At 35.2% G+C, this 274,079-nt stretch overlaps 4 protein-coding genes across 15 annotated transcripts; 2 read left to right on the top strand and 2 right to left on the bottom strand.

Moving 5' to 3' along the window:
* Positions 1–30,629: 30,629 nt before the first annotated feature.
* TMTC3 (transmembrane O-mannosyltransferase targeting cadherins 3) lies at positions 30,630–82,547 on the bottom strand (the record flags this gene model as incomplete). 3 transcript variants are annotated; one of them, XM_081059021.1, is made up of 14 exons in its annotated part: positions 30,630–35,392; positions 37,085–37,311; positions 40,655–40,839; positions 42,098–42,201; positions 47,943–48,054; positions 49,961–50,081; positions 51,777–51,925; positions 55,561–55,813; positions 61,530–61,702; positions 62,157–62,272; positions 67,657–67,756; positions 69,243–69,461; positions 71,437–71,653; positions 82,342–82,547. In XM_081059021.1, 13 exons carry the CDS (start codon positions 71,623–71,625, stop codon positions 34,578–34,580), a joined length of 2,763 nt encoding a protein of 920 aa, XP_080915147.1. In that variant the 3' UTR covers positions 30,630–34,577. The 3 variants fall into 3 exon arrangements, with proteins under 3 accessions (XP_080915147.1, XP_080915148.1, XP_080915146.1); XM_081059022.1 differs by having other exon boundaries at positions 40,670–40,839; XM_081059020.1 differs by lacking the exon at positions 82,342–82,547 and having other exon boundaries at positions 40,670–40,839; positions 71,437–71,670.
* A 154-nt stretch (positions 82,548–82,701) lies between these two features.
* Positions 82,702–174,275, top strand: CEP290 (centrosomal protein 290). Of its 8 annotated transcripts, XM_081058292.1 has the most exons (57): positions 82,702–82,975; positions 83,133–83,209; positions 83,495–83,624; positions 83,768–83,845; positions 84,895–84,964; positions 85,258–85,304; positions 87,681–87,824; positions 91,939–91,992; positions 92,739–92,891; positions 97,792–97,974; positions 98,685–98,774; positions 101,537–101,659; positions 102,466–102,589; positions 106,501–106,673; positions 107,379–107,541; positions 109,169–109,269; positions 109,350–109,437; positions 110,955–111,064; positions 111,251–112,021; positions 112,254–112,346; positions 112,632–112,716; positions 113,249–113,391; positions 116,691–116,855; positions 117,237–117,386; positions 119,037–119,152; positions 120,411–120,513; positions 120,604–120,834; positions 123,910–124,083; positions 128,061–128,172; positions 130,875–131,080; positions 132,066–132,217; positions 134,019–134,130; positions 134,738–135,193; positions 136,546–136,710; positions 137,293–137,400; positions 137,606–137,740; positions 138,922–139,188; positions 139,817–139,924; positions 140,582–140,781; positions 143,241–143,454; positions 144,404–144,541; positions 146,032–146,253; positions 146,589–146,711; positions 150,265–150,410; positions 151,263–151,418; positions 154,261–154,384; positions 154,851–155,474; positions 157,352–157,483; positions 158,682–158,768; positions 160,382–160,546; positions 161,071–161,193; positions 162,176–162,348; positions 165,373–165,514; positions 167,992–168,065; positions 168,621–168,715; positions 172,219–172,298; positions 173,284–174,275. In XM_081058292.1, exons 3-57 carry the CDS (start codon positions 83,523–83,525, stop codon positions 173,509–173,511), a joined length of 8,901 nt encoding a protein of 2,966 aa, XP_080914418.1. In that variant the 5' UTR covers positions 82,702–82,975; positions 83,133–83,209; positions 83,495–83,522; the 3' UTR covers positions 173,512–174,275. The 8 variants fall into 8 exon arrangements, with proteins under 8 accessions (XP_080914418.1, XP_080914420.1, XP_080914419.1 ...); XM_081058294.1 differs by lacking the exon at positions 111,251–112,021; XM_081058293.1 differs by lacking the exon at positions 112,254–112,346 and having other exon boundaries at positions 111,251–111,439.
* On the bottom strand, positions 172,295–185,273 carry RLIG1 (RNA 5'-phosphate and 3'-OH ligase 1). 2 transcript variants are annotated; one of them, XM_081058300.1, is made up of 7 exons: positions 185,005–185,273; positions 182,262–182,379; positions 179,778–179,873; positions 178,882–178,998; positions 176,957–177,154; positions 175,776–175,945; positions 172,295–174,475 (listed from the first exon to the last, which is right to left on the bottom strand). In XM_081058300.1, exons 1-7 carry the CDS (start codon positions 185,092–185,094, stop codon positions 174,287–174,289), a joined length of 978 nt encoding a protein of 325 aa, XP_080914426.1. In that variant the 5' UTR covers positions 185,095–185,273; the 3' UTR covers positions 172,295–174,286. The 2 variants fall into 2 exon arrangements, with proteins under 2 accessions (XP_080914426.1, XP_080914427.1); XM_081058301.1 differs by lacking the exon at positions 172,295–174,475 and adding an exon at positions 174,525–175,318 and having other exon boundaries at positions 185,005–185,261.
* A 5,884-nt stretch (positions 185,274–191,157) lies between these two features.
* LOC308501635 (uncharacterized protein C12orf50 homolog) lies at positions 191,158–224,461 on the top strand (the record flags this gene model as incomplete). 2 transcript variants are annotated; one of them, XM_081058290.1, is made up of 12 exons in its annotated part: positions 191,158–191,184; positions 191,524–191,644; positions 204,620–204,778; positions 205,724–205,801; positions 205,883–205,993; positions 207,857–207,967; positions 211,451–211,558; positions 212,903–213,019; positions 214,785–214,889; positions 215,147–215,350; positions 217,054–217,146; positions 224,436–224,461. In XM_081058290.1, the coding sequence occupies 12 exons, from the start codon at positions 191,173–191,175 to the stop codon at positions 224,459–224,461; spliced, it is 1,245 nt and encodes a 414-aa protein (XP_080914416.1). The 2 variants fall into 2 exon arrangements, with proteins under 2 accessions (XP_080914416.1, XP_080914417.1); XM_081058291.1 differs by lacking the exon at positions 212,903–213,019 and having other exon boundaries at positions 191,173–191,184.
* Positions 224,462–274,079: the final 49,618 nt, after the last annotated feature.

Raw genomic sequence — 274,079 nt, 5'->3', positions numbered from 1 at the left:
AACTGAGTGGTCACTTATTAAATATGGGTTTAGTGGAATGGTGGATATGCAGCCACTTCCACAGAGAAGTGACTGGATTACACGAGCAGCAGCCACAGACAACATTTTTCAGCCATAACAATTCTATATTCATTTTACTTATCTTTGGTCTTCTCTGAGATCATACTCTATGCACATCTGTATTTTGAAAATTCTCTGTGGATTTTCTTCAGCCAAAAGACAAAATACTCGTATCTACTGACTTAAACACCCTTCCCTTCTGTTAAGAGCTCTTTAAGCAAATCTCAGAACTTGATGCCTTTTGACAGCAAGGGAAATAAATTATGAAATGTAGTAAGAGGCAGATTATATGTACGGATCAAGTTTTTAAACTATATTTTATTTAAAGGTGCTACGGTCCATCAGAAAACAGGTCAACTATTAAGAAACAGAAAAGCTATGAGCAGCTACTGAAGAACTTTATGCGATAGGTCAAGTTCTTCTGTGTGACTGTGAAAGGGTTTCAAAGGGCATCTGATTAAATTAATAAACTTCATCTTTATAACCTTTGTTAGAATTAAAGAATATATTGTAATTAAATGGTGTCGAACTGACAACAAGGAGTCCTGAAGTCCACTGATGTGATTTCACTCTGAAGTACCCAAATTGAAGCTGCTTTCAAAAATCTTATTCACTTATAGGAAGTGCCAATAACCCTCAGCACATGGTGATCATTAAATTGACCAGAAACAAGGGTTTCCTTTTTTGTGGTATTCATAGCCATTTGTGTTTAGTGCATTTATTATAGTTTCCTCCTTGTAGTGTTTTTACTGGTGTTTGTTTAGATGCAAACTGTGTAATTTTTGGCTAGATACAGAAGATGAAGACTTACTTTAGGATTACACTGATCTTAGTCCAGGCCACACACAGAAAACAACACTGTCAGTGATAGACTCAGCAAATAAAAGGATGACAACATGGAGAGTATACTGAATTAGCATTGAAGTCGAATTTAACAAAATTTTGTGACGTTCAGTAATTAAATAATTACAGCGAGACATCAAGGATAGTATCAGTCCCAATCATAATCCCAGCAGACTATTTTTTTTAAATCGACAAAGTTAATTTTCAACTGTATGTGGAATTGCAAGAACCCAGAATCTCCAATACAGTTATGAGAAAGAAGACTCAAGTTGGAGAGCTTATATAAATAACCTGATTAATGTAAATCTGACTTAATGTAAAGCTATAATATTTGGTCATTGTAGTACTGGCATATGGATCAACAAATAGAAAAATACAGCAGAACAGAGAGCTCAGAAATGGATTTACACTTTTTTTTTTTTTTTTTGGTTTTCAACAAAGCCTCCAAAACAATCCATGAAAAACAAAAGCCTTTTTAGCAAATAGTGCTGGAATTTACAGACATCCATATGAAAACAATGAACTCCAATGCCTCACTCACACAATACACAAAAATTAATTTGAGATGGATCATAGACCTAAATGTAAAAATATTATAATTATAATATCTTTAGAAGGAAATATAGAAACATATCTTTATGACCTGGGGTAGCCAAAGGCTTCTCAAATAAGACAAAAAAGGCAATAACCACAAAACAAAAAACAATAACTTAGATTTCATGAAAATAATAATTTCTACTCATCAAAAGACAGCATTAAGAAAATTAATAGGTGGGGGAGTGAACCAAAATGGTGCAGCAGGTAAATACTGTGTTTACCTTCTCTCACAACCACATCAAAATTACAACTAATCTACAAAACAACCATTATTGAGAATTGCCTAAAATCAAGCTGAACTTTCAACTAAGGACATGCAGAAGAAGCCACCTCCAGACTGGTAGGAAGGTCAGAGACAGGGAACGGGCTGGTCCCACACCCGTGTGTGACCATTAAAGATCAGGAGGGTTATTTAGGCTGTGGGGATCCCCCCATCACCTAAAGGAGTGAGCGACACCAGCCCCTCCCCAGCCTAGGATTCCAGTGCTGGGGAGAGAAGTCCCCATAATTTTTGGTTGTGAAAACCAGCAGAGATTGTGACTGAGTGAGACTGAGTGTGGCTGCCTTCACAGGAGCTCCTCTTAAAAGGACTGCGTGTGGACTTACCAACAGAATCATTTGCTCTGAGCTCCAGCATTGGAGCAGCAGCTGGAAAGGGACAAATGATGGGGAGCTGAATTGTCTGGCTTGGGATGGGGGCTAGAGAGGCGGCTTTCTTCTGGATGGGGGAGCTGGCAGACGCCATTGTTTCTTTGCTGAATCCTCCCCCATCCCAAGTGCAAATACAAGTGGCCACCATTTCTGAGTCTCAGCCATTAGTTCTCCCAGCCCTGGCAATTCAAGACCCGGCCCCCCCAACTATTAGGCACACCCAGGCTGCTTTCAGTAGCTTTTTAGGGCAGACTGTCTGCCTAGGGTCAAGCTGCAGACTTTTCTAGGGTCTCTCAAAGGTTCCCAAAACCTACATAATCAGCATCTGGCTTGAGCATGTCCTGTACTTCTGGCTGAGCAGCCCTAAGCCAGCACTAGTGGCAGTTGGCCTTGGTTCATGGGTTGGCCTCTCAAAGGAGCTTCCAAGCACAGCACAGGCAGCAGCCATCTGTGGATTTCTTTGTAGCTCCTGCTGGGTGGCCCTAAGTGGGACATGGGCTGGAGCTGAACTTTACCTACAGCAGATTCCCTCCAACGTGTTCCTGGGGCTGACGCCCCCAGTGGCCAGCTTTAGGATGAACTAGAGCATCGCCCAGCTGCCTTTAAGTATGACCTCCAAATCTGCCTCCAAGGGGTGAATTGGGCAGGCACCAGAGTCCTGCTGAGGCAGATCCAGCTCCATAGGGTCAGCCCCTGCACAACAATTCTTCCACTGTAGTCAAGGCCAGTCCTCACAACCGGTGAGCCCAAGAGTCAGTCTCTCACATTGATGTGCGATTATCAGCCAAGGCTCAATTACAAGAGGAGGGCACACACAACTCACACAAGGACACACCTGGAGAGCGTCACTCAGGTAACCAGAAACACTGCGCCACTGAACCCCAAGCATACCTACTATATAAGGCCACTCTACTAAGACCAGAAGACATAGCAGCCTTACCCAATACATAGAAACAAGCACAGGGAGGCAGCCAAAATTGGGAGACAAAGAAATATGTCCCAAATAAAAGAACAGAACAAAGCTCCAGAAAAAAAACTAAGTGAAATGGAAAAAAAAAAGCTAAGTGAAACTAAACAATGTATCAGACACAGAGTTCCAAACAGTGGTTATAAGAATGCTCAATGATCTCAGGGAGAACTTCAACAGAGAGATAAGAAGCATAAAAATGGAGATGGAAATCATAAAAAAGAACCACACAGAAATAAGGGATACAATAATGGAAACAAAGAATATGTTACAGAGAATCAGCAGTAGATTAGATGAAGCAGAGGATCTAATCAGTGATGTAGAAGATAAGGTAGCAGAAAACACCCAACCAGAACAGCAAAAAGAAAAAAGAATCGAAAAAATTGGATGGAGTTTAAGGGGCCTCTGGGACAATATCAAGCATTGCAACATTTGCATTATATGGGTACCAGAGGAGAAGAGAGAGAGCAAGGAATTGAAAACCTATTTGAAGAAATAATGACAGAAAACTTTCCTAATCTGGTGAAGGAAATGGACATACAAGCCCAGGAAGCACAGAGAGTCTCAAACAAAATAAATCCAAAGAGGCCCACACCAAGACACATCATAATTAAGATGCCAAAGGTTAAATACAAAGAGACAACCGTAAAAGCGGCAAGAGAAAAGCAGTTAGTTACCTACAAGGGAGCCCCCATAAGACTGTCAGCTGATTTCTCAACAGAAACTTTGCAGGCAAGAAGGGAATGGCAGGAAATATTCCAAGTGATGAAAAGCAACAACATACAACCAAGATTGCTCTACTGTCATTGAGCAAGGCTGTCATTTAGAAATTAAGGACAGATAAGGAGCTTCCCAGGCAAGAAAAAAGCTGAAGAAGTTCATTGCAACCAAATCAGTATTACAAGGACTCTTAGAGAGACTTTTTTAAGATGGGAGGGAGATTAAGGATGGTTGAAAGGGGAGGGGATTAAGAAGTACAAATTTGTTGTTACACAGTAGTCATGGAGAAATAGGCTATAGCACATGGAATATAGTCAATAGGATTGTCATAACGAGGTATGGTGTCAGATAGGTACTAGATCTATCAGGGTGATAGATGGGAATGGGGTAGGGGTCAGGGTGAAAATGGTGAAGACATTAAGAAATATAAATTGATAGTGTGGAGAATATAATCAACACTGTCGTAAAGATCACGTAAGGTGCCAGATGGGCACTGGATTTATCAGAGGGATCACGTCATAGACTGTGTAGATGCCTGACCAATGCGCTGTGCACCTGAAGAGCTGAAGTAGAATAACATTGAATGTCAAATATAACTAAATATATAGGTAGATATCGTCACAAGATGTGGAGTACAACATAGGAAAAAGAGTTGAGTGTATTGTAACAGCTATATAAAATGTCAGAGGGGTAGTAGCTTGGGGGGTAGGTTATCACTTATGAGGGGTTTAAATGTCTAACGTTGCTTTGTACAACTGAAACTAATAAAAAATAAATTTAAAAACGGTCAAAAAATAATAGGCAAGTCAGAGTGTGAAAAAGTATTTATAAAACTTAAGTCTTATTGTGACAACATGATGGACTTAGAGGGTATTATGCTAATGAAATAAGTCAGACTGAGAAAGACAAATACCGTATGATCTCACTTATATATAGAATCTAAAGAACAAAATAAGTGAACAAAACAGAAACAGACACATAGATACAGAGAACAATGCGATGGTTGCCAGATGGCAGGAGTTTGGGGAGCTGGGTGAAAAAGGTGAAGGGATTAAGAGATACAAATTTGTAGTTACAAAATAGTCACACGGACGTAAATAGAGCATAGAAAATATTGTCAACAACCTTACAACAACTATGTATAGTGCCAGGTGGGTACTAGACTAATTTGGGGGATCACGGCATAAATTAGAGAAATGTCTAATCACTATACTGTACACCTGAAACTAATAAATTAATGTTGACTATCAACTGTAACTGAAAAAAAAGTAAAAAAAACATTATACATCTGCTAAAGGACTGATATCGTGTACTATAGAACTAGATAATGGCCATATCAAGAGCATGGTGGTTTGTTTGCTGGTTGATAGGTAGGAATTAATGAGAAAGAGTGGCCAGGTCAGCCCTGGTAAGAGGAACTGCTCATTGAGCCCACGTGTAGCCTCTACCCCTGTCACCATGGCCACCTTGTCTATAAGCTCATTGAGCAAATATTGGGGTGGTTGGAGAAAGAAGCATGTGACATTCAGAGAACTTGTCATTGGTCCACGTACTTATTACAAAACTCCTCTAGAGTAGATGCCACGTGAGACACAATTATTTTCACACTAGAAGTTGAATTTGAGCAATCTATCCATATACATCTTTCCCAGACTTCCTTGCCCTTAACCTTTCAATCCTGTTCTTCCTAGGTCCCTAACCATAAAACCAAACCACCTTGAGTTTCCCATAAAGCAATGCAGACCCATTCTTATGGTTATCTCTTTGTCCAAACAAGGTAGACAATAAAATGTCCCACTCAGTGTTCTGACTACTAGGATGACGTCCATTCTCCCTTTCCTTCCGGGCCACCCTTAAGTGGGACTGTAAAGCTACAGCAATGAACCTGTGGTTGGTACTAGCAAACTGTTCAGAACTAACTGTAAATCAGGTCCAGATATTTTTCCTCTTCAGTCAACTGGTCATAAAGAACTCCCCATAAGGTCGTAGGTGGGCACTGAGAGAAATGAGACATTGAAGCAGGCATATCAGTTCAGTGGAGGCTGAGCCTGGATATTATTTCCATTTGATGACAGAGTGGTGCTGTGCATGCCCAACTTCATGACCTAAGGGTCAGAAAATACCCAGTTCAAGATAGAAAGCTTAGACCACGTGGTCACCTGATGTCCCATGGTTAGGCATTCAGTCCTTACCCAGGCCCAGTAGGACACAAGGATATATTCCTTGAAAGAGGAATAATTACTGGCAGAAGAAGGTATGGGTTCATCCCCAAAGTCTAGAGGTCTGACATTCTCCTTTTGGTGCTTGCAAGAGGCTCCACACCACAGCAGTATTTGCAGTAAATACTCTGAGTATGATCAGATCCACTGGGTCATGAGGTCCAATTACCAGAACAGCTTCCACTGAAGCCTTAACATGCCACACAGCCTTCTCTTGCTCTGCTCCCCACCCAACACCATCACACGTTACTCAGTAAATTAATTAATACATTCATATATGATATATGTTGCACCCCAAATCCATAAAGGCCACCAACTTCTTTTGGTGCTAGGTTGTATAAAGTATAACAATGTGTCTTCCTCCTTTGAGGAGATATATTCATAAGTTCAAACTATTGGGATTCAGAAATTTCAGAGAGGTGACAGGCTGACTTTTTGTGGGGTTTATTGCCCTCCTTGTGCTTTGCACATATCTTACGAACTGTGATTTCTATTTTGCAACAACACTAAGACAACTCTATCTGTGAACTATCTTTAACAATGATTGGATTACCTCGGTGTGTGAAGTTTTACATAATTCCATGACTTTACATGGCAAGTATTGTATTTTCTGTATTAGTTTCTCATTGCTATGGAAACAAATTTAGAGCAATTCTGGAGATCAGAAGTTCAAAATGTGTCAACAGGGCTGCATTCATTCTGGAGGCTCTAGGGGAGTATTCATTTCCTTGCTTTTTCCACTTTCTAAAAGTTACTTGCTTTTCTTGTCTCATGTCCTCCATCACTCCAACCTCTGCTTCCATGGTCTCATCACCTCCTCTGATTCTGATACTCCTGCCTCCCTCTTATAAAGACTCTTGTGATTGTGTTGGACTTGCTCAGATAATAGGATAATCTGCCCATCTCAAAATCCTTAACTTAATCACATCTGCAAAGTCTCTTTTACCATACAAGTTAGCATATTCGTATACACAGGTTCTGGGAATTGGGAGAAGGACATACTTGGGTTCTATTACTATTCTGCTTACCACATCCTAAACTGAGGACTGCCTAGAAAACATTTCAGAAGTATTGCGATCCAGTTTTTTGCCCCCTATGGTCGTTGCCCAGACAGCTAAGTAAATACTTTTTCTTTGGCTACTTTCTGACTGATTGAAGTGTTGTCTGTTTAATCCTTGCTTTGGTGTCTTGGAGCATAGAGGAGAGAGATGTTGTTTCAGAGTGACGTCTGAGTCTTGTTACCACTACTGACTAGTGGGGGGGTGTAAGTTTTCTTACATGGGCAGTAATAAAATTTTTATATAGAAATTAAATTTCAGAATGCATGTTAAATAACTAGTACATATTTGATGCAGAAGAAAGCAGTCAACAAATGAAAAGTGGTTATTATTATCACAACTGCAATTATTCATGTAGATTAGATGTTCTCAACTCTAGGAAAATCATTAACAAAATAACAAACTTGAGAAACCACCTTTAGAGATTATAATTTAATTGGCTATGATGGGTCTTGGACATCAGTATTTTTAAAAAAAGCACCCCAGTAATTCCAGTTGAAAATCAGGACAGAGAAAACTCTGACTTCTATGAAGTTGGCTAGAATATTAACCAAATCTTTTTTGTTTACCATGAATATCACCATGGAACATCTTTTAAAACTCTTTTTTTAAAGTCATTACCTAAAGACATATTTTACAGATATAATTTGACTAAAGCATGTGTAATGAAAAGATATGCATTGATTGCAAAATACTTTTTTTCCTTTAATGTGTTTAGGCTTGGAAAAATATTCTGATTTTATCTTTCAGCAAGTGGTAGTTTTACTTGAAAAGCTTTTTTATTTCTCTTTTGGGAATCTCTATTAGATTTTCAACATTTTTTTAATGTAGTTTCTGAAGATACTATAAAATAGTGATTGTTTTAAAAATTATTTCATGTTTAATGTCAGTATTTTAACATAGCTCAGAAATTATTGTCCCAAAGGTGTCCCAAAGGCTCTTGTTAAATATGGTGTACCTCTGAAACTAATATGATATTGTATGTTAGCTATATTTTAATAAAAATAATGTGTTATTACTAAATTATTATTAAGTGGATGACACTAATTAACATTTAAGAGGAAAGACTTTGGAGTCAAGTAAACCTGGATTCAGTTTGGACTCTGCCCCTTGTGTGACCTAGAAAAATTTGCCTTGGCTTCCCTCTTTGTAAAGTGAATACCAGTAAAGCCTTTTTGATAAGGTTTTCTGAGGACTAAATTAAATAAAATCAAGTGTTTAATCTAATAGCTCCACAAACATAGTACTCTGTGGTTGTTATTATAATAAATTTGGCTACCTGTCATAATATTATGTACTCCTGAAGAGTACTACACTTTATAGTACCATTATTCTTATTGTTTTTATATAGAACACATATAGTATAATATATATCACACAGTATGAGTGTGTTATATAGTATATATTATGATTAAGCAATTTGAAGAGGTGCTCGCAAAAGATGAATGTGGTAAGAGACATAAAGAAGAATAGAGTCTAAAGTTTCATCTTTGAATCATCTGTTCCTATTCTACTCTACCTGCCTTCCACATTTCTACTAGTGCTAGTTTCTCAGAGTTGTCTATTAGGTTCTCCTGTGGATGCTGAAAGGATTTGATCTATGTCAGAGAAACAAGAAATTAAGATTACGATTGTATAGCTCGGGTGAACTTCTGAATGTCATGAGGATTAAGGTTATGAACTGACATTTACCTGTCTTCTTCATGGACTCCATTCTCTCCTTCTCTGTGGTCTTCTTTGGGCTTTTAGCATAAGTGTGTCTTCAGACTACAGGCAAACTTCCACGAGAGTCCTTAAACAGGGATAAAATTATAAATATTAAAACCACTTTCAATCATTTTTCAAGCCAGTCAAATCCCTCTGAATATTCTCATATTCTCTCTCTCTCTTTCTCTCTCTCTCTCTCTTTCCTTTCTCTCTTTCAATACCATATGGTATAATTCTCTTACTCAAAGCCTTTTCCCCCTCATTCTAAGTTGAACATGGAGACAAACAGGATCAAAATATCAGAATAATTTCTCAAATAATTTATACTGAAAATTTAAGAGGAAAAAGAAGAGTTCTACCTAAATAAATAATATTGTTTGCAAATACAAACACATTTTATTTTGACAACTTTCAATAGTTTAATTCATCCATATTATGCTTTTGACACCTTCAATTAATATTGAAGGTTTATAGCCTGAAAACTGTACCTGGCATAGAGATACATTATTTTGTCTAGTAGAGGACTGCGAAACAGATTTTCCACCTCATTATCTTCAATAACATACGTTGTCTTCTCAGTTATTTGCAAAGAGAAAAATGACTAAAAAGCAGTTAGAGATAAGAAAGCCTTTAAAAATTTCAAGGAAAGGGATCAGGTTTGGGGCTGAATTTACTATCTTCTTGATGCCTGAAATAGATTGAAGCCAGGGGCTTTTTCGTACACTAAGTTATGATTTGAAACATTTCACATGTGGAAATTAAGCTGATGTCGTGCAGATTTGGGAAACCAATGTAATCACACCAGTGCTTCAAAACAGAAACCTTTTCCTGGCTGTGATAAAGGAGAGATACAACAGACAGAAAGATCAGTGAGATGAAACATGAGCAATATTGCTGGCTTTAGAAATGGAGGAGAGTACATGCCAAAAACTGTGGGTGGCCTCTAAAAGCTGGACAAGGCAAAGAAATGAATTTTCCTCAGAAAATCTAGAAAGGAACACAGCCCTGCTGATATCTTGATTTTAGCCCAGAGAGACACGTGTTTGGCTTCTGACCCACAAACCATAAGATAATACATTTCTGTTGTTTTATATCATTAAGTTGGTGGTGATTTGTTAGGACATCAGTAGATAATTAACACACAAACTTTAATAAGTTGTATAATATATGCATTTCTTTAGTGTTCCAGCTGTGTTAAAACAGAAATTATCTTGATGAAAGTATTTTCCATAATAGAAAGCGTAATACAATTTTTTCAGTGTTTCATATGCCAATTTAGGAATCAATAACTTTGTACACAGTCTTTACTCATAAGAAGGAAAAATAGCTATTCTTCATGAAAAGTAAGTTCTAAAATTCATGTGATTGAAAAGGGAAAAGGAGGTAAAATACATAGTGATGGAAGGAGAACTGACTCTGGGTGGTGAACACAATACAATATATAGATGATGTATGCGTATTACACAAATGTACACTTGTAACCTATATAATTTTACTAACCAATGTCACCCCAATAAATTTAGTAAAAAATGAAAAGAGAAACTTCTAGTTACAAGATAAATAAATTCTGGGGGTGTAATGTACAACACGGTCACTATAGTTAATAATAGTCTTGTATATTTGAAAGTTGCTAAAAGAGTATATCTTAAAAGTTCTCATCGCAATGAAAAAAATGCAACTATATGAGGTGCTAGATGTTAACTAAACTTACTGTGGTAATTATTTTGCAATATATACATATATTAAGTCATTATGTTGTACACCTTAAACTAATATGTTATATGTCAGTTATATATCAACACAACTGGAAAAAATATAAAAATTTCAAAAGAAAAGTATTTTTATAATATCAAAGATTCAATCTTATATAATTTTAAAGTGATTGATATGCAATATCTCTTGTCACAAACAAGCCACCAAATTAATGTCTTTTTCTCGGTCTCAGAGTCTATACCTAGTCATAGCTAAGTCCCAAGTGATGAAATATCCTTATGAGGATTTAGAAAGTGATTTAATTAACGCTGTTTGCAATATGTACTAAACATTTTTCAATTTCAGGACTTCTGTGTATGAATAAAACCAACTATCAATATTCACAAACAGATTAGAAGAAAACGCATCAACACCTGCAAGTTTAATCATGGAAAGAGATAGCACAATGGAAACAAAGGAACAAATGATTAATCTCCTGGAAATGTTTGCTTCCTGGAAACTAAAGGCAGTTTTCCTAAAGTGAGAAGTATGAATTAAATACAAAAACAGAATAGAATAAAACAAAACCTAATATACTCAAAATGAAGCCCCTATAACATCAAACAAACTGAATATTTTCTATAATATGATAATTGCTAGCATATTTGATTCAAACTTCAGAATAAGATACTGAGCGTTTTTGGATTTCCACCGCACAGAGCATTCTGTTAGGAATTGTGCGATGATTCAGAAAAGCATCTCTGACAGTTAGGAGTTTACTCTCTGGAGTGTCATGATTAAGTACAAATGAAATGACATATAATTACCACATGACAGTTATCAAGAAGTGCGCAATATTAAAATGATGGAGGAGACTGATAGGAGTAAAATGTGATTAGTCAGGGATGACAAGAGATGGACAGCCAAACCCCTAAGTAAATTGGGTTGCCAGATACATGCTGCAAATGAAGATGTATGAAGAAAGCTGCCTTTAATGAAAAAATATATCCCCTAGAAACCCTCCAAGATGACTTAAATTTTCACCATGACTCTAACCCATTAACTAGTCATTTAACCAGAAAATGTTTACTAAATACCGCACACCAAGTTGTACGGATACTTGTATAAGTATTTTCCTTCCTTTCTTCTTTCCTTCAGTTTTGGGCCATTTTAAATATGATTGTTCTTTGGAAAAGATAACATAGAAAGTCATAATCAGATGCTAACATGTAATTATGACCCACCTTCCTTTCTTCCCTCATCCCTAACTTCATTGAACAATTAAAATCATGTTTTAGATATGTTTCCAACTATCCATTGTCTACATTTGTCTACCAGAGCAATCGTGACTCCATTGTCTACCAGAGAAAACTTTTTATTTTTTTTAATATGTATTGGGGTATATTGGGGAAACAGTGTGTGTGTTGTTTTCCAGGACCCATCAGCTCCTCGTCAAGTCATTGTTTACAATCTAGTTGTGAAGGGTGCAGCTCACTGGCCCATGTGGGAATTGAACCAGCAACCTAGGTGTTAGGAGCACTGTGCCCTAACCTACTGAGCCAACCAACTGCCCCAGAGAAAACTTTTAAAATCATAATTATCATCACCTTCTCATATTTACGACTCACCTATCAAAATTTACCTGTGAAGTGGCCCAATTCTTCAGGTCCCCAAAAGAATAGCTGAACTTGAACTAAGAAAAGTTTAGACAAAGATAGGAGGAGTTCAGGAAATGACTAGAGCTTAATGACTTTTACTAATTCCACAAATCCTGGTAAAAGACCCAAATGGGAGACAATAGGTAACAAATGATACAATGAAAACTGAGTGGATTACAGTGTGAGGGATATAAATGATAAACGTCTAAGTATTACTTTGTCTTGTGCACCTGAAACTAATACCCCCAAAAGCTTAAAATAACATAACAAGTATAATTATTGTTAATATTTGACTTAATTCCTTCATTTTTTTAAAAAAAACATTACATTTCAATCTCAAGTCCATTTTGTCCTCATGCCCAGTTCTAATTCTCTAGCAATACTTAGTATTGTTCTGTATTTTTTTTAAATTCATACAAATGTTATCACACTGTACCTACCATTCTGCAACTTGTTTTTTTCCCACTAAACATTGTTTCTGAGGTACACACATGTTGCTATATAAAGATTTACTTCATACCTTCAAAAACAAACTAAGTGAATTAATATATTTTCGAAAGGCAACATTTTCTGGAAAGAAAAATAAGTTTAGTATTTGTTATGAGCATGATTGATCTATAGACAATTATTGAAAATTTGGAACTTAAGGTAAACAGTTAGCCATCAATCCATACAAAGCTGGCAAATTATACCATGAGAATGGTGGAGCTTCTGAAAAAAGTAGACATTAAGGGAAATGAGCAAAGAACAAAGGATTAATTCCTGGATGTTCCTAAAGGGTAATAGAAAGAAAGAAATTAGCAAAAGAGCATTAAAGGGATAAAATGATAGAATAAATGAATGTTATAAAATTTGCATTAGGGCTTTTTAAAAGAATCCCATTTTCTGTGCAGTCAGAGAATTTCGGAATGGGATGATGTAACTAAAATAAAGTGTTCTGTGAATGTCCTCTTGATTCTCTTTTGGGTCAGGTAGGTTTTGATATTAAGCAGGCTAAATGGTTCCAATTCTTCTTTTCTGGGAATTAAATAAACCAGAGCTGCGTTTTTGACTGTTTATAAAAGAAGAAAATGAGCTGCCAAGACACAGTAAATAATATTATATATCTTTGAATTTGTTATGGAGGAACTTTTAAGAAGCCCTAGCATGACATCTTGTTTTTGCATGTTCCAGCCAAATAACTCTCCAAATTTCTTATTCTTAAAATGGCTCATTAGTATAAACTGGTAGCCAAACTACCAGGAAACATTGCTTATTCAGCCACTAGATCATACAGAGTTGCTGTACGTGATTTTTACCTACTGACTCATTAAAATGCACCATGTTAATCCAATCTTTTTATTTATATTGAAGTAGCTAAAGGCTAAAGGTGTTTTAATTTATCAACATGCGTTTATATAGAACTTGACCATGAAGAAAAACATCATCTTGGGACCTTATCCAAGAACGTAGACCCTATAAGAAGAAACAGGAATCAAGGAACGAAAAGGAAAAAAGAAAGTTTACACAGCCTGCTCAGCTCTTAAATTCCCATTATCGAAGTGTTTCAGCAGTTGATGTGCCCAGGGTTGCCATATCCTGCCTCTCCCTTATTTCATGCCTATTTCCATTGATCATACTCCTTTCTGCTGAGTAGGGGTAAACCAACATAGTGCACTACGCAGCCAACTACCAATCGATCTGAGCTAGCATGCTATTTGAAAACAAATTGCCACTGCCAAAGCATTCCAAAGTTGTCCAGGAAATGCGTTCGAAAGAGATGATTTTAATGTCTTTGCAGAATAGTATAAGACCATAGTTCCATTAATCCATAATCAAGGAGAATGACACACTATTATCTATTCATTTTATCTATTTAATCTATCTTCTATCTATCCCCCTATCTTTTTATCGGTTGATCGATCGATCGATCTATCTTATCTATCCATCCATTCTACCATGCATCTACCTTTTATGTTTATGTTACATTTCCCTTTAGCACAGGCTCCTGTGAGCTACTGCTTTAGAAAGAGCTTAAAACTGTCATTTTGAATTTCACTCAAACTAGTAATTATTCTGTATAAACTCTAATTACATGTGAAGAATACTTCATTACACTTATGGCAATTTTATATGGGGTTTATTGTGAATTTTTACACACCTCTGCTTTATACCATCTAATCTGCCGCATCCTCCAATGCCAACTCGTTCAACTCCTAAGAGATAGGGAAAGCATAGCTTCCAGGCATGTTACTTGTCTTTACCTGGAGTGTTGCAAGCATGTGGTTTGCAGTGGCAGGAGCTAGAAAGACACTAGGCAAGTCATTAACAGACAAGCTGTGAGAGAGAGCTGGCTGAAAGAGCGCTAGCTCTTCTCAGGGAAGCAGGAAAGCCTTCACAGAGGTCATGCTTTTCGGAGAAATAAGGTTAGAGATTCTTCAGCAGAGGACAAAAAGGGCTTGGCAATTTCCAGAAGTATTCAGAAGACCCATGAGATGCAGAGGTGGATGATGAAGTCAATATCATTAAGAACAGATGTGAAACGACTTTGGGGACCAGGATAAAATGTTTGGATTTTTGTGCAGTAAATAAATCAGTACAGGTTTTTTAAAGTTGGGCAGTAGTACATGCTCAGATTTGGAGTGGGGGTGAGTGGAAACACATTCTTTTATCAATTTTAGTTTTTCTTACTTTTCTTTTTCATTATCAGAAGAAAATAACTATGTTTGAAATTATAAAATGTAGATAAGTAAAATCATGGAAAATAAAAGTCATCTACAATTCCATCTACTCAGAAATACACTACTGTTAACATGGTTAATATAAAGTATTTTACACCAGGAATTGGGATAGAAATATACACATGATACATAGAGAGTATTTATTTAAAACTGTTTATACCTTTTAATGAATAGTACTGCGCATAGCTTTTTGTAATCTTTTTTTTGTCTAATACTATACTGTAAACACCTTTCCAGTAAATTCACATCGTTTTCAATTTTTTAATATCATAAACAATGCTGAGATAAAGTTCTTTGTATTTATAGTTTTACATATCTATTTCATTATTTGTCTGCAAAAAAGTCACAGAAATGGAATCGATGGATCAAACAGTATACATATTTTAAACCTTATGATCCCATTTTCTAATTTTCCCCTCTAAAAGGCTATTTCCATTTATATTCCTGTTGACTTTAATGAGAGTGCATGTTCCTCCCATAGCTGCAATATTTGGCATTTCTTAAATCCTTACTTATCTGATTGGGAAGAAGACATCATTGTAATTTTCCTTTCTGTACTTGTTGATTACTCCTGAGATTAAATATTTTTTATATACTTGGTTACCATTTGTTTGCATCTTTGCAGAACATTGTTTGTCTATTATTTCATTTTCTACTGGATAAATTTTTCTTTCATTTTTTTATGAAGAATTCTTTCCTATTTGAAAGAGTATTTTAAATACGAGGACAGTAAACTTCCAACTTTATATAGTATATAAATATATAATATATAATATTTAAGTATATTATATGTGATGTAATATATATTTCAAATATTCTTCCAGGTTTTATTTTCATTTATGGTGTCTTTAAAGTGCAAAATTGTAATTTTTTTGACAACAAAATATATCAAGTTGTTTTTTAATTTAGTGATTCTACTATGTCTGAAATTAATTTGGATAAATGATATGACAAAGACTTTAATCAGTCATCCCAATATCATACATTTAAAATTATTTCTTCCTTATAACACTAAAGGAAATGTGAAACACCTTTATCACATTTAAATCGTTAAAGTTAGTGTCACAGGGTAGATACACACATAGGATTTGGCATCACACAAAAGACCTGTTTTTACCACTTTGACCTTTTCTAGTCTTAGCTTCTTTAAAATGGAAAGATGAAAATAGCAATAGATACTGTATTAAATAAGATAATGCAGTTAAAGTAATTAGCATAGTGCTTGGCTTACAATAAGTATTAGTAGATAATAGTGTTGCTACTTTTATGTTAGAATATGACTGTTGATATTTCATTCTCTTCATTAACTAGTGTATCAATTTTTGCATCAATGTAATACTTCGATTTTTTTAAGTATTTTTTAAACATCTAATAGTGCAATTTTATTTAACCACTCAAAAATATTTGTTGAGTACTTTCTACAAACCTCAAACAGCTAGGACCTGAAGGTATATGGTTGAGCAAATCAGCACTGGTTCCTGATCAAGCCTCTAATCACCTCTCCCTGAGGATTTGACCAGTTTATGAAGATCAAAGTTCTTTATATATTCTTAACATTTCATTTGGTTCTGAAAACACCTTTATTCAACAGCAACATATGTTTAGAAACATATCCTTACAACTAGTTTATATTTACTGATGGCTAATTCTATCCACTTTAGTGTTGAGTTATTAATTTCAGTCCTAAAAAATAAGGTTTTTTTAGACTTACGGCAATACTCCAAGCATATTTTATAAGATTTGAACGCTGTCCTCTTCTTGGATAAATCATATTGGATATGAGGTCTGACATTTAAGTCCGTGAACTTGTTGCAATGATGTTGCTAACCTTTTTTGATATCAGAGGGATTATTCATGATGAATTTGTACCAACTGGACAAACAGGTAACCAAGTTTACAATTTGGAAGTGCTGAAAAGGCTGCGTGAAAAAGTTAGACGAGCTGACCTTTTTGCCAACAATTCATGGCTCTTACATCACGACACTGCACCAGCTCACACGGCACTGTCTGTGAGGGAGTTTTTAGCCAGTAAACAAATAACTGTATTGGAACACCCTCCCTACTCAACTGATCTGGCCCTCAATGACTTCTTTCTTTACCCGAAGATAAAGGAAATATTGAAAGGAAGACATTTTGATGACATTCAGGATATAAGTAATTTGGTAATTGCTCTGATGACCATTCCAGAAAAAAGAGTTCCAAAATTGCTTTGAAGGGTGGGCTAGGCGCTGGCATCAGTGCATAGCTTCCCAAGTGGAGGACTTCGAAAGTGCCCATAGTGATATTCAGCAATGAGGTATGTAGCACTTTGTTTAGGATGAGTTGGAGAACTTAATTGTCAGATCTCGTATATAAACTCATTTGAATTATATTATACTGATTTGACATATAACATAAAGCGAATATGTTTGCTGATAGATTTTTGAAAAGAGGGATTGAACATTTGGATTTGTCAATATTTACACAGCACTGCCCAAGAGAGACAGATAATATAAGCAGGGGAAAACCATCATGCTTGAAAAGGAATGGACTCTTGGAAAGAAACAGATCTAAATTTTGAACTCCAGTTCTATCCATTACCAAAGTATATAGGATAAGATCACTGTAAGTTTTCTGTTTCTGCTGTAACAAATTACTGAAAATTTGGGGTTTAAAACAAACAAATGTATTCTCTTACAGTATTGAAAGTCAAAAGTCTGAAATCAAGGTGTTTCTAAGGCTATATTCCTTCTGGAAGATCCTGGGGGGAATCTGTTTCCTTGCCTTTTACAGCTTCTAAAGGCTGCTCTGCCTGTGTTTCTTGGCCCTTCTTCCATTTCCAAGCACATCACAACCACCTCTGCTTCCACTGTTAATCTCCTTTTTGCTTCTGACATTCCTCTCTCCCTCTTACCAGGACGCTTATGATCACATTAGGTCCACCAAAATAATCTTGGATAATCTCTCATCTAATGATTCTTAAAATTAATTATGTCTATAAAAGTCCTTTTGCCATATAAGGTAACATATTTACAGATTCCAGAGATTAGGACATCGACATATTTTTGGGGAGAGGGGCATTATGCAGCCTTCCCACAACCATGATACTAGGGAGTTCACAACCAACAGGAGAAGACAGTCAGCTGACTCATAAATTTATTTACTCATATATAATCAGCCACTTTTATAAAAATTGTTCATTGTTTGTATGCACATTGGGACAAGTGCCAGTTCTCTGAACCTGTATCCTTCACCTGTAAAATAGAACTAAGGCCTACTTATATAATAGGGGTGTTCTGAGGATTAAATGACACAGTGTATAAAGAGCAGTTCCCATTCTATCATACAAACTTTGGGCATTGTGCTAAAAATGACTCTGCAGTGCAAAAGGGATACACATTCAAAACATTTCTTGCATGTTTGCAGCATACTGGAATTCCATTCTGGTCACATTGAAATTACTTGAATTAAATTTCATGCTCCAAGGGAGAAAGAGAAAGAATGTAAATAATATATGCCACTCAACCTTTTTTTTTATTCCATTCATTGGGCATGTGACAGAATGGCTATGAGATGGATTACTTGAATCTGCTCTTCCTTAGTCAGACTCAGTTTTCTCATGCCTTTCAAAGCATGCGCCTCTTGGAATCCTCTGTTTAATTGTATGTATTTTTTCAGGTATTATTACAATTATTCATTTACATGTCTTTTTTTATATTATGCAGTATTTCTGACAAGTTAGAGTTGGTACTCAATATACGACAGCTATTATTAAACAAATAAGTGTTTAAAAAATGAGTGCTCACCAATAAACTGGCAATATGTAATGAAGTAGAACAGCCCAGTGGAATTAACAGATTTCATAGTCAGATACATCTGAGTTCAAAACCTGAATTTTCCATTAGCTGTATCCTTGGGTATTTTATTTAACCTCTCTAAACCTTAATTTTATCAATTTTAAAATGTAAATTATAATTTGATCCCTTTTTTATTATCAGATGTTTAATAATACATATTTTTTAAATTTATTTATTGGGGTGACAATTGTTAATGAAATTACATAATTTCAGGTGTACAATTCTGTATTACATCATCTATAAATCCCATTGTGTGTTCAACACCGAGTCAGTTCTCCTTCCATCACCATATATTTGATCCCCCTTACCCTCATCTCCCACCCCCCACCCCCCCTTACCCTCTGGTAACCACTAAACTATTGTCTGTGTGTATGAGTTTTTGTTTCTCATTTGTTTGTCTTGTTTTTGGTTTATATACCACATATCAGTGAAATCATAGGGTTCTCTGCTTTTTCTGTCTGACTTATTTCGCTTAGCATTATACTCTCGAGATCCATCCATGTTGTCACAAATGTTCCTATATCATCTTTCCTTAACGCCGAATAGTATTCCATTGTGTATATGTACCACAACTTCTTTATCCATTCATCTATCGAAGGACATTTTGGTTGTTTCCATGTCTTGGCCACCGTAAACAAAGCTGCAATGAACATTGGAGCACACATGTCTTTATGTAGAAATGATTTCAAATTCTTTGGGTAGATACCCAGGAGAAGGATTGCTGGGTCATATGGTAATTCTATTTGTAAGTTTTTGAGGAACCTCCACACTGCCTTCCATAGCAGCTGCACCAGTCTGCATTCCCACCAACAGTGTATGAGGGTTCCTTTTTCTCCACAGCCTCTCCAACACTTGTTGCTATTTGTCTTGTTGATGATAGCCACTCTGACTTGGGTGAGGTGATATCTTATTGTGGTTTTTATTTGCATTTCTCTGATGGTTAGTGATGTTGAGCATTTTTTCATATGTCTATTTGCCATTTGTAAGTCCTCTTTGGAGAAATGTCTCTTCAGGTCCTCTGCCCATTTTTCAATTGGGTTGTTTGTTTTCTTGTTGCTGAGTTTCATGAGTTCCTTGTATATTTTGGATATTACACCCTTATCGGAGGAACTGTTTGCAAAAATCTTCTCCCATTCAGTCGGTTGCCTCTTTATTTTGTCGATGGTTTCTTTTGCTGTGCAGAAACTTTTAAGTTTCATATAGTCCCATTTGTTTATTTTACCTTTTACTTCCATTGCCTTTGGAGTCAAATTCATAAAATGCTCTTTGAACCCAAGGTCCATAAGTTTAGTACCTATGTTTTCTTCTATGCAGTTTATTGTGTCAGGTCTTATGCTTAAGTCTTTGATCCATTTTGAATTAATTTTGGTACATGGTGACAGATAACAGTCCAGTTTCATTCTTTTGCACGTAGCTATCCAATTCTGCCAGCACCATTTATTGAAGAGGCTGTCTTTCCTCCATTGTATGTTTTTAGCTTCTTTGTCAAAAATTATCTGTCCATATTTATGTGGTTTTATTTCTGGGTTCTAATTTGATCCCTTTTGATGAAACAATCAAATGAGAAAAATGTACTTATATTCCTAGTATAGTTTGTCAATAAATGTTAATTATTACATAAATATTTTCTTAATTTAAATATATTTAGCAAACAACTTTCTAAATAATAAATATAAGTATTATAGACAGAAAAAATAGAATTATTTAAATTCCATCCGATCATCTAGGTTTCTAAAATATGTACGAAGTTTTGACAATTAAAAGTTCGCCAACTCATCCTAGAAAAAGTGCTACATTCCTCATTGTTGAATATCACTATGGTCACCTTTGAAATACTCCCCTTGGGAAGCTATGCACTGACTCCAGCACCTGGTCCACCCTTCAAAGCAATTTTGCAACTCTTTTTCTGGAATGGCCATGAGAGCTGTCGTCGTATTACCCTTGATGTCCCAAATGTCATCCAAATGTCTTCCTTTCAATACTGTCTTTATCTTCAGGTAAAGAAAGAAGTCACTGGGGGCCAGATCAGGTGAGTAGGGAGGGTGTTCCAATACAGTTATTTGTTTACTGGGTAAAAACTCCCTCACAGACAGTGCCGTGTGAGCTGGTGCATTGTCGTGATGCAAGAGCCATGAATTGTTGGTGAAAAGTTCAGGTCGTTTTCATCTAACTTTTTCATGCAGCCTTTTCAGCACTTCCAAATAGTAAATTTAGTTAACTGTTTGTCCAGTTGGTACAAATTCATAATGAATAATCCCTCTGATACCAAAAAAAGTTCGCACCATCACAGCAAAAAGTTTGCAAACTTAACTGTAAGACCTGGTATACTTAAAGGACCTATGTGGCCCATTAAAAATTGTTTATTACTAAATAGATTTTCAGTACTACAAGTACTAATCAGGCTATTTAGGGTCTCACATATGCTCACACACACAAACACTAATGTAACTTCAGTGACGTGGTTTACAAGAATATGAGGAAATACCAGTAGCATAGTATAGTTTGTGTATACCATAGCACAATCATCCTATGTTCCAGGTCGTCTGAGACTTAAAAATGCAATGGGCTCTACAGGTAAGTGACCTAGTGTCTCTCTATTCAATAACTGTGTGTTATGCGGGCCGGCCTATGGGGTCTCTGGTCCCGCTCCCCACATAAGAACGCAGGATATGGTGAGGCCAAAAAGGAACACCCATGGAGCCATAAATAGGAGAGTCATACCACTGTATTCTTGCTGGTGGCTGGTTGGAGACACAGGAAGCAGGAGCCACATTGTCCACAACCCGCCATGCTAACTGCAATCCGTGCTTGCCAGCCACCATCTTCTTGCTAGCCCCCATTTTCTGCTAGTGTAGCCACAGCAGTTATATTAGTGGCCAATGGCTTACGGGTTACAGCTGACGGCCAACTAGCCACAGCTGATGGCCATCTGATCACAGTTGATGGCCATTTACTACCTGAGCCAGCACCTTTCCACGTGAGGCCGAGAGCCTGGAAACTGCACTCCTGTCTCTGTTCCCACACCGTGGCTTAGTTGACTCAACTTCTCTGTTTTCACCGAACATTTAATTTTTTGAGAAGCTTATCAAGACACTGGGTTCCCTCTTGTTGAGTCATTTTAAAGTTATGTCTGGCTCCTAGTCTTCCTTGATCCAAATCATACTAGACAGGAGCAATGGTGACTACAAGAGGGGGAAAAAAAAAAAACCAAAAAACTATTGTCATCATGGATCTGTATACTTTAAGAACTACCTCTACTGCCTATCCCATGTCCTAGTCCTAACTATGTGTGAGTCTCAAGGGCTTCTTTGCATTTTTCTACTTAAAGGTATTAATGGAGGCTTTCTGCTCCTTTCCCACTGGCCTCTGTATAGAAATTCGGGCTGTGTTTCTATGTCTCATCATTCCAGTTATGCTTTGAAATAATGAGTAAAATGTCTACCTCACAGAACCTGTCCTCTGAACACCACCTCAGTCACACTTAGCTATTCAATATTTTCGAAGACCTTCTCAAGAGTGTTCCGAAACATGATCCCACATGTACTGTAAACCATCTTGGAAGAAAGATAACTAAGGACAAAGCAATAATGACCAAAACACACTCACCAAAAGGAAGAGAACACCATACAGAGGAAAAAATTACTAAAAGAACATATTTTACAGAATAATAATCCCTTGACTTTACTCCCTGAAATCTCCACAACCTGCCACAGTTACCCCTGTATGTGCCGACACCAGGTACATTCATTCTAGGAGGGCAGTGCCTTGAACAATGGACTTGAAGACATGGCCTCCACGGTAATTAATTTATTTCTTTTTCATTTGTAATAATTATCTTTCAAGAATTAGTTTTCCACTTATTATATTCTGATCTAGAATCAATTGTTACCCCTTTCACAGCTCTTTACCCTTATACGTTCTTTAATGTGTCATTGCATTTGGTGTTCAATTGTGTTTGACAAGAAATATAAATGAGTTTAGGAAACCATGCAGATACGTGAAAGAAAAGAGTTCTAGGAGGAGAGAATGGGAAGTGCAAAGCCCCTGAGGTGGGAACTCAGCAAGGAGGCTAGTTGAGCTGGAGAGAAATGGGTGAGGAGTAGAAAGGTAGGAGATACACTAGGAGAAGGATCATGAGAACCTTTTAAAGTGAATTAATCACACATTATATGTTTCGCAGATTTTTGAAAGAGGATACAAAACCCAGAAAACGTGAAAAAAAACTTCCTCATATTCCCTCCCATTGTGAAATTTTATCAGTTCAAATCTGTCTTTGATTAATATCAGATTAACTCCAGAAAAACAACATGTTGCTTTGAAAAAAGTTTTTCTTGGATTATAAAGCATTGAAAACATATTTCGATGTTTAAAAAGTATGTGTCAATAGGTTTTATTAAATTTCATGTGACAGAAAACCCAATCCAAAAAGGTTTAAGAACAAAGACTTTTTATAGGCTTCTGGCCTATAAAAATAAAAATACAATTTTTGGCTTCTACTGCATCATGATAGGGCACCAAACGATGTCACCGAGACCCAGATTCTTTCTGTTGTTTCTGTTTATACATCATGATCCTCTACTGTCAGATTCCATGCCTTCTCCTTTTTAAAGATGGCTGCTCTAGTTCTAGACTTTGTCTCTCAAACAAATACAGTGGAAAAGCAGCAAGAGATTCTGGTAAATTCCAACGGCTTACTAATTCTGATTAAGTCATGTACAAATTCCTGAATTTGGCTGCAAATGACTACAGCCATGAGATGGAATATACTTATTTCCATCAGTGCAGATCACATGTTTCCCTCGAATGGAGCACCCCTGGATGGGTTTCAAAATGGCACTAGAAACAGGGCAAATGGATGTTCTTGTACCTTAGAATGTGACCTTATTTTCAAAGAGGGTCCTTGCAGATATAATTAGTTAAGATGAGGTCGTACTAAAGTGGGCCCTTAATTTAATAATTAAGAAGAGGACACACACACACACACACACACACACACACACACACACACAGTGCCCTGTGGATGGAGTCAAAGATCAAAGTGATACATCTACAAGACAAAGAACTCAAAAGATTGCTGACAACGGCCAGAACTTCCAGAAACTATGGAACAGTTTCTCCTTTGGTGCTTCCAGAAGGAATAAACCCTGCTCACACCTTGATTTCAGACGTCTAGTTTCCAGAATCGTGAGACAGTAAATTTGTGTTGTTTTAAGACATCCAAGTTTGTGGCACTTTGTTAGCCGCAGTCCTAGGAAGCTAATACAGACACAATGCACTGCCAATCCTTTTAGCCCTGAGCTGAATGTCCCTTTTCTTAGTATCTGTGCCCTTGGCTGCATCTTGCTGGTGGGAGTAGTTCATCACCTTCGCGGGCAATGACTGCTTAAAGAATGTGGTAGGGACCTGAGGTAATAGAGTACTATTTTCTCAACTCCCATTCTTGACGAGTCTCCTACCTCTGATTTTGCTTGAGTTAGTGTTAGCTTGGGACAGAGAATTGGGCTTGCTGACCCTTGCCAATGCTCCTACTGTAGTTGCAGCTGTCTTAGACTTCAGACTGCAGGTACAAAGGACCCATATACCAAAGAAATATTCATTGATCTCTGTTTTCAGATGGAATGGAGCCAGCTTAAAACTTTCTCATTCTTGTTTGACCTTATTAAAGGCCCTAGCATCCTCAAGTTTTCAAAACAATGTCTTTAATCTTGTTGCCTTGTTCAGCACAGGACACACAATGGGCAGTTTTACAAGTTGTTTTACTTACATGTAATCAAAATGCTAACTTCCAAGACTGGGATTGAGTGACACTCACTTTGTCTTTTCAGATGCAGTCTTACTAGGTCTCTAACGACATCACTGTGACTGAATGTCTTACCTCTATGATCTGTCTAGTCTATCTTGGCTCTCTTCTTTTTTACTATTATTATCAGTTTTAGGTGCACAAAACAATATAATAGTTAGACATTTACACCCCTCACACAGTGATAATCCCCTCCCCCAATCTACTACCCCTCTGACATCAGATATAGCTGTTACATTTCCACTGTGTCTATTCCTTATGCTCTACTCCATATCTTGGCTCTATTCTTACATAGGATCTCTCTTTACAGTGGGAAGATGGTTCCCATAATTTTAATCTTACATTCTCTCTCATTTTAAGTCAATGAACTATTAGCAAAATCATGGGTCATTTCATTGGCTTTGATTTGGTCAAGGTGACATTCCTAAATGAATGACAGTAGAGGGGTCAATAAATACCAAATGCTGAATGATTAGATGACTTAGGTCTGAATTATATAATCTGGTCTCTACACCTCCAGAAACCCGTGGACTGATCACGTGGGAGGACTAACCCCCCAAATGGTCACTTGCAGAAGTGGAGTAGATTTCAGGTAGACAGTCGGAAAATGCAAACTACAAATAATAGAATTATATTTTTATTGGTTAGTATTTTAAAAATATATAAGGAGAAAATAAAGATCACTGTGCCAGACAGAGGTACAAATTTGTATTTGCATGTGCATCAACAGATGAGTGAAGAAAAACTGTGGTATGTCCATACAATGGAATATTATTTAGTACTAAAAATAAATGAACTATTGATACATGCAGCAATAGAGATGAGTCTTAAAGTAATTATTCCAGTGCGGTTTAGGTTGGGCTGCTCTAACAAAATGATAAAGACTGGGTGGCTTACGCAGACATTTATTTCTGACAGTTCTGGAGGCTGAGAAGTCCAAGATCAAGGTGCCAGCAGGTTTAATTTCTGGTGAGAAGCCTCTCCCTGGCATGCAGACAGCACTTTTTATTGCGTCCTTCTATGGAGATGGGGGAAGAGAGCAAACTGATCTCTCTTCCTTTTCTTATAAGGACACTAATCCCATCTCGGGCACATCCGCCATGAAGTTCTCTAAACCTGATTACCTCCCCAAAGCTCCACCTCCAAATACCATCACATTGTTAAGGCTTCAACATAGGAATTTGGGGGAAACACAAACATTCAGTCCATCTCAGCATGGAAAAAGCCAAACAAACAATAACAACAACAACAACAACAAATAAAGGAAATGATATAATTATATGAAACTGTAGGAAAGGTAAACTAATCTATAGAGGCAGACAGCAGATCAGCGATGTACTGGTGGGGCTGGGAGGGAGGGGTTATATGTATAATAAAGAAATTAAGAGGAAGATCGTAAAAACCAAATGGTTTAGCATTTATCCAGATATTTACTATTTCTGATGTTACTACTTCATTCTTTTCTTAGGATCTTAGATTTTATATGTCATCATTTTTCCCTCCACCCCGAAGTTCTTTCTTTAGCATTTCTTGTAATGCAGGTCTGCTTGCAACAAATTCTCTTATTTTAGTTTTATTTGAAAATTTATTTACTTCACTTCCAAACTGATAGGCTATTCTTATTGGATGTAGAATTCTGAGTTTTTAAAGCTTTTCTTTTGTGGTTTTTTTTTTTTCCCCCTCAGGCCTTCAAAGATGCTCTACTTGAGACTGAGGGGAGGACGGAGGGGTGATGAAAATGTTCATTACCATGGTTGTGATTGTTTCACAGGTGTGTGTATTTCAAAACCAAACAAACTGTAAATACGAGTAGTTCATTCTATGTCAATTATCTCAATAAAGCAGTTGTAAAATTTATAGTCTACTGTACATTCTTCCAGTCATTCCTTGCATTTGATATTTATTTATTTCTTACTAAACTGAGATTGTGGGATTTTTTTGTATACATTACACCTAAATTTTTATTGTATTTTCTATTTCCTTTAATACATCTTTTAACATTATTAAACTTTTTTTGAAGTTTATTATCCATCCAAAAAAGAGCATATATTCCAAATGGTCAAAAATCGAACCTATGTGTGCGTACATCACCCAGATCAAGAAACAGAACAAAACCTGAACGTCAAGGCCCACGCTTCATGCTTCCTCACAACAACCAACCAATTTCCTTCTCTAAGTTAACCACTATCCTGACTTGTAACAGCACAAATTCTTCTTGCCAGGTTGTCAACTTCACATAAATAGAATCATACAGTAGTAACTTTGTGTTTCACTTTCTTATCTAATTATTTGTGACATCTATCTATGTTGTTACATGTAGCAGTTCATCCATACTTACTGTATATTCATAACATTTCATTGTATGACTATAATTTAAATATCCTGTCTACTTTTCATTACTATTTTGGTGATTTCAAGGTTGGGACTCGTACAAATAATATGCTAAGAATATTCTTGTGTTTTAGTGCACGTTTATGCACTTTATCAGTATATCTTAGAGTGGAATTACTGGGTAATGGATATATTTTCATTACCCTAAAATGTTCTCTTGGGTTCTTTAGCTACCATCCCCACCCTGTAGTTCAAGGCATCCACTGTAGATTTGTCTGTTCTGGGATTTCATATAAATGAAATCATACATAACGTACTCTTTTGTGTATGGCTTCTTTTGCTCAGAGATTCACCTATGTAGTTGTGTATAAGTTTTTCGTCGTTTTCTGTAATTGCTGACAGTATTTCATTGAGTATTCCACAACTTGTTTATCCACCATTTCCCTCCTGATGAGCTTCAGTGTTGCTTCCAGTTTTGTGTTACTGTGTACGTTTGTATTATGGTCAAAGAGTATCAGTCTTTTGGAATTTACTGAGGTTTCCTTTGTGGCCTGACATAGTCTACTTCCGTAAATATTCTGTATGTGCTAGAAAATAATTAATATTCTTTATTAAGTGTGAAATTCTGTAAAAATTTAATAGTTCAGACATTATTTAGGCCTCTATCTACTATTTTTTTTCTCTGCTTGATCCATTAGCTTCTCAGAGAGTTTTGATAAAATCTCCAGCTATAATTTCTAATTCATCTACTTCCCTGTACTATTGTTTGGTGTTGCTTGATTTTAAGTTTTAACATTCTGTGACATATATATTTATGATGGACATATTTTCTTATTCCTTTTACCAGTAGACATCATTTATTTTCCCCTAGGTCTTTTTGCCTTTTGACCTTAAATTCTATTTTGTCATATATTAAAATTGCTACTCCAGGTTGCCCTGGTTGATTTTTACTGGTAGACGTTTTTTGTCATGCTTTTAACTTTCCTACATATTTTCAACTGTTCTGTAGACAACATATTGTTGAACGTTACTATTTATAATTCAATTAAATATGTATTATGTAAAATGGAATATAATTAAAATATTAAAAATAGAACTCGTCAAGTTTGTGTTTGTTGGGTCTAACTCATTTACATTCTTTAATTCCTGCTATACTAGTGTGTAGTCTAACACTTTTCATACTGCATTTCCTAGTTGGCCCACCCCATTACTACATTGCATTGGAAAGGGGGTTTTCTGATAGATTAAATCACAACTTCTTTCCATATATTTGGAGTATTTGTTTTTAATCTAAGCCCCACAATTACATTTATTTGCCTTATGGATGTCTTAAACTTTGCCAGTTTTGAGTAGATACATTAGCAAGATCTCATGTCCCTTTGGTCTCTTCCTAACCTCCTATCTCTGCTCTAAGTTGGATATGTTTTCTTTTTTCTTTCTTTCTCTTAGGCAGAGTTAAATTAGTATCACATAGGCCTGAGGTCTGGAAGAGGGGCTAGAGGTACTCAATGCCTGTGGGATGTTTATTAATAATTAGACCACTGGGTTCACGGTTCTGGTGCTTAGAGAAAAGTTGGGCTGAAGACTTAGAATCATGTATAGCTGAAACCATTGTTCCAAGAAGCAGAAATCAAGAAAGTGTGGAAGAGATATGCAGAGAAAGAACCTGCAAATGACAATGTAGAGGCACTGAAGGAAACATCATATAAAAAGATCGTGCATTAAAAATGTACACACTGTATCCAGTGCCCAGGAATTAATTTTACAGATACCACCACTGGGCCTTGATCCAAGTCTGCTGACAATCGAGGTACTCTGATACCACTCCCAAAGTGTAGTCACCGGGCCTGCCAGGGCCCAGCAGAAACTGGACCTTGTGGCCATGTTGTAGTTACCAAGCTTTTCTGTGGCCTCTCTCAATTATTTTCTTAGCTAGACAGACTGGTGGAGAAACTCCTTAACCCTCAAATAGCTCCCACTACACTGCCTGAAACTTTACAAAACAAGATGTTCCCTTCAATTAACTGTTTGAGATGGTTAATAAGATGCACCTGTCATTCACACTTTGGTATGTATTAATTTAATTAGACTATTTCCTAATATCAGAAACTAAAGCCACGGAGGAAGGAAGGAGTAAAGACTGAGTTTTAAGCATGAAAGTTTTTAAGAAAGGGCAAACCAGAACGGTTTGCTGAGGGGTTCAAGGCAGAAACATGCAGGAGCCAGGTTCTTATAGAATACAAGCTTACAAGCTACTTGATGGGAACTACGTATGCTATCCATTGGCATAGTCACAGAAATGTTATTCATCGGAAGTGGGTTCCAAAGAACATGAATTCACCGGTGATCAAGCCTTCAGAGACTTCTGGCACTAATATTTTATCTTGTGTTACCTCCCTGATGGCAGTGAACAGCAAAATATCAAGGTACTACAATTTTAAGGTGTCTTAGTAGGAATTCTTACTTGTGTGTTTTAATAATTAAACAAATTTAATTTATAAATTTAATATTTAATAAATACATTTTATTTAAGGCATGTACCTGTTGGCTTGGCGGCTAATGAATATGCATGAATATTAGATTTCTAATAATTTGCTTGCTACATTGCCCAATGAGTGACATTACCTCTGCTAACACACATATAATTCAGATCATAGGCATTGAATGCAAGTCTCAGCCTTGCGATTTAGTAACTAATTCTATTTACTATGTGCCAAGAACTGGCCTAAGCAATTTAAATATATTAATGTATTAAATATAAATATACAGAGGGTGCCAAAAATATATATACAAGTTTTAAGAAAGGAAAAAAACTGTATTAAAATTGTAATACTCAATATTTACAGATAACAAAAGATGAATACAAGTCATGTGCATACATTTTTTTTGGCACCCCTGGTATATTATACATTTTTCCATTTGCTGAATTTATTTAAACAAAATCAATTTAGAAAAGGCATAGAATTAAATGATACTTCTGACGTGTAAGCATACTGCCATGTTCCTGAAATAGATAGTAACACCTGGTAACAGTTAATGACTACTTGTTAGAAAAGTTGTCCACTAATAAGGCCAGCAAAATGAAAACCATTTTGTTTCTTTAGCTTTTCCAGTCTGACAATGCAATACCATCATACCACAATTAAATATAGTCAAGACAGCACTTGATGGATAGATCAGTATTATTGGTTACACCTGTTAATTTCATTCTTGGCACCACATAAAATTAAGTCAATCATATCAAATCATTCATGGCTTTTTAAAATCACAATTCACTAAGTGATGTTAACTGTGGTCTTTGTCAAACACGTGGTAAAGGCTATTTATAGTGTACATGGCTGAGCACACACTATTTATAGTTATAAAGATACCTGCCAATTTAATGCACTAGGAGATATATTTATCTTAATTTGATGAGTATTTCCCCCAACTTGCAGATGAGGAAACTGAGGACATAAAGTTTCAACAACTTCCCTTAAGTTATACTAGTAAATGTGGTACCAAGATTTGAATCCAGGCAGATCCACAGCTTAAATTCCTAATTATTTCACTACACTGACTTCCAATCGAGTATAACATTCGACATAACCATCTCATTTTCTTGAGTTTCTGTCATTCAGGGTTGAAAATGTATCACTGTTAGGAACTACTTTAACACACGCTTTTCTCAGATGATTGCCAATAAAACTACCTCCTAGGTCTTCCTTTGTGGGGACAGATATCGCAATACATTATTATCTTTTTCATTTGAACACTAAAAGGCAGTTCAGTTTAAGGCTTTAAAAAGTATCAATTTAATAGTGAATATTTAGAAATATGGTACACACAGACACCACAGTAATATAAAATGCACATAATTTTAAACTACTTTCTTATGAACCCTTAACATAGATGGCTGACAGCTTTTAACAGGTCAAATTTTGGACAAAGTTACCAGATATTTTGGTGGATTCATTTTAAATACTAATTACTCATGCAGGCAGGTTTTTTAAAAAAATAAATGACAAATATATGGATTTCTGAAGTATAAATTGACATACAAATCTATATTTTCAGATTTTTCAGTGAAGCATCTTTAAAGAAGTATCCTGTAACATGAAGTTGAGCTCAAATTAGATGTCGTGAAAGCCACGAGGTTTTAATATAATTGTGTAATTCACATACCAAATATTTACACAAAAGTAAACACAAAATTGCAAACACATTTTATCCTTCAAGTCGTCAACCTCATAAAATAAGCTTAATAAGTTCCCAATTCTGAATGTTCATAAGGAAACACATCTAAAGCAACATAAGAAAAACTTAATTCTTCCTTCTGAGAAGCCATGTAGTAATGTAATTGCTTGTTGGGGATTGTCAAAGCTTTCCTAGAACTTTAGGGGAGTAGATTCTTTTATCAAACAATGAGAACTGAAACCACATCCTTCACTAGCTCACAAACCTATTAAGCTTTCTTTTCCAAATTTACAGATGCTCGCAACTCTGAACCATAGGTTAGTGAACTGGATTAAAATGTCCCTACCCTCCATTTTCCCAAAAAGGCAGTTGCAAAGAAAAAGCTATTACTTTTTTCACGTGAACAGACTGAATAAAATTTCTATTATGAATTTAAAAAGAAATAATCATCTTACACATAAGTAAGCTTGATGGAATTTAAGATGGAATACAGCAGGTTCTCAAGAAACGTTTTGTTCAATGTCTTTTCTGATGTTGTAACATCGATGAAATAACAAAAAAAATCAATTCCCAGCTGGGGCCACTCTGTGGAGTTTACACATTCTCTCCATGTCTGCAGGGGTTTTCTCCAGGTGCTTGGTTTTCTCCCATCGACAAAAGATGTGCACGAGGTTAATTGGCATGTCTCAATTGTGCCAGTCTGAGTGCGTGGGTGTGAATGCGCCCTTCAATGGAAGGGCGTCTTGTCGAGGGTTGGTGCCTGTCTCTGCCTTGAGCTGCCTGGAGTGGCTTTGAGCCCCCTGGACCCTGAACTAAAAATGATGTTTTGGAAAATCATCTTGTTTTTATTACTCTTTCTTAAATGTATGCATAGTTCACAGTTATTTCACCGTTTAATAATGAAAGTGTTCTAGGTCTTTATTTAAGAGTTTGGTGATGTTTTTGTGACCAGAAATATGCTGTAAGAACTTAATTCTTTTTGTATCAATTAACTTATGGTAAAATTGATTTCATTATATGTTGTTTCACTTAAAGTCACAGTTTCTGAGAACCTACTGACAATGTTAGGTGAGGACTTACTGTACTAGTCATCAGAAGAGCGTATTCCTGAATAGAACGTGAAACATCAAAACTTAATTGTGTTACACAGTCATTTAAAAGGTTAATACAGAAGAGATAAGAAGATTGTCTTGAATGAATTTAGAGCAGTGATTGTTAATCCTGACAACACATTAGAATCATTCAGGAGAATTTTTAGAAAAACTTAAAAATGGCTCCACTCCTAAAAAATTCATATTTAACTGTTGTGGGGTGGGGTCCATAGTAAGAGCCCTCCAAATGATTCTAATATAAAGGAGGGTTGACAAACATTGATTTGGAAAAATTATTACTCAGGATGGATTTTATTTAAATAAATAATTTAAAATTCAAATGTATGAGCACTTCCTACATGGTAGGCACTGTCCTAAGTGTTAATTAGGAGGAACTTTTTTTTTTAATAAAAATCATTGGCTAACATTAATATATCTTTCATCTTTTGAATAGTTATATCTTTATTAAAATATTATTCAAAGCTTTTATTATGGTATGCTGTCATGAAAGATTTCCTTCCACTCCTCTGAACTATACTCACTTCCTACTATAAAATAAGAGATCATACTCAGAAATTTTTTCTCAAGTTATGTGAAAAAGACAAGAATGCCATGGATTTCATTTTTCAAGTCATAGTATATGAGGTATTCTCCACCTTGTATTTAGAGTCACAAAGCCATAATTTAGTAAGTGAAATTAGGTATTGCTTTAATGATTAAGAGTCTTCTTCATCAAGAATTAACTACCATTAGTGTCAGTGCTTACTTTTTGCCTTAAAAAAAAAAAATCTACGAGAGAGCTTAAGTCAGTGCTTACCTATTGCCTTAAAAAAAAAAAAAAATCTATGAGAGAGCCTCACAGAACCTAGTTAGAGTGCGTCCTTAATGGAGACCATGTTACCTGTGACCTATTTATAAAATATTTATTTAAAAAAGTTACAGGAATATGTAATACATAACTAGAAATTAGTCATCTAAAAAACCTGAAATACTGCATAATTAGATATTTGTTACTATCCTAGGACAGCTTTAGCTTTAACATTTTAAATCAAAACACCAACTTTATTATTATGAAATGCATTTGTAATGCATTTTAAGTCAAGAAAAAAATTAGATTTAAATTAATAAATTTGATTAGTATCTACTCTTCAACCTAACAGTTTTCAGATTTATATGTACTAAAACCAACAGACCAATTCATTAATCCTGTATTAGGCTAATTATCTTTTATAGCTGGACAGCAGCCCAAGACTGATGGAATTTTGGTTAAACTGTAATATATACACATATAGGAAAATGCAATAGCAATTTGTTCTCCATACTTGATAGAATTAAAACAGCTTTAAAATTTTTATGAAAGCTCAGTAGTCAAAATAAATATTTAATAAAAATATACACCATAACAAAATATCAAGAACTTAGTGTTTAAAAATAAACTTTGTGTCACTTTGTTTGCCTTCAGTTAAACAGAACTCAATTTAGTTACTTAAGGTATCTAAAGAATGATTAAGGTGTGTTTTTGAAAACAAAATTAACATTCAAATAACACTGGAGAGATAACACTAAGATGAAAATGAAACTTACTATGTTTTAACTCAAAAGTTTAAACAGTTAGTTATTGAGACTTCTCAATATAACTAATAAACATGAATAGTTTGGGGAGTGTAGGTCAAGATAATCATGATTATGTGATGTGGTTCATGCTGTGGAATTCGTTTTTATGTAACAAAACAAATATACAGTATATATGAGCACCATTAGAAATGTGTTGTACGTACATATATTTAAAACTACCTCATTAAAAATTGCATTTGAGAGTGAAGGACAAGCACACAATTGTGAAAATACATTCTTAAGCTCATATGTCACATGACTTATTTTAAAATGTTCATCTGGCATTCCTTGTAAAAATCAACAAAAGGATACAACATAAAGCCAGTATTCTTTTGTAGTGCAAAGTCAACTGATTAAACAGAAGGTCACTGAAGAAAGAAGAATGTGTTCAGTAACTGTTTTCAAACCACAGCCAGATTCCAACAGGTAAAGGAAAAATGAAGTCAGCTAATAAATGGGAATTCACAGAATAAAACAGCAAATGTAGGATTTAACCCCATGGGATTATCATTCAGGCCTCAGACTATTTTTGAGAATAGTCAAGATTATTCTGCCAGAAGACTCTTCCTTCTCTAACAAAACATACAAATTTGCCATCTATAATTTAATATTTATCTGCTGCATTCACCAAAACTTAGAAAACTACAGCCATATCTTAGATAATACATACCCTGGGGTAAGATAGGTCTTTAATAAACATCTTATTGTGATCCTATGTAGAGGCAGCTCATGACAGGCTCTTATGAGCCCTTGCTATTTTTCAAAGCTCCCAGTGTAAGCAGTCACATGATACACATTAAGTTCTTTGAAACCACGGTAGTAAGATATAGAGTAATGCTATTCACCATTTAAAATACGCTCAATCTCTTCTAGTCTTTTTAAAGCAGCAACTCTTTTCTTCTCAATTTCTTTGATTTCTTTTGTTGTTTTGTGGGGGGTCTCTTTGTCTATAGTTTTTCCTACCGGTTTGTTGGATTTAGACTGACTTTTATTATCATTTGCTTTTATTATCTGTGTGGGTCGGGGTTCACTTCTGATTTCTTTTACATTTTCAGTTGGAACTTTTTCTCCTTTTACACCTGAAGTCTTAGCAGGTGGGAATATTGGCTGTTCTATTAAGCTGGATGAAGAAATTTTATCCCTGACTATATTCAAATGGCGCTGAATATATTCTTCATGTGGTGCTAATCTCAATGTTTCAATCAGGCATCTTTCAGCTTTGAATAAATCCTTCTCTTCAAAATAAACAACACAAAGATTGTGTTTTCCTTGCACGTTGCTTGGATCCATCTCCAAAATCTTTTCAAAACATTTTTTTGCTCCAAGTATATCTTTCTTTTGATTCATCAGAATGTCCCCCTTTAAAATGAGGCCCTTAATATGATCAGGATAGTATCTGAGTAACTCTTCCAGAACTGGCAAAGCCAGTAATTCCTTTGCAGTCTGAGAATACAGCAAAGCCAGATTAAACAAAGCACTTCTGAAGTCAGCTTGTAATTTTATGGCTTTCTTCATCCACATCTCTGCTTCACTGTCTTTTTTGTCATCCATGGCCAGCATTCCCAGATTGAAATAACCATTAGCGTCCTGTGGCTCTTCTTTTACATAGCTTAGAAGTCTTTTTCTAGCTTCAGGTCTGACTTTAACCTCACCTATGAATAATATTTTTAAAGAAAAAAAGTATTGTTAGCAAATAAATTACATCTGAGGGAAAAAGCCACTTTCATATTTTGTCTAGTTAGGATTACAAAAAGACAGCATCAAAACAACTAATTGCTGTATCTAAATCAATAGCAATGTTGATTTGTAAAAACCACAAAGTCTTCATAGGAAATACTGTGTTTGAAACACTGAAATGATAGCTCATTTCCTAAATTTTAAAACAGTAAGAGGGCGTCAAAAACCAAAAGGGGCAAAATACCTCCTTACAGTTTAGAAGCTAACTGGGAGTAGCAGAGGAAGAAAAGACAATTAAAAAGAAACAGATATATACCTATATACTCAAACTTGGTTCTGTTAACATTGTGACTTTATACACTGAACAAGTTATTTAAATTTCTCTGGGCTAGCTTATTGAATTTTCTAAGATATACATGAGATATATGTAAAAAGGCTTAGGAGACATTAACACTGGATAAACAAAATGTTTCAGTCTTACTAAGTTTTTTTGCATGTTATTTTAAATTCTTTAGGACGTTTCAAAGGTAAAAGTATACCATTAAATATAAAGCTTATAAGTATAAATATAAATTAGGATTTAGTACACAAATATTTAAAATAATCTATATTGCAAATAAATGCAAATAAATTCAAGTTCTATAACTACAAACCTTAAGGTACAATCTAGGGTTGGACAATGGGGATCTTTTGTGATTACTAAAGACAGCTAACTTTACAAAAATATTAGCACTTCTCTAAATTTTCACTTTCTTTGAACAGCAGGCATAAAGACCTCCCTCAATTCTTTTATTTGATAATATGATGGATAAAGAAAATTTGAAAGTAAGTCAGTAGACTTAAGTTCTTATCTTGTACTAGTTACTACACCGGAAATAAGAAGTTAGGGTAGTTAATAGGTCTATTTGGTCCTCACTCTCTAATCTACTAAATAAAAGAAGGCTGGCAAAAGTAAACTCGAAGGTCCTCTTTAGCTCTAAAATAGTATGTTCTGAAGAATCGTTCATTTTTTGCAAAAGCTTAAAAAAGTACCTAAGAACTAACTAAAAAATATAAATACAGATTTTCCAAACATAAAAATTAAGATTATAAATCTATATGCTACTTTCTTAGACTAAAATGTCTATATGTCAAAGATACTGATTTACAGTAATTAGTAATTTAGTTTTACTAAGTTATAGAAAACATAGCCAATTACAATAATATCTCAGAAAATAGTAAAGTGATATAAAACGATACCAAATGGTCTGATAAATCAAGATAAAAATAGAATTATTTTTTCTAAAACATATAATGCTTTTCGCTTCCTAGAAATAATTATGTTAAAATTTTTACAAGTTCAGATTATTTAAACACTATATTTATGTATAAGAGATTATACTTCCATGTATAAAATGACAGAATAGATTAATAAAGCTTAATAGACTGCCTGAAAAAAAATCCATCTTAACATATACCAGAAGAACTAACAATTAGTATCATATATGTCAATGAATATGACTTGAGAGGTTTATTTTAAGTATGTTAAATATTCCTATAAATAATTTATACAGTTTGATATAAACTATCCATTCATAAAATGTTACAGTTAGTATAAATTTGTTAAGGTTTTATTATATTTCAAACTACAATGTGTTTAAATATAGAAATATTTTGAGAAAACATACCTGATTCTTGCATTAATATAGCAGAATTGAATAATGCTAGCTTATGCTTTGGATTTAGTTCCAAAGCACGATTAAAGTTTATTAGAGCTTCATTTGGTTCTTTAAGTTCAATGTGAACAATTGCCAAGTTGTACCAAAGATCTGCATTATTTCTGTCCAACTCCAGTGCTTTAAGATATGCTTCTTTTGCTTTAAGAGGTTTATTCATTTTTAAAAGCAATTCTCCTCTGTGGAAAAACCAAGCACAAGCTTTACTTATAACCATGTCAGTTTGTAGATACTATTTTTCACAAGTTTTAAGCTGTTCCATATAGTCACAGTTTTCTTTTTCCTTTTAAATTAGGCTCCTAAAATTTTCTTTCACACGTAGCCATCTGGCCAAAGAAATCCTGAGAAAAAAAAGAATAAAACTTGAGGTATCATACTCCCTGACTTAAAACTACACTACAAAGCTACAGTAATCAAAACAGTATGGTACTGGCAGAAAAACAGACAAAAGACCAATGGAATAAAATTAGAAGCCCAGACATAAACCCACACATATGTGGACAACTAATTTTGCCAAAGGAGCTAAGAATAAACACTGGAGAAGGGACAGTCTCCTCAATAAATGGCATTAGGAAAACTGGACAACCATATGCAAACGAATGAAACTAGTCTACTATCTGACGCCATACACAAAAACTGACTCAAAATGGATTAAAGCTTGAATGTAAGACCTGAAACAATAAAACAAAACATATTGTTTTATGTTACAGGCACTAAACTTATGGACCTTGGTCTCTCGGGGGTTTTTGTGAACTTGACCCTAAAGGCAAGAGAAGTAAAAGCAAACATGAATGGAATGACATCAAACTAAAAAACTTCTGCACAGCAAGAGACCATCAACAAAAAGAAAGAGGAACCAACTGAATGGAAGAAGATATTTACAAACAATACTTCTGATAAGGGGCTATAGCCAAAATACATGGAGACCTCACACAATGCAGAAAAAACAAAAAACACTCCAATTAAAAAATGGGCACACATTTCTCCAAGCAAGATGTGCACGTGGCCAACAGGTGTATGAAAAGCTGTTCAGCATCACTAGTTATTAGGGAAAGGCAAATCAAAACCCCAAATGAGATACCACCTCACATGTATTAGATTGACTAATATAAAAAAGACAAGAAATAAGAAGTGTTGGAGAGACTGTGGAGAAAAGGGGACCCTCGTACACTGTTTGCAGGCATGTAAATTAGTGCAGCCACTATGGAAAACAATATGGAGGCTCCTCAAAAAGTTAAGAATACAACCACCATATGATCCAGCAATCCCTCTTCTGGGTATTTACCCGAAATTATGAAAACACTTATTTGCTTCTTCATACCCCTATGCTCACTGTAGCATCATTTACAACAGCCAAGACATGGAAACTACCTAAGTGTCCAGTGATGGGTGATTAAAGAAGATGTGATACACACACACACACACACACACACACACATGTACACACACACACAATGGAATACTTTTCAGCCATAAAGAGGAATGAAATATTGCCATTTGTGACAATATAGATGTATCTTGAGATTATGCTAAGTGAAATGAGTCAGATAAAAAAGGACAATAAAAGTAGTTTCACTCATATGTAGAATATAAAACAAAAAGTAAGAAAAAACTAACAAAACAAAAACAAACTCATAAATACAGATAACAGAATAGGGGTTGCCAGAGGGGAAAGAAGGGATGGAGGGTGGGGGGCAAAGTGGGTAAAGGCGATCAAATATATGATAAGGGAAGGAAACTAGACTTTGGGTGGGGACCACACAACAGAGGACACAAGCTGAATTATAATCTTGTATACCTGAAAATTATATGTTATTAACCCGTGTTATCCCAATTTTAATAAAAAAACAAAACGAAAAATAACTCTCTGAAATTGTCCTCATGCCTAAACTCATGAGTCTGGCAAATTTGGCTTGATATGTTTTCAAATATTATTAAAGAAGGAAAAAGCGTGCCTGATTTTAGACAGTAAGATGTGGGGAGGTAACCAGGAAAGAGAAATAGAGAAAATACATTTTTTGAATATATCTTAAAAGGAGTCAGACTAGATAGAGTACATCAGTAACCAGAGTGGGAGATCAACTTGTCTGGAGACCAAATAGCATTTGAAAAAGAAAAATAAATACAGTAGTGATAGGGAAATTTCAGTATTTTAATCTATGTTAGAAGTCTTACTATACAAAAAGTAGAACATGTGAAATTTTTTTACCCATTCTTATATTAACTTTTTGTCATCTTTTAAAATGAGTATTTATTAAAAAAAAAAATTAAAGCTGATCAGGAAGGGTGGAAGGGGCGCTAGTGCCACCTGCAGACACCTTGGAGAAACACATCTGGAACGGAGGATCACAATTTGAAAACTATTTTACAAATCTTTCTAATATAATTATATTTCCGGTTAGAAAGCTTAAAAAGTCATTTTGATTAAGGACATACGTGCAAATCAATTTAAGTAGCGATATGAGAGTTACTTTTACTATGATACTATTCTTTCCTGAAGTATCAGCATAGGAATAAAAACAAATGAACAACTAATAATCTTGATTAGCCAACTTCTACAATGCCTACCGTGTTTCCCCGAAAATAAGACCTAGCCAGACAATCAGCTCTAATGAGTGTTTTGGAGCATATATTAATATTAATGTAAAACCCGGTCTCATATAATGTACATATTATATGAGACCGGATCTTATATAAGACCGGGTCTTATATTAATTTTTGCTCCAAAACATGCATTAGAGCTGATTTTCCGGCTTGGTCTTATTTTCCGGGAAACACGGTATTTGTCCAAAATGGTATGCAGAGACGGTTTAATAATTCCATGACAGGTTTTATTTATGGATGCAACTCCAATAAACCTAGCAAATTTCAAAAGCAAAGTACTGGATAAGGCTGAACAAAGACAACCTCCAAAATTTATGAAGAGATCAAAAAGTTATTACCTTCTGAATGCATTTTCCCCATAGAAACAAAGTGATTAGGTTTCTGGACTGAGAGCACAAAACAAAGTTTAACACACTGTTTTCATCAAGTATAATAGAAACTATAACACTTACATGGGAAAATGCATTAAGTTCTAACATGTGATGCCCCAATTTTTTTTTACTGACAACTAAAAAGATTTTTGTGATAGATAGATAAAGGCATCACCACTAAATTCTCAGTATTTATTTAAGAAAGCTCCTGAGATTTGGATAGTCGAAGTACTTATTACAAAATGTAAGTTTCAGGTCTTTTAAATAAAATGAATTTGGTGATGAGAAGCACATAAAACTAAGAAGGAGATTCTTCTAACCTTTCTTTCATATAAAACCTAAAGTTTGCTATTGTAAGTTACGGACTCCCTTGTCAGTTCAAATCCAATCAATTAAATTTGACTGTTAGTCTAAAACAGGTTATGTTCTATATGTTCTATGTTCTTGGTTGCCGACTAAGATTACTGAGGAAACAAAAGCCAATTTCGTCAAAATAGTCAAAATGTACATACAGATGTAGCTTCAATTTTCTATGATGATAGCTTACAGTGAACGACGATACCTGCTAATGTAAGCCTGCTTGAAATCAGGCCTCATGCTTATTGCTTGTCGATACAGATGGTCTGCTTCTTCCAGTCGGGACTCATTTGCTCGGATCAGGTTGGCCAGATTGATATAAACATTTAGGTGGTTAGGGGCAATTCTAGCAGCGTATTTTTTACCAGGAATAACCTGTTCAGAAGAAAAGGCATTTTCATAATTTGATATTTCACTACCAAATAAAAGTCAAGTAGCGTGAGTAACTTTTTTAAAATATACAGAGAACATGAAAAGATAATACTAGTAGTTTTATTGCTATAGTAAAATAAATCATAAAAATGTGAAAGCATCTACAGTATTCACAGAATGTAAATAAAATAACATTTTGTGGCACCGAAGGATATACTTTTCACATTCATGCCAGTTCAATAGAATATGATTAGCTTTTTATTTATATGTATCATTTTATGAAGTCATATAATTAAGAACTTTTAGAGACTAAGGTCTCTTGGCATGTTTTAAGTCAGACCAGGACTAGAACTCAGGACTCCTTTCTCTCAATCTAGTGTATTTGTCACAACATGTCAACTTTCATGTTGTCAGCAAAATATCTCCTGGTTGTGACAATAGAGTACTTAATTTTATTTCGGAGTTATACTAAAACCTCACTTGTTGGTAGAGTTAGGAAATAAAATTCTCTTATTAGCTGATTATTCAGGTTAAGTAAAGGTTATTATAATATATATGGACCCAAATTTTCAATGAACATAATAAATTGCATCTGATAAAAATCTATATTGAATATAATTTAACATTAGAATCTTAGGACTGAAATAATTAAGATGTAAGATGGTGCAACTTTGTTCCTAAAACATTTATCAAACTATCTGATCACTAATATCACTACTCTAATTAATATACTATTAGTATATACTACGATTGGGAAAACTATCTTTTCTGATGATGCACAGCTGGTCAAGGGCAGGATCAAATTCTCCAACATGGACACTGTATTGTGATTTCCACAGAATCTTGTACGTGTGTCATTATAACAATGGTGGACACAACACAGCAACAGAGATGTAGCTACGTTTGTTTATTCATTTATTTTTTTTGGTGGGAATAATGTTGAATTTAGTGCTTAATGTACATAAATATAATTCTCTTCATTTAAAGTCATTTAACTCATTGATAACTTGTAACCAAGAATATCTAAAATTCCTAACTATGGATTTAGTTTTTATAAACAGACTATAAAAAATTTTAATTAAGTAAGCTATAAAAGTAAATGTAATCCTTTATAAAACTCATACTAATAGATGGTCCATCGGATGCCTTACTGTTACATCAATACATTGAAGAAAAGATAGGGGTTTTCCATCTAGATAATTCTATTCAACGTGGATATCTAGGAGACATGACACAATAGGAATAAATTATGATAACTTACTTGAGGCATGAGTGACTTGGCCATCATATAAGATTCTTCGGCTTCTTTGGTTCTATTTAAATTTTTATAAGTTCTTCCTACATTCATGTGGGCACCAATATCATCTAAAATTTTAAAGAAATTATTTGTTGGCAAAAATACTCAATAGGATTCAATGTTAACTACTAAAACGACATGTTTCTAGCAACAAAAACTCTAGGTAACAGGTCCTGCTTCCTCCTTATAAAGTTCTTCTAACACAACTTGCTATAACTTCTGATCAATGAATGCTACACTAGCAAATTATTAAGTACTGTGAAGACAGAAAATACACATATAACATGAAAAAACTATTTGAGTGGACCTTTGAAGGGTTAAAACATGAGAGGGAAGAAATACAGGGAATAAAGAAATTTACATCATCTTTCTTCATTATACTTTACTATATTAAGGTTAGCTTCCATTTCTTAACCTCATGGCTGTGGAACTCACTTAAAAAATATGGCTCATCTCTAAAAGTGAAAAAGATCTACAAGCGGAAAAAAAAAGGATCATCAAAATTCCCAGAATTATTTCAAATGTTATATTTGCACCCACGGTGTGACAGGGGCAAAGAGATATGGAAAAACTTTGTGATTTTGTTTTTTCAAATTTTTGTGAATGTGGTTGGAATGCAAGAAAAATGGAGTATCAAGAGTCTATAATATAACTTAATATGCAGTAGTCCATCTCTCTTAAATGATGATAAATTCCTATATAATTTATTTAAAACTTTTGAAAAGGTTGTGTTAATATCAGAATGTCAGGAACTTTTGTCTCATTTTGATATGGAAAATCGAATCCTCAGCAAATTTATTCAGGGATAGAAAAATATGCAATTTAAATAAGAAAGATATGAGGGTTTAACATACATTTCCCAGTAAATATTTCAAAGGTTTGGAATACAGATAGAAAGAAGGGAGAAGATCTTAAATCAGACAAATTTTAGCCAACATGAATCTCTAACAGACATGACAAGGTTTCAAATTATGATTACTACTTGCCTGCGACCGATGATTTTGCAATTGTGGAATAGTTCTCTGCCTGCAACTCCCAGGACACATAGGGGCCAAGCATATATACCTTAGGCATTCCCCTAGGAGGAGAGTAACAGTCCTAAGATCTTGCTACATTATGTATCAGGCTGGCAACTGTGTGCACTGCACAAAAACTGTCAGATGCAGTACAGGTTTGGTTAGACAACCAGGAGACAAGGCTGGGGAAGGAGGCTGATTTCTGTTTTTAGATGTACTGCTGAATGTCATGGGGTCTCTCAAAAGGGGGTGAAGAAAAAAAAATGTTTAGGCTAACCATTTCCAAACCTGGTTGCAAATCAGAATACCTGTGTAGCTTATAAAAATTAAGATACATTAGCCCCAACCACCTCTATCAAAACAGAATCTTCAGGAATTGGATTGCAAAAATGTTTTTGAAACATTTAAAAGGCAATTTTATGTACAGCCAAGTCTGAAAGTCATTGCATTACCAAGTGCATATAAAAATAGAGTAGGTAGTCTTTGCCCTTATAAAGCTCTTTTTTTTTTTAACATTAGATAAATTTACACTGTCTATTATAGAGATCAGAAAGTTACTTAGGAAAAATGAAGGATATATAAAATCCCCCCAAAATTAAAGTTTAAATAAAAGTATAATGATGTCAGCTAAGTATTTAAAATGTTTCTGAAATCAATCCCAACCAATCTTACAAAAGAGGTTATCTATTTGGATGAAAGACAAGGAAAATTACTACCCACTGGAATCAAGATCTCAGAATTATGGCAAGGAGATATTGTCATCAATGAAAACTTCAGACACTAGAGTAAAGCAGCCCAATGTTCTCAACGATCAAAGACAGCAATTAGATAGCCGTTAGCAAGAAAAGCAATACGCACAATACAGCTAATAAAAAGAAAGTCATAATTTTTAAGCAATTTCTTTGTAATTCACAAAATATTGGGATTCCACAAGAAGAAACAGCATTACTGGTAAGGTAAATGTAAATTTGCAAAAAAAAAAAAAGAAAAAAAAAAAAAAAAGAAAAGCAGGCAAGAAAAAACCAATGACATTTAAATGACTAAAAAGCCACAGAATTTCAAAGAACAATCTTGCTATGATGAGTGCACTATCCAGGCCACAGCAGCTTGAATCTAGCTGTCTGTATTTAATTCCGTGTAAATGAAGACTGGCAAGTATCAGGCAACTAACTCTATCTAATAATTCTTCCACCACCAACAGTGAAGTTGAGCATTCCCAGACTGATGGCTTAGGCATCTATGTTGCTTTCCAGTATTTCTTATACAAAAAATTTATCAATTCCTTTCAAAGGTAAATTGATAAACATCTGGAAACTCCTAAAAGCTCTCTGAAAGCCATTTCCATCTTGATGGCACCCAAGTTGAACTGGTCCATGATTCTCTTTTGATATAAACATTTCAAAGATTTGGACTTAGATTAAAATGGCAATTATTGACTTTAAGGCAAAAAAAAACCTTGGAAGGTCTGGTGTTCCTTAAGAAAAATCTACCCTTGTCTTGTAAAGGTGTTTATGGACACTGTAATTCCAATTGCAAAAATTTTACCTTTGTGAATTAGAGTTTTTTAAAACAATTGTAATCATCAAAACAAAAAATACTGCAATCAGTTGTTCATCTAACATGATATGCATGTCACCGGGTCAAAGACCACTGCTGTTTATATTCTTATTCGGCTAAGCAAGAAGAGCTTTTAGACTGAACTCCTTTTGATTTTTTTAAAGTTAACTTTAAAATGTTACTGATCCCTACTCTTCGTGATGCTGTACTGTTTCAGGAGTTTAAATAGCATCTATTTGCTTCTTACTCCAAATTTCTATCTCTAGGCCTGACCTATATCCAGACTTATAAATCTATCTTCACCTGTATATCTAACAGGGACAAAAAAGGACTCCTGATTTCCCTCCTTACATGTCATTCATCTGTCAAATCTATTTATGAAGAACATAGCTAAAAAACAAAGAATAATACAAGATGACTCTGAATGCCAAATTCAACGTTTCTAAGTTAATGTACTATTTTATAATAAATTGTAATCAACTGGTTTACCTGTTCTCCTAGTCTATGGCTGATTACAAAGAGCAATTCTGAGAGTAAGGTAGGAAAGTCATACTAAAGGAGACAGGTTCAAAAAACAGCAAAAAATAACGATTGACAATAAGAGGAAAAATATGTACTAAATTAAAAACTGAGTGCCTAGACCTGGTAACATCCTGTGATATGTATACCACCCACTAGATAAAATTAAACACGCACATACATACACACCCATGCCATTTAATTTAGTCTTTAAAACAATGCAATGAGAAAAAAAATTACTGTTCCAATTTAGAAATGAGAAAGACAAGGCTGTAGAGGCTTAAATAATGTCGTCTAAGTCCCTGAGTGTCTGACATCAAAGGTAACTCTGCTTCCCTAAAAACTCCGAGAAGGAATCCAAGGCTTTGGAAAGCAATGAATTAAAACTACCAGTTAGTGACTGCTGACTGTGGGTAAAACCATGCTGGATGACGCAGGGAATGCAAAGATGAGTAGGATGTTCATGCTAGCCGTAGGTAGCTCCTCAGTTTAAATAAATAAATGTTTTTAATAAAAAACAAACAAACAAAAAACTTTTAAAAATAAATAGGCTATAGTACTAAATAGAAAACTACAAATATCAAAGGGAAGCTACAGAAGAAGTTGTAAGGTGTTTTAAAGATGAGAAATATTTGTTTCTAACTAGAAAGATAGGAGGGTTTTTCAGAAAAGCCAGGTTAGATGAGTTAGTTGTAAGAGATGGGCAGGCTATGGTAGAAGGTGGGTGGGAAGGAAGGGGGATGGGGGGAATTCTAGGCTCAAAGAACATGAACAGAGGCAAAGAGGTGAGGAACCCAAGACATGTACCCTATATATCAAAAAGATATACATGAGATGTTCCTAAAAACTGGGAAGCCAGACCATCATTTCTATTTCTAGAACTTTCTCTTCACCTTTCTGTGCCTGAAATGTGGCTTTGCCTCGGGGACATGGTTCAGACTGCAGCGCCTCTCAGTGGTGACTGTGCGCTTTCATCCTGTGTTCACTCTGGGCATGAAGGGAGGGTCTGGGAGGTGGCGTCTTGGATCCTTGCCATTGTCAGATCATTCTCATTCCATCTTACAATCACTTTTCTCTGAATTTCTGGTCATTCAACTCTACTGTCCACTATCCTGCCTTGCTGCAGTCACGGTCATAGCTCCCGGATCCTTGTCATTCTCTCCAACATCAAAGTTTTCAAAATTCTTAGTGATGTGAAAATTTACACAGATGGATCTTCTAATACGTGGCCTTGATGTCTTTTCTTCCAAAGACTTTCACCTCCATCTTCCTTTAAATAGTTATTTCAATGGTCATAGTCACATCTAATAGAAAACTAGGGGACAGTGCCTGCCACTCCCCACCCATCTGAGGATATTTAGAAAAGTGTGTGTGGTGGTACTTTTTGGTCATTATTCTGAATGGAAAGGAATGATGGCATTTGGCGGGTGGGGGTCACCTTTGGTACATGTCCTGAAATCCAATTCTGCACCCTTGGAATACCAAGAGCATTCCTATTGAAAAATTTTATACTCTAGTTAGACTCGACTCAGACACCAACGATTTTTCAGATCTATAAACCACTGATCCTGTCACCTTTCCTTCATCCCTTACCCTCCCTTCCATCCTTCCTTAATCAGCTTAGATTCTGTGTTCCATTATTATAACCACTCTTTTTATCCCTTTCTTGTTTAGTAATATACATACGACAAAATCCTAATCCTGTTTACTTGAATGATCCATGCCTGTACCACTACAGCTATAAAGTAGTAGGAGAAAAACATATAAAAACATATAACTACATCAACTGGTTTAATTTTAAATTAAGTACTCCTAACTTCAAGTAGGATGTTAGAGCTGCTTATCATTTTCCTTCTCTATATACTTTCCTAGACCATTGTTTATTAAAGTGGGATCCAATGCTAAGCATCATGGGAACTTAGTAGAAATGCAGAACTTCAGGTCCTACTCTAAACCTCTATACATCAGAACATACACCTTAACAAGATCTCCAAGTGATTAATAGGTGCATTAAAGTTTATGATGACTTTGTTTTCTATTTCACTGAGAAAACAGAAGCAAACAGAGGGCAAAACCCAGAAGCTTCTTCCATGTCATTTATTCACCTGCCCATTTTCATGTCCATATAGTGTCTTCCCTGTTACCACAGGGTAACTGTTGGTTCTACGATTAACTGAAGTCCTCAACCTGTGCACCAGAACCTATTAATCTCATCTATTCAAGGACATTAATCCAGTAATTAGTCCCCCGACCTGGAATTACTACTTTTCCCAGCTTCAACAGATTAGCTGCACACGTGCTCTGTTTTCCCCATCTTAAAATGAAAAATAAAATACCCTACCACCCTACTGTGATCCCATACCCAGCACCACTGCCATTTAACAATACCCTTTAAAAAAGTTTTCATTACCAATTGTTTCCAATTATTCTTCCCCCACTGTCCTACACTCTCTTGCCTCAGGCTCTTGCACCTATCATTCCACCAGAATTGCTCACCAGTGCCACTCAGCAATTCCACTACGTTTAAAAAAATTCCTTAAATATCTTATATAAGTAGTTTTAGCATATAACCCAATTCAAAATAAGCCATCATTGAATACTGGTAGTATTCAAATCACTCAAAGCTTGAAAGTAAACTCTATCTTATTTTCCCAAATATAATCAAGTTTTTAAAACAAAAAACTATTCAAATAATTCTATTAATTAATAATGCTTACCTGGTTGAACGTAAGTAGCCTGTAAGAAGTATTTCAAAGCTCTCTCAAAGTTCTTTTCATTTTCCAGAGCATGACCCACATTATTCCATAATTTGGCATTGTTTTTATTTACCTTAAATATACAAGTACAGATATAAATTAGTTACTGTTTAAAAAAATACAACTCCAATTACCACAGATATTTGTTTGATATACTGTTAGGAATGGGCTGTTCCATGGAGATGTCCATGAATAAGTAATGGTGACCAAAAGGTACAAACTTCCAGTTACAAGGTAAGTAAGTCCTGCGGATGGAACTTGCAGCATGGTGACTACAGTTAACAATACTATATTGTATATTTAAAAATCAGGAATAGAGTAGATCTTAACAGTTCTCATCATAAGAAAAAAAACTGTAACTATGTGAGATGATGGATGTTAACTTATTGTGGTAATCGTTTCGCAATAAAAACAAATATCAAATTATTACGTTGTAAACCTTAAACTAATGCAAAAAGTTTATGTAAATTATATCTCAATAAAACAGGAAAAAAATTATTTGGATTTTTCTCCCAGAAAAAAAAACAAAAACTACAATTAACACAGATATTGTGTGGTTTACTACTGGAATGGAGTGTTTCACGGAGATGTCCCTGGAGATGAGAAAAGAGCCAAAGAACGCTTCTTCATCAAATTTACTCTCTCCTTCTGTTTAACATCAACATACTAACCACAGCAGTCTGATTTCATCTATTTTATATACTAGAATTTTACAAAAAAATTTTATTTGATCAAAGCATTGTGCTGTTTGAAAGCATCGTCCTGTTCTACTACTTACATTCTTTTGGGAAAAAAGGTATTCGATCATGAAAATGTGTTTAAACATTGTACTAATTACTTATTTTCAGGCTCCAGTAAAGTTAATTATGTATTCTATTATGGTAATGAGAACCCTGGGATTAAAGTTCTACATTGATCTGTGCTTTCAGGATTCACAGATGGTCACGGTGCTCCTGACAGCAGAGGATGGTATCTAGCCAAGGAACTAGCTGCAGTGATTGGGGCTGTGGTTTTCAGTATTGTCCTGGGAGCAAGGACAAGCAAAATTCTTGAAAATTATTGGGCTCCATTAGAATTCCAGGGGTATGGATATATAAGAATGGTAATGAAGGCTCATTTGTTTGCAGACTTTGGAGCTAGAAGAGATAACGGTGTTATTGAGTGGTTTAAGAGGATAGTCACCTGATCTTAAGTGGATGTCAAATTAAGAAGTCACACAGACCACTGCAATGAGGCAGTGATACAGTTAAGCTAGGCAGTGGAGAATAGAGAAATAGTAAAAAGGAAGTTAAGATTTAGAGATTTGAAAAGGGGCACCAGGAAGGGAGCACCTGAAAAAGAAATCTTTGCTTGTAACTAGAAAAGAAATTTTATGATTTTTAAAAAGAACTTATTCCTATTTATGTTGTCCATTCCATAGAAATGCTATATCACTCCTTTATTCCAGTTCCTATCTTTCTTATAGTAAAATAACCATTGGTTGGTTATCTTCCACATAATAGGGTGCCTTTTTTTTTTTTGCCATGTATTTTATTTCATTGAATATAAGGTGCCATCAATTATTAAGACTCACCATTGTTTTATGCACCATTAAGAAAGAAAAAAGTCACTAATTAATTATAAGATGACTTTCACTGTAAGATGTATTCTAATTTCAACAATGTTGAAAGGTTAAAAAATGTGTATCTTATAACCAGTTAAAAATAGTATTCTTATTTAAACATTTTATCATTTGAGCTTTTAACAACTGTATAGCAATTAGGTAATTTCATACATGCTGTGGACATACAGGTAAGTACTATTCAGAGCACTGATTATGGTATATATTACATAAAGAACAAATTATTTTTATTAATCTTTTGGTGAAGTACTTAATATTGACAGTTATATGTCTAATTAAAAGTAAAGTTAAAACATCTTAGACACAGCTAAGAAGTAATTGATGACATACTTTCCTGTCATTCTGGATGATACTTTACCTTCAAGGCTGACATAAACAATGTATATTCGGACTCCCAATCCCAGTTTCTGTGGAGTGTTTTTAAGGCATGAGTGAATATCACCATAGACAGACAAAACCAGGATAACTTTTTTAATACACTGTTTGAGAAAAAAAACAAAACAAATTATCTCTATCACCAAAAGCATTTTATTTTTCTGAACAGAGGTAAGAAATATGTTAAATGTCCCCAAATGTCATGTTTGAATTTATTCTAAAGGACAGGCATTGTCCTAATAATCATCTAACTTCAGAAACAACACCAAAAAATGAAATATTATGAATACTACCTTTCACTTCAGTCTTCAATTTCGTTAAATATTCCAATATTTGCCTCTGTTTCAAAAGCTCCTTTGTTATTAGAGTTGATAACAAAAAATTGATAAAACCAGTTTTTAATTGTGACTTTTTACATTTAAAGTCCTTTGTACCATTACCTATAACCTGAATATTCTTACTTGTGTTTATAAGGTCAATTTTATCACTGATTACATTTAAAAACATTTCTGTTTACATTCACGTATCACAGATTACCATGACATTCTTAAAATAATTTTACATTTGAAAGCTAGAATTATTAAAAATCATAGTAAATGTTAACTCTTTATAAAATAGATGCAAATTACTTATATACTTTAGGCTAATTATTTGGGACTCAATTCCTCATCGATAAAAAGATGGTTATACTTCAATAATCCCTATGATCTCATGTAGTACTAATGTTCTCACAGTCTGTGTTTTTGTCCTGGTAACACAGCTCACAATTTCTTTCATTTTGATAAATCCACTTAAGCAGGATAAGGGTATAAAAATCAGAAAGAACATGGACAGTGGAAGTAGATGCACATGTGAATCAAGACTCTGCTGTTCACTAGCTGTGTGTTCCTGTAAAATTCAGGTAACCTGTCGGAGCTTCAATTTAAAAATTTGCAACATAGAGTTAAGGAGTGTGAGGATTCAATGAGAAAACATCTAAACAGTCCGGCAGGCACTCAAATACCGGTAGTGATTATAAATGGAGATATGGGTAGAAGGTGAGAGAAAAGTTTTGGTAGTAGTGAAAATTGTAGACATAGATGAGCTCATCCAGGGATAATATGTAATGTGGGAAAAATGGCTATGAGTAAAACTCAAAACTAAAAAAAAAAACATATATATTTAGAGTAGGTATAGCAAGAAGAATTAAGAGAATATTTAGAGCAGAAATGAACAGATGTGAAAGAGAATCAAAAGTTTTTACAGATGCCAGAGAAATCAATTTTATATAAAAGCATTGACTGGATTTAGCTCCCAGGAGGCAGTTTGTTATCTGTGTTAGTAAATGATATAGAAAGAAGTCAGAATTCTGTGGGTTGAATGAAGGGTGACTGGAGGTGAGAAAGAAGAGACAGTGATCGTGTCTTATATACATAAGTGTGACTATTCTGTTCTTAACTGTTATTTTCAGGCAATTAGGACATAGTGGTTTTATGGTGAAGATAGCAATGTTAGCAAGAAATTACAGACTGCTTACTACATATGTTTCACATACTCTTGTTTGCATCTGGGTCTGACTCAAAGTATGTTATGTCTCAGGCTGTGAAATAAAATTATATAAATATAAGAACACATGATGTGGTAGGTACAATGGAGCTTTCCTAACTTGAATTACAGAAAAATGAGGAGATTATGAAGATGAAAAAAATAAAGTATAAAAGTTTGACTTATAAAATTGAACTAAATAAACATTTAAAATACTTAAATGTATTATATTTGATACTATAGTTAGTAAGCATTAAATGAATATTTAAATTCACCTTTTATTTGATATTTTCTGCCATCCATGGGCTACCAAAATACAGAACCCCATGCTAGGAACATATAATACTCGCTCAGCAACCACAAATCCAACTGGAAAAAAAAGGTTCGATGCAGGAATAAATGGTAATGCCATTAAACAAAGTGCCTACAAAGAAAAAGATATTTTATTAAATTAAAAAATATATATGGACATGCAATAGTCAAATCCAAGTATTTTATCAATTAATCTGGATAATGTACTGGTGGATCATTTTTAGTAATACTATAAAGAATATTAATTTAAACACAAAGAAGGCAATTTAGCGATGATGACAACAAACAAAAAATGTATTTCAGCAAGGTGAGATGAAGTCTTCTTGAATGCAATGCAAGGACTTATAATTAAGGTTCATCCAATTAAGTAAGAAATATTTCTTGAAAATATATATAAAACAAGATATAATTTTTTACATCTAACTTTTTTTACATGTAGTAAAAATAAATTGACAGAGAAAGATGTTAATAGGTTTTAACAAAACAAATCCACAAAGGTTGATAAAAATAGCTAACCATGCCAGTTTTTATGATTTTACTATATAAGTAACCACATCATATTGGAAATCAATAAGCTATGTTTCAGACAAGATGGCAGACGACTACTTCTGTACCTCTGTTTTACTTTGCATAATATTCTGGTAAATCACATACATTCAACAGAGGCTTAGTGTATGTATAAAAATAAAACTGTACTCTTTAAATCAAGTCTTTTAGTCTTTTATTCTAAGACCTCTAATTCTAAGAAATTCTAATAAGAACTTCTAAAATTCTAACACTGCACACTGAAATAAAACCTCTCAAAAAAGATGTGATTTTTTTTCTTTCCCGTTTTGAAATGGTTTCCAGGTTAAAAAGCCATTATAAAAGGTAGGACACAAATAACTACCACACAAATAACTTGTGGAAGGAAATAAGTTAGTTGCCATTAGAACATGTTTCTATGGACATCTACTTCTGTATTTTGTTAACCTGATTTGTTTTATAGTAACTAATTGAATAAACAAGTTGTTCTTTCCGCTTTGAAAGTTTGAGGATCTTCTACAGTAACAGTTTGAGAGGAAAGAATATCTTTTCCGTATTATACTTAAACATACATGTATATATTTATATATAAAAGAATACCTTCCCCATGAATCAAAATTTAATGATTTGTAATGAGGCAATACTGAATCTGAAAAAAAGCACTACCAACAAATTGCTCACTATTATATCAATTTATGTCTGAAATTTTCATGTTTCCTTTTTAATCAAAAAGGTAAAGGATTAAGAGTACATAATTCATTTAACATTTACCAGAAGTGCTTGATAAAAATAATCCGCTAGCTGTGAAACAGATAGAGATGTTCTGAAATATGTAGTCCTTTTTTAAAAAAATATTGCCTATTAATTCACGGCTGCCCTAAAGCAATTTCATTTGAAAGAATTAAAAGTGTTAAAGTGATCCAAAGATGCATCATGGACGGATACATAAAAAAGAAAAGCCATCTCTCAAAAAACCTATTGGTTCTTGGATAAAAGAATGTCTCTAATGATTATTGAGTTACTGAGAAGTTCTAATACGCTATTAGTATATGCCGACCTAGTTGACTATGACTAACATAATTCCCTTCTGATGTAAACTCTTTAAAAGGGAGGAAGGTAGTGTGGAAAGAGCCAAGGGTTTGGAGACCAATTGTTTCATTTCTTACTTCCTATGTAACATAAGGTAAATAATCAATCCCTTTGCAACTGTTTCTTTATAAATAAAATGGGGATTAATAATTACATTATATTGTTGAGATACTTATAACATCTTATTTAATAAGTCCTTAACATGGTATCTGGCACTTAGTAGATACTCCTTTGATCTGCTTATCCTTTCCAGGGATCTTCAGAGTATATCTTCATAAAAATCAGCATATTTAAGACTATACTTAAAGCAGTTATGGCTAAGATCACAATTGTTCTTATTTATACACATAAAATAAGATACAATTTATGTAAATCTATGTTCATTTCATTGACACTATTCTCTCTATATTTTTTATGCAGTTTACATATCATTTTTTATTTGTCAAAACTTTAAATTCATGTACCCTTCCTTTTATTACATTTCTTTTAGCAGAAACTCAGCGTTGGATGTATTCTACCATATATCTGCCTTGTCTGTATTTATCTGACCAACAATGCACTAATAGAGACAGTTGCTAAGCAAAATAGATTAATATCATAAATTCATGATCACCATCTTCAAATTGATCTTCAAGACTCCTCAGGATTCCTAGGTTTCTTTGGTAGTTTAACTCTCCTTAATGTTTTGAATCTTGACTACTTTTTTCAAATTTAGACCCATGTATGTCACTTTCAGCAGGTGACCATGCTTCCAAACTTAACAGAGAAAACTCATGCCATAAAACAAAAAATGAAACCCCAGAAGACATAAAACCCCAGTTGAGAAAGGCTGCTCTATAACCTCTCTATATGCCTTCTTATCCACATCCTGATTTCAATAAATATCTATATGCCAGTCAATTAAAATTTTATGTGTAGCTTAGGCTTCTCCTCTGAATTCTAGACACAAGGTGATACTCACAATCTCCACTAGGATGTTTTAAAGATAGCTCAAATGAAACAGATCAAAGGTGAATAGTAAATGTGATCTTTTCCCCAAACTCCATATTTTTTCAGTTTTCTCTGTATCTCTGAAATTGGCTTCAAATTTCTCTAGGATGCAAGTCCCCTGGAAATGAGGTCCTTGTATTTCTTTTTGTTATCACATTCTTAGTACCTATAATGCTGCCTAATACATAGGTTGAAACAAAAATTTTTAATAGAATGAATAAATGAATCTAGAGGCTCCAGCCAAAAATGCTATATTTGCAAAGTATCAATAACACTTCCTGATTCAAGAAAATGTGAAAGATTATTGTCTTCAAGAATTTAAAGGAAGAGGCTTCAGAACTGTTACGAATAAGACGTTAGAGCAGCATAAGAAAATTACAAAGAAACAGATTTCAGAAAAACAAAAACAAAAAGACCTTTCAAACTATCAGAGTTCTCTGAACATAGTAAGAAATACCTAAGGGAGGTACTGCTAACGAATCTTGTTAATGAGAACTGAAGAGCTATATATTTCTGGCTGCATACCTTACATAACTCTCTTCTCTGTGCCAAGAAAACAAAAAAGTATCCAATATGACTCATTTCTTTAGAAAATAGATAATCTAGTTAGCTAAAGCTAAGAAATGTGAAAAAAAAAAATGATGCCAAAAGGATACTGCATGATTTCAGAGTTCCTACTAAATTAGGGAAATTTATATCAGTGTTTGTTTTATATGCTAAATATACAGAGGGTGCCAAAAAATGTATACACGTTTTAAGAAATGAAAAAACTATTAAAATTGTAATAATATATGCCGATAACAAAAGATGAATACAAGTCACGTTTGACTTCTGCAACTACAAGAGCTGCTCAAAGTGGTTCCTATCAGCGTCCAGACACTTCTGATTACAGCAAACTACTGCTTGAGCAATGTTGACCAAAGTGTCCACCTGTGTACAATTTTTTGGAACCCCTGGTATATGTCAAATTATACTTGCATGTCAAATTTTGACATATAATTTTAGGGTAACCTAATGTAAGTACATAAATTAAGATGATGTTGAACAAAAAAGACTGTTTCTAAAAGCATGCTTTTAATGAATTAAAGGCAGTCTCTTAATCAACGGAATGTAGTATTATTGAAAAATAAAGAAATTTCTTACCATTAAAACAGTCTTGGAGGAATCACCAGGATATCTGAGACTGAATACTCCCAAAGCCACCAAAAGGAAAAAGAAAGTAAAGGTGGCAAGATTTCGAATATCTAGAAATGACTCTATAAGTGGTATTGTTCCCATGGTCCAATCACAGCAGAGCTCTGAAGGATTTAATAGGAGCCAAGCATTCACAGGAAGGAGGTAGTTAAAAGTTAGCTGTCTTGTAGGAGTTGGGCTTACAGCAGCTGGGTTATCAAATCTGCATAAAGAATGAAAAAAAGTTGTTCAAACTAAAAATTTCCTAAACATAAAATTAATATATAACACATATAAAATACTGAAAAATAATAAAAGCTGTATTTTCGATGTAATCTCATTAAACAGAAGACAAAAATATTTTTAATGACTACCTCAGATTCTTGCCCAAGTTCAAATTGTCTAATCTTTATGAAATGCCTAGTTGAGAAGAGTGATATTTATAAAGAACTGATTGAAGGGCATGCAGGTTACCCATTTCTAGTTTGTTAGTAGAATAATTCATACATGGATACTATAATAATATTGACACTGCAGATGTACTTTCATCAAATTACCACCTTCTTAATAAAAGTAGTAAGTTTTATAAGATTCATTGTTGTATGTGTTATATGAATTCTTCTGAGAACACTAACCTATGTTTTTGTATATAAAGTTTCTTTCAACACTAAAGGCTCATAAAAATGATGCTTCCTAGAAAGAATTACTGTTTTTCTCTTGTCACTGACACAGAAGTTTTACCACATACCATGGTTTCCTGGAAATAAGACCTAACCGGACCATCAGCTCTAATGAGTCTTTTGGAGCAAAAATTAATATAAGATCTGGTCTTATTTTAATATAAAACTGGGTATAATATAATATAATATAATACCAGGTCTTGTATTAATTTTTGCTCCAAAAGACGCATTAGAGCTGATGGTCCGGCTAGGTTTTATTTTCGGGGAAACACGGTATGAGCTTTCCCTCTTTGCTTAGACTTCTAGGAAGTTAAAAACCAAATTTCCAGGAGAGTACTAACTCTATAGGCCTATGTAACAGTTTATTTGTGTTCTACTTTTCCTCCTAGTATGTATTAAAATAAGCTTATATCCTGGTTTCAAATGAATAACCAGATTTTCATTTCTTTAGGCTATGTTCTAAATTTTATTGGCAATATTAATATACAGTCCTTTAAAAACCCAATTTCTGATTTTAAGATGAATAAGTCAATGAAAAACCAACCTTTACCACTCATTTGATTTGCTCTTCTGAAAAGCATCAAATGGTTGAGAAAAATTACTATTTGACAAATAATATTTAATATAATAAAATACAAATATAAATAAATATATAAATATATATATAAATATAAAATTTAAATAATACTTAAATTTTTCATATTTGAGTATCTACATATATGGAAAATAATAAATCTTGAGAATCAGGGCTTGAATTCTCAAAATAATCAACAGAACTGAATACAAAGCTATCTTTTTTCCTGTAGTTAAAACTTACTATTCAGAATTCATTTTTATGATTAACAGTTTATTTAGGATAGCTAATTTAATAACTGAATTGTAGAGAAAGACTATACATCAAAGCATGTCAAATCATATTATAATCAACTTCACAAGGTAATGAAATAGAATATAATTCATATATACACACACAAATATATACTTCTATATACCGTGTTTCCCTGAAAACAAGACCTAGCCGATCATCAGCTCTAATGTATCTTCTGGAGCAAAAATTAATATAAGATCCGGTATTATATTATTATATTTTATATTATATTATATTATATTATATTGACGCAGTCTTATAATATTTTAAAATAAGACCGAGTCTTATATTAATTTTTGCTCCAAAAGACGCATTAAAGCTGATTGTCCTGCTAGGTGTTATTTTCGGAGAAACAGTAAAACACTCCATATACCCATCCACACACACACAAACAAAGCAAACACATTCACACCTATTAATCATATTTTCATATTGTAAAATTGGAGATGGGATATCAAATTCTCTAAAAGGAATGACAAACAGAATAAAAACACTGAAACTAAAGGGTGAAGAAAGAAATATAGAGTATATATGTACAATTCAATCTATTTCCCATACTTTAATACTTTAATGAGTTGTTCAGTTTATCATGGCTAAACTCGAAGGTAAACATTTATGACGTTGAAATGTAATTATTCTTTAAAAAATGCTATTGAAAATGATAATTATATGAAAAATATCACAAAGATAGTGCTGGACATAAGAGAACTATCTAAATAAAATTTATCTAACCAGGCTAGCAATGCATTATCATAGATAGCAACATGAATGCATTTGGGCCTTTTGGTAAAAAAAAAAGTAATGTCAGTTACTGAAAACTGAATAGAGACCTAGTATAAACTTCATTTAAAATTTTAGCCCAATAAGGTGAAATAGAAAAAATGCTAAATGTTAGAGCAAGAAAAAGCAGATTGTTAAAATTCAGGGTAAGTTTTGTTTCTAGCCTTAAACAACTAAAAAACTGGACAAGATCTATAAAACATGGTTGTTTTTTTTTGAAACACACTGAGCATCAAACAAAGGACATTTGTAGTTCTACCTGAGAGAAGACAAACAAATGAGGGGAGCCCGACCTGCAGAGTTTAGTCTTTGGGGCTGTCAGGCAGAACCCGGCAGAGCCCACTAGTACCCCTGAGTTGAGAAGATGAAGCTGGGAGACTGAGGAGCCCAGGGAGCTGGAGCGAGCACCCAGAATATCAGCCAGAGGATAGCTGCTGAGAAAGAAAACTCAGGAGAGCTATAGATCTCTCTCCAGTTTTAGTACTGATGAGAACTGACCAGCATAATGTGAGGAAATACTCAAGAGTCAGTGTGGTGGGGTTGAATCATGTCTCCCCAAAATTAAGGTCTACGCAGCACCTTAGAATGTGATCTTATTTGGAAACAGGGTCTTTGCTATTACATTAGGTTGAGTTAAGATGAGGTTATACTGGATTGGGGAGGCCCTCAATCCCATGACAGGCGTTCTTATACAGAGAGGAGAGAATAAAGAGAAACACACAGAGAACAAGGCCAGTAAAGATGAAGCTGAGTGGATGATGTAGCAACATGTCAAAGAATGCCAAAGATTGCCAGCAAACACCAGAAGCTTGGAAAAAGGCACAGAACAGATTCTTCCTCAGAGTCGTCAGAAGGAACCAACTGTGCCCTACACCTTGATTTTGGACTTCTGACCTCCAATACTGTGAGAATAAATTTCTGTTGCTTTAACCTACCCTGTTTCTGGTAATTCGTTATAGCAGTCCTAGGAAAACTTATATGATTAGGGAAGTACCTCCCAAAAAGATTAGATAAAAATTCCCAAGTATCACACATAGCTAGGAATAGTTCCTCAGCAGCCAGGGTGCAAATCCTCATAATACACAGTCCATTGGAAAGTCAAAAGGGTCTTGTGTCAGTAGGGGAGACAAATTAGCCCTAACCTAAATGCTGCCGTGATCTCATAAAACAAAGCTTAAAAGCAAGGCTAGAAGATGAAACATTTTGTAAATAAATGCATCCCAGAACAAATGGCACTGGTTTAAAAATTACCAGGCATGTGAAGTATAAAAATACAATCCTGAAAGAAAAATTATTCAATCGTAACTGACCAAGAAATGACAGATGACAAAATTAGTAGACAAGGACTTTAAAGCACTAGAACATGCAGAGACATGAAACAAGTAAAAAAGGCTCAAACAGAACTTTTAGAGATCAAACTGAGATGAAAAATAACCATAAGAAATTAAGTGCCAATTACACATTGCAGAAGAAAAATAAGTGAACTTGAAGACACAGAAAAAAACCAAAAAACAAAACACAATCCAAAATGAAATTCAAGGGAAAATAGTTTTGGGGGTGAGGAGAACGAACAGAGTATCAGTGCAACAACTTCAAGAAGCCTAATATACAGGTAATTGGAGTCCCACAAGAAGAAAGGAGAGAGAAGACAGAAAAAAACTTCAAATAGCTAAAAAATTTCCAAAGGATATATAAAGTAGTAAAACCTACAGATTCTAAACACCTCAATTAACCCAAACACAAGAAACATGAAGATAAAAGAAATAGTGACTGAAAGTTTGTACCTTTGGACTAACTTCACCCAAACTTCCAGTTTTAAGATGAGTGAGTCCTGGGGACGTAACGTATAGCATGGTGACTATAGTTAACCACACAGTATTGTGTATTTGACAGGTGCTAAGAGAATAGATCTTAACAGTTTTTATCACAAGAAAAAAAAATGTAATTACGTGTGGCGATATTAAAGAAGCTTATGGTAATTGTTTCTCTGTGTATATATCAAATCCTTATGTTGTACACCTAAAACTAATACCAAGTTATATGTCAATTGTCTCAAAAAATAAAGAGGAGAGAAACAATAATAAAAAAAAATATTAAAGGCTGCACAGAAAAGACACACTACCTGCAGAAGCATAAAGATAAGGATGACAGAAGCTTTCCCATGGAAAACAATGTAAAACAAAAAATAGTAGAGTAATATTTTTAGAGTACTGAAAGAAAACCAGCCAATGTAGAATTCTACACTCAGGGATAATACTGTTCAAAAACAAAGGCAAAATAAAGATATTTTTAGATATAAATGCTAAAAGAATTTATCACCAGCAGACCTACATGTCAAGAAATGTTCAAGTCCTTCAGTCACAAAGAAAATGGTACCAAATGAAGATCCTGATCTAATAAAGAACTGAAGAACACTAGAAATGGTAGCTGTATGCGTTAATATAAATGACTTTTAAAAATTATTTAAATCTCTTCCAAAGTTAATTGTTTAAAGCAGAAAATAACAACAGCAATGTATTGTGGCATTTATAATTTATACTCAAGGAATATGTATGCAAATAGCAGAAAAGCAATTTTATATGTTTATATAAGAATTTATTAATTATATATATATGCTTATACTATAGATGCTGACATTTATACTATATATACTTACAATTATAGTATCCTTTGAAAATAAACTGTGATACAGGACATACAAAAAACCACAAAGCAATCACTAAAAAATCACAGCAAAGACTTATATCTAATAAGTCAACAAGGAGATAATAATGGAATGATAATAAAACACTCAATCCAAAAGAAGACACAGAGAAAAAAGGAAACAAAGTAATGGGGTGAAGAAAACAATTAGCAAATGGTAGATTTACATCAAACAATATCAGTAATCATATTAAATGTAAATACCCGAAACACCCCATTTAAAAGACAGATTATCTGCCTAAACAGAAAAGGAAGACCCAACTACCATATATGCAGCCTACAAGGAATCCACTTTAAATATAAAGATACAGATGGATAACAAACAAGTAAAAGCATGGAAAAAGACAAACCTTGTAACACTAACAAAACACAGCTTGAGTAGCTATATTAATGCAAGACAATGTAAGTTTCTGAGTAAAGACTATTACATGGAATAAAACTCATTTAATAATGATAAAGGAATCAATTCATCAAATGGGAATTACAGTTCAAAATGTTTATGTGCTTAACAATAGTTTTAAAACATCTGAAGCAAAATTGGTTCAACTGCAGGAAAAACAGACAAATTTACAATTATAGTCAGAGATTTCAATATCCTCTCAATAATTAATAGAACAAGAAGACAAAAGTCACTAAGGCTATAGAAGATTTAACACTTAACCAATTTGAGGGTCATTATTTTCTTGATTGTGGTAGTTTCATGAGTCTACACATACCTCAAAATTTATTAATTTGTATATTTTAAATATATGCAGGTTTTTAAAAAAATCTTAATTATGATTCAAGGCTCTTTAAAAAACCTCAATGTAAATCAAACGCTTTATGAAATATCTGCGATCACTTAAAATCCAAAGTTAATTTAAAAAGGATGGAAAATAACAACAAAACAAAACAAAACAATTTCATACCTGGTGAATACTGGAAGTTGGGACTGAATAATCTGGACTCTAATCACGACAAGTAATAGTGTACTGAACATCAAAACAATGAGTTTTATTAGTGTCTGTAGCATAGAAAAGGGAATACCACCCTTTCCACGGATAAACTGTCCAGCAGCAGTATATAATAATGGCAAAGTATACTGGAAAAGAAAAAGAAAGTTTTCAATAAATAAACATATACTACAATGTTTTCAATAATGGAGTACTTTGTAAATCAAAGATTAGACAGAAATTGACTGTAATTATACAATCAATATGGAACAATTTGTGGAACTGATAATGAATAAAACTGAGCCCAGCAATCTTATCCAATAATTATATCGTACAATATTACTGTGTACTTTTCCAAATTGACAAACAATTTCATTATTGAAACTTAAAAAGCAGTGTTTAAAAAGTTGGAGGTGTTATAAAATGTTAAGTAGTTTGCAGTGGGTGTGAGGAAAAAAATGCTTGTTTTTTGCAAATTTTTGGTATCATTATTGCTAAACAGACTGATTTACATAATGATGCATTTAGAAAATAAGTTTATTATAGCAAATACGATTCAACAGGAAAAAAGATAGTAACCAGAAAATTTATATTTCTCCTTACCCCCTGGGCAATAAATACTTCATACACACAGCAAATTCCCACAACTGTTATTCCTTGTTCTTTACACAGCGTTGCAATAGCCACTAAAAACACTGTCAATGCAATTGGAGTCCACACTGTAATTTAAGAACAGAAAACTATAAAATTACACAAAACAATTTGATATCACAAAAGGATATTTTAAGTTAGGCAACCATTACACATTGCTGAAAAACTTTACTGGTGATTCTATATTCCTATTTGCATTATTTCCCACTGACTTATACTTTATATTTTAAAACACATTTAAATGTTGTAAATTTTGCTCTATATATTCAAAACAAAATATCAAGATGTATAATTTGATCTAAAAATTTTTTCGTAGAGGCGAAAATTATCTAACCAAATACTAACTTTTAAAACAAAGGTAGGGTGGCCAATTTGGAGAAGAGAAACTTGTAAGCTTGAGTGTCATGATTAATGAACATCAATTTGAAATAAAAATAAATACCTAAAATTATCACACAGGTATCAATATACTTCCTTTATTAAAAACTTGAAACTGAAAACTACTGGGAAAAGTAGAGTACTACTCTTATTTTAAAAACACTACAAAGTCTGAAACAAGTTAATAAAAAGCATTTAAATTAATATTACTCTTTTAAAAAGTTCACAATATTCACAAGTTCTATTTAAATGAAAAACCCACTTCATCAACTTTAAGTAAATGTCCATTACTTAGTAGTAACTGATTAAAGAACAATGAATTGTGAGAGTAATTCTGGATCTACTACTAACTTTACTTGCTTTGTGACTTTGGGCACCTGTTCTGAACTTCAGTTTTCTTATTGGAAAATATGGCCTCCATTTTTCTTTCCAGTTTTTAAAAAAATGCTAGTATGATTGTGTGACCTCAGTTTTTATTCATTAAGAACATTAATCAAAACAAAAACTCAAATAACTGACTTAAAATCCAGGAATAAATACGAACACAAGTCATACATCTAATAGATTTTCTTTTGACGTGGCCTTAATATAGAAACTCATCTATTTTTGAAATTGTTTTTAATTTTAAAGTACTCTACAAACTAAAATTACTGAAAGAAAAAAACCAACAAAACAAAAAAAACTAAAAAAAATCCCCAAACACTGTTAGGGATAGTAACTATAACAATATTCCTTGCTCAAAAAAATTTTCATATTCTTTTTAGGCCCAAGCCATCAGTACTGATGTACTAGATTATACCAAGGGCTGGAATATTATGCTAAAATCAACAAGAGTTTCATAAAGAAAAGATATCAGTAGATAATTATTCACAAAACAAGTTGAACCTAAAGTTGGACTTTGAAGGATACAAAGGACATGAAAAAACTGGGCAAAGGGTATGTATGAATAAAGTAGTAGAGGAGGGAAGAAGGTTGGCAAATGAATAATACAGAGAACAGTAAAACCAATGGTATGCATATATTAAAAACTAGTGGGAAATAATGGCCTTGAAAACAAATATTTGAAAACATACATTAAACTGTTTATATGACCAGGGTAGCACATATTACTTCATTGAGTCTCAAAATCACTCCATGGCATAAAAGGGGAGATGTAATTGTACACATTTTTTAGATGAGGAAATAATTTTGGAGGATAAAAACAAGTCCAGCACAATAAAGAGATCACGATACTAAATTTAGAGCTTCTTAGTAATTTGTCTTTCCACTCTAAGGAAGAGAAAGCAAACAGTGCCTTCCATAAGGTTAAATTCAACCTCAGCAACTAATATCTCTAATAAAGGCAAAAGCTTTACTGAAACTGATCACTTCAGTTCAACCTTCGGTGACTGATTCGCTATACAAACATATACACTTTGATTTTTATAATCAGATCTCTGTGGCTAGTTACCATCTGTGCTTTTGTCCAAAACAAGCACCTCTGCTTGTTTTGGACAAAAGTTAACAACACTGAAACATGAACAAAAACAAAACCATGTATATACGTATAGAATCAATTGCAATCATTAAAATCCAGTCCAATTTCAAAATATAGGTTACTAAACTGATTTTACATGTGTAAAGATACACACCTTCAGCAATCAGGTATTCAGTTATTTTAAATATCTACTGTATTTTGTGAGGGAGAGTGATAATTAAATCAACAAACAAAGATAGATTTTTTTTTTTTTTAATGGTGACCTAAGTGTTACAGAGAAAAGTAGGTGAAGGGAAAAAAGGAGTGGGGGAGATAAGTGGTACTACTGATAACATTTGAGCAGAAACCTAAAAAAATGGAAAAGCAAGTGCAAAGGCCCTGAGATAGATCACGATTATAAAAAGAGCACGGGGTACAAATAATTTAGAATTTAAAGTGACTAAATAATTACAAAATAAAAATCTTTACATAGGACAACATACATTAGATAGAATGGGGGACACAAGATGATGACAAAACTATTTTAGGTCTCAAACATAAAATTATGTAACGTGGAGTAAGAAGAATCATAGGTGTTAAGAGAATAGAGGTCCAAAGCAGGTTTCAGCATCTTTTCAAATAGAATTTAAAACACAATACATTCCTTCACTTGATCATTTCCTTAACAAATATATACTGAATACCTACTGTGTACCAGGAACCATTCTAGGAAATGGATAGAAAATGAGAGAAAGTTACTTACTTTAATGAAGGTTATAGTCAATTGTGAAACACAAAGGGGTAAAAGAAAAATATAAATTATGTATTTCCAGGTTAGAAATGAGTCCTATGAGAAATGCGGGTTAAAGGGACAGAAAGCAACATGGTTTGTTTTTTGTTTTGGTCAAGTAGTGAACTAGCATGACCTGTTGGCTCCTTCCTCCAAAATCAACCCTAGAATGAGATTAAATGAGAGGAAATATGGCCTCTAAGACACTTACAAAAAAAAAAAAAAAAAACCCAAAAATACAACTCAAAAACTAACTTGTGGGCATTGAAGGTTATCTTAAATGTGTCTGTGTGGTTGTTATGAGGGAATGCATCCAAAGCAGAAAAGTGAGAAAATGTTTTAACTTCTGCTCTAGCCAATCCTGACCACCTTGGGTAGATCCGTTTGCTCCTTTACCGTACAATCAGCAGCACTGTAGCTAGTGGGTGTCCATGTGATTCAGAGCATTTCACAAGTTTGTCTGGGTTACAGAGTAGGTTTTATTCGAAAAGGTGCAAAGTGACCAACCACTCTCAGGCAGTCTCTTCCACACACCTCCCATCTAAATGGAGAGAAATGGTAGACTGGCTTCTTCTCAGTGGTGATTCTCTTGAAGAGACTACAGGGGGTATTTGGTAGAATGGTAACTACAACAGAGATCCCCCAGGGCCTGGGGTCCTCCCCACCCTGGGTTTTAATGACTCACAGCACAGACAGAGTAGCCCTGGTCTTTCTCCCTCACAGATACAGTGAGTGATAACTAGGAGAACATGTGGCTTGAACTTACAAGCCAAAATAAGTAGATACCTGAAGGGTACAACAGTCATGAAAGAGAGAACAAACATAATAACATATGCTACTCAATCAGAATTATGTGAAAAGATAGACCAAACATTTAAAATAAGTAATTCTAAAGGAAATAAGGGAAGATACTGGAATTATGAAGGATAAAAAAATAATTAAAAAGAACCAAGTAAAATGATTAGGAATAAAAATACGATAAAGTGAAAGGCTATTTTAGAGTAGGGAAGATTTCCCGAAGAGAGAAAGTTGAGCAGAGGCCGGATGATATAAAAAATAATGTTGATGAGATAACTATGTGAAGCTCTAAGGGAAGAAAATTCAAAAAAGAGGGAACAGCAAGTATAAAGACAGGCGCTTCACCTTTTTGAGGAACAACAAGGTCTGTCTACCTGGGTCCAGTGAAGCTAGCCAGCTAGGGCAAAAGGGGCCGTAACATGGTTGACAAGGTAGGCAGGGGCCCGATCACGGTCCTGCAGGTAACATTTCCTAGGTTTCCCATCCCTGCTTTGCTTAGGGTGGTATTCAAAGAGGATATAGGTCTGCAATTCAGTATTAATTAACTGAACTAACTCTCCCTGCGTGAGAGGCAATGGGACAACAGATGTCCTGCTTATTGTGTGCCACGTAGCGTTCTACATGCCTCAACATGATTACCTCATCTAATTCTAACAGGTAGGGACTGCGATTATCTACATTTTATAAAGCAACTAAGGCACAGAGAGGCTAAGTAGTGTGACCAGTGAATGGAGCCAGCAAACCAACGGTGGACCTGGAATGTGAAACCAGACTGCAGAGCCACTGCTCTTGACTTCTATGTGATGCTGCCACTCAGATAGTTCTAAGATGGCATTATGCATGGCTGCAAGTGGCCGTCCTGCTCACGTCACAAATCTAAGACACTAAAGCTGTTGGGCTAAATCACTTATTTCTTGAACCTTAGTTTCCACACATACAAAATTAGGCGCCTTATCATCAATACGTTGGGTCTATAATGAGAAAATTCTCTAAGAATACAGCAAAAAAAACCTCAATTAAATGTTAAGATAAATCAAATATAGGTTAAGGCCGTTATATGAAGCCCCTTTCATGCCCACTGTGCCCACATGCTTAAAAATCATTTTTATTGCTTGGAACTTGTTTTCTGACAATGCCAGGCATCATTAGGACTAATGAGCTAATATAACAAAGCATCTTCCAGGGTAGGCCAATGCTAGGGACTCAATAAATAGCGGAACTATGATCAACACATAATAAAAATTATATTCTAATAGGCTTTTGTTTTATTATTGGTTTCAGGTGTACAAAACAACATGGTGATCAGACATTTACACCTCTCACTAAGTGATAACCCCAACAAGTCTACTAGCCTTCTGACACTGTACATAGCCATTACAATACCATTTGACTGTATTCCCTATGCTGTACTTTACATCCTGTGATTATTTTTTAAAATTACAGTTGACATTAAATATTATATTAGTTTCAGGTGTACAGCGGAGTGGTTAGATGTTTACATAATTTATAAAGTGATCCTCCCGATAACACACTAATAGGCTTTTAACTTTGCCTAAACAATATAAATCACAGCCTTCAGAGGTGTTATTTATTTACAGAAAGACAAATGAAGAATTGGTACTTGTATCATTTATAGGTACAGTGGACGGAACCAAGAATAACCCTAAAACTCCTATGACCTATGGTAATTTTTTAAAAAAATTGTATCATATAAAATCTGTTAGTCATGATAAAATATAAACTACATGCAAAAATTTTTAATATTGACAGTGTTGCATACTTTCATATGTCCATACATGCTAAAGTAGTACAATATATAAATATAAACTCCAAGTGTGGTATATGTTTAATAAGAAGCACTAAAAGGTAATTACAAATTACATGATCAGGTTTTATAGCTATAGAAATAAAATTAAACCCCCCTCTAACACACACACACACACACACACACACACACACACACACACACACACCTATGGAATTATCTGGTCCTTTTGATTTTGTATGTGACAAAAACGCTAGACATTTACCTATGGAATTATCTGGTCCTTTTGATTTGGTATATGACAGAAATGCAGCTAGAAAAAATATAGATGACAGAAGTTCTGCTCTTCCCACAACACCTGTTACCTAGAAAGGAAAAGGAGGAAGTCGTATTAATGAGGAGCATTTTGAAAATTTAACTATAATAACACCAGCACTATAATTAGAAACTAAATTGTGTAACTTTTCACATGTACAATTATTTCTTAGACATTCTTTGGGTGCCCTCATGTGGTGAATTTATATATCTTCTATAAAAATAAATTTATCAGCGACTCTTTCAAGTTCTTTTATTAGTAGTACTATTTTGAAATAATTACAGAGGCACAGGAAGTTGCAAAAATAGTGGGGAGAGGTCTCGTGTACCTTTTACCCAGTTCCCCCAATGGTAACATCTTACATAACTATAATACAATATTTAGAATAGTTTTTAAATAATAAAAAAAAGCTAAGCACTTCTTATATATTCTTAGACTACAAGTTCTTAGTATGCAAAAGTATAAATTCGGTAAGTTATATTTCATAATAAACCTGCAAACTAAAGTTTTAAAAAACAATAAATGTTAACAAGTCCTTTTAAATTCTAAAAATTTAAACATAAGACACCAAGCCTCTTCCTTTAAAGTATTTTGAACTCACTGAACTGCAAAATTTAAAACAATCTATCATTTTTGTAAATGCATGGAAAAACGCCTGTTCAGCTAGACAACAAAAGGGTCAAGATAGGAGAGACACACAACCCTATCCAAAACACACACACACACACACACACACACACACACACACACACACACACAGTTTAAACATAATCTTTTGCTTTTAACCAAAACAAAACCATTGAACAGAGTGTTTTTTGCTCTGCTGCGAGGCAGTTCTGGAGTCTCAAGATTAACAACAAAAATAAAGTCACAGTTTGAGCAGGCCCTGGTAGGTACTAGGGGCTGATGGACACATTGGCACTAGCAGAGACAGCTCACAGTTTTGAAACGATGGCAGTAGACAGTATGAAACTATTGAGTATCATCATTTGTTAGGGTGGCTGTTCATGTTTCTATATATTTTGACATATTTTCATCCCTTACTTAAATTTGCCTTATTGACTATTTTCTGTCCTTTGAAACACCAACAATGCCAAATTGATAAATATTTTAAATCTTACTTATAAAACAATTAACAAAGAACAGAACTGTATTCATTTATATGTTATATTACTAAAGTTGAGTGATTCTATCTTATGTTCTTGAATAATAACTGTTTATGTTTCAAAACTTTGAAATTTAAAAATTTTATGTAGTAGGAAGTTAAGACTGTACACCAGGGGGTTAAGACTTATTATAGTAATACGCACAATGCGATATATAGATGATGTATTACAGAATTGTACACTTGAAACCTATGTAATATTACTAACCATTGTCACCCCAATAACTTTAATTTAAAAAAAATTAAGGTCTTCAAATACTTGGATTAAAGTTACGGTTAAATATTTTTCTTAAAAATATATATCATTATAATCACTGTGTAGGCTTTATAAAAAAACATGAAATAAACATTAATTCACAATTTTACTTACTGCTTCTGTGTGTATTGGGTGCACTGCAAAAAGTAAAGAAGCAATCACACTACTCCTGTTGTCCAGAAAAAGTTTGCAGACTTTAAGAAATATCACAGTGACCACAGCATGAAAAATCATATTTAAGAGATGATATGACATTGGTTTCAGTTCACTAAACAGATAATTTAGGCGAAATGTCAGTACTGTTAATGGACGGTAAGATTTGTGGCTTCTCTCCTAAAGGAAAAAAACAATTACCGATTACTGAAGTATCTTGGGCCTTCAGGGCATATAAACTAATCATTGCATTTATTATTGAAAGTATCTACATTTGGCTGACAAATAACAACAAAATAGTGAAATGCCTCAAGAATAACACAGACATAAAAGATAGTTTTATAATCTGTGTTTCTTATTTCCTTAGTCCAAAAACAAGGCAACTTCCTCTCAGATATATGGTGGTTGGAGAAGTTAACAGTAGAGTAAGAACATGTGACTATTAATTCCTTTTCAATGCACAGACCTTAAAAAAATAGAAAAGTGGCATTGCTTAAGTACAAGTACAGGATTCTTCCCAAAGCCTGCTTCCCAATCTACTACCTATAGAAGCATTTATATAACTGCTGGCGAGGTCTTCCAAAAGAAATATAAGAATGGAATGCTTACCAGTACAGTTTATATAATAATGACTCAAAAAAGAACCGTCAAGTTGTTTTATGAAAAACACCTCCATAATGTATATACCTGAATATATTAAACCAAAAATCCTCAAATACTACACAGAGAGTAATATTAATACAAGAGCAAAAATTTTCTTAGAGGAAGAGAACATACACCTGTGTTGTGGTAGTCTCTGCTGACAATAAAATTTTATGTAAAATACTGAATTTTTTAATAAACTATTAATAGAAGTTACATTTAACCAGAATTATTTTTACTCTAAGACAAAAATCAAACCATATTTAAGAAACACACAGGTGAAAAATATATATTAAACCTTCTTTAAGATCTATATTGGCACAAAAATCCTTACAAAGTTTTGGGCTATGTTACTTGATGACATCAACCATTAGGTCCTCGAGGCTAATTCCAGGCTTGTCAAGAGAACTTATGACACCTAAATATGACTTAGAATAATTTTTCCCTAGTGGCACATTTCCCTACAGGGGTGAACATGCCGATCAGAAAATACAAGGAAGCAAGACTTCACTATAAACCATTATTCTAATTTGTTCATCCATTCCATCTGAGCTTATTACTTCTTAGTGTGTCTGCTTATAGGTGCTCTGAACAAAATCGAATTTTCATCTTCAAAGCTGAGAAAATCAGCTTCCAAATTTGGAGAATGCAGAAATGGGCCAGGAGTGACAACTGACAAATTATAACTATAAAAGAATGTTATATATTATGTTTCAACAATTATGTGCCACGTGTAGATAAATTCATTCATTTAGCCTCAAGGTATTATGCTTTCATAGATTAGGAAAGTGATGTGCCATGTTAAAGTTGTATTCCTATCTATTTCACACAGCTCTTATATAATAGAACTAAAATTAGAATCCAATCTATACGATCCCAAACTGACAAGGATTTAATCCCAGTTTAACACTGACCTTCAAAATAAAGTTACTGGCAAAGTAAAAATACCCCAATAAAAATGAACTAAACTTTTGGGTTCTCAGTATAAATTTAAAATAACTATTAGGTAAAAGATATGACACAAATTTAAAATTTTTAATAAATCACTTTTTTATGCAGAAAAATTGACAATTTTACTTACTATTTTTACCCTTAAAGACTAATTTATATTAAAGCTTTTATATGAATGTATTTTCAGGTGGTTAAATATGTTACAAGTAGTCATCTCTTTTACCTCATTCACAAGAGAGAGAAGAAGAAATAAAGTGGGTTAGCAAGAAATAAACATGTATTACACCTATTGTTCTCCTACATTTGCTTTTGATACACAAACATTATTATTAAAAAGATTAAGCAAGGTACATAACCAAGAAAAGAAACAAATACTGCTTTAAAGAAGATATTCACATCTTCAATTCCCTATTTAATTTATTACAAACATGTCTCATAAAATCTTGGGGGGGGAATCCATTAGTTGCTATGATGACAATGTTGATAAAAAAAAAGAGTAATAAACTACCAGGTTATTTTAAAATTTGAGATTCACGTAAGTAATACATAATTACTTACTTACCTCTGACATAGGGGTTCCCCAGAAGTCATTCTGAAATAAAGCTCTTAAAGGTGTAGATGGATGCAGGTCTTTATTATCCAGTATTGCGGAAACATCATCAAAAACAAAACCACAAAACAGGCTGTTCCAATAGCAGGCAGTAACCACACCTACTATTAAAGTTATTTCCTTGAAGTTAATATCAGCCATCTTTTCCACAAGCACTTGTACACAAAATCTAGGGGGAGAAATCATGAAGATAAAAATAAAATAAGCAACATTAAAAAAAAAAAGTACAACTTTAATAGGATAATAAGTAAAACAAAAGTTGAATGTTAATTCTCTGAGAAAATTAATTCTTCAAAGCTCAGCTCAAATATCATCCACCTCTAAGAAGCATTAGCTGATTACCTCTCCATATTAAGACAGAATTGCTCCTACATACCTCTACAGTGCTTTATCACATCAGTTAACTAGATAATTAGATAGTGAACTCTTTATCAATTGTCACAGGTCAGGTTACCTGGGAAACAGACATATACAAGATAACTCTAAAAAACTAGTAGGATATTCTCCAGGAGTAGCTAAATGAACCTTTTTGAGAAAACAAATATTTGAAGAGACACTGATCATGGGGTTTTGGAGAAACCTAGGGGAAGTTTATGCTTTTTATTTTTGAATCTAAAGATCAACTATTACCTATAACAGGGGGCCAAACTTGTAGCCTGCAGCCTTGCTTAGTTTGATCAAAACTAGAACTGGGAAATAATATATTTGTGCTATTTTAAGCTATATTTGTGATAATTTATTATAGCAGCAATAGGAAACTAATACATCACTTGCAGAGCTGGATATGTGAGACCTAAAGTACATCTGCGGGAGTTCTGGTGGAATCAGAGAAGAAGAATAAGGTAGAAAGAGTGGGTAGAGATTTAAAATTATATGTATAATTTTGTGGATTAAAAAAAGAGGGTATGTACAAGTTCCATGACCAAAAGTAACTTCACAAGGTGACCTGATCATGAATTCCTAGCTGGGAATGTCACGGTGAGTAGTCATGCTCCAGGTCCTATATAAGGTTTATCTTCACTGTAAGCAAGCCCTATCCATTGCTTGTACATCTAAGTTAACACACCTTTGAAATGCCTCTTTTTCAGACTCCTCGGAGGTGTAACTACCCTCAAGGGAGCACATGACAGTGTTTTTATAATTAAGCAAAAAAGTGGGTACCTACACGTTTGGTGACCAAAAGTAACCTCACAGGGTGATCTGAGGTTACTTTGCTTTCTCTCACCTTCATGTAATCTTCCTTACATTCCCGCCTTAATTACAAACATATAAAAGAAATTGCAAAACTGTCATTGTCTGGAGCGTTCGAGATCTTCCCGGCATGTCATTAGTTTGGCTCAAGTAAATGCTTATAAAAATTCTTTACAGGTTTAGAAATTTCTTATGTCAATAATGTATATAGAGATATACAAGAGCCTATGGGAAAGTATTAAAATATCTTTAGAATTAGATAGGAATATCTTAGAATAAATTAGACTTTTTAAAGAAATGCAAAATCCAATTCAATAAACCAGGAAATTAGCTGTACCTTTTGAAGACATATAGTTTTCAATTAAAAGAAAAATTATGTAAGGACTTCTCTTAAATCCAGAAGTGATTTATCGTCTCTAAACAGTATAGACTACTTGTACACACTTGTTACCACACAAAAAAATGTTGATGGTGTTTGTTTAAAGATTGAAGAATCTGAGCAGGAATTCGTTTGCCTCAGTTCCTTCCCAAATATGCTAAAATGACACTAACGGTATTATTTTTTCTTTTTTTAAAGGGAAGGCTATAAATTTCAGAAGAATGAAGATAATTGGAAAGGAGATGATAGCAAATTTTGGAAGCTGGAAAGCCGAAAGGATTAGTAAGTGACTCAATAGAGCCCAGAAATGTGAATCTTAAGCTAAAGGGGATAAAGCTGCCAAGTTTTCTGCACCTCTGCCAGCATCAATCTCAAAAACTGGACCCAAGGATCTTAAGAAACAGGGCTAGGAGCAGGTGGATTTACTAAAGTTTCGACCACTCTCTCATTGGATAAAGCCAAATAACGTCCCCTCCTCTGAAGAAGACTCGAGACTTTCTCTTTGGAGTAGGTGAAAAAGTATTTGATATAGGGCACACAAGTGAGAACATAGGTAGCATACTGAAAAGCTGAAAATGATGCTTATGTAGAAGTCTGTTTATATATTTTGAGACCCTCCCGCTCTTTTCTACCAAATGGGCATAAATCTTGTAAAATTTTACAACACTGTAAACAAAGAGAGGATTCTAAAAGCTTCCAGAAAGAAATAAAGCAGGTTCCACACCAAAGATAAGGAATCCAAACAATTCTTTTTTTCATCAACAACACTGGAAGCTAGGGTAAACAAACAAATGAACAAACAAACAAAAACAGAAAACAAAAAGGGAGTAGTGTTTCAAATTTCTGAGAATAACTGCCAATATGTAGTTCCTTTCTCAAGAAACTAATAGAAGAGGTACTCCAATTGACAGAACACCTGATGTGTTTAACTACACTTAAATCCTGTGTGTGTGTGTATGTGTGTGCGTGCGTGCGTGTGTATGTGTGTGTGTAATTCAGAAAAACAAAACAAGTCAGGACATCTACCACTGGGTAGATAAAAACCAGGTCTTGTGTAAAGATATGCCGAAAACCTCCCCATAATAATCTCAGGTCCCTGACCAGGTAACATTTGGGAAGAAAAAATTGCTGTTGGGTTAAGTTTTCACCATAGAAAGTTTAAAATTAATACAGGAAAAAGAAGTAAATTAAACCTGTAACTTTTATACTTTTAAATTATATTTGGGAATGACATGTATTTGATTTTTAGGGTACTTATAATGTTTAAGAATGTTTGCCACACACCTAGACTCTATATACAGTAGCTTTTAAAATTATCATTTAAAATACAATATTATGTGTATAAAACACATACTCGTAATAATTAAATTACTGACCATGCAATTTCTGGATTTAGGACTTTTAGTTAAAAAGTGAAAGTTTACAAATAGTATGGGGATTTTTATAACAACTTGGGGGTTGCTATAGTGTTAAGTTTAATTTACTGGCTTTATAAAAGTGGTTTAAGTTTTGAGAAAGTTTTGCTTGTTAAATCAGGCAAGTGAAGTCTTTGAATAAAAACAATTAGAGTCTACATGCAATTTTAAATTAAATCTATTTAACCAAGTTTTAAATGTAGCTGATTAATGAGGAGGGGCATTTAGTCCTTTCAATTGGAGTTACTTGCAATTTTTTTTTAAAGTGACATGTTACTTATAAACATAGTATTTTTAGGTTGAATTTAAAGGCTTAAAGAACACAAGGTTATAAAAATGTTACTTTAGGAAACTTGGACAGAGCCCATGATTTCTAAATACAGTTAGGTAATAAAAAGTTCTGCAGTCACTTTAAGTTGCAAAACAGTTTCAGTAACTGAAATGCTCAATTCCAACATAATAATCAAAACTCTACATTTGATTCCACTTTGGTATTGTCCTCTGCCCCAGGCTTGGGCTCACTGTAAATGAGAAGGCTGTTGTCATGGAATGGGGATATGGTTTAGTCTTCTCTTTATTTACCTAGAGATTGTACTTCACATGATTGTTAAACATAGTTTTTGAATAACTACAGTTAGACAAGAATGGAGAAAGAAAAAAAAAATCAAGAGCTTCCTTAACTACTATACTCATCAATGAGACTCTCATAGATGTTTGAAGGTTCTTTGGGGACAAAACCCCACATCACTGGGGACTGTCACCTGAAATTCCTTTTATCTCTACTTCATCTTCCTTCATCAGAAGGAAGAGCTCTACTCTCTACTGCCCCCTTGCAAATGGGTGATACCCAGCTTTTCTTTGCTGTGGTCCATTTGCACCTACCTCTAACCTCTACTCCTACAGGTGTCTTTTTTGGGCAGAACGTCAGATGACTTCCCAACTGGGCTCATGAGCATGTACTAGCACCAGCTCTCTCCCTTTTTCTCGTTATTAAACTTCCTTGGTTAATCTTTTGAAATTCTATTAACTTGGCCCTTTATAACCTTGGTATGGATGAGGGGTTTAAGAAATACCAAGTGGGTTGATTAATGAGGTGCTAATCTTTATTGAGTGGACGGTATTGTAAAATATTTATTATTCATGATGAATACTATTATGGTAAGTTTTATGTGTCAACTTGTCTAGGCTACAGTAGTAATACTACCGTGTTTTCCTGAAAATAAGACCTAACCGGAAAATAAGTCCTAGCATGATTTTTCAGGATAACATCCCCTGAACATAAGCCATAACGCATCTTTTGGAGCAAAAATTAATATAAGACCCGGTCTTATTTTCGGGAAAACACAGTAGTATTCAAACTCTAACTTAGGAGTTGCTATGAATGTTTTTTGTAGATGCAGTTAACATCTACAATCAGATGACTTCAAGTAACGGAGATTATATTCCATAATGCAAGTGCTCACCTAATCAGTTGCATCACCTTAACAGCAAAACTGAAGTCACTCTGAGAAAAAAACTCTACCTCAAGTCTGCAGCAGCAGGTCCTCCTGGAGAGATTCTAGCCTGCCAGCCTGCCTACTCTACAGATTTTGGACTCACCAGACCCATAATACTGTAACTCCATTGTCTGAAAGAAGTGGCTTTATTTGACATATATACCGGGTTTCCCTGAAAATAAGACCTAGCTGGACCATCAGCTCTAATGCATCTTTTGAAGCAAAAATTAATATAAGATTCGGACTCATTTTAATATAAGACTCGAACCTATTTTAATATAAGACCCGGTCTTATATGATATTATATTATATTAGACCCAGTCTAATATAATATAAGACCGGGTCTTATATTAATTTTTGCTCCAAAAGATGCATTAGAGCTGTTTGTCTGACTAGGTCTTATTTTCGGGGAAACACGGTACATATTTCTTCTGCTGGTTGTGCCTGGGGTCATTCATGCACTTAATAGTTAACCTGCCTGATTAAAGCTGGATATCTAAAGGGGCGGGGGTCTCAGCTTAGAGAGCTGGTCTCTGCTACTTGTGGTCATATCCTTTAGTAGGTTAGCCTGAACTTTAAATGGTGATCTCGAGAGAACAGGAGGGCGAGTCTTAATGCACAAACTCTTTTCAAGTCTCTGCTTAACTGCATTTTTTTTTTTTTTACTATCAATCAAGGAAGTAAATCTAGAGTCGATGTGAGAGAAGTTATAAAAGGGCCAAGATAATAGAATTTTTAAAGATTCTCCAAGGGACCATATTATGAGAAAGGGAGAGCTAGTTCTCATGCATGTCGTAAGCTCCGTTGTGGAGTCATCCTAGGCTCTGTCCAAAAGAGCTACCTGTGGTAGAGGGTGGAAAAAAGGGAGGGTGTTACATAAGGGCAGAGACAGAGGGAGGCATGATTCACTGGATGCCATTATTGCAACAACATAACACATCACTGTTAAATGTTAATCGTGGGATTGCTAAAGACTGGATGTTTGTGTTTCCCCCTACAATTCAGGTTAAATCCTAATGCCCAGTGTGATGGTATGTGGAGGTGGAACCTTTGACAAGTAATTACATCATTAGGATGGAGCCCTCATGAGTGGGATTAGTGTCCTTATAAAAGTGATCCCTTGCCCCTTCTGCCATGTGAAAACACAGTGAAAACACACCCTCTATGAAGCAGGAAGTGGGTACTAACCAGGTACTGAATCTGCTGATCCCTTTGATCTTGAACTTATCAGCCTCCGGGAACTCTGAGAAATAAATTCCTATTGTTTATAAACCACCTAATCTTAGGGACTCTGTTAATAGCAGCATGAACAGACTAAGGCAGGGAATTTCAAGTTCTTCTCCTAGGCACATAAGCATATTCACCGATGCATATGGTCTGAAAAGATGGGATGACTAACTTATGTTGGCTTACAAAAATGGGCTGTCACTACATATGTGCAAAAAAATCCAGCAGCAGATGAAGACCACAATTGTGGAAAAAATAAACCTGTAGGAAAATTTTATAAAATCTAGGAACATTTAGCTTGAAAAGGTAAGTCCTCTCCATTTAATAATTTCATGGTTTTATCTTTTTGAATAAGAATAATTTACTATATACTATTACTATTTTATAACTCATAAAACCTTGGCCTGCAAAGTCTGCATTCGCACTGATTCTTACTAATCTTTCCGGTCTCCTGAAGTTGAGAGAAGACAAGTGTCTGCTTGTTGCACAATTATTCCTCTCCATGAGAACAAGGCCAAACAAAACACTATACACAGTGGATACTAAATTTCTGTGGCCTTGCATTTTTCTTTCTTTCTTTTTTTTTTCAGACACGAGAAAAGCAAGCTCATTTTCTTGATAACGCAGCAAAAAGGCAATGGAACTAACATCTAAGGAACATAGGCTGGTTGGTAGAGAACAGAGGCAGCAATTATAAAAAAACAAGTATTTCTTGTGTAGTGATTTTGGTCAGATAAAACTGCTCATAAAACCAAAAGAAAGAAGGCAGGTCCAGGCAAGTGTTCCTGTAATAAGGCCATTTATAAAATGTCACATAAATCCCTTCTCTTGGTGAAAACTGACTGATGCAGAAAATCTGATGAAAAATAATGGTGAATTTAGGTGATTTTCCTCAAAATTATACAGAGTTGACTGAATTAGAACTTTAGTTAATTTTTTTAATTCAGTTAGGTACAAACATACTATGATGCATTAGAACCTAGACCATAGCTAACTCATTTCTGCTGTATCCCCAGTATTTAGCAGTGTGTACAAGCTCAAAAATATTTTTAGAATGAGTAAAATAATGACATTTAAGCAACATTTTGCATTTTGTCAGGACTATAATTGAGATCTGGGTTGCAATCTTAGCTTCATTAATTATTAGGAAATTACTTAGCTTCTTTGAACCTGTTTTCACACTTGAAAAATGAGAAAGGACAGTCTCTTTAATAAATTATGTTGGGAAAACTGGACAGCCACATACAGAAGAATGAAACTAGACTCCTTACCCCACTCATTAGACCAGGTACTTTGAGTCGTTGGGAATATAAATGAGAATAATTGGGTGAGGGAAGTAGAGGGTAGAAAAGACCACTACAAACAAGACAAAACTAGCAGATGAATAAATAGAAAACAATAGTTACAATAAATTAAGAAAAATAAGGTGTTGTAAGAGAAATAACAGATTTCTACTATGAAAATATACAGTTGAAGCATAGTACATGACATAGTGTGTGCTCAACGAACACTAGATTTCATTCCTATCTTCCCCTGCTACATTATGAATTAAAAACACTGAACATGAAAAATATTTAATTCAACTTCCTGAGTAAACAAAGCTGCATAATTAGAATATGATATTTCATATAAATAGCAAGATCAATGTACAAGCACTTACTTGACAGTATTGTTTTCCAGCATGCATGAGGAGGCAGCATAGCACTTACAAACGTCCTCTAAACATAAAGATCTGTGTTCAATCACACTATTTAAGTTTGAACAGAGTACTTAACCTGTCCAAGCCTGTTTCTTAACTTAGTTGGACACTGATGACAATACGGGGTCAGACAATTAAGTTCACGAACTCATCCTAGAAAAAGTGCTACACATCTCATTGCTGAATATCACTGTGGTCACCTTCAAAGTCCTCCCCTTGGGAAGCTGTGCACCGATGCCAGCACCTAGTCCACCCTTCAAAGCAATTTTGGAACTCTTTTCCTGGAATGGCCATCAGAGCTATCATCGTATTACCCTTGATGTCCTGTATGTCATCAAAATGTCTTCCTTCCAATATTTCCCTTATCTTCAGCTGAAGAAGTCATTGGGGGCCAGATCAGGTGAGTAGGGAGGACGTTCCAATACAGCTATTTGTTTACTGGCTAAAAACTCTCTCACAGACAGTGCCATTGTTGTGATGCAAGAGCCATGAATTGTTGGTGAAAAGTTCAGATCTAACTCTTTCACGCAGCCTTTTCAGCACTTCCAAATAGTAAAGTCGGTTAACTGTTTGTCCAGTTGGTACAAATTCATAATGAATAATTCCTCTGATATCAAAAAAGGTTAGCAACAGGTTGCGACAAGTTTGTGAACTTAATTGTCAGACCTCATATAAGAACCTATTTCATTGGATTGCTATGAAGCTTGAATGAGATGACAAAGCTACAGCAAATAGAACAGCATGGTATTGACAGGGTAGGTAGAAAGGTAGAAATGAGCAGGAGAAGGAGGGAACTAGCCCTGGTTATAAGGCCCCTTGCAGCTGCTCCTACTTATCAAAAAGATATGTCCTTAGAAGCAAAAAAGAAATGCTGGGGAAGGAGGGAAAACAACCCGGTTATCAGAATGTACATCCTGCTTCTCTGGACCATACAATTACAGTTTGCCCCTTTTTAATGAGCTTCTCAAATAAATCATGGGAAATTAACGGGTTCACACTTGCGCCCCAGGAAATAACAGGAAGGGAGGATGGACACACCAGCAGAAAGAGAGATAGACACTGGACAAGGGGAGGGGGGACAATTCTACCTATAGAATGAAAAAACCCTCACACAATGTAAGGAGGCTGCTTCTTTCTCTTGGGTCAGCGGGCTCCATGTCTGGGAGTGTACTTGCTTTTACTAATAAACTACCTGCTGTCCTATGCTGCACAAATTCGGCCTCTTGACTGAATTCTTTCCTTTAAGACAAGAACCGAGTGAGGAAAAACGTCACTCCCAGTAACAGTATTGGTATAAAACCACACACATAGACCAATGAAATGGAATAGAGAGCTCAGGAATAAACAAAGGGACCAAGAATATGCAATGGGGAAAGGAGAGTCTCTTCAATAGATGATGTTGGGAAAACTGGACAGCCACATGCAGAAGAATGAAAATAAACTGCTATCTTACCCCACTCACAAATATCAACTCAAAATGAACGAAAGGCTTGAACATAAGTCCTGAAATCATAAAACTCCTGTAATAGAAGAGGTGATAAGCCATTTAACACTGGTTTGGGCAACGGTTTTTTGGATTGAACCCCAAAAGCAAAGGCACCAAAAGCAAGAATAAACAAGTTGGACTACGTTAAACTAAAAAGCTTCTGCACAGCAATGGGAACCATAAACAAAATGGAAAAAAAACAAACAACAAAAAAAATCAAAAACCTATGGAATAGTAGAAAATATTTACAAATATGTATCTGATAAGGGGCTAATAAAGAAACTATGTAAAAGACTCATACAACTCAACAAAAAATAAAAAAACACACAAATCCAATTAAGAAATAGGCAGAGGAATATCTTTCAAAGACACAAACTGTCTTAATGAAAAGGTGCTCATCACTACTCACCAGGGAAATGCAAATCAAAACCACAATGAAATATCACCTCACTCCAGTTGGAATGGTTGCTATCAACAAGACAAGAGACAACAAGTGTTGGCAAGCATGTAGAGCAAAGAAAACCCTGTTTACTGTTGGTGGGCATGTCAACTGGTGCAGCCACTATGGAAACTAGTATGGAAGTGCCTTGAAAATGTATGACGTGCCATATTATCCTGCAATTCTACTTTTGCGTATGTGTCTGAAGGAAATGAAATCACTATCTTGAACAGATACCTGCATCCCCATATTCACTACAGATTATTTACAACAGCCAACCCATGGTAAGAACCTAAGTGTCCACCAAGGGATGAATGGATGTTCAACAAAATGTCGTATGTAAACACAACGGAATATTAATCATCTATAAAAAGAAGGACACCTTGCCATTTGCACGAATGGACCTCAAGAGTATTATGCTAAGCAAAGTAAGTTAGACGAAGAAAAATATTAAATATCGCATGCTCTCACTTAGATGAGGAACCCCCCAAAAAACAGGACTCACAGAAACAAAAAGCAGATCGGTCAAAAGTTACAAACTTCCAGTTATAAGTAAGTTCTGCAGATGTAACGTAGAACATGTTTTTTTTTTTTAAAAATATAATGAACAGTATTTGACATACTATCTTTCAGTAAGGGATTAGAGAGAAATGATCATTCTTAGAAATCTGATGACTGTCTCTAAATGTACCTCAAAAATCAGTATTTGTTTTTATTTTCTACTAAGCCATTAACCAACCATGGTTTGGAAAGAAATCTATTCTTTATTTTCAAAAGGAAATTTTAGTATCAACTATAGGAAGAAAAAACGAAGTGCTTGAAAAAACAAAACAAAACAAAACAAAAACCGATGAGGCCCTGGTCCAAACAGTTGAAAATGCCATTTAGATTTCAAACCTACGGCTCCTTAACAAAATTACCTAGAGGTGTATTATACTCCAGAATGGCTGAGAGCAGCCGGACGAGCACCACTTGCACAAACACGAGTTGCAAACACGTGAGAAGGCACCTCCTGGAAGGGGACCCTCGGGAACCAAGTGAGTGACAGCAGTAGGGACGCGGAGAAGAGAGGCTGCTTCTCTCTCCACCCCTGGCAGTGGCCTAGACAACTTCTAACCTCTCCTTTCTAGACCCTCCAATCTAATCTATACTAACTCCTCCGCCGTCCAAGTCCTTCACACCGCGCAGGTACAAGTGCTACAGGTAAGGGGGGCGAGGTCGGAGGAGGCGGTGTCGTGTCTCCTCAATCCTTCACTCGCCCCCAAATCATGACCTCGATCGCGCGGCCCCCACGGCACTAGGCAGAGCCAGATTCTGATACCAAAAAAGGCTAAAACTCCCCCACCCCTCTTCTCACAGAGGGCACCACCCGGGGCGTCCCTCGCAAACGCCTGAGGAGAAGGCGGGGTCGTCCCACCTCTCCAGACTCCGACGGGGCCCTTCCTCCCCCGGGGTAGGAGCTGCTGCAAGCCAGGACCGCTCCTATCAACACCTCCCCCGCCGCTGACCGACACTCGGACTTCACCTGGGAGCAGTTCCACCGAGGGATGGCTTAGGGAAACCTCAGAAAAAACGGGCCAACGAGCGACGCCACCGCAGGCACAGTCATGGTCTACCTCGTTCAGGTCACCAGTGCAGATGCGCCTCAGCCCCTGCGCCTCCCACCTCCCGAGCTTTCCCCCGCGGCCCGGTACAGTCGCAGCCTCCCGCTTTGCACGCCGGGAAAGGCCCGCCTCCACTTCTCAGAGACTTCAATTCCCAGGATGCACAAGCCTCCAAAAGCACTGCACTCTGGGACTTGGAGTCCTAACCCCCCCCCCCCCCTTCTCCTCCTCCTTAATACAGAGTCCGGGGACTCCTCTGGGGAATCTACACGTAAAGCATCACCCACAGTCGTGAAATGTAGGCTCCCCGTGCATCCGGGGCCTTGTTTTGGCCTTGACTGGGTGGGGAATGGTGTCGCCTAGCAGCCGCTGCCGCTCTTGCTGCTCGGGATCACTTAGCTGGATCCAGCGTCGGGTTGGAACCGCGCTGGGGAGCGGTCAGGCGTGGCTGCCGGGTCAGGTCTGGTGGATGCGGTAGATAAGGAGTCGCCGCTGGTTGCCAGGCTTGGTGGGTGGATCCTGGTGAGGCGAAGCAGCGAATCTCTTCCTACTCAGGTTCTTTAAGCCTCAGGGCCCGCACCCAACAGCCCATCTTCCCCGCCCCTTAGTCTTCGGTCCTCAATGCATCTGCCCTCTGCCTTCAGCCCCGGTTTCTCCTGCGCGACTGCACTGATTCCAGTCTTTTATATATGCACTTTTTTTAAACCCACAGTTCCTGCTTTTCCGACTCAAGGGTCAATTTCAGCCTTCCAAGCACTCCGCCCCATTAGATGTTCGCGCGCCTCGGTGGTAAGGATCATGGAGAAGGGGACTCAGAAGCTTAGTTCTGACCTAGATTAGGTTTAGCAAGGGAGCTGTCATACTTTATTTAGGCGATGCAATAGCTGATGATCTGTGCCGACTGCTATATTGTGATCAAGGCTGTTTTGCCCGCGTATCTGTTACACTATCAAGGAGCCATAGTTATTTGCTAACACCGAGGTTATAATAATGTAATCTGTAAAAGCTAAATTACTGTAAAAACAGAAACGCTGTTTCCTTTCAAAATGCTAATCCCCGTCTGTTTTGTTACAGAAGGTAAAGCATTGTTAAAGAATTCAAGATGCCACCTAACATAAACTGGAAAGAAATAATAAAAGTTGACCCAGATGACCTCCCTCGTCAAGAAGAATTGGCAGATAATTTATTGGTTTCTTTATCCAAGGTGCTTACTGGATAAATAATACATAAGATACATCAACTACGATTAAGTTGTTCCTGAAATCACTGGATGGTATAGCTGGAAGAATTCCTATATTTTGCTTAAGGGTTATGTAATATAAAACAGTTTCTTCTCTGTTTACTTAGGTGGAAGTAAATGAGCTAAAAAGTGAAAGTCAAGAAAATATGATACACCTTTTCAGAATTACTCAGTCACTGATGAAGGTTTGTATGCAGTAGGTTTTAATAACAGGTTTGACTATTAGAGAAATTCAAGAATCTGTTCTTAAGTGTTAATCTCTGTGAAGGTACTTTGTAATATCTTAATCAGCACAAAAGGTAGATCTTCAAATGTGATTGATAATTTTAGTGTGCAAAAACATTGCTAGTTTCTGCTCTAAATTTCCGAAAAGAATGTGTGGGGGAAACAGAAAGTGTATGTTTAAAAATAACATAGGGAGGTCCTATGTTAATTATGTTAACAATGATGAGGTAGGAATGAAACATGCAGATGACTACTATAGGGATTTGTTAGAAAAGGAAGAGATTTAAGTGTGAGAAGACCTCATAAAGGTCAAAGAGTGATGAGTAGCTTTAGGTAAGTGGAAGGCAGGGGTATAATGTTAAGGAGATTGTAGAGCTGGAGGTTACCATAAATAAAAACTGGTAATGGAAAATGTGTACATTCTTTATATTGAGGAGACAAGTGCAGAAAGTTTATAGCTGGTCACAGAGAAAACAAATTTTGGGTAAATATAATTACAGCTTTGTCAAGGACTTGAAGTCATATTTTATGCTGTCAGCCATTAAAGGTTTTTGAGTCACAATGATTGATACAAAAATATGCCTTTGGAAGGCTACACTACGTATGTTAATGGGACACACTGAAGGGTATTGAAGCTGTTTAGACATAACATGATGAAGGAGGTTAGACTTCAAATTATGGACTAGCATAATGACAATTAGAATAGAAAAAGAAGATATAGTAGAAAAGAATAGAAAAAAATAATGGAAAACAAAGGGAAAAGTTGCAATACTGGATATAAGACTTGAGGAAAAAGAGGAATCAAAGATGTTTCAAACTGTTAAGAATCTAGAAATTATAATCTTAAGAAAGAAAATCATGTATTCATTTAACAAATATTTACCGAAGATCTCCATGTGATAGGCATTGGAGACACGAAGTATTGGGATTGCAAATAAAATCCTTATTTTCAGTGCTTGCATTCTAGTATAAAGGCATATTGAAGTCACTTTTTTTTTTTATTGTTTAGATGAAAGCTCAAGAAGTAGAGCTAGCTTTGGAAGAAGTTGAAAAAGCTGGAGAAGAACAAGCAAAATTTGGTAAATGCCTTGGAAAAAGTTTATTATGATATTAGATAGTGGATTCCATTTATTCACTAAGCAATAGAGAAATTAGCTTTGATATAAGTCTGTAAAATGTATATACTCAATTTATTTTGAAAGCTGTTTCTAGAACTCCTACTTCACGGGTCTGGTATAAATTTGTTATTTTTCTCATATAATGTTTTTACAGTCACGATGGGCTCTTTAAAAATAATTTTATTGAAAAAATTTTAAAAGCTTGTTTTGATATAAATCTTACCAATTGAAACATTTCTTTTTTTTTGCAATAGAAAATCAATTAAAAACTAAAGTGATGAAATTGGAAAATGAACTGGAGGTATGTCTTTTCATATTCCCTACGGTGTAATTTGTTGTTAATTTTATTATCTTGAATTATTATTTTGATAATTTTGATAATTGTTGGCTGGAAAAATTACAAGAATAGCACTATTCATAATTATTTGCTTTGTTCAGTAATGTAATAAATGTAAAATATATATTTTTCATGCCTATTATGTACCTTAAATTCTATTAAGAATTGATCATCTAATTGTGAACAAAATAAAAACATTCAATAACCTCATGAAGCTTACAGTTCAGAGAGATATACAAAGGATTGCTAGTAACTGAGGTGGAGCAAGGCACATTGGAATTTGAGGAATAGTGACAGAGGGTATAGCAGAAGTAGCTTTTGAGAAAGCCAGGATCCAAAATATCAAAGTATTGTTAAGGAACTGAATACATTGAGATTCCTGAAAATGTGGGGAGGAATGTGATACAAATAGGTTAGCCTTAAAAGGAAGAAGGACCTCTTTCCTTTGTAAGAGGAAGGGAGGAAGAATGGATGTTTACAGAAGCTGTTGTTTGTGGGTTTAGTGTCTGGAAGTTGAGAGGATGGAGAGAAGGTGATCTGCTAACATTCAGAGTGGGAGATGTGTGGTCAAATTTTCAGGAAGTCAGACAAAGCTTGAGATATAGTGAAGAATGAGCTGGAGATTGCTAGATCTGTAGTCAGACACTTTGAGTTCAAATCCTGATTCTTCTATGTGTTAACTCTGTGAACTTGGGTGATTTATTTTTTATTCCCTACTGTATATCTAGTGTCTAGGGAAATATCAACCATCTTAATAAATATTTATTAAGTGAATTTTGAAGTCTGATCCATTGTGTGTTACTGTTTGGCCAGAGAGCTGCTATGGAATAGAAGGATAGGGCAGTTGGCGACATTGGTAATAAAGTGATTGGAGTGATGATTATGAAATCTTAGCTGAATAATCCAGGAAATCAAGATTGGGGTGGCAGGAAGAGGTTAGGGAGAAGACGAGTCCAGGGATTGTAGGGTCCTGGAAGATCAAAGGACAGGTATCGTGAGAATAATGTCAGAGATATTCCTGTTTGGACAAGGTCCTGGTGTGGGCCTGGGAGTAGGAGGCTATACTGAATTCAAGAAGCAAGTAAAAAAAAAAATAGTGAGACCAAGAATGAAAGTTGTATACACACGGAAATTGCTTAGAGGGGCTTTCGATGAAAGACTGTGAGCCATATGCCAAAAATTCCTCAATGAGTTTTGTGAGTGCGTGGCTGGGATGTTAGTAGCTGGCTGCTATCATGAGTAGGTAGAGACTGGATAGCTGGGTATCATGTGAGATTCAAAGCAGCAGTTTTTACAGGATGGTAGAGGAATGATAGCGTGGAAGTTGCAAGTTGGAATCAACACCCACTCTTGACCACGAAGTATATGGGATGTGAACGAGCACCTCCCAAGTGAAGGACTTCCAAAGGAATTAGTATACTAACGGAGCCAATTGCAGTGAAGGCTGGGAGTTGGAAAGGATGATTCAGTAAAAAGGTTGAAGATGTAAAGTATTAATTTATCTTGAAAGGATTTTCAAGAGCACAATGGAAAGCTTTTGGAATGAGGGAAAGAATGAGAAAAAATTGGTTGAGGGGGTAACAGAACTGTATGGTGAAACGATCAATGTGAGACAGATTAGATGACCAAAAGATTTGATATTATGGACCATGTCCCAAAATAACAGGAAACGAAGCAAAATGGATGTCGTTGGCTTTAGGATTTTCAAGATAAGCTAAGTTTGGGCTGTCCAGTATCATAGCGCTAACCACTTGTGGCTATTTACGTTTAAATTCATTAAAATTAAACATTCAGTTCTTTAGTTGTACTGGCCATATTTTCAAGTGCTCAGTAGCCACATAAAGATGGTGGCTACTGTACTGGGCGTGCAGAGAACATTTCCATTATTTTAAAAAGTCCTGTTTGATAACACTGTTCTAAATAGTCTGTGGTATGAGGGAAAGGGCAAGTTAAGAGCACCAGGGGTCAGTGACTGGGGTGGAAGCTCTGGTGGTTTGTAGCCTGGTTTCAGAGCTCTGATGCTCAGGGAGAAGCTAGATAATTCATCACCTACATTCTGTGACTGTAGGTTAGTCTGGTACCTTAGCTCAGAGGCTATAACAGGTCCTGAGTGATTGACAATCAATTCTTCATAGCTCTGGGTGGATCAGGAAAAGCTTATGGGGCTGTCAGCCTGCAAACTAAAGCTAAATTAAAAAAATATATATATAGCTAACATGATTTTAAACATCTGATGCTGATTATAATACACACGTAAAGTCAAGATAATTGTTTATTGTTGATTCATTTGAATCCCAAATGTAATGGAATTAATTTATACTTTTGTTTTATTACTTTAAGATGGCACAGCAGTCTGCAGGTGGACGTGACACTAGGTTTTTACGTGATGAAATTCGCCAACTTGAAAAGCAATTGGAACAAAAGGATAGAGAATTGGAGGACATGGAAAAGGAGTTGGAGAAAGAGAAGAAAGTTAATGAACAAGTAAGGCACATTTTTTTGATGACTCTTAATTGTTCAATTTACTTAAAAAATTCCTGGTTATGCTTTTTTTAATTATTGGTAGCAATATCAATTTTTATGACTCATGTGAAAATTGATGTATCCTTATCGCTAAGGTTTTATATCATTGTTCGTGTTGTCATCACATCTTGAAAATAGAATGGATCAGGTACTTCTAGTGAATATGACTTGGAGATCAGTTCTCTATATTTGGAGGTACATTTTTCTCAAGACATTAGAATTGTTTATATAAAGTTGATGATTTGGTCTGGAAAATTAGTATGAAGAAACTAATAGGGATTCAAAAAATAGATTTTCTTATTTGCCATAGTTTATTTTGGGTGAAAAGATTTTTTTTGGGGGGGTATTTATTTATATGTTAGTATTAGACTTAGAAATTAACCTTTTAATGATGTATTCAATAATGATCAATCAGATTTGTTTTCAGGTGTACCTCACCTTATGTAACATAGTTTCTTAAAAAGTTGTGTATGTAATGCCAGCATTTTATAAATCAATGCATATTTTAAATCATGACATGTTATCTTTTTATACAAACATAGTTTGATATTACCTCTTATATTATTCTTTCTTATTTATAAAATAATTTGTGCAATGTTCACTTAAATTTTGTTTGAGAAAAAAGTTGTTTTTTTGTAAATAAATTTGTACTTCTTATCAGAAAATGACATCTTTTTATTTTTGCCTCAGCTGTTAGTAAACTTAGTACAGAGTTTGCTGCCTACTTTTGGTAACTGTCTCATCCCTAATGCCCATAAATGTCCCATCCCTAGTGCCTGTAACTGTCCCATCCCAAATGCCCAGAGGATTTTCCTACCTTTGTGTCCTGTAGAAGATCAATGTTGTATTATATCCTGATAATCTTATTTCATCCATTGTTCTCTTGGAAATAGATGGTTATAAATTTTAAGTAAACAACAGTGATTATTAGGTGCGTTGCTATTTAAAGAGAATCCGTGATAAATTGATTTGTAAGGAAAAGCATCCCCATTTTAATATGTCTATGTTACTGTATAATTTGGAAGAGTTGTAGTAGTTATGCTGTCTCTACAGTTTTTGCAGTGGATAAGTATGGATTGATGCCACCTAAAGGTTAGGATTAAGGTCTTAGAGCTTAAGACTCTGTAGAACATAACAGATCTATGGATTTCTTAATAATCATAAAGGATCCAACCTATGATATACAGGAAAATAATTGCTTAGGGGGATGTCTGTGTGGTTTTCTGTGCTATTTTTCTTCTGTCTAGCCCAAATGTTAGTCAACTTTTTATCATTCATACCACACACCTAGCTAATCAGAACTACCTGTTCATTAATATCTTAGACTAGGTATTATCTTTATACATAGGCACACACATAGAAAATCTGAATGTATGGCATATGTACCTTTATAGCTGCTAAGTTCCTTGAGATAGAATGTGGGTAGGAGTTGCTTTGGCAATTTCTCTGTTGCCCTTAACGAGTCATTCAGTTTTACTGAGTATTTACAGCATGCCGGATAATGTGGTAGATACTAGGGATAATAGTGGGCAACTGTATTCTGCTTCTCAGTGATATTCACTGTCGATAATAAATAGATAGGAATAATACATAGGAATATATAAGAATAATAAAAAATAATACATACTACATAGGAATTATACAATATTCTGGGGATATATAAGTATGTATGAATATTCTGGGGTACTCTGGGGAGGAATACTTAAATCAGTCATGAGGTTCAGGAAGTGATCTGTAAACTGAGACCTGAAGTAGGTCTTAGCCTGCCAGAAGGCATGGGATGACGTGGTTAAAGAAAGGACATTCTGAGTAGAAGACATAGCATTTGCTAATTAGAAGTAAGAGATACTATGGTGTACTCAGGGAACTACAGTTATTCATTTTATCTAGAACGTAGATAAAAATAGCTAGCATAGAGTCCTTACTATGTGCCAGATATTTTACATGCATTTATTCATTATGCCTCCTTTGATACTTATTATATGAGATAGGTGACATTTTCCCCATGTTACAAGTAAAGAAACTGAGACACAGAAAGGATAAGGATAATGGCTCATGGTTACACAACTAGTAAGTGGTATAGCCATAATTTGAATTCAGACTTACTCAGGAGTCTGTGTTCTTAACCCTGTGCTGTACTGCCTCCCATTTTTAACTCTATGATCCTCTGGAGAGATGAGCAAAAGCCAGTCCCTGAGGAATTTGGTCCTTTTTCTAAAAGAAGAATTTTGAATACAGAGATATTATGATTAGTTCTATACTTTTAAAGTTTACTCTGTAGAGAGTTGATTGTAGGGAGGAGTAAGATGAATAAGGAGACATTTCTGGCAAGTGTGATGATGGACTGACTAAAGTAATGACTGAGGGAGATTAGGAACATAGACACATTTGAGAGATGTAGATATATGTGGACATGATGACCAATTCGGTGAAGAAGGATGGATGAGGAGTCCACCTAATTTTCTGTGTTGGGCCACCAGATAGGTGGAGACTGCCATTCATTTAAAAGGGACACAAGAGGAATTTATAAGGCTTGCAATTGTTATTTCAGTTTTGTACATGTTGAGTTTGAGGTCTTTGTGTATCTGTGGATATGGAATTCAACAGAGACACGGGGTAGATGATAAGGATTTGTGGGTTATCAGCCTAGATATTGAAGCCATAGAAATTGCAGATCACTGAGATACAGAAATGTCTAATGAAATAGGAAGAGGTGCTTGCTTCAAGGAACAGCTAAAGAAAGGATAAATATCAAGAGTGTGATGTTTCAAATACCAAGGGAATAAAGAGCATCAGTAGTGTTAAATAATGCGTTAGTGTTAAGTTCTTGACATCTCTTGTTAAAAATTTTCAATTCAAAGCAACTGTTTAACTGCCATATAATAATAACAACAATAATAATAATAAATAACAACATGTAAGCTTTTAAGATTTGTATAGCACATTGTATTTTATTATGAACTTTCCTTATACTTTAATTTTGAAAACTTTTACATCTTCATGAAGATCGTAAGAAAAACAACATGTATATACTGTTCTTATAGATAGGTTCACCAGTTGTTAACATTGTGCCATATTTGCTTTACCATTATGTCAGTGTCTTTGCACACACATCTCTCTCTCTCTCTCTCAGGAAATATAATATTAATTTGATAGTGTTATCTAATATCTAGTCCATAATCATATTTTCTCTATTGGCTCAGTAATGTCCTCAGTAATGTCTCTCCACCCAATATCCAAGTTTCCGTCAAGGATCACATAGTGCATTTAGCTGTTTATTATAGACTTTTAAGTATATTATAGTTGCACATCATTGGGATTCTGTCTTCTTGAAATAGGAAGGAAAGCAGAAAAGTGAAAGGTCATAAAAGGATTGAGGTTTGGACAATAGGTGAAAAAACCCTATGATAATGGTTATAATATTTGCTTGTTTCGGGAAACTAAAGAGTCACAAATGAAAGCATTTATATGTGAAGAGAACACTTGGAATATTTTTGCTATTCCATGCACTGAACATTGTGCTAAGGACTTTATATACGTCACACTTAATTTTTATGTCAACATATGAGATAACTGAGTTTAAGAGATATTAAATGACTTGTTCACACTTTGTTAGAAATTGGTGGACAAGGAATATAAACTTAGGCCAGTCTGATTTCAGATTGCTTCTTTTTAACTGTTATGTTGTACTGCCTTATATTTCTAAGTAATTTAATATTCACTGAGAACAAAGAATATTCTGGTCCTGACATAGAACAACTGCAAAATGATAGATCTTGGGAAAACTAGAAAACTACTCATTATTAAGATATGGGTAGGGGAAGGAGATAATGTTTTTCATTTTTTGTATTCTTTGGTTAGAGTTTTTGTTTTTATAATCTTTTAAACCTAACCTGTTTTATCCTTCCTAATTCTTCGTTTTCAACAATTTTGTCTTATTTATGTCTCGGGTTGACATGTAGTCCTTAGTAATTAAACATTATTGGAGAGGATTTAAAGCTTAAATTGATAAACTGAAAACCTGACATGATACTGAATTACTGCTGAATTTTATCTTATTTTTTTGCTATTTTAGTTGGCTCTTCGAAATGAGGAAGCAGAAAATGAAAACAGCAAATTGAGAAGAGAGGTTGGTAAAAAATTTTAGTAGTTGTGGTGGTTCAACAAAGATACTTATAAAAAAAGGTTTCATAAATTTATACTGTAACCAGAACTGGAATCATTTAAGTGGTGTTTTCAAACTAGCTGATTTTATTATATGACTTTGTCTCAGGAAAATAGAAAATAAATCGAGAAGTGAGGCCATTAGGTACTACATTCATCTCTTAAGTCTGTGTGGATAAATTTTGCTTTCTGTTTTGTAAGCTATTCTTTACTAGTTTGCTAATTGAATATATAACTGTTTTTCTGTCTTCTCTTATTTTTATCCAGCTTTCTTTTAAAATTTTTGTTTCTCCTGAAGTCTTGTCAGTTCTAATTATTATTTGGTTCTTCTGAGCCAAATAATATTTATATGTTGTTTATCCTGATAGGAGTTCTTATCTTTTTAACATAATCAAGATGTTCTTTTTTTAGTTGATGATTAATATTCTTGTTTTCTTTGGTTATCTAAAATAATATCTCATTCTCTTAGAATTTCTCTTTTTTGTTTTCTTTAATTTCGAATTATTTTTTAATTTTATATTGCTTTTCTCATTTCTAATGACTTTTTTCCTGTCCTTTTGTGGAGAACAAACGTCTAAAGAAAAAGGTGAGGCTTTAAGGATGGCGAAACCTTGGGATTATAAAGATATGTTTTTAAATCACTATTTAGAAGATGAAATTTTGTTTTTCTGGATAGTTTCTTAATAAAATATTGTGTTGATCTACCTTCAGAATGAACAACTTCGTCAAGATATTATTGACTATCAGAAACAAATAGATTCACAAAAAGAAACACTTTTATCAAGAAGAGGAGAAGACAGTGACTACCGATCACAATTATCTAAAAAAAACTATGAACTTGTTCAATATCTGGATGAAATTCAGGTAAAATGGATAGAAGTCAGTTCAAAGCAATGATCCTCATAAAACTTTAATTTCGTTATAACATAAATGTAGTCTTTAGTCCTACATTTAAATTCTTTAGTATTCCATTCTGCAGTTATGTGCTTGTAAAACATGAAATAATTGCATCTTTGAAGTTACAAATCTTTCAAATTCATTATTTTTATATGCATATCTTGGGAGTTGTTTAAGAAGAACTAAGATTCTTAGGTATGGTTTTCTTGATATTTAATTTGATTTAATTGCTCAACAACTGTTGATACTAAAGAGCTATAAAAATTATCTTTTCTTCATCAGATGCTTATGATTCCATTTAATTAGGTAATTAATTAATTATAGTTCTGCAGTGGATTTCATTTACATAATCATAATATAATAAACCTCGTTTGATTAACAAAAAATGGCGATTAACAGTATTTAAAGTATAGGGCAGATGAGGGAATAGTAGAGGAATAGTCAGATACTCATCTACCATAAAAGGAAATAAATATTGTTTAAAATGAATAAATTAAAAAATAGTCGTATAAGCTTATTATTTATAAATATGACCATTCATACCATAGAAAGTAGCTAAGTTAAAATAAATTACTTTTCAGGTGGGGAAGAATGTTGTTTTTACATTTATAGGCTTTAATTGTTTGATTTTTTTTTTTTTTAACTGTGTACATTGTTATTCTGATCTAAAGCGGGGAAGAGGCAGTGGCATTATTCCCAAAGCACAGAGAATGAGGGACGGATGGTGCAAGTTGAGGCAGGGCTGGTTAGGAGCCAGACAACCTGGGATCTTATAGACCAGGTTAAGGATCTTGATTATCTATGGAAAGTCACTGTAGGTTTTTTTGGGTTGTGTGTGTGTCATGAAATAATTTTGAAAATCATACTGACTGCTGCCAAGTATGAACTGGCTCAGAAGGATGTAAGAGTGTCTGAGGGGAAACCAGTTAGATGGAGGTTGTTTTAACTGAGATGAGATTTAGAGGTAGCTAAGATAGATCAGTACAAAGAGAGGATTTGATACATTTGACTGAAATTTAGAAAGTAAAAGGTTATAGCAATACATAGCATATGAGAAACTGGATATAATGAAAGAATAACTGAATCTAGACAATGGGTAGAAAATCAGGTATAGTTCTCATTAGGTAACTTTAGCATCATTATGCAAAAGTAACCTCAAATCATATTCAATGGCATTATAATATTAATTACCAGACCCTCCTACTTAAAGATTATTGAAAACACTTTTATAGGTATGACAAACAGCTTTGCCCCACCAGGGTTCCACGACAAAATTAAGCTCTACAGAAAATTATCTGAGAGACTGTTTTTTCAATTCTCCCAAGGACACATAGCTAGTACCACTGTAGATGCATAGAACATTTGAAATGAAATCTCTTACAAAACCCAAGTTCAGAAAGGCTGGTAATAAGGATAGCTCCTGATCTGATTCAATCCATATTTTCCTTTTTTTAATACTCAATTCTGTTTGTTTTTTTAAATAACTTTTTTTCAGTTTTCAATTACAGTTGACACACAATATTATATTAGTTTTAGGTGAATAATATAGTGATTATACCTCTATATAATTTATGAGGTAATAACCCCTTTAAATCTAGTCCCCATCTGACACCATACATAGTTATTAATATTGACTATATTCCCTGTGCTATGCTTTACATCCTCATGACTGTTTTGTAACTATCAGTTTGTACTTCTTAACCCCTTCCCATTTTTGACCCAACTCCCTATAACCCCTCCCATCTGGCAACCATAAAATTGTCCTCTGTATCTATGAGTTTGTTTCTGTTTTGTTTGTTCATTTATTTTATTTTATTTTTTAGATTCCACATATGAGTTAAATCATACGGTATTTGTCTTTCTCTGTCTGACTTAGGTTGTTTAGCATAACACCCTCTAGGCCCATCCCTGTTGCAGATGGCAAGATTTCATTCTTTTTTATGGCTGAGTACTATTCTATTGTATATATGAACCTTTATTTATATATATATATATATATATATATATATATATATATATATATATATATATATATCTCCATTCATCTGTTGATGAACACTTAGATTGCTTCCATGTCTTGGCTATTGTAAATAATGCTGCAATGAACATATGGATCCATATGTTGTTTTGAATTAGTGTTTTGGGTTTCTTCAGCTAAATACCCAAAAGTGGGATTACTGGGTCCTTATTTGTCTCATGTTATAGCCTTTGTTTTAAAGTCTATTTTGTCTAATATGAGTATTGCTACCCCAGTTTTTTTTGTTTTCATTTCCTTTTTCATGCAATATCTTTTTTCATCCCTTTACTTTCAGTCTTGCATTAGGATATGCAAGGGTCTTGTATCCTAATCCATTCAACCACCCTATCTTTTGATTGGAGCATTTAATCCATTTACATTGAAAGTAATTGTTGTTCATACATATGTAGTTGTTGCCATTTTATTATCCATATTTTTTCTTTTTTCTTCTTCTTAAAGAAGTCCTTTTAACATTTCTTCTAATACTGGTTTGGGGATGATGAATTCCTTTAGCTTTTTTTTGTCTGGGAAACTTTTTGTCGGTCCTTTGATTCTAAACGATAGCCTTACTGGGTAGTGTAATCTTGGTTGTAGGTCCTTGGTTTTTCATCACTTTGAATATTTCATGCCAATCCCTTCTGGACTGCAAAGTTTCTGTTGAGATATCAGCTGACAACCTTATGGGTAACAAACTACTTTTCTCTTGTGGGTAACAAACTACTTTTACTGCTTTTAAGATTCTTTCTTTGTCTTTAACCTTTGGCGTTTTGTTTATGATATCAGTATGTCTTAACGTGGGCCTCTTTGGATTCATCTTGTTTGGGAATCTCTGCATTTCCTGAGCTTGTATGTCTATTTCCTTTGCCAGGTTAGAAGAGTTTTTCATCATTATTTCTTCAGATAGGTTTTCAATTCCTTGCTCTCTCCTCCTTCTGGTACCCCTATGATGCAAATGTTGGTACATTTCATATTGTCCCGTAGGCCCCTTAAACTATCCTCATTATTTGGATTCTTTTTTTCTTTTCGCTGTTCTGATTGGGTGTTTTCTGCTACCTTATCTTCCAAATTGCTGATTATATCCTCTGCTTCATCTAATCTACTGTGGATTCCCTCTAATGTATTCTTTGTTTCACTTATTGTATTCTTAATTTCTGACTGGTTCTTTTTTTATGTTTTCTTTCTCCCTTTTTATGTTTCCTATCTCTTTGTTGAAGTTTTCCTTGAGATCATTGAGCATCCTTATAACCAGTTTTTTTGGATTCTGCATCTGATAGATTCCTTGTCTCCATTTTGTTTAATTCTTTTTTCTGGAGCTTTGTTTTGTTCTTTCATTTAAATATGATTCTTTGTCTCCTCACTTTGGCTGCCTCCCTGTGTTTGTCTCTATGAATTAGGTAGAGTTGCTTGTCTCCTGGTCTTAGTAGAGTGGCCTTATGTAGTAGGTGTCCTTTGTGGCCCAGGGATGCAGTCTCCCTGGTCACCAGAACCAGGTGCTCCAGGGGTGTCCCTTGTATGGGTTGTGTGTACTCTTCTGTTGTAGTTGAGCCTTGGTTGCTGTTGGCATGTCAATGGGAGGGATTGACCCTTAGGCTGATTGGTTATGAAGACTGGCTGTGACTACAGTGGAGGAACTGTTGCACAGGGGTTGATCCTATGGAGCAGGATTAGCTTTAGTGGGGTTCTGGTGCCTGCCTAGCCTGCCCTTTGGTTGTATCATTTGTGAAGGTGATTGGGTAGTGCTCTAGTTTGACCTGAATCTGGCCACCTGGTGTGTTGGTTCTAGAGCCTCTTGGAAGGGACTCATGCAGGCCGAGGTCAGCCGCTGCTTGTGCCCTGCACAGGATCATTTGGCATGAGTTACAAAGTGATCTGCAGATGGGTGCCACTTGTGCTAGGCTTGGAGGTGCCTAGAAGAATCTAAGCTGCTAACTGAGGCTGGCTGATGCTATTCCCAGACTTGGGGTTGCTTAGCAAGAGGTATGAAGCTAAATGTTGGCTTGTTTGGGATTTGTGAACCTTGGAGAGATTTTAGGAAAGTCTGCAGCATGAGCCAAGACATACCGTTTGTATGGAAAAGCCACTGGAAGTGGCTTGGGTAGGCCTACATGTTGGGTAGGGCCAGGTCTCAGGGAATCACCAGGGTGGGACGAATGGTATTAGCTAGGGTAATGGAGATTGAGATATGGTGCCCATGTTCACCTGTTCATACAGGCTGGGTGATGGGAGGGCTCAACAGAGGAACAGTGGCTTCTGCCAGCACTTCAGTCTGGGAAAAAGCTGACCCTCCAGCCCTCACTCTGAAGCCAGTTCCTCCCATATGTCCCTGGTGCCTTTTGAGCTACTGCCCCAGTGCTGGAGCTCAGAGTGAGTGAGTCCATCAGCAAGTAAGTTCGAATATGGGCTTTTTAAGAGTAACAACTGGGACTACAGCAGCTCTCCGTCTCACTCAGCCACCATCTCTGCTGGTTTTCACAGCCAGAAATTATGGGGACATCTCTTCCTGGCACTGAAATCCTGGGGGTGTGGGGCGGGGCCCCTCAGGGAGAACCTCTGCAGCCAAGATGTCCTTAGCATGTTTTAACCACCACATGTGGGTGTAGGACCAGCCATTTCTTTGTCTCCACCCCTTCTATCAGTTTCTCTATATCCTTCTTTATGGGACTTCAGGCACTTCTCAATGATGGTAGTTCTGTAGTTTAGTTGTAAGTTTGATCAGGTCAAGGGAGGAGGCGAGCATAGCGTTTACCTACTCTGCCATCTTGACCTGAAGCCTCTCTCCATTTAACTTAATTTAGTTTAAATTTCAGTTTCTTAAATAGTTTTTAACCATAGTGTCTTTAACTTTCTTAGACTTTAACAGAAGCTAATGAGAAAATTGAAATTCAGAATCAAGAAATGAGAAAAAATCTAGAAGAGTCCGTACAGGAAATGGAGAAGATGACTGATGAATATAGTAGAATGAAAGCTATTGTACATCAGACAGATAATATAATGGACCAATTAAAGAAAGAAAACGAACATTATAGGCTTCAAGTAAGTGTTCCTGTTGGACTAACTTATTTGTGCAGACTTCATATTGCGTCATTACTCTTTATTTGAAACTAGATGGTATTTTAACTTTCTAGGACATGAATTTTTGTCTTATGCTATAATATGTCATTTTATACTGTAGTATTTGCTGGGTTGATACATTTGTTCGTATGTGTTTCTCTAATTCCCTTACACATACCTCATAATTCTTGCCATGTAGAGTACATAGATGATATCTGAATGAATGTGTAGATAATAGTCCTGCAAAGGTAATAATTATGGGAATTTTTCTACTAAAGACTCTTAGAAGTCATATGGACCATAAAGTTTAATTTTACACTATAAAATAAACATACTATGAATATCAAAGAAACCAATATGTTATTCACTACTTACATGGGGTTAAACTCATTTAAGGAAATACAGTAATGCTTACAAATATAATTCTCTAGTAATGAAAAATAAGTATACAACTGTAAAGATGCAGAAACCATTAAATGTCAACTCTTACAACAGTACTGCTCCAATAATGAATAAGCATTTGTAGTATATATGTATATATGTGTATGCATGTACAGGTTGTGTATGTGTAATGTATGTGTACATATTCATAAATAATAAATGTGTATATATATATATATATATATATATATATATATATATATATATGGTACTGATTTTCAACATTTCTTGAAATAATTGTTGCCTTTTAGGTTCAGGAGCTTACAGATATTTTGAAAGCAAAAAATGAAGAAGATGACCCAGTCATGGTAGCTGTCAATGCAAAAGTAGAAGAATGGAAGGTGCTTTTTTCAATTGATATAGTGTCATTTTCATTTGTAGTTTAAGTTTCAATTTTTTAGTCTTTAGTTTTCTTTAAAGGTCTTATAATAGTTAATGACATTTTTATTAGGCATTTTAAAAAGTGTATTAAATAACTCTAAGAACTGTCCTGCATAGTGGTCTAGCTTATTTGTTATTGAATGAGCTCCTCCACATCAATGAGTTAAACTTGAAACTAAACTTTTTGATAGAAATCTAAGTGTAAAACATGATACATTTATCATCTAAAATAGATAATTTTAAATAGAATTTTTTTTTTTTTTTTTTTTTTTTTACATAAGTCATAGTTACCTTGGATACATTAGTTTCAGGTTAAATTTTAGTTTAGAGTCAACTTTTCTGACTTGCCCTCTGTGTCAGATTAATCAAGCTATTGGCATCAGTGGGAATGTGAGTAAGGAAAGGGATCTTTCAGAATTACCTGACATGTCTTTTCAAAGGATCCTTTCTCCTCACCACTCTCCAACCCCAGCCAGATCCCCCAGCCTATCATATCAGAAGCTAGGATTGTAAGAATATATATTTTGATAAAAGTCTGAAATGATTCGGTATAAATAATTGTAATTATGAAAGCTATCACCTCTATAGTCTATGTTTCCAGCAGTCCACATAAAACTTATTGACTGTTGGAATTGGTTATCTGGGGAAGTCAGATAATGTGTATTTTAAATAAAAGCAGTAAGTCTGAAAATGAGGCTTTTAGAGTCAATTAGAGGTCAGTAAACTGAAAAGGCCAGGGAGTAAATATTTTAGACCCTCTGGTCTCTAGTACTCACTTCTGCTATTACAGCATAGATAATACATAAATGAAAAAGCATGGTTCTTTTCCAGTAAATCTTTTTAAAAAGAGGTAGCAGGTCATATTTGACCTGCAAGCCTTAGTTTACCAACCCTTGGGAAAAAAAAATTTGTTTTACCATATTTCATTTTGGAGAGAGAGAGATGGTAGCATATGTATTCTTCTGCACTTTGTTTTTACTTAATATCTTTTTAAAAAGCATTGTTTTATATCAGTGCATATTGTATTGTTCTTTTTAGTGGCTGCGTCATTTTTCTTTGTAGATACGGTATTTAATTGATTCCCTTTTGTGTGATATGTAGGAGATTTCCAATTTTGCTGTTGGAAACAGTGTTTTAATGAATATCTTTGCATGTTCGTTAGTATGAAAATGTATATATGTAGAACAAATTGCTACAAGTATAATTGTGATTTATACTGTAGGTATATTCTTCTAGTTTGTCACTTGTGTTCTTAATGGTATTTTTTGCGATGAAGTTTTTTTTATGTATATATTGTGTAGTTAAATTTATTATATTTTTATGGCTTTGGTTTTTGCATCATAATTAGAAAGGATTCTGAATATAACATTGTTTTGTCATATTTTCTTATAGTATCTTCTAGTTTAATTTTTTACATTTCGATCTTTGAAGCATATATAATTCATTTTGGTATAAAAAGTGAGCTATGGATGAACTCACTAGGGAAGTCTGTTGTCCAAAACAATAGTTTATCATTCTCCTACAGAAATATAGTTCCATTTTTATTAAATACAAAACTCCCTTTGAATTAGAATTTATTTTAGGACAAACATTGAACTATGTCTTACTATATTACATGAGCCTAATGTAGTGGCTTGCATTACTGGATATATGCAATAAAATCTTTTGAATTTTCTTAACAGCATCCAGACCCATAAAATAATTCAAATTAAGTTTCAAGTTAGAAAAAGATTGATCTTTTATATTGATTAGTTTATTATCTAACCATGTACACTTGTTTTAATTATTGTTATGTTCACATGTTTGCGAAAGCTCTTCTCATTTTTCCATTTTTAGACTCTTCCTTATAAATGTGCTTTTAATACAAATTATAGAAATAGTTCTTAAAATATTTGTTACTGGATATGTATTAAATTTATAAATTAATTTATAGATTGACGTTAATATTTAGTCTTACTAGCGAAGAACACAAGATACCTTTCCTTTTTCCTTTTTTGTTTTAAAATTGAGGTATAATTGACACAACATTATATTAGTTTCAGGTATACCATGTAATGATTTGATATTTGTATATATAGCAAAGTGATCATCACCACAATAAGTCCAGTTAACATCCTTCACTATACATAGTTACAATTTTTTTTCTTGTGATAAGAACTTTCAAGATCTCTCCTAGCTGTTATCAAATATGCAGTCCGATATTCAAAAAACGATAGTTAGATGCCAGGAAATAGGTGGCAATGCCTTAACCATATGCATGTTGTCAGGCCCGAAGGCCTCTTCCATCTTTGTCAAGGGAAGGGCTTATCACCTCTCCTTTTATACAACACTATAAGATTTTATGCTTCTTGGTGGCATCTTAAAGTTTTCTTTATAAAGATTACTTGTACAAAACTTTTCATAATTTCATGGAGGTATTTATAACTTCTTGTTTTAGGAATAGGTTTTGAAAGCTTGAGATCATTTAAAAGTTGAATTCCTAAAAGTACAAAAATTACAGTGTATATTTTTGAATCACTTTTATTTGAACTTCAGGTTGTACATATGAAAGGAGCAGTGATTATTTCAGTAGTTGCTGATACTTTCTCACTTGAAAGAATTTTATTGCCTGTATTTTCTTGAAGTCCCCTAATGGTATATGTTAATAGAGTATTTAACATAAATGAGGAATGGTTTATTCATTTTCTTCTTATGTAACAGATTCCATTTTGTTTATTTCTAGTTAATTTTGTCTTCTAAAGATGATGAAATTATTGAGTATCAGCAAATGTTACATAACCTGAGGGAGAAACTGAAAAATGCCCAGCTTGATGCTGATAAAAGTAATGTTATGGCTCTGCAACAGGTAAAACCTTCTTAAAATTCATTTTACCAACCAGTTTATTACAGTTGGCAATGAAACTTTGAACTATGTTTTATTATATCACCTGTTCCTAATGTAGTGGCTTGCACTATTGGATGTATAATAAAGGCTCTTGAAGTTTTTTACACCATCCAGTCCTGTGAAAAATTTAGAATGAAGTTTCAAGTTAGGGACAGAATTATTTTGCGTTTTTTTCTAGTTTGAGGCAGATAATACATTCATTGTGTAGATTTGGATAATTTCTACTACATAAGAATTTCATTTTTAGTACAAATATGTTCATATAGAAAGAAATTCATTTTCATTATCTGTGCTCTGTACAACATAGTCCAAAAAAAAAGAAGGAAATTTGGGAAGTATTTGGTGAATAAAAACAATTTCAAGGCACAATATTTTTGAATGTGGTACTGCAGGGTTAGTAAAAACGTAAGTGGAGTAGGAGAGAAGGCACGGGGCAAAACACACAAAATGGTAAAAAGATGGAATTGGATGGATGATGAGGAAAAGCAACATAAAGGAGTCATAAGAAGCCACAAATGTTAGAGAGTTCTAGAATTCCTATTTTCTGAGTGTTAGCCATTATATCATCTTTAAGTATTAGAGTGACAGCAGTGTACCTAACATGTAGTGCAGTTGAGGTATACAAAATAGTAAAAGGCATAGTTTTGACCCACAAAAAATACATTCTACAATCTTGTTAAAAAAGCAAGACCTACCTTTTTTCTTACTTATAAAATATGTTAATATTCATGAAGAGATGATATGTAATATTGAAAAATATTTTATAGGGTATACAAGAACGAGATAGTCAAATTAAGATGCTCACTGAACAAGTAGAACAATATACAAAAGAAATGGAAAAAAACACTTTTATTATTGAAGATTTGAAAAACGAGCTCCAAAGGAACAAAGGTAATTGAATATTTTGTAAGTGTATAGTTAGTTTATATACTGTTATATTTTAAAAGTATTTTATTTTTATTAAAATAAAATCATGTCACGTCAGTAGATATATTATTGATTTTTTTCTATTTGAATTTTATCACATTTTCAAAAAACGGTATGATATTATTAACTACTTTACATGTATTACTAGTGTTTAACATTGTAAATGATGGAGATATTTTCTGTAATTTTTCTCTGATGAAAATTACATTAACCTCTACTATCAGATTGGCTATATGAAAGAAATAAAAACAATGGTGATAAAATTGAATGTATTTATTTAACTCTCTTTTCATAATGAATATACTAGAATGGAAGACAATAAGATTTTGATCAATGTAGCAGCATTGCAGATAGTTTTCAAAAGTAATTTGACTTGTCATTACTTGAATTATCCTTACCTCACTTAATATCACGTTGTCTCTATCCTGGGTCATAATACCTTGCCTAACTCTTCTTATCCTCTGAATATAAGCCCGTAAACCTCAGTGGAAATCCACAGCACTCCATACTGTAGTTATTTGAGAGCACATTAATACAATTTATTCATAAGTTCATGATATATTTATTACAATTGCTGAAGATAAAAAAATAAGGCACAAAGGGAAACCACAGAGTGAATCTATGTGGATTTTTGTTAAGTGTAAGTGAAACAATGGTGGTGGTAGTTGGTGGTATGGTTGTAATTTAGATAGTAAGGCAAAAGCTTCACTGAAGAGATAATCTGAACGAAGACTAAAAAGGTGAGGGAGTGAGCCTTGCAGATGTCCCCAAGCTGTGGGGATAGGTGCAGAGACACTGAAGCAGGAGTGTACCAAGCATGATTGAGGAACAACAAAGAAGCCTCTATGGCTTCTTTGTGAGTAAATGGGACAGTAATAGGTGACGAGATCAGAGAGGTAACCAGCGGCCATATACGGGCCGTGCAGTTCAGTGTAAGGACTTGGCCTTTTAAGTGATAAGGGATGTCAAAAAAAGTTGCTGAAGACAGGAGTGATACAATTTAACTTAGACTGTGTCTGCTTTAAGAGTATCAGAGTGGTAAGGACAGACGTGGGAGACCTATTATAAGGCTATTGTACTAATATTAATAATGATACTAATAATAGCAACCTCTGGAGAGAGGTGATGGTAGCTCAGAGCATGATAATAGCAGTGTAGTTATTAGATGTGGTCAGTTATGGATGTATTTTGAAGGTGATAGAAATGGAATTTGCTGACAGATCAGATGTAGGATGTGAGAGAGAGTTCTTAGGACTTTTAGTCTGAACACTGAGGAGGGCTGTGGGAAGATAAAGGTTTAGAGATGGTCAGGTACTTAGTTAAACAAGACATGCCAAGTTTAAGATGCTTCTTAGACATCCACGTGAAAGTGTTAAGCAGGTACTTGTACATAAAAGTCCGAAGTTCAGGAGAACAATCTAGGCTATGTGTATAAAAATGATAGTTGAAATCATGAGGCTGGTTGAGATCATCAAGGGAGAAAATGTTAGTTAAGAAGTAAAAACTCTAAAGACTGAGCCCTGGAATACTTTTACTTTAGAGGCTGAGGAGATGAAAAGAACACCCAAAGGAGAATGAAAAGGAAAGGCCAGAGCGATGGGAGGAAAACCAGGAGCATGCAGAGTCCTGCAAACCACATAAGGAATGTAATCAAGGGAGAGAATAAGCAACTGTGGTCAGAGCTGTGTTTGTTGCTGCTGACAAGTCAATATGAACACTGGGAATCGTCTGACCATTGGATTTAGCATGGCCATTTTTGGTTCAAGAGAAAATGGTTCAAGATGAAATAGAACAAATGTAGAGACTCTTGAGGACTTGTTTCTATGAAGGAAAGGAGAAAAATAGAGTGGTTGCTTGAGGGGGAAGAAGGGTGAAGAAAGTATATTTCTTTTTAAAATGGGAGAAATAATCATGCTTCTAGGTTAATAGGAAAGAGCCATTAAAGAAGAATCAGTTGATGAACTTGAAGCAGGGGAGAGAGAGAACTTCTGGAGCAATGTCCGGAGAAGGCAGGGGGATGGTAAACTGGTGTCCCGGTGCAGTAGTCAGCCTTAGGAGCAGAGTTCAGCCATGGTAACAGGTGCGGGTGGCTGGGCAGATGCCCTCATGGAGAGAGCCTGTAGAACTTCTCTGCTGATGCTTCTGGTTTCTCAGTGAACAGGAAGCAAGGTTCTCAGCTGAAAGTGAGGATAAGGGAAAATGCATCAGACATTTGAGAAGAGAGTAGAAAGAGAAAGTGTGAAGTGGTCATCTGGAAGAATGAATAGACTGGGGAAATGTAGTGTGATTGTTGAGCAGCATTAAGGCCCACGTATTATGTATTAGAATTATGCTTTAACAGCTTCAATGACTTGAAAACAATGGTTGATGTTATGGGTTTTGCACATCCTAGCCACCAGGAGAGTAAGTGACAGTTGATCTCTGCTATTGAATAAGGAAGGGGTCTTACCTAATAACATCTCAGTCAGTCCACAGTCACAGATGGTGTGTTGTATTGGAGTGTATTCCAGTACACTCTTGAATTTAACTTGTAAACATGACAGCTAATGATGTTCTCCCTTCATTGGCTAGGATTAGATTTAGCTATCAGAGACAGAGCTGCAAATGCTGGCAAAATCAAGATAGAAATTTATTCTCACTTGTGCAGAGGTCTAGAATTAGGAAATTCCAAGTTGAAGTAGAAGGGTGTTGCCTTCATCTGCTTCATCCTAAGTGGAGCTTTACCTTCACGTCCACATCCCAAACAGCAAGGTGGAGGCAGAGGGGGCAAGAGGCACAGGGCATGTACTGAAGCATAGGGAGGTGAATACCGTGGACGGCCATGTGGAAGAAAGGGAGGGTAGATACTGGGGACAGCGCAGCCTCTGGCGTTCTCCAGCGAGGCTGTTGGCTCCAGAGAGCAGGGCTTGTTTCTGATACACATGTCATCTCCCATACTAGTGCAAATGCCTGTGCGTAAGTATATGCCCTATAAATCAGTAGATGTTAATTATGGATGAATAGCAGAATGGTTTGTGTCAATAAATTTTAGAATAATAGGAATACTGTATTGTGCTCCAGCAGCAGTTTGGTAAGATAATACAAGTAGGGATTTTTTTTTTTTTTTTTTTTTTTTTTTTTTTTTTGCTGTTAGGATTAAGGTTAGCTGCAGGTGACAGAAAATCAAATGTAACAATGGTTAAATAGTATAAAAAATGTATTTTTCAATGATATAAACAAAGTTAAGGCAACTAGTTGAGGGTTAATGTGAGAGCTGCACAGATATCAGGTATCGGGCCCCCTGTATCTTGTTACTCTGCCTGTCTCAACATGTGGTTTCCATCTCATGTTCTAAGAAGACTGAGTTCCAGCCTCAATATTCCTATTCCAGCTGGCAGGAGGGAGGAGGGAGAAAAGAAAGATTCTCTTCTTTCCTTTAAAAACATTTCTTGATATATGCATGTGGCCTTTCTGTTTATATCCCATTAGTCACGTGACCACACATAGCAGCCTGAGTATAAATGGAAATTTAATGTTTATTTCAAGTGGCTGTGTGTCCAACTGAAAATCCATAGTTCTAGTACAGTGGACAAACAGTAGGTTGAGTATTGGGAGCATAAACCTAGCAGTCTTTCCCACAGTGATCATTCTGTGGGATGTGCTTTGCAATCTTTTATAATCCATACTCCTTCATCTAAGATTTTATTGAACTTTACTTTTTTAGTTTGTTTTATTAATGAAAGCAAATCATAACTTTATTTTACAAATATGAAATTATAATATTAAAGTGATTTTTTAGTGATATACCTCTTTTCCTGCTTCCCATTTGGAACCAGTGATTTAAAGGAATAAGTAGTCAATCCAATTCATTTATGGTTTTTATTTTTACTCTGTAGGAACTTCAACACTCTCTCAACAGACTCATTATATGAAAATTCAGTCTAAGATTCAAATTTTAGAAGAGAAGACTAAAGAGGCCGAGAGAACAGCTGAACTGGCTGAGGCTGATGCTAGGGAAAAGGATAAAGAATTAGTTGAGACTCTGAAGCGATTAAAAGATTATGAATCGGTATGTATTTTTATCTTGTCAGTCAAGGAGTTTAGAATTATTCTTGCCACTCAGACTGTTCTTTGCCATTTCCTGAGTACCATTGAAAAACTTTCCAGAAGTATCTTGTCATAAAGGTTATCCTAATTGACTTATGCTAAGCTATTCGAACTTTTGAGTAGCATTTACTTTTTGGCAGGAGAAGTGTTTTCAAACCATTATGCCAGGTGATCGGTTTTGGTCAGGCAGCAGGATTAGATTCTTTGAATCTGTCATTGTGCCACCAAGTAGATGTGACACCACTGGTTAGTTTGATATGTTAGAACAGGGGCAGTTCTATTGCCTACCATACCAGCACAGGCTTACTTTGTATTTTTTATATTTTTAAATCTGATTACCACTAAGTCAGGCAACTAATGACATACATATTCTAATGGTATCGCTGATTCACCCTTACTGTTTATTTTGTGAAGTGTTTTACATGTAATATTCTGAGCCACTTTGCTGTTCGGGCGCTGTACTGGGGAGTTTCAACTGCTCCATTTTCCATCATTGTTATTGGATTTGTTTTTTAAAAGCACAATTAAAAACACAGTGTAGAGATGTAAATCTTAGGTATATGTGCATGTCCCCTCAGACTTAATAAGAAAAGGAATTCATGAATTTGATAATGTATTCAAATAAACCATGTTATATTTAAATTAGATTGAGTATTTTTTTTTTCAGGGAGTATATGGGTTAGAAGATGCTGTTATTGAAATAAAGAATTGTAAAAACCAAATTAAAGTAAGAGATCGAGAAATTGAAGTATTAACAAAGGAAATCAATAAACTTGAGATGAAGATCAATGATTTCCTTGATGAAAATGAGGCACTCAGGGAGCGTGTGGGTAAGTTATCCTTTAAGATATATGTAGTTTGCTCAACCCTAATTGTCCAGTCATTTTTAGTTTTTCTTCTTGTTTGTTTATTATTATTTTTAAATAGTTGAACTTATTTTTTTCAAATAAATTCTTCTAAAAAATATTTAAAACAGATAAAAGTGGAGCTACTCTGACTGAAGTGGAATTGGGGATTTGATGGGGTTGGGACTGTGAATGGGCAGGCATGGAGTACTACTTTATGCAGTCCAGGATCTCTTCAGTAATAACTGCTTGTTTAAAAAATGAAAGTCTACTAAGTTAATACCATGTGTTAGAAGTTAACCCTTAAATGATTTTTCACAAAAAGTAGGGTCCATCTGAACCATGTTAGTTTGCAAAATGCTCTTGTTTGAGATGAATTTATGAGGACATTTAGAAATGCTGTTTAAACTTTTTGAAGACTTTTAAGTACTTGTCTTTTATAATTTACTGATTCTAAGAAGTAATTAGTAAATATAACTTGAGAGTTATATATTGATTTCAATAAACAGTTTATTAGTGAATATTACTAGTTTGAATGTTAAGTTCTGACAGTCCAATCTAAATTACTACTTTAAAATGAAAATAAAGATCTAAATAATGATTTTGTTATAGTTGATAAATACCAGTTAATGCTTTCTTAAAATTAAAATGATCATCTGCTAAAACTGTTCTCTAAACAAGTGTCTAACGAGGATCCGTAGTTACACCAGGACCTCAGGTTAGACTTCTGATAACTTGCCCTATCAGATCACAGCCAAATCCAGTCTAGAAGTTCCTAAAGATGACGGAGCCATCCAGGTAGCTGTCACATACACCAGATTTTCTGCACTTTAAAGGCTGCAAAGTTTGGTTCGTAATTACTTGAGACAACCTTGATTTCTGGTTGTCAGAGCACAGCTGCTGCAGTAATAGGCAGCTAGGTGATGGGCACAGTGGGAGACACTATTTTACAAATGAATAATATGTGTAAAATATTTACTGTTCCTTTCTCTAGAGAATAGTTCTTGCAGGTGATCATTTTAATTCTAAGAAAGCATTAACTGGTATTTATCAAATACAATGAAATCATTATTTAGATAATATTCCTGATATTGATATTAATAATGATTACTATGTGCCAGGCACTGCACTAAGTATTTTATTTAGGTTAATTTTATTAAAGCCCTGACAAAAAGCCAATAAAAAAAAATATATATATATATATATTTATATACACACACACACACACACACACACACACACACACACACGGTATTATCCCTACGACTTACGTAATAGTTGAAAGTGGGAATTGAACCCAATTCTGTTTTATTCCAAAACTTCTATTCTGAATTACTACATTTATAGTACCTCTATTACAGCCAAACACAGAGAAAAAAACAGATCCTAATATATTTTGTCAGAATCACTGTTAATAATTGTGGCAAATTTTAAACTTGGCGGGTGACAATTCAAGCACCTGGGAAATTCTTGCATAAACGGTACCCCGTTCTTTAGTGATGCTGAATAAATAAATTATAACCATTTGGTTGGTGATGACTAGTTGCTATATGAAGTTTTTGTAATTAATTTGAACGTTGAAAGGTTTTAATCATATTACTTTATATTTTAGGCCTTGAACCAAAGACAATGATTGATTTAACTGAATTTAGACATAGTAAAAGGTTAAAACAGCAGCAGTACAGAGCTGAAAACCAGATTCTTTTGAAAGAGGCAAGTACAGTAGTCAATTGGTTCTTTTCCTGCTTGAACTAAAAAAATATATATATATACTAATAGTTTATACTTTGTAGATTGAAAGTCTAGAAGAAGAACGACTTGATCTGAAAAGAAAAATTCGCCAAATGGGTCAAGAAAAAGGAAGAAGAGTTGCCACTTCAGGTATACTCAGTTATTTCAAACCTTTAATAGAATCATTGGCCCCCTCTTCCCTCTACTACCACCACCACCCCCTCTGGTAACCACTAACTTGTTGTTTGTGTGTATGATTGGTGTGTGTGTGTGTGTGTTTGTCTTGTTCGTTTGTTGCTTTCAGTTTTATATCCCATTTATGAGTGAAGTCATGTGATTCTTGACTTTTTCTGTCTGATTTATTTCTCTGAGTATGATAAGCTCAAGATCCATCCATGTTGTTGCAAATGGCAGTATGTCATCTTTTTTTGCATCTGAGTGATATTCTATTGCATATATGCACCACATCTTCTTTATCCATTCATCTATCTAAGGGCACTTTGGTTGTTTCTATGTCTTGGCCACTGTACATAATGCCGCAGTGAACATAGGGGTACATATATTTTTACAGATAAATGTTTTCAGATTTTGGGGGTAGATGCCCAGAGGAGGAATTGCTGGGTCGTATTACGTGGTAATGCAAAGAGAACTGACTCTGGGTGGTACACACAATGCAATATATAGATGATGTGTTATAGAAATGTACACTTGAAAACTATATAATTTTAAGAACCAATGTCACTGCAATAAATTTAATAGAAATTAAAAATAAAGAATCATTGAAAAATGAATTGTCTGGATCTGAAATTTTCTGTGTATTAGAAATATTATCACTATATTACCATGGTTGTGCTACAAGTTCAATAAATGAAAATAATGGTCTGATGAAGAGTATATGAATGAGTGCCATTGGGTTCAGTCCTAAATCTGAAACAGGTGAAAAAAGAAAAACAATAAAACAAGTGAACAAAAAACTTCAGAATCATGGACTTTTGGAAAATTTATGGTAAAGTCTCTATTAATTTCTAGACAATCCCAATATTATGTGATTAGCAATGATAAAACTTAATAATTTTTGTTAATGTATGTTACTATTAATATTTTCTCCTAAGAGAAGTATGCATTGAAAACTTTCTTTGTATATTATTCTTTACTATATAATGTTTTGTTGAATAAAAATTAACATTTTTGTTTGTTTATCTTACATGATACAGAAAAGGGTTGGTTAAATTTATTAATGACTGTTGAAGACTGTGGAGAAGGAATTTTTTTTTAACTTGGCCCAACTCCATAATTACCTATGAATAATAGTGTTTTTTACTTATTTATTTTTGTTTTTTAGCATTATGGTTTTTATGGTATATCAAAAAATTTCTAGAAGGGCAAAACTTCATAATTTATTAATATACTAAACAGTTTAATATATAGAATGGACAAGGAATGATAGAGAAGATACAATTCATATTAGTGTCTCATATTAATATCTTACTAAAAGTGAGTTAAATCAGAAAAGGTTTTATGGGCTGCATGTGGATCAAGGATTTTGGAAATAATTATTCTGCCTTTTGTTTGGGCTAAAACTTGGTTCTAGTTTTTATGAATTAAACTATTGGAATAATAGGAGAGTTCTTTTTATGTTTCTAATTTGTTGTATCTTCTATATGTAGGATCTGTTGAGGACCTTTACTTAACAGAAAACCTTTCTCAAGAGAATAGAATGGGAGAAAGAAAATTTGATTTCATGAGCCTCAAAAACATGAGTGAAGCACAGTCAAAGGTAACCAGTATTTGCTGTGTCAGAGAATAAAGAAAATGTTAGCAGTTCTTTCATTTTTGCCCCATTATCTTATTTTGGACAGTGCTTCTTTTTATAGTTTTTAAATTAAAAATTCTATATTTTCTTATTTAAATAACCTGTTGATGCAAAGATTGATTAATGAGACATTATTTACTTTGAATACAGATTAGGAGCTCAGATAAAATAGAGCTGCTGCATAGGAGAGCATCATTCAGTATTCCACAGTCACATCAGAAAGAGCCAGAAGAGAATGTGACCATAGGATCATCAAGAATGTTACCGGAAATTCGTCATAGTATAGAAAGTGAAGTGGATCCTTTTGTCTCTTTAACTAGACATTCTTCATCTATACAAGTAAAAAATAATAATTCACTTCCAGAAACTATTACAATAAGGGAGATTTTTACAGCACCATGTCTACAACCATTAGGAAATCTAGAATCGTTAGTCAATACCTTCAGTAGGGAGAGTCATGAAGAAATAAACGACAACTTGTACTCTCTTTCTGACAACTCTATGCAGAAAGTATCAAGAAGCCATCAGGCCCTTGAGAAGATTAATTTCACACAAAAAAGCAATTCATCTTTACAAGCCTTATCAATAGCTTCAGATTTAATGCAGAAGTTATCACTTAGGCAAAAATCTGCAATATTTTTTCAACAAATTTATGATAATAAAACTGATGTGGATAAAACACAAGTAGCAACATCAGAAGATGCACAGGTTGATCCCCAAATAAAATCTGCGGAAACCAGTTTGAAAGAAGACTTAAGAGAAAGTGAATTACCCTTACAGGCAGAGATTTTGAAAAGTACAGTTGACGTTAATCTTCCAGACCATCTGCCTATTACTGCCCAATCACAGTTATCTCAGATAGATCCACTTGAAAATCTTGTAGAACAGCTGCGGGCACAACTAGTATTTCTTAGATCTCAGGTGAGATTTCCTCCAAATTACATTCCTGGGATTGCTGTTCCATTAACTCTTTTTTTGATTACTTCTCTAAAAAAGTTCTATAAGTAATAATTATAATAAGATTTTTCCATGTTCGCACATTAACACTAAATTATGCACATTCTATTTTTTTTTCTAATTTTTTAAATTCTAAAAATGCAGTACATTTGATGTGAACTCATTGGCTTGCCTAATTTATTAAATATTTCTTTAGAATGAAGTCATAGCACAGGATTTATTGATCAAGGATACACAGAGTAGAAATGCAGAAATAGAGCTTCAACGTCATAGGAGCCAGGCAGAGCAGGTAGGGTAAAGGCAGACCATCAAAACCGATGATCGTGGTACCAAAGACAAAAACCTTCATTATATGTTTGCTGTTTGCCATGGGTGTCGGGGGAGGGAGGAGGCGGGAGGGGGATCACCATCTGTTTTACATTTTAGATTTTATTTGATTTTTATGACTGCTGCTATGTCTCTATAGCTTTGGTATGTTAAACCTCAGCTGATCAAACTTTTTTAAAACTTTGAAACTGTAAATTATTGTGATAATTTTATTAAAAAAACTTTATTCTCTTTATGTTTTGTTCAGAATGAATTTCTTTCAAGAGAACTAATTGAAAAGGAAAGAGATTTAGAAAGAAATAGAACAATAATAGCCAAATTTCAGAATAAATGTAAGTTACTATCATCTCTTTTTTTTCTATACTTATTTGTCCTATACTGAAAATCATGGATCTGAAAGGACTTTGAAACATTCTCTGTTTTCTAATGTGTTTTAGCCTTTATTACCTCCATAATGTATAGATATTATTTTTTCTCATCCATCCTTTTGGTTTGCTTTGCTATATTTATTTTCAGAGAATATTCTTAGTCTGAATTTTTTGTGATCATTAATTTTTTTTTTTTTGTTCTCTGATGAAAGTAAACAAATTTTTAAAAATTTAATATAAAGTGAAGACAAAGTATGCTTGTGATTTATTTCTTTGAGCTTTGAGATATGTATATGCATATAATTTCAATAGATGTATAATTTAGCTCAACTATATAATACATTGGATTTATAGTTGAACTTTTTTTGTACATTTTTTTGCATTTGTGTTTTACAAATGGTACTTTTACTGTATATGAAATATTTGTCATCTTTATAAAATATTGTAAATTGTGAAAAAGATTTATTCATTCAATAAGAAAAATATGTCGTTTTAGTAAAAGAATTAGTTGAAGAAAATAAACAACTTGAAGAAGGTATGAAAGAAATATTGCAAGCTATTAAGGAAATGCAGAAAGATCCTGATGTTAAAGGAGGAGAAACATCTCTAATTATCCCTAGTCTTGAAAGACTAGTTAATGTAAGTTATTTTTTCATATTAATGTTTTCATTGCCTTTAAAGATGTTCCACTGTGTACTGGTCTCTATAGTTTCTGATCACACATTTGTATCATTTGAGTTATTGTGTATGTAAAGTGTATTTTTTTTTAAATTAAATTTATTGCGGTGACAATTGTTAGTAAATTTACATAGATTTCAGGTGTACAATTCTGTATTACATCATCTATAAATCCCATTGTGTGTTCACCACCCAGAGTCAGTTCTCCTTCCATCACCATATATTTGATCCCCCTTACCCTCATCACCCACCCTCCACCCCTTTACCCTCTGGTAACCACTAAATTATTGTCTGTGTCTATGAGTTTTTCTTTCTCATTTGTTTGTCTTGTTCCTTTGTTGTTTTTGGTTTATATACCACATATCAATGAAATCATAGGGTTCTCTGCTTTTTCTGTCTGACTTATTTCACTTAGCATTATACTCTCAAGATCCATCCATGTTGTCACAAATGCTCCTATATCATCTTTCCTTAACGCCGAATAGTATTCCATTGTGTATATATACCACAACTTCTTTATCCATTCATCTATCGAAGGACATTTTTTTCTCAGGCTGCTTTCAAAACTTTACATTTGATTTTCACCAGTTTGACTCTAATGTGCCTAGAGGGTATGTGTGTGTGTGTGTGTGTGTGTGTGTGTGTGTGTGTATGCATTTATATATGTGTGTATATGTATCTTGTTTGGGGTTTGCTCAACTTCTTGAATCTATTTACTTGTGCTGTTCACCACAATTGGAAAGTTTTCCACCATTAATTTCTTCAATTATTTTTCTTCCCCATTCTCTCTGGGACTATAGTGAAACATGTTAGACCTTTTGATATTATCCATAGGTCCTTAAGACTCTATTCATCTTTTTTCTCTTAATTTTTTATCTTTTTTCCCCTAATTGAATAACTGATACTAATTTTCTTCGAATTCACTGATGTTTTCCTCTGTCATCTCCGTTCTTCTGTTTCAAAGATCAGCATGAGACCAGGGAGAGTTTTTACGCATAATTTGGAACTCCCTTTTATTGGCTTTTTTCCCCTCTGGTATTCCCTTCTCACTTACCTATGTCTTTGGGACCTGTCCTCTGGTTTTCTAGGCCAGAAAGATGACAGGCTGCAGCTTGCCCTCAGAGTAAAGCCTTAAAAATGGTAAATTCACTCCTTGCTGGTCCTGTCTTTCAAATTCCTAGTCCCCTCCAAAATCTCTGGCTTTTTTTTAAATTTTCTAGAACTGTTAAGTAGTTGTTTCTGTATTGTTAGAAGTAGGAGGGTAGGTATGGTAAGATCTTTTGCCACAAACCTAGAAGTGTAATAGAGTGTAGTAAGAATAGTTTAAATATTTAAAGACTTAAACATTGCTGAAGAAAATATTTTAGGCATGAAGTAATACTCTATTTATATTTACCGTATAGGGGCTTAAAGTTTAACAGTATTAATGCGTGTTTGTTACATAAACTTGAATAAAATACACATTTTAGATTCAGATTCTTAATATGTAATTTACATAATCTGAACATATTTAGCATACATTACTATATTGTTTCCCAAATTTGTGCTTAGTTTAAATAGGCAAAAAAATTCTCATTCATTGAATTGCTTTTTTAATGATAACTAGTCAATAGCTGATTTTTTTTAGCACTGTATTGTTAACGGAGTGAGAGATAGAATGAGAAGGAGAGAATACTGGTATGTTAAAAGCTTCCTGAGGCAAGAAAATCATTCAACAAAATTTATGAGAACCATTTGGTTCCTTCTATATGTTATGCATTCTGACTTTCCTTCTCTGGTTGGTGATTGTTTTGCTTCTGCTTCTTTGAATGTCTGAAATAATTCTTCATGTTTTCTTATGTGAACATCTTTTGTCTATGATGCTACCCACTACTAATACTGTCTCAGATCAAACTTTATTTGCTAAGGGAAACTACTTAGTGACCAAATACAAACAGAATGAATAGCACAGGAAATTCTAACTTCTATTTTAATTGACAGCCTCTGGCCTCCCCTGGACCACTGCTTCCATAGATTTTCTCTGCTTCTATTCTTGGTTGTCATTCTTTTTTTCTGATTTATGTGCCCTGGCTAAAATTCACAAATGGCGTAATATACCTCTAGGAAATCTTCAGAACCATTGACACTTTAGATCATGCAATTCTGGTTAGTGCTACATTTTTCAATGCCTCTAATCACCATCTAATTCAGTCTTATTTTACCAAAATACATGAATACAACATAGTGCTGTTTCTTAGCAAGATAACTAACTAGACTAACTTGTTGTCCATCAGAGTACCTCCTTACACCTACTTCTGTCTTCTTAGTATCCCCTAGAATTAGTATGACTTACTACTCCACACAGCCTGCTCTTACCTCCTTATGATAAAGGGCTACTTGTGTAAATCTGCTGCCTACAGTTAAATCCCAGATCACCCTCCTCAGTAGATTACATTTGGTTTTACTCATCTTACCACTTTGTCTTTCTACCTTCATTCCTGAAATTTTACTTTGCATTTAACTGTTTTGTTCCATATAGTTCATTTAAAGTCCAGATATATTTATATGTATGTGTTAGGTAGACATATACATGTATATTTATGTATGCCATTGTTGGAGAATTAGGGCCAGTGAAGCCATTTTGATATTTTAATATTTCACATTATTTTTGCATATCCAGCACTCTTGGATAATACTATGTTATTATACTTTGCTTCTGTTGCCATGTATGCTTCAACTGAGGAGAGGTCACAATGAAAAATTCACCTAATTGAATGTAGTAGCTATTTCATTCCTTTGCTCATGCTTTAAAGTCAGATGCTGCATGGTTTCAAAGCATCTGCATCTCATGTTGGCTGTATAAAAACATTGTAAAGTGGACAGAGCTAACATTATTTCCTCTTCTTTGGAGATCAGGAAGCTAAGGTATAAAGAATTTAAGTCATTTGCCCAGCTAGTCAGAGACTCGTTAAGATTTGAACCTGAGTCATCTTATTCCTGTCCAGTTGCTTTACTAGTCTACCAGTCTATAAGATCAGCTGCTTGTTAATTGTTATAATGAAGTAATTACTATGCTTGGTAATACTGATGTAAGTTAAACTACAGTTTTATAAGTTTAAATTCATAAGTAAGAAACAGATTTGGCATATACTTTTTTATTATCAAGGCAATGGGAATAGTAAAATGCTTCAATTAAGCAAATTTTATTTAAAGGTTCATTTTTTTCCCCATGATTTAAATGTTTTTCTTCACATTTCTTAAATATAATCGAAATATACTAGGCTATAGAATCAAAGAATGCACAAGGAATCTTTGATGCTAATCTGCATTTGAAAGCCCAAGTTGATCAACTTACTGGGAGGAATGAAGAATTAAGACAGGAGCTCAGGGAATCTCGGAAGGAGGCTGTAAATTATTCTCAGCAGTTGGCAAAGGCAAATTTAAAGGTGAGGATTTTATCAAGTAAAAGAAAACGCACTAAGCATACGAACATAGGTTTAAGCTGAAACTTTTTTTTTTTTAAATGACTACTTTATGAGAAAATGTCCCTTGAATTAATTTCTTTCAACATTAAGAAAACTCCTGTTTGGATATTTCTTATAAAATGAAGTGGAAAAACAAGTGCCCCATAAAACAATACAAAAATTCTAAGTGTATACTAGGCATTTCTAAGTAGAAATTAAATTATGGTTTAATTAATCTCTGGCGGGACATTTATTTACCTACTTTTTAAAAATATTCAGTGGAAGTGGAAGTTACTGCTTTTAAATTTGTCTTTCTTTGTGTGTAAGAGATGTGAATCTCATTGCTGAACTGTTTGTTTCCAGGTAGATCATCTTGAAAAAGAAATCAGTCTTTTACGGCAATCCGAAGGATCAAATGTTGTTTTTAAAGGACTGGACTTACCTGATGGGATAGCACCATCTAGTGCCACTATCATTAATGCTCTGAATGAATATTTAATACATATCCTACAGGTAGTGAAAATTTTACATGTGAATAACAAAATAATTGATAGTATATTTTAAAATTTAGTCATGCATTATTAGAATATAAACAGTGCGATATTTTAATGGATTTTGATGTTAGATGGAACATTATGAATAAAAGCATTTTATTCCATTCATCAGCACGAGAAGCATGCTGCGCACACATCTTGTTCACATGAGTGTTACTCATATCAAATGTATGATTGACAGTTAGAATAATATGCAGCTGCTATAAGGTAGTAATGTGTAAATGAGTTCAGCCCTTTTGTTCATTGCTTTTTGGAAAAGCAATTCAAATGAATAAAATCTGATAGCTTTTTCGTATAATGATTAAAATTGTTCCTTGTTTGTATTAACTGAAAGAAAAAGCTTTTAAACCAAATTTTCTTTTATCTCTTTCTTCCCTTAACCCTATAAAGTGTTAGTTAATCCATCAGCAAGTTAAAGGATACTGTTTGCCCTGTGTTTCTCTCTCAGTTTTGCCGTCTGTATCATGGTCGTTATTAATGGCCTAATGAGAGATGCTTTTCAAAATTTCATTTGAAGCGTGAATGCCTATAACATCACATACGTTGCAGTATAATTACAAAGATGTGTTCAAAGTAAATGAAACTGTTTTTGATTTATAAGCACTTCTGTTTCTCTTTATAGATAATCCATTTCTGAATACGCTGGAGTTAAGATTATCAATTTTTTTTGTTTATATTTGGAAATTATGTTAATGTTTTTCTGAATAATAAAATTGTATGTTATCTGAGTCAAGAAGGGACAACTTTACTTATTAGAGCATTACTTTATAATTTGTGTTATATATTAACCTTAAATTCATAATTTTAGCACTCTATGATTTCTCTCATCTGTAATATGGGGACACTGTCACCAAGTAATGGCATTATGGTATTGTCATGTTGAGATTACATTCATTTTTTCCCCCCATGTTTATGTAAAAATCGTGTTAAACACTGTGGTAGAATAAAGAGCGCCAACTGGCAATCCGAAAACCTGTTCACAGGGGTAAAACGGATATTTGGACTCTCAATCCAAGACAGCATGGAGTGAGGGAAGTAGCAAGGCCTTCTGAGTCAGACATCTGACCTCCAGTGTTGCGTCTGCATGTATGTGAAGCACTTGGCACCAAACTTGGCATATGTGCTTAAGAAATGGTTGCCAAGGGTAGTGCTAATGAGTTTTAATGTTTAGTAAGTAACTTAATCTTTCTAAGTCTCAGTTTCTTCATCTTTGAAATGAAATAATTGGAAAAGATAAATCGAGGGGAAAAGATAATTCGAGGGGAGACGTGTATGTACTATATGTTCACAAAAGGGTGTGTGGGTCTGACTAGAGGTGAGTTTGCAGCTATTGTATCTGACAATTTGTGTGGTGACTATAACTATCGTATATGCAAAAAATTAATTGTACCTGTTTTAAAGGACTGCTCTTTTACATATATGGCCTCATTCCATATGCCTTAAACTAAGATGTTCAAAATAATCATAGAAATGATCTGTACTGCTTATGGTTTTGGTGACTATTCTTTATATATTGTTCTATAATCTTGTCAGAATATGAATTTCTACCTTCAAATTTAATATGTATTCTGATGCTTTTTTTCATTCTTATTTCTAAACCCTTTTTTAGGAACTAGAATATAAAGAAAATAAATTAAAGAATTTAGATGATTCTCTTGAAGACTATAATAGAAAATTTGCAGTAATTCGTCATCAACAAAGCTTACTATATAAAGAATATCTAAGGTAAGTGTTAGCAAAACTTTATAAATATAATTGCAGGCTATTCTTATTAATGATGAAAGTAACATAAAAAATATTTAGATACTTTGTTTAACCCTTCCCTCCTGCCTCTTCCCCTCAGCTTTGTATGAGTCTTCAGTTTACGTACCTATAAAATTCTGTGATAGTGATACCTTTTCATAGGGTTGTTATTGAAACAAGTGAATTATATGAAAATGCTCATATTTGAGCATTTCGTAAATGTCATGGCACATATGAACACCTTGTAAGTGTCAGCTGTTAGCATCATTTTTCATCATCACCATGATAATTATTCCTACATTTTCATAGGGAACTAATGCATTTCTCCTTATCTCTGCCATCCCACAATAGAACAACTTCCTTAGTAGTAATTAGAATGCATGATGAAAGGTGATTTAAACTCTAGGGATGACTATTATCTGATCTAACGAGAAACCCACAGCCAATTAAATGGTAGGTCATATTTAGGGGTGTTAGGGGCTAGATCATATTATCTACTGTGGTTATAAACTACATATAGGAGTTCAAAGAAGATGGAACCATTTGGCCCATTGAAAAAGTGGGGCATTGTTTTCCACATAACTTTTTATTTTCGGATAAAAATTTTTTCTAGAGTCCTTTGGCACTTTGACTCAGATCTTATTAGCTAGAATTGGGCTGATGAACTGTCCATTCAGTGGCAGAGAGAATGATGACACCATAATTGGTTTATGCCAAGCAGATTGCAGATAACTGGAATATCTCTTGGGTAGGCAATCTCTTGAAAGGTGTCTGACACACCTTCTCTTAGGTCTAGTGACTTCTAATCTTGTTTGTATGCTAAATATTTTGCAAGTATTTGACTCAAATTTAAAAGTAAGGTCAGAATATTGAAACTTAATTTCCACAATTAGTTTGGCATATTGATTATTTTCATAATGATTTTCTATTTTTAATCAAACATTTATAAGATTCAGCTGCAATTTTTATGTTGTAACAATTGTAGAGATGATTTATGGAATAATTAAAATGATTTTATAAGATAATGTCTTTACCTTGCATTTATTAAATAAAAATACAACTTCCAGGCTAAATCCTTTGTGAATGGAATTTTGACTTTCTTGTGTTACTAGGTACTGAGTAGCTATGATGCCTCCTGTTTTATGAAAACTTTATTTAAATTTCCATAATCTAAAGTTATCTCTTCCTGCACTTAAATATGTTATTAGGTTTACTCTGTTGTCATTTTTATTTTTTTAAGTGAAAAAGAGACCTGGAAAATAGAATTGGAAACAATGAAAGAGGAAAAGAGGAAACTTGAGGATCAAATCCAAAAAGATGACATAAAAATAAAAGAATATAATGTAAGTAAAACACTTTTAAAATCAATATTCAATATTATACAAACTAAGATAGCTAGATTCAACAAGTAATATAAATGTGTCTTTGTGCAGAATTTGCTCAGCACTCTTCAGATGGATTCGGATGAAATGAAAAAAACACTTTCAGAAAATAGTAGAAAAATCACAGTCTTGCAAGTGAATGAAAAGTCACTCATAAGGCAATATACTACTTTATTAGAAATGGAACGACAACTTAGAAAAGAAAATGAGAAACAGAAGAATGAATTGATATCAATGGAGGCTGAAGTTGGTGAAAAAATTGGGCGCTTGCAACGATTTAAGGTATATACCCTGCTAGGTTTTCGTCTATAAGAACTTTCAAACATGAAGAAGAAAGGATAGTATAATGAACACCTATCGTCTGGATTAATCGTTAACATTTATTAACATTCTGCCATAATTACTTCATCTGTTTTTGTAGAAATATTTAAGTTGCAGACATTTCTCTCCTAAATATTTTCGTGTGCATTTCTAAAATCAAAACCTTTTTTTACATAACCACAGTAACTTTATTACACCTAACAAAATTAACAATAATCCTTTACATTATCTAATGTCCAGACCATATTCACGTTTCCTTAGTTGTCCCAGGATCCAATCAAGGAAGCTGCATTGTATTTGAAGTCTTTTCAGTACAGAATCCCCCTTTTTTTCCCCCTCTCTGAAAAATGCTGACAGCTTATATGATTATTTTTTGTGTGTAATTTTACTTGTTCTTGGGCTATTGCATTTACTAAAGTTCCCTCTGAAGCCTTCGTAATATTCAGGTTAAATATTTTTGGCAAGAATACTTCATAAATAATGTTTCTTTGCTTTATGAATAATACTTTATATTGTATCGCTCCAAGAGTGTCTTGTAGTCCCATATTTCATGGTTGATTATTCTATTAATGGGGAGATATATCAATTATTATATGATTTTAGTTAATTGGAGATATTTTATTACCATGCAAATAACCAATTCTTCATCTCTCCTAATAGTGTTAGTATCCACTGATGGTTATTGTTGCCTAATGCAGTTACTTCATTAGGAGTTGCAAAAATTATGGTTTTCTAGTTATATTATGCTCTCTACATATAATAGCAGATATTCTTTTGTAAAACAAAGAGCTTTCCCTTATTAGCCCAGGTATTTGGCTATCTTGAAGTGTATAGTTCCTACTAGAAAGGAAAGATAAAAAATTTCATTCTTTCCTTTTAGTGACCAGTTTTCAGAATGCAGAGTTGGTGTACTCAGCTTCTACCTGTTCCCCTGCCCCCCAAATTTATTTTCTTCAAGTGTCACAACAGAATCACACACTTCAAAAATAATATGTTTTAACAGTTGGAGTCATTGTTCTTTTATCTCAACTTTGGCCAATGGGAGCCATTTGACAAGAATCTATGAAGGTATTTAGATACCAAAAGTCTGATCACTAGGTGTCATTGTTCTCGGAGTGTCATGGTACTGTTCCGTTTCAGTGGACAAGTTAGGAAATACATGTATGTTCAAATTATGAGTTCATATTATTATTTCCAATTCAAAAATAATAGTACGAGGTAAATAGATAATATGTGGCTTTTAGTAGTAACCTTTGATTTTGTACTTTTATTTCTGTATGCAATGCTACCAGATGTAGTTTAAACTTTATAATAATTATTATTTTTTAAGAACATCTCTTACTAAGGATGTATGGTCAAGGTGACATATACTTCACTAACTGGAAATCATTCCCTTTTCGTGCTTATGCTATATATTTGATATACAGTTAAGCTTATTTTGTTGCATTATTTTCAATTTCAGGGATTATTTTTTTCCTATTTTGAAACTGAATTTAAATATAGAAGATATATATGTTCAAAAGATACACTCAGAAAAATCTTCTGTCCCTGTAACCTTTCACTCCATTCTGCCCCACCCCTGTTAGATAACCGATTCTCCTTCTCATATTTCCTTTTGTACATATTAACAAACACACAAAAACATGCATGCCCTGTGTTCTCTTCAGTACCTTGCTTTCTATCGGATGTTATATAGCTTCTTTTAAACATGTATATGTTCAGATGACATGTCTAAATTTACATAGGGTCATATAAACAGAAGAGTAAAGTTAAAATAAACTTGAGCTCCTTTCCATCCCCTTTTAAATAGTAATGGGTGAAGTTATTATGCTAATAAATCTATTTTCAATGTGATCTTAAAGCTTAAACCTGATGCAACAAGAAACCTGTTGAATAATTAAAGCTATTTTTATTTGGACCCATACCAAGGAAATTTTGAGACTTAGGAAATGTTCTTGTTTTATTTTTGTGTTACTTTTGTAGAATATACTTTCCTTAGAGTATTATAGATGTAGTAGCTACTGTTTGAGTTAGAAAGGAAAAAAAGAACTAGAATTTCCTTCCTCTTCAACCTGAATTTCCTTTCCCCCTCAACAATTTGAAAGGCAAAAAAGGGTATTTTTAAGGGATGGGAAACATAACCTTCCCACCCTCCTCAAAGAAAAAGTGAAACTGAATCCCAAGGATACTGTAGAATAGTGTGTGTTCATTTACATGGAGAAGAAAAGTTGTCAAAATGGGATCTGAAGCACCATTACAAATATTTTTTCCTCATTATTTCAGAATGAATTGCAACTATAAATTCCTTATTAACTTCCTCACTTCATAAATTTGATTTTTCCTTGCACTGCCTCTTTATCAGTTAACTTTGGAGAGAACTAAAATTCAGGCATTTCTTTTTGGTATTAATACAGTGCCTTTCAATAGTGGCTTTTTGTAGTTGTGTAGCTAATTAGTAGAACATAAGACAAGTAACTTAAAGGCTCTGATATTATTTATTACAGATAACTGTGAAGGAGAGAACTTTTTCTCCCTAAGTGTTTCCTTTCTGTGACCAAAAATTTTTGTTTTATTATAGTTAGTCTTTGTAGCTATAATAAGCAGAAATAGCTAAGCTGTAAAAGTTACTTGTGGTAATGCTAATTTTACCATTTTAGGTGTCAAATGGCAAGATATTTTTTAATCTTAGGAAATTTAGAAAAGGCAGCTAAAGATACGTTCTGTGTGATATTTTCTTGCTGCTGTGTATTATGCTTTGCTCGAATTAACTAAATTTCATTTTATGATGGTAGCAGTTATAAAAGGAATTACTTTACTGTTATTTTTATTATGATTAAAAATTTCCAAATAATACTATTTCTTATAGGAATGAAATTAATCATGATTGCAATATTTTTTCTTACATGAGAATTGTTATTTTTTTAAATGATTCTAAAATCTGTTTTGCTTTTGGTTGCATTATCTTTCTCAAAAGTGGCTAGTGCTTCACCAGAAAAAAATACACCAACTTAACTCAGTCTATTTTTATTTATATAGGAAATGGCCATTTTCAAGATTGCAGCTCTCCAAAAAGTTACAGATAATAGTGTTTCTCTGTCTGAACTAGAATTGGCCAATAAACAATACAATGAACTGTCTGCTAAGTACAGGGACATCTTGCAAAAAGATAATATGCTGGTTCAAAGAACAAATAACTTGGAACACCTAGAGGTAAGTTTGTTTGATCCTTGAACCTTGTGATGTCAGCCATTTTTTCTTCGGCGATATCTATAAGTGCAGAATAACTTCTGGACAACTTAATCCAGGTCATCGTCCTTGCATGATTTAGCTGAATCAAACCTTTTTCTACCTGGCACTCAAAAAAGGAAAATGAACATGGGACAAATAAGATATTGTAATCAAAAGAAGAAACATCGTTGAGTACTTATCCCTTTCTCTTACCTCAGTTCCCAGAATAAATTATTCTTTCATGGCCCCGGGCTTTCCTGTCCCTTGGGGTGGCTGTAGCTAAGATTGTATGAGCTAGATATTAATGGCTCTTCCTGGACCATGAATGCTCTCTGCAAATTCTCATTCTTATGGTAGAAATACAGAAGAGTGGGGTGGAGTATCATACATTTTATTCAAATAGTCCATGAATGTAGCCCAGACCCTTTGTAGTTCTCTTCTAGCCGCTTAACCTTCATAACTTGTAAGTAGGCAAACGAGGCCCTGATTTGTTCATCTTCCTCATCAGAAATAGGGGTCTTTTGGCTTATTGTTCTCTTTTATAGTTCTCTCATGGAATGGGATGAGATCAAATTCTGTTGGCTCAAAAGCCTTTATTTGCTTAGGGAGATACATTTAATAACAGCAAACATTGTTCTCAATAGCTTTCAATGACTCCTACAACATTACCTGTTATTATTTATTAATACTAACTAGAAGTAATAGTGATCAGTTTATGTTTTACTTTTCTTGCCAGAGAGATGATTATGTTAACTTTGATAGAAAATTCTGACTATTTAGGTGTGATAATAATTTTCTTTTTTTTCATTTTTGATGTCCTTTGTCCTCTCCTCTCTATCATTAGAAAATTCTAGGTAAGAAATCTCCTGTGGATAACATACCAATGAGTAAACTTTATCTGTTTTTCCCAAATAATATTTTTCATCTTTCCTCAAAATTTAAGAAGTTTTGCATTTGTATTGTATGCCTTTCCTTCTAATATCTGTTATAATTCGGAACGTATATCTACCTCTATGGGCAATGTCTTAGTTTGATTTTTGTTTTCTTACCTCTGTTGTGCTGGCCGTGACTTATGTCCCTATCTCTAGTGTTATGTCTTCTTATTGCCACTAGAATCGTAATTCTAAACATGAATCTGACCATGTCACTCCCTTGCTTAAAACCTGTCAAAAGCTGCCAGTCACTTAAAGAATAAAAGTCAAGTTCCTTTTGTGGTTTGACTTCACTTAGTTTGTATCGTCTTCTGTGATGATCTAAGGAGTTTCACAATTTATGTTTTAGAAACTGAACAACGAGTTTTCTCCAACAGAGCATTTTTTTTCTAACATGTATTCTTTTGTACATGCTCTTTCATTGATCTAGAAGCCCTTCCCCTGTCCAAGTTTATCTGCTCAGTGAATTTCTATTCACGTTTCAAAACTTTGTCCAGACATTTTCTTTTTTTCTGAAGCATCCTTTATAGAACTCACTGTCTCTGTCTCTGTTAATTCTGTATCTTGTACCTAGTTCTGCTATTTATATCACATCATATTATTATATGTGTTTATATGTCTGCCACCCCTACTGGAATATAATAATCCTCTTGATATCAAGAACTCCACTTAATTTATTTTTTTTGTGTTTAATACCTTCTCTAGCACAGAGTTAGAATTAGTAAATGTTGACCTCAGACAGTGATTAATGGTGTAGAACCATGGTGCAAAGATCATAATATATGGTGACTAGGAAATCACTGATGCCTTTTAAGAGTAAGTAAAGTTTCATGAGAATAAAGGTAATTAAAATTGAATGTCAGAATATAAAGAACAGTGAGTGATAAGGAAATACAAAAACTAAATGGGTGATAAGGCAATGGAAAAACTGGAAATTTGATAAAAGAAGAAAAGAGGCATAGACATGTATTAAAGTAGAATCAAGAGGAGGATTTGTTTTGTTTTATCGCTTTTGAAAAATGAAACCAGTGAAGTTTGAGGGAAGAGGGAAAGAAAACTTAGAGCCAAAAGGGAAAGAATGATTGAAGATTAGAGATAAGAATGGTAATACATGAGGGTGAAATACCAGGGCAGGGAGGTGAAAATGGGAATCTAGTAAGACCAGAGTTTTCCTTTGAAGGAGGAAGTAAAAGGAAAGAAAAAAAGAATATTTAAAATACTCTAAGCCCTCTTTTGTTTTTCTCCTATGTATTTACAGTATATAGAACTGGAGAACTGGACTGTAATTGTACATGTTATGAGAAAGTCAAGTTTATTACCTTATCTTCCTTTTCTTTTCATCATAATATCCCCTTTTTAAAAAAATCTCACTACACTTTTTTATTCTTCTTCTTAACGCTTATTACCTGACATTGTTTTATATATTGCCTTTTTCAAACTACTCCACTGAAACAGAAGTTCTAGGATGGAATTTGTTTACCATTGATATCCAGTGCTTATAATACCTGGCACATAGCAGGCATTCTGTTTGTTAAAAAAAAAAAAAAAAAAAAGGAAAAAAAGAAAGAAAAGAATAAACGAGCTTAAAATATTATACTAACGTGCCAACTCCTACATTTATGTCTACAGCCTGAATTCTTAGAATTCAGGCTGTACGGAATTACCTACTTTTCAACTCATGTTTCAAGGAGATCTAAAATTTAACATATCCAAAATGAACTCCTGATGTCTATTTTTCTCATAGTCTTTTCTGTTTCAATATATGCTACTATTATCTACTCAGTTAAGGCAGATACCTTAGAGTTATGCCCTAATCACACCTTTCCTCTGTCATTTTTAGTTTCCAAATGTAATGAATTCACATGTGTCCTCTTTTCTCCATCTTCACTGCTATTACCCTAGTCCAAATCAACCTCATCACTCATCTGGACTTTACACTATCTTCCTGAGTAATTTCTGATTTCTCTGAGTACCCTTTGGTTTATTCTCCACATTGCATCCAGAACAATTGTTTAAAACTTCCATCTTAGCATCTTTAAATTATTTCCTGTTATTCCTTAAGTTAAATTCCAGTTCCTTCTCTTACTTAAATTCCAGTTCCACGCCTTCTGTTACCTCTCAGCTTTGTCTTGTACCACTCTTCACTCTTCTTTTTGCTCACTATGTTCCAGTCCGCCAGCACTTCAAACTCTTTCCTCCTTTGCAGCATCTGGGTTTACCAGTCCATCATTTCTTTCCATGATGGCTTCTTGTCAAGATTGGCTCCTTCTCACCCCTTAGGTTTCAACTTAAATACCACCTCTTCAGTGGTTAATGCCTTCTTTAACCACTATCTACATATGCCTCCTTTTATTATTCCCTGGGTCCGTATTCTCTTTCTTTCTATGTCTTGACATTTTTAATGAATGTTTTGTTGGCTTACTCGTTTACTGTCCGCTGCTTTCCACACTGTTCCCAACTCCTGCCACACACACACACCCAAGATACCACATGGTAAGGCCTGTGAAAGCCAGAATCTTTCTGTTTCTTTTCACCATGAACATGCAGCACCTGTCACTGATGGCATGCTAGGGATGCTCGGTAACGATCTGTGTGATTGAGGGAAGTAAACACTGGCTTGTGAAGGTTACGGAGCTCTGAGTATTCTAGCTCGGCCACAGTAAACATGGCAGAAGCTGATACTCAGTTTTGGGCCACATATTGGATACACAGGATTTTGATTATTTTAAAATAATGTTTTATATTGTGTGTGTGTGTGTGTGTGTGTGTGTCCGTCCATATGTGTGTATATGTATATATGTGTATATTTATATATATGTGTGTATATATATATACACATATATATATATATGTATATATATATATACACACACATTTATTACATGTGGGAGAACTTCTAATTTTGTAAAAAATAACTAGATTGTGAGATTTAGGAGATAGTATATAAACTTAAGACACTGTCATTTTTGTGGTTTTAGTCTGAATTATAATTAATGGAATTTCTCAGTGATGTTTCTGTTTATTCAGTGTGAAAATGTATCCCTAAAAGAACAAATGGAGTCTCTGAATAAAGAATTGGAGATTACCAAGGAAAAACTTCATACTATTGAACAAGCCTGGGGGCAAGAAACTAAATTAGGTAAGTATGACTCTGATAATATAAAATGATTAAGATCTAATAGTGAATACTTTTCAATTACGGTTCCTTTTTAGTACCAGATGAAAAGGAAATATTTTGATAAAAATGAACTCTCTGCCTAACAGTTTAATTTAGCAGGCACTTGATGAATAATTTTGTATTAATCCCTACCAAAAGTTGGTTTTCAGTTGTTAAATTAGATTTGTTCCAAATGAAACCATATGTTAAAATTTTAAGACTAATTTAGCTGTTTCGAACCATTTGACAATCAAGACTGGTGATAATTTTGAAATATCTGCATTTTGGGGGAAATATCTGCATTTTAATGACAGTATTATGAGTTCTTTCACTATGTATAAAGTTATATTAAGAATACAGCATTTGATATTTTTAAATGAAAAGATCACCATATAGTAAAAAATTTTTAAAGAATTTACGTTACTCAATAGGTCCATTACTATATTGGCAGTTTTGTATTACCTTCTATGTGTTTACATATTGTATATACTTTAAATTATAATAAGCATGTTATTATATGCTGTATTCATTTAGTATATATCAAAATATTTCCATGTTTTCTTCATTATAAATATTCATGCAGTATCTCTGTTTGAGTGATTATATCACTAGCTTTTCTTACTTTTGCTATTGCTTATAGTGCTACAATAAACATTTTCATATATATCTAGCAGAGATATTACTGTCTCAGAGGGCAATAAAATCTCTGTGGCTCCTGCTAGGGTTTCCATATTAGTTTTTCAAATGATTATCCTAGTTTATGGTACTTAAATCATTTTATGTCACTAGCATTGTGCTTTATAATTTTCAAATAAATTTGCTGCTTTGGTTAAGATGTTTTTATGGTTTGTTTTCCAGACCTTGGCTCTATCCAAGGTTTCTCTAACTAAATAAAGCTGTGTTGTTTAGTTGGTAAGTTAGGCATGTTATTTAGAGGAACCTAAAATATTGGGAATTATTGGGAGTCCATTGGGAATTATTGGGAATCTAAAATAAGCTACTTTTAGAAACGTAATTTTTAATTTATTAAGAGATTTAAAGTGAATTGACTTCCATGTAGCTCCTACATGAAAAAAGATCCCATTTAAACTAAGATACAAAAAAGAGTACTCCATCACATTTTCATAAGCTCTCGGTTTATTTTACTCTGCTGCTCCTTAATAAGGTCTGAATTCCCTATGTAGAAATTCCTGAATTTTCCAATACCTAATCTCTCCCATACATGGCTTTATATAACTGGAGTTTTAAAAACTTTTCTTATTTCCTATTGTCCTCATATCTTTGCTTTAAAATGTCACGTTATTAGCTTTTCTCGTCCAGGAAGACAATAGTTGGTATTGGACTGGTGTACCACCCTCTCTCTCAGAAAGCTCCAAACACAAGAACATACAGACGGCTAATGTGCTGCATCCTCTGCGATGTGCCTTTTCTCGTTATCACAGTTTAGCACGAAAATGAATGGAGAAGGGGTGTCATGTGCATGGAGAAGGGGTGTCATGGGCAGTCCTCCCCCCCCCCCCCCCCCGTTCATTCATGGTAGTCAGGTTCACCCGAATGAGTCTATTCTGTAATGGACTGCTGTACTAAGACTTTTCGCTTCTTTCCGTGATCTGTTCCTATTATTTGATCACTGCTTTTAGCAGCTATTCTAAAATCATATATTTAACGATACACACATAACAAATTGAGGGACTTCTTATAAATGAGGCAAACACCAAAACAGTATTTTTGCTTGTTTTAAAAATATGGATCTATTTCTTGGAGCAACTCAGTTATGAAACTCAAGCTTAGACAGCTACAAAAACAGGAGGGCCACTGGTACCAGTGTTATAAAGACTATTCACAAATAAATCACTGCTTAATTTCTTAAAGAAATTGACTTCTGAGAGCATATGATTGATTCTCAAAAAAATAGAACACTACCGCATTGGGTTTTTTCCCTAGAGCATGTCTGTTATGCAAAGCAAAGGTATTAGTTTTCTCCTTCTCAAAAAATGACTAAAGTAACTAATTATAATCCTACGTGATGCCTTGTCGCGGTAAACAGCGTTTTTTTGTGTTGTCGTTCTGCTTTCATTTAACCCCAGACTTTTGTGTCCAAAGACAAGCCATGTGACATTCACTATATAATCAGGATACAATAACTGATCAACTAATTTAAAATATTTGGTATGAGATATTTACAAAGGCAAAATAGTACTCATGGTTAAAAAAATATTTAGTGAAATCTTTAAGTTACATGGCTTCATATTTTACTTTCAGCTCAACTCTGTGAGACTTTAAAAATAAAATCATTGCATTTATAAAATAATGTTTCACTGAGTTGCTTCTCTATAGTTCATGTCCTTTCAATTAATAAAATATATTTATTTCCCCTTTTTTGATTCTGTACATGTGATACCATCCATACTACATCTTTTATATTGTTGTGGAATCCTATGTGGAATAGTTTTTATTATCATTTGATTGATGAAGAATGTATGCTCCAGAGAGATTAAATGGGATTGGCAGCATGTAAACAGGAAGTAACAGAGTTATTACTGGAATCAAAAGATTGGTCATAATTTAAAAGGCTCATGTGTTATCCATTGAACCATATTGCCCCCTTATACAATGTCTAAAATATCTGGGATATAATTTTGATAGGAACAGCATGAGATTGACTTAAGTATTGTTGTATACAGGAAATGAATCTAACATGGATAAGACAAAGAAATCAATAACCAACAGTGAGATTGCTTCTATTTCAAAAAAAATCACTATGCTGGAGATGAAGGAATTAAATGAAAGGCAGCGGGCTGAACATTGTCAAAAAATGTACGAACACCTAAGGACTTCATTTAAACAAATGGAAGAACGTAATTTTGAATTGGAAACCAAATTCGCTGAGGTTTGATATTATCATTTTTATCATGTAATTAGAAAATAAGGAATTAGTCATGGTAGACAGTGTGTTATATAAGAGGTTTGTTGGCATCTCTGAAGTAGCATATTAATGTAGTAGCTGTGTGTATGTAATCGATTAAAAATAAAAGATGTATTTTTAAATCTGTAATGTTTAAAAAGAAAGATGTTGCTATGAATGAGTTCTTCTCACCAGCATTATATTATTAGATTTAATATACAAAACAAGTTATTTGCTTAATAATGGGATTGCCTTCCATTACCATCTGTTAATTTAACAAATAATTATCGAATGCCTGTTACATTCCATACATTGTATAAGGGCTGGAGTTATCGCAGGAAACAAAATACAGTAATCTCTGCTCTCAGGGATTTTACATTCTATTAGGAGGTTTCAGACTTTTTTGACATGATCAGAATTATTAAAGTGGTTGGCAATAAATACAGTTTGCACAATATTCAACAGTTTATGATGAAGTAACTCTTGTAATGTTTGGTTACCTTGAGAATTAGTATAATTTTCAAAGCATGTATGTCATTTTGTTTAACTGAGTCACTAAAAACATATTAAGATTTTATTAACTCATTCAGATTCATTTATAGGTGATATTATGGAAGTAAAGGTGATATGGATATAGGTGATTATTATGGATATAGGTGATATGATGGAAGTAAAATATAATGAGTATACCGCATTCCTAGCAAATTAAGAATATCAGAGATTCAGATTTTATTAGATTGTGAATTGGTTAATATAAAAAACTTCTTGTGCGTTGGCATACAACCAGAGTTTGCATAATTTGTTCCTGATTCTCTCTTTGTCCTCTTCCATCTGTTCTTAATACCTTACATTCAATTCAGTATCTGGACTAATACAAAGTAAAGAGTACTGCGGGACCCTAAAAGCTAAGATATAAGGAAAACTCTTCAAAAACTGTTGTATCTGAACATTTTTTGGTACTTTTTCTTAGCTTACCAAAATCAACTTGGACGCACAGAAGGTGGAACAGATGTTAAGAGATGAATTAGCTGACAGTGTGAGCAAGTCAGTGAGTGATGCTGATAGACAACGGATTCTAGAATTAGAGAAGAACGAGATGGAACTCAAAGTTGAAGTGTCAAAGTGAGTGCCTGTAAACTTCCTGGTCATTGGATTCGATGGGCCCACTCTAATTTGTCTTTAAGAAAACGAATTACTCATATGGTATAGGGCTCATATGGCCGTTGATACTGGTTTCTTTTTATAAGCACGTGGTTATATAATATTAACCAGATTGACTTTTAACAGGCATACATAATAATATTGAAGAGGAAATAACTTCTCAATATTCACAACTTCTCAGAATCCAGGAATAGTAGTGCATAAAGAGCTGAACTTGGAATCAAGACCTTATGAGGTCTAGTTCTTCTACGTTAGTACTTTTTTGGAAGGAAGGGACATTTAATTTACTTGAACTTAAGTTTGTTTACTTTATTAAGGGAGTAATAGTACCTCTTCTACCTGTTTCCTAAGAATGCTGTAAAAATACACTGAAAAATTCAGATTTTGATTCAATTTTGGGTATCTACTAGGTAAACTGTGCTAGGTATTGAACATATATTAACTCATGCAGTTCCACTTAATAGCCCTGAAATAACATTGTTATTTTCATTTTACGTGTGGAAAAAATTTGTTTGCTTAGAACACAAATATATGTAAAGGGTAAATACTGTGTGCCAGGTAGATGCTGTGTTCTCATTCTCCTTCTTAATTATGTGTTACTTCTGTAGAAGAGTGTGAGCATGCCTGAGTTGATCTTTCAAGCACAAATAACTAGTAAAAGTGCTTTATAGCCTTCCCATATTTATAGCCATTTTTTGGAACCTTGGTAGTCCTTTTAGGAATATCAGTCATTCCCAGCCATTTTTTACTCTTTCTCTCATTTCATGGACACCACCTTTTGAAATAAACTATTTCATTTTATTATATTTTAGTTAATCAAAACTTATATAAGTGGTAATGAGAGCTTCTAATCAATAAGAAGAAACCTGAATTATCTGTCACACTGAAATAAAATTATTCAAGCCCAAAATGAAATACATTTTATTTTACCTGTGTAATATTATCACAGTAGTCATATAGGAAACCTAATAACATTAAGCCCTCCCCTTTTATTGTAATTGTAGTAAATGCATAATCTTTCTTTTTTCACATTTCTGATAATTTGTAAATTAAAATAAAATAAAACATACTTTACCTAGGGAACATAGGGATTTTTAATTTCTGTATTCTTAACATAGTTATATCAAATAAAGCTACTTAAAATCTTATTCTAGCTATGCCAAACTATGATAATAAATGTCTTAAGAAAAAAGTGTGGGAGAGGAGTTTTTTGGACGTACACATTTGGGAAATGCTATATATATATATACAGTTTGAGATCATTTTTCACTTTAAAAACTTCTCAGAAGGGAATCAAATATATGGTGATGGATGGAGAACTGACTCTGGGTGGGGAACACACAATGGGATTTATAGACGATGTAATACAGAATTGTACACCTGAAATCTATGTAAATTTACTAACACTTTAACCTCAATAAACTTTAATTAAAAAGAACAACAACAACAACAAAAACACACACACACACACACACACACACACACACAAAACTTCTCAGGACATTTAATCTGATTCTATTTATTATGAATTTTCAAGGTGGAGGGATATTGAGAATGGAGTTTTTTTTAACAGAATACTTGTTAACCTCTCGTGGATTTAAGTTTTACGAAACAATTTAGGAAACTTAGTTTTAGCATTTCATACAAAGAAGAGACACTGGAAATTAATGGCTTTCCCACAGGTCTAGAAATTTGAAATCCTGCTATTAATTTACTTAGAAAATGTACCTAATAATTTCCGAAATAATTTATCACTTCCTAGACTGAGAGAGATTTCTGACATTGCCAAAAGTCAAGTTGAAATTTTGAATGCACAACAACAGTCCAGGGAAAAAGAAGTAGAGTCCATCAGAATGCAACTGTTAGACTATCAGGTATGTATAATATTGGCTCATCTATACAGATTTTTTTCTTTTTCCTAAATTCATATCAGATATTGGAATGATTTTTTAGTTTTAATTAGAGATTATATCAAAAAGAGGTTCCTGTTGTTGTTAAGGAACCTGATTAAACCTCGTTAATTTGAAATACCATTCATAATACAGAAAAGTCTTTAAAAACTTACAAATGCATTTTGCTGATCAAAGGTAAGACACTGAGAAGAAATAGGTCTTTTATAACAATATTTTCTCTTGCAGCTTTATGTAGCTTTTCATGTATTCTCATGTACTTTTCTTAGGATTAAAAAACACATTGTCTGCATTAGCATTATATCAGTATTATTATTTAGATATGGAAATTAAGAAAATACAGTAATATTCCAACAGTTAGATTCTAGATTTGGATTTTAAATGTGTTTGATTGTAAGTTTTATTTTTTACAATTCTTTGGTAATTTGTATTAAAGCAAGGTTAGATTTTTTAGGTTCTCATATAACACACTTTTAAATTTTATTTATTAAATTATGATATTAAATCCATGATCAGTTTCATTGGGAAAACTTGAAACTTACTACAAATGTATATATTTGTTTTATATTAGGCACAGTCTGATGAAAAGGCACTAATTGCCAAGTTGCACCAACACATTGTTTCTCTTCAAATTAGTGAGGCAACTGCTCTTGGTAAGTTGGAATTGGTTACATCTAAGCTGCAGAAGATGGAGGCCTGTAATTTGCGCTTAGAACAAAAACTTGATGAAAAAGAACAGACTCTCTATTATGCCCGTTTGGAGGGGAGAAACAGAGCAAAACATCTGCGCCAAACAGTTCAATCCCTGCGACGCCAGTTCAGTGGAGCTCTACCCTTGGCTCAACAGGAAAAGTTCTCTAAAACAATGATTCAGTTACAAAATGACAAACTGAAGATAATGCAAGAAATGAAAAATTCTCAACAAGAACATAGAAATGTGGAGAACAAAACAATGGAGATGGAATTAAAGTTAAAGGGGTTAGAAGAGTTAATAAGCACTTTAAAGGATGCCAGGGGGGCCCAAAAGGTAAACACTGATTTTTAAGTTCAGTATTTCCAAAAAAGTTACATAATAATTTTAAGTTCTTAATATGTGCCTATATGAAAAATGCTTAATATATGACCAAAATTCCAATTGTAAGTGAAAAATTTAGATTTTATAAATGAAGGGCTTTGCTTATTTGGATGTCTGTATGTAAAAATAAAATGATACTCTTCTAAGCAATGATTTTGCAGAAATGTTTAGACTGTATAATATCAAAGAATTTTGAATGCTTTAGAAAAGTTTATATATATAAAAATTAAATACTAATTATAATTATTTTTAAACATTATAGTAGTTATCAGTTGAATTCTACTCTTCATCATTATATTTCTTTAAAAGTATTTACAAGTAAGACCACATTTATTTTCTAATGTAATGTTTGTTTTTACCTTTATTTTAAAGAATTAAATGAAAAATAATTATTTTGTAACTAAATGTTATTCTCTAGGCTACTAATATTTAGGATTTCCACTTTTGAAAGTAAAACCAATATTTCAATTACATGCTTACATAAGTACCCACTAAATACATAAAAGTAAATGAATAAATGAATGATGTTAATGATATCCACTCAAATATAATTTGAAGAATGTTTTATGTTAAGATCCTACATGTTTTTAGAAAATTCTATGGAAATTCTGAATAAACTGTCATGTGTCTCAAGCAATGATAATTTTATGTTTTATTATAGAATGTCCATTAACTTAATTTAAAATCATTAGGATCTGTAGAGAAATATATTACTGCATTTTGCTGTGTATAATGTGCTCCCAGGTATAATGAGCACCCCTGTTTTTGGTCCAAACTTTCAGGGAAAATAATCTTTCTTTTTAATTCTTTGATTTACATTTTTATTTGTTTACATTTAGTAATTGTTTTTGCATTATAAAGGAATTCCAGCATTTATTTTTTAACATATGGTACAAGAATTTTATGTAACAAATAATTACAAAACAAAAGAACAGATACAAGGTACAAGAAATTTTATGTATTGGTAACAAATTTATGATGTTTACGTATCCATAGATGGCCCAGAACTCTTTGTCGTTGCAAGTTTGTTTTAAGTTCAACAAAACCGATTATTGTATTCCAGGGTATTATTTTACATAGGGATATCATTATTGATTTCTAGAGTTACATTTTTAACTCATAAGGATAAGTAAAGGAATTAAAAACATTTATATAGGTAGGGAATTAGTTCTTCCCATGTATAATGCACATCCTTATTTTTCCCTCACAAATTTGGGCAAAGGAGTGCGCATTATACACGGCAAAATACGTTATTTACTTACATGGTATTTACATTTATGTGTATATAATTTGTAAACCTTTAGGTAATCAGTTGGCATATGAAAATAGAAGAACTCCGTCTTCAAGAGCTTAAACTAAATCGAGAATTAGTTAAGGATAAAGAAGAAATAAAATATTTGAATAATATAATTTCTGAATACGAGCATACAATCAGCAGTCTGGAGGAAGAAATTGTGCAGCAGAACAAGGTTTCATTTCATATTTATTTTGATGTTTTGTTCCTAAGATTTTAAACATAAGAGCATTGTGTGTGTGCCTACATCATTCTCCTATTTGAATTTAGCTTCCATTATTCTGGTATAAAATATTCAATACCTTATTTTCTAAACCATTCTAAAAATACATATTTATTTATGTTGTAATAATTGTCTTAAACTTAAAAGGAACAATACATAAGCACATTTGTCTCTGTCCCTTATTAGTAAATATATACATTCCATGGTGAAAGGGACTTGGCTTTGTTCACTACTATGTTTGCATTGCCTAGAATCATGCTTGGCACCTAGTACGTGTCATTAAATATGTTTTGGGTGGATGGATAGATGAATGGATGCATGGAAGGACTGAAAACCTAACTCCGCATTTGTCTAGCTCTATAATCTTAGGCAAGTTACTTCACCTTTTTGAATTTGCTTCCTTTTCCCATAAAATGAGAATAGTGACCTCAAAGGGTTATCATGAGGATTAAATAAGAAAATGTATGTAAAAATTCTTGTTAATTGCTTGGTGAGTGTCTCTGTATATGTCTGACACAAACTGTCTTTTTTCAGTTTCATGAAGAAAGGCAAATGGCCTGGGATCAAAGAGAAGTTGAGCTGGAACGTCAACTAGACGTTTTTGACCGTCAGCAAAATGAAATACTAAAAGCAGCACAAAAGGTATGAGTGATTAATCCTGTTTGCTACTCTGTAGTATGGCCTATAATGTTAACCAATGGTTTCTAAAGTCAAATGGAATTTTAATTTATCTTTTTATATTTCAAATATAAGTGGTTTTAACCATATCTTGTCATATAGTTTTAAAAATTAATATTGTTTTTCTCAATGCTACAATTTTTTTTTTTTATGCTATTTTTCTTAATAGTTTGAAGAGGTTACAGGATCCATGCCAGACCCTAGTTTGCCCCTTCCAAATCAACTTGAGATTGCTCTAAGAAAACTTAAGGAGAATGCTCGAATAATCCTGGAAACACGGGCAACTTGCAAATCACTAGAAGAGGTAATTAGAAAACTTTGCATTTTGATTAGGGTATTATTGGGTATGTGGAATTTTCTAAATAATATTTTTAATGAGGATTACATATAGAATGATGAATCTGTTGCTAATTCCACTCTCCTTTTCTACTCTCCCATTATGTTTCTTATAGCCAATAAAGAACCACAGATATAGCTGATATGAATTCATTATTCATTTAATCATTACTTGTCACTTTTGAGCACACTGATTAGTAGTAGTGAGCATGAAAGTAAACAAGAACATTTGATTATAGTTTCATGAGCAATATATTACCTTCTGTATCATCAAGAATTGTTTTCATCCTTGTTTTATGTTTTATTTGAAGTGCATGTTGTGTTCTCTATGAATCAGTTCTAGTTCATTCCTTTTGTGGGTGGTTAAAGGATTTGAAAAAGAGCTAGAAATTACTTTCTAGTTTAATTTAGCTTTTAAATTTGATAATCAAATCTGTCTTTATTAAATTATACAGAATATAATAAACGATATGATTTTCCTTTTAGTTCACATCTAAGCAAGTACATTTAAATACAGTTTGCTAGTAAAATTATACATATTTTAATCAATTAAGGAAACTTAGATTTTCTTCAGTAATCGTAAGATTTGTCATTCATGTGAATTTCCACGGAGTTACTTCATTTAAAACATCAGACTTAATCTTCTGGAAGAGTGAACACTTTTTGTGTTTTATTTTCATAAACTACTGATTGTATAATAGTGATTCATTGACCTGGGCCACTAAAGTTCCAATTTTTATACTCAGCTTAGTTTTATGAGTTATTCTTCTAGTGCTCTGATAGTCAATGGACCGAAATAAAGGAATGATTTATTACATTTCCTTTCTAAATCTAGCAACACCACACATTCTTAGTTCTAAAACTATAAGATATATATAAAGTACCTTAAATTCCATTTTCATCATAACAATGAAGTTTCTAACACATGTAAATAAATAAAATAAATAAATAAATAAAATATACACACGGATAACTATGCTGTCACATAGAAATGTAATCTAATTAACCTTATTGAATATCATTTGGCTATTACAAGTATGATGTGAAAAATAAAGGGAAACTCCTTTTTTAACTTACCTGAAATTCAGATGAAACATTTTTAAAACAAGAAATATATTTTAATGATTTATTATGATTTGATCATTGCAGAAGCTAAAAGAAAAAGAATCTGCTGTACGGTTAGCAGAGCAAAATATTCTGTCAAGAGACAAAATAATCAGTGAGCTGAGGCTTCGGCTGCCTGCCACTGCTGAACGAGAAAAGCTCATAGCGGACCTAGGCAGAAAAGAGGTGGAACCACAGTCACATCGCACACTGAAAATTGCTCAACAGACCATTGCAAACATGCAAGCAAGGTTAAATCAAAAGGAAGAAGTGTTAAAGAAATATCAGCATCTCCTGGAAAAAGCCAGAGAGGTATTTTATTAGGTTGTGCTGTTTTACTTATTTTTTTAGTCAAATGCTAATATTATTCTGCCCTGATGTAGTAGTTCATTTTTTTATTTCAAATGATTCTGTTTGAGAATTGATAATTTCGGATGATTGGATTACAGATCTGTCAGTAAAACTGGAAGTTTGTGTATTTTAATCTTTCTCTTATGGGCTGACTAAACCAGGAATAGAGTTGTCTTGGTGCATCTGTATGATATTGAAAAATATCTGTTGAGTTTGTATGTAAAAGTTGAGGCAGTAAATTGGAAGGAAATCTGTCACACAAGTAATCAGTGAAATCAGATTTGCTAGAACTTTTGAGGGGTGAGGGGTGGAATCTATATTTAAAAAAATTCCTAGAAACAAGTTAAAAGATGATGGATACATATTATTCTAATACTAACATTAAACTATCATCTAAGGCTGGACTTGTTCACCTGAACAGGTGCTAGCGGAAATGCATACTAGTGTAAATATATACGTAAATATATGTGTCGCTTCTTTACCTCATAGGGATTTGGGAAAATTAAAGATAACACATACTTAAGACCTCTAGAATGTGAATTTATTGAAATCATAGTTTAAGGTACAGTTTTGATTTGCTGTAAAACAGGAGCAAAGAGAACTTGTAAAGAAACATGAGGAAGACCTTCACGTTCTTCATCATAAATTGGAAGTACAGGCTGATAGTTCACTCAATAAATTCAAACAAACAGCTTGGGTAAGATTCTAAGAACTTTGTTCTATTCTTTATAGATTTTCAAGACCTTATACTTGAAATTTTAGCTCCCTTGTTTTTGTTTTTGTTTTGCTTTTGGGGGAGAGGGGGAAGCCATCCTATTTTTGTTGCCAGAATAATCTTCTAAAAACACAGCTCTGATCATTCTTCTTCCAGACCCACATCCGTTAGTATCTCGCTGCTGCCTACAAAATCATGTTTATATTCTTTAACCATGTGCTCGAAGACGTCCCTGATCTGACCTCAGTCTTTTGTTTTCAAATTCTGCTTATTATATAAGGTTACCAATATCTAACTGATTTTCCTGTTCTGAATCCAGTTCATACGTGCCTCTTTTGATCTTCTGCATGTGTGAAATGATCTATTTTTCATCTCCTAACATGCAAATCTTAGCATCTTTGAGCCTTTACTCATTAATTCAATCCGCATTTATTGACCCTCCACAGAATGTATGCACTTTGCTAGATCTTGGTAATATAGAGATTATCTCTATTTTCTGTTTTTTCTTTAAGCTTTCATTGCCTGTTAAATTTTAGATCAGATATTATTCTTGATCGTTTGAGGAACCAAATTAAAATAATGAAATAATTATGGCATTGAGTTGTGCATGTTCATGGCTAATTTATTCATACTTCATAGGATTTAATAAAACAGTCTCCTACTCCAGTTCCTACCATCAAGCATTTTATGCGCCTGGCTGAGATGGAACAGACAGTAGCAGAACAAGATGACTCTCTCTCCTCACTTTTGGTCAAACTAAAAAAGGTGTCCCAAGATTTAGAGAGACAAAAAGAAATCACCAAATTAAAGATCAAAGAATTTGAAAATGTTAAATTACGGTAAGTCTTAGAAGTATGTTCTGAAAATAGGCAAATGTAATAATGATATGATGAGGATAAACGGAAGCGTCGTGCATTGCTCTAAAAACTTTATGTATATTATCTCGTTTTAGCCTCAGGACTACTTATAACATAGGTTATATTCTCCCCACTTTTCACATAGGAAACTAGGCCACAGGAAGGCTCAGTAACATGCCTGCGAGGAGGTGGAAAATCACAATTTGAATCTAGTCAGTCTGACTCAAACGCCAACCCAAATTCTGGTCCAGAATCTTGTTTTTAACCTCTGTAAACTTCTGTTTCATCATGTGTAAAATGGAAATGACAATACTTACCCTAGCTCTTTCAGAGTGGTTATTTGAAGGCCAAATGATACTGTATATGAAAGTAATTTGAAAACTATAAAGTAACAAATAAATATAAAACTTTTGTTTATACATCCATAAGAGTTTCTGGTACATTGTAGAGGTTCAAAAAATGTTGTTGAATGAAAAATTAGCTATTTTTTTATTAACCGTATTGACAGTAAGGGGTTTCACAGCATTCATCTCCGTATTAGAGACTTTAAACATTGCTCAACCAATTTATCAGAATATAGATTTGAAACCTTAACTAGGTTTATAGTTATGTATTTTGTAATCATTGTAGAACTTTCTCTCTGCACCTTGATTTCTTATCTGAGAAAAATGAGTTGAACTATTTGACTTATAATTCCATTCTAGGTCTGAAGCTGTCATAGAACCTTTGATTCTTTACTCACTTATCCAAGATGCCTCTGACAGAATGAATACTACTTTTGCTTTAAGAAGCTGACACTTTAAAGAAATTATTCTTTAAAAGAGATTTAGCAATAACATCGGGTATCTTTTTAATCTAATCTTCCCTACCGTGTTAAATTTTATACTTGAGATGTTTTAGAGTGTAAAATTCTGCTTTCGAACCTAATTCCTGGGTGTTGAAAATAACTATCTTTTCAAATTACCGTGTGTTTGTGTGTGTGCGTGTGTGTGAGTGTGTGTATTTTTTTTTTTAACTTTTATTTTTTGCCACAGTAGTTGTTTTGCATTTTGCCAGCCATTTTAGTCTAAAATTATACTTTTATTCTCTGTGCAAATTGGTATTGTCAATATAAGAACATCCAAATCTGTAGGAAACTTTTATTAGTTTATTTATAGTTTATCTGAGCCAAAGGAGATCTCTCAACAGACATCAAAGTGCTTCCCAGAATGACATGTATTTGGCATTCAAAAGGGGACAGCAAGAGATGGGAGAAAGCAAGGTGGGGACTGGATTACAGGATAATTAACAAGGTTATGTGCTTTCACGGAGGGGTCTGAAAAAGAGGCATTTCCAAGGTGTGTTAAACCCCTAGGTGCACAGAAATGATGGACAGGGCTGCTTATAGCAAAGATAAACCTTTTACTAAAGAAGTTAGAAGCCTGGGTCTGACTCCCTACCATGGCCTGTGTTAGGCATTTATGATCAGATCACCCACAGTATGCATATTTTAATGTGTCTTAGGGAATTATAGATCTGTGTGTTTTTTTTAGTAAAACCTTATATTTTCAGAATTTGATGATTATTTATAGTGACAAGTTTTTGCTATAAGCAACGAGTCTTAGAGTATTTAACACAGTTTCATAGTTTAATAGTCTTCTTATTGTCAGAGTTTAATAATTTAAATCTCCATATTGATGACTTTATTAATACAGTGTCTAAATACACACTGAACTGGATGTAATTTAGAATATCACTTACCAATGATGAATTTACAGTGGGATTAATTGAATTAAGTGTCCACTGATAGTATCTACTTCCGTATCTGTAGATAATAGATATAGATATAATACTAGTGATTTTAGAACCATAAACAGATGAATAGTACATGTGATTTCTGTGAAAGTTTACATTTTGTCTTTGAAACATGACCCTATAGGGCAGTGGTTCTCAGCTGAGGTAATTATTCAGTCTTCCTCCCTCCCCCCCATCTCGTCCCAAGACATTTGGTAATGTCTGGAGACACTTTTGGTTGTCACAACTAGGAGGCACTATCGGCATCTAGTGGGTAGAAGCAAAGGCTAAACATCTTACAATGTCCCTCCCCGCCACAGTCAAAAAGTCAGTAGTGTCATGGATGAGAAGCTCACATACAGAGGAAGCAGTCACATCTTGCAGGACACAGTATTTAAAGTGCTATTGTGTTCATTTTCTGTATTATTTGTCTAGAGCCACACAATTACTTCGTGCAATAATTACCAAAAACAGTAGACAGAAACTAGAAAGGAAAGGTCTATTTTATGTTAAGTTTAAGAGTAGTTAAGTGGGATAAAGCACTGCACTTCTTGGATTTGGATCAAGACTTAGGTTGTAAGAATACTTAGGACCAAACATTTGCTCTTTGTGTGACGTGTATCAAAGTGTTAGTTGTAGCAACCGATACATTTGTTTGCTTGTATTAGGCTCCAAGAAAACCATGCAGATGAAGTGAAAAAAGTGAAAGCAGAAGTAGAGAACTTAAGGTATCTTCTGGCCCAGTCACAAAAGGAGTCACAGAGTTTAAAATCTGAACTTCAGGCTCAAAAAGAAGCAAATTCAAGAGCTCCAACAACTACAATGAAAAATTTAGTAGAAAGGTTAAAGAGCCAATTAGCCCTTAAAGAGAAACAACAAAAAGTAAGTAACAACAGAAAATTATCAACATTTGGGAAATAACACGTGGTAGGTTGCTTTTAGAGTAAACTTGTAAAAGATGATAGTATTTATCTCTGCTGTAATATAAAGAATATAAGCCTTATGCTATTTAAGCAAGGTCTTTTAAGATAATTCTTTTTAATAGCCTTAGTGTTGGAATGTTTAAATGCAGATATAGTCCAGCTTATCTTTTTATGTTGTCAGCTACCTATTTGTGGGTTAACTGTAGGAAATAAGGGGAAATGTTAACTCCATAATATCCGCTACTTTTTTACTGGGATTTTATGCTACTGAGGATTCTTGAACAATTTGAATAATTGAACAGTTTTGAACAGTTTGAGGATTAAGAGGGAGATATGACAGTGAGTAAGGATTAAAGAAGACCAGAGAGTTGTATGAGAAGTTGGTCAGTGGATTATCAGATTTATTAGTTTTTTCAATTTATCTCAGATTTGATATACTCAGTTGTTTTAGAAGGTGCTATTGTTTTTCTATGCTAGCTCATGAAATTTATTGGCAAACTTTAACGCCTTTTTTAATTCTTTGACTTTCTTAGTCTACTTAAATCCAATTAATTTCACATGGAAGTATATCCTGAGTAATTCAGATAAATGTCTAAATTTGAATATTTGAAAACAAAACATACCTGAGTTTTGTAATACAAATTGCCTGATTTAATGCTGTGTTCCCAAAATTATTACTGTCAAGATTTTGAATTCTCATAATCAATGTGGAAAGAATTGAGTTCATTTACTAAAGGAAATTCACTTGAAAAAATTGGGTTGTTAGTTTGTGAACTATTCTTGATTAAACACATGGTATTTTAGGAAAAATAGTTAAAAGTAATAAAGCTTATTTATTTTTTGTATTACATATTTTTCATTAAATATCAATTTTTCAAAAAACAATATGTTTATTTTGTAATTTATAGGCACTTAGTCGAGCACTTTTAGAACTCCGGGCAGAAATGACAGCAGCAGCTGAAGAACGTATTATTTCTGCAACTTCTCAGAAAGAGGCCAGTCTCAATGTTCAGCAAATTGTTGATCGACATACTAAAGAGCTAAAGGTGAACATCAGTCCATTCATTAGTATAACAAAATTCCTGATAATTCCACTGGAAGACAATTCACTTTTTTTTCTTCAACAATAGATATTTTTATTGTTCTTATCACTGGTTATCATAATCTTTGCAATTTGCAAAGGATAGGCCATTATAAGCTACTCTTCCTAGTATAATTAAAGAAACATTTTCCTTAGGATTTTTACTTGTATTGATAAATGAGATAAATGTGTAGGTCTTTTTGTTTAGTTTTCTTTTGCCATTATCAAAATTTTCTATCTAGTTTTTGCTAGTTCATACTAGGAATTAATTAACTTTCCTTTTTTACTCCCCAAAATAGTTTATGGAAATCATGTAGTCCTTGACATTTAATCTATAGATCTGCCTGGCTCTGAAGGCTTTTTTTGAAGTTATTTATTTTTTGGCGATGTGTTTTATTATTTTCTTACCCAGCTGTTAGGTTTGATTATTTAAACCTTTTTTTCCAACACGTATATGTCATAAGGATTTTCAAATTTCTTTACACAAAGTTTCATATACTATATTCTGGGTAAAATGAAAAATCTTTTTATATATTGTTTCTGCTTGTAATTTTGATGTACTCTTGGTTTATTTGTATATACCCTTCATCACCATTAAACTGTATGAGGATTGGATTTTACTCAGTTTTTTAAATCTATTGTACCTATCAAGATTATGAGTGTAGTTGACAGTAAAAATCCATTAAGTAATAAATATATAAATAGGAATAAACTTTTATTGATGTCTTCTTCATTTAATACCTTTCTCTTTGCCTGAAACATTTTTGACCTCTTCACATTCTTCAAGTCCTTTTCCTCAAAGCCTTTTTTGACCCCAGGAAAGTTTGTTTTTCTTCTAACCGCATTATAATACTATTAATTTCCTATTAGTAGTATTAATAATGCATTTGGCCTGTAATAATTTATTCAACAAAACGTATATTAAGTACAAGTATTCCCATCACTGTTACTGTATAGGATAGCTGGGAACTCTTTTCTATATATATTTTCTTATGTATACGTCTGGTATTACAAGTTACTCTTTCATGTTTTGTCCTTACAAAGTCGATTAGAAACTACTTCTAGTCAAAGATTTTGTTTATACTGCTCTTATGCTTCATAGTGTTTAAAACATTACTGTGTACATTGGTATGTACTTGTTTCTTTAATAAATTAATTCAGCCATAATGAAACATTTGCTTATTTGATAAGATTTTGGTTCTAGGTGTTTGTTGAAGATTAATTGCTCTAAACTATTTCTTCATGTTTTATTTTTTTAACTCAAAGTAGACTTGGTTTATTGGAAATGAAGATGGAAAAATATGTGTAGTTTGTGTTTTTTTTTCCATGTGTACTTAAACATTTAGATTAAAACTTTCTTCTTAAGTATTAATGGTGTATTTTCAGATTACTTTGCTTTTATCATTGATACTTGGTGAAGATTTATGAATTAAGCCTTTCTTTATTTTATATTAGTCACAAATTGAAGATTTAAGTGAAAATCTTTTAAAATTGAAAGAAGCTCTTAAAACAAGTAAAAACAGAGAAAACTCACTAACCGATAATTTGAATGACTTAACCAATGAACTACAAAAAAAACAAAAAGCCTATAATAAGATACTTAGAGAGAAAGATGAAATTGATCAAGAGAATGATGAACTGAAAAGGCAAATTAGAAGACTAACTAGTGGATTACAGGTAATTTTATATTTAATGGTGAAAATGTCTTTGATTTATAATATATAGGTAGCAGTTGATTCCCACGCTTGAATTTTATAAATCATATTTGCTAAAGCTAGCTTTCAAATCACCTTGATTAATGCAGCTAATTACTTCAGTGATCTCTATTGTATTTGTAATTTTGGCGTAGCATACCTTATTAAAATGCCAAAGCAGTTATATATATCAGTAGTGTCATTTAGAAAGTATGGTAAGCTATAATCTCAGAAAATTTCTTTAATTGGAATATTTGTTGTGTATTTTATTTGATACTTTTTAACTTATGAAATGTTAAAATACGTCTTATTTTTCAGGGCAAACCTCTGATAGATAATAAACAAAGTTTAATTGAAGAACTCCAAAAGAAAATTAAAAAGCTAGAAAGCCAACTAGAAAGAAAGGTGGATGAGATAGAAATAAAGCCTATGAAAGAAAAGGTATGTAAAGAAACATACTGATATGTTTAAGGTAGTGATAGACTGTTAAGTATGTAATTGAGGAACAACTGATATACTATATTAATTTAAAGACCTAATAATACTATGAATGGTACTGGATAATGTGGAGAAGTCTAAGACAAGCTTCTGTTCTTTAGGAATTTACAAGTGTGCTTGAAGAGACACCTATAATGTAACTCTTATTTGGAAATTACCTCATGTTCTCCATGTCATATTCTTGATATTATATTATGACGTCTACCTCCAAAATCTCTTCACACCTTACATATCCAACTGTCTTTATCACTTCTTCCCGTTGTAATTGTTTACATATTGGTGATTTGACCTTTGGAAAAGAAAGCTGGGCATTTTCAGTCTTCTATCTTAACCAAATGTGTCCTTTTTATCCGTCAGTAGACTTGACTGTTATTTCAGGGTAAAGAACCTTATTTGGAATATATTCAATACTTACAGTAATATTAAATAACCCACTCATAAATTGATTCTGTCATGTAGGAAAAATTGCTTAAAATTTTCTTACAAGTTAACTAGTATACTATTTTATAATAAAAATTATTGATAGAAATAATCAACCCAAAGAAAAAATAAAATTGGCTAAAATACATATAATTAAGTTTGTTACAAATAATAAACTGGAGACATATCTTGTTGGTAGCACTGAAAATATCAAAAGTGACCTGAGAAATATCGGTGCTAGTAGTAATGTTTGCCCCTGAAGAAAATCACAACAAAGAAACTATAATTAGAAAAAATTTACCCAGAAATATTCAATTTCTGTAAAATAATTTCAATAACATGGAAATAGAAAAGAAAATTATGTACCTTTAGTGACTCTGTATAGAAAATAGGAAATAGGATTAAATGTTTTAACAGTGTATTACCAAACAAAATGTTTTCTCTATGAAAATTCACCAAGGTCAGTAAAATTTTGGATAAAATGTTTGCATTTATATATGGATCCACATATAATTTTGTAATTGATATACGTGGATCCACAACATACTTGCTGTCAGAAGCTTTGTTGGTGAAAACTGCAAGCCCAGACTGTCTACTCTTCTAGATTGGTCTCTTCACTGCCTTCGTACTTGGGCAAATGTCTAATTCTTGGATACCAGTTCCTAACCTGATTCCTATCAGAATACTTCAATGGCCTTGGGGCTTTGCCTGGACTCCTAACCTCTGTTGCTTCAGCTTATTTCTCCTTAAAACAGATAATACTATTTGCATTGCCAGTGTCTCAAGATTGTTTTGACAATGAAATGGAAGTTTTTTGTAAGCCATCATGTCCATACGAGTGTACGATATTATCACTAACTAGAAAAAGAACACAGAGAGTTACACTAAATCAGATTCCACAGTGCTGGGCATTTCCAATTTATGAATGTTTTTATACTCAAAGAATGCTTTCTTATTGAAATTTCAACATTGTTTTCTCTATAATCAATGTCTATACTCTCTATATAACAAAACCCACTCCCATGGCTTGCAGTCCTATTTTTATTATGCTGCTTTATTTTTCTCCATAGCACTTACTACTGTCTGACATACTAGAGATTTACTTAGCTATGTGTTCATCTTTTGGACTGTAAGCTTTGATGGCAGGAACTTTGCCTGTTTGTTTATTGTTGTATCCTCAGCTTCTAGAACAGTCCCTAGCACATGGTGGATGCTCAGTATTTGTGGAATGAATGAAAATTTTCAAATGCAATAATATTATTCTGAAACCTATGCATAAGAGGATATTGGTATAGAAAACATGAAAACTACTTTTCCTATCCTCTTTTCTCCCTTTTCCTCCCTCAGTCTCAAACAGACCCTTGGTGATATTTGCCTTGTTATTTTCTGTTGTTGTTGATTTTTGAATTATTTTAGCTTTTCTTTCCTGAGTTCTTCAGGGGGTGATGTCAGATGGGATAGAATTGCCCAGTCCCTACAAAGCGCTATATGCTGCAGAATTATTTATGACATACCTTATGCCCCCAACTAATATTTATATTTCTGGAAATACACAAAATTTCTTGTATATATTTCAGAAACAAATAGAAGTTAATGATTGTCAAACATTTACCGAAGTTTTTACATTTTTTTAAAGGGTACTTTTTAGCTGAACTAAGTGAAAAAAGGTGAAAACTTACCCAGCACAAAAGATAGGCTTGATAGGGCAACTTATCTTAGTTGGGCATTTGACTTTAAACTGGGTATTTGACTTTAAATTATGCTTTTTAACCCTTTCAAGCCCCAACATTCTCTTTTAAAGTAAATATGATGTTTCATAATGTCCCCTCACTATTCCAAATGAAAGTCATGGTTAATATAAACTCGTATCTACATGCATAACTTCAAAAATGCCATTACAAATGCCCTAAATGAAATATAAAGGAGAAACATAAAAGGAAAATAATTTATAAAAATAATAAATACATGTTTTTCATATTTCAACATGTAAATGCTCTGGAATGATTGCACTAGAAAACATGATGAAGTAGCCTTGACCTTTAGGTAATGTTAATGCGAATCCAGACTGAAGCAAATGTATTCTATTGGCTTATATTGTCACAATGGCATTGTCATTTGTAATTTGATTTCCAAAATGGTGAACAATTGTTGGTTCAGTTTTCAGCATGATGTCGACAGACTTAAAAGGAAGGCTGTTGTATTCATAGAAAATTTAGTACATGGTAAAACCATTAAAACATTGTGTAGTAGAATGAAGATATAAGTTCTTAGCTCAGACAACCGTGAACAGAATTTTTAGCTATACATATGAAAGTGCAGTAGGACATTTAGGAGTTGTTCAGTACATGGACTGTTCGGCACTTTCCTTGGACACTTTTTCTGTTATAACAAGCCATGACACCTATCCCTGAAGGACCCTAATTCCCTTTCCTGCTCACCCCCTTTAGCACTTATCACCAACTCACATAACTACAATTTTTCTTTTCTTGTTTTTTATCTATATATTTGCCCCCTTTCTTTAATCCACCCACCCATCCAATGTAAACTAGATTTTACTGTCCATGAAGATAGAATTTTTTTGTTTGGTTTATTATTGCTTCTATTCCTATGCCTAAAGTAGTACCTAGTACCTGGTTAGCACTAAATAAATATATGTTGAATAAGAGAAGTAATGTGCATTGAATATTTGACGGGGCCATGATTGCTATTTTAGGAGATTGTTATGGGGGGACAAGATTGTGTTGGTCATTTGTACATACAGATTATTTGTTAGAAGCTTACTGTAGTCATGGTCATCTGTATTAAAATCATGTGAAGATTCCTTTAGGGTGTTGGCATTAATCCAAACTGTTCCACAAAATTTCATTTGTCAAGTTATAGAATACAGAATTCATAAACTGAAGGGCGTTTTTGTGAATAGCGTGGCGTGCCTAAAGATTATAGAAGTTAGAACCTGTTTACTATTTTCTAGGAAGTTTACTTTTACCCTTGTACTAGTAAACTGTAATTGATAACTCTTAAAATGAAATTTAAAAAAATATTGATAATGTTCTTCCTCCTTTATTGTTGTTTACAGAATGCTAGAGAAGAATTAATTAGATGGGAAGAAGGTAAAAAATGGCAAAGCAAAATAGAGGGAATTCGAAACAAGTTAAAAGAAAAAGAGGGGGAAGTCTATATTCTAACAAAGCAGTTGAATACTTTGAAGGATCTTTTTGCCAAGTGAGTTTAATGTAAAGCTAATTAATTATGAGTAAAGTCTTTAATTGACCTGGAGGTTACCGTATTTTGCAGTGTATAATGCACACTTTTTTCCCAAATTTGTGAGGGAAAAATAAGGATGCTCATTATACATGGCTAGTACTAATTCCATGGCTAGTATCTATATAAATATTTTTAATTCTTTTATTTATACTTATATGTTGAAAGTGTAACTCTAGAAATCAATAACAATATCCATAGGCAAAATAATATCCTGGAATACAATAATCGGTTTTGTTGAACTTAACCACGAACTTGCGACAAAGAGTTCTTGGCCTTCTATGATGGGTAAATATCGTAAATGTGTTACCGGTACATAAAATTTCTTGTACTTTGTATCTGTTCTCGTGTTTTGTAATTATTTGTTACATCAAATGTCTCATACCATAATATGTTAAAAAAATAAATGCTGAAATTCCTTTATAATACAAAAAAACAATTACCTAAATGTAACAAAATACAAATTTGAATTAAAAAAATTAAAGTTTTTTTCTCTGAAAGTTTGGACCAAAAAGGTGGGTGCACATTGTACAGTATATAGTTTCATTATACTGGATAATATAAGAAATTTTCTAGTTTTAATTATCATTTATTATCTATGATTCACTGTTTTTCTTTAAACTATGTTTTAAATATATTTTAACAATTTATAAATGGAATGTCCTGTAATTTTAAAATATGTTAGCTCAGAGAAAATATAAAATGATCTAAATTTTGTATGTTGGTCTTGTAAAGAGTAGGGTACAGTTTAATAAATTGAACAAGCCATACAGTAAATAGTATATTCTCATGATTCCATATTAAATCCCACAGAGCTGATAAAGAGAAACTTACTTTGCAGAGGAAACTAAAATCAACTGGCATGACTGTTAATCATGTTATGGGAGTGAGAGCTTTGGAGTCAGAAAAAGAGTTGGAAGAATTAAAAAAGAGAAATCTTGAATTAGAAAATGACATGTCATATATGAGGTAATCTATTACGTGGAAATGTGCTCTCCATTATAATGAGGAAAAATGGGTTGACCCATAGAAACTGATATGTGTTATTTTAAGCTTGGGTTCTGTTGATTGTCTTTTCACGTGAGTTAAGATATTCCTGTTTCTTTGTATACCATATAACTTTGGATTGTATTCTTGAACTTTTGAATAGTATGTTGTGAGACTCTGAATCTTAGATAAAAATCAGTGGAGAAATGTAGATATTTTTGTTTTAACAGGCAGTTGGTCTGGGTAGGTGCAGGCCCACGCTCCATCGTGCTTTCTTGTGGGCTATGGTTCCAACATCAGTTTCATTTCAAAGCCTTTACAGTACTGTTTGGATCTGTCCTGCCTGTGTACATCCCAGATGACAGTCTCGTATGTGGGCCGTCTTCTCTCTGTGAGTTCAGTTCTCAGAGCCTTTGGTGTTCTGAATAGGATTCTATTCGTACACACACACAGCTCAAGGGTGAGCCCAGAAGCTCATACTTGTGTACTTGTGTGAGCTCCTCCCTTTCTGCCATCTCCCTGACACTTCCTGTTGCCCCAAGTACTTCTCGTACTTTGAACCTAACCTGGCCCTTTAGTTTCCCTGTTCTACTGTGCGCTTGAGTATCTGTGCACACATCTGCAGCCAAGCACACAACAGAGGGCTGAAAGGGGGGCAGGCGAAGTGGGGGAACTACTTTTGCCCTACATTCCTACCCATCACAGCTCTGCTAATTGGAGGAGGTGATTCCCCTCTAAACATTTTGTTTGTGGGTTCTGCCAACACTGCCTATGGCATTGCTTGAGGATTGGGTTATGGAAGGAACGCAAAGAAGGAAAAAAATAACGAGGGATTTTCACATTCTCTGTGCTAGAATTTTAAGGCTCCCCCAGAAGTAGCTCTTTCCTTCAGTGCTGACACTCACTTTAATGTTTCCAGCAATGTAGTGTCCTGGCTAATAAATACTAGAAGAAAAGGAAAGGTAAATTCACTACCTGTTTTCTGATACTTTAAATTCTGGTATCTTGTCCCAATTTGTAAACTGTTTACTTTTCAAAGTCCTGAAGTACATGCTCCATGCATTTAGGAGGGACAACGTTGGATGTGTTTTCTCCATGGTACCTGGATCTGGAAACTTCCATGTCATTTCTTCAGCAGAGCCTTTGAGATTTTCTTGTTTTGGTCTCTTTCCAAGTTGTGTCTTCTGATTTAGTCATGGTAATTCAAAGCAAAATAAAATCATGTCCTAACAACAATGAAAACTACGGTATTTATAATTTTCTGTTTCATTCATTTCTTCCAAGAGGAATGTAAATTATTTTTACCTAATGTGTTTTTTCCTCTTGTAAGTGTTTACAAATGATCTATAATCATGTTACTGATCATTGTCAAAGTCTGGTACCTAGCTGAAATATTTGGATATGAGGATACTTACCGTTCTTAAATTTATTATAGTTTCTGTTAATCTTCAAAAATTACCATTAGTGCTTCTTCATTAATGTATACTGTTGTGTCATTATTAATATAATGTGAGCATAAGAAGTTGAACTTCCTTAAAGGAACATTCATGGGCTACTAGGTTACATCCCAACTCCTTTCCTTCTATTTCATTGTTTCTTAACTCCTTCAGAATTTTCCTTGATGTAGGAGAAAAAAAAGCGATTGAAGAATTCTTCTTTCTTTTGATATCTATTTATAGTTACTATCTGGTCCTACTAGTGGCTCTTTCCCTCCTTTTTTTCCCTTAGTCTAAATACAGAAGGTGCCAAAAAAATGTACACACATTTTAAGAAAGGAAAAAAACCAGCATTAAAATTATGCTGATGGTAACCACTTTGAGCACCTCTTATAATTGCAGAAGTCAAACGTGACTTATATTCATCTTTTGTTATTGGTATATATTGAGTATTATAATTTTAATGCAGTTTTTTTCCTTTCTTAAAATGTGTATACATTTTTTTGGCACCCCCTGTATATATTCAGAGCAAAATTAAGCCTTTTTCTTTTCCTTTGTAGTTTTCAGAGGGATCAAAATATTATAGTTTTGAAACCTTCTAATTGGTCTTTTTTTTCTTTCTTTCTAATACTGTGAATCTGTGTGGGCTGAATTGGAAAAGGTTTTATAAAAAAAAAAGGTTTTATAAAGGAGATTGAACTGGTCTTCTCTCTCAGTGCAAGTGTAAATTTCTGAATTTTATGCATTGAATCTAGATATTAAAGAGAAGGAAATTCCAAGAAAGCAGAACCAAGAAAGCAGAGACATAGAGGCAGGAGTGACTCTTGTGTGTGTGTGGGGGGGTAAGAGTGGGTTGATTTGCCCTAGTAAAGGTAGACTCCTGGACAATTAGGTTGAATAGGTGAGGTTATACAACATTGCGGTGGGCCTTGTGGGTCACGCAGATACGTGTAGACGTGAAGTAACAGATTATTATCTGGCAACAGTAAGAGCCCTTTTAAATCCTGAAGCTTCTTGAGAAGCACATTAATGTAATGAAATTATTATGCAATGTTTTAAAAAGAGTAGATATTTTAATTCAGCTATCTTATACAATGTCATATAAATAGATGCATGTTCTTTAAAAATGTAATATGCTTCTGTAAATCCAAATGTACCTTTTAACTCATAGTTTAAAGGAGCCCTGCAATGAATCATCTGTAGAGGATCATTTTATAACATAAATAGTCATGTTCTAATTTATTTTTTGTAAAGTTTGCAAGTTCTGTAGAATTTAAAATACAGTGTTAAGAAATGCATTACACATTTTCTTTCTCTCCTGCATTTTTATATAGTAAAGGAGTGAAAAGTTGAAGCTTGAATAGTAAAGTCTGTGGTTGTTGTTGTAGAACCCATCAAGTTCTTCCTCGAGATTCTGTTATAGAAGATTTACGTTTACAGAACAGATACCTCCAAGAAAAACTACACGCTTTAGAAAAACAGTCTTCGAAGGATGCATATTCTAGGCCTTCAGTAAGTGTACATCTTTTTTCTTTTCTTCATTTCTCTGTTTTAAAGTTTAGAAGTGACATAAATGTCTACCTTTTCTGGCCAAAACCAGTAGATCCCTGTCTTTAATATTAATGCAGTAAGTTCAATTTTATGTTTACTAGGTAGTGAGGTATATTGACTTCTTTAGTCCTTCTTAAGTAATAACAGTAAACTTAAGATTCTTATGCTTTGTATAAAACTTCATTAAAAATGACTTCTAGAGATTTTAAATGTAGTTGAGTTTTGCGGTGGCAAGAACAAGATAAATATAGGAAAATATGTTATAACATTTTCATCAAACGTATATGTCTCTAGTTTTGCTTTATAAAGAATCGCTAATGTAGAATTGTTCGTAGTATCTTATTTTAAATCACTTAGTATGTATATTTCTGTTATTTTTTTCCTTTTCCTCTTTTCATGTTTCTTCTCTTTCTTCTGCTTCAAGCAGAATCTGTTATGTGACACAACTCCACTTTCTAGCCTTGCTATCAGTGTAAATAAATACAGGCATGATATTTTTCACAAAAAGAACACTTTACACAGGAACCAAAAAAAAACCATAACAGTGCTCAGAGTTAAAAATGGGAAGGGAATAGATGCCAGTGACAACTTACATTATCAGGTACCCAGAAATATTCTACAGCATTACAGTGGTGAAGAAAAACACAAAGCAGAAGATATGGTAGATCCAACTCAGTTAAATATATCTGAGGCAAGACCAAACAATCAATCAAGTCCACTTAGGCCAACTAATGGCACCTTGGTGGATTTTAACTCCAATTTTGAAAATGAACCTGACCCTGAAATTGAGAAAATGAATCAAGACTGTTATGAAAATAATAAGCAGGAACATAAAAACAAAGAAGAGAATGAGCAAGGCAAGGAGGAGCAAGGAGAGGGACATAGAGCTGAAGATGGAAGTCAGAGCACACAGAGACATCCAGAAGAATCCGCGGGGGCGGACCACGGTCACGCTGCAGTCGCTGCGGCCGCGAATCAGTGTGTGGAGGAAGCTGCCCCGGAGGACCCTGCAACAGATGAGCTGGTCCAGCGCAGAAATGACGGGTCCCAGGTTGGAGCACGTGGCAGCCCTTCACCTCTCTGTTAGCTGAGTTTTCTTCTAGAAAGTAGCATACGTATGTAGTGCAAATAGAAAAAAAATTGTGTAGGATTTGTAAAAAATACTATTAGTAAATGTCTCCTTAAACAGTAACATTGGACCACTACCAACAAAATTAGTGGGTATGCATTTCTTGATCATGTTACTACTCCATTTTACCATTGGAGCTCGCTGAAATGATTCGAGTAGGTAACGGCATAGCAAAAATAAGGCACTTTAGAGGTCTTTGTTTGCCTTAGAAATGTCTAATGGAGCATACTGTAAAATCTCACTACAATTAAAATTTCACTACAGTGAATCATGTCGATAAAAATTTGTTATGACGCTATGTGACATTCTAACATGCATAAGATGTTCCTTTGGTGGTCTTTTTGCCATGTGTTATATAATGAGAAAAGGGAGCTTACATGTATTGTTATCTATGTTGTGTTAGACTCTCTGCCTACATTTAATTTTCACAATACTTTGCCGAGTATTATTTGTATTTTACATGGGAAGCTTAGAGAGTCAGTAACTTCTCTAGTGATCAACAAACAGGATTTAAATGCAGGTCCAGTTTATGAACTTGCTATTAATATGTACATACTACCTTGGGTTGTCTTACATTACCTTACAGAATAACACATTTGTTCCCAATTGAAATCAAATAGCATATACCTTTTTTTTTTTACTTTATCCTTTCCACCTAAGATATTACAGGCACCTGAGTCTTCAAAACATCGACTAAAATTAAATATTAAGACAAAATGGATGAAAGTGACTTAATTCATATTTCATCCCCTTTTCCAGGTTTATAATGCTTCTTTTTTTTCCACTGGTACAAAGTAATTGAGAATTTGAGACTTCCCACTTTATAAAAAAAAGTAATCAAGCGCAGATTTCTCTTTCAAATAACCTATAGTTTAGAATGAGAAGTAAAAGTAAACAAATAATAACCCAAGATGGATTCACATCAAGACAAATGCAAATACACTGTTACTGAATTTCAGAGGACCGAATAATTACTTTAGCTCAAGGAATGAGGAAAAGCTTCCCGAAACAGGAAGGGATTGAGGCACTTCTTTCATTGGCTTCTGTGTGTTAGTTTGCTAGTCTACCATAACAAAGCACCACAGGTTTGATAGCTGAAACAACAGAAGTTTATTCTCACAGTTCTAGAAGCCAGACGTCCAAAATCAAGGTGTCAGCAGGGTTGATTCCCTCTTTAGTCTGTGAGAGACTAAAGGCCTTTCTCAGTGTCTTGTACATGGCCGTCTTCTCCCTGTGTCTTCACATCATCTCCTTTTGTACATGTCTGTGTCCAAACTTCGCTTTTGTATAAGAGTACCATCATTGGATTAAGACTGACCCTAAGCACCTTATTTTAACTCGGCTATCTCTGAAAAGTCCCTATCTCCAAATAAGATCATTCTGAGGTAATGGGAGTTAGGATTTCAACTTAGGAATTTGGGAGTGGAGAGGGAGGTGGGCATAATACAGTCCATAACATAACAGTCATGCTTTATTTTGGAATGAAAAAAAATCGTAAATTACTTAAGTCATTACAAGAGTAATATGGAAGCATTATATGAGTATGTGTGGATGTTGTTAAGTTATAATTGAATTCACTTCCTATATTAATTAAAATATACTGTATTATCTTTTCTCCTGCAAGCTTTGTATTCTAACTTATTTACTTGTGGTTGTTTTGTCCAGGGTTCTCCAATTTTCTCATATTTCTTTGAGGAAAAATGTTCCATTTTAGCACTGTGTTGTCTTACTCAGTATGTCTTATGCAGCTTTTATTTATTAAACCTTAAAAATATTCCTAACTTCACATTTTCCTGAAGACTTCAGAAATAGAGTCAGATCACTGGCAAAGAGAACAGGAGCTTCAGAGGGAAAACTTGAAGTTGTCATCTGAAAATATTGAACTAAAATTTCAACTTGAACAAGCAAATAAAGATTTGCCAAGATTGAAGGTAAATTTAATGTTCTTTGTTATAGTTAGGAAATCGAAAGCCAGAAAATCTTTTTCTCCTTACTTGTAATGCTTACCACATTAGTTTATGAAGAAGACAAAAACTCATATTTCTACAATTCTATGGTAGTGTTACATTTTCTACATGTGTTCATTTAACAGTTATTTGTTGAGGGCCCTCTTTGTGTCAAGCACTCTTCTAGGTAATGGGAAATAACAATGAAATAAATTCGTGCACACATAGAACTTACATTCTAGTGGGGAAGGCTGATAAACAAGTAAACAAATCGATGGAGAGTATGTCAGCTTACGTTTAATGCTAAGGGAAAAAAGCATGATTGGTGTGAAGGGTGTGTGTGTGTGTTAGGTGGGGATATGGGAATTACTATTTGAAACAGAATAATAATCGAAAGCGTTCCTTAATGAGATGATGTTTTAGCAGAGAGCTAAGGGACGGAAGGAAGTGGGTCACGGAAATACTGGAAAAGAGTTCCAGACAACAGAAGTAGCAGGTGCAAATGCCCTGAGGCAAGAGGATGGTGGTGTATTTCATTGACAAGGATTACACTTTAAGATGTTAGGATGTCTCAAAAAATAGTCTTTAAATTAAAAGTATATTAGGATACTTGTCTCTTTTAGAAATTTTACTTTGTTTTGATGTTTATAAAAAGTTCATCTGTGGTTTTCCAAATCTTATCCTGTTTATGGGAATTTTCTATTCTCTTGGTTGGCTAATTGTTTCAGTTCTGTTTTATAACCTAAAATATTATCAATCTTGTTAATTCCACTGGTAATCATATAATTAAGTAATTTCCTGCTTCTCATTCTGATTTAACACTGTTAGAACTAGTGTTAGAAGTTCAGTTGTCTGTTTCTCTGCAAAACAGACAACTGTGGGTAAGGATCTATGTATGTAATTAATGGGACAGTTAAAATCAGAGTCCTCAACTCAAATTTATATTGTATATTAAGGCAACAATGTGGAAAATATATCTTGAAAGTCATATACAAAATACTCTTTTATTTATATACTTTAATTCAACATGTCTTAGTTAAATATTCTCCTTGTTGCTGTAGAGACCCACTTGTTCGTTTGACTATCCAGTTGGAAAGATTGCTAGTTCAGATGAATTATTTATCTTTCCTTTCCAATGGCTATAGCTTTGCTAAATTGTTACATGTTTGCTTTAATCTTACAGAATCAAGTAAGAGATTTGAAGGAAATGTGTGAATTTCTTAAGAAAGGGAAAGCAGAAGTTGAGCAGAAACTAGGCCATGTCAGAGGGGTGAGTATGTAAAAATATGCCATGTTTTGAAGTGATAAGCTGGAAATGAAAAAGTTTGGATGTGTCATAACAATGGTGATATGTCTTTACTAGTGCCTACAGTTTCAGTTTTTATTATGTGCAAAACATTATTAAGCTTCTGTCTGTCTTATCATCTGTCACAGCTTACATGCATTTTATTTCACCAGGATTTCATACCATCTTTTTTTGTTACATATCCCTCCACACCTTGAAAACATTTAACTTTCAGGAATCTTTCTTCTGTTTGTTGAGCTAACTCCTATGTGCTCTTTGGTCCAATTCTAACATTTTGTAATTTTTTTTATGATGTCCATGGCAACTTCTTAGTATTTTTTTTTTAATTCTTGTATAGTGGTACCTAGGTTATCGAACGTAATCTGTTCTGGAGACTGTTCAAGTTCTGAAACATTTGAAAACCGAGGCACGGTTTCCCCATGGAAAGTAATGCAAAATGGATTAATCTGTTTCAGACCTTTAAAATCAACCCCTAAAACTGCAAAGTTATCATGAATTTTACTATCTAATGATACCATAGATCCATAAAATTTACTGTGTTCATAAATCGAAATGTTCGTCAACAGAGACGTTCGAAAACTGAGGTACTACTGTATATTTCTTCCTATGTTATTTTGTATTCCCTTTTTACATGAATAAATGTTGCTCATGAGGTCAAGGCCAAAGATTGCAGCCCGTGTCGATCTCATGTTATTAAGTGGCACAAGTGGAAGCAATCAAAATGGACAAAAACTTTTTCAGTAATATTAAATATATGATGGATTTGGTAAAAATATTGAGTACAGGAGAAAAGGACAAATATTTTGTTGACAGTCAGAAACATTCATGTTATAAATAATAATCTATTTCTTAATTTAACATTTTCTAAGGTAATTATGAAAGTACATAGTATTAAAATTATGTAAAAGTTTATATTTTTAGGGCTATTCATTGGACAGTGTGAATACTGACTAAAATGCCAATAATGTAAGCAGATTACTTGACTGTTGGAAATCTGTTTCAATTTTAAATTATAAGCAGTTAAACTTATTAATTTGTGACCCATCTCTTTTGATAACTTTACACCAGGATTTTTATTTCAGATTTTTTTTTTTCTATTTATATTGGCGAGAAACTAAATTTCTAATCAATGGTTGTTCTTAAAGTAAATCACCTCTATTATGCTGCAATTCAAATTCGATAACTCATGAGCTCTTTAAAGGCACATTTTATTCTTCTGTTTTTTCTTTTTTTTTTCTACATAAAGAAACCTCTGCAATCCTGGAATGAGCTAATGCAAAATCAAATATTTATGTTGTTTATTCATGTGAAACAGACATCGAGGCTAGAGTATTTAAGCTATTGCTTATCAGCTGCCTGACTCTAGGATTATTAAATTCTGAGTCTTGCTATTCTTGTATGTAAAGTGAGAATTGTAATTCCTATCTCATAGGGTTATTCTAATGATGAGTGAAAGCAATACAAGCTTTGGCTTCAAATGTTAGGAATCAATAATGTGAGTATAATAATGCCCGTGTTGTGTTTATATTATACTATCTCAAATATTTGATTAAATAAAAAAATATATTTTTTTGTAGTCTGGTAGAAGTGGAAAGACAATCCCAGAATTAGAAAAAACCATTGGCTTAATGAAAAAAGTAGTTGAAAAAGTCCAAAGGGAAAATGAACAGTTGAAAAAAGCATCAGGAATACTGACCAGTGAAAAAATGGCTAATATTGAGCTGGAAAATGAAAAGTTGAAGGTAATATTTTAAATGTGATCACTTTTATGGAATGTTTAACTATTATAATTTTTATTAATTTTTTAAAGAAAAATTTAAATATAATCAAAGTATATAAAATGGCTTTAATGGATGCAGTTGGTATTTTACACCTACAGAAAGAACTTATTGAAAGCTAAGAGTAGTTAGAGTAGCTCCATTTGGTCATCTTATTATTTCAAGACCAATGGTTCTTACTCTGGCAATATAAAATAATTACCTCTTATCTGTTTTCAAAAACACAGGTGCGTGAACCCCCTAAATACTGCGTGAGAGTATTTAGATTCCTCTGGGGTGCGTACTACCATAAGTATTGTGATTTTTTATTTTTCTAATGTGTAGCCAAGGTTGGAAATCTTTGCCGTAGATGACCAGTATCAGATAGAAGACTAATTCTATCAAATACGATCGCTACAATTACTTTGAATTAAGTTTTAGAAGTTTATAAGACCTTCTTTTATTTCATTGTCTTGATAATGTACATTTTTTATTATTATTATTACAAGGCTGAATTAGAAAAACTTAAAGCTCATTTTGGACGACAGCTGAGCATGCACTATGAATCCAAGACCAAAGGCACAGAGAAAATTGTTGCTGAAAATGAAAGGCTTCACAAAGAACTTAAAAAAGTATGGCTTCCATTAGTGATTATAATTATTTGTTTATGTTAATTAATACATCTTGAAAAAACTGAATGAAAACATTGATGAGCGTGTTTATTCAAAGTAGATATTAAGGGATTTAGCAATTGTATTTTTATGCCTGCCATCCTTTCACCTTTCACCTTTCAATGGGGAACATTGAAAATAAAATTAAAAATTAATAAATTAAGAAGCCATATAATGTAGAAGCTACATGGCTGGCATTCACATCTTAGCTCTGTCATTTATTAGCCATGGTAACTAGTCAAGCTACTAACCTCCCTCTAACCTCAATTTCCTCACCTAGAAAATTGGGAATAGTAAGTATATCTATTTCACAGAGCTGTTGGTATTTGCACACGTGACTTAGAAAGTGCCTGATATACAGTAAGGAGTATATGAAACTGTTTTGTTAAACAAACAGTAAGATTCCTTTCTAAGTGACAAAATATATTCCTTGCCAAGACAAATAAGAATTATTTATATGGATGATCTAGTGAATAAATTGAAATTATTATTTTTAAACTACTTGTCGGAATGTACTATGAGACCACAGTGATTCTGTGCTTTGAATGTAGATGTTTAATAGTGGAAATAATCTATGGTGCTTACACATAGTTTATGTTTATAGATAGGCGTACAGGTATTAGAGAGTCAAAATAAAACTTTTAAATGTGTGATAAACAAAGACGACAGATTAAAGTAGCCAAACAAAACTACAAATTTAAAGTAACCACTAGAATACTTGTAAATTTATGTTTTAAACCTCATTTACATAATCTGTTGTGATTACGATTGTATTGCTGTTTTAGAGTAAAGGAAACATTGGGTTTTTATTGGAATCTTAATCAGCATTTAGGACTCCAGATTATTTTTGTTTTCTAATTTATAGTGATCATTTTTAATACATTGCATCTGTGGCAACATTATTATGCTTTGTTGTAATATACTAATTATCTTTTAAAAATAGGAAACTGAAGCTGCAGAGAAATTGCGTATCGCCAAGAATAATTTAGAGATATTAAATGAGAAGATGACAGTCCAGCTAGAAGAGACTGGTAAGAGATTACAGTTGGCAGAAAGTAGAGGTCCCCAGCTTGAAGGAGCTGACAGCAAGAGCTGGAAATCAATTGTTGTTACCAGGTAGGAGGAAATAGTTTAAACTTGCACAAAGTTTAATCAGTTCTAATTCCGCTGTTTTTAACAGAATATGACAGTTCTGATTAACTTAGGTCTTTCCTAATGACCTGTTGGTTGTTTATTTTAACATGATACTCTTTTTTTTTTGTCCTAGCATTGCCAGAGACTCTTTTTCTTCCTTAAAGTGTTTAATTGGGTGGCAGGGCATGGCACAGAGCAGAGCTGGGGCTGGGTGGGCATGAGGATACTGCTGTCAGCCACCAGCCTGGACTGTTGGTGCCCAGCGTTTCCTGGGTGCTGCTCCTGTCCAGCTGCAACTCAGCTTCTTGGTTGTGTTCGTTTTCTACCTCGAGGATAAGCTGGGCACAACTGAGCTGTCTTGTCACAACCTGTGGCATACTGGGTCTGGGTTGTACTGAAATGTTGGTGTTCTATTTGGGCAACTTGTTCTTCAAATACCCCAACCAGGTGAATTCAGCAACAGCTTTAGTGTCTTACGGGCTGGCCTCTGCCTTCTAGCACTTGATTCTCTCCTACTCCGTGAACCTTTTCTACAAGTATGTGCAATCCTGCCTGTCAAATAAGCTCTGTGGCTGTGAAAGAGGTGATGGGCATTCATGAGTAAGCCCTACTATGTTCATTGCCACTATCACCACAGTGGCTCATCATGACTCTGATTAGTCAGTAAAAGGCTTTGTTGTCATTCTCATTTCCAGCCATAAGCAGCTGCTTCAAGGAATATGCAAGCTAGAGACCAATGAGATCCTGCCTCTGTGCTTTCCCGTTAGTCATCCTGTATGAAGTTGTGCTCTTTACATCTGCTGGCCCCGTTTCCAAAGGCCAACCCCTCTTTATCTTCTCATATTCTAGAGTTTATTATGTTCCTGCATCCCAATTTCCTTTTTAGTGTCTCCCTGCTGTTTAGAGTGGACTTGATGATGGGTGGGATGGCAGTCACCATTACTACGACTAGAATGGGAGCCTCAGCAAGTCCCACAGTGGGCCTGCACTTACTTGGCCCTTGTCATCCAAGTGTAACAAGAACAGGAAGATTATGCAGGTAGAGGAGAGGGCAGCGCAGGTGGCCAGGCAGTCCAGGCAAAGGATCCTGGGTTCCTGTCCTACTATCATACTGAGAAGAGGCAGAAGCCACTCTAGGCCTCTCTTAACTCTGTCAGAGGGCTAGGGTGGAGGTTAAAGGAAATAACCTGGGGAAAAGCGTAAAGGGGAGAAGGTGTCTCGTTTGTCTGCTTGGACTCTGGCAGAGGCTCTCAACCAGCGACCCTATCAGTTGATTTCTTTGTCCTTTATTTTATTCCATTATCATGTATGGACTCATAATTTTTGAGTTGCTTTGAGATGTATTTATTCAGCAGATAATTACTCAAGTACCTGCTACATGCCAGAGTCTGTGCTTTATGTTAAATGTTTTTTCTAAAACATTTGCCTTGGTTCCTTTGGAGAGCCAGGCAGCTTCCATGGCTCAGAAACACCTAATTTTCACTGTGACTTTAGGTGAATTATATTTCTTTCCTGTGAGCTCAAGTTTTTGTATCTATGGAGATGATAATCCGTCCTTCCTTTTCTAAAATGGACTGTGTAAGCCTGCAGAAAAGATTATTAATGTGAAAATAGTTTATAAAGTATATAAACCTTTGAGAGGGGTAGAGATATTTAACCATATTTGAAGATGACTTTGCCTTTTAGATTATTTATATCTGTTTACTCTGAGAACTGTACAGGTAACAGCATAGAGTAGGCCTTCAGTAAACCCTCTTGAAAAAGACATTAAGTCCTAATAGAGTCCACTTGACAGAGAGAAGGATCATTCTGACCTTGGCCTCCAGCCTTCCTATATCCACCAAAAAAATGTGCTAAGGTCTGCAGCGGGGATTATACATCTAGCTCGGTGTAAGTGCTTTAGCGATCTCTTATGGGACCCATGACACATTAGGTCTTCCTCATGCCGAAACCTTTATAGTTGCTCTATTAGTGACTCAAGAAATGAATGACACGAGTGACACCTATTCCACATCAAGCCTTATCCTACCTGCTGAGAAAGGCTGTGGTGATACAAGAGCTGTTTTAGATTTGGTGATCAGAGAAGACCTCTCTGATTGGGTGGCATTTGAGCAGAAAGTTGAATGAAATGAAGAGGTGAACTTCTGATATTTCATCAGTTTAGTCGATAGTCTTTGTTACGTTAAAACATTGCCTTCTAATCTGAGTTTCTAAGATTTATCAAAAGCTTTTGAATATATTGAGCTAATAATAATTTTCTTCCTTATACTATCTTTACCTGATTTTGTTGCCAAAGCATTCCTTCTTTTCTTTGAAAAAGTTTGAATATTATAAGCATCATCTTCCTTTAAGGTGGTTATGATGTGCTTGTAAAACCATTTGAGCTCAATGTTTTAAAATTTTCTATTGGAGTCTGAATTTTTTTTTTTTTTTTTTAACTTTTGATCATTTCTTTAATGGTTACAAATCTATTCAGATTTTTGTAACTTCCTCCCTTTCCTAACACAGACCATTTGTCTCAGCCCTGCTTTTACATATCTTTCTTCTCCCAGCAGTCCCTTGATTTTGTTTTACCTAGATACCTTCTCTTTTTTGTGTTTGTGTGTGTTTATGTGTGTATATGAAATGCTTTAATTTGTGATCTTTATATTCCTAATAGTCAATAATACAAAATTTGATATTCTGATGAATTTTACTTTCAATTTTTTTGTTTTGCAACTGAAAAGACATCCATTCTAATATTTTACAGTGGTCAAATTCATGCTCTATCCTTGTTTATAACCTTGAGAAACACCTAAATCCTTTGTTTTAATTGGCCTCTCTGTTGGTTAGGGATACTTAGTCCTTGCTGTCACCTAATGCTAAATAAATACGTAGCAAAAGATTTGACTAGAAGAGTATAATAAGATAATCTTTGTTATTTTTAGTGCAGTAATTTGAACTGACTTTTAAATCAATGAAATTATTTTCCATGTCTACATCAATTATTTTCCTTTATACTTTTAGAATGTATGAAACTAAATTGAAAGAATTGGAAACTGATATTGCCAGAAAAACACAAAGCCTAACTGATCTTAAGCAGCTTGTAAGACAAGCAACAGAGAGGGAACAAAAAGTTAAGAAATACACTGAAGACCTCGAGCAACAGGCAAGTAATGTGTTTTTTTCTTTACATGATAAAAAAAAATGAATTATATCTCAGGCCATTCCTTGGCATTGTCTTCTGTAGAAAAAAATGAACTCTTGACGAAGTTTTCCCCGGGAGGCCCACCTAAGTGAATGACACCACCATTCCACCCATCTGTTTAAGCCAAAAATCCTGGAGCATCAACTTGTCTTTTTCTCTCACACCCCACATCTTTTTCATTAGATCATGTCAGCTCAATTTTCAAAATACATCTCAAATCTGACATCTCAGCACCTCCAGCACTGCCACTTTACTCCAAGCTGTTCTCTCATACCTACTCAATTGCACTCATTTCCTAACTGGTCTCCTTGCTTCCACTCATGCCTTGTTTCACCTTCTCCCTATCTCTGACCTATTCTTACGTTACTGCCAAGTAATCCTTTCAAAGCATAAAGCAAATCATAGCAGCCCCATCCTTAGATTATTCCAGTGGTTCCCCATTACCCGGGAATAAAACCGTAAATGGTGTGGCATGTGGTTTCCTCTCTAGCTTCATCTTTCCTGTCCTCCTCATTCAGTGTTCTAGCCACAGTGTCCTTTCAGTCTTTTGAACAAACCAAACTCATTCAAACTTCAGGGACTTGTACTTGTTTCCCTTCTTTAGAATACTATTCACCCAAGTATTCTCATAACTCACTCCCTCACTTCATGTCTCTATTTAAATGGAGGCTCCTCAGACCTTCCTTAGCCCTGTACCACCTTCCATCATTCTGTCCTCTTACCCTGGGTTATTTCTCTCGATAGCCCTTCCTTTCCTCTGGTACTATTATCACATCACCTGTCACATCACATCACCACCCACACCCCACACACCCCACACACCCCACCCCACACACACCCCACACACACCCCACCCCACACACCCCACACCCCACACACCCCACACACCCCCCACCCCACACACCCCACCCCACACACCCCACACACACCCCACCCCACACACCCCACACACACCCCACCCCACACACCCCACCCCACACACCCCACACACCCCACCCCACACACCCCACACACCCCACCCCACACACCCCACACACCCCACCCCACACACCCCACCCCACACACCCCACCCCACACACCCCACCCCACACACCCCACCCCACACACACCCCACATCCCACACACACCCCACCCCACACACACCCCACCCCACACACACCCCACCCCACACACCCCACACCCCACCCCACACACCCCACACACACCCCACCCCACACACCCCACCCCACACACCCCACACACACCCCACCCCACACACCCCACCCCACACACCCCACCCCACACACCCCACCCCACACACACCCCACACACACCCCACCCCACACACCCCACCCCACACACCCCACACACACCCCACCCCACACACCCCACCCCACACACCCCACCCCACACACCCCACCCCACACACACCCCACATCCCACACACACCCCACCCCACACACCCCCCACCCCACACACCCCACCCCACACACCCCACCCCACACACCCCACACACCCCACACCCCACCCCACACACCCTACCCCACACACCCCACCCCACACACCCCACCCCACACACCCCACCCCACACACCCCACCCCACACACCCCACCCCACACACACCCCAGCCCACACAAACACCCCACCCCACACACCCCACCCCACACACCCCACCCCACACACACCCCACCCCACACACACCCCACCCCACACACCCCACACACCACACCCCACATCCCACACACACCCCACCCCACACACACCCCACATCCCACACACACCCCACCCCACACACCCCCCACCCCACACACCCCACCCCACACACCCCACACACCCCACACCCCACCCCACACACCCTACCCCACACACCCCACCCCACATACACCCCACCCCACACACCCCACCCCACACACCCTACCCCACACACACACCACACACACACCCCAGCCCACACAAACACCCCACTCCACAAACACCCCACCCCACACACCCCACCCCACGTACACACCAGCCCACACACACCCCAGCTCACACACACCCCAGCCCACACACACCCCACCCCACACACACCCCACCCCACACACCCCACTCCACACACCCCACCCCACACACACCCCCCACCCCACCCACACCCCACCACCCACACACCCCACCCCACACACATACCACACCACATCACATACTCACTTTTTGCCTTCCCTCACTGTGAGGGACCATGGGAACATGCAAGAAGATATTTTGCTTATTTTATTCACTGCTGTTTCCTCTATGCCTAGGACATTGCCTGGCATGCTGTAGTTAATTGCTGAGTGAATAATGAATGGAAAACACGATCGATGTATCCTCGTGTGCTTTTGAAAACCCAACTTTTAAAATTATGCTTTATTGAAAATGTGTATCTTTATGAAACCTCATATTTTCATGTCAAACTTTATTTTCTAACTTCATTGTGCCCAAAGATTGAGATTCTCAAACATATTCCTGAAGGTGCTGAGACAGAGCAAGGCCTTCAACGGGAGCTTCAAACTCTTAGGTACATTATCTGTTCATATGATAGCTTTTTTCTTTAAAGAATAGGATTTTTCAACTTTGCTACCTAAAAGGCTTATCGGCCTTATTTCATCCTAATTCCAATCACTCTGTCTTTTATATAATAAATGCTGAAAAAATTGTAAACCAGATCCTCATATAGGTACCAAGATTTGTAATTTAGTTTAAACTCCCTTACTAGCATTGACTGTATTAAACCTTAACTCATCAGAGACAGACATTAATGAAAGAGAGAGAAAAAAATGTCTTTACTTCCAGGGTTCTGGGTAGTATTCTCTCATAAGGCTCCTCCAATAGGAGAACATTCTTGAAAATGACATCAAGCCAGCTTTTAAGAAAAACATGAAGAGTTGATTCCATGATCTCTCTTTGAGAACGGTAGTATGGCAGCAGTGAGAATAAATGAATAAATGTTTACTTTTATAAATATGAGCAAGTTCAAAGCACTGTACCGTTTATAAGAAATGCCCATATATTTTCTGGAGCAATGTCTGTTTTTTTTGTTTTTTTTTAATACTACTTTATCGTTGTATTCTAGATTAGCTAATAGTCAGCTGGAAAAAGAAAAAGCAGAACTAATCCATCAGATAGAACTACACAAAGACCAAAGTGGAGCTCAGAGCACCATACCTGGTAATGTACTTGAGAATACCCTTAAAGCACGTTAGCTAACCCAAGTTTTTTAATTAGCCTGCCTTTATTGTTTGTTCACAGATTTCTGTTAACTATCTTCCTATAGAGTTAAATGCCCAATATAAATTTTTAGATGTTTCTTCCTCCATGCAATAATAAAAATCCCATCGAGGTTTTCGTTTGTAGTGTTAAATAGCAAGTACTGCAGTGTTTTTCTCCTTAAGTTCCATGTGGGTGTTACAGATTTAATCATGATACACTGCTAAGCGATGAATACTAGGTTTGTTGCTTCTAGTTTCTAAGCATAGGCCCTTTTAAGCCCTCTGAACATTTTCTTCTAAATGTTGTCATCTGGTAATTAATTTAAAAACTACATAAGTAAACATTGCCTATATTCTTTTTTTTAAAAAAGTAACTCATCCTTCTGCCTGCTTCCATTCACATGCAGAAATGATTACTCATCATTCCCCTATTCCTATGTGCTTATGTATGCATACATACGTACATACTGTATATGCACATGCGTTCACACACAATGACTAGACGATCCTCATTATTTGTAGGTTCTGTATTTGTGAATTCACCTACTCACTAAAATTTACCTGTAAAACGATCATCAGTACTCATGCTGCTTTTACAAAAACATAGACCAGTGAAAAATTTGACCCACACTTTCCCAGGGGAGATCAACAAGGTGGCGCTCTGCATTTTTTTTTTTTCTTTAATTAAAGGTTATTGAGGTGATAATGGTTAGTCAAGTTACATAGGTTTCAGGTGTACAATTCTGTAATACATCATCTATACGTCACATTGTGTGTTCACCACCCAGGGCCAGCTCACCATCACCATGTATTTGATCGCTTTTACCCTCATCTGCTACCCTCGCTCCCCCCTTACCCTCTGGTAACTGCTAAACTGTTATCTATGTCTATGACTTTTTGTTTCCTTGTCTCGTTCCTTTGTTGCTTTCTTATTTTAGCATTCACACAGAGATGACCAGAGGATGAGACGGGGTAGTGGGGCAGTGCCATTCAGGGCCAGTAGCTCTGGTTCTAGGGTGAGTTGGACTGGGTTTAAATCCCAATTCTGACATTTATTTGTTAGTGGGGCAGCCTCAGGAGAGTCACTTGACACTTCCAAACCTTGTTTTCTTCTTTGAAACAAAACAGAATCTACCAGGATGAGCTGTTTCCAGGATTTCAGATTATAATCTGAGACATATGTGTTTATGTCTATACGCGTATGTGTGTGAGTAGATAGATATAGGTAGAGGCTATACTATCTCTATCTATATATGTATATACTGGAGGTGCCCCAAAATGTATACACATTTTGAGATGTTAACATTTTGATCAGTGTTGTTCAAGCAATAGTTCGCTGTAATGAGAAGTGTCTGGATGCTGACATTAACCACTTTGAGCACCTTTTGTATTTACAGAAGTTAAACATGACTTGTATACATCTTTTGTTATCAGTATATATTAATAGTTTTTTCCTTTCTTAAAGAGTGTATACATTGTTTTGACACCACCTGTGTGTGGGGGTGTGTATTTCCTAAAAGCAATGGTTTAATATACACTAATTCATTGTTCCAGTTGACCGTAACTACTGCAAACAATGAGAAACAATTGTTTGTACTGTATATTTATGATAGCTGATAGCTTGATGGAAATAGCCAAATTTTGTGCCAAAGCATTATGCCAATTTATATCTGAACAATCTTGGACTATTTCATATAGCTTTTTCAATATCCTACCTTATTACTTTGCTACTTTGTATTAAAGCTGTCACGTATGACTTGTACCAGAAACTATACTCAGTGCATTTAAATTCTTGTAGCCCTGTATGGTAGGTACTGTTGTCTCCACTTTACCTGTAATAAGCAGATTGAAAGAGGTTAAGTAATCAGTCCCCAAGGTCACAACAGGTAGGAAGCAGCAGAGGCAAGATGAAACCGAAATCTAGGAAACACCAAAGCTCCTCTCTGTTCCCTGCCATTGACCACGATGCCGCATTGCCTCTTGGTGGCTGAAAGTACAGTCTTGTCTTGACAGCACCTCTCCTAGCCGCCAGCTCAGTATGCTGGACTAGACCCAGGACCAAAGAGCTGTTAGTGCTGTTGACATGAGGCAAGTTCTCTCCAAACCTGTTTTCTTGAGAGGGAATCTCTGAACCTTCATAGTCCTTGTCTGCAGGACATAAGGACACATACCTTATTTCAGATTGCTGAGGCTCAAAATCAAACCATAACTGTTGGAAATTCTAAAGCATTATTTAAATATAAATGGTCATTAAGCTAACTTTTGGAAAGTGCTACACATTACCAATCCGTGTACTATATAGAATCCCACAAGGGGATCAAATATATGGTGATGGAAGGAGCACTGACCCTGGGTGGTGAGCACACAATGGGATTTATAGATGTAATGCAGAATTGTACACCTGCAATCTAAGTAATTTTACTAACCATTATCACCCCAATAAATTTAATAAAAAGTAAAAAAAAAAAAAACCTCAATATAGCATCCAAGTGATTGACAATCAACTGTGTAAAAGACCATTAGCACATTCTGTGAAGGTATGAGGAGGAAGGCTTTGATAAGTATGATTTTGCTCTGCCTTCCAAAAGAAGATGGGTTCTGCTGCCTCTATTCCCATAAGGATGAGGAACGTATTTCCTGTCTCTAACTTATAATTACAGGACCATTTCAAGGGTACCTTAATAGAATATACTTCCTGTACCATTCATGAAAATGTGTTTGCTGCGCATTATTTTCTCAAACTTTCACATTATTTTTAAAACTGTACCCTCCAATGGCTGCCAAATATGATCACATGACACATATATAGTGGCCAATGTGAAGAAAATAGCAGACTAGCAATTAAAAGTAAAAAATACTATTTGCCCTTTGATTGTCATTATAAAATTAGAGATGTTAACTCTGGGGGAGGGAATCCATAAATTCAAACAAAGCCCTAGTGCTGTTTGTGTTCTTACGTATTCCACGAAAGTTTCAGGACTTTGTGTACATCTTTTTTTTGTGTGTGTGTGTACATCTTTGTGTAACCCATCCTGCTTAGCATGCTTTTCACATAGTAGTCATTACACGATAACTGCATACTGATCTACATGGAATTGCTAGGCAGTGCTGCTGGGCCAGCTTATGGTTGTAGCCCCTTACCTAAATCTACTTATTCTTCTGTTGTACTTTTGCTGGGTCTAGAATTTTTCTCTGGAACCTAACAGTCTTCCATGTAAAACTTAACCTCACTCTACACTTCTAACACTTAGCAGATACCTATTCTCTTTGCCTTCTATGGAATTACAATACCTGGCAGAGGTAGCATGTAGTATTCACAGCCTGAAGTGTTTCGGTCATAAAATGCCATATTTTCCAGGCTCTAATTTCATAAATTTTCTCATTCTCTAAAACAAATCATTTATCTTGAACTTACTCAGAATGGGAAAAAGCTGAGTCTAAATTTTGTAATTTTTTTGGCAGTTCCTGGTCAACTAAAGGAAAAGGTAAAAGATTTGGAGAGACAGCTCAAAACCTCAGATCTAGAAAAGCAGCACATGGAGGTAATTAAATATTTAATGTATCTAATTATAGTGTTACAAATGTTTTGCGAAAACAGCTGTTGAAAACTATTTTTATGATCACCTTTTTGAATTCTAAGTATGTATCCTAAAAATTCCTGGGATTATATTTTATATTTGACCTTGAGATTACAAAGTTCATTACATTCAGCTGTCAAAAGTATTTATTAAACAAGAGCTACCAAAAAAAACTGAGATAAAACAAATCAGATAAGAGAAAATTTATTTTTTAATTGTCACAACTATAGATCATTTTTTTAATATTTTCTTAATTTTGGGGCCACATTGCAAACAGTGTCTTTTATTTTTGAAATTCTTTTCAGGAATAGTTCCCTTCCCTTAAAGAAAAGTATTTGCTATGCTTTATCTGTTTAAGAAATCTGTAAAAACACCAAAAGAGCTTGCTATGGGAGTTAAGTATGATTGCTGGCTATTCTAAATGGTTGCTGAAGCTCAAACTGTCTCTTCACTAGATGCATAACTCTTGGCCAGGAAGAAGCCCTAGTGTTTGTTTCCCTGATCATAAATATATTTATAAGAAATTTACCATTATTCATTAAAAAATTAAATATTTGTAAAGAAAATATAAGTGAGATCTAAGCCAAAGAATCTTGACCAAAACAACTTCCATGTTGTGAACAGCCAAGTCTTTTTGGTTGCCTCACTGAGATTATCTGAGTGTACTTCCTTTGGAGAAAGATAAAATCCCAATTGAAGAGCTAAAAAATTTTAGTCAAAGACTGGGACATAACGTACAAAAAAATAATTTGATTTGATAGTTAACAAGTTACTTATACTGTACAATGAAACCTTATTAACAAAATTTTAAGAAAATACTTCTGCCTTTGTAAGTGTATTTGACTATTCAGGTTACTTTGGCTTTCATGTTTGCAATTAAGTCTCTTTAGTTCAAACCTAAAGAGTGCATTATGTACATATATAATTAAGGACAATATGTTTTTACTAGGAGGAAATAAAAAAGCTGAAGAAAGAACTGGAAAATTTTGATCCTTCATTTTTTGAAGAAATTGAAGATCTGAAGTATAATTACAAAGAAGAAGTGAAAAAAAATATTCTTTTAGAAGAAAAGTTAAAAAAACTTTCTGAACAATTTGGAGTTGAATTAACTAGTCCTGTTGCTGCTTCTGAACAGTCTGAAGATGAAGATGGAAGTCCTGTTAATTTCCCCAATTAAGGGCAGTTATAACTATAAATTATTTAACTATTTATTAACTTTATAAGTTAAAATTCCATCTGGAAATCAAGCAAGTCTCTGACCTACATGATTTCCTTCCCAATACCTTGTGCCTTTATCTAAATTGGAATTTTTAGTAAATAAAATTATATGAAATTTTTAACATTAGAAAAGTATATTTTTGAAGATTTTTAGAATAAGTTATGACTATTACATAGGCAAAGATCTACGGTCAATTTCTGTACATTTATAATGTTTTGATTAAGTTTTAAACAGTATGAGGATAAACTTTAACAAAAATTTTAGCATTTAAAATTGGGTTTTACATATACTTAGCTACATATATGTGTTAAGGTTTTCAAATTTTCTGTATATCTATAATTTTACATATATATCTACAAATATGAGGTCAAGCCATGTTTTTTTAAATGTCTGCAAGATTAGGTTAAATTCAGCTTAAACTATTTAATTTTGAAAGTAAACTATCCAAAATTGTTAGTTTAATTGGTGTCTTTAAATTACCACTCAGTTATAGCGGACAGAATCCAACTTTTGTACGAGCTGAGGAACTTACCATTACTTACATTTTAAAGTTCATTTGCTGATTCTAAGTAAGATTCTGAGAAGATATTTGCAACTGGGAAATTCATTTCTTCAAATGTTAGAAGGCATATATTGCTACATCAGACACTGAACAATAGGAACCTTTTAAACATGGCAGAATATTCAAGATTCAAATATAATAATAAAGCTGGTTTTTAATTGCATTTCCAGTTTACACATCGAGTATTATATCTTTGAGCCTACCAAATTTCTGATTATCTATTTTTGAAAAATGATTAAACAAACACTTAGTATCAAAAATATAGTCATATTTGTATGGGTTCATGTTGATAATTACTGGTTTTGAATTCATATAAGTTTCTGGAGTTGGCCAGCATAAGCCAAGATGATGGCGATGGACCTGAAACGAGAAAAAAAGGATACCAGCTTTCTCTTGTATTATCTTTATTCACTTGCAAATATTTATTGTAAGTGCCTACCATCTGTCAGGCACTATTTAAGGCTCCACTTTATCTTACCCTTTTTTTTTTCCATAGCTGTTCTCCTCCTGACATATTACATATTTACTTGTTTACTATCTATCTTCCCCATTAGAATGTGAGCTTCATGAAGGCAGAGACATTGTTTTGTTGACTCTGTATTTCCAGCACCTGGAAACACGCCAGGAACATAATCAGGGGATCCATAAAAATTTAATGACTGATAGTTTGTTGCTGAGTACAGAAGCTAGCCAATTGAAAAATGTGGGTGGGGAGTCATTCTAATCAAAGGGAATGTCCTGTGACAGAATGGTGTTTTTTATCTGCAATTAGTTAAGTAAGGTTACAACATATACAATGTGGGTGTTTAGGAGATGGGGTAGAGGCAGTTCCACCAAGTTCCAGGAGCCAGGTCATGAAAAGTCTTAAATGTTTTAAACAGTTTTATGCAGGGAAGTACATTCTCATTCATTCATGAAGAATGGACAGTGCAGGAGTAAGACTGCTAATTAACGTTTAAGAGGATGAAATAATAATTCCAGCATGAATCTTGCCTTAAATTAAAATTAACAGCTAATTGGTTGGGTAGAAATATACAGATTCAATAGATCATCAGAATCTTTAAGAACTGATAAATGGATGTATGAAGTAATGGAGAGTGGGGTTAAAATGCTGTCTAAGTTTTTGGCTTAAGTGAATTAATTGTTGGAGTCAGGGGGTTGATGTGACTAGGTCCAGTTTTGAACATGACAAATTTCAGGAACCTGTGAGAAATCAGAGACAAGTCCAGGAGACAGACAGAAAGGGTTCAAGGTGTAAAATAATTCATCCTTTATACTCTGACCCTTGCATTCTTAACTAATTCTATAACCAAGTAAGTTTGGGAAATGTTAAATTAAACTAAGTTAGTGCAGCATGTCTCAGAGAGCACTGAAGTACAACGTGAATTTCCAAGAAGGGAGTATGCAGTACGTGAGGTTTCCACACATTTTCATCCCTTTCATTTTGAAGCACATCTAGAAGAACCAATGCCCCATAGAATAAATAAATACACATTGGGAAACATTATCACGTAAAGAATGACGGCACATGCGGTGAGGAAATTAAATTTCTTTACTGCAGCATCAGAAATACTGCAATGTGTAGAGAGTATTGTAGTGCCATTTCTTTGTTTTAGGAACATAAGACGACATAATTCCACAAGCTATTTTCTGCCATTACCTTGGTTAAATAGCCATCATTGCAGTGCCACACTATTCCTTCGATTTTACCCTCTCTGCAGCTTTCAAACCAGGACAACAAATCACTGTGCTTCAGGGAAGGTAGATTTCTTATTTGAAATGCTCCATGCGGTATAAGAAGATGTAATGGATGCGTCTTGCTTCCTAACCCTATATGATAAAATTTTCCATTAGCCATACAAAGGTTTCAAAAAGAATGAGAAAATTTATCTCTCCAACTAAAAAACCTTTTAAAATATATAAGAATAAATTTACCAAAAAGTTTAGCTGGTTTCCTTGAAGAGAGAAATACTACAATAACTCTCACTCAAAAATGGCACCTTATCCCATTATATCTAAATTCTACCTTCCTGTATTCTATACCAGGGCTTCGCAAACTGCCCTGTGGGTGAAATCCAGCCAGATGCCTGTTTTTGTAAATAGTTTCAATGGAACACCCATTCATTTAAGTACCATCTATGGCCTATTTCAGAGGTATGGCCCACAAAATCTAAATATTTCCGATTTGACCATTTACAGAAAAAGTCCGCCAACCCCTCCTATACACCATTAACCACATTAAACTATAATTCAATGTTTGCCAAACAGCTACGCCGTATCCCATAACTTTTATAATTACTATTTTAGCTTCTTTCCACCTGCCAATCAGTTTGCTTCTGAGCTCTAGATAGGATTGTGCCTTTCTAGCTTTAATGTGTCTTCATCCATCCCCGTCAACAGTGGACTCCAAAGTGCCCTCAGGACTTGTACTCAATTCATCATAACTTCATATGTTATTCACTGCCAATTATTTACTTTATGCTTAGTTATTAATTAATGCTAAATTAATTGCCCAGCTATGAAAAGCACATCGTGATTTTCGTTCGGCTCAGTTCACCTAAATTTTAAAAATTCAAGTTACACTTGAATAATTAACCTCTCATACATAGTTCTTTAATGTTATTATAGAAAAGAACAAGAGGCTAAAATCAACCTTTTGGATTATTAAAATGGTTAAATTTCTCCATGGACATAAAATTAATAGAAATGGTTATAATCCTAGGTTACTTTACTCAAATGTATTGGTCATTTCTTTAGCATGTGTATGTGTTTAAATTGAACCTAGGCAGTTCTCTTTATAAGTGAGTTACTGTAACTAAAGAGAAAAATGGCTTTACTCACCATATGGGTTCCCATTAATATTGGTTCCTATTAGCTCCAGTGTTTGTTCTAAGAGATCCGATAGTGGCACTGCACTGATTTCCAAAAGACCAGGATCATCAGGATGATGCTTCAGTACCAGGGCAAGTTCAAATTCATAGTTAACTACAGAGGAATGCCAGCAATACTGTTTGTTGTTTTTCTCCACTGGTACCCAACCTGTCATTTAAAGAAAAAAAGTGGTTTTTTACTATGTTGTTTTTCTCTGCACTGAGACTTGAGGTAATTTTTATTTTTGTTGTAAATTTCCCGTATCTTCTAGATGTTTCATCACACACAGGTATCACTTTCAAAATCAGTGGAAATACCAATTTTACTACTCTTTTAATTATAATCATTTTTTAATTATAGGGTTTCATTTTTTATTCTGTTGAGGAATTAACTTATCTGATTATTCACTACAGAGCACCCACCATTCTTCTACTAGAAAATTCACCTTTTCAATAAGAACTGAGCACCATTCTAAGACAGCATGAAAACCTTTTTTTATGTTTTTAAGTTTTCTCTACCTTCAGTTCAGTTTCAGGGACAACAGGTATATGCAGTAACTGTTCCAGTTTATTGTATTGTTTTAATATTTACTTAAAGATATATTGATTCCACATTTATTGAAGATAGAATACAAGTACTGGTTATTTCCCTCCCAACTTCTGTTGCCTGGAGAGACTTCCTCATTGTGGAGCATTCCTTACAGAAAAAAGAAACTGGAACTTATGCCTCTGTGACCCTCGTATCTCTGGCCTTCATTACCCAGATGAATGTAATAACCTCTTTGTTGGTCTACTTGTCTCCAGTAAAACCCACCCATTTTAATTATAGTTCTATTTTAAAATTTTAAATTTAGTTCTGCTGTACTCGTTTAATAATCATCTTTAGGATTAACCTCACATCTCTTTACATGGAATACCGCATCTCCAGCCTCAATTTTTATAACCTCTTCACATGTCATACACCCTAAACATTCCAGCCAGAATGAAGTGTTAAATAAAATTTCCAGAAGACTTCATGATCTCTTCGGGAGAGTTTGCCTAAGCTGACCCTCTTCCTTGCCAGCTAACTTCCTGTTCTCAAGCTTCAGAATAGATGTCCACTCCCCTTAGAAGCCTCTAACCATCACAGATTGAACCTTAATGCTTCCTCTTCCCTCCAACTGCACCTTGTGTACTCTTTTCATTCTTAAACTATTATTGGTGGATTTCCCCTAATGTCTAACAAGATCTCTGAGGACAAGGGCTCTGATCTTCATGTTTGTATTACTAGAACCTAAGAGTACTTTGCACATTATAGGTACTCAAGACATGTCTGTTAAACTGAACCTTAATCTGGGGCACCCTTTTACTCAGCACACTTGCAAATATTTTCCCACCCCCAGTAAAACTACTTGTGACACACCTATTTTCACCTCCCTTAATTGAATTAGTCTTCTAGGATCTTTCAAAAAATATACACCTCCCTTAATTGAATTTTCACCTCCCTTAATTGAATTAGTCTTCTAGGATCTTTCAAAAAATATACACATATTGTTAGTGCCAATCTAAAATGTAAAGGCTCAATTATCTCACTTCAGACAAGGTCAATCATCTGATCTATCCTGACAACATCTTGAAGGCCTCTCCCACCCAATGCTTTACTAATTTTTGAGTTTATCGACAGTCAACTGTCCATCTTAGAAAAGATTATAAACTGAGAGGATATTCTTGATACAAACCATCTTTAGTATAAATAACTAAGCTTCACACAAATTAGACTCAGAAATTATGTGCTAAACAGATAAATACTTTGAAGAACCAGATTAAAATTAAATTCTGTAATTTCTAATCAAATGGATCTTTTGTTCTTTATCCCAGTAAACACAAAACTGCATTTTAGAAGAGATTTCATTATACCAGGAATGTGTCCATTTTCATCAGGCATCGGATTTCCATTTAATTGTTCTACTTCCTTCGCTGGTATCCAGCACTCTGGAACAGGTCTGAAGTCCTCTTCAACATTCCAAAAAAATTCTGAAAGAGATAATCTTATATGTGGCGATACTTTAAAACACATATAATCCTGAACAATTTCAAAGTGGGAATATCTAATAAGCCCCATAATATCAGGTATCATATAATGATTCTGCATTATCACTACAGTGTGACTATACTTCTCAGGGTTAGGGGACTAACAGTTTCAAATTTTCAAATTTGGACATACCAGCATTTGTAAATAGGGGTAACAGTCTAAGTAAAGTAGCCAATATTCCAGTATGTATAGATTTCTGATGAATTTTTAACGTACTATGAATACAAATATATAGATTATATATATGAATGAGTAGATATGTAATGATAAGTGTATGTATCTACTTATATAATATCTAGAGGTATTTTAATTTAATGATTAAAAATATTAATAATCTTTTGAGATTTGTGCCTGATTATAAAATTACATGTTTGTCACTTAGGCAATCAAAATATGTTGCTCATTATATATATACATGTATATGTATATGTATAAATATATATACATATATATGTACATATGTATATGTACATATATATAGTAATTTGTATATTTTAAAAAATTGATGTACTATAATGAAGAGACACAGAAATGTTAGGAAAAACACTTAAAAATATTTTAATGTTCTTTTACATACAAAGATACTCAATTCTAATTTCTTCTTTTTCCAAAGTGCTTAAATTATTCAAAAGGATATAATGTACAGAAACAGCACAGCAAGAAATGTCACAAATTTCAGCTATTTAAATCATGAAAAGCTTTTTAAAAAAGACCCACTAACCTTTTGAGTTTTGTTTTGAATGTAGAAAATTTTTAAATCTTTTGTCAGCTAGTTTGTTAGGTTTTCTATCTAGTCGAGCCCAAAGATATGGCCGACCTAAAAAAATAATAATAAAAGGAAAAGAAAAGTATTAAATGGCAAACAATAAAACTTACCTCGAAAAACTTTCAGAATAAAATTTTTCAATAAATGGTAGGGTCATCTTCTCCAAGAGAAGCAACCCTAGAAGACAAAGTGACATATGCAGTATAACAGACATATCCTACCTAGCAGTACCTGATGTAAGCCTTCCATCTTTAGTTAAGTGACCCTCTCATAAGGACATTGCAAGCTGTTATTATAACTTGCATTTATAAGAAACTGAAGCTACCTCTACTAAATGGAAATATAACCAGATAACTGTATTCATACCTTCCCTGAAACATGAGGGTTCATTCCTGAAGATCTGGACTTTGGCTAAGCTGTTTTGCATGGCTCTGACCACTGGTCACGGCATGAAACCTTCATTAACAGTAACACGGGAAGTTTCAGGGCAGTGTGACAGCATTCTGTATTAGTGACAGTGAGCCCAGGGAGTTGCTCCTTGTCTCAGTGACACTCCTGGAGGGCTCTGCTGTTGGTGCTGGTTACTTAGCAGGAAGATGCCTTTGTGACCAATGAAACAAAAATCCCCACCTGAGACTCCAGTTTCTGTTCCAAGTTTCAGAGGTGTTCCCTACATATATCAGGGGTTCCTGATTTGAGAGAGAGTGTGTTCTGCCAGGGCCTGAACGTTTGGGTGAGGGGGAGGGAACAAGAGCTTTCACTTAACCTCTCCCAACCCTTTGTTGTGAAATAGTCTCTGGATGTGATGTACACCCTAACTTTAATACTGGTGCTATATTATGTATCTTTCACCTGTAACAAACTGTGGATTTGTAAGCATTGTCATTTTGGGTCCTCTAACTTTTCTTTAGCAATCCAACTTACTCAACTGCCATCATTATACATAATCACACACAATGATGGACACTGAAGTTTCTTAATATAAATATAGAAGAACTAGATTAAAATTAATATTGTCATTTCTGGTTGAATGGACCTTAGGTTCTTTTTACTAGTAAACAAAAAATTCATTTCACTCACATCCATTAAGATGGCTACTATTTAAAAATATACATATAATAAATACCAAGTGTGGGTGAGACGTGGAGAAATTCGAACCCTGTGCACTGCTGATGGGAATGTAAATAGTGCAACTTCTATGGAACACAGAATGGAAGTTCTCAAAAAATGAAAAACAGAACTACCATATGACCCAGCAATTCCACTTCTGGGTATATACCCAAAAGAACTGGAAGCAGGGTCTCGAAGAGGTATTTTTTACACCATGTTCATAGCATTATTCCCAACAACCAAAAGGTGGAAGCAGCCCAAGTATGCGCTAGTGGACGAATGGATAAACAAAATACCAACTATTACTCAGCCTTAAAAAGGAAGGAAATTCTGATGCACTACAACATGAATGAACTTTCAGGACATCATGCTAAGTGAAATAGGCAGTCACAAAGAGACAAATTCTGGATGATTCCACTTATATGAGGTTCCCAGAGTAGTCAAAATCATAGAGACAAAGTAGAATGGTGGACAGAGGGGGAATGGTGTGTTGTTTAATGGGTACGTAGTCTCCGTTTTGCAAGATGGAAGGAGTTCTGGTAATCCAGGGTGATGACAGCAGTACAACAAGGTGAACTATACACACCACTGTACTGTATACACACCACTGGGCTGTACACTTAAAAATGATCATGATGGTAAATTTTATGTTATGTGTATTTTATCACAATTTAAAATGAAAAACTTTTTCATTTTTATATAACGAAGATAATTCCTAATACCAGAAATGTATCTAATTTGCATTTAACTGTTCTACCTCTCCTGCTGGAATTGAGAGGTAATTTCACTATCCAAAAGAAATCACAAATATTTCCCCTTTTCAAACACTTTTTCCCTTAACACAGTTGACAATTTCTATTTCAGTTTCTTCCTCTTTTAAAGTCATTTAAACAAATCAGAGAGATTAATAGTAATAAAAACCAATGGAATCAGCACTGGGATCAGCTGTAGGGTCACACAAACCCAGGTCCTATCACCAGGTCAGCCATTCATTAATTATATATGGTCTTGGACAAATGACTTCAATTCTCTGAGTCTCATATTCTGTATCTGTGAACCAGAGAATTTATTGTGCAAATCAGAGATAACACATATAAAGCAATTATAATATGGTATGGCCTTTAAATGGGTATAAAGTACACATTACTTACCTTCCTCCCCCAAGAAAGGAGAGAGGAACCCCGATGTAATAAATAACAATTGTGATTTTATTACTTTGCACTTATACTTAGGCTTCCAAGGATTTATGAAGATCAAATGCCCCATTTCAGATATACATATAGTTTGTAAAGTGATTAAGAAATATAAACACTTATAGTTTTATTTTACCTTTGTAGGTAGTAACATAACAACAGGTTCCATCCACTTTTTCTGTTGGAATTGCACTGTGTATATCTGCATCTAATGCCTTGTGACTTATAGTTTCAGTTGCCAAAACTTTAAATGGCTTAAAAGAGAGAGAGAGAGAGAGAGAAAACTGGTTTAACACAGAGAGCATCATGCCTTCAGCACTCTCACCTGGACTGTTTTTAATTTCACTAGTTCTAAGGGGCAATCTCCTGTTTATTCTACAAGACAATTTAAAAATATTTTGTCGGTGAAGTTCTCAGGAATCACCTCCTCCTTTCTGTGCTATCACAGCAATACCTGTTTTTCCACACAGATTTTAAATTATTCACATGTTTCTTTTCCACCATAATAAGCTTGACACCAGGAACCTTCCTAGTAGTGCTGCATCCCTAACATAGGTGTTCAGTCTATTCAATCATTTACTTGACGATTATTTGCCAAATGGGTTAAGCATTGCCCTCGGGCGTAGGGAATAGACAGGTGCACAAAAACGTCCCTGACTTTGGTGGAATTTTCATTTTAACAAGGGAGACAACAGTAACAAAATGTGTAATACAATGTTAGGTGTGGTAAGTGCTAAGGAGAAAAACGGGGACCCTTTGAGCTTTATTAGTAGCAAACTGCGTATTTATGGCTTTTCTACTGACAGGAAGACAAGACAAAAGAGGATCAAGAATGGAGGGAAAGACTGTTTCTACGATTCCTACCAACTTTTCATCTGTATTTCTATTTTTGAGTAAAGCTTATTTCACTGTCTTATAGTCTAAATTATTCGATGTAACATTCATCTCACATAATGTGAAAAAACACTGCACAATATAAACATTATACTGGTATGTACAGGCTTAAGACTGTAAGTGGAAGTTTTACAGTTGAGTAAACGTAAGACAGTAGCTCCATTCTGGTGTTGATTCAGTACTTTTAAGATAAAACTGAATGACTGGGGGATTTATCACTAACTTAGGACATCAGAATCAGAGGATATCAATTTAACTTGTGGTGGTAGAGCTAAGAAGGTTTAGCCCACTAGTGAGTGTGAGTGTGTGTGTCTGAGTGTGTGTGTGAGTGTGTGTGCAAATTTATCAAAGATCCTAGGGAGACCACTCTGCTCCTGAGGGGTATAAATACCCCTTCCATAAGTTATCTACCACCCTCCGCTATGGACGTGTCCAAAGGACAACAAGAGGTACAAGAGACACCTTCTCTACTTGCCATTCAAGACTTTGAGACAGGACTGGAAAAATAAGGCACGTGTGTATAAAAACTAATAGAGAACAGAGTGGACCTCTACGAACTCTGGGTAGGCAAAATCACTGGGATAACAAGCAGTTTATAGAGCAGGTCTGATTGAAAAAATTAAATATTCTGCAGGTGACCCAGGCAGCGTTCATACCCGAAGTAAAAATACAGAGACAGGATTGTGCCAGGTATGCTGCCGGATTAGGACTCTGCTAGAACAGAGAATTCCCAGTAAGTTAGGTGAGAGAGTAGATGGGGCCCGATGAACAGGAAGCGCGGAATTACAGTTAAGGAACTGTAAGCCACGCTATACGCAATACTGTAAGCTACTCTCAACTGCAGAGGGACAAGACGAGGGTTTCGTGTTCCTGGTGGAAGGTACTTTTACAAACTATACAGCGTTGAGGATCACAGCTCCAGTGATGGCCACGTGTCATGTATATATTAGGTGTATCAGAGCTTAAAAAAAAGGAAACCTTGACAATTACTCCAGTAGCACGTGTAGGGTTCGGACTAGGAAAGCACATAACAACGATCCTTCTGGTGGCAAAAACGAACCCTCAGGCTGTGCAAGAATAAGCAGGGCGTAAAACCCCGAGGACCGTAAGTGCAGCGATGAGAGCCGGAAGGAGGACAGAGCGGGACGGCGGGAGGTACAAAGCGCCCAGCGGACGGAACATCGGGACAAAATGACTCCAGGGCTCACTCTAACTCAGCACATACTTATCTGGAGCCTGCCGGAACTAGAGAGAACGCGGGTCTCCGCCCTGAAGGCCGCGTGAGTCGGGAAGGTGAGGAGCAGGCCGGTGGGACTAAGGCCGGGGCGGGAGGTCGGTGTCAAAGGTACGCGCTGATTTTGCAGGAGTCGCAAGCACTCAGCTGCTAAGTGGGGCTTCTGCTGGCAAGGACTGGGCGACATAGGCAAGCGTCCTCCCGACACAGGTCACCCACCATTCGCCGGGACCTACTAAGGTCCCCGCGTGCGGGGCGAAGGGAAAACCCTGACAGGGACGGGAGCCCCGAAACGAGAAGGCGGTAGGGAACCACTGGGAACGGCGTCTCAGGTCGGCGCTTTAGTGCCCTATGAGGCCGGTTGTCACCACTGACGGCGGTTCCCAGGCCAAGCAGGTCGTCTAACGACTCCACCTTGTCACCACACTCTTAAAGAAGTAACGCGTGCACTGCAGTGGGAAACCCTCAGGGGGTCTTCCTCAAACGGCAGGAACCTGAGAAGGAAGCAGTATTAACGAGGATGTAGGCTTTCAATTTCCACGCGAGGGCAAGTCAGAATCGCCTGATCAGAAAACGTCTCTTGCAGATTTCCTCCCTGGCACCGAAGACACAAGCAGCAGGACATCAGGGCGGAGACTGCTCCCGCGTCCCTCCCCTGGGAAACCTGCACAAGCTCCCGGCCCGCGGGGCGCCTCCGCCGGGTTCGAGCGCAGCCAGCCCCGCGGAGCGAAGCCCCCGTTCTCCTCAGTACCTGATGCTCCCTTTTGCTGGAAGGCTCCTCTTTCACTTCCGTCACAAACACACACGGCATTTTCCGCTGCACCGAGCCCAGGCGCCTCATGGCGGGCCCAACAGGCAGTGGGATTGGAAAGCGAACCTCTGAAGAACGCCGGGTCCTGCCGGACGCAGGAACCAGCCGCGGCGCTCAAGCCACGCACACTTTTACGCCCAGGAACGGCAGCAGCGCCCACGTCCCCAAACACCGAGCGTGAGGCGGGACGTCCGCCCGGAAGCGGCCCCTTTGCCGCAGCGCCTTCTGGGAGTTGTAGTGCTGGAGCCGAAATAGCCCCGAGGTACGTTCCTGCGAGCGTTCCCTCGGGTTCTAAGGACCATAAAAACACAAATCCGTTTCTGGGTGGGTGTGCTTAACCACACGGAGTAACCGACGATATTTATGAAAATTAAATATTATCCAGTTATAAACAACAAATCATTTCAATGGTGATTTAACACCATTCTGAGGAAACCTACTTACTTGTTATGTTTAATAATTTCCTGGGGCAAGCAGTGTAGAAGTTTAGAAATATCCAGAGACGTCCGAAGGCCGAATGAAAACCGACATCCCAGGAAGATGTTAGAAAACACTACAATTAAAACGTCTGGAGCAAAAATAATTGACATTTGGATTATGCCTCGTTGTGCGCAATGATATAGGCAAAATTTATTCTGATTATGGAGTGCAACGCTTAGCCTTAAACTAATCCAAAATCACATTAATACCAATAACCAGACTTTGATCTCAATTTTTTTTCATAGAAATCTCATTTATCTTAACTATGAGCTCCAACAGAGTCCAAATGGCTTCAGTAGTTGTAGTGAATCGATTACAGAGCTAAAAACATCTTTGATTATTGCTGGAAAGAATATTGGCAAATAGTGATAAGAGAGTTGATGACTGAATAAAGTAAACGTTAAATACTTAGTAATAATAGCCTTTCCATCTCATCGAAGGTAATAATCTTCAATGGTGGAGTTTTCAGTACTGCGTTTTTATGTATTTGGACAAGGAAAAGGTCTCATTTATATAATTGTCTTCTCTGCAAGTACCACACGGTACAGCATGTTGCTGTCTTAGCCCTTGGAAAAAATAAACAACTTTGTCTCCCTTGGAGTATCTATACATAAGGGAGTTACCAAAGAATAAAATATCCCTGAAAATAGTTTAGTGTTTTGATTGCTGGATTCAGAGGAGACGGAGGAAAGAAGAGATTTGCCATTTTAAAGTATTTACTTTTTTTTTCTGCTATGTTTGATGTTCTCATAGGAAAACACAAAATGGCCAAAAAGAATTTTTGTTAGTGGGTATTCCTGATGCTGGCTGCAAGATCTTGAGACCCAAACCTTAGCATTTTATAGTCAAGAACCACTGACTTTTTTGTTCCTCCAAAGGAATCCTAAAAAGCAGCTTGTTTCATAAGTCTTAAGCAACAACAATTAACCCTCACAGCTATCAACTGTCATTTCCCAAACTGCAACAGAATCTTCTAGATGCAACATTCTGTCATTTCTGAGAAAGGGTCATCTTCTAAAACATTCCAGTTGCTTTCCGAATAGTAGCCGCAAGGCTAATCATTCCTCAAGAAGCACTCCTTTACTTCCAGTGCTTTGGTTTCATCAGTGCCTGGAGCAAAGCCTCTGGCAGAAACAAGAGTTCAAGTCAGGAGAGAGCCACAGGACCAATTCCCAATTATAAACCGACTCCCACTCCGGATGGGCAGCAACAGCCAGCAGTTTTGTCAGATTCTCATCAGTCTGAAGAGCCATCTAGGAGTAACTACCAGCCCCCACACTTAAAGTGGTGTTATTGGACTACAAACTGGAAGAAAGACTTTCTTCTCTGATGTATTAGTAGTGTTCTAGCATGCACCTAAGATGAAAGTCACTTAATGTGAGTTTACCTTGGCCAACACAAAATGTTTACAGAATTTTTGTGCCTACTCCCAGCTGCAGAGGCAAATTTCCCATTACTCCATTAAAGGGAGAAAAAATCCTCATGCTTTCAGGGTCATAGCTTTCCCTGAAAGACAACAACAGGAAAGAAGTGAGTAAGGAAAAGGAAAGCGGGGGAGAAGAAAAGAGGAAAAAAAAAAAGAGAGAGAGAGATTAGGGCTCCAGTCATTCTAAAGACTATGGAAATGTACAGATCTATTTACTGTTCTTTGCAATGACGAAAAAAAAAATCCCATTTAGTTTGACTTGTTTTTGCTGTGTCTAATGAAATATAGTAGTTTACAATGTACTTGAAGAAGTAAAAACATCATGTTAGCCTCTCCCCTATGTAAAACATGGATTTTCACAATGGCCGTAATCGTGGTGTTATATGTAATCATACAATAATGTTCTTGGTAACAGTATTTGGAAATACTCCAGTGAAGCTAAAAGTTGATAGGTGGAGAGAGTTTTTCTGGAGGCAAAGTCCAATAAAGATAATTCTTAGGGGTGTTTCTCCCAATATCCTATGTGCTTAAGATAGATACTTTGTTGTAGAGTTAGAAGGTAGAGCAAAGCAAAAGGCAAGATAGTAGATTTTTCCATAACTCTTTGCTAATATATTCAAGTGGATAGCCAAATCTTTACTCTCTACTTCTTGATTTACTTTTACTACTGCCTGGTTCTTTTTATTATTTTCTCTTATTTACAATTGTGGCAAACAATAGTTTCTTATTTTATTTCCTCGATTTTTACCCCAAAGCATTAGTATTCAAACAGTTCATACCAAGTTAGTTGTTTTACTTCAACAAAATTGAAATCCATACATCTTGATCTTTTTAGTTTCCAATTAAGAGTACATAGCAATTTAAAAACCCATTTTGATCTAGTATAATTTGTCATCTCAATGACATCTTCTATGTCACCTACTATGAATATTTTTATTAATTTCTTCTAGGTTCTATTACGTTTAATAAAGATACTAAGATGAAGAAAGACCTCAACTGCTGCTTGAAATGTCTCATTCTGGGAATCAGAATACTTCGCTTTCAACAAATTCTCAAAATTTGCAAGCGCTCTGGAATCTTTCTGCTTTAGGAAGAAGCTCTTCCTCCTTATACAATGGATGAAAAATGAATGGAATATAGCTACAAGATGAATAAGTAGTTTAATTTAAGACACCTATTGCAATATTGCAATCTGAATATTTTTTCTCCATGTCAGTGGATAGTGGTGAGTACATATTTAAATAATTTATCTTGGAATATAGATAATATTTCCTGTTTAAAATTTTAGTTTTGTTTTCAAACCATACATAGAAATAAGGTTTAGAAAATAGCCATTTATTTGTGAAATACTTAATACTTTCAAGTTATGAAATTATGAACTAGTTTATGTTCCATATTCAATCAGAACATTGAAAGAAAATATGCTATTTCATTTTTAGTAGCCATTTTTGGTTAATATAGTAGAATTGAGTAAGAGAAATACTGCACAGTATTCACTAAGGTAACCTACAGTTACATGTGAGGTCATTGGTGATGAGCAAACAATGGATTTAGTAACTGAAGAAAATTCTGGAAGTTTGAGTGTGTGTGCTTACTAGCAACCACTTTCAACATTTCTGCAAAGCTAGAGAAGGTATCTTCTAATTTAAATTTCTTTAAGAATTATCTATTGTGTAATATACTGTCAACTGGAGGTCAGTTTTAAAGGAATACTACTGATAACCTGAAAAACTGCGGAAAAGAAATTATTTTTCCCCCTTACACACTGATAGTTCTTATATTTATAACCCTGCAATTTTTATATTAAAAAAACATTGGATTAGCAGCAAGAGAGTTGAAAATGGCAGAAGTTGGGAATGACTGCTATTTCTTTTTTAATTCCACATGCATGAAGGTAAATATTATACAATTTACAGTATTCACATGTTAAAGCTTTTTAATAAAATGAAGGAAGATAAGGCAATAATTTGCATTGATGAATCAAAATTTACTATTTTCCTGTAAAATATTTTACATATTTAAAATCTGAAGTAAAAGCTTATCATTTATTTTTGGTATATTGAATTTCTCTGAGGAAATCTGGGATGATTTAAAATTCTGATTTGTTTGAAAATATACTTATATATGCCATTTACATGCCTATGGCTTTTTTATCTTCATGTGATAGTTTTGCCTATATTAAGGCTCTTTGAGACATCACGTTCCTAATATTGAAACATTATATGATACATCACACTGTTTGGTTAATGTGATTTCAGTTATGTAAACTCAAATAAATTAGGTCACTATCAAACTTAGTTAATATATCAAATTGATTCCTTATTTGAAATTCATTAACCCAATTACCCAATGAATTTTCCCCTGTCAAAAGTCAAAGTAACAGCAAACATATCATGGAAAAAGGAAAATAAATAATATAAATAAATTAGTCAAGTATGAATTAAAGTTTATTAAATTAAATGGGGGAAAATATTTAATCTAAGAGATTAGGATTAATGGATCAGAATGAGACCAAATAAATCTAGAAACTCAATGTTTGAGGCTTCATGCTAATGTCAGAATAAACCCAGTGAAAGATATGATATGTCTGGTTTAAGGTGTTTCATCTCTACTAGGAAACCTGAATTGAATCAACTTCTTTCACTGTAAGAATTAGATACACTTCTGTTGCCTATTACCTTATGTTTAAACCTGAGGATGAAAAGTAATAATAGATTTATGTTCTATGTGGGCAGAGAGTTTTGTCTGTTTCACTGCTATATCGCCAAGTACTTAGCATAGTGATTGATGGGTAGTAAGTTCTCAATAAATAATTACATGAATAAATACAAATAATAATAGCATTCACAATACTATATCTTGACATAATTTTTACAACAATCTGTGAGGAGGGCATTTTATTCCCCTTTTACAGATGAGGGAACTGAGACACAAAGAAAGTGAGTAACGTATTGACTTTGTAACTACGAACAAGTAATGGAGCCAAAAGGCCAAATACTGGTTTTTCTAGACTCTGTGTATTATCCTGTGCTACAAGAGGCACAGATCCATTTTTGAAAGGTTGAGACAGTGAAGATAGGAGAAAAGGGTTGTAAAAGATAAGAAACGATCATGGAACGTGTCAAAAGAAGGATGAACTTAATGGAATGTTTTTGTTGTATATTACTTACCTCTCTGCCCAAAAAACAATGATCTACGGTTTTTCCAACTTTGGATCTACGTGTAAAAGACAAAGAATAAAAAAAGTAATAGCAGCCAATTAAAATAATCTAATATCTGTTATATATTGTTGGTATATAAACATGTTGGTGTGTATATGTATTGGCACAATTGTCTTATCTTTGTAGACCAAGGGCATAAAAGCATATACAGAGGGTGCCAAAAAAATGTATACACATCTTCAGAAAGGAAAATAACTGTATTAATATTGTAATACTCAATATTTACTAATAACAAAAGATGAATACAAGTCATGTGTATACATTTTATTGGCACCCCTGGTACACTTAATGTAATGTAACATAATGTGATAATTACTTAAAATTCCATAATAATCTAAAGTTTAAGCTTCACTCACTTTCCCTTTATAATAGCACTTAACAGAATCTGTGTAGACTAAGAAAACATTTATTTAATAAAAAGATTGAGGAATAGAGATCATATCCACAATTAAAATATGACTGGTGATTTTAAAAATATATGTATCTGGTTTTATTCAGAAAGAGAAATTGTTCTGTCCTTGGATCAAAAGTATCACTGGTCTCATATATTTATGCTGAGTGAACCACATGGATTAAATAACAAAAAATAGCATTTGATTAGTGACTGGTGGCATGTTGTACTGTTTAACTAGATTATATTGTCAGTGTCTCACTACTAAAAGTAGACTCATTTGTTAATTTTTAGACTTCCGGCCTTATATCTTTAGCATGTTTTCTTTGTGTGTGTGTGTGTGTGTGTGTGTGTGTGTGTGTGTGTGTGTCTGATTCTAATTTGATCTCCTCATATTTTCTTTAATTAATTAGCAGCCCACTGTTGTTGAAAACTAATATTGACATACTGAGTTGTCTGCACTGTTTCCCTTTTCCTTCTAGGGTTCCCAGTGCCGGTTCCGACACTGTCAAGAGGCCCTTGGCAATGACACTGTGTGCTCATTATGGAGAGAAGGAAAATGTTTAGATCCACTTTGCAGATTTAGACACATGGAGATGCAGGTAGAATAACTCAGCATCAGATGCCTGTTGGTTACAAGGGTCTCCCTTCAATGATATGGAGCTATACTCTTATAACACAGTAGAGAAAAAATGATTCTTTTTTCCACTACTTAATTTTAGGCATTTTCACTTTGCTCAATTTAAAATCTTAGAAAAATGCAGGAATATGTTTCAGGAATATCCATTGCGTCTTTTAAATAGCAGAGCTTAGAAACATTGAAAGCCATCTTAAATCAGTAATTGCAATAGTTTTTGTCACTTTGTATTGTGTTGTAGTACATGGTATTAATTATGGCTATTGCAACTGATCATTACATTTCCCCTACTTCCTTTGTCTAGCAAAACTGCAGTATTTCATGCTTCTGGGAAACTCAACCTCTTGGTTGTGTGAAGATCAGTTGTATCTTTTATCACACCAAACCTCGAAATATCAATGGATTATTTTTACCACCAAGTAGCAGTGAGTACATTTTTTGAATAACATAGACATGCCATGTCATAACCTGGTTTTGGGGTGGCAGCACAGAATGACACATTGTGTAAAATATGACAAGGTGAGTAATACAGTTTAATGGACAATGGATGATTTGGGAGGGTTCTGTCAAGAATCACGAGATGAGGTTTAGAATGAACCATCAAGTAGCTAATAAGATGATATGAACCAAGAGCAAGTTAAACTTCCTCTGACCATGTGTATCTAAAGTGGATTTTATTCATCTGAAAAGATAGACGGAAACTGTATCTTGCTCAGCAAAGCATCATACAACTGGAGGCAGACCCTGGGGTCATAGCCTGACCGTTGCCCCTTTGAATGTGCAGAAACCTACCTCAAAAGTGGGGAGAGCAAGAGCACAATCTGGTTTACACATTTCTGCTTGTACAAGAACAGCTGCATATGTGGTTCTTCCTTAGACTTCAGTGGTAAAGAAAATGCAATTCCACTGCTACAAAAGCTGTGGCACGATTCAATCCAACTAAATGATACTGCAATTCTGCTACGTGGTGAGCCTTACACTAGGTTCTGGGGTGCGGGGTGGTTGGCGAGTCTATGCCCTGAAAGTGAATGGCAATAACCTAGCGTTAGGATGAGCTGGGGTTGTCAGGGTTCCCTGATGTTGTAGCTACTCCATTCTCCTGCTATGGCCACCACATTTCTCCTGACGGAATAGTTCAGGAAGTAAACTTAGCGGGTATCAGTCCTTTGGGATTTGAAAATTTGGCTCCAGATAATCTTTGATTAAACATTTGGTTCCCTTGTTATATTCTTCTAGAAAATTCTGACCTCCTCATATTCCTCATACGTAATACCTTGGTCAATGTTTCTCTTCCTCACTAGACTATAAACATTACAAGGATGGGGATCCTAACTAGTTTCCTTATCAATGCTTTGCACAGTGTCTGGAGCACACATGCTCAGTAAGATTGGATGTGTAGATAGATGGATGTGGGGTGGATAGATGACTGCTGAAAGGTAATCTACTGGGATGAAAGTTTTGTATCTACTAAGTGATTAACTCGGTCTCATTGGTGTACGTATGGTGTGATTTTATTTCATGAGGAAACTTGTACTAAATTCTTTGTATCTAGTTAATAGTTTGTTTGACTCTTAATGGTCTATGGGTAAAATTACTATCTTCCACACCAGCTCTTTGAGGATTGGAGGGAAACAAAGATTTCATGTCTGGGCAAAGAAAGCAAAGAGTGTGTAAATGACAATTATTTGGCTCCCCCCGTAAAACATGCCCTGGGCTAAGTTTTTGTAAGGATGCATTTGTAGAATCTGGGAGTCAGAAGATAACTTCCTGCTTTTCTAGAAGTCTCAATTTCGTCAACAGGTGTCAAGGCTAAGGCTGAGTCTCGGAGTAAGCTTTGCCCTCTCTCATAGGGTCAAAACTAGATTCGTGCACTGGAACCAAACCCTTCCCCGAAGCTACCTACCTCCATTGTGAAAGGGAGAAGCTGTGTTTACAGGCTGCTAATACCCTACTTCCTCAAACCTCCTTTCCTCTATCTGCAGTGGATGGCAGGGAGCCCCACACACCCATTTCATCCTGCAGCGCACCTCATCATATCCACTTACCTGTTTTGAATTCACCAGGACTATTTATGTCAGTGTGTGTAGGAAAAAAGCAACACTCGTGAGTGTCTCCTTTACTCTCACACTACTACAACTCTTCTAACACCAGATGGGTAGATTTGTTTTCCCAACACCAAACAATTTTCTGTAACACCAGCTGGGTGTTCCTACAATTTAATACAATTCTGACACTAACCAGAGTTAGCTTAGACCCCACAGGTTAGGAGCTCCATCCCAAAACACTGCACCCCACTTCAGATATCAATTGCAAGTAGTATGTCCCTAGGTTACCCACAAATACCTTGGCTACAAATTGGAGGTTCCCATCATCTCTCTGTCCTTAGACTGATCCTTTGCTAGATTAGCTCACAGAACTCAGAAACTCTTACTTATGTTTACTCGTTTATTATATAATAAAGAATGTCATACGAGATACAGATGATGCCAGATGAAGAGATACATCAGGGACAGTCTGGAAGGGCCAGAGCACACGAACTCCTGTCGCTGTGAAGTTGGGGTGTGTGTGCCACCTTCGTGGTACATGCATATGTCCAACAACTTGGAAGCTCTCTGAGCTCAACAATTCTTCCCTCTCTCTTCTACATAATCATTTTTTCATTATTATTAGATCATCCCTATCAGCATACAAGCGTGTATTTATCTCTCTAATTATTAAGAAAAGAAAAATTCTCACTTCTCTTGATCCATTTTCTCACAAGCTACCACCCCATTTTTTTTCTTTCCCTTTGTAGCAATTCTCCTCTAAATGGTTATCTATCCTTGCTGTTATAAAATCCTCCTCTCCCACTGTCTCTTAATCCCCTGTAAATCAAGCTATTTAGCCGTTTTTTCACCAATGACATACAAATTGTTACATCCAGCGGTTAATTCTCAGTCTTTACATGATTTGAACCATTAGCAGTTGACACATTTGATCCCCCTTCCTCACTGATACAATTTTCTTATCTAGTTTTCAGGACAGCATACCCTGTTTATTTCACTCCTGTCTATCTAGTGCTCTGTTTTCACTCTCCTTTGCTGGTTTTCCCTCTTTTCCCAACCTCTTACATGAGGAATGTTCTAGAAATTAATCCTTGGTTCTTTTTTCTTCTCTGTCTACTCCTTGGTAATCTCATCCATCCTCATGGCTTTGATTATGTTCCACGTGTAAATTACTCCCAAATCTGCATGTCCATTCCAGAACTCTCTCTGTCTCTTGAACTTCACAACTCTATTCAACTTCTCACTTGGACTCTTAACTTGGATGACTAATAGACATTTCTCACGTAACATGTTCAAACTCATGAATTTACCCCTGTACTCCCAAACTTGCTATATCCACGGCCCATCTTGCTTGGTTTGATGCCAGTTCTATCCTCCTACTTGCTCACGTCATCTGAATCAGCCTCACATTCTCTGTTTCTCTCATGCCCCACGTCTAATCTATATAGGAATTCTGTTAACTCTACTGTCTTAATATATCCAGAATCTGACTTTCCTCATCACCTCTATCATGCCCACCCTGAGCCATGCCACCATCGCCATCTCATGCCTGGATGACTGCAGTAGCCTCCTAACTGGTTTCCCTGCTTTAATTCTTGTATCTACGTCTCTACGTCTCTACGTCTGTTCAAAGCACAGTTGCTAGAGTGATACTCTCATACATAAATTAGATGTCACCCCTCCAATGGCTTTTCATTTCAATCAGAGTAAAATAAGAGTCCTAACAAACGCTTAAATGACTGTACTTTATCTTTTGTCTCTCTGAATTTATCTTCTAAAACTCCTCTAGTTGCTCATTGTGTTTCAGCCACACTGGTTACCTTGCTTTTCCTACAGCAGGCATGCATACTCCTGCTTTCCGGGTTTTGCATGCAGTGCTCTTCTCTCAGTGTCTTTATGGCTAATTTATTTACCTCCTCAAGGCCTTAGTCAAATAATCACCTTTTAATGAGGTCTATCCTGAACACTCTATTTGAGATGTAATCAGCCTCCCCACTTCCTCCAATCTTCCTGGCCTTGCCGTGCTTTTCTTTTTGCCATAACCCTTATCATTTTCTTTACTACATCTGTTTTCATTGTTTGACTCTTCCCTGTAGAATGAATGTTCCATAAAAACGGGAATCTTTTCTTTGCTCATTGATGAATCCCAAGGATCTAACATAGGAACCTACTATTACCTATTGAAACATAGTAGCCTTTCTACCCTAGGAAATTCTGAACAGTATGTATTTGTTTTAAGCAAGCAACTATCTTATATTTGCCCAGACACATTTCTGTGCTCTAGGAAAGAGGATTCATTCAGTTTCTAGACTGTAGGAAACTACTAAGCTCAGTTGAATTATGTATTGAACTACTATATTATTTGTTCATTTTGGAAATATTTCAATACCTCAAAAAGTATAATTTGATCTTTTGTAAAACTAATATTTCCTATGCTATTTCCTGGAACACCTATCCATTAAGGTTCATATTAACCAAAAATAGGACCATAAATCTCCTCACCTTAGACAAAAATTGCATTATGAAATTGTACCTTTATTAAAAATCCACACTTTTATGTTTTCAGTAAGTGCATGTGATTGATAAATTCAGGATGGGATTATGACTTTTTTTTTTTTTTGCTAGCAAAATACAACCAAGTATCGATTCACATAGCATTGTGCATTTTAAGTGTGATTTTATTTCTTAGGCTAACATAAGGTAAATGTAGGCATTTAAATGTGCAGCCTATGACAATTTGTATGGTCTTCGCTTGAGGAATTGTGACCCATCAAGTGGTCCATATTAAGTGGGTGAGTTGGAGCTACAATGCCTCCTAAGACACCAGTTGTGTGCTTTCACAATGAGGTGCTTGCCAAAAGCAATTTTTCATTAGTTGATTTGCCATTGTATGTTATATTTAAGTACTAAGTGTGATTGTCAAGAGTTCAGCATTTTTTGTCCGAGAACATAAAACTGCCAGTCAGCCTTGTCACAATTTAAACTTTAACCTGCTAGCAAATTTAAAACAAGGTTTTGGACTCTTTTGAAAGATATTTCATGTAAACATTGCTAAACCAGTTTCAAAGCAAATCATTGCTAAACCAAATGATAGTGCTAAGAAAACATAAATCAGTTGATGCTTATTATAGTTAAAAGAATTAGCTAGGCATTTCTGAGTACATTTCATATTTTCTTTGCAAGCATGGTAGGTACTTCTTTTTCCCATGGTATACATTAGAGGTTAGTGTACTCAGAAGAACTGATTCCCTTAAGAGACTCCCTCAATTTTGCAAAGGGACGATTTGTTCAAAACAGTGGCTGAAACATTGAAGCAATTGTTCATCTCTTTGGCTAATTACCATGTTATTCGATAATGAACAATTGAATGGGATATTTCATTCTCATTTATTCTAAGTCAGTGTCTTGGACAACTGACTATTTGGCCACTTTAGAGCTTTGGATCACCTCACTTTAGAAGATCTCGCCTAAACAACTATGTGTACTTGACTATTTTGTTCCAAGTCTTAAAAAAAACATTGTCTAATAAATGGTTTTTAAATAATTTGATAGACACTTTGACTTGAATATTTGAATTGGCAAAACAGTCTAATTTTGTGTGTGTGGGGGGGAGTTAAGACAATTATTACACAGAGTAAGACATTGTCTTATACAGAGTAAGACAATTATTAATGATTATGAGAGAAAAAAACTGTTCAACTCAGTTCTTTCCTCTTTGGGAGAAAAGGAGAGAGATTGAGTAAATGCTATAACCCATACAAGGTTGACACTTGAACAATTTTGTTTGAATGGGCAACTCTTCATCGTGACTGGACACTGTGTCTCTTCTCAGCCATGGTCCAGCGTGCTTCTAAAATTGCATACATTGAATGAATGAATACATACATACATACATACATACATACATCTACATACAGGGACCACATCTGCAGTTTGCCTCATCCAGAGGTTCTCAACTCTGGGTCCCAATTAGCATTACTTTGGGAGCTTAAAAAAACAATAATAGCCAACAATAACAACAAAAACTAAAAAAACCCAAAACATTCCTGGTTACCACATAGACCACCAATTCAATTAATGTATGTTGGAGCCCAGTCTTCAGTGTAATTTTTCCCTCCAACTTTTCATTTCAAAAATTTTAACCTACAGAAAAAATGCAAGAATAGTTCAGTGCACACCCTATTCATATATTCCTCATCAGTTTGTGTATCGATAAGTATTATCGATTGCTGTGCACAGACTTAATTTCAAGGCCCGATACACAAGCCGGGATGAAGGGGTTAAAGAGTTTTATTACAAAGCGAAAGTAAGTAAGACAAGACAGACATTAGGGGAATATATCATCATACCACTAACAAGCAAGGAGGCAACTCATCATACCACCAGGGCCCAGTCAATTAGAGTTGTAGAAACAGCAACGGCCTTTCATCAGCACGGGCAAAACATCATGTGCAGATACAGCACTGGCTCTTCATCAGCGTGGGCAAAATTCCAGTCAAGTAAAGTCATCAACACGGGTGGAATACCTTGCATCAGTCGAGGTGGCCCGGGGAACAACAACTATGCCTGCCTTGGCTTTCTGGGGTTTTGAGGACTTCACTAACAACAGTGGCAAGGAGCCAATAAGCATATGTGTGAGCAACACAAGGAACTGGTCTCAGATCTGGCTAGGAGCCGGGGCAAGTCCTTGGTACGAGATTAGATATATCGGAGCTTGGCCCACCTGCACCAAGGTGAAGACCAGGCTCCACATCCTGTAAATATTTTCTTGGTCCTTGGGAGGGTAGCCAATTTTTCCAAGGCGAACCACGTACCCCAGCCACTGTGAGAGTTGACATCCCCAAATGTTCCCAGGCACACCTTCATATATTCTATTCCTTACAGTTTGTCAATTCATTTTCTCTTTTCCTTCTATTATACTTACATCTATGCATATAATGTACTAACACATATTGATCCCTACCTTTTTTGAAACCATTTAAGTGTTAGCTGCAAATATCCTGAAGCTTACTTCATCCCTACACACTTCAGCATATATCTCCTAAATTTAAGGACATTCTCCTACATAACTACATTACACATGACTATCACATACAGGAACTTTAACAATGATATGATACGAATGTCTAATATTCAGTGCATACTCAAATTTCCCCAATTGTCCAATGTTCTTTATCGCAGTGCTTCTCAAAATTTAATATTCATAGGAATCACCCAGAGATCTAGTGAAAATGAGTCTGATTCAGTATGTCTCGGCTGGGGCCTGAGGTTCTGAATTTCTAACAAGCTATCAGGTTCCGGGGACCACGTGTTGAGTAGTATAACCTTATAGTTGTTTGTTTTGTTTTCCAATCCAGAATCCAATTAGGCATCATTTGTTGCAATTAATGGTCATGTGTTTGTTGTTTTTAATTAAATTTATTGGGGTGACAATTGTTAGTGAATTTACATAGATTTCAGGTGTACAATTCTGTATTACATCGTCTATAGATCCCATTGTGTGTTCACCACCCAGAGTCAGTTCTCCTTCCATCACCATATATTTGATCCCCCTTACCCTCATCTCCCTCCCCCCACCCCCCTATCCTCTGGTAACCACTAAATTATTGTCTGTGTCTATGAGTTTTTCATTTGTTTGTCTTGTTCTTTTGTTGTTTTTGGTTTATATACCACATATCAGTGAAATCATAGGGTTCTCTGCTTTTTCTGTCTGGCGTATTTCACTTAGCATTGTGTTTTTAATATCTACATTTCTCTGTTGTTTTTCTTCCATGTCATTGGCATTTTAAAGAGTTCAGGCCAGTTGCGTTGCAGAATCCCCCTTAAATGGGAATTTATTTCCTCATAATTAGATTTAGATTAAACATTGTTGGCAAAAATACACAAAGAAGATGAATCAGTATATTTTAAAATCTATACAAGTGTGTCTAATGCCCTAACCTAATCATTCCATGTGGGTGTTCTTAAAGAATGAGTGAAAAGTGCAGAAAAAGATTGGCGAAGAACCTCTGCTCTGTGAATTATACAAACATAAGTACACTTTTTATTCTTTCAAGCAAAGGGAAGATAACACCCAATTTCCTGAGAGCATGAATAAAAACAACTTCTTGGTTAAAAATAATGGAATTTGTCATGCAAGCGTCTTATAATCTACATGTTTTGCCTTTACATTTGTGTTCTAGCTATGGAAGGGATTTATAGTAGGAAAGATTGCATTATGATGACAGCATACATGACATATGTATGAAAATAATTTACTTTCTTTTGAAAATTGGCAAAGCACAGACAATAATTGTTAATTTTTGAAATGTGTGGGCGTGACATGGTGGTCTACCATATGTACTAAACAAGGCTCTCTTGATTGTAAGCAGCGATGTCCTGTCACATGTTTAAAAGTGCCTCTACTCCCCATCCCCACTTTGGAAAAAAAACAAGGCAGTATTTGCAGACATGGAGCAAATAATAGTACCATGGATGATTTCAAGCTACCAATATAACATCAGTTGGTTTGCAAAATTCCTAAACGTTAGACAGTTAGTTTTTAGGTCTTGATCTGAGCCTACTCCAGCGTACTACTGATTTTAAGAAGAGAAATCCGACTCAATCTGATTTAAGGGAAAACTAGAATTATCGGCTCATGTAACTGAAGATATTACAGACAGGGCTGACATTAGCCCTGGCTGGGTCCAGGACTTCCTTTGCCAACTCTTGGCTGTGGGCTAGTGTCATTCTCCATGTACTGTAGTTGCCCCCGAAGCTTCAGTTCTAGATCCTGGAGTCAGAATAAGCAAAGATGGAGAACTCTGGGTCAGACTGGGGTAAAATCTCATCTTGCTACATACTTGCCACCGCGACCTCGGACAATTTAATATCTCTGTGACCCAGTTTCTCATCTGTATAAAACATAATAATAATACATATGTCATGGGATTGTTTTGGATATTTAATGAATTAATACCTAATAGTTTAGAAGAATACCTGGAAAAGAGTAAGCACTCAGGATGCACTGAGTATTCTCATCACTATCATCATCATTTTAAATTAACCTCAGAAGAAACAAATCCTTTTCTAGCTAAAATCTTAACACTGAACTTTATCTGATGATGTGTAGGAGTCATGTTTATTTCTAACAATTGTTCAGGCCAAAAGAATAGCTAATCTTGAGGAGGTTATCTTCACTCAAATTAAGTAGATTGAAGATAGGAAAAAGGTGATTTCCCTAAGGAAAACCAATGTCCTTTACATAAAACTAAGTAAGGAATGACTAAGGGGCAAGCAAAAATAATAATGTTACTAATATACGTGTATATATATAGAGAGAAAGAGAGCGCCAAAAAATGTATACACATTTTAAGAAAGGAAAAAAAACGTACTAAAATTGTATTACTCAATATATACCAAAAACAGAAGATGAATATATGTCATGTGTATACATTTTTTGGTACCCCCGGTATATATACATATATATGATGTGTATATATATACATATATGATGTGTATATATATCTCATATACATCACATATGACACATATGTGACATACATGTATATCACATATGCTATATATGTGGTATATATGTATGATATATATGTCATGTATATATACTGTGTTTCCCCAAAAATAAGACCTAGTGGGACAATCAGCTTTAACGTATCTTTTGAAGCAAAAATTAATATAAGACCTGGTATTATACTATATTATATTATATAAGACCCAGTCCTATATTATAGTAAAATAAGACCGGGTCTTATATTAATTTTTGCTCCAAAACATGTGTTAGAGCTGGTTGTCCAGCTAGGTCTTGTTTTCAGGGAAACATGGTATGTAATATATATATATATTTCCCCCCCCAACTGTTAGATGAAATATATCTGATCACGCCAAAGTTGATCTTAGTGACATGAAACTACACTTTGGATAGAAAAATGGTGACAAAAATGATCTATTTGTGGAAATTCATGGAAAGTACATTATAGTAGTTCCTTAAAATGCAGACCATTGGTATTTGAGGTCTCACGGAAAAGTTACCTCAAATGAACAAAGTTATAATAATATGTGTTAAACCTCAAAGCACAACACTGTTTTAACCTTTATAGAGAGGTAAACTTAATTGCTATCTGAGTGAAGTCTTTTTTGCGTTACTTGATTGCCAAGTAATTCACCTGAATTGTTTATTTCATATTTCTAACTGGGTGATTTCTGGTCACTAACTGTGCTGTTTTTCCCATCCTATCACTTTTTCCTTCAAATATATATTTTAATACACTGAATATAAAGGTGTAATGAGCAGTAATCTTTGTTTTTTAAATTATTTTCTAAAACAGTTTTGATTACCTAAACTCTTTGATCATAAGTTTAAATAGTTGCAAAGGGTGTACTTTCCAACATTTTCTCAAAATTGAAATTAAAAAAAAATGTATTACTCCTTTAAATACATCCAGTGACATTTGAATTGCCATAATGATTCAATTTTTTTTCAATTTTTTTACTAACATCGATTTAAAAATATATATATATAAACAACAATCACAATCAAAATTCAAACAGGCCCTAAAGTTTATATGAAAGTTCAAAGAGCTAACAATAGTCAAGACTTGCTTGAAGAAAATAAAAGGATAGGATTTGTTTAGCAGATATCAAGGCCTCTATCGTGATAAAGATTAGGACAGTGTAGTATTGGCTAAACAAATTGACAAATGGAACAGAATAAACATGTGGAAACAGATCTTTGCAGTGATGGACATCTGGTTTGTAGAAGGTAGGATGGCTGAGCAATTGGTAAAGGAATGTCTTTTCAGTTAATGAGGGGAAAATGAAATCAACCCACTTACAAAATGGGCAAAGAATCTGAATAGACATTTTTGAAAAATAGGCAAGTGGTCATTCAATTCATGAAAAGATGCTCATCATTATTAACCATTAGATAAGTGTAAATCAAAAGCACTTTGATACCACTTCATACCCACTAGGATGGTTTAATCAGAAAGGATGTGGAGAAATTGGAATTTTCATACATTGCAGGTAGGAATGTAAACTGGTGCTTTGGAAACCAGTATGGCTCAAAAGATTAAACATAGTCACAATATGTCCCAGCTTCTCCACACACAGGAGATGTGAAAGTGTATATCCTCACAAAAACTTGTACACAAATGTTCATGCCAACATTATTTATAACAGCCTAAACAGTGGAAACAACCCAAATGTCCACCCTTTGATGAATGGATAAATTGTGGTATGTTCATACAATGGAATATTATTTGGCTATAAAAAGGAGTAAAGCGTTGTGAGAGGCGGCAGCAAGAATAAACCTTGAAAACACTATGTTAAGTGGAAGATGTCATGTACGGAAGACCAGATGTTGAATGATTCCATTGATATGAAATATCCAGAATAGGCAAATCCATAGAAACAGAAAGTATATTATGCTTTTGTAGGGCTGTGGGCATTGGGAGTTCATGAGGAGTAACTGCTTTTGGATAGATATAGGTTTCCACCCTTTTGGGGGGAGTGATCAAATGTCCTAAAATTGATCATGGTGAGGGTTGCATAACTTTGTGAATATACTAAAAACCACTGGATTGTACACTTAAATGAGTGAATTATGTGGTATATGAATTACATCTCAATAAAGCTTTTTAAAAATGTGGCTTTAACATTTACTGGTTTGAATGTTCAATGAAACTTTTCTTTGCAGTAAATGGCAAATCTTGGGATTACATATTGATAATAGCTAAAAGTATCCAATACAAATTATGACCAACCAAGTGGCTTCAACAAGTCAAGTTTATTATTTTGGAGTTCTATAATTTAGAAATTCGATGCAGGTCTCTCTGAATAAAAATTAAGGTGTTCCCAGTGCTGTGTTTCTTCTAGGGACTCTGACAGAGATTCTGTTTCGTTGCCTTTTCCATTTCCTAGAGGACTTCTGTATTCCTTCGTTCATGTCCCCCTTCCTCCATCTTGAAAGTCAGCAATGGATAGTCAAGTCCTGACGTTGCATCACTTTGACCTAGCTTCCGTTGTCACATCTCTTTTCTTGGCTGTCTTCCTCTGCCTATCTCTCCCACTTTTAAAGACCTTTGTGATTACTTTGGGCCCACCAAAATAATCCAGGATAATCTGCCGATTTTAAGGTCAGCCCATTTAGCATACCTCTTTCCCATATAATCTAATACATATATAGGTTATGGATATCCTGGGGGGCGGGCATTATTCTGCCCACCACACTGTGATCTTCTCCTGGTAGAAATGTGTACAAATCAAGGTAATGGAGAAAGCTGTATGTGTTCGTGATAGCTTGATTAATCAGTAAAGGAGGATTTCTCTTTGGACAAAGTGCTGTAGTAAATTTTGGCATGAGTGAAGGGTAGGCCTTTATGTTGTAAAGTGGGGAAAGGCTATTGTGAACTCAGGCCTGTTCTCCTCAGGCAAACCAACTTTAGTGGAAATAAAGATGTGGAAATTGAGGATGGGGAATAGAATTGATTGTTTTCAAATTATTGGGAGGGCATATCCATGACCCAGAACCCCATCTAGAGGATGATTGATTGCGGGCAGCGGTCTCCAAACTTGGCTGACTTTATAATTATCTGAGACATTTGAAAAATAGTATCAGATTTTGAGGCTTTAATCCAGACCGATTGATTCAGAAGTTCAGAAAGCAAAGACCCAGAAGATGTTTTGAAAAATTGTTTTAGCTGATTCTGATAATTAACCAGATTAAATAACTATTAGCTTAGAAAACAAAAGGAGTCACATATGCAATTATAGAAGATAATTATATTCATTAGCCACTTCTGTTATGTGCTGGTTAGTTTTGAAGGTTACAGAACATATAAATATGACCTAGAGCTTTGGCCAGTCCAAACTACTGTGTAGCCAATAGAGAAATCTGAAAGTGTCATTCTTCTCACTTCCAAGCAATCACCCCCAGCCACAAAACAGTAGAACCATTGGATTTTTTTCCTCTTTGGACACACATACTCTGCCATTATAAGCTATGCCTTATATGCATTTGACTTTGTTAATTTGTCATAATGTGATTAGTTAAGTCCATTCTTATCCCACAGATGTAATGTAAGACTACAGTAATGTTTGTGATCACTTTGCATTTACACCAAAAGCGTTATATATAAAGTCATGGTTCTATATAAAGTTATGGTTATAATTACTATTTAACGTCTATGAATTAGCATATTTCCCCTCTTACAGCATAATGTTGATATTTTTTGTTAGTGTAATAACCTTTTCAGAAATAAGAAGAGAAACCTTTTAACAAAGTATGCAGTTAGTTAGGAGGACAATGGTTGATTGTTGAATATTTTGATAAGCCTGAAGTGTTGCATTTCTCTGTAGATATTACACAACAGAAAGAAACTCAGGAAGAAACTCCACTCCTGACCCAGAGTCAGGAACCTCTGAAAACTCAGGAGAACATATCACGACCCATTCACTATCCTTTAGTTTTACAAACTAACTTTGAGGAAGAAGAAGAGGAAGGAGATGAACAAACTGGTTAGTAAACTTTTTCTCAGATTTAAAATGCACATTCAAAAATCTCATACTATTTTCTACATATTTCTTTAATTATTCTTTAACTATTTCTTTAACTATAACGCAATATGTAAGGCAGATTTTGATGAGAAAATAGCTTTCAATTTATTAAGTATGTTAAATTCATTATGTTCTCATTTGTTTTATGTGTACACATTCTTATCATTTGGATCGGGAGGTTTTTGGTGTATGGCAGTTGAGAGACAGATCTCATGTTTAAATATGTACAGTTGCTCACAGGGATACCAATAACTTATTTATATAAAACTTAACACTGACATACATGTGTGTCCATCTGTTGATTACATGATTACATCTATCTCACATTTAATCCTTTAAGTTACAGAGATCCATAGAGTAGTGTATGATTTATAAAGCCCTATCAGTTGCATTATCCCAAGGAATCCTTGCAAAAGTATAAACAAGGTTAGAAACAGTTCTTTTCATCCTAGTCTATTCTGTTCATGCCTAGTACATGCCAATAAGTATGTACAGACAAAATAAACTTGCGGAAAAACTAGCTCTCACTCTGTCTCTGCCTGGGAATGTGTCCTTCTGTGGGGTCCAGGCCACCATCACATCTGTGCTCAGGATCCTGCTTTTGTCTCCCATTCCTACATCTCCCCCCTCCAACAACTGTGACTGCAACATGGGAATGTATATCTCCAGCTTCTCAAGACACGTAATGTGTAATTAGTTATTTCTTTTCTCTTGACTGATTCTTTCTAGTACATTAAATATAGCAATTAGAAATATTTGCCAGTTTGCAAATTATGGATTTAAAAAATTGAAAAAAAAATGGTAATCCACCCATGAGAACAATGTTTGGGATTTTTCATTCTAGTTTATAAATTTTCAGATTATTTAGCTTTGGGACAATTTAATTAAAAAATACATATCCTACAGATGCTTCTGGTTTATGGACAAAGACTCCTGAAGAAATTGAAGAAAAAAGAGCAATAAGGGAGATGTGTTATAAATCTGGTAAGCAATCAGATATTTGTGGGTTTTCTAATACTTGATGTGACAAATATACTAACCATTACTTCTCTTATGGGAGATTAGGTGAATACTACAGGTTTCATACTCCTCCAGATACTTCGTCAAAAAGCATCGACTCTGCAGCAGAAAAAGAGTTAGAAAGGTCTTCGGAAAATGGCAGGGAATTGCAAGAAGGTAAGGAATTAAAAGGCAGCATTTTAAGGTGATGCACAAGCGATACTTGGTGTGATAGTCTGTGAATTATTTAGCAAGATGTACACTAGAATCAAATGATAAATAATACATCAGAATCGAGACTGAGAAGAAGTGCTTTCATCAGATGAAAAGCTGTTGTTAATATAATCATGCTTTCCGAAGGGAGACAAAATGAATAGGCTTTATAAACACATGGTGACACCACATGCCCCATGTAGTCATTCCGTAAATAATTTGCTTTTACTGTTTTGTCTATGAAACTAAATCTGCCTGTGAAATAGGTGTAGATTTTTCTTTATGATTAGAAACGACAGTGTAGCCCTAGAAAGACAACAGGCAGGTCACAGAATACTATTAGTGGCAGAACACGGGCACACTTGTTCATTGAATGAATGCCTCCTGTGTGCCAGGCAATTTCAGGGACAACACAGGTGTGTAATCCAAGGCTGTGCCTTTCATGGATTTTATACTTCGGTGAATCTGATTTTGCTGTTGGTGAACAATTTTTCCCTTCAGGGCAAAATAAGAACATTGTTTTTGGATATAAAACCAGGAATCAGAGAAAATCCATGGATGCTGTAAATTCATATAGTTTTCTTGCCCCTAGGATGAGATGAAAGACAAGTTTTGCAGCAGTGAGAGAGATTGTAATCCCTTCCTACCCCTTAAAAAAAACAAACAAAAAAACACACTCCCAGGATCAAGATGAGCATAATAGGATAAAGAATAAAGTACCTGTTTTGCAAGTACATACGTGGCAAACCATTAAAACATATGGTGGGAGGTGGCAGGAACTAAGAACTGGCTGACAGGTGGGAGCCATCTAGGGAAGGACAACATTGCCCACATTACTGAAAAACAACAAAACAAAGCGAAAAACCACCATCACAACAAAAAAACCCTAAAACAACAACAAACCAAAAACAAAACAGACAAGTTAGTGTTGAAATGAATATTGAAAATGGTAGATTATAAAGACAATGATATGCAAGTACGCGTTATATGATGTTTTTTAAAGCCTTTTCTTTTTAAATAATTTCAGTAAATTCATGAGCACCCTTTACCCAGATTTCCCAAATGTTAGCATTTTACATATGTGATTTTTCACTTTCACATTGTTATTATTACTTTTGAACTGTTTGAGAGTAAGTTTCAGACATGATGCCCCTATAAAAATCGTATATAACTGTAGTATAAATATCAAAATCAGAAAATTGTCACTGACACAGTATTATTTATAGACTTTTATTTATTTAATTTTTTACAAATTTCACCAATTGTGCCATCATTTCCTTTATAGCAAAATGGTTTTCCTCCTGGTTTAAAATCCAATCCAGAATCATGTGTTTCATTAGGTTGTCACATCTCTTTTATTCTGCTTTTAGAGTTATTTTAGAAGAAAATTAGAGATGTATAAGGAAAATGGTGAGAATTATTTATCACTATATAATTAGCATATTTAAGTCAATAGTAGACTTTAATACTTTTGTACTCAATTTCTCCATGGTAAATATATATAAACAAATGAATATTACAAAATTCATTATATAAAAAATTAAATAAGCTAAATACATATACACATATGATAGTATTAGATTGCTTAAATTTTTAGTTGCCTTTTTATAAATTATCCACATAGAAAAATAAATGTTTCATGCTTTCCTGATAATTACAAAATTTGCTTAAAATTCAAATATTTATAAATTTATTGTTCATCATATCACTGTAAACAGTACTTGCATTAACTTTTAGGCTTTTTATTATTATCATGAATTGTATCACAAACTTGTTATGTACCTAATGGTTCCTAAAATTATTTTTTTTTAATTTTTTTATTTCTAGGGGATGGTCTTACCGTTCCAACAAAATTTAGCCTATCTGAAAAGCAGGGTGAGATGAAAGCATCGTTGGATGGGAAACCAAGGACTGACATAACTGCTTTTGAAAATGGAGGTGAGTTATTTCATTACTGGTTGATTCTGAATACATCATCATAAAATCAGTGAGTCTGAATTTTCTCTCATAACAAATTTTGTTTCATCAAACTCGTTTCGACATTTTTATCAATGGCTTTGGGTAAACTCCTTGAGGCCAGGAAGTGTATATAATCGCGTGCCGTAGATGAATCCCTGTAGTAGAATGTCTGGCCATTGATGTGCACTCTGTAAGTATTTGTAGAATAAGGGACTTTATGTTTAAACAATTAAATGACTGGATGAATGGAGACATGTTTATAAAATTTACAGGTGACTAGAAGTTAATATGCTGGAATAATGAGTCAAATTTAATAAGGTAAACAAACTCAAAATGGGATAAACAAAGCCTTCATTTAAGATCAAGACATTAAAGTTAGATTTTCTTCAAGTTGGGAAAGTCCTGACATGATACAGATCTTGAGGAAAAAAATAAATGTTTTTAGCCTCAAGGTTTCAAAATGATTCAGTAATGTGTGTCAGCCAGCAAATAACTAAGGTAAACCCATATTGACTTATTAGGAGTAATACAGGAAGATAATTAAATGTGATAGTCACTTAGAGTACTCAGTAGAGTGTCTGACATAGAGACTAATGCTCCATAGACTTCAAATATTGTTATACTCGTTTCACTGATTTCTGTAGAGGGCAGTCCACATTTGGATGTCACCTTTAATAAAGGTTACCTGAAACAATTATTTTATGTTATGTGACTTATGAGGTGAAGCATCTGGAAATTAAGTACATAAGTAATACTGAATGCAGCTATGGATATTATAGAAGACTTTTAAGAAACATAAAAATTACTTTTGTATATCTGAAGATATTATATGAAAGATAAATTATATTTACATTGATTAGCTCTAAAGGGTGATAAAGAGTGGAAGCAACCATTGTTATATGTCAAAGGAAAATTAATTGTGTTGACTATGTGTTATGCAGGGGACCCTGCTCGCTGTGCCATTTGTCATGCGGGGCGCCCTGCGGGGCCTCTGGTCCCACTCCCCACATAAGTACGCAGGATGTGGTGACGCCAAAAAGGAACACCCACGGAGCCATAGATAGGGGAGTCATACTACTATAGTCTCACTGGAGGCTGGATCCACACTGTCCACAACCCACCATCCTAACTGCAATCCGCACTTGCCAGCTCAGCCACCATCTTCTTGCTAGCCCCCATTTTCTGCTAGCGTAGCCACAGCAGTTATATTAGTGGCCAATGGCTCACTGGTTACAGCTGACGGCCATCTAGCCACAGCTGCTGGCCATCCAATCACAGTTGATGACCATTTACTACCTGAGCCAGCACCTTTCTATGTGAGGCCAAGAGCCTGGAAACTTTTCTCTGGGGCTCTGTCCCCACACTCCACCCCTACAGGGTCTCGCCTCAGAATCTACATGACAAGTGACTTTCGTGAGGGGCCCTGTGTGAGGAGCCTGGAGGTGAATACAATATCCTGGACACAGAAAGGCTCTCCGGACACAGCCAGGGTTTCTCAGCGCACCACCAGTACTTCTGGGCACAGCCAGACTTCCTGGTTTTCTTAGGGTACCACCAGTCTCCCCAGACACAGCCAGGGTTTCTCAGGGCACTGCCACTCTCCTGGGCTCAGCCAGACCTCCTGGACACAGCCAGGACTCTCAGGGCACTGCCACTCTCTCTGGGCACAGCCAGACTTCCTGGACTCAGCCAGGGCCTCTCAGGGTACCATGCTGGAATAACAGTGACTCACAGTCAAGGTGCTTACATATTCTCAATGGCAGCTGGTCAAGACACAAAAGCAAACATCCACCAGTTCCACTACATGGTGGTATGTTCCCAAACAGTCAAGTGGTCCACTACATTTGTGGGGACAAAACCCCAAAAAACAGTTTCCAGGCTCTCGGCCTCACATAGAAAGGTGCTGGCTCGGGTAGTAAATGGCCATCAACTGTGATCAGATGCCAGCAGCTGTGGCTAGTTGGCCATCAGCTGTAACCTGTAAGCCATTGGCCACTAATATAACGGCTGTGGCTATGCTAGCAGGAATGGAATGGGGGCTAGCAAGAAGATGGTGGCTGGCAAGCGCGGACTGCTGTTAGGCAGATTATGTAGATCCTGCTTCCTGTGTCTCCAGCCCAGACGCCAGCGAGAATATATTGGTTTGACTTCCCTACCTATGGCTCCGTGGGTGTTCCTTTTTGGCCTTACCGTGTCCTGCGTTCTTGGGCGGGGAGTGGGAGCTGAGACCCTGCACGACAAATGGCGCAGCGAGCAGGGTCCCCTGCGTGACAACATTATATATGGAAGGCAATTCCCCATAGTCCATAGTCATTCGCCAGGGCTGTCCTGGGGGTGAAGGACAACCTTGACCTCACCCTCATCTCCCACGGAGGACTCAGCAAGTGTTTCCTTCTGGGACAAGTTCCGGGTTGTGTCAGCAAGCACTTCCCAGCCCACAGGGCTGCAACAACCTTCGCTTTCTCTGGCCTCTGCTGGTTGGGGAACTGTCCACGTCTTCCCACCCCTCCACGGGGATCGAGCTCTCCAGGAGCTGTTCCTCCTGGTCTTCCTGAGACTGAGTGTTCATACACACAAACTGCTCTATCGCCTTTTGGAGAGCTTTGGCCGGCACCGTACCCTGCTCACTGCGCCATGTGTCATGTGGGTGGCCTGCGGGAGACCCTGCTCGCTGCGCCATTTGTTGTGTGGGGTGGCCTGCGGGGTCTCCGCTCCCGCTCTCCACATGAAAACACAGGATGTGGTGAGGCCAAAAAGGAACACCCACGAAGCCATAGATAGGTGAGTCATACCACTATATTCTCGCTGGCAACTGGGTTGGAGACACAGGAAGCAGGGGCCACACGATCCGCAACTCTCACTACTCCGCTTGCAGGCTCAGCCACCATCTTCTTGCTAGCCCCCATTTTTTCTGCTAGTGTAGGCACAGCAGTTACATTAGTGGCCAATGGCTCACTGGTCACAGCTGACGGCCAACCAGCCACAGCTGATGGCCATCCAATCACAGTTGATGGCCATTTGCTACCCGAGCCAGCACCTTTCTATGTGAGGCCAAGAGCCTGGAAACTGCTTTCTGGGGCTCTGTACCCACACTATGTAAATTTTCTTGCTTATCAGTATGTAAGTGTACATACTGTATATTCATATACATATATATATACACACACCTGTGTTAATCTAAATATATATGACATATTGAGATGGGGATGATATCACTGAGAAGTATTTAAACAAAAGTGGACAAAAGGGATGTTATAGAGGAAGATAATCCTGTATTAAAAGATAGTTTGGGGGGCGGCCAATTAGCTAACTTGGTTAGAGTGCATGCTCTTAACAACAAAGTTGCTGGTTCGATTCCCTCTAGATAAAACACACTGTTACCCAATAAAATTAAAAAAAAAAAAAAGATGGTTTGTACAACTTTTTGCCATCATTGCCATTGACACTAAGGTATTTTCATAGGAGGTGATTGTTACGTTCCACAGAAGATCATATTTCTTGGAGTAGATGAAAATCAAGCTTTAACTGAAGAAAAAGAAATCACCATGTCAAAATATTCAAATACTAAAGGTAATAAACCATTGATGATTTTAATCAATCTTTAATTTGGATAGATAAATTAAGCATAATGCTTGATTGTAGTAGGCAAGATAATCGATAACAATAGGCAAAGTAATCAATAAAAATAGACACTAAATAGGAGTCAAAAGCCCTAAGATTCCAGGCCTGGCACCGTGTCTAATTGACAATGAGACTTTATCTACTTAACCTGAAAAAGTAGCCTGTTGGGCTACACAATTTCTAGGAGTCTTGCTAGCTCTAAACTAATTAGTTCTCTTACGTGGTAATAGCAAGTCATTTTTAGTTTCTTTTTCCAAGTTCAAATACTCAGTACACATGTGACTGAATTTTCTTAGAAAGCTTTGTGAACACTGGGAAGAGTTTTAATCTCATGTTGACTTTCCCATTTAACAATTATTACTAACTATAATCTGTGAATAATCAAGAGATACAATAAAATATACCGTCTAGTTTAATGCTGCTTAGAATCCCCCGACTGGTACCTCTCTGCTGGGCAGCTCTCTTAATTACAGACTGAAAAGTACAGCTGTCCTGTCATTAGAGGGTTTACATAGTTTCCATCTGATATTAATCAGCTTAATCTGCTGTTTTCCCATGAATAAATGTTTTTAAGAATAGGAAAGGGCATTTGTAATGAAATTAAAGGATTCTAATGGAAAATTATATGTAAATCTGTTCCTCTCTCTCATTTAGAGATGGAAAACTTTTGCCCAATCCATCAAAAGCAAAAATTAAAACAAAAACTAAAGCTACACTAATAACAGTACCCACCATGCACGTATGGCTGTTTAAATTTACGTTGATTAAAATTTAATAAAGCAAAAAATGAAGTTCTTCAGTTGTACTAACCATATCTCAGGTGTTCAATATCTACATGAGACCAGGGGCTATCATTTCAGACAACACAGAGCTAGACTGTTTTCATCATCGCAGAAAGCTCTGTCAGGCCGTCCTGCTCCAAAGCATAAAACAAGTGAAAGTTGTTACATTTCAAGTATCTTTGGAGCCTCAATTTAAATTGGCACATTTGATGTAAAATTAATAATCTTTTAATTCTTTTATATGGAGTTATTAAAAATATTGCCAAATATACATAACTTACATATTGAAGAGAATGGCTATATTTCTGGATTTTTAATGTTTTGTTAGTAACAGATTTAGGGGACTCAAGGCAATCATTAGGGCATTTCAGTAATGTGTTCTAAAAAGTAATATACATACATATATTTTTAAAGAGGTATGCCCATCATAGAATGTTTGAAAAGTGAAATATCAACTGAGACACTTCTTTTACTAATACTGACCTTTTATTTTCTTAATTTGCTTTAAAAGATAACAAGGACAGCCCTCATCCAAAGCGTTCCCTTACTACCCGACTAGTACCTACAATGCATGTATTAAATGCTACTGAGAATATCAGTATGAAGTGCAGAGAGGACCCCTCTTCAAGTGAGAGCTCTATCTCTTTTTGGCCTTAGATATATTTGTCTTATCATGGATTTGTTTTGCTTATTTGAAATAGAATTTTTTTAATAGAAAATAAAGGACGGTTTAAAAATTATTCAGGATTAAGAATTAAAGAATATTTTTCTACTAACTCTGGCAATGAATTGTGATGTAGGTCCTAGTAAATAACATCCTTTCCCACTGTTTTAATTTAGGTATTAAAATTAAGAACATGCTACCGTCTCGAAAGATTCATTAGTATTGCATTTTAATTTAACCCATATTGGAATACATTGACATGTTTTTATTATGTTTTGGATTATTTTTCTTGATTTGACTTCTCCTCGCTATTCAGTACTTTGAGCTACTTTTCTTGATGCCTGAAGACTCATGAATCTTTCTCTCTGTCTCCTTCTCTCCTTCCTCCTCTCCTTTATTTCATTTATTGAACCCGTACAATATTCTTGGATCCCAGCTAAGCACTAAGGGAATTATGATGGTTTACCCCCAAAGAAGCTCACTTTAGTGGCACTTGTTGGTTCCCTTTAATAAAAACCTTCTGTTATATACATATTCAAGGCATTTACATTACAACATAGTGAATAGTCTTTATTCTCCTTGCCCACCTTACTGTTATTAGTCTTTTGGTTAATAAATTTTTAAAAACTATAAAAAAAAAAAAAAAAAAAAATATGGTTTCCAAATCCATGGAATGGGAGCTTGAGAGGAAGTGTGGAGCATCTTGTTTGGAGAGGAGGCAGTGAATCAATTTCTTTGAAGGCCTGATGCTTATTCTGAGGTTGAGAGCTTGGGCAAAGGCAGATTTATTAGTCCACTGAAGACAGCGAATGTAATCTACATAGTGTATTTCATGTTCCTTTTCTCTGTGCATTAGTCACTTGTCAATGTTCAGGATTTCCGCACAGAGAAATCACAACGAAGGCCCCTCTCTGTTAAATTGTTTAACAAGTGTCTAGAGTAATGTACCTTAAAAATTCCTGGAAAACTGAGTACGCATATAAAATTTTTGATGAAAAAACATGCAAGTAAAAAGTGAATAATTTAGTGATCTTAGTTAGCACTTACAGATTCTGATTATTCAGTCTTGTTTCACCAAACTATCTGTACTTAAAAGGTGAAGGTAAAATTCACTAAAAGTATTTTACATTAATCCAACTTCTTAAGTAGTAGTCGTTTTGGATAAAAATGTACAAAAAGATTTATGTTCAAAATAATTCTAAAACTACTTACAGTAACATTGTCATGAGATATATATATATATAATTATATTTGGAATGTAATTTTATCATCTTTTAAATGAACCTATACGTTTCTTTGTAGAAAAGCATTTTTCCCTAAGGAATGCAACTTATAGAAAGTTTTTTCATCTATTTTCAAGATAGTTTATTTTTTTTTTTGGTAGTTAAAAATAAATCGCCCTTTGTTCTAGAAAGTAAAGTATTAGGGTGTTGAATTTATTTTTTCTCTTGCTTGACATGTGAATGCACAAATACATAATTATCACCTCCAGTAATTTTCAGATGAAAGCATCTCTTTTAAAAACTGTAACAATTTTGTTATAGTTGCTACCACCTCTGAATAAAACACAGAGTAAATTATGTGGGCCTTTTGTATATAATATAAACATATACATGCTAGCAATAGCAATTAATGCAAATGCCAATACGATAAAATACATTTGTCTAATTAAAAGGTTAGCTTTACATGAAAAAAAAAAAAAACTGTAACAATTTATGTCTCCTCTAAGTGAATGATGTCCAGCCAGTGAGGAAGCCTCATTTTAAAGGCGTGAAAAAAAGAAAATGGATTTATGATGAACCAAAGAACTTTCCCGGCCCAGGAATGAGGAGAGGTATAGTATCTATATATATTTGATATTCATAAACTGTAATTTGAGAAGAGATTAAATATCAAATAATATTTTATACCCGAAAAACAAATCTGTGATATAATATGTTATTGTAGACATCAACTTAACTCCAATAAACTTAGTTCTTTTAGCTTGCATTGTCTTTCACCGTGATATCAAACACTTAAAGTGCAGTATGTTGTTTACGGTATGAAACCAGCTTGTTTTATCCCTCACTCCTTTTCCCCTTTCTTTTATAGCAATACAGGCCCCAAATCCCAAAAGTAAAATGAGTTACCATCACAATAATAAAACCAGAAATGCTGAGAATGGATCCTCTATCCATGTTCAGAGCAATGCCGTCAGGACTGCCTCATTAAATGCACCTCCCCACAGCAGACCCACAAATGGGTTCTCCAATCGGTTCCATGTTTACAAAGAACCCAAATTCCACCTCTGTCCAGGTGAGGCTCTTTACTTATATGGTTTACTCATGTCTGTGGTTTGCATTGCCATGGAATTTCCTAATGGTCCAACTAATCTTTATTGCTGCCTACTCCCCTCTCCCTTTTCCAACCAATCACCCCCATCTTAGAAACCCTGTGAGAGGAATTCTTCCATGTGCGGTTGTGCACATGATTTCAAGGCTATGGAGGAAAACAAGTTGGTGCAGATGACTTGACATTGAACCTCCCACACCTCTAGTTTTGTCTCATAGCTCTGCACTTTGTTCCCTCTGGATAGCTTTATTTCTCTCTGGAGGATTGTTTTCAAGTAGTCGACATTTTCTTGTTCCATTAACTGCATTGTTCAATTATCGCTTTCAAGCTAGGGACTTGGCTTTTCTTTAGACCTTCATGATTACTTTCTGAAAGAGTTACTTTGTGGGTTAACTGCAATATTTTTGACAACCTCTCGTCTCTCCCACCATGGAAAGATTGCTTCCAAATTGTTTCATCATATAATAGTTAACATCATACTACATGTCAGGAAGTACAGGAGGAAATCAAATCTCTTTTTCTTCCTGTCTCAGATGAATTTTGCTCTTTCGAAGTTGGGTTGCACATTTCTCCACTTAACAAAAGGCCACTCAATCCCTATCATTTCATGTTTGTATTTTCCTATGTTCACAGTTTAGTTAGTGGAGTTCTGAATGTTGTGTACTTTGTAAAACTTAAGTAAAAACTATGTCCCTCTTAGGTCCTTTCTTTTATAATTTAAATAGAAGTTAGCTTTATTTAAAATATTTTTCCTGTGTTTTTGAATAGAGTGGTGTATGAATTTGTATATAAAAATAAGGATATTCTTAGGTGAAATTGGGTTTTAATTTTTTTCTTACTATGATTATTTTATTATTAATTTCATTATGGTTTTACTATGAGGAGACGGTTATGAAGACTACAATGACTACCAGAATAGTTTGGTGCCATTGTCTACATTTGTGTTAAGGTGGTCGCCGTTACACTCATGATTGCTTTTGCATTATTAGTGAAAATGTTGACACGGGGAAAAAGCAAATACATGTTTAGCATGATTATGGACCAGGATTTGACACTCATAGCTGCATGGTAATATTTGAAAACATAAATACAACCTTGTTAGATAATAGTTCAAATATAGAGTTGTCAGAGGAAAAGTAGATATTTAAGGACCAATTCAGTATATAAATGCTTTGGTTTCCTAGGACAGTGAGTTCATTACAGTAGGGCAATCACTGCCATCATGGGAGTCACTTCACTAAAGGAAAAGGGAACAGGGCTGTACCTCTCACATCTCCCTCCCTCCCTACCCCCATCCCTTCCTCTTTCTTTTCCTCCATTCTTTTTTCTTCTTCTAACTCTACAAATATTAATATTAGCAGAATGGTATGTAAAATCATGGTAAAGCAAGGCAATGTAATATTTTGATCACATTCAGATACCATACCCTCCTCTAGCTTAGTGTCATGGAATTGAACAGCCAATGAAGAGATGTGTTAACCCTATTCATTGATAACTTAAATGGTCTTAATAAGCACACTTGTGTTCCTGATGCATTAGCTTTGAAATGGTAAAATGAATTACTTAGAGATAACGTCATCTGTGAGATGTTTATAACTTTGAAACACTCCTGGAATATGATTATAAAGTTATACAATATTTGATTTCAATCTTCCTTTTTTTCTCAGATAAATATATGTCAACGCCGTATAATGGTTCAGCCTGGCGAAAAAGAATTCCTTTTTCAAAAACATATTCAAAAACTGAAAAGATATATATAGGTAAATATTTACTAGTGATTTTAATGTATCATACAATTCTAAAAATGAATGACAAGTTTTTAAGCTCACGGAAAGAAATATATTTTAGAAAATTTAGAAAATTTTCTTGATATGTATGAACATAATTACTTGGGGTTTAGTAGGTCTTTTTTAAAAAGATTTTTATTAAATATATAGCTAACATAAACATTATATCAGTTTTAGGTGTACATCATAGTTGTTTAACATTTATATACGTAAAGAAGTGATCACCATAAATCCAGCAACCATCTGACACTGTACCACGCTATCACAATATTATTGTCTATATTCCCCATGCTATACATTGCACTCCCATGACTTACTTGTTTTATACCTGAAAATTTGAACCTCTTATTCCCCTTCACCTTCCCCCCTTTTTTTTAATTTTTCAATTACAGTTAACATTCAATATTATTTTATATTAATGTCAGATGTACAGCATAGTGGATAGACATTTGTATAATTTAAGAAGTGATAACCATGACACTAGTACTCACCTGGCACTATACATAGTTATTACCATATTATTGACTACATTCCCTTTGCTTTACATCCCCATGACTTTTTCTTGTTTTTAAAGATTTTTATTAGGGAAAGAGAACAGGACTTTATTGGGGAACAGTGTGTACTTCCCAGGACTTTTTCCCAAGTCAAGTTGTTGTCCTTTCAGTCTTAGTTGTGGAGGGCGCAGCTCATCTCCAGGTCCAGTTGCTGTTGCTAGTTGCAGGGGGCACAGCCCACCATCCCTTGTGGGACTTGAGGAGTTGAGCTGGCAACCTTGTAGTTGAGAGCCCACTGGCCCATGTGGGAATCGAACTGGCAGCCTTCGGAGTTAGGAGCATGGAGCTCCAACCGCCTAAGCCACTGGGCCAGCCCCCCACCCCTGACTATTTTGTAACTACCAATTTGTACTTCTTAATCCCTTACCCTTTTTCACTTTGTCCCCCAAATGCCCTCCCATCTATCACCCAGATATATCTAGTACCCATCTGACATAATACATAGTTATTACAATATTATTGACTATATTTTTTATACTATACCCTACATCCCCATGACTTCTGTGTAACTACCAATTTGTACCTCTTAATCCCTTCCTCTTTTTTCACCACCCTCTTAACCCCCTCCCATCTGGCAACCATCAAAATGTTATTTGTATCTATGAGTGTGTTTCTGTTTTGTTTGTTTATTTTGTTCTTTAGACTCCACATATAAGAGAAATCACATTGCATCTGTCTTTCTCTGTCTGACGTACTCCACTCAGCACAATACCCTCCAGGTCCATGCATGCCACCACAGATGGCAAGAACCCATTCCCTCGGGTTCTTGGCTGAGCAATATTCCGTTGTATGTATGTACCACCTCTGCTTTATCCATTCTTTCATCGATGAACACCCAGGCTGCCTCCACATCTTGGCCATTGTAAACAGTGCTGCAATGAACATACGGATGCACGTGTCCCCTCGAAGTAGCATTTGGGTTTCTTCAGATAAATACTCAGAAGTGGGATAACTGGGTCCTTCTTTGTCTCTTGTTATATAGCCTTTTGTTTTAGAGTCTGTTTTGTCTGGTATAAGTATTGTAACCCAGCTTTTTTTTTTTTTTCCATTTTCATTTTCATGAAATAACTTTTTCCGTACCTTTACTTTTAGTCTGTGTGTGTCTTTCAATCTGAAGTGAGACTTCTGTAGGTAACATATAAGGGTCTTCTTTTCTTATCCTTTAAGCCACCATGTTTTTGATTGGAGCATTTAATCCATTTACATTGAAAGTAATTATTGATAGATATGTAGTTATTGCCATTTTGTTATTCATATATATATATACATATATATACATATATGTATATATTTATCTTAAAGAAGACTCTGTAACATTCCTTGTAATACGTGTTTGGTGGTGATGAACTCCTTTAGCTTTTGCTTCTCTGATAAGCTCTTTATCTGTCCTTTCATTCTAAATGATAGCTTTGTTGGGTAGCGTAGTCTTTGTTGTAGGTCCTTGCTTTTTCATCACGTTGAATATTCTTTGCCAATTCCTTCTGGCCTGCAAAGTTTCTGTTTAGAAATCAGCTGACAATCTTATTGTCTTTTTCTTGCTGCTTTTAGGATTTTTTTCTGTGTCTTTAACCTTTGGCATTTTAATTACAATGTGTGTTAGTGTGGGCCTGTTTGGGTTCATCTTGTTTGGGACTCTCTGCTCTTTTTGGACTTGTATGTCTATTTCCTTCACCAGGTTAAGAAATATTCTTGTCATTATTTCTTCAAATAGGTTCTCAATCCCTTGCTTTCTCTCTTCTCCTTCTGGTACCCCTATGATGTGAATGTTGCTATGCTTGATGTTGTCCCAGAGGTCTCTTACGCTATCCTCATTTTTTAAAATCTGTTTTCCTTTTGCTGTTCCAATGGGGTGTTTTCTGCTACCTTGTCTTCCAAATCGCTGATTCGATCCTCTTCTTCATGTAGACTGCTGGTGATTCCTTCTAGTGCATTCTTCATTTCAGTTATTCTTTTATTCACTTCTAACTGGTTCTTTTTTATGACCAGTCTTTTTTTATGTTTGCTGTCTCTTTATTGAAGTTTTTACTGAGTTCCTTGAATATCCTTATAACCACTGTTTTGAACTCTGTATCTGGTAGATTGCTTGCCTCCATTTTGTTTAGTTCTTTTTCTGGAGTTTTCTCCTGTTGTTTCATTTGGGATGTAGTTCTTTGTTTCCTCATTTTGGCTGCCTCCCTGTGTTTGTTTCTACGTATTAAGTAGGGCTGCTGTGTCTCCTAGTTTTGCTAGTGGCTTTAAGTGGTAGGTGTCCTGTGGAGCCCGGTGGCACAGTGTCCCTGGTCACCTTGCTGGGTGCTCCAGGAGTGTCTATTGTGTGGGTTGTGTGCCCTCCTGTTACAGTTGAACCTCAGTTGCTATCAGCATGTCAGTGGGTGGCATTGGCCATCAGGCTTATTGGCTGTGGGATTTGGCCACATCCACAGCTATGGTCTGCTGTGCAAGGGGCTTACCCCAAGAGGCCCCTTGGTGGCTCTGGTGCCTGTTGAGACCACCCTTTCTGGGTGCCACTTGTCAGGCTAATTGGTTGGGGGTCTGAAGCCAACCTCCAAGCATGTTGGTTTTGGGGACTGTTAGGAGGGGCTCAGGTGCAGGCCCACATCAGCCACTGCCTGTGACTGGCCAGGGAGTACCTAGTAGGAGGTACAAAGGGAGCCACAGTTGGTCGCTGCCTGTGCTGTACCTGGAAGTGTGTGGGAGAGACCACGCTGTAAACTGAGGACAGCTGCCACCAGTCTAGGACCCAGCTGCCACCGGGTCTAGGGTAGCTTTGCAAAATGCCAGGACACACTGAGGCCTGCTGCCACCTGCTGGCTCCTGTAAAGTTCAGTCGCCAAAAACGCCTGTTGAGATATGGAGTTGGATGAGGCAGAGTGTCAATGAGTCAGCAGGATGGAGCAAGCGCAGCTCAGCCAACCATTCAGATTCAGATTTGGCCTCTGAGGGCGGGCTCAACACAGAAAAGATGGCGCCCACCTGAGGGTTGCACAGGCATAGGACTCCACACCTGTGCCCATGAGGACTGTCCTTCCAGCCCTTGCCTGCAACCACACACTTCAGTCTGCTCCCCGTTTGTCCCCGAGGCAACGTGAGTCATTGTCCTTCCACTGGAACCCAGCGTGAGTGCCTGCATGGGCCCTTTATGAGGTCGTCTGGGTTTCCTGCAGCCTCCCATCCCACCCAGACGGTCAGAATCCCCACTTTTTTTCACAGTCAGCTGTTGTGGTGGCTCCACTTCTTGGCACCAGTACTCCAGGTTGGGGGGCTTGGTGTGGGGTGGAGTCCTTTGCTCCTCCATGGGGAACCTCTGTGGCCTCTGATATTCCTTCCAACTTTCCTCTGCCACACGGAGGTTTGTGGCCACCCCGTTCTAAGTCTCTGCTCCTCCTAACAGTCTCAACATGGCTTATTTATATCTTTAGTTAATAAACCTCTGTTCATCTAGAATTCAGATGGTTTTCCAGGTTGATTGTTCTATAATTTAGTTGTTTCTTTGATGGATTCACAGGATGAGGCAAGCACAGCATTTATCTACTCTGCCATTTTGGATCTACAAGTTTAGATACTAGCAATTTAATTTTACTTTTAGCAGTTTAATTTTACTTTGTTTTGTTGTGTTCTTCTTTGCTTATTCTTATGTATTATCAGAATTTTTTGATATATTTCTCTCCTTAGCTATAGTTGTAGCAGTTTTAGCAATTATATTATATGTTAAGATACATTTTTTTTGTTGAACTACAAAACAAATATATACAACTGTATGTTGACACAAAATTCTAAATCCCTACTATATCTACCATAGTCAAATATTGGTTGGTAGAAACTATTAGTGCCTTTAAGATGAAGTTTCCAGGACACACAGTTTAGAGAGACTATGGTCTCCCTCTTGTTGTACTCTGTTCTCTGGGAGGGTGTGGGTATCTTGGGAACCTCACCAGGGTAGAGGTTTGTAGCAGACTTGACCTCAGTTGATTCTTTTGCTAAAAAGCTTTTTGTCTTCTCCCAGGTTATCCTGGGGCTGGCTCAGTAGGTTTGGAAAACCACACAGGATAAAATGATGGTTTTAGTTACTTCTCACAAAACTGAACCTTCCAGAAAAAGTTCTAGATAGGCAGTTTCTACCTAAATCAGTAGCCTAGAACTTTCAGAATCATCTGAAATCCATATCGTCTCATACAAGAGCTTTCCAGAATGAACCAGAACACATCCAGACTAGAAACGGTTCCTTTTCCAAAATAAATAGATGGGATCTTCAAAAACAGTATTTTCCTAAACTCTTTTGACTGCAACTGTGACATAGTATGTAGACTTGTGTATATATATGTATGTACTGGAGTCAGTCATTTATCTTTTTTCCCATCTCTTCCCAAAACATATTGTTCTTCAAGAGAACTCTGCTGCAACATGATTTAATTGACTATATTTTCTCTTAAGTTAGTGTGGGTTTTCACATGTGATTGCATTTAATTTGGGAGGGGAAGTCTATGAAAATCCTGACTAAAACTACAAATTGCTGAGCCACATCTTTTTCTCCCATGGTTTCCTTGTGGATGGGATACTTTTTGGAGTATTAAAAGATGTGCTTTTCACCCCTGTCCTATCCCAGGGACTGTTCTTGTGTCCCAGCAGCCTTCTCACCTCCCCTCCTAGATAGTTATACATGAATTACAGAAGGATTTGGGGGAGGGAAAGGTCACTTCAGAACACGAAACATATATCATCCGTGCATGGTACAGGAAAGGGGATTTGACAGGAGATGTGTGCTGAGAAAACCACTTTTTTCTTTCAATCTGGTGAGTAATGAGGAAAGTATGAAGTGGCAGCAAGAGACCAGATACAGTGTGGAGCTACTTATTAAATACTATTCCCCCACCACTTCCAGCTATGCCAGACCCCAGATGTAGAAAGATCAGTGATAGAATTCCCGTTGAAGTTGATAAAAATGAGAGCAGGAAGAGGATCTGCATTGCACTTCCTAGATGCAACCTAGAGGGAAAAGCTTTGGAGAGAATTTTTTAATGCCATCTGGTGGTGGGATTGGGGGGTGGGCAAGCCATGTGTAACACGAGAAGGCTGGAGACAGCCTCTTGAGATTTCCAAGCTCCAAGGTTGCTTAAGAGGGTATCACATATTCCTGTGAGAGTGATTACCTGGGAGAAAGGACCAGTAGATCTCCACTAAATCTCCTGGCTGGGACTGCCTGAGGGGATGACATCAGAAATATGCTTTTATGGGGATACCCTATTGGAGGGGAGGGCTCAGCTGAAGTCTCAACAGATTGCTCTGCTAGGGAGTTGATTAGAAGCCATCATCTTCTGATCAAAACCTGTTACTTGAAGTATGATCTGAGGGCCACCAGCAATGACATCACCTGGGAGCTCATTAGAAATGTGGAATCTCCATCTCATACCTGCTGAATCAGAATCTGCATTTTAACAAGATTCCCATGTGATTAGGACGTACATTCAAGTTTGAGAAACCCTAGACTACATTATCTGGGCTGCCATTCACCCCAGCACATGACCCAGACCTTGTTGAGGCACAAGATTGTTGAAATGACGTTCTCTTCCTAGTTGTCACACAGCAACAATCATCTTTCCCTGTCCCAATCCTAGAAATTAGGATAAGTAGCAGGAAGGTGGGGGAGGGAGAAAAGCCCTGAGAAAGAATGTCAAATCTGAATGTGATTGAAATAGAAATATGAAATAACTAAGACACAACTGAATTTAACAAAGTTTATGTGCAAAGGACCAGATAAGTTTTCTACATTGGGCAGAATGGGATTTATAGTCCAAAAATTAAAAACAGTTGTAACAAAATAAAATTAGTTTTTGTGTTTACCTGAGCTATATACTGGAAAATTTATAACTCCTAAACTCTTATCCTTTCCAATTGTAGTCATCACCAGAATAAGAGAGAGAAAGATTAGCTTGTATTTCCTCCACTGTACTTCCTGCTAGGGCACAGAGGAGCAATGTAAGCATTACTCAGTAGACAGATGGACTGCTAAAGACAGGAGGCAGAAAAGAAACTGCCACCAGTCTATTCCTCCAAGAAATATCTGGGTTCCAAGGCCACACAAGTGTAAATGGATGAGAGGAGCCTTTTGGGAAAATGTCATTGGATACTATAAGGATAATGCACTAGGAGAGGAAAATGTGTCTTTGGGAACTGAGGGAAGGATCTGAAGGCAATTAGAGGTGTCATCCTCATTGCTAGCCTTCCTTTGGGGCCACTTCTCCTTTCTGATAGGGACTAACTGATGTGACTGGAGGTTCCTGTCTCCTAGGATGGAACATTCATTCTGTTCATTCTTGGTGCCCCATGGTATAGCCATATATATATACATATATATGTATATACATGTGTGTATATATATATGTGTGTGAGTATATATACATACACACACACATATATATACACATGTATATACATATATACATATACATATATACGTATATATATGTATATGCATATATGTATAGTTTTATTTCCAATCCATCCTTCCATCCAAATTCAAAACAATAAGCTTCAGAAAGAAGTGGGATTAGTTTGAATGGCATTCTGAAAACTTAAGAATTAAAACAATAGCTTAGTTTTTGTTTTGGCTGTAGATTTATGGTAAATAATTAGCAAAAGGCATGCAAAATGTCAGTACCCTGAAGAATGCTAGAAAAGAAAATGACTGCAATAATTTGTGTGTTTTGTTAGAGCCAAGAAGAAATGGGAGCAAGTAAACCTGGAGGTTGAGAGAAGAGAAAAATAAGAAAAGAGGAAAGTGCTAAACATCATCTGATTTACAATCAAAAATGAAAATTCAAAGAATGAGATATTCAAGTACTGCATACTGTATACTGGGTAGTCAAAGATGATAAAATGCAAATTCTGAAAATAAGATGCAGGAAGTACATTGTGCTCTTTCAAAACTGATAAAAATGCAAATTGCGAACAGCTGCCTGTGTATTTATATAGGTAGGTCTGGAATTCATTTGATGCATTGCCACAAACGTTTAATAAAATTTAAAAGTTTGACAATTAAAATCATTCTTTAATTGTAAACTAAGTTAGATTGCACAGATTGAGGAGTGAAATTGTGTCTTTGATCTCTGTTTTGCAGTATCTTTTACGGAAGAAACCTCACATTTTCTTTCTTTCCCTAAGTTTTAAGCGGGGCCTTCATTGATAATAATGGATAAAGTGTAAACAAATTCAGTGCAGTCCCAGGGTGACAGTCTGGTGATGAGTATGTTAGAGAAATTCCAATAGAAATACACTTTGATGTGTTGTAGAGACAGATTATTATGCAGGGCAGTTGCTAAACAATGTCTTTTAGTTGGCAACTACAAAATCAATCTGCTGAGATGCACTATATTCAATACTGAAAAGTAAACATTTTCTTACTATGAAAACAAAAATTATACAATCGCATTTGAGGAAAGGACTTGTTAAAGGAAAAACTCTGCGATAAGCTGTTGTCCCAAAAGTCTTTGTGAGGTTTTAAGGCTTTTATAACTCCAGAAGTATAAATACTTATAAATGTGAGAGAGACACCTACTTGAAAATTTATTTCCATTTCTTTTGCACTTGTTTAGAATCGTGTATCTTGAATAATACATTTTTTATTTAATTTTTAAAGTTGCATCTGCAGAGTGACTGAAACAAAAGCTTAAACTTAAAATGTATGCTTCACACGTAAAAACAAATAAGAGAGCAATGTAAGTAATTAATTTTTCAAATGATGTTTTTGTAAGTTTGTAGCCTTAATACTTCTGAGTTCATTAAAGCTCAAAACTTCACTAAAATTTGGGACACCCTGTATTTATACTTGCATCCATCTTGTGGTTATTGGTAGCCTCTTGTTCAACATTTATTGGGTGTGGGATTCAGGATTCTTAGAAACATTTTATTTTAAAACATAAGATGTGATTCCAGCTTGTAGAGTAATAAACCTAATTTCCGGTGCTCTGTCTACCCACTTACAAAACCTAATGGTGCTCTGTCTACCCACTTACAAAAACATAAAGATATAGTCATTTTGTTTTCACAAATAGAGTAAATAGAAATGAAAACTGTGCCAGCAAAATATCTTGGTGAGATAGATTTGAGAGGGATGTAAGAAAAGAGCTGAGTTGGAAAGCTGTCTGGATGAAGGCTCATAGGAAACATCCTATAATTCAACTTAACAAATAGATCTATGTCTTTCCCAAGTTTCAACTAATGATGAAAAGGGAAGAGTTCTAAGAAGGCAATTCAAGGCATCTTTCTTGAAGTACAGATTCTCAGTCTGTATCTTTATTACATCCAAAATGCTGAACAATCAGTGAGGAATGAAAAACCAAAAAAATGTGAAGGAATGCTTGAATGTCCTTCTTCTGAATGTGTTCATCTAGTATCCCTGAATACATGGACATTTTTATTATAATAAATTTTGTCTAAAGGCCCAAGTAGATGATGGAATTAACCAACCTATTTTTATATTTGTGATTTAGGGAAGAGGTGATTGGTTTAAATGGGATAAACTAATAATTGGGAAAAAAGAAGATAGCAAACCCTATCTAAAATAAGAAAAGATAGAGGATGACAAAGATAAGTAGACAATCAAAAAATTTAGTAAGCCAGCAAGAAGCTATGCTTGCTGATTCCTAAACATAGAAGTCATGCATTTAAGCTTAAGGTTTCTGATAACAGTGGTGGGCAGTTGCTTTTCTGGCACATACAAAATCTTTCAATGAATTTGACTGGTGTTCTATTATTCTACTCTTTTCAAACTGCAGCAGCAATAAAAATAGCACTTATTGGACACTTAGTATATTAGTTTCCTAGAGCTGCCATAACAAAGCGCCACAAACTGAGTGGCTCAAACAATTTATTATCTGACAGTCCTGGAGGTTAAAAGTCTGAAATCACGTTCTCGGCATGGTTGGTTCCCTTCGAGGGCTGTGAGGGAGAATCCTCCAGGTCTGTTTCCTTAGTTGTGGATAATCATCTCCTTACATTCCTTTTACATCATCTTTCCTCTACGTGTGTTGTCTGGGTTCAAATTTATTCTTTTATAAGGACACATGTCCTATTGGTTTAGGTCCTACCCTAATGACCTCTTTTTCACTTTGTTACCTCTGTAAGGATCCAATCTCCACTTAAGGTCACAAACCGAGGTACTCGGAGTTAGGACTTACACATATGAATTTGGGGGGCACACATGAAGTTGTCTGCTAGACCCTCCCAGGGTGGGTGCTTAAGTCTTATATTACAAATCCACTCTAACTTTCCAATGTCCCTAAGCCTTCAAATTTCTTCTTCTACAGTAAACTAAGGCCGGTTTGGCATTTCTAGCTAATGCACTCTGGGCTACCATATTTAAGCCAGCCAGCCAACCAGCCAGCCAGCCAGCCAGCCAGCCAGCCAGCCAGCCAGCCAGCCAGCCAGCTAGCCAGCCAACCAACCAACCAACCAGCCAGCCAACCAATTAAACACTTCATAACTCCCTGAGCTGCAACATTAAAAGCAGAATGTCTGCTTAGAGCCTATATCAACAAATCTGACCTGATCCAACTTTGTGTTCCTTTCACCATTATCCCACAATTTAAATATCCATTCACACATATATTCTCAGAATTTTTGTCTATATAAATTAGAAAACTCAAGTAGTTCTTTTGGAATGTAGAGTAGTTCCTCAGGGGTCATGCTTTGTATCTCACCTTTAGTCACCTGCTGTATTTGAGTCTAGTTATAGATTCAATTTCAAAGGTCAGTGCTGAGGGGAATTAGCATTGTCTTGCATGGCAACTACCTCTGGGTTAATCTCAGGTGGGGGTGGAGAGGCTACTCCTGGCAAAGAAGACTCATCAGAATTCAGGGGCTCAGTGTTCCCAGCTTCTTAATTGTCTTTCCATATGGCCCCATTCCAAGTTACAGGATGATATTCCTATCCAATCAATGCCCTCACACTAACAGTAAATAACTTGTGAGACTGACAATTCAATTTGTATTGTAATTCAGTCACTCGCAGGATGAGATTTTGGGTTTGTTTTCAGTGGTCTCAGACCTATGCCTATGAAAGATGAGGGTCATTTTCAGGGCAGGCATAGACGCTTTCAGGTCATTTATGTGGTGAGTGAACTAGGAATTTTAACCCCTGAGCTCATCCTTTTCTTTCCTCACTATGTTCAGTGACATTAAGAGCAACCAATCATTATATTTGTTATTTTGACAAAAATGTTCAAAGGCATCATATACATGGTCACCTACATCCTGTAGTGTTTGATTATGATTATCCAATTGTGATATTTACCATATTTCTATTGCCACATCCCACCATGGGCTATCAGTGCTTTCTTTACTGCTTGAAATAGTCATTAGTGTCTTTGAATCTAACAAGAAGAGAGATCCAATTCCAGAAGCCTCAGATTCAATTCAGAAAACTCATTTTTAAGATTATATTCCCACATAGTCACTCTCAGAACCAAAATCTGCATTAGGGTTTTCCAGAGAAACGGAACAAAGGATCTATCTATCTATCTATCTATCTATCTATCTATCTATCTATCTATCTATCATCTATCATCTCTATCTCTCTATCTCTAATCTTTGTCATCTATATCATCTATATCTATATCTATATATCTACATCTATATATCTATATCTATATATCTATAGAGAGATTTTAAAGAATTGACTCATGCAGTTGTTGAGGCTTGGAAAATCCAAAATCTGATGAGGGAGGCCAGCAGGCTGGAGCCTTGGAAAAGAGTTACAGTTTGAGTTCAAAGTCAGTCATTTGGAAAACTAGGAAGAGCTTATATTGAAGATGAAGTCTGAAGGCAGTCTGATGGAGAATTCCCTCTTCTAACTTTTATGCTATTCAGGCCTTCAACTGACTGGATGAGGGTCACTCTCATTATGGAGGGCAATCTGATTTACTCAAAGTCCACCAATTTAAATGTAAATCTCATCTAAAAACACCCTCACAGAAATATCTAGAATGTTTGACTAAATATCTGGTCAATGTGGCCCAGCTAAACTGACACATAAATGTAATCTACCTGGATAATCCAGGATAGTCTCACTGTTTTAAGGTCTGGTGATTAGCAACCTTATTTCCCTTTTGCCATATAATCAAACACATGCACAGGGAAGGAAAGTTTAAAATGATGAAGGATATCTATAAAATCCTACAATGAACATATTTAATTTTGAATACTACATAACTAGATTGAAGATCCAAGCAAGTGTGCCCACAACCACTGCTTCAATTAGCCATTTTTCTAAACATTTCAGTAGGCATAGTAAGATAAGAAAAAGTAATAGACACTATATAACAATTAGAATTAAGGAAAGAAGTTATTCCTAGGTGATATAATTATCTGTACAAAAGTGACCAAATATTTATAGACAAATTATTAGAATTTTCAAGAGAGATTAGCTAATTTGGGATATAAAATCAATATATAAAAGTCAATTGTATTTTTTGTATATTAACACACAGAATAAGTGACGTAGGCAAGAAAAGATATATTTATAAAAGCAATGACAGTATAAAACGTCTAGCAATAAAGCAAGCAAATGGGCAAGGCTTTTATGCAGAAATCTATAAAACTATAATGAAAGTTATTAACAACACTTTAATAAAATGCCATACCATGCTCATAGACACAATGTATTAAAAATATCAGTTGTCTATAATAAAAATGGACTTATTAAATATCATGTCAATCAAAACCTAACAAGTTTTTTTCATGAAACTTGACAAACTTATTCTAAAATTAATGTGATATTCCTAAGCCTCAAGAATGGCACAGAAATTGCTAACAGAGAAAAGTCAAGTGTGGCAAGTTTCCCATCAAGATTTATTCTAAACATATCCAATATTATAAAATCATATGCTATATCTGTCATAGCATATTATTGATGTTACGGTATTTGAGGCAAAAATGGAAGAAAAGAGAGAATCCAGAAAACCCACCTACATATCTATGTAAATCTTATATATGGCAGAGGTGGTATTGTAGAATACTGGAGAAAAGAGATGCTATTAAATAAATGTTTTGGGAAATTGAGTATCCATGTCAAAAGAAAAAAAAAAGACAGTGGTTCCCTAATATCACACAAAAAAGAAATTTCAGATGAATCAAACACTTAAATGTCACAGTTAAAACTTCAAAATATACAGAAACTATATGTTGAATGTATAAATGATTCATGGCATATTTAGAAATGTACCACTGAATGAAAAGTTTGATAACCCTCACTGACCGCTCTGCTTGCCAATAATTGGGTAAAGAAGGCGGGAAGAGAGACGGGAAGTGTATTCCTCTTCTTGTTTTTGTAAATAATTTTTTATTTTCAAGTACAGTTGACATGCAATATTATGTTAGTTTCAGGTGTACAACATAGTGATTAGATATTTATACAATTTACGAAGTGATCAGCCCCGTAAATCTAGTACCCATCTGACACTATACATAGTTATCACAATAGTATTGACTATGTCCCCTATGCTATTCTTTACATCCCCAGGACTATTTTGCAACTGCCAATTTGTACCTCTTAATTCCTTCCCCTCCTTCACTCATTCCTCCACCTACCCTCCCATCTGGCAACCATCAGAATGTTCTCTATATCTGTTTGTTTCTGTTTGGTTTGTTCATTCGATCTGAAGTGAATCTGTTGTAGGCAGTATATGTCTTTTGGCCAGCCTAGGTTCTTTAATTGGAGCATTTAATCCATTTACATTTAAAGTAATTTTGTTTATCTAGATTCCACATATAAGTGAAATCATATAGTATCTGTCTTTCTGTGCCTGACTTATTTCAATTAGTATAATACCTTTTAGGTCCATCCATGTTGTTGAAGATGGCAAGATTTCATTCTTCTTTATGGCCAAGTAATATTCCATTGTATATATGTACCACTTCTTTTTTATTCACTTAGCTACTGACAGACACGTAGGTTGCTTCCATATCCCGGCAACTGTAAATAATGCTGCAATGAGCATATAGGAGCATATGTCATTTCAAATTAGTGTTTTGGGTCTCCCCAGACAAATATTCAGAAGTGGAATTACACGGTCCTTCTTTCTTTCTTGTTATAGCCTTTGTTTTAATGTCTATTTTGTCTGGTATAAGTACTGCCACCCAGCTCTTTTTATTATTATTTCCAATTTCCTTTTAATTATTTTTAAAATTTTTATTAAATGTATTGGGGTTACAGTGGTTAGTAAAATTATATAGGTTTCAAGTGTATATTTCTATAGTGCATCATATACTTGAGAATAATATACTCGTATTGCATTGGGTGCTCACCACCCAGATCTTTTTCCATCCGTTTACTTTCAGTCTGTGTGTGTCTTTCGATCTGAAGTGAGTCTCTTGTAGGCAGCATAAGTCTTTTAGCCACTCTAGGTCTTTTGATGGGAGCATTTAATCCATTTACATTTAAAGTAATTGATAGATATGTAGTTCTTGCTATTTTACTATTTATATTTTTGATCCTTTTTTCTTTTTCTCTTCTTCTTCTTCTTCTTCTTCTCCTTCTCCTTAAAGAAGTCCCTTTAACATTTATTATAATACTGGTTTGGTGTTGATGAACTCCTTAGCTTTTTCTTGTCTGGGAGCATGTTCCACTTCTAAAGTCACATAGAACCAATTAAACATACTTTCCAAATAAACAAAGGCACATTTATAAGAGATTAGTCACTTGTCCTCTGGCATTTATCACTTACGGGGCTGTGTGTTTCATGGTGTTTCTCTTATTTAATTCATTATTCTTGGATATGCATAGCTTCTTATCTTACAATACAACTATTATACGTTTTTAACATTCTCTTTTGTTCGGTTTACTTGAGGGAACAAAATAACTTGTTTTCAACTCTAATTTTAGAATGTATCTATGCTATCTTTCAGAAAAGTTTACTGTAGACAGCCTTTCCTTTGAAAATGTGTTTTGGCTCTTTTTACCAAAGTCTGCCATTGGATTTGGAAATGAAAATTTTAGCTTGACAATTTCTTTTTACTTAAACTCATTTGTCACAAATTGGTGTCTAAACTGCCTAGCAAAAACAAGAGTCACAACTTCTACTTTGTCCCTGGCGTAAACTCAAAAGGACAATTTGTACCATTTGAAGGTTAATTAAAATGGAACATCCAAAGTAAGGCTGGGAGAACTTTTGGTTCCCCATTCAATTTGCATTGAGTTGGCTTTCGATGGTATTGCTTGTGGCGAGAATTGTCCCTACTGACAAGTAGATGTTTGAGTTCTTTTTTCTCCCCAAGGAAAAACTGCCATAGAAAAAAATTAAGCGTGATTAACAGAAAGAGAAGGTAATCGCCAATAAGTTCGATAAACTCATATGGGCTTTGTACCCCAAAGAGCATTTTTTAGGCTCCAGTTTTTGCTATTTGTTATTTGATCTGAGAGCAAATATTTAGTCTCTCTGCACATAAATTTCCTCATTTGTAAAAATTTACTGATAGGATTGTTATGGGCATTAGAGATAAATATATGAAGTGCCAAGAGTTGTGTCTGGGAGAGGGGTGGATTGGGATAAATGATACCCATTTATTGTTATTGAAAAATATTTGACAGACTATCACCACTTGCTGATCGACTTAATAGAAACAATGTGACCACACTCTTAGGACTTAATGTGATATTTAATTTCCATGATATTAAACAGCAACTAAATATAATAAGATCTGGATGCTTTGGTGGGGGCAGAGGCTAGAAATACAGTTTGAAGTTTTTTTTAGAACAGACTGATAATTCTCAGACTCACTTGCTCCTTGTTTATGAGATCTCACATTGACTAAGGATGTGCAAATGTTGCCCTTTCTTACATTTTTGATTCAGAAACAAATCTATATTTAATATGTTAATAGGAATATGTATCTAAAACATAATAAAAGTAAAGTACATTTGAAACATTATAACACTAAAAATTAAACAATAAATCACATGTAACAGAATTTAAAGTCCTCTTTTAAAATTATGATTTAATAATTTATACTCCCTAGGCATGCAGCCCTGGGAAATTTCTAGCCCAGGGCATTATAGCGCTGCGTAGAGTCAACTAAATGATTTTCATGAGATTTTCCACAGGGAAATCATTTTAAATTTGCTTCTTCCTGATACCCAGAAGCTTTTTTTCCCCCTCCATAGCTAGTGGGTTATTATGTTTAAAGCATATCAAATTGCTTAACATCATTCTAAATACATTTTTATTCAAAATACAAATTGTTTCATCAAAGCAGTATATTTAAAATTAAATAGAAAACATGTATCAATTGGTTGACTTTCTGGGTTATCCATATTATGTTCCTCCCATGGCCCTGAATAATCAAGAAATGCTTCTTCCATTGACCTGAATAATCAATAATAATAATCATTATTGGAAGAAAATAATTCTAGTTACATAAGTATATGTATATACTAATCATCTTCAGACTAACACTGTGTTCTATAATTTGTAAATTTGATTATCTAAAACATATTAATATAATTATGTGCTATTATATTAAGGGTTATTTACTTTTTGAAGTGCACAAAATTGAGATGTCACACTTTATCAGACTTTATCCAGTGGGATACTGTTAAAATGTTTAACAACATCCAGAAAGATAACTGCAGTTTGTAGCATTGCTAATTTCTATAATGTAAAAACTCCCACCACCATGGCTGATTTAAAGCTACCAAAGTGATTTTATAGAATTAAACATCGAGTTAGGAAGAAATGCACACAATTGGCTCTCCTGAGCTGGAAAAAGCTCACTCCAGCACACCTTTGCATATTCTCCATGTTATATTGACATAATTTTAAAAAATCAAATTAAATATAATTTTATTATATATGTATGTATATATATACATATATATTAACTGTAAAGTGTATATATATAGATTTTTGCCAATTTTTACTCCCCAAAAAAGGCCTCATGAAGGTAAGGACTTTTTAGTTTACTCTGATTACTCTGAGCGTAGAATGATGGCTGGCACATAGCAGGCCATGAATAAAGATTCATTAAATCAAATGAAGGAGACTTAATTTCTGTCTTCAGTGGGCTTATACAGTCTATCAGAAGAGGAAACAAAAGTGGTTTTTAAGGCAAAAACAAATTAGAGCATATTATAATTAAGTATTTTTCTAAAGTTGAAAATTATACTGTAATAGGTTTTATAGTACTATAATAATAATTTATATTTCTAGCAAATGTTATATTTTATTGAAGTGTTCTATGTTGATTGAGATTCTGCAAAGAATAACAGCAGTTTTACCAACAGTAATAGCAAACGTTTATAGAGTGCTTGTTCCGTGGTAGGCATATGCTAGGTGAATTACACGTTATTGAGTTTAATTCTCTTAATATTCTTTCAGATGTGCACTAACTTTACCTTCCCACTGTATAAATGAGAAAACTGCAGTTCTAAATAGTTCAGTAACTTGCTCAAGTCAGCAATCAATATGTGTTAGGAACCTAAGATTCTCTGATTCTAGAATCTATGTTCTTAAACTCTAGTCAGTTTTCTAAACAAATTTTCCTTCTTGTTGTTTGAAGATGGTCTTGGAGTGTTCACTTTTTCATTTTGATGTTTTGCAATATGCAAATGCAAGATCAGTAATTAGGATTTTTTTTTTTAAATAAAATATGCTCTACCATTGCCAACAGGGTCTTTACAAAGTGTTGCAAATTTGCCACAGGATTCTTTTTTTTTTTTCTTAAATTCAAGTTTATCAGTGTGACAATGGTTAGTAAAGCTACACAGGTTTCAGGTGTACAATTCTGTAATGCATCCTCCATATATCACATTTTGTGTTTACCACCCAGAGTCAATTCTCCTTCCACCATATATTTGATCCCATTTACCCTCCCAGGATTTGCATGAGTTCACTGTAGGTTGTGAAAGGAGGAAGTCATAAACAATCTTCTCTTCTTTAGAGTCTCAGGAACCTACTGCCAATCTGTGAGTAGATATTAATGATGCAGTTTACTTTCGACAGTTATTTTAGGACCTTGTGGTAGAAAATATGGTAATTACACATTTCTTATGCCAACTACTGCTTATTCTCTTATATAGTACCTATACAATTTTATATGATAATTTATCCAATGTCTTCACCTGACTTTTGTAACCATCTTGATTCTTCCACTTACTGGTAGACAACTTTTGGCAGGTATATGCAGATATTAATAATACAACCTCACAGAGTTGAGAGGAATAAATAAGATGACCTATGTAAAGTATTTTAAATTGTACCTGGTACATGGTAAGCACTTTCTATACATTAGCTTTTATTATTGTTATTTTGAATAATATTGGAGAGACTTAACGGGGAATAGTTTTTCAGCATTTCATAAGTTAGGTGACAGATTGCTGAACCACTATTCTCTGTTCTGAAGTATAATGTTATTTTATAGGGCTTGAGGTGGGGTGATGCATCGGAAGTCGACCATAATACAGTAAAAATTCTTTTATCCAATATTATCCCAAATATTCCAGTTAACCAGCAGTTCACAAGTTTCTCTTTTAAAATATAACCCAATTTTGCTTCAGATGTTCAATTATAATCATAAGTTAACTCTTTGCTGAATTTCCATTTCAAAATTGTTTTATTTCTTATTAGAACATTATCTTTTATAATAACAACAATTTATTTATTGTCATATCTTCTAAAATACCATTTAGAAGATTCTTCAATAGAGTTGCTGAATCAGAAATTCAGAGGAAGCAAAGGGAAGTAATAAATCTATTAAGTATGTGTTTCTTTTAATGGAATTGTGCTTTTTAATTATTACCTTTTTTTAAAAAAATTTTTACCTCATACCTGTCTAGGTTCTAGGTAAAATCCCATTTTTAATGCATTAATATACTTATTTTATAGAGTATACTAATGAAAGTGCTCAGTTTGCTTAAGTCAGGAATTACTAAGTTTTGGATAACTAAATTATTACAGTTCAAATTTTGGTTTTGCCTCTAAAGAAACAAAAGGAAATTCTATTGATTTCTCAATTCATTTTTGTTCTTTCATGCAACAAATGTTTATTTGAATAGTTTCACAATACCTCTATCAAAATGTCAAAGATATAGCACTAAACAAACTAGAAAAAAATCCTGCTCCCATGGAGCTTGTATTGGGAAGAGACAGTCAATTAATGTATATTAATTTAGATGGTAATAAATTTCTTGGAGAAGAATGAAGCAAGTTAAGGTGGACAATAGATTGGGAGGGGGCATAGAATTTGCTGTTTCATTTAGGGTAAGGAAGCTCACTGAATGGGTGACATCTTGGACAAAAGTCTGAAAGAAGTGAGAGGGCAAGTCATGCAAATATACCTAGGGGTCAACACATTCCAGAGTGAAGAAACAGCAAATACCTAGACTGTAAGGAATTAGTATGCTTGGTGCTGTCAAAGAAAAATTGCACTTGACAAAATTAAGCAAGCAAAGAAGATTTTATTTAAGACTACTATAGTAGGGAAAATAGAGTGAACTCAACTCCACAAATAAAGGGATGGAGATTTTTAAGAGCTGTGTTGGTGGAGAAATCATAGGCCACCTGTGTCTGTTACTTGACCCCCACCCAAAGGAAAAGTAAACCTTTTCATATCTTCATGGAAAGGAGGTGGTATTACAATGTAGAATAGAAAAGTTAGGCTCTTACCCTCTCACAAAGACAGGAAGATAGGGACACTATATTTCTTGATGGTTGTATTTCAAAGTGTTGGCTCTCAAGTTCTTGAGAAAGACATTCCTAGATTTTAAAATGGCAAGAAATTAAAAAAAAAAAAAAAAAGGAAAAGAAAAAAAAAAGATTTGTATCTAAAAGGGGCAGAGAAAGAATGCAGTTACAAGTTTTCTAAAGTAAATACTCTAATAAAAAGGAAGTCAGAAGCCTAGAGGCAGGATGAACACTATATAAAATTTACTCAAGCTGAGGAGAACATTCAGGTCATCTTGGTCAATGTCTTTGTTTAAGAAATAGCCAAGGACTTCGGGTCAAGATGGCTAAGATGCTGTGCTCGCCGTCTCCTATGACCACATCAAAATTACGAGTAAATTATAGAACAATAATTATTGAGAACCACCTGAAGACTAGATAAACAGAAATCCTGTAACTAAAGATATAAAGAAGAATCCATGTTAAGACTAGCAGAAGGGAAAGAGACACAGAACAGGATTGTTCCACACTCACCATGTGGCAGTTAAGAATCAGGAGAGATATTGTGACTGCAGAGGTTGCCCCAAAAGAGTGAGGGGTCCCAGGGTCACACTGGGCTCCCCAGCCTGAGGATCCAGTGCCAGGAAGAGAAGTTCCCATAACATCTGGCTGTGAAAAACAGTGGGGTTTGTGTCCAATAAAGACAATGGGCAATTAGAGACTTAGGTGCTGCAGGTCTTAACGGGCCTGTGCACAGACTCACAAACTCACTCAATGGGAGCTCCAGCACAGTGTCAGAAGCTCAAAAAGCACAAGGGACATACGGGGTGAAACTGAATTGACTACCTTCAGAGTGGGTGCTGGAGGGGTCAGAGCAGCTCTCTCTTGGAGGTAAGTGCAGCAGTTGCCATTGCTCCTTTCTTATACCATTCCCTCACACAGCCTTCAGGTTCAGGCAGGTACTAAATCCAAGCGCTCCATTAGCCTGACTAACACCAATCACCCCACCTTGGTGATTCCCGGAGACCCCACCCAACCCAACTTGCTTGCCCAAACTTAACCTCTTTCAGCAGCTTTTCCACTCAATGGCCTGCCACAGATTGTGCTGTGGATTCTTCTGAAATCTCTTATAGGTCCACAAACCAAAAGCAAGTAGCAGCTGGCCTCAGTGTCTCCTATACGTCTTGCTAACTGTCCCTAAGCCCAGCACTAGTGGCAGCTGGGCTTGGTTCATGGCATAGCCTCTCCTAGGTGCCTGCAAGCCCAGCACAAGTGGCTACTAAGCACAGATCAATTTTTAGACACTACCAGGTGGCCCCAGGCTAGACTGTATTGGAGCCACTCCCAAGAGGCCTCAGTACCAACACACCTGGTGGCCAGCTTTAGACCTCACCAGAGCACCAGCCAATCAGCTCCACAAATGACACACCTAAAGGGTAGATTGACAAGCACAAGAGCCCTGCTAAAGTAAATCCTGCTCTGTAGGATTGACCCACACACAATATCTTGTCCACTGTAGTCACACTTAATCCTCACATTTAGTCAGGCTGCAGGTTAATCCTACACACTGACATGCTAATAGCAATCAAGGCTCAAATACAATAGGAAAGCACACACAACCCACACAGGGAACAAGCCTGGAGCACCCAGCTCAGGTGACCATTGAGACTGCACCATAGTGCACACAAGATATCTGCTACATAAGACCACTCTGCCAAGACTGGGAGACATAAGAGATTGACCTGAAAAATAGAAACAAACACAGAAGGCAGCCAAAATGAGAAGACAAACTGATCCCAAATGAAAGAACAGGACAAAACTCCAGAAAATGAAATGAAATTAAATGAAATGAAATAAGGAAGAATCAGGAAGAAACAGAAAATCTGAACAGACAAATAACTACCAATGAAATCAAATCAGTAATCAAAACACTCCCAAGAAACAAAGCCCTGGACTGATGGCTTCACTGGTGAATTTTACTAAACATTCAAGGAAGAATTAACATCTAGTCTCAAACTATTCCAAAAAATTCAAGAGGAGGGAAGACTCCTCAGCTCATTTTACAAGGTAAGCATTACCCTGATACCAAAAATAGACAAAAATATTACAAAGAAAAAAGAAAATTATAGGCTAGTATTCCTAGTAAATATAGATGCAAGCATCCTCAACAAAATATTAGCAAACTGAATACAGCAATGTATTAAAAAGATTATACACCATGATCAAGTGGGATTTACTCCCATAATGCAAGGCTAGTTCAGTATCTGCAAATCAATTAACACGATATACCACATAAACAAAATGAAGGATAAAAATCATATTATATCAATTGATGCAGAAAAAAAAAAACTGAAAAAATCCAACGTCTATTTATAATAAAAACTGTCAGCAAAGTGGGGATAGAGGGAACATACTGCAACATAATAAAGGCCATATACGACAGACCCATAGCTAATATACTCCGGGGTGAAAAGCTGAAAGCTTTTTCTTTAAGATCAGGGACAAGACAAGGATGTTCACTTCCACCACTTTTATTCGATATAGTATTGGAAGTTCTAGCCACAGCAATCAGGCAAGAAAAAGAAATAAAAGGTCTCAAATTGGTAAGAAAGACGTACAACTCATTATTTGCAGATGACATGATCCTATATGTAGATAACCCTAAAGAATCCATCTGAAAACTATTAGAACTGATAAATGAATTCAGTAAAGTAGCAGCATACACAATGGATATTCAGAAATGGGTTGCATTTTTATACACCAATAGTGAACTATCAGAAAGTAAAATTAGGAAAACAGTCCCATTTTCAATTGCATCTAAAATAATAAAATACCTAGGAATAAATTTAACCAAAAAGGTAAAAGATCTTTACTCAGAAAACTATACGACATTGAACAAAGAAATTGAAGATAGAAATAAATGGAAGGATATAATGTGTTCATGGATAGGCGGAATTAATATTGTTAAAATGACCACACTACCTACAACAATTTACAGATTCAATGCAACTCCTATTAAAATCAATGGCATTTTTCAAAGTACTGAAACAAATAATCCTAAAATTTGTATGGAACCACAGAAAAATCCAAAGCCAAAGCAATCTTGAGAAAGAAGAACAAAGTTGGAGGTATCACGCTACCTGATATCAAACTGTACTATAGGGCTATAGTGATCAAAACAGCATGGTGCTGGCATAAAAATGAACACATAGAGCAACGGAAGAGAATGGAACTGAAAAATAAACCCATGCTTATATGGTCAATTAATCTATGACAAAGAAGTCTAGAATTTGCAATGGGGTAAAGACAGTCTCTTTAATAAGTAGTGTTGGGATGAGTGGATGAACACATGCAAAAAGAATGAAACTATCACTTTCTGACACCATATACAAGAATAAATTGGAAAAGAAAAAATTGATTAAAGACTTAAATGTAGTGCCTAAACCATAAAACTCCTAGAAGAAAACATAGCCAGTAAACTCTGACATTGCTCTTAGTAGTATTTTTGTTTGTTTGTTTTTTGATATATCTCTTTGGGCATGGAAAACAGAAGAAAAAAATAAACTAAAAGGTTTTTGCACATTTAGGAAACCATCAACAAAACAATAAAATAACATGCTGAATGGGAGAAGATATTAGCCAATGATTCATCTGATAAAGGCTCAATATCCAAAATATATAAGGAACTCATATAACTTAATACCAAATACTCAAATAATCGAATTGAAAAATGTGCAGAGGACCTGAATAAACACTTCCAAACAGGACATACAGCTGGGCAACAAACATAGGAGAAGATACTCAACATCATTATCAGGGAAATGCAAATTAAAATCACAATGAAATATCACCTTACACCTATCAGAATGGCCATGATCAATAAATCAAAAACAACAAGTGTTGGTGAGAATGTGGAGGAAAGGGAACCCTTGTGCACTGTTGGTGATATTGTAAATTGGTATAGCCACTATGGAAAACAGTTATGGAGATTCCTTAAAAAAAAAATAAAAATAGAACTAGCTTATGACCCAACAATTCCACTTCTAGGTATTTATCTGCACAAATCCAAAACACTAATTCAAAAAGATATATGTACCCTGATGTTCACTGCAGTATTATTTACAATAACCGTGACATGGAAGCAACCTAAGCATCCATTGATAGACAAATGGATAATCAAGATATGGTACATTTATACAATGGAATATAACTCAGCCATTGAAGAAAAGAAAGAAAAAAAACGAAAGAAATCTTAACATTTACAACAACATTGATGGACCTAGAGAGTGTTATGCTAAGTGAAATAAGTCAGATAAAGAAAGACAAATATCATATGATTTCACTTCATGTGTGGAATCTAAAAATATAAAATAAAAGAGAACCAAACTCATAAACACAGAGAATACTTTGAGTGTTGCCAGGTGGGAGAGGTGTTGGAGGGATAGGTAAAAAAGGGGGTGGGATTAAGAAGTACACACTGGTAGTTACAAAATAGTCATAGGGATGTAAAGTACAGCATAGGGAATATAATCAATAATATTGTAATAACTATGTATGGTGTCAGGTACTAGACTTATCAGGGCGGTCACTACATAAGTTCTATAATTGTCTAATTACTGTGTTGTACATCTGAAACTAATATTTTATATCAACTGAAATTTAAACTTAAAAACCTAAGAAACTCACCTTATTAGTATTTTTATATTGATTACATGTTTAAGTAAGAGTATTTTAGCTATATTGGGTTCAATAAAATACATTATTAAAATTTAGAAAAAGAAATATTCAAGAGGTTAGTGTAGCTGAATCAGAGAGAGAAAGACACACACAGAGTGAGAAGGAGTGTTGTTAAAGGTGAGGTTTGAGAGGCGAGGTGTGAAAGCTGGTCAGACAGGGATTTTTTGGCATCTCCAGATTTCAGTCTTTTCTCTACAAGCCCTGGAAGCCATTTGAGGATTTTTGAGCAGAGTAATGCCAAAATCTGTTTTCCATTTCTAAGGGACCATGGTGACTACTAAAACTAAGAGACTCTATAGCTATAGGGAGACCAGTTAGGAGGTTATCACTGTAATCCCAGTGAGAACATGCGGCTTGGGACCGAATGGTGGTGGCAAGAGTGTGAAAAGTGGCTGGATGCTAATGTGTTCGATACTGGAACCTACAGGGTTTCTCATGGATTTGTAGGGTGAAAGAAGTAAAGAAGTCAAGATTAACTCCAAGTTTTTCAGTATGAACAAATAGAAGGCTGGAGACTATAAGACGACTAGGGCGTTTGGTTATAGCAGTACTGTGTTCACTTTGAGATGTTTCAAAGGTAATGCCTATGATGACAATTAAACATATTTCTACGTCTTCTAAAAATTCATATTTTCAAAAGTCCCCAAAGCTTACTTCTCAGATTCAGTTCTCATATTAAAAGGAAATTATTTATTATTGAACTTACAGTTTTTATCAGATTTCTCTAATAGAAGAGCCAGACCCATGAAGAACACTTGAAAATACCAAGTACAAATGAAGTGAAAGAAAATATTGGTGTTCTGAACGCTAGAGGTCAGTAGTATCACAGAAATACAAAATGAATCTAGGAAGCATTCATAATAAGACATTTTGTTTGGCACATTTATTTCTAATTCACTGATGATAGCAATAGTAGTCTCCAGAAATGAAAATAAACAAACATAACCTTTTCATTGAAGACAGTTTATGTAAAGAAAAAATAATTTATTTTAGTTTATGAGGATCCAGAGAAGATATAATATAGCATGGGGGCTTCTATAGTATTTGAAAATAAAAGTGTAAAGACAGGTAGAGCAAGGGACACTCTGGGGCACATTTTTCTCTGAATGCCTTTTTGCAGAAATCATGATGGCAGCGATGAATTGCATTAGGGTGGAGAACAGAGCAGCCCAGGTTGTCCCAGTTCAAATTTGGTATTCTTCCCAAGGCTGCAGCTTTGTTATATTTATTTCCCAAGGAGACAACATGGCTGCCTGAGGCCCTACTTAAATCACGTGTAGCAGGTGGCATAGGTCATGAGTGCTTGAGTCCAGGAAGGTAATCCTCCTTCATTAGGGACTAGAGGAAGACACAAGAAATAAAACAAGAAATAGTGCATAAAGGAAGAAAGTGCAGAATTGAAATAAAACTAACAAAACTTCAGAGTCTGTCAAAAAGGATAAGGAGAAACATTTATTTTAATGCTAGTGAAAGGGAAACACAAACACGTACAATAGATATAATAGTATATCTATTTTCATTAGAAAATGGAGTAGGTGCTGCTGTGGATAAGTAAACTGTTAGGAGCTAACATACTAGACTTAAATTAGGGGGTGGGTGATTATCTCTTGGGGAAATTTGGTTATTTTGATAAATAAACCAAAAACAACAAAAGAACAAGACAAACAAATGAGAAACAAAGACTCATAGACACAATGGTTTAGTGGTTACCAGAGGGTAAGGGGGGAGAGGGTGGTAGATGAGGACAAAGGGGATCAAATATATGGTGATGGAAGGAGAACTGACTCTGGGTGGTGAACACACAGTGGGATTTATAGATGATGTAATACAGAATTGTACACCTGAAATCTATGTAACTTTACTAACAATTGTTACCCCAATAAACTTTAATTAAAATAAAAATTCTATAGAATAAGAAACATAAATAAATAAATAAAATAAATTTAAAAGGAGAGAGAGAGAGAGAGAGAGAGAGAGAGAGAGAGAGAGAGAGAGAGAGAGAGAGAGAGAGAGAGAGAGAATCTATTTCAGGTACTGCTTTACCCTCTGTTAAACTGCTATTAATAGCCTGAGGTACATTCAATCAGGACTTGTTTCTTGACAATGGTATTTAAAAATATGATGCTCATAGAATGACACTATTGTGTACCAAACTTGCTGCCTCATTTTCTCTGTGGAATAGAGAATGATATCAATGTTTATATCATTTTATAGGGATCTAAGTCAGATGCATTATAATTTATTTCCATGAAGCTCTGAAAGACAATAGGGTAAATGGACTAAAAAAACGATTAAGACCAATTAGGCACACATGCTTACAAAGTACCATAAACACAGCTCATTATTGGCACCCACTGGAAGTTCCCCTTTTATCTTCATTCGTCTATGAAATCAGTTATATATCTTTCTCGTTTCAGCCACAGTCCCTTATCTCTTCTAGACAAAGGACTTTGGCTAGGACTTCGGGTATTGATGAATTTTGTTCCACTTACTCTTTCTTTTCTGGATCACTGAAGTCAGCCTTCCTTCTTTCCTTCCATCCTTTCTTAATTCCTCCTTGCCTCCCTCCCTCTCTCTTTTCTTTCTGTCCTCATTCCTTCTCTGCCTTCTTCCCTTTTTACTTTCCTTATTCTTTCCCTCCTTCTCTCCCTCCCTTCCTCCTGTCTTTTGTATTCAATGAGTATGTATTAAGCTCCCAATAAGGCAGACACTATGCTAGAAGGTAAGATTAGAGAGCTGAAAACGACGCACAGAACCTACCACCAAGAAACTCAGGTCAGTTAAATATGAAACAAAGTGCTGTTTAATAAATGCTATGTCAAAGGAATTTTTATTTTCTCAATTTTAAAGCTCATAACCCACACAAAATAGAATATCTAAAATTATTTTCAATTTACATATAGATAAAAGGACTAGAAAAGTCAAATATACACATAAAAATTCATAATTATCAAACAGTGAAGAGGGTGGTGTGGGGACAGATTCCCAGAGGGCAGTTTCCAGGCTCTCGACCTCACATGGTAAGGTGCTGACTCGGGTAATAGATGGCCATCAGCTGTGATCAGATGGCCATCAGCTGTAACCAGTTAGCCATTAGCCACTAATGTAACTGCCATGGCTACGCTAGGGGGTTGGGTGGTTGGCAGAGAAGCGGATGGCAGATTGCTGCTAGCAAGTGGGGTTAGCAAGCACGGATGGCAGATTTCAGCTCCTGCTTCCTGTGTCTCCAATCCAGCCGCTAGCGAGAATATAGTGGTATGACTGCCCTGTCTATGGCTCCGTGGGTGTTCCTTTTTGGTCTCTCCATATTCTGTGTCCACCTCTGGGAGCGGGAGCTGAGACCCCGCATGACAGTTGCATAAAGTATTTATGTTGCTTTTTCCGAAGTTACCATGCTGGCACTTCATCTTCCTCTTCATTATATTTTTTTCCCCAGATTTCTATAGGACACTTACATCTTTCTTATGACTCTTATTTCACTTCAAGTTCCTTTGTGTCACCTTCATTGCTAGATATCTCTCTCTCTCTTTCTCTCTCTCTCTCTACTACTACTACTACTACTACTACTACTACTACTACTACTCCCGCTATAGCCAAATAGCATTTTTTTCAATGAAGAATTGAGTGACTGTTCTTCCCTTGTCCATTCTCCAACTATTTAATACAATATAGAATGCTTTGAGTGATACAAATTAGCATCAAGAGGGGGTCATAATATGTGGAATTTCCTAAAATAATTCAATCACAAAATTTTCAGTATAATAATTTGCTGGGCATTTTTTCACTTTGGGGATACATTTCTAATACATCTGAATACATTTGCATACTTAAAATAAAACAAATATTTAAAATCACTTAAATGAGAATTTACAAAAGTTAAATATTTTCAGAAGACAAGTAAATTACACACGCATATTAAAGGAAATACTCTGTAATTTACTCACTTTCTGATGGGAAATCTGAACCATTATAACTAAGAATGTGAGTCTGATGTAAAATATTTAATTGTTATCTATCCCACTCCCATTAACATTCGGCTTCCCTGTTCCATCATTTTTAAAATTAATATAAATTGGTTCCAGGATTTCAGTCTGGCATGTAAAGTGCTTAGAAGTTGCCACTCCATCCTAACAACAAGTAAAGTCAAACAAACTGAAAATATCAACAACTCTTCTTAGATCCATCCGTCAGAGAACTGAAGTCACGAGGGAAACTGCTCTCCCCCATATTGGGAAGACAGACAGACAGATACAGGTTACCAGAGCAAAGACCCACTAGCAGAATTGTTATGATTGCTATTGATATAGCAGTTTTGAAATATTTCTGCACTCACACGTAGGACTGGATTGCCAAATCAGATTCACAGGAATCAGAGATCTTACCCGGTATCAATGTTTAGTACACGATAAGGAGGATGGAAGCCATGAAACGGCTCAGGTGAAGCATTGAGGTCTGGGACATCAAGCATAGTTCACAAGATCCTTCCTTCCCACATCAGATATGCCCCGCTGGCTCAGGAAAGATGAAGTCCCAAAGTGTGGTTTGCTAGCTCTTCATACTGGAGGGAGTTGCACAGTTATGAAACATTTTCATAATCTCCAGAGAATTGCATAGTTTTCGTGACGTCCATCAGGGAGCTTTGCCTCCTAGATCCTGACTCTTACTCATTACAGGTAACCCTTAGCCAGGTGTTTTGAGGAAATCTATGAAGCATGAGGACATTTCAGAGATGAAGTCTCTTCTTCCTACTATACATTAATAGTCTATTTACCCAGAAGTCGAAATCACAGGGAGTTTAAACTTACTGGGTTACCTGCTTCTTTTCTTTTCCCCAGTGGTATCCCCCATGAAGGAGGAGAATGGATCCCAGTCTACTCTTTTAACTTCTTCCTTACAATTTTATAACTCCATTATAAGAGAAACAGATAGATCAATTATATTTTATGTCCATTGCCAAACACAGCTTTGAATAAGGCTGAAAAAAAAGAGGATAAGCTCATTTGTGCTTTATAGCAGCCCTGCATTTATTAAGCTGTTTACTTTCCACTAAGGAAACTGAGGCTTGAGATAATTTAGAGACATTTAATGCGTTTACACAGCTGATAAGTAGTCAAGGTGAAACCACTGGACTAGGACCTACGTCTTGTGACTCTGTGTCCAAAATTATTTTTTCTAACTCGAGCTACCCCCCTAGTCAGTGAAGTGGGGTTCTTTGGCCAGACTTTGACTATACTTTGTGAGATCCATCTGCTTTTGCTGATTGTGTGTGACAAAAGGTGATGTGATGACAAATGAAACAAACAGAAAAGTTACTTTAATCTCTCCTCAAATTCCCACTCTTAAATTTCAGTGTGGTAATCTCTGCAATTGGCTTTGCAGGGAGTAAGGTGAAGACCAAAAAAAGGAGAACTCATTGAAGAGTTTAGAAAATTAGAGTAGAAAGAATTGAGAAATTCATTTTATTCAACTCACTCTTATGAACTACTTCCCAGACTCACCATCTTATTAAACTGATGTCCATAAGTGCAGAAAACTGAACTATGAATGAAATGTACAGACTCTGTTTCCTCACCTGCCTGCCACCCTTAACAATCAAGAACAATAGGTGTGTGTGTGTGTGTGTGTGTGTGTGTGTGAGAACAACATCCAAGTCGATCTTTAAAACTGGTGGAAAACAATAGGAACTACAATAATCAAAATGTATTCCTCAAGGATTAAACATATATACAATCCTAGTTTAAGACAGAATAGAAGCGTATGGAATTATCTTTAAACTTCCTACAATGTGAAACTTTTTAAGATAATGGTTCGCCTTACTCATTTTTATATCCCTAGTAAGTAGCATAATGCCTGGCTCATAGCAGACTTTCCATAGTTTTTGTAGTACCAAACTTTTCTTAGCACTTACGGTGTATTCAGTGGGAGTTTTCTCTCACATGAGCAGGCTCAAGCCCGCCAAAAGTCTCCTGTGATCAGTCACAAAGGAAGTGAAGGAGCAATGGTTTAATGAGCTTTTAAATCACGTTCTTAGCTGAGAGTTTTGTTCACTTTTCCCCTAATGGCCTGAGTTTCCCCTAAAGGAACACCTTGAGTTTCTGAAAATATTACCTTTTCTGCCTTTTTAAACCTAATAGTATAATCAATGACATGTCTTACATTTGTATAGTACATTACATTAAAAAAGGGTTTCCTCATGTGATTTAATTTCTACAATCAATTGAAGCAGGGATATTATTCCTCTTTTAGATATTGACAAGCCAAAGTTTTGATATGCTGGTTGACTCGCCCCATGGCGAACCCTCTACTATATGAAGTTCTAGTACTCAAATACAAGTTTTACACATTATTTTAAATATGCTGTACACAAAGGCAGTTTTATTGTTAAAATTAAAAGTTACACGTGCTTATTGTGTTAGAAATTATTTAAAACACATGAAGAAGATATTTAAAGTTATCTATAATGTCATAGTTTTGAGACCGCAAACATCTGACATATTCCTAGCAATGTTTTCTATGCATATGTGTATCTGTTACAGTTAAAGAGCATACAATATATTCAATTTTGTATTTAATCTTTTTATGTCTGTATCAGCTCAATTTGGAACATTTGACTAAACCTATATGGGCAGTTAAATTTTGTTACCATGGGATCTAGAATAATAAAACCTTGATTATTATACAAAAGAGACGAGCAAGAAGGCTTTGCCTTTTAGAATTAATTGGTATCACTATATAAGTGTCACTTAACATGTATCAGGTATTATTCCAAGCACTTTACATGCATTAATTAATTTAATGGTTACATCAACCCTATACGGTAGGTACTGTTATTACCACCATTTTGCACAGGCCAAAACAGGCACAGATTAGTTAAGTATCTTCCAAAGTTCACACAGCTAGTAAGTAAAGGGGCTGGAAATTGAACCTGAGCTGTCTAAATCCAAAGTTTATGTTCTTAACTACTACACCCAACTACCTCTCAGAGTCCTGATTCTCTTCTAGGATCGTGTTCTGAAAAAATAAATAGCTGTTTGTTTGGATGCCTAATAAACCTTAGCACTTCAAAGCTTTGGGATTTTAAACGAGTGTTCCTTGTGGCCTAGGCCAAAATGGAGAGACTAGAGCTGCTGACAGTGACTTTCCTTCAAGGGATCATGGTTAGGGGGCTCAGCAAGTGAGACTTGGACAGACCCGGGGAGAGTTCACTGGGGCACGGGCTAGGGGATAACGTTTTACATAGCACATCTGTGAGGTTGGGGGAATAAACTGCAGTGACAGACGCTGCAGACAGCTATGTAGGCCGGATTTCTTCCCAGCCTGACCCACCCCTCTTTGTAGTGTATAAACCCTTAGGGCTCTTGGATGATGAGTAAAGACTATGGGGTGATGGGAAGAGGCAGAGTCCCAAGAGTGTGATAATAAACCTTTTACCAGTATGTTAGATGAGGCTCAAGGCAATTGTAATATGATTTGAGTTATAAGCACAGTGATCACAAAAAGATCTACCACACTCCATTGCCCCAGCATGAATATGTCATGTTACCCTACATAATGATGGAACACACATGTTTGAAATTTCACCTTTTAGAGCGAGAATTTTATAAATAATTTTAGAAATGACAAATAATTCCTCAGTCGTAATGTTGAGAAAGAACCATCACACACCAAATAAGAAGCTGCCTGACTCCATGTATATGACATTCAAAAATAGGGAGCACTAATTTATAAAGTGAAAATAGGGGTTATCTCACTGGATAATTGATTTGGGAGGCAGATAAGAGAGCCTTCTGGGGCCATTGTAAATGTCCTACATCACGATCTGGGTGGTATCTATGGGGGTATGTCTGTGCATAAAAATATATCAAGCTGCACACTTAGGATTTATACTCTTTAACTGTTGGAATATAATATCTGAACAATATGAATAATCACACAGAAGTCAGATATTCACTCTTTTTTTCCCCCCTAGCTTAAAGGAGTTTCTTCTTTCTGTCTTCCTTTTTCATTTCATGGTTCAGTGGTTGAGGTCAAGGGTCATAAACTTTGACCCGTGGGCCAAATCCAGCCCACTGCCCATATTTATAAATAAAATTTTCTTGGAACACAACCACTCTCATACATTTATGTATTGTAGACGCTGCTTTCATGTTACAGTGGCTGAGCTGAGCATATGACAGACAGCCGACTCTATGACCCACAAAGCCCCAAATACTCAGTATCTGGCCTTTTAGGGGAAAAGTGTGCTGATTCTTGGTCTACATGAACTTTTGGATCCCATACTGAGATTTTGACTCTTATGATTCTTGAGTCCAGGACATTTTCCTCTGGAAACCTCTACAACCAATGCCAATATCACTGAAGATTTTTTATTTGTAAAGTGAAAATAAATTAGAGTACCAGAGCTCTTTGTTTTGATCTTGAATCTCTACCTTCTATTTCTATTTATTTATTTATTTATTTATTTATTTATTTATTTATTTAAAGAACAGGAGTATTTTGAGTCTAAACATTTCCAAAACACTTACATGGGGAGTTTGGACCAAAATTTGGGCCATGATTCATATGAAAAGTGTCCTTCTTTGTATAGGAAAGATGACAATGAAACCCACAACAACAAAGGGATATGGAACTGGAATTGTATTCCTATCAGTTTTTAGAATATGAAGGTAAAAAGTAAATGGGGAGAGAAACCACCTTGAGAAATCATCCCGCTCCACGTCTGCAATGTTTCAAGCCTGAAAGTTTGCTACAGCTTAATATTTCTTACCTTGAGGATGTAGATACCTGCTGCTTGATTTAAGGGGTTGGAAAAGTGATCAGCTTGCTCTGGATGAAATTGCTGCCGAATAAACAGCCTCATAAGGCTAGCACGACTGTGCTTTCATTGTGCTAGTCACCCTTTCAGTTTGTCTCTACTCTCTGGTAGCTTCACGGGGTTTCAGAGCTTCTAATATTAATGTTGCCTAAAGGCAGGCCCCAGTGACTGCTGTTTTAAGAATGCTTTACTGAAGCAATCGTGGTATAATTCTCCTGAGTTGCTTGGGTTTTTGTTGTTGTTTTATTTATTTTTTGTTTTGTTTGGCCCTTTCACCCCTTTGCTCTGTAGAAGCTGCAATTTGCCATTTCTTGTTGCTACCTACATTTTCTCTCCTGCTGACACTTTGAATTAAGATTGTTATAAAGTTACCATTCTATTTTCGGGGGACACTGTAGGTAGACCCTTTCTGGCAACCTGCTGCTCACAACACACAAATCAGGAACTAGAGCAGAAGCCGTTCAATTCCTTTGTTGTTGTCATTTCAGGTATATTGAGCAGGCATACAAAACGGGTTTCCTACCCTCTATGAGCTTACAATATTGGCCTTGAGAAGTATATGAGCTTGCAGGGAAAACAAAGCCGTTAAAATTAGTGAAGGCGATGATATTAACAGGCTCAGAAAATCGAGTCTACAAATGCTCAACCAAGAGCATCCGAGAAATTAATTCTCCAGCTCTAAAACCATGGCTTTTATCTCCCATTTGCTCTATTAGAACACTCCACAAAAGCTTGGCATTTCCTTGAGTCACAGAGTCTGATAATTTGTCATATAGCTCTATTCTCCTGGCCCTTGTCAAGGCAGGCTCCAGCATGCCACACTCTCTGAAGAGGGGTGCTGCTCACCTGGGCCTCCCGTCTTTGAGCTCAGAGGATGGGTCTGCTGGGGCTGTCACCCAGACTTTGAGGAGCGGATGCCAATCAGAGGGAGCTGATATCCATGAAGCTGGTCTGTAAGTGCTGGGAAAACTGAAAACTGGATTGAGCTGCTTCTGTGGGAAGGAATGTCCTCTCCCAGGTTGAAGATGTGTTGCTGCTCCCAGGACACTAAGGCAGACAGGAATCCCAGAGGACGCACACAGGGAACTGAGGGAAAGGAGCACGTCTCTTTTTCTCTCTCTGGTTTCCCAGTCTTTATCTTCCTGTGGGAAGGAACTGCCACTGCCAAGATGAAGAAGCATTGCTGATATGACGCTCACGGAACCATAGCAGTTGGGAAGTCTACCGGAAGCCAACAGAAAACAGGAAAGAGCAAGCCCCTGCTTCCTCTTCCAACCTAGCGGTCTCCTTCTAGCTCCCCTCATTGTCAAAGCTTCACAGGCAGCAATTTGTGCACAAGAAAAGTGGTAGATGAGAGAAAAGGGGGTCAAATAATACGTGGTGATAGAAGAACTGACTCTGGGTGGTGGACACACAATGTGATGTATAGATGATGGATTACAGAATTGTACACCTGAAATCTAGGTAATTTTACTAACTATTGCCACCTCCAATAAATTGTAATAAAAAAAAAAGTGGTTTACAGAGTTCCATCACAAAGCGTAAGAGAAGGTGGGTGTGGCGCTGAGAGACAGTGACTGAAGAGGCGTAATTATTTTCCCCACAAAGCTCTGTTCCACTTTCATTGATTGTATTGAAGTGATGATGGGTACTAAGAAGTGTACAATATTTCTCAACTGAGCTGTGGACCATTAGACAGACTATCCAGGACTGAAGGAGAGAAGGGGGAAGAAGAAGACAGGTTTTGAAGGGGGAGCTGTAGAATGTGGAAGGTATTGACTTCCCTTTCAGTTTGAGACGCTATTGCGGGTCACTTAGGCATGTCCTCAGTATGTAGGGAACGGAAAGAAATGAGAAAAAGCTAGTAGAAAGAGAGGCGACCATTTCACCGAGAAGTGTTCCCCACCTCCCAAACATCATGGAGTTTTTCCATACATTTATCCAAAGCATCTAATTTATAAGATGCTCACTTATAAGACGGTTTGTTCCTCAAACCTCATGTAATGCTCTGGGTGGGATGTGATACATAAAACACCTAGAATAAGGTGAGTGCTTTTGATTAAGAAAGACATAGGAAACATATACTTGCAATTCTCCTCCGTGCATGGAAGCCACAATGTGGCTTCTGATTGTTTTACTGGCTAAATGCTATGCAATTGTTTGTCATCTGGTATGTCAGTTGGTGTAGCACGCAAATGGCTCTACTTCCTTATTTCCCATAGGCAGTATTTGTAATGGCATGATTATGTGTCCAGAATTCAAGCTGAGAAAAAAATAATCCTGAGCTGAGTGCTGTACCTGTAGACTTTATTGAGATTAGGTGATAATGGTTTCATTGGCAAGTGTTGTTTGCTACAGCTAATAATGAAGAGACTCTGTGTGCTATACGAAGGGTGAAAATAAAGAGGAGCAATGTGTAATTAACTCAATAGAACAAAAGTGATTTTGAAACGCTGTGAAATATATCATCTGAAATGCTGAAGGGAAATAATGTACTTTAGGAAAATAAAAAGAATTAAGTAACCAAGTTAAAGTTATAGAACACTGGATCCATTTGTCAGCATTAAGAAATGGGGGATCGTACTCTTGTTCTAATTATGATTTCTAGAAAAAAATGTTGTATTTTGTAAAGCATCATATAATTTCAGATATGGACAGGAATAATTGATTCTTCAATATATTTTTCTTCAAAAATATTTCTCTTTTATTTCAACCAACCATTTATTCACATTGTTTTATTTTTTTCACACTCTTGGAATGAAATTGGCCATATTGTATACTTTTAAGAATTTCAAGGAAAATGCAACTGAGTGTGAATATTGCCTCTGGCACTTACAAATGAGATGCTTTTGATAAAATATATGACTAGGTTCAAAGTTTAGTTTCTTTTCTAAAATGGGGATAAGAATAAACTCAGGGTGGTTATCTGCTTTAACACCCTGACTTGCTTATATGCACCACCAAAACATTAGCTATAATTATTATTAGCTAGCATTACACAATAATATTATTATATTTATCACGATGAGTATTATAAATAATAACATAAAGCATTGTTATGGTTATGAGGCTATATTTATTCCTTAAACTCTAATTTATTCTTGTAGACTGAAAGTGTGGCTTGTTTTCCTTGCCCAGGGGTCTTGCCTGAAGGAGCAGCAATCTGGAGAAAATAAAACTCCATTAAGGGTAGTGAGCACGAGTCTATTCTGAAGCTATTCTGTAAAATGCCAACACATCAGTGGGCGACATTCTGTCTCCAGTTTGAACTTACCTGCTGGGGTGGTGCCCACCGTGGGCAAATTCAGTCTGCATGTCTGATGTGACACTTTGGTGATCAAGAAGGCATTTAAAATTCAAATTGACATCGTCTAGCAGTGCCAATACCAGTGGAACAGCTTATTTGCATTCCTGTATACTAACAACGATATGGGAAATCAGATAAAAAAAATACTTGATTGGTATGACTGTTGATGAACACTTTGTACTCTATTTGAGAATTTGAATTTTCAGCACTGAAGATAAATGAAAGATTCCTAATATAGTCCTATTAACTGCTCAGGATACTGCTAGAGCTTACGACATTTCTGTGAATGATTTGAACAGGCTTTTCATCTCTGAATAATAACACATTTGGGATTTATATAGGAAAAGTAGAATTTGATGACACATACAAATTCGATGACACAAATTCGATGACATATACAAATTCCGCAAAACGACAAGGTCGGAATAATTTGGAAAAAATTCCTAAGGTTTTGGCCAAATTGAATTAATTGGTAATCTCCTGAAGTGTCAACTAACTATGACATGTTGAAATGATGTGCTTGGTTTTAACCACTTACAAGTGAAGTTCCAAGATTCCAGTATCTGCTCCTGTGCCAAGACTGTGACTAATGCCTGCTGTTAGTGTTGCTGGAAAAGAATGTCATTCTTTGGGCATCTTTTCTTGGTAATTAAAGAATGTCTTCAAACTCACTATCCAGGGGAGGGTAGAATTTTCCTCCCTAAGTCTATTTCTCTACTTTGAGCAAAGGCTGAATTTATAATCATCGCATGGTAGTGAAGACAATTCATTGATAACCCCAATAATGTATTTAATAGAGCAAATTAGCCCTCCAAAAGGGAAAATTCAAATGTTTTTGTTATTATGTTTTACAAACCTGACCCAGGTTCATGAGAGGCTTAATCGTAGTGGAATTGATATAAACAACATAATCTTAATTGAGATGATCGATCTAATATAACTCGACCTACCTTACCTATTTCTTTCCATCACTAATGATTTTTTTCTAAATTCAGGTGTGGTGGGGAGATCTTAAGATGCCTCTACCACCCACGCCATGTTGGGGAACTCCACATGGTAAGGAACAGCTGGTAACTTCTGAGAGTTGAGGGTGGCCTCTGGTCAAGAGTCAGCAAAACCTGAAATTCTTAGTTCAACAACCACAGGAAACTGAAGGTTGTCCACAACCCTGAAAGTGAGGAATAAATTCCTTCCCGATGGTCCAAATGAGAGCAGAGCCCTGTCTGACACTTTGCAGCCACATAAATTCTTAAACCAGGGAAGCCATGTTTAAATTCCTAATCCACAGAGACACATGTCTATTATTTTAAGCCATAAGTTGTGATAATATTATGAGGTAACAAAAGAAAATTAATACAATAGGTGACTGTCATCAAAGGCTGATTTACTGCCCAAGCTTCTTAAGTAACCTCTTTGATTATAAACTTGGTTCGACTCTATTTCATTCTCTACTCTGCAGTCACTGTTCTTTCTAAAACATAAATCTGATTATGTCACTGTCTTCCTTAAATCTCTTCAGTGACTCTACATATCTCCTGAAGCCCCTTCATCATCTGTTTTCTATGTACCTCTCTTGCCTACTTCTGTCTATTTTACCCCTGCCTTACATAAGGTGGCCCATGGAAGAACTTCAATCTTTGCACATGCTCCATTTATTCCCAATTCGCCATTCAATTCTCAACTTAGGTACGACTTCCTAAATATAGGCCATATGCTTCTATTTGCTACTGTAAAACTGTGTACTTAACTCTAACACGGAATTTATCAAAGTTATATTATAACTGACTATTGACTTGCATCTCTCCTGTCAACTAAACACTTCTGGGGAGAGAAGCCACAACTTGTTCGTCACAAATTTCCACACACAGCAACACAGAAAAATAGCTATCATGTAGTATGTAGTCAATAAATATCTCATGAATGAAGATCGTTCATGTTTCTAAAACTAAAAGGAGTGATGATGCACAAATCCCCATTACACAGATTTAAATTGCACCACCATTTTATAGTTATGACCATTGGCTCATTCTTTGGTTTGATTAGTTCCTAAATTTGCCAGATTTCAAGAACCATCTATTATTATAGATATTTATTTAAAATGCAAATGTTCCCATCTGATACTCACTGTGTGAAGCACTATAGAAGAGGACCTAGGAATCCACTATTTTAAACAATACTCTTTGCAACTCTTGTGATTTAACAAGTTTTGAAACACTGGTTAAAATGATTACATATCACTCAGCCAATTAAGTCAAGCCACATTAATTGCCAGCTGTTGCTAGAATGGTCCAGAACTGAGCTCCAATAACTTGTCCTTGGCTCATATATTGATTTCTGTTTTCCACAGCTCAGTTCCCAGAATCCTTCATATACTAATTTCTGCTGACTACCTCTTGGGGCCACCATATCACCATTTTGGCTATGGCCATTGCTTGGGATTGACTCATCCTTTCTAACTTGCTACTAATTTACACAAAATTAAACCTTAACTCAGTGAAGCCCCTCACTTCCCAGAATAAAGTTTTCCAATTTACTTCATGCCCAGGTGTTCCTGAGTCACAAAATAGCAATTTCTGTGGGAATATAGATGTTATAACCATATAAAACATTTATTGCATTTTAAGTAAATGCATTTTTTTAACTTTGAATTATTGCTTCATCTCAGGGGATTTAAATGCCTAAGTAAAATAGAGACACTATTAAGTATTCCCCATGGTTCCACAGAGCATGACGATATGTTCCTTGAGAGACAGAAAATTTATGTTATTGTTGTTTTTTCCTACGTACTACAATTTTATTCTAGCTACAGGGTGTTGTTTGGTAGGCAACAGGGAGCTATATATCCAGTGTGGATCCCACATCTTAGGTAGTTTCAGATCTCAGTTCCATTCATCACTAACTGGACCACTTTGGGCAAGTGACTTAACTGGTCTGCAACTTGATTTTCTCATCATAAAAATGGGGATAATAATAGGATTTTCATTTTGAAGAAGATAGGATTCAATATAAATAAATTGCTAAGGAAGTACCTGGCACATGGTAAGTACACAGTTCATACTGATTTACAAAAATGCAAGGGGAATGATGCTCAATCAATTTTGTCAGCAATTTAAAACCAGCTCATAATGAATTAAAAACCAAATAGAATCTATTAAGACATAGTTGGGAATTCAAAAGTGGGGTCTCAGCACCAGTCTCAGTTTGTTCAGGGATCAAATTCCCTTGTTTTGTTTTCTATTGGCTCCACCCCTTATATATGTAAGTTTGTCTTAAGGATGGCTCTCATCATAATTGAAAGATTGTTGTCAACAAAAATAAGGGGACTTTTCTCCATACTCACTTAAGTTGAAGAGAGAGAATGGTATCCTATCTCTCATTTAATGAATAACAGTTATTTATTTATTTTATATATTTAGCATTCCTCTCTACTGAAGTGAGTACAAGCACATTCTAGAACAGTCATTGACAGGAGGGATAGTATTTTTTTTAAGCAGTTGGATTCTACCCTTGATATGAGGTCAATTGTAAAAGCTGCAGTGCTACTTCTCATCAGTGGAGTGAATATCAGTAAGTCAACTGCAGTGTTTATTACACTTTATTTTTCAATTACAAAATGAAAATGATGGATTACATAATTGCTAACAGCCTATCTCTAATATTCCGTGGTTTTCTATCAGAGAGTAGCAGTTAGAGATACTTAACCATTTTTTGACACCTGAAAGTAATTGCAAAGGCAAAGTCTGTGTTGACATGCAGTTAGTGAAACACCAAAATATCTATAGTAATATTTATGCTTTTTAGTACTATATTCTGTAATAATAATTGTAGCTTTAAACTTGTCATAAGAGTAAATAACAGTTTAGGATCTCTATTGTGATTTTAGAAATTCTTAATACCACTGTGGATTTTTGCCTACATTAATAATGGCAGAAAATTATAAATTTCAGTTAGAATTTAATGACAATAAAGATGTAATTATTTTTTTTAATTTATTGGGGTGACAATGGTCAACAAAACTACATAGGTTTCAAGGGTACAATTCTATAATACAGTATCTATATATATTGCGTTCATCACCCAGAATCAGTTTTCCTTCCACCACCATATATTTGACTCCCTTAATCCTCTTCTACCATCCTCCCCTTACCCTCTGGTAACCACTAAATTGTTGTCTGTGTCTGAGTTTTTGTTTCTTTATCTGTCTGTCTTGTTCATCTGTTGCTTTCAGTTTTATATCCCACATATGAGTGAAGTCATATGGTTCTTGACTTTTTCTGTCTGACTTATTTCATTTAGCATAATAATCTCAAGATCCATCCATGTTGTTGCAAATGGCATTACTTCATCTTTTCTTATGGAAGAGTAGCATTCCATTATGTATATATACCACAACTTTTTTTTTATCAAATCATCTATGTTAGGACATTTTGGTTGTTTCCATGTCTTGGCCACTGTAAATAATGCTGCAGTGAACATAGGGGTACATTTATCCTTACAAATAAATGTTTCCAGATTTTTTGGTAGATACCCAGAAAAGGGATTGCTGGGTCATATGGTAACTCTATTCTTAATTTTTTTAGGAACCTTCATACTGTTCTACATAGTGGCTGCAGCAATTTACATTCCCACCAATAGTATATAAGGGATCTTTTTTCTCCACAACCTCTCCAACACTTGCTATTACTTGTCTTATTGATAATAGCCATTGTAACAGGTATGAGGTATCTCATTGTGGTTTTGATTTGCATTTTCCTAATTGCTAATGAAGTTGAGCATTTTTTTCATATCTGTCGGCAGTTTGTATGTCTTCTTGGAAGAAGTGTTTGTTCAGATCCTCTGCCCATTTTTTAATTGGATTTTTTTTCTTGTTGAGTTTTATGGATTGCTTATTTTGTTGTTAAGTTGTGTGAGTTCTTTATATATTTTGGATATTAGTCCCTTATCGGAGGTGTTGTTTGCAAATATCTTCTCCTATTCAGTTGTTTGCCTCTGTGTTTTGACAGTTTCTTTTGCAGTGCAGAAGCTTTTGGTTTGATATATTTTCATTAATTTATTTTTGCTTTTACTTCCTTTGCCTTTGAGGTCAAATGCATAAAATCTTCTCTGAACTCAAGGTCCATAAGTTTAGTACCTATGCTTTCTTCCATGTAATTTATTGTTTTATGTCTTATATTTAGGTGTTTTATCCATTTTGAGTTAATTGTAGTATATGGTGACAGATAGCAGTCTAGTTTTATTCTTTTGCATGTGGCTTTCCAATTTTCTCCACATCATTTATTGAAGAGGCTTTCTTTTCTCCATTGTATGTTTTTGGTTCAGTTGTCGACAATTGTCTGCCAACATATATGTGGGTTTATTTCTGGATTCTTAACTCTATTCCATTGGTCTTTGTGTCTGTTTTTATACCAATACCATGCTGTTTTGATTATTGCTACTTTGTAATATAAATTAAAATCAGGAAGTGTGATATCTCTGGCCTTGCTCTTTTTTTTGTCAGGATTGCTTTGAATATTTGAGATTTTGTTGTTGTTGTTGTTGTTGTTTTGTTATTCCATACAAATCTGATGATTATTTTGTTCTATTTCTTCTAAAAATGCCATTGGGGTTTTGATGGAGATTGCATTAAATCTGTATATTGCTTTGGGTAATATGGCCATTTTAACTATGTTGATTCTTCCAATCCATGAACATGAAATGTCTTTCCATTTCTTTGTTTCTTCAATTTTTAAAAAGTAATGTCATATAATTTTTCAGTGTATAGGTCCTTCACATCTTTTGTTAAGTTTATTCCCAGGTATTTCTTTATTCTTGTTGTTGCAATTGCAAAAGTAATTGTTTTTTTTTATTTTTTTATTTATTTTTTATTTCTTTTCCTGAAATTTTATTGTCCATGTACAGGAATTCAGTGGATTTTTGTACATTGCTTTTGTATCCTACAAACTTTACTTTCTTTGACATTACTCCTATAGCACTGTTCTTAAAACTGACTAGTAAAATCACTTTGGGAAATTGAAAACAATACAGATGTTCCCCAGTTAACCTAGATCCTCTGAATCAGAATGGTCTGCCTGGCTGCCTGGGAATCTGTATTTCTAAAAGCTTCCAGATTATTTTGGTGCAGTTATCTCTCATCAAGTCAATGATTCAAGTCCATAGTTCAATTTAATGAACAACTGTCATTCAGCACATGGCAAAATACTTCGCACAAATTACATCCTCAGTAAATGATTAGAGATTTGAATGAGAGCAGCTAGAACATATAAAAGTAGGTTACATTTAGAAACACTACCAACCAAACCTCTCCCACTTAAATATGACATAAAAATGTACACAAAAAAGGTTGCATTTCTGTTATTTTTTTTCAAGTTTATCATGGTGACAATTGTTAGTAAAGTTGCATAGGTTTCAGGTGTACAGTTTTTAAATACATCATCTATATATCACATTGTGTGTTCACCACCCAGAGTCAGTTCTCCTTTCATCACCATATATTTGATCCCCTTACCCTCATCTACCATCCCCTCCACCTTTACCCTCTGATAACCACTAAACTATTGTCTGTGTCTATGAGTTTTTGTTCGTTTGTTTGCCTTACTCATTTGTTGCTTTTAGTTTTATATCCCACATATGAGTGAAATCATATGGTTCTCGACTTTTCCTGTCTGACTTATTTCACTTAGCATAATAATCTCAAGATCCATCCATGTTGTCACAAATAGCAGTGTTTCATCTTTTCTTATGGTAGAATGGTATTCCATTGTGTATATATACTACAATTTCTTTATCCAATCATTTATGGAGGGACACTTTCGTTGTTCCATGTCTTGGCCAAAGTAAATGACGCTGCAGTGAACAGACTACCTGGAATGCGCCCGATCTCGTCTGTCATTGTTTAATAACAAAATTATACTTGAAGACATAGTCTATGGCCCTTATAGAAGAATTCTTAATATGCATTGCTCTTAGAATTCAATGGCAGAGAAATTTTAACTCCTCCAATGAACAATTGTGATTCTATTTATTATAATATAAAAGCCAGGTAGTTTTAACTTGATTGAATAGAATTGCCCAGAGGTGGTGAGAGTGGAGCTACTGTTTTGCAATTTAATGCCAGTGCTTTACAAATGTCACTGTGATGGGTGATCTTGAAGGATCAATCAAACAGAATTATTCTAATCTTGGCATCAAACCATGTGTAGATGGCCTTTTGGATCCAAATTTCAGACATATTCATCCCCTATACCACGGTGGTTTTTTTTCTGGAACATAAGAGAATAAATTTGTTGAGAAGATCCCCCCAAAAAGAATTATGGGTTAACTATGTGCAGATTTACTTAAATATTAATCTATGTCTATATATTACAAATTAAATTTTGCTAAGATAGGCCCATATACATATACTGCTTGGACTAGTTGACTAATACCTGTGCTCTAATTAATCACAAATCCTTCACAGATTGATTGAAAACTCTTCTTAACATGGAACGTGAGAGCCAATGACTTAGGTTTCACGCTTCCTTTTTTTTTTTTTGAGTGGAGACTGGGTTTTCAATGAAAAGTGAGCATTGTAGAATGTATTATCATCTGAAGGTGATCAGGACAATCAAGGGATTTCCTGAGTTCTTATCTTTAGCATATGGGAAGGAATCATCAGATTGAGCAGTCTTACAAAGGGTACTTAGAAACAAAGTTCGGTCCTGATATTTATGGCAGCATTGTTTATAAGAGCTAGAAATTATGTATAACTGCTTATGTTTTTCAACAAACTGCCCAGTGTAAGATTAGGAAATATTTGATACATTCCAAATAATGTTACATAAATTATGATGCATAATAAAATGAACCCAACTAAGGAACTAAAAAAAGTGTCATTAATTTTGATAAGAAACTATGTCTCTTCTCATCACTCTCAAGAAATATTCACTGTTCTATTTTTCTTTGTTTTTGTTTGTTTGTTTGTTTTTTAAATTCCTCTTTCTATCCATCAATCTATCATCTCAAACTCATACATGTCCATGAACAATATGTTGATCTGGCTTATGTTTGAACTTTATAATGATGGTGTCTTACAATTTTCATCTGTGGTTTGTCTTTTCTGAGTCAACATTCTAAGATTCATTCTAAGAAAAAAATCCGTAGAACTCTCTTTACCCTTTCCTTTTATTCTGCAACATGTACTTTGCCTGTTAGTTATGTAATATGCTGTTTCTCCTTGGTTGAAGTCAGGAGCTCTCTAAATTACTTTGCATTTTCTCAGTTTATTAGCTCACCATAACAATTTCCCTATTCCTGTTGCCTTTCCACTTCTTAAACTCCGCATATATATTGCACTATTCTACCCTGTGTAGACTCCTGTTTCCCTTTGTTCCTGTTTTTTTTTTTTGTTTGTTTTTTGGCTTAAGCTCTCAAAGTTACAATTTCACATATAGCTACTTATTTGCTTCCAAACTAATCTTAGGCATAGCAGTTCTTTAATAAATTGCATTTATGGACATGTAACATTGTGGAATGACTATCCGGGTTTTCAGAACTGATAACTAGGGAAACAGTGTCAGGGGCTATGGAAGCAGGAAGCCCAGCAAATAATCTTGTGGCAAGAACCACTGGCTTTGGCTGCTTCAGTGGGAATGAGTAATGAATCCCAAATGTTTGTTCAATATTCATGATACTAACTCAAGGTGTATGCTCTGGAAAAGAGGAGCTGATGAGCTGTGCTAAGCTAACACACCCGTGCCCTGAATTAATTGGGCTGGGAAAACACAGAACTTGAACATTTTCATTTCTGTAGTATGAGTCAGACATCTGAACTTACCGTTCTACCAATACTTAATGGAAAGGTAATTGTCCAAAAGAAAATTCAGGAGCTTTAGGAAGGGAGAACAAAACAAGAGTCATCAAAAATACAAATGTCTACTACGTTGTGGCTTCTGATTGTTCCCATGGTATGTCATGCTGCCCTCATGGCACTTACCATATTATCTTGCCTGTTCTCTAAATACTTCACTGGGTGCTAAATTCTGGGAGGACAAAGACCATGTTTGTTTTGTTTATTATATCATGCATCTTCTGGACATAGGACAGGGGTTGGTACATGTAATAAATAAATGCTAAATAAATAATAAGATAGTTTTTGATAAAATTTGAATGCAGTTGTTACATTGCCAGTCTCTTACTATACTTCTGTGGCAAGAACAGAAAATCCACCTCAAATACACTTAATCAATCATTAAAATTTATTAAGTCATTATAACTGAAAAGGCCAGAGGTAAAGTAAGTTCCAGGTATCATCAGGGACCAGTTTCTTTTTCTCAGCCCAACCTATGCATGGTCAATATTTCCTCAGTAATTGTTCCTCCAGTCTTGAAATGATAGCCAATAGCTACCAGAGCTATGAAAGTCTTTTTTTTTTTTCTTTCATTAATGTCCATCTGATAAAAAAGACAGAGCTGGATTCAGAATTCCTGGAACAGGGCTGAGGAGAATGACTCCTTTATACACTGGGTTTGATCACATGCCTACTCCTGGAGTAAATCCTTTGCCCAGTAGGAGACTGTGGGGACAGAGCCAGGAGTGCAGTTTCCAGGCTCTCGCCCTCACGTGGAAAGGTGCTGGCTCAGGTAGTAAATGGCCATCAACTCTGATTGGATGGCCATCAGCTGTGGCTAGTTGGCCATCAGCTGTAACCAGTGAGCCATTTGGCCACTAATATAACTGCTGTGGCTACGCTAGCAGCAAATGGGAGCTAGCAAGAAGATGGTGGCTGAGCTAGCAAGAGCAGATTGCAGTTAGCATGACGGATTGCAGCTAGCAAGTGAGGTTGGTTGTCAGAAAAGCAGACGGCAGGTTGCAGATCGTGTGTCTCTTGCTTCCTGTGTCTCCATCCCAGTTGCCAGAGAGAATATGGTGGTATGACTCTCCTATCTATGGCTCCGTGGGTGTTCCCTTTAGATCTCACCATATCCTGCATTCTTGTGTGGGGAGTGGGACCAGAGACCCCGCATGCCATCCTGCATGACAGAGACAATGAGCTTATTTTTCAGCCTGGCACTAGGGTTAGAATCCATCTTACTGGGTCTGCATCACTTCTTTAAATAATTTGGGAAGTGGTAAAAGGAAAGGTTTCTGGTGCGACTACCAATAAATGTCTATATTACTTGTCAAGCTTTGTGGCCAATAATAGCCACAGACAGATGTCTTTTGGGTGTGACCCGTCCCATAGAGTGTGCCGTTGTTCTCTTTAGTCTGCTGTTCTTTTTCATGATCCTAGAAAAGCTTATTAATTTTGCTTCTGTGGTTGAAATGAAAATCAAACCAATAAACAAACAGAAATGCTTCTGTGTGATCAAGAAGACTTTTACTCTGGAACAACAGATCTTTTCTGGAAGTTTACTGTTTTCCCTTTTCATTCTTTTTTTTTTTTTTTTGCCATGTCTGGCTGGTGAAGATGGCCAGCAAAACTCTACTCCTATCAAAGGTTGTCCAAAGATGGAGAAGTCTCTTACTCTCAGTCCTTTGTAAAGTCCTATACTCCCCTTCTTTAATTCCCACAACTACAATTTAGTTTTGCTGACACAATTATGGAGAGTGATGTACTAAGCTAGGGAAAAGAAAAAGACAGCTGAAATAGCTGTTTGCCTAATCCCCAGAAGCTTTTGTGTATTTCTCTTCAAGTAAGACAAAAATCCAGAGGGAAGCTTTCCAGAGGATGCTTTAACGGCTGCATTTATCAATGTACCATATAATGTATTGGTCTTTCAAGAATGTTAATGGAGTACAGCATTTAACGAAATTACCATCCTACCTTTCACGTATTAGCATCTTATCCATTATCTATTATTGTTATTGTTAAGCACCTCTTTATTTTCAAAACACTAAGCTGAGCACTTGCCCATAATTGGTAAAGCATGTGATCCCTGCTATTCTCTGAGAACATCTAATCGTAATTTCTTATCAATAGGGCATCATGTGTGAGAGATATGCAACAGTAGTACAGATTGCCCTAATTAAACATAAAATACTCAAGAGCCCAAATCATGACTGATGGAAGGTATAATAAATACATTTAATGCTTTAATATGAGTGAAATGCCACCTCACACAGGCTCCCTAGTTTTCAAACTCTCCAGCTGTGCAGCATGAACATTTGAAGGAAGATAAATTATTTTTATTGCTTTCTTCCAATTTGACAGACACAGTATAACATCCTGCCACAGCCTTAAAGATGCTTTTTAACTAACAAACTGTTGTTAATAGACATTTAAAGTTTTTTTTTTCCCTAGAATTGATATTCTACTAAATCTGAATTTAGTTACACAGATTAAGGAGTGACTTTTACTCATATTTATTTAGACATGTATTTTAACATTTAAATAAAGTTCAAAATCATGCCAGAACTTTAAAATAGTCAGTGAAATTCAGAAAGTAAGCTCATGGCAAGCAGAATGCTGGCATTTGTTATATGAGAAGAATTCATTGAAAAACCAGTAGCATTTTAGCCTCAAGAGGTTGATTTTTTGAGTATAAACAAGTATTTTCTACATGCAAACTATGTTCAACATCTGTTTTCAGGCTTTAATTTTCTTTCACCTTATTGTTTTCTTTCTTTTTTCTTTTTCTTTTTTGTTTTTCACCTAAAAATCGATGATCTCTAAGGATTTGTCAATGGCTTTCTCTCTTCCCTTAGGCAGGAACCTTTAATCAGATTTGCTTTTCCCCATGCTTACTCTATTTTCTATAGAGACAGCAAGATTTCTGCAATAATTGTCAGCTAGCATGGATAGATCATGATCATATGCAAAATGTCTGTGAACATTCTCAGAAATCAATGTTTTGTGTTGACAAATAATTACATGTTGGGGATGAGAGGGAGATGCTCCTTAAGGCAATACAGTGTCTTTGCAATGTGTTCATTTAATTACCTACTATATACACAGAGAGTGTCAAAAAATATATACAAATTTTAAGAAAAAAAAACTATTAAAATTGTAATACAAAATATATAGTGATAACAAAAGATGACTACAAGTTATGTGGATACGTTTTTTGGCACCCTTGGTATATATCATGAACATCAATGGCATCCAAGTGAAAATATCCTATGAATTCCGAGGGAGGGATATCTTCTGCCTTTGTAATCGCTTATTGGAAACATTTCTAAGTGTTTATTTATAAAAATACTTATAATAAGTGAGATGTAACTTCAAAATATATCCTTGAGAAATGATGAGATTGACCATTGCATTCCACTTTCTGCCAAACATTTTCTTTCTTTCCATTTCTGTGTAACTTACCTGTTCTTTCTAGATATCACGTCTTATAGCACTTTTTGTTGCCATTGATCATAATGATAGTACTGCTGTTTGTGATTGACCACAAAACACGAGCATGAGCTCAATCCTCATGCCCAAAATTGTTTTTTTATGTGGAGACGGAGAACACCACATCTGCACCAAGAGAGTGAGAAAAGTTTATTACTCGCATAATGAGATTTTCTGGGGAGAACAGAGCTGGCACCCAAGCCAGTCTGGAATGGCTTGAGCAAGGGGTGGCTGATGTCTTTGGTTTTTATTGTGGTTAGAGGATGGGGCTGCGGTGAGTGTTCCTGTGCCTGGCTTCGAGTTTGTGTTGTTTGAACTTTTCCAGTGACACCAGGAGGAGTGCCTGCCTTCTCATTGGCTTGCCCAGGTGGAGAGCAAGAAAGGAAGGGGTTGGGGGTGGGGCCTGAATGATTTCAGTGCTCAAACATCAAAGATAAAGGAAGACTATTAGTCTAAATCAAAGTCTGTTTTCATGGATTTTTTTAAAAAAAGTAATTAAAAACATTTCAGAGATTAAAAACCACATGTATTGTAGGGATCTTGTTTGGGTTTTTCAACATTTTTAACATTTAAAAACATAATTTCAGCTTCTCTCACCACTGTTATTCAACATAGTATTGAAAGTTCCAGCCAGAGCAATCAGGCAAGAGAAAGAAACAAAAGGCATCTGAATTGGAATGCCGTTGTCAAATTGTCACTTTTTGCAGAAAACATGATACTTTATATAGAAAACCTTAAAGACTCCACCAAAAACTATTAGAAACAACAAACAAATACAGTAAAAGGGGCTGGGTCATATCCTAATTAGACAACACCTCATATTAGACATGGAACAACTCCTCTTTACATATTCCATTCCTTTTTCTTTTCCAAGCTCCTTTTTGCTCTTCTTCCAAATCAGTTTCCATTGGGGTTCCCAGTCCATTAGATAGGTGCCTACCTTTCTATACCTCATTTATGCACTGTGTTTAAGTTTCTTATCCATAGGACTCCTGGGCCCCAGCCAAGTCAAGGATGTGACTGAACATATATTTTGCCTGAACATTCTGCAAGATGAAAAGGAGGAACTGACAAAATGGACTAAGAGATGGGACGTTAACCAAGAGGGTGGCATTATAGAAGTCAAGTGAAAATGTGTTTAAAAAGAGAGTGATGCACTGTGTCACAGGTACTGATAGATTGAAGAAAATGAGACCTGAGAATTGAGAAAGTTGGCAAACTAGAGGTCTTTCCTGACCTTGGATATCAGCATTTTCAGTAAGTTTTGGAGATTAAAATTCTTATGGAATATGTTCAAGTGAGAAAAGGAAGAGAGAAAGTAGTAGAGACTATTGAATACGAACAATAATTCTAAGGTTTGGTGTCTTGTGAAGAAAGCAGAGAGAGAGAGAGAGAGAGAGAGAGAGAGAGAGAGAGAGAGAGAGACCCTGCAAAGCTAAAGGCAATGGTTTTAAGTAATAAAAAGAGAGTATGACTGATGAGATTGATGACACAAGCAGAGGGGTTGGCCTCAGAGAGGAGCATAAATCATTTATCCACTGAAACAGGAGGGAAAGCAGAGGCAACAGGGAAATAGGGACAGATGTTGGCCGTTTCGTGGTAAGCATTAGAGGGATTCTCTACTGATTATACCCATTTTCACAGTGAAATAGCAAGTCACTAGCAACCTTATGCTTAGGTTGAAGGTATATAGTTTATGGTGTCATTTGAATTAAAACCTTTAAATTTTTTCCTTTGTAAGGGAAAACTTTCTTTCAGAATTTTTAGTATAAAAGACCACTTTTTCTTTTTTTGGGGGGGGACTCCACAAAAAAAGGATTTATTTAAACATTCTACTATGATTAGACATTAGCATTCTTACATTCTTTTGTTACTCTAAATAATGTCATAATTAATATTTTTATTCATATTGTATACATATGTCTTTTCACCTCTAATTATTTTTGTAGGATAATACCTAGAAGTAGAGTTGTTGGGTCAAAGGCCTGGAAGATTTTATTTTTTTAATTTAAGTATAGTTGGTATACAAAATTATATTAGTTATATTAGTTTCAGGTGTACCATAATGTGAGGGAGCTGCACTTGAATCAGGTGGGCTCAAATCAGAGATTGCAAATTTGTGATGTACCACCTAAAGTACCTCTGTTGATGGATTTTGTTTTTTGACTCCCACACAGTTGAAACAATTTAGAATAATTTTCATTATTTAAATATCAGAAGATTTTATGTTGAAACCAAATTTCATATTTATATTAAAAAAGGGATTGCCCAGTAGTGCTTGGCCAATATTTCTGGTTGGCTATGGTAGAATGGAGTTCAATAACATAGCCTTTAGACAGGACACTCAAGTTTTCTACAGTCTCCAACACTCTCCATTATTACCTTATACAGAGGGGGCCCAAAAAATGTATACATATTTTTAAAGAGGAAAAAGAAGTGTTAAAATTGTAATACAATGAATGATGCTAGCATTCATTTAACTAACCCCATCTTTTGAGTGAGCGTCATATATACCATTGCTACCGTAATTCAATTCAACTTCGAAAAGTAATACAGAGTTAACATCTTTGAAAATGCGTACATTTTTTTGTCACCCCCAGTAGTTGGCTTGGTTTATTCCTTTAGTTTACCTTCTGGCCCTATAAAAGATTTGAAATTGAGGGACAGGCTTCAGGTACAATTCTAGGGCTCTAAGGGGCACCATTCATATTGTAGTCTCTGTAAATGATAATCCCTGGAGTTGTGCCCTGTGGAGCTCTCTGGCCAAATATTTTCAGTTCCTTTCTTGATGCCCACATTGAGTTATATAGCTGAAGGGCAGTCCTAACAGACTGGTTCTTATACTTAAGTCTATTTCTATTTGTTATGCCATATTTTTTCTTAAGAAAAAAACTATGAAATGTTATTTTCCCTCAGGGCTGGTAATGACTTGAATCATATCCTCCCAAAAGTTGTGTTCAAGATTTAATCCTCAATACCTGCTAATGAATGTGATCTCATTTGGAAATAGGGTCTTTGCAGGTGTAATTATAATGTAAATTACGATAAAATCATACTGGATTAGGGTAGCCCTAAATCCAATTATTTATGTCCTTATAGGAAGAGACAGAGAGAAAGAGAAAATCAGGGAGAAGACGGCCATGACTGAGGCAGAGATTGGAGAGATGCAGCCAAGGGTTGCTGGTAACACCAGAAATTAGGAAGAGGTCAGGAAGTATTCTTCCCTATATAGCGTTAGGTGGAAGCATGGCCTAATGACACATTGATTTTAGACGTTTAGCCTCCTGAACTGTGAGAGAATAAATTCTTGTTTTTTAAGCCATCCAATTTGTGGAAATTTGCTACAGTAACCCTACAAATCTAATACAAGGTCTATATTTCTAAAATTTTCTGTACTACTTTTTCCCTAAGACTCTTTGGAAGCTCTTTGGCATTAAGTATTCATACTTTACCTTTATCTTCTTGTTTGAAAGGACTTTGAAATGCAGGATTAAAGAAGGATCCTACATTTCAATTATGCTTATTGCCTTTCATCAATGCTGAAGTCATTTAAATTTCTTAGGCAATCCATATGCTCTTATTTTTCTCCAATGAAATCTATACATGTCTTTAGGTCCCACATTATATACTTGCAGATTTCTGAAAAATGAGCTACTTTGCTGTGTTCTTTAACTTTTGGACCATAAAGTGTATAATGATTCAATTATGCCATCCAGTGATGGAGTAGAGCTTTTTCTGTACATTTAGCAAAGACTAGGGGCTTATTTGAGCATTATTTTTGGTGAATAAAGGAATAGACCATCAAAATTAGTTATTTGGTAAAAATCAACACTGAAAATGTTGCTTAAGAGCACTTCACCAGGCATAGAATTTATATTAGAAAAACGGTAGTTTTCTAGTTAGAGGGAAAAATGAAAAGAGATGTTCATAAAATGTTTATTAAAACTTTTATGTCCAATCATTTTTTCTTGGTTCCAAAAGTTTGAAGTACTAGGGAGTAGCAATACTTTCTTTCAAATATTCTATAGTATAACTGATAAAGACAGCAATAAGATAAGGTAAAGAGTGTCATAACGTACCAATGACTTGCTCTAAGTCAAGAAAATAAGAACCATAGAAAGATCTCACTCTCCAGTGAGCAGTGTATTCTTTGAATTTTTCTTATATACTATATATCCTTGGTCCAATCAGGAAGTAAGCCATGCAAAAACAAATGCATTAGACATTGAGCTTTGTAAATTTCAATTACATTATTAATTACATGAAAAAAGATATGAACATATTACTAATTTAACATTTTGGTAACTGGAAAATTAATTGTAAGATGAAAGCGTCTCTTTCAAATGAATGACTCCATTGAAACATTTAATAACCTCCATCTCATTGAAATAAATTCCACTGTTAAAAATCTTCTGAATAATTAAACTAATGGTTACAAAGTTAGATATTTTCTACTCTTTTTCTAAATAGATATATTACATTAAGTGCTATAGTTTTAAGTGTATGAACGGCTAACCCTAATGGAGAAATGATTTTCCAGAATTCAGAGTCAGCTTTTTAACACGATCATTAAATCATGGATATATTATCTTTGGTAAGAATGTGTAGTTATTTTTTATAGATGTGTTAATATTCAGTCTAAAGTAATGAATTATTAGCATAATAGAAAGAATCCTTTTATGTTTAAAAATGGTTAATATTTCTTTTTTATCACAGGGAGAGGTGTTTTTTTTTTAATGCTACATAGACTCTATTTGTTACTGAATTTTCATGGAGAAAGCAGCAACTGAAGAACTGTAGAAAAATATTTTGCTGCATACAGTCTTATTGCTATCATTAACAACCCTAACAATACCACCCTATCTAGATATGAATTCACTAATAATTATAATACATAATAATTAACTCTGTCTCCATGGTATGACTCTATGACTAGGAACCAGTTTGATTTCATTTAATCAATTCAGTTGTGATATGTTAGAATTTTAATATGCCATGAACACAAAGTCAGTATTTAATGAGAAATTGTTTATCCTTCTTTTACCAAATATTAACTGAATGCCTACTATGTTCCCAATACCAGGGATATAACTGAACAAGACCTGGAGTTTTATGAACTTTTATCTATGCAAAACTAAACGTTATTTCTATATAAGAGCCTTTGTTTTTCTAATTTTTTATTGTATACATTAAGTGGGTCATATAGTCTGAATGTTTGTGTCCCCCCACAAATTCATATGTTGAAACTTAATCCCCATTGTGATAGTATTTGGAGGTGGGGCCTTTGGGGGATGATTAGGCCATGAAGGTAGAGCCCTCATGAATGAGATTAGTGCCCTTGTGAAATAGATCCCATATAGTCCCTCAGTCCCTTACACTGTGAGGACACAGTGAGAAAGAAGACAACCATCTATGAACCAGGAGGTGGGAACTCACCAGACTCTGAACCTGCAGGTGTCTTCATCTTGGACTTCCCAGCATTCAGAACTGTGAGAAAGAAATTTCTGTTGTTTATAAGCTGCCCAGTCTACAGTATTCTGTTACAGCAACCTAAATGGATCAAGATAGTACGGCAGATATAAATGCATGGCCAGGTCAAGAGATTTTGTGTTCCTTGCTTCTACTGGGTCTGAAAGGTTAATCATTTTGTCTTTGTATCAAATATTTTCATTATAAAGCCACACAAGTACTTAGTTCCTGTTCCACTCCCCCCATCCCAGGTACTGATGATAGTACAGGCAGTTTCTACATACCCTTCACCTACTTTCCCCTGTTGTTACCATTTGTATAAATATGGTGAATTTGTCAAAACTAAGAAGTTGACATTGGTTTATTACTAGTAACTAAACTCCTGATTTTAGTAGGATTTTACCAGTTTTTCAACTTCTGTTCTTCTGTTCTAGGATCCGATTCAGAATATCACACTGCATTTGGTGATACGTCATTTTTGTGATTCCCTTAATTTTAAATCATATTTATTGAATAGGGATAAGACAATTTTGCTACTGTTTCCTCTTCTTATTCATTCCCTGCTTCCTATTCATTTCAATTATATTACTGTTTTGTTTTGTTTTGCGTTTTCATCTGGCTTTTTAAAATTTTTTTAAAGCATTTTTTAATTAGTTTCAGGTGTACATTACTGTGTTTTTAAAAAGATTCTTTATGTCTGTTGAACCATTCAATAAATTTACAGCTCTGCTGAGTTTCAGGAGGTAGGTTTAAATGCAAAGTCAGGAAGAAAACTTTATGAAGGGAGAATACGATCAACTCTTCTAAAGTTGATAAGACAATTGAACCTCCTACGACACCCAGAAATAGAAATTACTTTTTTTCTAAAGTTCCAGAAAAATGTTTTGAACTTCAAAGTTAGAAATAAATTGATCTGGTTGCTGTCTGACCTACAAATTCAGTCTTTACAGAGATTGACTTTCTGTTTGTACAAAAGCAAACTGAAATTACAAGCACTATAAAGTCAGAGTTAGAGAGAGGTCACGGTAAAAAAATGTCAGCAAGAGCACTGGAAACTATTCGACAGGATTCCTTGCCTTACTTCGGTCTTCTGACGTCTGTGAGCACCATACAAATTAGCAAGATGTTGAGTGGCACTATCTGTTTTATTTTCCCAAACTTCCTTGTGCATCACATAATGTTAGTAGCCCGTAGATGTGTTGCTTTCTAATTTTCTTTAATTACGATGATTTATTTATGATCTATTGTGTCTAGTAAAGTGAGTAGTTCAAATTAATTTCACTTTGGCTGGGATGAGCGTTTTATTTTGTTATATTTTACAGTCAAATAAGACAAGTTGCCTTCATTCACTTTTTTATTACTATCTTCAAAAATACTGGAATTATGAATATGGCAAAAAACTTAAATTTTACAATGGAGCTTATAAGAAAGACAACAGATATGCTCCCCTCTTTCCAGGCCCATACCCTAGAGGGAAACTCTTTTACTCATTTGTATTGGTTCTTCTGGTGGCTACATGTGATAATCTAAATAATACGTTTTTACTACTTTACAAGCAACTTTTCAACTTCTCTCTGCAAAATATCGAAATTTACTCTGTATTCAGTCATTTTCTTCTTCTACTCCAATCTGGCCTATGCTATTCTCCCCGGTAGGGATAGTTATAATTATCACATTCCCACAAGTCACCTTTGTAATTTAATACTATATTTCACTTCTTATTTTCCTGGCTTTAGACAATACTTTTGTTTTTTTTCCACATTATGCACAATAAGGTTACTATATCCCTATTTCTTCCCCACTTTTCTTAATATTACTGTTTCCCCGAAAATAAGACCTAGCAAGGCAATCAGCTCTAATGTGTCTTTTGTAGCAAAAATTAATATAAGACCCGGTCTTATATTACTATAATATAATATAGTACTGTGTCTTATATTACTACAATATGATAGCAGGTCTTATATTAATTTTTGATCCAAAAGACACGTTAGAGCTGATTGCCCGTCTAGGTTTTATTTTCGAGGAAACAGTATTAGTGAGGTTTCTATTTGTATATTGTTGAGGTTAATAACATATGTATTTCATTTTATAATTGTCTTATATAATTTATCTATAGAGTAATTAAAAATATGAAAGCCACTACATGCCATTCATATTATATTTCTAAAATAAATCTTACTCCTGTTGATCCCTGTAGTAGATGCTAGGATTGCAATTCCATCTTCAGAGGTCTAAATTAATGATCCCTGTTTCACTCAAAGATGAATATTTTTAGAACTGATATTTTACTACTTATACCCAATTCATTCACTAATTTACTTACTGTGTAATCATTGAGTCTTCACCATGTGGCAAATATAGATTAAGGCACCAAAGAAACGGAATAAAATAAATAGAAATCTCTGTCTCTGTGGAGTGGAGAGGGAGTGTAAAAGGGTGGTGGTGATTATGTGTAGAGTTTAAAATAGGGTAGTTAGAAAAGACCTCCTTGAGCAGGGGGTATTTGAACGAATGATAAAAGATGTGTGGGAAGGAGGGGTGAGTTTATGGACAGGACATGCCTAGAGTTTCTGTTTTCCTTATGGGTACTGGGACTTGTTTCTTTAAGTATTCCTTTATTGTAATGTTTATCCAGTCAGGAGGAAAGGAAGGAAAACGTGTGCTCTCAGTCTGTTGTCTTGAATTGGAAACCATTTGTTTCTTTATCACTTGTTTTGCTCAGTTGTTTGAGTTTTTATCCAATATACTTTCCCAAGAAAAAGTTATGACATATCAAAAGGAATGAAAAGAGAATTTTAAACTTTTCTAAAAGAACCTTAATCTAATACCTCATGGTTGTTCTGATAGCAGCCCTCGCAGGAGGACATTGTCTCTTCCTCTGTAATAGACAGTTGTTTTTTTTTAGTGTGTCAGCTAAGGTAGGCTATAGTCCCCAGTTATTCAAAAACTAGTCTAGTTGTCTGGTTTTGGATTCAGGGTAATGATGGCCTTGTAAAATGAGCTTGGGGCTTTCCCTCTTATTGAAATTTTTGGAATAGTTTGAGAAGAATAGGTGTTA

This window comes from Rhinolophus hipposideros, assembly GCF_964194185.1.
Source record: "Rhinolophus hipposideros genome assembly, chromosome: 9".
Classification (NCBI taxonomy): Eukaryota; Metazoa; Chordata; class Mammalia; order Chiroptera; family Rhinolophidae; genus Rhinolophus; species Rhinolophus hipposideros.
The sequence above is the reverse complement of the archived record's forward strand: the minus strand, read 5'-3'. Positions and strand labels throughout refer to the sequence as shown.

What these genes read in the sequence shown, in the direction of transcription:
- CEP290 (XM_081058292.1), top strand. Translation starts at nt 83,523, where the DNA reads ATGCCACCTAACATAAACTGGAAAGAAATAATAAAAGTTGACCCAGAT. An exon ending in TTGAAGGATCTTTTTGCCAA is followed by an intron (nt 150,411 to 151,262) that starts GTGAGTTTAATG and finishes TAAATCCCACAG; the next exon opens with AGCTGATAAAGAGAAACTTA. An exon ending in GCAGAAATGACGGGTCCCAG is followed by an intron (nt 155,475 to 157,351) that starts GTTGGAGCACGT and finishes ATTTTCCTGAAG; the next exon opens with ACTTCAGAAATAGAGTCAGA.
- RLIG1 (XM_081058300.1), bottom strand. Translation starts at nt 185,094, where the DNA reads ATGAGGCGCCTGGGCTCGGTGCAGCGGAAAATGCCGTGTGTGTTTGTG. An exon ending in TTATGTTACTACCTACAAAG is followed by an intron (nt 179,874 to 182,261) that starts GTAAAATAAAAC and finishes TTATTTTTTTAG; the next exon opens with GTCGGCCATATCTTTGGGCT. An exon ending in TATTAATGGGAACCCATATG is followed by an intron (nt 175,946 to 176,956) that starts GTGAGTAAAGCC and finishes TTTATCATATAG; the next exon opens with GGTTAGGAAGCAAGACGCAT.